Genomic DNA, 225,076 nt, shown 5'->3' with positions numbered 1-225,076 from the left:
CCTCTAGATAAGTAGGTCTATAAAATACTTTGTAAGTAATTATATATTTTATATCTTAGCCTCTAAGATATTTTATTTATAGGATTATCTTAAAATATAAAGATTAATCTATATTATAATAAGAAGCTAATATATAATAGGGCTTATTATATACTTTATTAATACTAATAATATATTCCGTATATTCCTACTTAACCTACCTAAGTAATTTACTAGCTATACTAATATTAAGATTATAAAATAGGTAAAAGCGGTCTTTGCAGAGTTTGTAATTACTAAGGACTAAATTAGATATTTTATTATAGATAACGTAATGGAGAATAATATATATCTTAAGGACTTATTTACTAACTTTAACTTCGATAAAGTATAGCGCTATCTTTGTTATATAGGCTATATGATTAATCTTATCATATAGGCGCTTCTTTTTGGCAAAGATCTTAATAGCTTTGCCGAGGATATAGAGGAGATTATTAATAATCTTCTAAGGAAGATAAAGTAATAATGCAAGGTAGGCCTAATTAGAAAGCTTTATAATATCATAATATAGCTAAGGAGCTCTAATAAGAGACTCAAATAATTATATGCCTACTAATGCGCTATATATATTACTACTAGCGATCTAAATATAAAAAAAAAGCTCATATATAATCTAATTCTCGCTAATAATACCCGCTAGAACTTTAATAAAGCTAAGATAAAGCGGGGACTATTACTTCAGAAACCTATTAATATTATAATTAGCGCAGAGATCTAAGCCTAGTAATAGTATTAAAATAAAATTATATATAATAATACCTAAGAACCTCTAGCGAGGCAACGAGAAAAGCCTTATATTATAGATAATATACTTAATAATAATAATTAATATACTTTTATAATCTATTTTAAAGTCCTTAAACCCTTTAAAGAGGCTATAACCTATATATAAGGCAATCCTAATACTACGTTAAAGAGTTAAATATAGGATATACTTCTTATATATAAGTTTTTACTTTAATATCTAGAAGAGTTTAAGACATAATATAAAGATTATAAGGAATAATACTTCTATTATAACGTACATGTATAGCGAGCCGGACAGCAAGCGAACCGGACAAAAAATCCCTCAACCTACATTATCTCTATTTGATCAATTGATTCTTAACCACCCAGCATGTCACAGTCTAATAAAGAGGCTAGAATCCTTCTTGCACTTCAAGCCCATCAAAATACACCAAAACTAAGTCTTAGAGGTGCCGCAAAGCTCTACCAAGTCAAGCATTCAACACTATTTGACCGATATAATGGCATCCAAGCCCGAGTCAATACTATTCCTAATTCACGCCGACTATCTGATCTAGAGGAACAGATCCTTATTCACTTTATTCTCGACCTAGATTCGCGAGGATTTCCCCCCGGCTTCGTGGTGTGAAGGAAATGGCTGATCAATTACTTGCCGACCGCGACGCGCCACCAGTTGGCGCGCGCTGGGCTTCAAACTTCGTCAGGCGACACCCAGACCTCAAGACGCGTTTTTTTCGGAAGTACGACTACCAGAGAGCCAAGTGCGAAGATCCAGCTATTATCCGTAATTGGTTTACGCTTGTGGCGAATACAATCGCGAAGTACGGCATCCGATCAGATGATTTCTACAACGTTGATGAGACTGGCTTTATGATGGGCATAATTCAGAGCGGAATGGTCGTCACAGGCACAGATAGGCGTGGAAAGCCAAAAATCAGTGCAGCCCGGAAACCGGGAATGGATTACGGTCATTCAGGCGATCAATGCGGATGGCCAAGCGATCTCGCCGTTCATCATCGGTGCGGGCCAATATCACCTCGCCAACTGGTACCGGGATAGTAACCTCCCGGGCGATTGGGCTATTGCAACGACCCAAAATGGCTGGACCGATAACGAGACCGGTCTCGAGTGGCTCAAGCACTTTGACCGGTGCACAGCCAAGCGATCAAATAGTCGCTATCGTCTTCTAATCCTTGATGGCCACGAAAGTCACCACTCAATCGAATTCGAGAGATATTGTGAGGAGAAGAAGATCATCAGGCTTTGTATGCCACCTCATTCATCTCATATACTGCAGCCCCTTGACGTCGGGTGCTTTAGCGTGCTTAAGAACGCTTACGGCCAAGAAATAGAGCATCTGATCAGATGCTCTATAACTCACGTTTCAAAGACTGAGTTCTTTCCGGCCTTCTACGCCGCATTTCAGGCCACCATGACGGAAAAGAATATTAAGTCAGCCTTCAGAGGGGCCGGGCTTGTTCCTCTTGACCCGGAAAGTGTGGTCTCGAAACTTGATGTGCAGCTACGGACTCCAACACCGGCTGAGGAGGTGGCTAAACCGTCGACCCCTTGGGTTTCAAAGACCCCAAAGACCGTGCTTGAGGCTCAATCTCAGTCAGATTACCTCGAGAGACGAGTTATAAGGCACAAAAAGTAGCTCCCCAGAGTCAATTCTCGAAGCTATACGGTCTTCTTCTAAGGGAACAAAGATAGTTATGCATAAGGTTGCCTTACTTGAGGCTAGGGTTAAAGAACTTGAACAGGCAAATGAGATACTAAGCCGGCGCCGGAGGGCAAAAAAGGACCCGACTACAGAAAAGAGGGGTAATGACAGTAGAGGAAGGAAGGCAAGCAATTGATCAGATGGATATAGATGCGCAGGTAGTGGCAGAATCGTCGAGAAGTGGTAATCAAGGGAGGTCAGCGCGACCGGGGGTTCGGCATTGTGGTGTCTGCGGCAAGCCCGGTCATAATGCAAGAACATGTCAGGTAGTGATTGAGACATCTGGGGAAGAGTATAGCGAGTAATTTCAATTGATTAAATGGTTTGTTGTGTTTTTATAGTGATTTCTATCTTAAAGGTTAAAAAAAAGTGTCCGGTTCGCTTGCTGTCCGGCTCGCTATACATGTACGTTAATATTAACTAGGCCTAGATAAAGCTTAATAAATATTATAAATTAATAAATAATTCGCCTATATATATAATAGCTATTATACTATATCCTCGCATAAAATAAAGCTTTATTAATAAATTTTAAAATAATAAGCTAAATTAGCATGATAAGGCTAGGCGCGATATTAAATAACTATGAGAAGCTAAGTATAAGTATCGTATTATTCTTATTTAACTAGAGTAACCTCTAGAGCAGCATAGAATTATAGTGGCATTAAGCCTTAATGACTTCCTTAATAATTTAATATATCTTATAGCTTAATTAAAAAAAGACCGGGATAAATACGACTATTATCTTATATAGATAAATAATCTAAAGGATTTAGCTTATATAGATCTAATCATATATTAGATTAATAAGCGTAGTATATAGCCTTATCTCTCATAGATGGCCCTTAATATCCTATTAATACCTTATATATCGGATGAACCGGAACGAATTTTTAGCTTTATAGGGCTCCTAACGCCGGCGCACCGTGCAAGGCTAGGAGGCGATATAATTAGAGCGTCTTTATGCCTTGCGGATTAGGATAGGCAGGGGGTAATAGATTTATTAAAGTAGTAGTAAGTCGGCTCCCCCGTAATATATATCACTGCGCTTAGTAACTAATGGGCAATCAGCGCTGAAGGTTTCTATTTAGTAATAACGTTATCTATTAATCAATTGCAATCAATATCAATCGACCCCTAAATTGAACAATAGTAATCAATATCAATCTGCTCCTCCGCAGAGCCGCATCAATCAACTGCAATTTGGCCAGAATTGAATTGAATTGATTGATTAGCAAGCCTGGTCTCTTCCATGGGCGAACGCTCGAGTATGCTTCAACCGATCCACTAGATGCACCACGAAGCACGTCAGAGAGTTGATCTACAGGGGCTAGATTCCGGCATCATGTCAGATATCATGTACCAGATTGGTGAGATCGTCGGCGAGATGCCAACACACATGACCTCCGATTCCAGCTGCACCGTTTACAAGGGACACGAGGTCTATTGCGTCACCACTCAAGACGTGAATGCGGTTACAATGGCGGTCAATTACGCCGCCTATGGTCTGCTGAGACCTGTTAGCGACGTCTATGAACTGTTCCAGGAGGCACTGGACAACGACGATCCACCCAGTGCGCAGCAGATCCGAGACTTCCATGAACGTGCCGGACGACAGCAGCTGCGCCTCTTGGCCATGGCCGAAAGGCGACGAGCTAAACCCGAGTCTTAGATCCATGGTGAGCATTGGATGCAAGGTTTGAAAGTTTGTTGCTAACTGACGGAGACAGTTCTGTTCGCAACGGCGGGACTACAACCACGGGGCCAGATGACGATTCTTCACAGCACATAGAGGCATCTCGAGGGTGTAACGACAGGATGCTGCGGCAAGGGAGGCTGGAGTATGGTCTTTTCATCTTGGGGTACGGGTATCAGGGCCGCTGCCTTTATTCTGGGGGAAATGGTTGTCTGTTAAATGCATTTCATGTACATGGCGATACATGTCTCAACCAGTTCAGAACGGCCATTTAACTGTGTTCACCTTGATCACACGTCTGTTTGTGCATGCGAACGGAATGCCATGATTCCGTTTGGGTGTTGTTAGGCTTCATGCGCGGGGGAGGAGACTTCAAGAAACATAACGAGAACATTGAGGGACAATACACTGGATTACAACAATGAGAAAAAGAGACCAATTAAGTACACATTTGTAGTTTATTCCTCCCTTCACCTTCGACCAAAATATCATCAAACCCCCCACAGAGACTCGTTTGACCACGCTAGATCTACCACATCTCGTCTCCATTACAGAAACTTGGAAGAAATTTTAAACCGCTCCCAGTAGCTATCGGGGTCTTTTCCTGGGTCGCCCGTGAGGGTGACAATTCGACGACTGGCTCTGATCATGTGGATCACTCTGCCTATGGTGTTTGGGTTGAGAAGAGTCTTCCCCTCGTTGGGCGAAGGGACCTTTTCATCACTGAAGGAACTCTGCGGTATGCTGTTGATCTCTCCAAAGATGAACAGACTAGACTTGTGTCGGGTGAGCGCGACATTCAGTCGACGTGGATCGGCGGCAAAGGTCCATCCGTTGCTTCCTGTCAAGCAAAGAGCGACGATGATGATCTGAGCCTCTCGGCCCTGGAAAGTATCGATTGTGGTGCAAACGACCTTCTCTAGAATCTTGAACTCTCTGAATCGCTTTTGAAGAGCTCGCATGTTCGCTCGGTATGGTGTGAGGACAGCGACATCAGCTGGTGAGATGGAAAGTTCCTTCATCATTGGCTCGAGGTACTTTGCTATGCAGTCGGCCTGTCTTGGGTTGAGTTTCGAGGGATTGTCTGGGTAGTTGCGGCAAGGACAATTGAGAGTGTCGAAAAACACGGGGAGGAGACTGTCCGGGCTATCAGATGGGAGGTGGTGGTTGAGCTTGACATATTGCTCGACCTTGATGCCGAGGGGAAAGCCGATTGGGCGGCAGAGGGGACTGTACTTGAAGTAAGGTTTGATATCATCGTAAGAAGCTTCAAGCATCATATCGAAGAGACCTTTTGCCATCCGATGCTGCGTATGGAGGTGGAAAACCGGAAAGCCGAGGTGGATGAACCAAGACAGCCATGAAATCTCGGCTTCACCAACGAAGCGGTTGGTTGGCAAGTCAGGATGGTCTCGGTGACAATTAGCGCGTCGAACATCGAGTCTCTCAATCGCTGTAGCTAGAACTGGGGCCAGCTGCTTGGGATCTCCGACGGCAATCATGGGTCGAGGGGTGTTGCCGAAAACCACGAGCCCGTCTGCGCGAAACAGGGTTCCTGCTTCATCAAAGACAACTGCTTTCGCCATTTTCGAGTTGAAAGTGAGGTATGGGTCGTAGCTAGAGGCTGCTGGAGTGGTGGCAACAACGTTGGCGCAGGCAACGACATGTGCCATGAGATCGACGAGTGATTTGCTTTGAACATCCTTTCCATAGCCTTCGACGTACTCTTTTGGGGTGATTATTCCACGGGCGAGACGGACAAGAGGGATAAAGGTACTGTAATCCCGATGGAAAACTCGTGGGTTGGGAGAGACCAGGGCGCCAAGGTGGTGGTGAAGATTCCAAAGTTCAGTGCAATCATTGGGGGTGAGAGGGGGTACAGTCTCTGAACCCAAGGCGCGGAGGGTCCACCAGCAAAGAGAGTGCTCAAACTGCCAAGGAGAAGAATTCCAGATGCCAATCTCTTCGAAAGGAGTGCCCAGTAAAGCCTTCAGACAGTTCTCACGCTCCATCTTGCCGTTGTAGCCACGAACCAACATGAGCCGCTTGACAGGGTGCCCAGCGTCGGTGAGTGTCTTCACGATGGACTCGGCGATGTCGCTGCTTTTGTCAAGGATGGTGTCGGTAGCAACATTGGACGCGGCGCTGACGTAAAGCTTTCGGATGGACGGATTCAAACACAGGAGCGTGACGAGGATCGAGGCCAAGTGTGATTTGCCCATTCCAGGAGCAGCTGAGACGAGACCAATACCGAAATGGAGTTTGCCAAAGTACTCTTGGGCTCGCTCACGGTCATCTTCAAAGACAAAGTCGAGGCACGCGTCGCGAACTTCAGCGGTGACACCGTCAAAGACATCGAAATGGGGGAAGCGGAGGGACGGTGTTGCCTTCACCACACCCCAGAGGCCTTGACCGATGAGAATGTCATTCAGGGCCGCTCTCTTTTCCGTCGAGAGCTTGTCTTGATTCATCACAGCAGGCCATGTGCCAGAACTGCTCAGTCGGTTGACGGCATCGATGCGCTTCCTCTCGTTTGCGATGCCGGATTCGCAAATGAGTTTCAAGGTCTTTCTGTCCTCTTCTCGAGCCGAATTGTAGTTCTCGGACGCTGCTGGGGTGTACGTCCGATCTTTCCCAAATGCTGGTCGGACAAGACCGAGAGCGATACAATTCTTGAGATCCACGCGTCGGAGAAGATCAGAGCCGTACGCGAGCTGAACGACAGTCCAGGTGACGTTTCGGGGTTCACGAGAATCGTCCGGGTCCTCTATGAGTACGTTAAACTCCACGCGAGCTGGAGCAAAGTCTCCCTTCAGAGCGCGACGGGTGGCGCGCCAATGTCTCCGAACCTACCAAGTTAGAGGCCGAAACTTAGGGGACTTGACACAACTTACAAAGATCCCTTCAGGCTCCAAAAGACAGACGAAACGTTCTGTGGTGGCAGCAGGCTCGTCTCCAACCTTCTAGATCAGAGCAGGAAGCCACATCATTTCAATCTCCTTGAGAGCGGCGTGAAAGTCCCAGACGTCTTGGACGTGCATTTGAGTCAGGGCGGTGTCTCTCTGGTTGAAATTATCGTAGTGGACCCTGGGCGGAAACCCTCGGCCTCGGTTTCGCGGAATTTGGTGGTTGTATCGCTCCATGTCCCAGGTGTGACTGTTTGCTGTTAGTAGGCTGACGCGTAGAGACGGCGGAATGCTTACTTGTCACCATAACCGTAGTGAAAGGGCTTGAAAGGCGAGGCAGTGACGTCAAAGAACTTTTCGGCTTGTTCTCCGGTTGCCTGGACGAGAAGCATAAAGCTTCTTTGTTGAAGTAGGTCCGTGAGCTTGATGGTATCGTGGATCAGTTTGTCTTTATTGATCCAGCCGTCAATGGTTTCCTCTCCATGGAACGGGATGCCGAAGCCAGTGACAGTGGGGTCGCATGAAAGATTGACAGAGACGATACAGAACTCTGTCGCTTTGTGGGACAGGAATGCGTACTCGAGGTGCTTGGCCTCCCCGTCGTTGAGAGGGCGATGACTGATGGTGAAGTGTTGATTGGGGAACTTGCAAATGATTTCGAGCGTGCGGGAGGGGGTCATGCGAGTGTTGGAAGAGTACCATGCGCGGGCCTTGGTGTCGACATCGCGAGGGACGGAAAGGCAAAGGCCAACATATGCCTCGGCGTTCTCGGGGCCTTCCTTCACGAGCGATAGAGAAAGCGAGCTGTTGGACGTCAAGATCATCAAGGCGCCGGGACTGTTTGGTTTCTCAAGCATCAAGCCGCACCTGAGCGAAACCAGGGAGATGCCAGAGCGAGGCTCTACCCCTCGCGCAATGATTGCGCTCGCCATGTTGTGGTGTGCGTTGTTGTGGATGGGGATGATGCAGGAGGAGACAGGCTGCTTAAGAAATGCACGAGAGTGAGAGTTGAATGGTGGGTAGATAAGATAAGATAAGAGCGGGCGCGAGGGACGCGCGAGAGGCAGTGACTCAATGTTACACCAAGTGCCTCAACGAGCCACTCAGATGTTTTCGGCTTGTTCAGAGAGAACATCGATAACCTACAGGTCGATTGTCGTTTGTCGGCGGCATCCAAGACCATTTCGGCAATCTGCGTACCGCGTTAGACCAGGTGCCACTGCATGTCCAGACTCAAGATAGCCCATGACATCGAGGACCCGAGAGTCATTCAGCGGTGCGATAATACCGAGTCTTAATCGCACTTAATCTTCATAGATATGAATAGCCTAATTCTTCTCATTTCATGTGAGGCTATGCTTGCGTCCACATTATTTTAAAGTCGAGACCTCCCTGGTCAAGCTCTATTGCTCTATTGATGGCGAGCTACGGGTCGCTCATGAAAACGCCGTGGTCAGCATTGGCCCGGACACTCGCCGATGCCCCTGCCCAGACTGCAACTGATGTTGCCGCTAAGAAAATGGGGGAATCTAGGACGACAGGCTGGTAAAACACCCCGACCACCAGAGAGGAGGATCTTGCTTAGAGGAGGAGGAGATCCGGGTTCTTCTGGCTCGGTTATCTCATCGAGGGCCGGGCTTCAACCATAACAAGCTCTAACCCTAAGATTATTAATATCATAATTATTTGCATAACTTATTATATAATCTTAGAGCTTTGTTAGCTAAAGGAGTTATAAAGTCCTCTACTCTTGCTTCTACCTTAATTCCTACGCCTATTCCTATTATGGCTTCTACCTCTGCTTCTATCTCAGACTCCGACCAAGCCACTGCTTAACGGCGGGTCAATCCCGAGGAAGTAGATTTTCTGGTTCCGGCTCGCGTTCCGAATGATCACTCGGACATTGAGGGCGACGGTACCAACGCTATGGAGCTGGGGGGATTTGATCATTCAGCCTTCCAAGGCGCTTGAATAAAAGTACGATTAATAGTGGACATAATCAGTTGAACGACCTAAGCCAACGGCTTGAAACCTCTGACTGATCCATTACAGCTCTCGAATCAGCTCAATCCGGTCGCTTTGCGGATGGCATCAATGAGAATATTGTTGTAGTCACCGCCAGCTTCATACGTCGCAAACCCTCCGAGACCATGCTTAATGACAAACTTTCCCTTCTCCCTAAAAGATCGAGCATCATCATATGAAACCCAGATGTTGCTCGTCGCGTTATACACAATAGGCTAGAGATTATTAGTCAAGAAAAGTAGTCAAATGCGGAATCTCACCGTCTTGCTGCAGTCATCAAAAGCGTGCGCGATGCCACGTGCGGGTTTTCCCTTTCTGTCAAGGAAACCGGCCTCAGTGATCAAGCTCCAGAAGGTGTAGGTACCCCCAGGAGGCTGAGGGTTGCCACAGTCATCCACAGGAGGATCCGAATCCCAGCTGCTCCCCTGGAAGCGGTGAGATGAGTTCTGAGGAGGATACTCATTGAGCTTTCCATTAGCTCCAAAGGCGGATGTTTTGTTGACCGAGAAACCATGCCCGTATGCAGGAACACCGAGAACAAGCTGCGACGAAGGGATGCCGGCTGCTGACCACTTCTCAACAGCCTCATCCCCTGCACCCTGATTGTTTCGAGAGTCGCAGGTCCGAGAGAGGGGGGCGTTCGGTCCTCCAGTGGGAGACCACGCGCCGTAAAGGTCGTAGTTCTACGTTATCAGCGATGGCCTTCTCAATAGCCAAGAGACTAACCATGATCATGATGTAATCGAGAACATTGGCAAAACCGTCGAGATCAGTCGATGCAACTCCTGAGGCATTGTTCCAAGGGAACAGAGATCCAGCAGCAGTAAGGTAGAGATCCTTGCCCTCGGGCTGCTCGCGAAGCTCCTCAAGGAAGGCGAGGAAGTTGGCAGTGTCATCATCGTTGATTGCATTGCAGCCGAGGCCCTGTCTGTTGGGGTACTCCCAGCTACGTCTCATCAGCATCTCCCGGTTGATACGAACGTTACCACTCACTCAAAGTCGAGACCATCCAAGCCGTGCTCCTTGACAAGATCGAGGCAAGTGTTGACAAAGGCGGTTCGGTTCTTGGCAGACCCAAAGCTAGTAGAGAACCATCTGCTACCAGTCCAACCGCCGATCGAGATGAGTGCTTTCACACCCTGAGCCAGTTAGCCTAGCTCTCGAAAAACATGGAATACCGACATTTTTCTTCGCAGCATCGACAAAGACGGGAATCTGATCCGGCTCGGAACGTGAGAGGTCCAGGCTTCCATCGGGGGATGTCTCCCTGTTGCCGTCAGCGTTGATCTTCTTGGCTGAGAGGTACATACGCAAAGGCATATTTGACGTCAGTGAACTTGTCCCATGGCATATCCGACACCGGGAACCCGCGATTGGCATGGAAGCCCGCAAAGTAGGTAGATGCAACAAGACTCGGGCTGCTCGGGTAGCTAGCAGCGCCGGCTCCCCCAAGGCCAATCAGGCCTACAAAAGAGTGAAGGAGTGTCATAAGGAATGTAGTTGAAGAAAAGAAGGGAGAGCACAATGACTAGTGGTTACGATTGTGCGTCGTTGGACCTATCCACGATTTAATACCTATCTCAGCCATGTCGGATCAGTTGATCACAATTAAAGACGTACGCGTTCTGCATAAACTGCCAAGGTTTAATAACGTCCGAGCAACCCGTACCTTGACACTTTTATTCAGAGTTTCCTAGCGTGTTCCAGAAGCACGGCATTCACCAATCCCACTTGCATTTCTCAAGTGCCGGAGAGCACAGCCGCTTGTGGTTTTTTTTAGGTTTGACACCTTGCTTCTAGAAGACCCCTTAATTTCCGAATGTCCCGGGTAATCGCTTTGCTTCGATACTACTGTTGCATCTGCAGCGTTTCACTGAATTTTGGACCAGGTAACAAGGTCCCTTACCCGGAAGACGAGTGATCAAGTTCACATAGATTTCGCCCGTCTCACCACTCTGAGCTGGTTCATTATCACCTTCCATGACCCGCAACCGTGATGGTAACACAAATGCTTCCAGAACGCGATCGTTTCAGATGTATAAGAAATATCGACCGTCATACGGATATCATAGGTCCATCACCCCTCAGTCAAAAGTGTACGCTGCCAAACTATGAAACCCTGATGCATGCTCCCTCTGCACGGTATTCACCTTTTCCTTCAGATACTCCTTCTGATTCGGGGGTATTCTCTCAAAACTGAGCAGAAACTTGACGAGAAACAAGAAATCCTCAATCCTCGACTCAGCATCCTGCTCATGACCAATCGGTAGGGCCAGCACGTCAGCTACCGTGCTTGTTATGTCAAACAGCTTCTGAAGAATGCCAGATCCGTGAATCCCGATGCTCTCGACTCTGTCCAGTCGCCCTACTAGATTCCGCAGCTGAGCAGAGAGACGTTGCGCCGGAAAGTGCATTGAAAATCCCTCGTGAGAGTTCTTTGGGGGTACAGACTGCAAGAGTCCTTGAGACAGAGCAAGCTGCCAGACCAGAGTTCGAAGCCAGAGTCGAGTGACAAAGAGATCGGCATGTTGCAGTTCACTGAGACCTCCGTATCCTCCAGATACGAGCTCCTTTTCAGTTTCGGCTGCCCCAATCTCATCTTCATCCAGCTGAGCTTGCTTGCTCTCGATCCAATCTGCCGTTATCTCAGGCACTTCGAGGTCTGCGTCTTGTAATGCTCTCCAATGTGACAGAAAGGTATCATCCATGATGAGAAACAGGTGAATGAGTCGATCAAAGCCTGCTTTGACGTGCTGGGGAATGCTTGAGTCTGGCAGCGGAACGCCGGTTCTCAGAGGAGGGAGTATTGACGGATACCCTGGCATGATTGTCAAGAACCGCTCATGGATGAATGCTTCCCAGTATAGCCGCTGCCTCCTAGCCAACTCTTGATCATCAATCCTGCGCTCGCAGACATTTTGATCAACTTGGAGCATTTGAATCATGGCAATGGCCTCTCGCAGAATAGCCAAGCTTCGATCAAATCGCTTCAATGCCATGAGACATATCTCGAGAAAGATGCACGTCATGATGCGTTTGACAGTTACTGGTAACCTGCTGTCGATCTCGCTGCCGAGTTCTGCTTGCCGATGTGCCCTGAAACTGTGGTGCATAAGATCCGTCATGCGAGTGGTGATATCGTCGTTGAGGCCTTGGGATATTTCTGACAGATTGATGGTCACAGCGCCGAATGCAAAAACAAGGGCCGAGTCTTCAAAGCTCCGCTCCATATTCTCAACAGCCGCGACAATCTCTGATGACAGAATAATCGGGTTGACAGGAAACACGACCTCCTCGTAGGCAGTCACGAGGTTGAGAAAAAAGTCGGCCGTATACGCCCCTAAGCTCGAGGGTGAGTCTTGGACTTGCGGGGGAGTTGTACTCGATCTCGAATCAGTCGTGCCCTGACGTAATTGGGCAACTAGGCGGCCACGAATCCCAGGTTTCCTCTTAGATGGGGCTGTCGAGTAGATGCAGGACAGGTTGAGGTGGGCACATTGAGAGCAGGGGGTTGCCCCATTGCACTTTACCTTGCGAACACGACATGGCTCGCATGCTCGCGTAGCTCGGCTACTCATTGCGGAATACCGGGATGAGACTGGTTGATCGCGTTCGCGTTGTTGTCAAGTGTCAAGTCGGAGAAGTGGAGTGTCACGATGATCAAATGAGGAGCAACACGTGACATACTGGTGGCTTTAATTCGCCAATTACGTTATTTCCTGGCGTAACTGTAACTCCAACTAAGCTGTAAGCGTAGGCCATCTCCAAGTCGACAGAACGTCCGCTCTGCACCGAGCGTGTGATTATGTTATCAGCGCGAATATATCATTGCTATCTTATACTTTGAGTATTTATTGCCAAACAAAGTATAGGATTAACTAAAGCTTTCCCAAGAGACATGAAATTGGACCCTTTCACGATGGGACGAGCTTGGAGTAACGGCAACATATTGCATTACTACACCAATGCCAGACTTGCACTATGTAATGACTGTATATACTTCACTAATTGCTCTCCTTCTTCTCGATATAGAAAGCTCCAGCCTTCTCCTCAAATCCCGCATCCAGTCGCTCAACCGTGGTCTCCTTAAACTTGCGTGCGCTAATGTGTCGCTCGAAAAGAATGTCCAGCTCTGCATATGTACGTCCCTTGGGCTCAGGCAGACGGAAATATGTCCAAACAGCACATACCAAGCAGGTTCCAGCCCAGAAGAAACCCGCCTTGGCTCCCCAGTTCCACGCCGATGGGTTAAGCATGCGAGGAGTTATGATGTTAGTGGCGATACCTGAAATGTTGTACAAGTTCCTTGCCAGCACCACAGACTTTGTTCGAAGACGAGTCGATGTCAACTCTGCAACCAGGGAATAGCAGACTGGTCCAACAGTGCAGTCATAGGTAAAGGTGTAGACCAGAAGCAGAGATCCGATTGCCCACTGAGCAGCCACATTGTCGCGACCAGCAAAGGCCACACAGCCAATGGTCAGGAGGAACAGAGACATGAACAGTTGACCGTAGAGGTACAGAGTTCGACGACCGAACCATCCCATGAGGAACCAAGAAAAGACAGTTCCAACAGCACCAATGGCATACTGGCCGAGAGACATGCTGAAAGAGTTCTCAATAGCCATACCGGCCTGCTGGTAAAAGTAGGTCGAGTATCCCATAAAGGTTGAACCACAGAGTGTCTGAATCATCCAGGTAACGCAGACAATCTCGGTTCGTCGCAGACTCACTCCCTTGAAGAGATCGAAGTACGTGGTTCCTGCCTGGGCCTCCTTTTCCATCTCATTGGTGTGAATCATCATCGAGATCGTCTCGTCGGGCTTAAAGTCGGCGTTTCCGTTGCGGACAGTAAGGCGCTGTAGAGAATGCTTGGCCTCTTCGATGCGACCTCGTCGAACAAGCCACCAGGGAGACTCAGGGGCGAGCCAGATTCCAATGATGAGAGGAACAGGCCACATCCACTGAAGTGCAAAGGGAATCTTGTATCCCCACTTGTCATCGCGGGAAAGCATGGCTCGGAGGACTCCAGAGGCAATGAATTGTCCCATGACCCAGCAGAGGTTGACGTAGGTTGTGAGGTAGGCTCGGAGGTGAGTCGGGCAGACCTCTGCAGCGTATGTGGTGGTCAGGGTCTGGAACACACCCCACGGAATGCCGATGAGAATCTCTCCAATGAGAAGTTGAACCAGGGTCTCGGAGAAAAAGATGATGAAGATGAAGGCGATGCAACCAATGAGGGCGCCGATGAGTGTCTTGCGGTAACCGAAACGATCGGCAATGATGCCATTGAAGAAGAGACCGAGGATCTGACCACAGAGAGTGCCATTGGAGAGTCCGGATTGCCATGCAGCTGTGAGTTGATAACTGCCGTCTGGCTGTTGAACTCCAAATTTGCGCTGAAAAGGGGGATAGGCGTAGAGGTTGTTCAGGAGGGCATTGTCGAATCCCTCCATGACAATACAAATCGAGATAAACACCGACCAGAAGCAGGCCTTCTTGTAGAGCTTCAGAGATGCCAGCAACCCCATGCCACGCTCAGCTTCAGCCGCAGCTGCAGCCTCGTGAGCGACAGACACATCGACGGCGACGGGTGCCATGGCAGGGGCGATATCGCCTTGAGTCTTTTCAAGGTTGGAAGCCATTGTGATGAGGATGAGTTGATGAGTTGATGAGTTGAGACCTGACTTGGGATAGAGGGGACATCTTATACTTGAAACAAGGCACTGTTGTACGAGTTACCTAGTCTGCATCACGAAGGCATAACGGTGGCGGCCAGGATAGAGGCCGCAATTAGGCCGATTCTCCAAGCTAACCACGATTTGGTGGTTAGTGTGTAGTTAAAGTCGTCGGTCCGGGCTCGAGGATGTGTTGCTAAACCGCTCAACTGGTCTGCCGAGGCTAGACCCCCGGATTCTCCCCATGGGGATCATGAGATCTGGGGGGTATCGGGCCGAATTACTAGTTAAAATTTAACGAGTGTTGACGGCTCGATTCAACGACTCGCTTGGCTCAAGACATGCTAACTTGTTTGAGCTGGTGAATCCAGCAATGTCTCGGACCGACCAAGGGCCAATCAATGGAGGGAATTACTCGGTCCGACGATTGACCAATCGGCTGAATTTCCCATACACCATGAATCCTTCTGCTGACTGAAGGATTGGATTCCACTCGTCGGCCCGACGAACTTGTAGATCACTTGGTATTTAAGGCTCCAAAGGTGCATGGACAGATGTTCAGCAACTCACAATGACGGTCCCCAAGCGTATCAAGCAGTGGTGGAAGCACGCCACCATCTACCAAATCTATCCCGCCTCTTTTTGCGACTCCAACGGCGATGGAGTTGGCGATCTTCAGGGCATCATCTCCAAGCTGGACTACATTGCCAGTCTTGGAGTTGATGTGATCTGGATCTGTCCCATGTACGATAGTCCTCAAGTCGACATGGGATATGACATTTCCAACTATGAAGATATCTACGCCCCTTATGGTACTCTTCAAGACATGGAGCAGCTGATCCGCGAGACTCATGCCAAAGGTATGAAGATCATGCTGGACCTGGTCATCAACCATACTTCTGATCAGCATGCTTGGTTCAAAGAGTCCCGCTCAAGCAAGGACAACCCCAAGCGTGACTGGTACATTTGGCGACCAGCCAAGTATGAAAATGGCCAGAGAGTCCCTCCCAACAACTGGCGCTCCAACTTTGGAGGTGGCAGTGCTTGGGAATGGGATGAGTTGACTGGAGAGTATTATCTTCATCTCTTTGCCAAGGAGCAGCCTGATCTCAACTGGGAGAGTCCGGTTACCCGCCAAGCCATCTATGCTTCATCTATGGAGTTTTGGCTCGAGAGGGGAGTTGATGGATTCAGAGTCGACACTGTCAACATGTACTCGAAGCTTCAAGACTTTCCAGACGCCCCTATTACCGACCCCAAGGCCAAATATCAACCTGCCGGACTGTTGTACTGCAATGGTCCACGCATGCACGAGTTTCTCCGAGAGATGAACGACATTCTTACTCGATACGGAGCCATCACAGTCGGAGAGCTTCCCAACACGCCCGATCTTGAACGCGTGCTTCGATACGTCAGCGCCGATGAGAAACAGCTCAACATGGTGTTTCAGTTCGATGTTGTCGATGTCGGTTTCGGAAAGACTCACAAATACGAAACGACTCCGAAGAATTATACACTTCCCGACTTGAAGGATGCGGTTGGTCGGACTCAGAGTCTGATCCGTGGTACTGATGCTTGGACGACCGTGTTTATGGAGAATCACGACCAAGCTAGGTCTGTTTCTCGATTCACAGACGACCGCCCCGAGTATCGAGTCGCGGGGGCTAAGCTGCTTGCTGTGTTGCAGGCTTGCCTGAGTGGAACACAGTACATCTACCAGGGACAGGAGATTGGAGCTGTCAATGCACCAAAGGCCAGCTACCCGGCCGAAAACTACCTCGATCTAGACAGCTACCTCTTTCTGGACATGGTCAAGGAGCGAGCTGGCGACTTTGACAAGGCATTCAACGCCCTGCAACACCTTGCCAGAGACCATGCGCGAATTCCGATGTGCTGGTCCAAGGGGACGTTTGGAGGCTTCTCTGATGGTGCTGAGCGGGCTGGAAAGGCTGTCCAAGAACCCTGGATGAAGGCTCATCCCCTGGCAGGCGAGATTAATGTTGCCTCACAGTTGGACGACCCGGACAGTGTTCTGGCATTCTGGAAAAAGGCTCTCCGGTTCAGACAAGAGTTCGCCGATCTTTTGGTGTATGGGGATTACAAGGTTCTTCGACCTGAGGACCCTGATGTGTTTACTTTCCTCAAAGAGTCTCCTTTGGATGGTTCAAAGGCGGTGGTTGCGCTCAACTTTAGCACAAAGGAGACACCTTGGACAGCCCCTGACCGCGACCTGGGACTGCCAGAAGGAAAGCAGGTTACACTGGTACCCATCATGTCGACGCACACAGGCAAGAGAGGTCAGGAATTGGCTCCTTTTGAGGGACGGGTGTATCTAGTTACGTAGATTCAGCTACAGACCCGAGACAAACGAATGCCAACGTTTCTCGGTCAATGACAAGTCACCTTTACCAGAGCCAAGATCCATTATGTAAACGAATGCTAATAGGCGAGCACAATCACCCCACATGTCACATGCGTGATTAATTCTCTCAAACCACGCATTCTACACCAATCATCACTCGACTTGTCATCGTGCATACAATGTCGACAACTCAGACGCAGCCTGTAGAGGCGCACGAATTGACTGCTGAAGAGCAGGAAGAGACTGAACTTGAGTCCGACCGCCTCGACAAAGGAGCTTATCTGAGGATCTTTACGGCTTGCTTCTCTTTTTTCGTCGCCGGCATCAATGATGGCAGCTTGGGAGCTCTGATTCCGTACATGATTCGTGACTATCAAATCACGACTGCCATTGTATCCATTATGTAAGTATTCCTTTGTATCATGGGCTCTGCTGACAGCCATAGATATGGCGCAACCTTTTTAGGATGGGTCTTTTCGGCAGTCACAAACACCCACCTGTGTCAGTTCCTGGGTCTCGGATCGATGCTCGCCCTTGGAGCCGTCAGTCAACTCATTGGTCATGTACTCCGCCCTTGGAAGCCTCCATTTCCCCTCATGGTTGTCACATTCTGGTTTACTGCTATTGGGCAAGCCTTTAACGATACCCACGCCAACACATTCGTGGCCAAGACCAGAGGAGCATACCGTTGGTTGGCTATTATCCACGCCTCATACATGGGAGGCTGTCTAGTTGGGCCTTTCGTCGCTACTGGGATTGCTTCCAGGCAGACTTCCAAGTGGTATTTCTTCTATCTGTTTGCAGTGGGCGTCAGTGCGGTCAATATCTTGTTGGTATGCTGGGCATTCCGTGATACGTTGGTCATCAGTCGGAGAACACAGTCAAAAGCCCCTTCGAGGAACAAGGATGCTCTTCAGCTGATCAAATCGACATTGGGACATCGCAGCGTGTGGTTATTGAGCATGTTTTACTTCTTTTACGTTGGATCTCAAATCACCATCAACGGTTGGGTAGTCGAGTACCTCGTTCAAGTTCGTGATGGAAACCTGGCACAGATGGGATTTATTCCAGCAGCCTTTAATGGTGGCTGTCTTATTGGAAGGCTTGTCTTGGCTGAACCAACGTATCGATTCGGAGAGCGAAGGATGGTCTTTTTCTACTGCGTAGTTGCAATTGGTTTGCAGCTCGTCTTTTGGCTGTAAGTGACTGTAACTGACTCTTGAGGCTGCTAATACGGATAGGGTACCCAATATCATCGCCGCTGCTGTTGCCGTCAGTTTTCTTGGATTTGTCACTGGACCTTTGTTTGCAACCGTAAGTGCGTCATTCAATACAGAGACTTGTCTGACTTTATAGGGAATTTCCCTCGGCACCAAACTCTTTCCTCACGAGAACCATGCAACAGCCTTGGGTTATGTATTTGTATTCGCACAAATGGGAGGAGCCTTTTTTCCAATTGTTACAGGCGTTGTAGCCTCTCGAGTTGGTGTCAAGGTTCTCCAGCCATTTCTAGTGGGCATTCTATCTGGTGTGACCATCAGCTGGCTTCTTATCCCGCAACCCAAGTCACTTCCAAGTGCCACTCTTCATCAGGAGTAACTAATGGGAGGTCTTTTCTTCAAACACTTCCCGAAGAATTCGATCCTTCTTGGAAACATCTTCGACGCCGCTTCTGTCGTTAAAGACCTGATCCATCTCTTCCAAAGTCTTGCCATTGGTTTCAGGGACAGAGAACCAAACCCAGATGAAAGAGAGGAGGCAAAAGACGGCAAAGAACACATATGCGCCAAATCCCGTCTCACGAACCAACGGAGGCGTGATAAGACCAATAATAAAGTTATTGATCCAGTCTAGATTGTTAGTTAGGTCATATAACTAGAGTTATAACTTACTTGAGCACGTGGAAATAGCCACACCCTTTGCTCGAAGACTTGATGGAAACACTTCTGATGGCATTGCCCATGGAACAGGTCCCCAGGAAGCACCAAAAGCAAGCATGTAAAAGAGCAGGAAAGCAACGCTCGTCCAACCCTCTGCCTTGTGACTTGGCCAGTTGTCTGAGAACTTGCCAACAAGAGCAGCAATGATAACGTGAGCAACAAGCATGAGGACGCTGCCTAGGAGTAAGATGGACCTGCGGCCAAACCGATCGAGTGTCCAAAGACTCGTCAAGACGCCGATCAACTGTGTGACATTGAGAACGCCCGACATGGTAAGTTGCATATCAAAATCGAGACCCATAGTGCCAAAAAGAGTGGGTGAATAGTAGATCAAGGCATTGATTCCAACAAACTGCTGGAAAAACATGATTCCAGCACCGACAAGGGTACGACGCCAACAGCCTGGCTTGAGACAATCTGTCCAGCTCACAAACTCGAGACGTATTCTTCCTGAAATGTCGGTTCGTTTTGTGAGCTGGGGATGTCGTTCCTTAAGGATACCAGTCTGGAATCGTGCCTCGGTAATGATTTCCATCCATTCTCGTTGGACTCGGGGATCTGTCGCAGGGAGAGCTCGCAATTTGGCGAGATTGGCCAGAGCTTCGTCTTCTCTATCCTTGGAGGCTAGCCATCGCGGCGAATACGGGAGGAAAATTGCTCCAAAGCCAAGGACGAGACCGGGAAGTATCTGCAGGAGGAAAGGAAGCTGCCAGGACCAATGACTAGAGATATGTCGAGTACCATAGGTGATATAAAAGGCGATAACAATTCCAGCAACAATCGAAAGTTCTTCGAAAACGAGCAGTGTACCTCGGATCTCTGGGGGAGAAATCTCCGAGATGTATAGAGGAATAACCATTGAGAGCCTGCAAGGTCAGCTAGGTCAATTATGCATCACATCACTTACTGTCCAATGCCGATGCCACCAATGAATCGACCAACAACCAACATGGCGTAGTTAACTGCAGAGGTTTGCAGAGCTGAGCCAATTGTAAACACCACGACTGAAACCATGATGGAACGCTTCCTGGAGATCCAATCGGCAATCCAGCCTTGATTTATGGCTCCAATAAACGCCCCAAGAGTAATCATGGCCGTCATGAGCCCTTTCTTGAATCCAGCACCGGGTGCGTCATCAGAAACCTCTGGGAATCGGTCGAGAAAGTGATCCATGACCAGTGTAACGCTAATCACACCTTGGTCATATCCAAATAGAAGACCGCCAAGGGCTGAAAAGGCAGCACAAAGGGCCACATAGTGAGAGTTGAAGAGACCACGGAACCCTACAAAGTTAGTCATTGAAGCACACAGATCGATCAACATACCTGATGGCCCATATGGCTCGACTGTCAAGCTCAAGCCAACATTTTCCTCAGTGGCGACGCCATAGTCAAGATCATCCTTGACTTTTTCGAGTTTCTTAGCCATGGTAACAAATAATAGTAGATGAATGTGAATGATTTGGGACGTGTCCCTTAAGCAGTCTTTATAGTTTATCCCACATAACGGCGTCAGCAAGGTTTCATCATAGTACCTCCACAACGACCAATTGACACAATGCGATTACTTTGTTTCTCCACGTCTCCATGGCGGGGAAATCTGGGGTCTGGGGTATGGTTGGAGTGCATGAGTCAGGTTCCATGAAATGGTCTGCTTTTTTGTCTAGTCACGTTAGTTGGAGAAGACGGGACTGATTTCCGTCGGCGGATACACGTTGAAATATGGATTCGGGCCTTTTTTCCGATGACGCCGTCATACAACAAGTGGGAGTATCGGGATTGCCTGTCCGATGACGGGACAAACCCCGAAGCCTCCACTAGTTCTTACCATATACACGGAGAGAAGGCCTTTAGAGTGTGGGATTGGGCTCACGGTAACTGAAATTGAGGTTGCTTTGTCGTTGATCTTTATCGTATCTTTAAAGGCTTCTCAAGCTGCGGTAACCAAGCTCACTCGCATGCATGATGCCGGTATCCTTACGAATATAATCCGCCGCAAGATATACGCAGCCGGTTACAGCACTCCCCGGAGACAGCCACATTCCCAAAGCCTGTATCCCCTTGGGCAAATTAATACTGGCCTAGGCCAGAAGGGCATTGGAGAGAACCCCAGTCAACCAAGCCTAAGTCTAGTGCCAAGCGCTTCCCTTCAACAATTTCACGTGCTTTTACCTCTCTGTCTAAAGTTCTGTCCATCTTTTGATCGCTCTACTCATGCACTATCGGCATTATCTCCGATAATATTGCAGCCCAACGTCCCTTGGCATGTTGGGGTAAGGCGTGAGGTAGTAATTGCAACGATCAGGGATTTTCAGCGTCGGATCCGCATGAGAATATGGTGGATCTACATGTCGAGGGCCGTTTCGGGCCGCCTTGCTATGGACAGGGATGGATACGTTAACCGCGGTAGTTTCAGCGGCTTTTGGACTGCGGGTAGTGTGTCTGCCTGCTCAACTTTACATACATGTAGTGACCTGTCTCGCGGGTTGAGAAATAAACGAGACACCAGAACATCAAGAGGGTTAGTTATCTAGCTCCTCTTAAGAATAAGAATTAGCTGAAATAGATCATAATAAAGGTAAAGCTTTAGATCTTCTTTCTCCATTCTTACTCTTCTTTACTTATTACCTTTAAAGGAGGATAAGCGAAAGGTTTATACTGAGGTTTTCCTCGATCCCGGTAGCCTACATTCTTTTGGATTATTTAAGTTTTCTCTTTTTTCGGTCTATAATGGCCTACCTGTTTACGACGAGAGGTCCGAATTCTTTATAAATAGTGGATATGCCGCATTGTGATCATGCCAACCATCATGTGATTGTTGTGATTGATAACAACGGGGCCCAATCAAGGGCCATGGACGCCAGTCATGATAATAAGTGTTTTGACACATGCCAAGCATGTTGTGCGGGATGGCTAGAAATCTCCGACGATACAAGTCTTGGAAAGAAACCACCATTCATAACATGAGACCAGTAACAAAAAGCAGACGAAGATCATTGAGCCTTTCACAAGCATAAGCCTGCCCTATAAGCTCTCAACACAGAGTATAATAAGAAATAGGTTACTCATCGCATACGCAGCTAACTCTGTTCATTCTCTGATGCCTGTCCGAAACCTATCTGCCATACTAGCATCACAAATCCATATTCACTCGATCCTTGGTGTTTTCCCGGTTCCAAAATCTTCCTTCTGAACCCAAGAGCCTCTGTCAGTCTCGGACGATTGACTCCATGATTCATGCGTATCTTGCGATCCTGGCACTGGCACATCCAGCCCACGACTTGGTCCCAAGATTCTAAGCATTATTATTTCCGTCTTTTGAATCACCTGGCCCCCAAATTCAACTGCCACCATCCACTTAAGTCGATGAGAGCGACGAATGTTGTAAGTTACAAGACTCGGCGTGAAAGGGGCAGGCCCTTGATGCTTGGGACAAACGTTATAATACCGATCCAGCCGTAGATCAACCAGGTCTCCAATATCAATAGATGAGCCATGTTCCGTGCACGGAATGTACACATCCTGTCCTCGAATGGAAATCTGGTTCATAATGTCAAGATCCATCTCGGATTCCTCCTCCATCGTGTGGGAACCTTGGCAAATGACCTCGGTAGTAGCAATGATCTGGATCGACATCCACTTCAGTTTGATCTTCGGGGGGCTGTTTCTGATCTCTTCACTTGTAAAATCCCGGTTCACGATAGCCCGAAGTCGAAAGGGGATCGGATTAGGGTCATTGATCTGAATTACCTCTGGCATATCCACCTGCAAGTTGAACCCAAATCTTGGCACACTAGAGATCCTCATGGCTTGCTTTACGATCTGAGGCAACGAAAGCTTCGTTTCTTCCATCCCAGGAATAAGACGATAGGACATGGAAGAATAGAAGTAGCTCTGCGTATGGAGTCTAGAGCCCACGAGAGGACTGCGGTTCGTTACTGTGATAGGGAGTTTGGCAAGCCAGCTCTCCTTCCGGTTTTCATCTTTGCTTCGCAGACTGGCTCTGACAAAGTATTCGATAAATGCTTCAGTCCGTTCACCGCCGAAGAGTGTGAAAGATGAGGGCAAAGGCTTGTTTGTCGCCTCGAGCGGGAGGTAACTCTCACTGTTGTCCCCATCCTTGAAATGTGTTGGGTCGACGTACCTGGGAATTGTGATAGCAAAACGCCAGGATTTTTTATCACCGTGGGCAATGTGAAGTGGCCCTTGATGGAGTTTCTGTTTGGTATGTTGGGGTATCAAGTTGGACCCGCCATGATATCTCGAGAGACCGGTTTCACAGATGATAGTCGCTGTGGATACTGTCCTTCCGACCAATTGAATCGATAACGAGGAAATCTGAGTCACAAGGTGTTCCCTGCGGAAGACGTATCCAACGATTGTGTCCCCAGGGGCGTACTCAGTCTGGTCACCTTCAAGGCGAATCCCCAACTCTGTGTTTGATAGGGCGCGTGTCGGTGGCATTGCTGGCAGTTGCACTGCTTCGGTTGTCGTTTTTTTCTGGGCAGCGACGGGAGGTTGACGAGCATTAATAAGTTTGCCGAACAAGCGTGCTCAGCATGACCCTCCTGTTCTCGCACGCACAGTGCAGGGCCTTGGCCATTTTGGCTTGGGTGCTGGTCTTTCAGATAGTTTTAGACGCCTTTGTTCAAACACTTTAGCAGAGAGTCATGAGAACAAAGGAGCTAAAGCTTCTAAGAAATTAATAACAAGAGTCACTTGCCAACAATCATTTATGATCCAAGCCACAGCTGATCTAGACTGACCAGGGCACCCTAGCTCAACAGTAACATGCGACCGTACATGACGCAGTGTGCCTGGTCCTCGCCCCGCATATGCAATGGAGTCAGCCTAACGTCACGTCTTTGCTGACACTCCTCATTCTTTCATCTCCGCTGCTCCAGCAAGACGCTGCAATACAGCTTTCATTCTATTACCATGTCAAGCTCAAACTCATGTCTCAAGACTGAAGTCGCAAAGCTCGCCAAATTGTCCAACGTTCAAGGCGGCCTTCCTCCTCTCATGCGAGGCCTTCCTGTATTGGCCATCCTAGCTGGAGAAGCTGTCGCCAAAGCTACTGACAGTCGAAATCTCATCGAAGAACGAATACTGGGAGCAAATGAAGTGGTTTCGCTACAAGGCCCAACACAAACGCTCAGTACGACAAACAAGGAATGGACAAGGCCGGGTGGGAAGGAGATGTGCCAACGGTGTGGCGGAACAAAGCAGGTGCCCAGAGGCTTCCATGCCTTGTGGGCGCCCAGGATTGGTCCTGACAATAGACCCATGACAAAGAAAGGCAACGAATGGGAATGATTTAGGGGTATAGTTTTAAGCGTGTCTACACTCTACTCAGCAATGTATGTTAGGAATTCTTTAATACAAAACTTGATCAGAAGCCTCAAGGAGTTCCCAACGGGGTTCCTAATATGAATACCGACCATTAAGATCTGCCTGAGTGATACGAAATACGGAATACGGAATGCGCGGCCAATCACAGGCTGGAACGCGGTTGCGAAATGAAGAACGCGACGCGTGGCCGCGTTCCTTTCAGCCACAAGTCTTGGCGCTCACTGGCTCATGTGGACAAGGGTATGAATCAAAAAGAGATATGCATCTTTTGAGATGAGCCACAATGGCAGCCCCTGAAAGCCGGCCAACGGATGCATCTTGTGTTGCCCGATTTGCAAGAATTCAGCCTGGCTCAAACCCCTCTTTCAGTTGAAAATAACGACGTTGTCTTTCATTGTGCTATCCATTGTTCTTTGATCGTTTCCCTTTCATGGCCAGCATTCCTTCAATAACCCAGCAGGACGGGTTCAAAATCGGAGTGACAGCTGGTTGGGTCTTTCAAATTTGCTTCGTCAGAAGAATCTAGAAACAGTCCTTTTTGTATCAGGGCCTCAAAAAAGGTCAACTCTTCACCTTGAATCGAGCTTTGGAGCGCTTCTTGAATGCATGTCGTCGCTACCCTATACCATTCACCAGACAAAGGCGAAACGGTAAAAAAAGCAAAGCTGACAGCGAAATGGGTCCACCCGCCTTGGCTTCATGCTCAGCTGTCATGCACCAACATCGGGCATTAACAGCTGACCGCGCGTAGAAGCCACCTTCTAGAAGAAAATAGCGCATGACGCCATTACTAACCTACGGGAATCACGTCGGGATCTTAATTAGGAGCGTGCTGTGGCCCGGCAGTTTGCATCATTCCTGGGGTATCAAGTAAAAAGAATTCAGTTTTCATTACACTTAGAATCTCGAATCCTGGATATATTCGTTTTTCAACGTAAGAGATTCTCCAGAAGCGATGAATCGAGTCGACGATGCGTCTCCCCGCAGTCAACCAGATCTTGGGGAGAGTAGGATCTTCTACGTATTGAGGTGAAATATGAACAGACACCAAACAGACAGAGCGAATTCCATGGCCATATAGCCTAATCTGACAGACTGTCCCACCATCTGCCAGCGGCAACGTAAATCTCCGAGCTTCAGCTTCACTTTTCTCCGGCTCGGTCAAGAACTGGCATGTTCGACATCCAACATGGTTGACTGGTTATACTCAGCGCGGTTCGAAATCGGCATCACTCCGTTGGAGACCGGTCGTCCCCGTGTCTGATGATTGAGGCACAAATGCAGGGACCTTTATGTTGTGGGTATTTATGGGGATCGTTTTGTCAACAGCCAAGAAAGGGGAAGTTTTTAGTCATAGTAATACTCGGACCGCTTCTCCCCACAAATCTCGGACAGAGGCGAGAGGGAAGTATTTTGAAGGGGTAATAAATAGGTTTTGAAGGGGTAATGGAAAGGTTTTGTAGGGGTAATGAAATGGTTTTGAAGGGGTAATAAATAGGTAATGGGTTGGGAAAGCGCGCAATCAAATTCGCAATCAGAAGAACATGGTAGGCCAAGATATACCCCGTATATCGAAAGATGATAACACGTTACAGAGACGAGACTTTATGTCTCAAGACATGAATGCAGTTCAATCAGACTCAAGATGATGCAGCTAAATCGGTGGCGTTCATGAGGCTGATTCAACACCGACAGTCCGGCACTGGGACTGTGACGTCAATCGGCGAGGCCGATGGCACAGGTAATGCAGAGCCGCTAACCGCCTCACGTTGGTCGCGAAATTGCCTGCCAAGAAATGCCGGGGCGGGTGAAACGAACAAGTGGAGCGAGGACACGCGCTTCTCGTAACCTTCCGACTGGCCCGGATCTCATCCACTTGTGGGTTTTGTTGAAGCATCACGGTATCCAGCATCGCGGTGCAGGGGTTTCCTTTCACCACCACGGCCCGAGTAAGGCGACTCCTCCCGAACAAGAAGCTCCTGATGGATGATGATGCGAAATGGTATCCTTCTGGAACGCCAAGGCAACCCCCATGGGGGCCGTGTCTTGGTAGCGGAGAGCGCGATTCCGCTCCGCCTAGGTCATTGGAGAAATGGACTCTGACACGATTTATCGAGTCTTGACTTGGTGATAACCGTGGAGCTGACTTTGCGGATCCTCTACCCCATTTCCCCAATCATTGTAGTGCCGTCAGACCATGATATGTTGGACAATGCGTAGCTAGATATAAAGCCTCAAGTCCGCCTTGAGTTGGTCTTATCCATCATCCTCATCCTCTTCTTACAGACATCATTCTTTACTACAACATGGAATCCAAGGAAATCCACACTATCAAGGGCAACCAGCCTGACTCTGGCTCTGATAGTGAAGCCATCAAGACCGAGCTGAATGCTCAAGGCTCTCAAGACTTCAAGACCGTTCCTCCTGAGTCTGATGACAATGCCAACATTTACTCCCAGGGAGGCAAAAACTTTCGCACTCTCAAGCGATGGGACACCATCTTCATCCTCTTTGCCAATCAGATCGGCCTCGGTATCCTTTCGCTTCCTTCCACCCTCATGACACTCGGAATCGTCCCTGGTCTCATCGCCCTTATCGGAATTGGTGTCCTATCTTGGTACACAGCATACGAGCTTCTACAATACTATCGACTTCACCCACAAGTGGTCAATGTTGTTGAGATGACGAGATTCGTTGGCGGACCCTGGCTTGAAGGAGTCGCTGGTGTCATGATGATGATTCAGGTCATCTTTGTTGCCGCTTCAGCCATTGTCACGCTCTCTATCGCACTCAACACCATCAGCAGTCATGCCACCTGTACTGTTGTTTTTATCTTTGTGGCTTGCGCAGCTTGCTTCCTCTTGTGCTTGCCTCGCACCACCAAATTTGTCTCCCACCTAGGAGTTCCCAACGCTGTCAGTGTTTTGGCTGCTTCTATCCTGGTCATGATCAGCCTGGGTATCAAGGGCCCTCGACAGGTTGACTCAATCGACGACTGGCACAGGGATATCGTGGTTATCGGACACCCAAGCTTCCGAGATGGTCTCAATGCTTGTCTCAAGATTGTCTTTGCTTATGCTGCCAACCTTTCATTCGTCGGCTACATGGCTGAGATGAAGGATCCCATCAAGGACTTCAAGTTCTGTCTCGCATTCCTCGAGGGTAGCTGCATTACTTTGTACTCTGCCTTTGCCATCATCTTTTACTGCCTTGGTGCTGAGTATACCACCTCTCCTATCCTTGGTGCCACGTCTAGCACTCCTGCCAAGGCGGCCTACGGTGTGGTTCTCCCTGCCATCTACTCGACTGGTCTGGCTTATGGTCACATTGGTGCCAAATACATCTTTGTCAACGTCATGAGATGGATGGGCGCAGTCCATGAGGTCACTTCCGATACTGTCAGGTCCTGGTCTGTCTGGCTCGCCTCTGTTGTTGGCTTCTGGATCATTGTCTTTATCCTGTCCAACGCCATCCCAATTTTTGATTCTATCCTTTCAATTACTTCGGCAACTACTATTTCTTGGTTCACCTACGGTTTCAGTGCCGTGTTTTGGTTCCACATGAATTGGAACAATCTTTTCCGCGACTGGAAGAAGATCTGTCTTACCCTTCTCAACGCCTTCCTTATCATCATCTCGCTCTTCATGAACGCAGCTGGGCTGTGGGCCTCTATTACGGAGCTTTTGGACCTTTTCAATGCCGATGACAGCTCGATCCGGGGTGTGTTTTCTTGTGGTAGCAACGCTCAGTTTTAGATTTTGGTCATTTTCAGCAACTTGATGTATTTATATTGTTAGGGTAGTAGAATTTCATTGGTTTACATCTCATGACGTGATACTTATGGCGGCGTTCCCGAGTGTTCGTATTGTGGCAATGCCAAGCATTCAGAATCCTTGTTCGAAACAATGCCCGGAGTATCCGGGGCAAGGTCCTTCTTTGAAGCCGGCATGCACCCCGATCAACCTCGGGGCCCCTGGATGTCCTGGTCTGCTGCCTGCGTGGCTTTGCTCAATTCCGTAGCCTAATAGACACCATTTACGATTGTCTTATATTACATCCACTAAGCCGCTCACTTTGTTCGCTTGTAATCTGCGAGCACTGTGTCCTCAGACCGAGTCTCGCACCTGCGCTTGGCATTCATTCGCCATGAAAGATGCTTGAAGCATGCTCGGATTAAATAGAAGCTGAATTAGCCAACAGAATGTCACCAAAACGAATGCTATCTGGCTAGGTGCTGCAGTCGCTAAAATTTATGGCTTCTGCGCTAGCAAAAGCCCGCAATTGCCGTCGCTGAATTGAGATTGATTGTGCGGGCGGTCATCTAATAAGCCTTCGTCCGTGAACTAAAAGCTGACGAAACACAGCATTGGAGCCATTCAGAGCCAATGATGCAAATATGTTTCTTCAAAAGAGCTAGATCTTGCAATCCCGGTGTTCTATAAAAATCAGGATTCTCCCACTCATTTCCTCATCTCATCACTGCTTACCAAACACCAAAATGACTTCTCAATTCTATGTCCCGGTTTCGTTGAACCACACTGCTCTTCTTCTCTCAGACGTACAGACCCAAATTCTTGGTCGCTTTTCTCCAACTGATCAAGCCGCCTACCTTGAGAATGTCCAAAAGATTCTCACCTTTTTCCGATCAGAGATTAAATCTCGAAGGACCCAGCCAAACTCGGGCCTCTACGATGGTGTCCCAATGATCATTCACCATACCTTGCCCTTCAATATCAACTCAAATGCATTCGTATCGCCATACAACAAGCTAGCAAAGTGGGTTGCGAAACTTGAAGCCAGTGGTGCATTCGCCAATGCCCCTTCGGATCCGAATCATCCGCACTACGCTGTTCCTGAAGCCCTCGTTCCTGAAGAAGGCTGGGGTGGCAAGGATGAAATTGTCTTGGGAAAGCTGCAGCCCAATTGTTTCGGTTCATCTGATCTGATTGCATATCTGCGAGCTCGTGGCATCAAACATATTGTCTTGGTTGGACTTACGACCATGGGGAGCATCTTGGGAAGCGCAAGAGCTGGCGCAGACCTCGACTATCACATTATTTGTGTGGAAGAAGGAATCATTGATGATGAACCCGAAGTTCATGAATTTCTCATGAAGAGAGTTCTGCCAAAGTTTGTGGATGTTGTCAAGGTGGAGGATGTGTTGGCTCTTGGTGAAGCCTAGGTCATGCAGTGTTTGAGTCGAATTTATTTCTGCCGCTTTCGATGCTTTTCTCCGATGTCACTAGATCTGAAACAAGTCCCACTCAACCTACAGCGGCCAAACATCAACCAATACAACATTTGAGCCTACGCCCTGTGGTCGACATGCGAGACCCACCAGGATAGTTGCGCCCTGTCGCTGACAGTAACAGATGCTATAAAGCACTGTGCCCAGAGATGGCCTCGCTCAATACACTCAGCTACAATTCAAGCCGCCAAAATGACCTCCCTTCACCCCTCATCTCAAGTAATCATACGAACCCATCGACCAGGAGATATGGGTCTTATAACTCACCGGCATGGCATCCTCTACTCCAAAGAATACGGATTTGATCAGCGGTTCGAAGCATTGGTCGCCAGAATTACAGCAGACTTTATCGACAATTTGCAACCAAACTTGGAACGATGCTGGATTGCCGAAAAAGATGACGAGTTTCTTGGATGCGTCATGTTGGTTCACGACAAGCAGCCAGGTGTTGCCAAACTCCGACTTTTGCTGGTGGAAGAGAAGGCTAGAGGGCTGGGTGTGGGGAGTAGCTTAATACAGCAGTGTATTACTTTTGCCAAAGAGGCTGGGTATACACGCATCAATCTCTGGACACAAAGCATGTTGGAGGGCGCTCGTCGATTGTACTCGAAGGCAGGATTCAAGCTTGTTGAAAAGGAAGACCACGATTCATGGGGTGTAAAGATGACGGGAGAGATGTGGCAAATGGACTTAACTAATTGAAGACGTTGAATTTCCTAGGCTATTACGCGAGAAGAGTGTCTAGAACATGAGGAAACAATACGAACCACTGGATTAAGCAGGCATTCACTCTCAATCACATGTGCATTTGATGAGGCCTAGGCCACAGGAAGAGTCCACTGTAACTTAGCGGCTAGATGCCCTGTGTCCACTGTAAAATTAGTGGGTGAAAGCGCGCTGTGCGGTCGAAATAGAGATAACCGCGGTCGGCAAGCGACGCACACGATTGGCTCTCTAAGCGTCCGGCCCCACATTCCAGAATGGGAATTTCCGTAAATGGAAAGTTTTCCCTTGATGGCTGGACAAATATGACACGGCAAATTCTCTTCCTTTCGGAGGGAACGGCCTGTAGAGCATCAAGGCTCTTGAGTGGCTTGCAACCTTTTGGTTCCTGACACCCCACTACCGGCGAGCGAGAAGCGGGAAGATGGCTATTCCGTAACCCTACACGTTGGATCTGAATTCTATTTGTGATTGAAGTACTATGGAGAATATGCTAAATCATTGGGCTCTAGGTAGTCCCAACTGCACGAGCTGTTCGGATCTTCGGGTTTGGTGTGACTGGTGCTGCCTGACTCGACATGAGGCTCAGATGAGCAGATACCAAGAAGCTTTTGTGACAGATGCAGCTTCAAGTTCTCGTTTGTTCAAGGTCTCAAGTTAAGAAATGGAAGAAGAGGAAGAAGAATTATTTGCTAGTAGCAGTATTTCGATTGCTTGATTATCAGTGTAGAGATTCATATATCAAGATGACATAGTCATAAATCCGTTCATCTTCCACATTACATTGACCACTACCTCGGGTTATAGTGCCGCTGGAAACACCGAAGTCCAATGTAAACAAACACGCACTTGTTGCGAGACCCGCTAGATGACGACTTCGCAAAGGAAGCTTGAACTACAAATTCAGCTCGAATGCAAAGGAATTTTAATCGGTGAGCAAGTCAAATCGAGCCCCAGTATTAAAATCGCAGATGCCACTGCAACGCCGCGTCATCTACCGGATTTGAAGCATGCCATGCTTGATAGTCATGACTACACCAAACGGCAGCTGATGTGTTTCAAATAGTCATGATTCATCTGCAATAGACGGCTGGAAATAGGGAAGCTACAGAAGTTCAATTTTTGGAGTCATGCTGCAGCACTGTAGGCAGTCATCTGGTGGAATCGGCCCCAAAATGTGGTGTCAGCAGCTTGTAACTACAGCCCCTAAGTACAACATGACGGAGAACAAGTTCCATGAGCCGAGCACAGTTTTAAGAGACGAAATAACTCTGAACACGGAGATCATGACGATCCAAGTCGACCTACCGAGGCTTTGCCGCTTTGCCGAGACTTGAAATCACAGCAAGTCCACCAGTGTGGACTGGATGAGACTGGATGAAACCTCAGATGTGGTGGAAAATACAGCGGCAAACCCGATATGCACAGTAGAACAGCACTATAGCAACAGCTGGTTCGCAGTTTCGGGACTTGCGTTGATGTTAATATTGTGGGCTACAAGTACAGACGACCAAAGACTGAGGCCATTGTGATTCCGAGCCTGCCGCCTGGATTACCTCAAGAGGTACTTCCTACTCCGTGAATAGACGGAGCTCAAGAAGCTGATCCACACTACACCGAGGATCATCTCCAAGTAAGGAAAATGGCTGTCACTATTGCAGTGCGTTTTCAGCTACTGGCTCCCAAGCAATAGTCCACGGGGCCTCAACAAGGGTCACGCCTAGGACTTATCGCCAAGTTTGGCGTGGCGCTCATACCATGTACTAAACAACAGGGCATAGGTCAAGATGTGGTCAAAGTGGCTTGAATACCCTGCTCAAAGTGAAGATCCCTGAGTCCCAAATACTTGCATCCGCGCATTCTCCGGATACGAGATTACTGGTTCTCATGCATCTCAGGAGTTGCCGACTTGAAGCCGATTCCGTAGGTCAATGATTGTCTATGAATTGCGGGGAAGGAGAACTTTTCAGCCAGCAGGCCGTATGATACTCCAGTTGCGCCTGGCTTGATTCTGCATCTCCAAGGATTCTTGGCTACCAGCCTACCTCTCCTCAACATGGCCCTTAAGTCAAGGATCTGATCAGATGGTTGAGCTTTCATGCAATGACAATCTTTTCTTCTCCACAATATAGCTTAACTTACCATTTCAAGGCCATGCAGATGTATGTAAGCTTCAATAATGCATCAACCAAGGAATTATTTTCTCGTCAAGACTTGAATGCAACGCAATCGATCAAGGCCACTCACAACAAGCACCATCCCCTGACCGTCGGCATCACGAGTCAGTGCCTACTGTGATCGACATTGCAGCGGCAACCAACTTAGATCCCAGGCACGCGCGGCTGTGTTCAAGGAGCCTTGCGAGTGGGTCTCGTATGTATGTGAAATGAAGTGTGCAGTCTCCTGCATGATATGTCCTGCAGGCCACGCGGTATTGGCCTATGATATCGTGCAGGGGCAAAGTGAGGCGATTCCAAGTCTCCATTGACGACGTGGCTAACAAGACCCTTCCTACACATCATTTAAGCCCACTTTCTTGAATCCACTCATTCAGGGCCTATCCCTTGTTTCTCAGCTTGCCACTGCCATTTTCATGTATTTGACAGGGAATTCTGCAACTAGCCGCTGGGTACTACGCAGATATGAATCAATGACGAAGAGTGGTTCTGCGGAGCCAAGGGACGGGCCGTTTGCTCCGGGGATCAACGTTGTGCTAGTCAAGCCTCCTCCAGACTATTGAGTAGGCGCACATCCTGTTCCGGGTTGTGGGGTGACTATCATCCTATGTTTTGCTCGTAGGCCCCGAAGTTGATTTGTCTGCTTGGAATATGCAGTCCAAGATGCCAAGAATCCGACATGCATTTGACCGATTTTGCTGCGCCCATTCATTACAACATCAACTACCGACCGGATCTCGGGCGATCTGAATTGTTTGTGGGGCTTAACTGAAGACTGCAGATGCCTTGATTTGCCAGTAAAACATCTCCAATAGGAGGCTGGAAGGACTTTGCGAGCTCTCATGTTGGATAGTGGGCTGGAGTCAAGGATGATTCAAGGTTGTCGAGACGGTGAAGATGAAGGCGCTTGCGGCGGGAGATGATTGAAAACTCAACTATAAAGAGGCCTCGTCTCCTCGTTCGACTCACTCGTCATCAGCATCCAGCATCTCTATTCAGTTTAACCACTCCACCACTTCAAACACCCAAAAACCTCAACTCAGCCTTCAAAATGAAGTTCACCACTGCCGCCTCCGTCCTCGCCATGGCTGCTACTGCCATTGCCGCTCCCACCGAGGTTGAGGCTCGCGGTGGCGGCTCTGCTGGCTCCTGCAACGCCAACGCCCAGCAGGTCTGCTGTAGCGGTCTCCTCAACTGCGTTGTCCAGGTTCTTGGCAAGAACTGCGATGGCAGCGCCTACTGCTGTCAAACCTCCGCCCCTGCTGTAAGTTTTTCTCTGGAGCAGCTGAGTCGTGTTCTGACTCTTTCAGGGTACTCTCATCAACGTCGCCCTCCTCAACTGTGTCGACATTCTGTGAAGGATGATGACGTCTTGGTAATGGCCGGTGGATGGGAGGTATAGGTGGAAAGGATTAGCCTGTAATGGAGATGCAACTGGTACCCATAATCACTCCGTTGTGATAATGAGCCATGGGCAGTGGTCCTATCGTGCTGAACCCGTGTTTTCCTCTGTTTCCAACATTATCATATGAGATAGGGGGCGCCTCTGTGACGAGCGCCATCTGATCAGTGCCACATGCTGAAAATCCCATTTCTGTGATTATTATGAAGTCCCGGCTTAATAAGGTGACACATGCGGCTGAAATCTTTCCCAATGAAGTGGTTGTAGAATCCAGTCCTGCGACCATCATGTGAGACATGCTGATCAATTAACTGATTCATCCTAGAGTAACAAGTCCCCATTATAAAACCCATTGAGATCATACCCGTGCTCAAACAAATCATTCCAAGCAATGTCAATACTAGGCGTAGGGTATTCTGGCCCTGGAGGGTTTTGACATTTGACACCAAACCAAGACATGAATTCTGTGTCAATGTCGCTCTCAGCAGATGATGTGGTGTCAAATACAGCGAGAGTTGCATTTCCTAGTCTTCGGATGACCTGAATGCTTCTCTCGCCAACTATTCGACCGTGAGAAATCTTGGACAACAGTCCAACGCATGATTCGATATTGGATTCGACGACCTCTTTGGTAAGTTCGTGGCGTACCGCAGCGCTGGCTCTTATCGAGTAGAGCATGGTAACAGCGGCCATAAACAGCGAATCAAGTGCCACAAACGTGTAGATGATCTTGTTTTTGGCATATAATGCGTTGTAGCAACTGATCAGACTGATGGAAGAGTCTGCGCAAAGCCGGATAGCATCAGCGCTGCTGACAGGGGAGGCATGTGAAGGTCGATACACATTGATGACAGCCTGATGGTATGCGATTTGAAACCATTCCGATGTCTGATACATCGAGATTGGTGCAAGATATCGCGGTGCTGATAATAGCCACGTATTGAGGAGTGCATAGTGTTGCTGTCGGATAGAATCCAAGTTGGAACTCTCGATATTAACTCCGGCCGCAGAATGAAGTGCTCTATAAATATCGGCGTTGATTCGTCTCAATTCGATAATGTGACGGAAAGCAGACATGTCTGTAACGTCTGGACAAACGTTTGGGACTGCTTGCTCCGCTGGTCCAGAGAGCTTCTCGTCTGATAGCAAAAGGGGAAGAGATATGGTGATATCGGCGTCTTGGAGGCCGATTGGTCTGCCCAGGGAGATTGATATGCTTCGATCTATCGTGTAGAGACTCCAGAACAGCCTCTTGCACATTTCTGCTTCCAGAAGAGACTTGCCAGCCAGGGCCTCTCGTCGATGCAGATCAATGCCGACTGCAAGCCGTAAAGCCAGGCCAACAGCTTGCCACAGATTGACAGATTGAGGCTCATTGCTGCCAAAGATACATAGTAACAAGAGGCACTGAATACAGTCAATGTCATCAGCTGCTAGGACGTTGTCCAGCTCGCGCACTGCATCCTTGAAGAATCCTTGAAAAGACACGGATGGATTGCAACCTGTCCTGGCCTTTTCTGAAGCCCCAATTGCAAGAACAATGTTGACTTGAAAGGCCGAGAGCTTGCTCCTGGGATGACCGCTAGCAAACGGCAGATAATGCTGTTCCATAAAGGTTGGCCGGTGGAGAACAGGGAATTGAGGCCATCTCCGATCGAAAAACACATCAACCAAGCTTGGGCCATCATCTTGAAGAGAAAATGAAGCAGGATTGACAGTTGGAGCGTCACTCGCTGATAATCCATTCCAGAGTTGCCAGGGACTGCTCATAAAGCCAACCTCTGGGCTATGAGCGTTTGATCCTCGAAACGTCGGGAGAAGCATGCGGCCTCGGTAGAACTTTTCCAAGCTGCCTGCACCATCGGCAGACTCGCCAATTGGCTGTCGGAGATCATGAGAACTAGCCCTATCCCTGTGCAGGGCCAGTTGGGATTGCAGCTCCCTCACGCGACCTTTAAGGCTTTCTACCTGGCTCCTGAGGTGATCGCACTCGCAATCTTTATCCACTTTGATCACCAGGCGGTCTGACGGGACACATGGGACTGCGGCTGCGGCGCATGACCCGCAGATCGGAAGTTTTCCGTCGCACTTGATGGTAAGCAGTGGCACGTCAATGGACGAGGTTCATACCTTTTGCTTTCTTCGGCGACATCTCTGACAGGCAGCAGAGATTCTCTTGAGCCCGCGACGAGGAGACGGCGAGTCGGCAGGTTCAAAACCGGCTGGAGCCGACTCAATTATCGGAGGGAGGACTACGTCATTCTCGAAAGACATTCTTGTGAGGCCTGTCGCGCGAGGGTTCAACATCGTCAGGAGAGACGAGGTGAAGGTGCTGATCGGATAAGTCCGAAGCTCCGCATCAAAAGCGATTCATGGTGACGTAGTTCGGAATAAGCCGATCGCTAAATCCGCGCACAAACTTGGCTCAATCACCAACATCACAATGAGCCTCAAAGCGTCTATCAAGCGGCTGAGCGTCTTTACGTCTTGCGATGTATGTCAAAGTCTTTATACAGGACGCAATTAACACTTCTAGATCGGAGATGCGCTGGTAAAACTCAAGTATCCCTACGGAGGATTCCTCGATGGCATCCACATGTGGTCCCCCGCACACCGCTCTGGGCCACACAGGACCATCGGGCAAGCCATCACGGTCAAAATGGTGACTATGAGCGATACCGATGCTCCAAAGCCTGAGAGACACTTTGCCGACTGCAATGAACCTGGAAAGATCATGTATATCCAGCAACCCAAGGGGTTATACTCTGCCTGTTGGGGTGGCCTGATGTCGACCCGAGCGAGCGCGTTGCGGGCTGGCGGAGCAGTCGTAGATGGACGCATTCGCGATATTAATGAGCATCGCGAGCTGGGATTTCCAGTAAGTCTCCTGTCGCTCCCAAGTTCTAAGCTTATTTCAGGTTTTTGCACGAGAAACCTCGACGTTGGGGTCCAATACCTTTACTCGGGCATCCGAAATCAACGTTCCACTCCAGTTCAAGGACGATCTATGGATCAACCCCGGTGATGTTCTTGTCGGAGATGCTGACGGAGTTGTCGTGGTGCCTCCATCTTTGATGGATCAAGTCGTTGAGCTTTGCAAGGAACGTGCCGAGATGGATGCTCACACCTTGGAGGCGTTGCAGCGAGGAGAGGGCATTGGAGACGCGATCAAGAAGTACCGAAAGTGATTAGCTGTAGCGTATCCATTGATCAAAAGTCAGTTAGCGGGTATTTGACGGCAAGGGAAAAGCTTGAATTGATCAGGGCTAAGCTGTTGCTTTCTACCCCTTTTGGAGTCCAAATTTCATTGCTTAAGACAATAATTTCTCGCGCAAACTTGATTGCAGGATTAAGGAAAAGCCACTATTAACCTAACATTCGAAATAAGCTGCTTCCCGACTTTCTGGCTATTGGTAGGGACCAACCCCTTCAACCCCCTCAAACGTCAAGGTCCCGGGTAACTACCATAAAACGCGTCTGACAAATACCATTCTCGGTTAGACTACTCCAGCTTCTAATAATAGACTTGGAGTCCGCGGCTTCCGATCACTCATCCGTGTCCTTCGACAGCAGGTTTTCTCAAGATTATTGACCATCACTGCAATGTCCTCAAGCGCCAGACAATCATGTCAATTGGCACTGGTCCAGAGGTTTGGTCGGTAAGTAGCCCCCCTTGATAATCGACCACGCTCATAAGTTTAGGCTGCCGTCGTCGCTGGATTAAGCGCGGACTTGTTCGTTCACCCTATGGAAACAATCATTACGCGCGTTCAATCCCCACTATATACCATCCGATACAAATCAAATGGCCGGATCAAACAGAATTTATTTAGAGGCCTTTATCAAGGCTTTGGGCCCACTCTACTCACTGGAATACCCTCGTCTGCTGCATTCTTTATCATATACGAAGGCATGAAAAGTGCCTTTCAAGAGTCAGGATACCTTAATGCCCCCCCTTGGGCAGTTCATGTGGCCAGCAGTGGTGTGGCTGAGCTTGTAAACTGTGCAATCTCAAACCCTGCAGAAGTTCTGAAGCAGAATGCCCAGATCCAACTGGGAGGACCAAGGAAACCGTGGGGTTGGTATACGGTCCAGGCCATCCGGCATTTTTCAGCTCACCCTGCAAGATTATGGACGGGATACTCTGCGTTGCTGGCCAGTCATCTTCCAGGAACTTGCTTGACATTTGGCATCTACGAGCACATCAAAGCACAGATACTGGAGAAAATGGGCGAAACGGACCCTCAACTGGCAGCTAGCACATCGATGCAGGTTCAAGTGAGCACGCTTAGCGCAGGACTGGCTGGTGGGTTTACTTCATGTTTCCTAGTCCCTATTGATGTCATCAAGACAAGGATGAGACTGGCTGCTGGAGGTCATGGCGTTGAGACGCTCGAAAGATCTAGACGGCCCTCTGTCAGCTTTCTCAATATCGCAAAAGAGACCCTCCACACAGAGGGCATGCCCGGTTTGTTTCGAGGATTTACTCTTACTTGCGTGGCGGCTACAATTGGAAGTGGATTGTATCTTGGCTGCTATGAGGGTGTAAAGCTGTACATTAAGGACATGGGGGAAGTCGGCGACTGAATAAGCCGGCGTTGTTATCAACCACTTCTTAGAAGAAGGCATCGACACTGAGGCTGGTGCCATAGAGATTGTCATGCCTCATGACGCAACTACTTTCTCAACTCAGTCACTATTCATTTAATAAGCGTATCACATCGCGTGATATATTCAACGGCCTCTTGTAGTCGAGTATCCGAGATACCTGCCTCTTGGATGACTGGTCTCTCCCCTTATGTCATCATGACTCTCCATCCTCTTTGATAGCAGCTACTGCTTCCATAACCCCACCCAGTAGCTGGAGTTCTTGTATTGCTCAAGACTTCTCCGTCTCTGCCGCCTTGGCCTCAAGCTCCAATTGGTGCGAGGTTTTGGTGGAAGCAAATCTCCAAGCCGGGACACGTTGCTCAAAGAGCTCATCCAACTCGTGATAGGTTCGTCCCTTGGTTTCGGGGAACATTAAAACACATGGAATGAGGTAGACCAGAGTGATGCCACCAAAGAACAAACCAATCTTCTGACCCCATCCAGCCCCTTGGTTTGACAGCATCAGGGGAACAGTGTAGTTCTACAGAAGTTAGATGCCGCAGTCATATTTTGGAGATTACTCACAAAGAGAATGCCTGTCATGTACTGAATAGTAACGGCAATCGAGGTCGTCTTGGCTCGCAGACTGGGACTAGAAATCTCAACCAGACTGATCCAACCTTTGAACAGTTAGTAAAAGTCAAGGAAAATCCTGTCAACTTACCGATTGGAGCGAGCGAGTTTGCATATACAAACGCCCAAAGGGAGCAAAGAGCGACAAGGGCCATTCCGGATGCACTGGTCTGTTTCATGAAGCCAAGTCCACCAACGATAAAGCAAATGGCTGCCATAGCAGCGCCGCCTGCAATGACTAGAGTCCTTCTTCCGACCTTATCGACGGTATAGAATGAGATAAGAATACCCACAACAAGAACCATTTGCTTAACAATGTTGCCGAGGAAGGGGTCGTCAACACCGGCGAGCTGGAAGAAGTAGGTGGTATATCCAAACATGAGGGGGACGCCAACAATGTTCTGAAAGGTAAAGGGAAGTGTAGAGATGACGGCACGCTTCAAGTTGGTCTTGCTGGTAAAGAGGGCCTTCCAGTCAGAGTTCTCATCGCCGTGCTTTGCCATGGACAATGACTCCACAAACTCGTATCTGAAGACGGAGTATTCGTGGTCAAAGTCATAACCTTCGACGTTTCCTACAAGCTTTCGAAGGGCCTTCTTACCCTCTTCATCCCTCCCCTTAGATGCATACCAAGCTACCTATGTTAGCAGAGATCGATATACCGTCGAGGCACTTACCAGGGGATTCGGGGAGGTAGAGCATAGGGAATAGCCATAGTCCGGTAAAGACAAACTCGGAGTAAAAGATGTGACGGAAAGCCATGTGATCAGTCTCCTCAAGGACCTTGAGAGCCACAGCCAAAAACACCTGACCAAGAGCGAATGAAAGGGAGAAGCTGCCGAGTAGGGCACCACGAAACTGAGGCATGGCAACTTCTGACATGTAAACCATGCAGCTTGTAGACAACATGCCTCCAGCGCAGCCAGCCACAAGTCGGGCAATCAACAGAACCCACCAGTTCGGAGCAACAACTTGGATAACAACAGACTAACAAATCAGCACTGGTCAAAAGATCTGGTTGGAAACCTACCGTAGTGAGGAAAAAGGTAACTCCCCACATGTTGAACTTGCGCCCAAACTTATCAGCAGTGACAGGGGCAATAGTCTGAATCAAAATCGACGTGATAAAGTAGCAGGCAGACCAAAGGGAGATATGTTGAGCGTTGAGAGCAGGCTTTCCAGTGTCTGGGTCCTCAACAGTTGCAAAGTACTGAATGAAGCCCTCATTGGCAATGATGCTGCCAATTACCGAATTGGCATAGCCAGCATACCTACCAGGTCAGCATGATTCAACGCTGTAGTGATCAACTTACATTCCCGCCAAGGAAACGCCCAGGCCAGTGATGTAGAGTCTCCAGAACTTCTTGACACATTGAGCACGGGTCAAGCCAGCAAAAGCTGAAGTGACAGCGGTGGCCTCATGGGCTCCCTTCTCACCGTGCTCCTCCTGGACAACGTCTGCTTGCTCTTTGTTCATGTTGATGCTGGTACTGATTGAAGGATCAAAGGTTGATAGTGTGTGATTCAAGAGAGGTGAGGTCTGTTTATATGCTTCAACAACTCACAAAAACTCGGAGAGTAGACCGAACAGACCTTGTCTGATGTACGGTTCAAGTTCATCAAAAGAGTCATTTGCCCCGGATCTCCACATGTCGCCACGAGCTGATTGCGGAGAGCCTGGCGGGTTCTCTCCTCATTCAACAACGTGGGGAATGGGTCAATAGCCCCGGACTAGCTGTCAGTACCCAGGTTAACGTCGCTTCGAGCATGTAGCTTATTGGGGGAACAAGGATTTCACGGATGCGATGGTAGGTGTGGGATTCGGAGTAGTGGTCGGCCGGTCATTGCTCCAGAGCCGGTGTGGGACGACCAACCCTTCACGGTTTAGTTTGAGCTAAACTCGAGATTTCTTCGCGACTCGTGTTATAGGGTCGAGGTTCGGACAAACTCCGGATAGGTTTGCAGCCTCAATAGGTCACGCTGGATGAAGATGATGGATCAGGCAAGATCGGTGAGTGGGTAACCATTCGACAAGGATCACGCAATGTTGGTGAGGACAGGCCTGGACGAAATGCTTGAGTGGCGGCAGCAGCATCGGCAACGGCATCGGCAATCAAATGGCAAAGGTATGAGTGCAATCACAGTGATGGGCGAATTGTGAAACAAGAACACAGTCTATTGCTATCTATCACTTCGAAGCTCGATTCTGAGCCATACTGGTCCATCGCTTCCTGAGAACCTGGACTGCGCTCTTAGGTCTACGATCTCGAGTGAACACGCCCTTCTTATTGCCATCAACTCGAAAGATGAACGTTGAAGGCGTCTGAAAGTCGGCAAAATTCCACACTTGCTCACCAACTACACTCTCCACTCGATCAAACACGCGGTGGGACATCTCGAGAACCCTGCTCTGGTATTCCTCGCTCCAAGGAACGTCCCCGACCGTGTGTAGACCTGCAAGGGTGTCGGCCCCATACTCCGTCATGATGATGGGCTTGCCATACTTTCCCTCCCACTCCCGTAATTCTTGTTCCAGACCCTCTTCAGCTGCCTCTAGATCTCCAGTATTTAGGTACCAGCCGTAGTAACGATTCAGACAGATAACATCGAATAGGTCGGCGATCAGATCCTTGTGGATACTGGCCTGCTTTTCGTTTGCAAAGCAGACAGGGCGAGTAGGATCCAGCTTGCGGGTCAGGGCCACCAGCGGCTCCATGTACTCGCGGACTCCTGGTTCACTAGCCGCCGGCTCATTGGCAATGGTCCATAGAACCACAGAAGGGTGATTCTTGTCTCTAGCCACAAGCTCTCGAATGCCTTGTGCATGAGCATCTTGCGTCTTGTCATTCATTGTGTCTGGCGAAAAGGTCGGGATGGGTTTTAATCCAAAGATTCCAGCGACAATGGTGAGATTGAGACCGACTGCTGCTGTCTCATCAATCACCACAACGCCATGCCTGTCGGCATACTCCAGAACCTCTTCCGCGTAGGGATAGTGAGAGGTGCGGAAAGAATTGGCACCTGTCCAGTTCATCAACTGGAAATCATGAACCATGTATGTAGGGTCATGTCCTTTGCCGCGGATTGGGGTGTCCTCGTGCTTGCCAAACCCTGTAAAGTAGAATGGCTTGTCGTTGATGAGGAATTGGTTGCCAGACACTTTGACGGATCGGACTCCAACAGCGAGGTCATATGCATCCACTGTCTCACCCTGGGAGACGATTTCAGCGCGAAGCTGATATAGATATGCCGCTCCAGGTTGCCACAGATGAACCGAGTCAACAGTAATGGAGCCTTTGGGGTCTGATGATTGACCAACAGCATTGCCCTCCTCGTCAAGCAGTGTGACCTTGCAGGTATGCTGACCAAGTGGGACGTTGACCGCCACCTCAAATTTGACAATCCCAGTGCTCCCCTGAACATCAGTCACCACGGTAATGTCGTTGACAGAGATTTCAGGCACACTATACAGCCACACAGATCGTGCGAGTCCTGCATAGTTGAAAAAGTCATGCTGATAATGTTGCTTCCGCTTTCCATTCTCAAGTGTCTCGACACGTCCAGGAGGAATAGTATGCCAGTCGAGCTCATTGTTGACAGCCACAGTGAGGCGAAATTGTTGTCCAGGGGCGACAAGGTCCGTGACGTCAGCCTCAAAGGGTGTGTACCCTCCAATATGCTCAACAAGGAACTGGTCATTGATGTAAACTCGACCTTTGTGAGTTGCCGCGTCGAATCGCAAAACATATTGTTGCCCAGACCAGCTTCGAGGAATGGTTACGTTTCTCTGATAGTAAACCCATCCAACATGGTCCTTGATTTTTGGGTCCACGAATATGTCGTTGTAGCTGGCTGGAACCGGTATTTGGAGGGTTGGTGGGATCGCCTGTTTCCAGGCTTGTTCAGTCTCTAGCTCGACGGATTGAGCAAGGGAAAAGTTCCAGATGCCATCCAGAGAGACAAGCTCCCGGTAGGCATTGGTTTGAGGTTTGAGCATTTTGAGAGATTGACAAAGAATGGAATGATAGAAGACTGGTCACTTGCACTTGATTGAGCGGTGTTGGATATAAAAGCCCATTTGGCCTCGTGTCTAGGGTGGGGTGTGAGTTTGGTGGAGATGATGCGGACCTTTCCTCGGAGACCTGGCCGTTGTGTCATGCTGGTACATGGTAATGTTGACTCGTTGGATGATTTATGCTGGGATTAACATTGGCGATATGTTACTTGTCAGGGGCATGTGTTTTTAACTGATTTCATCCCTTCAACACGAGATTGATTACCCAATGTAAGGAAGGACATAGTATTGTTCTTTGAAACTCGTTTTTGAAGGTTCTACAATAATTCATGAATGATACCAATTGATCGCAAAACCACATCGCTTCTGTTCTTCGTCCAGCCTTGAGATCGAAAATGACCCTGCCCCTGATCGGACCTCGGCCCAAGTCTCGGACGGCCACTATCCGAGCTCCGACACCATCATTTCCCCACACTCACCTCGTGATCATCGACCCATGAGAGAGGCACCCAATCAGAGCCAAGTGGAGCGACGTCTGACTGATTCGGTTTGTGGGGATCCAGAGTCGAGAATGAATCGCGCCATGAACCGCAAAACATCGGCGTCCATTTTGATGTGGAAATACCTCATGCTTGACAAGTCGGCATCATGGACTCCGCGTACGATCCTTCCTCCGAGGCCGAGCTCCCGTCATGTAGCGGGTGCAGGAAGCGAAAGCTCAAGTGCTCGAGACAGAAACCGGCTTGTTCCAATTGCGAGCGACTTCGTAAGTCTCAGCGGAGCGGTTATGGCATGACTAATCCGTTTAGAAACGACATGCGTCTATGAAGCACGGCGGGCCAAGCCGGGGTTGAAGAGTGGTGCCGTAGAGGGTCTCAACCAACGGCTAGGTATGTCCTTATGCTACGCTACTGTGTGCCCTTAGCTTATGAAGAGACAGAAAAGGTAGAGAGAGCCTTGTTTGGACAAGCTCATACCGAAGATGGAGGAGAATCCGCTTTTCCTGACATTGAGCCTGCTCACGGGGCGAACGTGCCATCTCCCCTTGAAGCTGTGCTTTCAACCCTGGCTGGAGAGTTGCAGAAACTCAACCAGAATATGATACCAAACAGGCAACAGACACAAGAGACTGCCGCCCGAAAGAGAAGAAGACATGAGCCCCTAGAGGACGAGGAGCCGCGGCGAGGCTATGATGTGATTGATGAGGCCCTTGACGACTTGATAGATGCATACTTTTCTCATGTGCAACCGTGGATTCCCATGATCAACATGAGAGACTTTAGGACACGGGCTCAAAGCAACAGAGACGAAGTCAAGGTTGTTCTACAAGCTATGGCTGTAGCCACCCTTCGATATCTTGAGCCTGATGGAGAACCCCTTTCACCAGAGTTTATCAAGAATGAGACTTGCAAACTCAGACGAACCGTCCTATTGGACGCCTTGGATGGCCTCACTGTGGAGAACCTACAAGCGCTTATCATTATTGCCTTTACCGATGTAAGTCAATAACAATTGGTCCGCTTGTGCTGTGCTTACATGGAAGATTGGGGATGGCAACCTGGACAAGGCCTGGCCCATAATTGGTTCACTTACTAGGACTGTTGAGTACATGGAACTATCAGTTGAGGCCGAAGATCGTCATCAGCGACCAGCCGTATTACCGTCTACAACTTGCTTGCCTCCGCCTCTCAAATGGGTTGAGGAAGAAGAAAGACGGAGGGTTTTCTGGAACATCTTTATTCTTGATAGGTAGGAATCCCTCCTTGATGAGAACGCAGCTAACATTTCCAGATTCTCATCTGTCGTCAAAGGGTAGGAAGCAAGTCGAGCCGTTTAACTCCGCTGACACATGTAGATGGAACACGAGCCTGACTGCTGCAGATGTCTGTCGTAGACTACCTATCTGCGGTGGTAAATGGTTTGAAGATGAGCCTGCAGTCACGCCGTATTTTGGCATTTGGGATCGTTCAAGAGCCAAGATAGGCAACTCCATCACCTTTCTTCCAGGACACTACCCAAGCCCTTCTCATTCAGCAGGCGCAGAGGGTACTGGCACAGAGTCTTCGTCCCATGGACAAACAGGCTTAAGCACCGTGGATATGTCCATGGTTGGCGCGTTTGCATACTATGTCGAGTCCATCGAGTCACTGAGCCAGATTACAACCTACTTTCTGCAGACAAAGATTGACTTTAACAACCGCCAAGAGGTTTCGAGCTGGCTAACGAGGTTCAAAGAACTGGATCTCCGCTTAGTACAGTAGGTATCCCGCCAAATACAATCCTGACAAGGGTCTAACACAAGTAGCTGGAAAATGTATCTCCCCCAGCAATGGAAAGATTCGGGAATTTCACGAGAAACAATGCCTGGAGTCATGGATCCAAATATGACTGTAGCCAATGCAACCCACAACATATCCCTGATTCTTCTACACCAAAGAATCGCTTACCCAGATGCTGAACTGAGTGGCATTCGACTGCCAAGTCTTTGCAGTGCTGATACTTGTTACAATGCTGCAATGGAGACGGCAAATATGACGACCAAGTATCTGGAGGGCTCATCACCAAGACTACCTATATCGCCGCAACTGGGAATATGTGCCTTTGTTAGCGGACGGGTTCTTCTAGGTAAGTGACCCCCTTTCGTTCAAACAGAACTAACGATTGCAGTTCATTGGCGCTACTATAAGACGACTCTGGCTGAAGAATTCAGTGTACTGGTGGATAATTTGAAAGAAATGTCCCGACGATGGCATGGCAACAGAATGCAAGACCAACAGTCATGCTTCTTTTCCCAGCTATCTGATCGGCTGAGCAACCTCTACTATGAGTATCAAGGGGCCGAAGAGGCTACACCAGATTCCACTGATCGTCAAAGACAGCCGACAGACGTGGCCTTGGGTCCTCAGATCCCAACCTCTACAAATACTTACCAACCGTGCCCTCAAGCAAATTTGGTATCACAGTTTTCAGCCCTAGCGCCGCCTGTCCCTGTCGGGCAAGGTAATCAGTGGAGAGCTGCTGACTCCATATCCCCATCAAGCGCCAGAGCAGACGAATTGTCTGCAATATCACAGATTCTGATGGACAATGACTTTTTGGAAATGGACAGAATCATCAGCTTTGAGGATATGATGGCTGCGGGAGATTTGCAGCACACAGTGCCGTGAGTTAGACTCCGTGGTTAGATGCGGACTCAGTATGATACACTGATGAAATCACCATCTGGTTTGGTGTCTCGCACATCGATAACTGGCTCATCTAGCCATCGCTCTTTCAGGCTTGCCCCCTGATTCTTCCAACCTCCGTTGGCCTCCCGAGAGATAGCAAATACCTTTGTAACCAAAATAATTTCCCCGCTCTCGCTCCCATCAATGGTGTGCTCAATCGTAGGAATGAGAGTGCGCTGTCTCATTAGGTTGGTATTTGGCTCAGGCTTCAAGGGGCTGACGGTTGTCCCAGCCAAGACATTTGTTGTGATGCCTGAAGCTCCTTGCTCGCTGAGGATTAGGACTGATCTTTCATCCTGTAAAACTCCTTCCACCTCACCTAAGTGGCATCCTGTGAGTAGGTCGGCTGAATCAAGCTGTCTCAACTCAAGAGTGTCTTTTTGATGACGACCGTGAATGGCGAAACCGCCCTCTGCCGTAAAAGCTTTGCCCGACTTCAAATGTCCACTGACACGGTGAATTCTGACGTGCCAGTCTGGCCACCGCGTTGTTGGAGGAACTATAGTAGTACTGACAGACACAGAATGGTCCGTCCAAGGGAACCATTGTACTGTTGCTACCGGGACCTGTTGGAGTGCAGCAGCATGAACTGTTGCCGTCTTGAACTCGGGCTCAGCACACTTGTATTTTACAGCCCAAGTTTCCATACCGTCTCGACTAAAGGCAAGTGTGTTGTCGGGTGCCAACTGGGCCAGTCCATAGCCCCCTGATGGGACGGAAAAGCCAAAAGCTGAGGAATAGGCAAATTTGCTGTACTTTGCCATGATGCCCTTGAATGGGATTGCCAAAAACTGCGCAAAGGATAGCATGAAATGGTGGTTTCCTCCTGGGTGATTGCAGAGGATCTGACGAGGTGCTGGAAGGACACGCAGGGGTTCCTCTCGAAGAGCTTCGGGATATGGAGCCTCGGGTTCACTCCAGAAAGCGCTGTTTTCTGAGAGTCCAACAATTATTAAGGATTTGAGAGCCCAGTAGACAGATTGAGGAGAGTTGTAGTCCTCTGTGAGGTACATTTGCCTGGGCTGTTAGCAGTTGCGAAGAGAGTAGAAGCGGAGACTCACGGGTATATCCACCCAAAGTTCAAGACGCCGTCTGTGTAGAAAATTTCGCTCGAGTGTCTAGCCCACCACCGCAAGTGCCGTAGCAGAAAGCCTTTGACTACGCCAGGGCTACCCAAAGGATCGGGCATGTCTGGGACGTCGGCAACAGCAAGTGCTGCAAAGAAACCACCACAGGCGAATCGATATGTCAATGAACGCCCAAAAGGAATAGCGGCACCTCAAAGAGTCAGCACTAAGTCATTAGGCCTGAAAGGCACCTACCGGCTTTGTCAAAGAATCGGCAGAACCCACGCCCAAAGTCCCTTGCTTGCTGCCGGTATCGTTCGGTCCGCTCAGGGTCCATGTCTCCTGCAAATCTTGTGTATAGAAGCTGGCTGAACTGGATTGCAAAGCTACCCGAGTAGTAACAAGCATTCCTACTACTTCGGACTGTGTTTGCTTTTCCTGTCTCTTTGTATGTCTCATACTCTTGGAGGTCAAGCTCTGCAGATCGCCAGAGACCGTCACCAGACCATCCGTCAGTGATATAAAACTCGTCAAGGCGTTCCAAATCCTCCTTGAGATGATGTCGAAGGGCAGGTGTATCAACTTGGCAAACCTTGAGCAGCGCGAGATTGGCAAACACGCGAAACCACAGCCAGTTGGCTTGAGGCATATCCTTGTCATGTAAGCCAGATAGCCAGGCGATCAGATTCTGCTGTGATTTTTGGCTAAGGCGTTCCCAAAGTAACTCCCGTGGTGAAGCCAAGAGCGAAAAGGAGATCATTTCAGCTTCAACCATGCGCTGATCGAAAGACTTAATGGGTCCCCAGTAATCTGGACTCTTAGGATCAGTACCGGCTTCAAAACCATCTAACCAAGGTTGAATGAGTTCCATATTGCCGGTCCTCCCCATAAGGAGAGCACCGATGGCCCAGAACGGCCGTGCAAAGCCTTCAAGTTGCGCAGCAGTCTCATCAAAGTGAGTCCCTGTTGAGTGGGGGATTCGGACTCGGCCTTTGCCAGGTGACATGTACTGCATGAGTGGTCGAATGAGGGCTTCCGCCGCCCGAATGACATCATGTCGGGTCTCGAACGGATTGTCGCTAAAACCCGAAAGAGGAGGCATTTCGACTGGTACGTTGGGGACTGTGAGTGTCAATAATGGGATCTCATACAATGATGAAAAGATGAAGTTGTCAAGTTCATCGGTCCTCGGAGAGCTATCGGCCGTGGTTGACCGCTTAACCAAGAATGGAGCGATGATCTCGGGGTTCGGAAGAGTTATCGGGGTTGGCTTCCGAACCGTTGACACGAAAGATTCATACGCCACTTTCTCAGCAGTACCGGTACATCTGCTCCTCTAATTCACCCCAACAGACGCAATGGGCAGCATTGATCAAGTTCCCAGTGACCTGCTTGGTCTCAATGGCACCACCGATCTCCAAGGGATACGAGAGCGTCTCCCAGAGCTCTTTGACGAAAATATTACTGCAAAAATATTGAGAACAGCAGTCAAGCATCTTGAAGGAAACGTGAGTTCTCTGTGCAAATCTGTGACCATAGCTTACAAGCCTAGAACCCTCCTACAAAGTACCCCGAGATCGTACCCCAGGACGGTCCCAACTATGGTCACTACCAAGTGCGAAACATCGACTTTTGGACCTGCGGCTTTTTCCCTGGCTGCATTTATTCGCTTTTGGAGAGATTCATCAAGTACCCTGAGAGTATAAAGTCAAGCACCAGCAATGGCAAGAATCTCTTCGCTGTGCGACGTCGGCTTGAAGCTCTAGGCCGTACCTGGTCGGACCCGATCCACGGAGAATCCCGTCTCACCAACACACACGATATGGGATTCATCATGTTACCACATATGCGACCCAGATGGGAACTCTATCACGATGAAAAAGCTCTTGAAAGTATTATTACATCCGCAAGAAATTTGGCTACTCGGTTCAGCCCAGCAGTGGGAGCCATTCGTTCTTGGGATGAAGATATTTGGTTGCTGGTGACCTCTGGTAGAGGGAAACTGGGTGATTACATTGTAATCATTGACTCTATGTGCAATCTTGACCTTCTATTCTACGCAGCCGCGCAAACAGGCGATGTCTATTTGGCACAGATTGCAGAGACCCATGCTCGGACCCTTCTGAAGTCTCACATCCGGCCCGAGCCCAACTTGGCGCGCAACGGCTATGGTGGGATGCTCTACAGCAGCGGTCATGTTGCCAACTTCTCTTGGTCAACTGGCGAGGTCCTGGAGAGACTCACGGCGCAAGGTCATAGCCCAACCTCGACGTGGTCGCGTGGTCAGGCCTGGGCTATCCTTGGTTATGCTCAGACTTACATGTGGACCAAGAAGAGTGAATTTCTTCATGTAGCTTGCGGGTTGGCCGAATTCTTTCTCCTCAAAATGGAGACAGCCCCAGACTGTGTTGAGATTGACATTCAGGGGCCGAACGGGAGTCTGAAAAAGGTCGGGCGATATGTTCCGATGTGGGACTTTTCAGCACCATTAGAAGAGTTCTCTCCACCACTAAGGGACACTTCGGCTGGGGTATGCGCGGCGAATGGTTTTCTTGTTCTGTCACAGGCATTGGCAATAGAGAATAGGTCTTTGAGCGCAAGGTATCTCGAAGCTGCTATCGCAATTGTTGAGGACACTCTGGCATACTCTCTTTCGCAGGAAAAGGCCGAACTTGCAACCCACGGCGATGAGTTGATTGGGGTCGATTCAGTAGATGGCAGGACTTTTGAGTCGATTCTGCGGAATGCCACAGTCTCAAATAATCCGGCCGGGATGGTACAGATTAGGGATCATGGGTTGGTATATGCTGACTACTATTTGATTGAGTTTGGGACGCGACTTCTTAGAATGGGGCTATTGTAGAGTTTGATTGTAAGCTCTTCGCGGGGTTCTGAAACTAGGAAGCAGCATCTAGCTTGAGAATTCACGGTTGCTGGTTATGTTCGTATGAAACCCGCCTTATTATGGTCTTTGACAATGAAGTTCTCTTGAAGGATCAGCATACAGCCATCAACACATCACCGCCTTGGTATCATTAGTTCATCTTGAAAGCTATCTTCCTTGCTCTATCGGCGCTCCAATTCTAACATCAACCATATGGTGCTTTATAGCATTGGGCTTAAGTAACGTTTGATAAGGACTGTACTGGGGAGAATGAAATCTCTACACGCGTAATCATGCTGAACAAAAGAACAGCAAGCATTTTACCTCACAATCAGCACATTGAGCCAAGCCAGTAGTCTGAGCAACATTTTGGACCCCAAAGATGGCCACTTCGCATTATGAGTCTAGTTAGGATCTACAGCCTGGCCAAGGTTGGCCGTTGTCCCTAACCCTTAGGCCTAAGGAAAGGGGGTGCAATAAGCTTAACCTGGTCTTACGAGAAATTTCCCAATGCGGAAAGTCGACCAAAATCTTATTTCTACTTATGAAACCCTGAGATTGTTCATTCTTTCGGGAATTCCTTTCACGGAGATAGGTAAAGGCAAGTGAGGGTATGTTTATCTTGGTGCTGAGGCCTGATCACATCTGCCAAAATCACTAGCATACTCAGGGAGTTTCTGCGCCCACCAATGATGTTCAAAAGGAATTTCATACATGACAGAAAAATCACTGTCATATAGCTGGTTCTGTACATGGGTCAGGGTTGATCTCAAGGAGCGGGTTCCCCAAGCATATCACAAGATTGTCTACTATAATAGTTGGGAGATGTGCCCTAACAGCTTAGGATTGGATATTAATTCCAAATGGCCAATGAGAAAGAGACTAAAAGCCAATACCATGAATGGAGAATAACAACAGGTTGTCTCCTGCTTCCTTCTTGCATCCCGAATGCTTCATGTCTATTAATAAGACTAGAATAAACAAAACCTCCAGCTTTCCCCCCTGAAACCCTTGCTTCTAAGTCTTGACGGAAAGTCTTGACCCAATCGAAGCCCATTCTCCAATCTTTGGAAGTAACGATTCCTTCTAGCCTACACAGAAGGATAGTACTCAAAATCGAAAAGACCCTTCGCAGGGTTTTCAAATGACCTTGCGACATTGTAAAGCTCAGTTTCCCGTTTTTGATAGTCAGGTAGGCTAAGATTCATATGACCTGCCCAGTCTTCATTGTAGACGCTACTGCATCGACTCAAGTTCTTCCATGAAGTAAAGACCAAGGAGTTCGTTTCTGAACTCTTGCCTTGCTTCCGCGAAAGGCTGATCTTGTAGTCTGTAGAGCACAAACTGCAAGACCATAGCTTTTGAAGGTCAGACCCGAGTCTCGAATGTGCACCGCAACGAGACCAATATTTTTGACTATGAGTCCAAAGGCATGTGTGTAGGTCTTGGCCGGAAATCTTGCATTCCTGGCTGGGGTGCTTTCCCATGCACGACTGACCGCTCTTTTGAACAGTAGGAAGATGAGGCCGAAAAATAAACGGCAAAACTTCAGCCCACTTTACATGTTGGCAAACATTTTCGAGTTTAGTGCTCTTTTGAAGCATCTTCTCTAGCTTGTCCACATTCTCCGACGCGAAAGCCATTTTGCCAGCAGAGAGCACCAGCTCAGTCTTCAGAACAAGTGTTCCCTTGTAAAGTCTTGCAGACACATTGCTGGTTATCTTAGCCCTTCCAGCAGTGTATTGGTCGGTCGAAAAAAGGTAATTGATGTCGTACAGCCCCGAGTCAAATCGATAAGACCGGGTGATGGCGGCCACAATGCCAAAGTGGACCTGCCTTGGAAGATAGGGAGACTCCAAGTATTCGAGCGCCCGTCCATTGCCATACTGGATACATCTCCTGGGACCTTCGTACTTATTCTAGGTTCTATCTTTTCTTGGAAGGTGGAATTTCGAATAGGTTTCGCATAGAATTTCGGATAGCCACATTCCGTCTCGTTCCAGGCGGCGAAGAAACATGTGTCGCTCATGGCCTGGATTGAGTCTCAAAACTCTGCCTAAAACCTGATGAGTATGACGGCAGGCAAAAGCAAGGCAGGCTTGGTTGATGACGTTCAAGTATGTGGCAATCCTGATCAACACCTCCCTCGGGAGTGCTAGGAGGGTAACGGAAGTCCGGAGAGTCGGGGCCAGGGTCGCTGGCTGAAATTGCTGGTGTTCATCGATGAATTCAATCTTCTCGTTGACAATTTCTTCGAGAGAGATCTTGGCGAGTTCCTCGGACATTGTTGAATGAGAAGAATCGTAATGCTGGTGAATGAGAAAAGGAGCATCATCCGAATACTGGGTCTGGTGTCTCGCAGAGCTGAGATGTCTCAAGAGTCGTCGCACTGGGGAACAAAGCTTCTTGAGACCAAGGCTTCGAGGCCCTGTCTGCTGTGTGGAGTGACTCATGTTGATATGTGTTCTTTAGTCTCGGTGGACCAGAGAAGGAATCGATGTCGGCAGACGAGAGACAGAAATTAATGCTGGTGGAGACAATAATTACTGCTAGCGAGCTAGCGGAACTGATGTCGGACGAGAGATGATGATGGTTGGTGAGGCGGAGGAAGCAGTCGACGTTGGTGACCGGGGGTAGCAACAGAAACAACTGATGCTGGTAGCTGAGAGATGGTGATTGCTGATGATGAGAAGCAACTGATGTTGGTGAAGACAGAAAGAGAAGGAATTGATGTTGCTAAGTTAGCAAATTGGCTGACAGTGGACGAGAGGTAGCAATTGTTGTTAATGAGTTGGGAAAACAATTGATGTTGATAGAGGAATTGGAGTCAGGCCTTGGTGGGAGGGGACTGGCATTATATGGATCCTCAAAACAGACTTTTTCAAGAATTTTCAATGAAAACAACACAAAAAATACTATTCTTGTTGAGGGGAAGGCTATAAAAGTTTAACAAACTTAATGTTTCTGTGCTAGGCCTCCAGTATGTCAGCCTAAACTTGCACAATCAAGCTTTCGGCATGAGTCTCAACATAGAGTGCAGTTCAAACATAAAAGATTTTCAGCATGACCATGTTAAAAAATTCCCGTTATCACTTGCCACGAACAAGACTCATATGCTTACGACTTGCCGGAAAACAGCTCGTACTCGTAGCTAGCAAAGAGGAATGGAGCAACTCCTTTCAGATCATTTTGGAAGAGCGGCATGCTGGCGTAGTACTATGGAATTGTTAGAAAGTGTCCTCTTGGAAAGTTTCCCCTCGGGCATGATAAACTCACCTCAAATGTACCGTTGGAACTCAAACTTCCTGTCTGCACAGTCCATTCCCAAGCCAAAGCCCCATGACCTCTAGGTTGTGCAAACGAGGTTATCATCAACTCGTATCCGTCCAAGGCAGCCTTGGTATACTTTTTACCACTAATGTAACCCATTCGGAGGGCTTTGAGTAGCCCATTGACGCACATGGCCGATCCTGAGCTTTCAATGTAGTTGCCATGTACACCAGCAAGCTCAGGGTCCATGATCAGCCACCATCCCTTGGTTTTCGGATCTTGTGCTGCGACAATTGCATCGATCAGAGACTTGAGGTAGGAAATTAGACGCTTTCGTCCACTGTGACTCTCAGGAAAGTAATCCAGAGTGTCTACCAGGGCCATGATATACCATCCAACAGCTCTACCCCAGACGTGAGGGGCAGCTCCCGTAATAGGATCAGCCCATACCTGTGTCTTGCCGGCATCAAACCCATGGACTGGTAATCCGTTGGTATGGTTGCTTGAAGTGGTGACTTTGTTGATGACATCAAATTGCAGGGCAATATCATCCCAAGCGGTTGTGTTGTCGGGCTCAAACTCATATGTCCAGCGAGCGTAAAAGACATCCAGCATGTAGATTCCATCCAACCACATCTGGTCGATGTATCCTGGGTATCGATGATAGAATCCTCCCTCAGGAGTGCGGCCGGTCCGGTCAATTTGGTTCCTCATGTGGGTTGCAGCCTTCTTGTAGATCTCATCGCCAGTAGCATTGAACATGTCGAGGAATGTATGACCAATCCGGATATCGTCGATTGAGTTGCTGTTGTTGTAAAACAGCACTGTTCCGTCATGCTCTGGATAGAGAAGAATGTCGGCTCCGTGTTTGACATAGTCAAAGTACTTTTTATCGCCAGTTCGTTCATAGGCTAAAAGTACTCCAGAGTAAAAGGCAGACACCGTATAGGCGAGCGTGGGCTCAACGCCGTGTTGAATTTGGGAGTCGGCCATCCATGTTAAATATCTTGGCTTGCCTTGAAACTTGCCAGGCTTGATCTTTTCGGTAGGTTGTATGGTGAACCACCCACGGGGAAGTTGAACAGCAGCTAGTGCCGCGATGGCAATGAATTGGAGTACAAAGAGGGATCCCTTCATGATGGATGTAGCGAGACTGGTTGCTGCAACCACTCTTGCATGCAAACTTGGCATTTAAATACACGACAGTTCGGCAACGACATATCCATCCTTCTCCGGCGTGAAGATATACCGAGAGCTCGTATAAGTCGCTTTTCCGAACGTTGGCAGGAGATCAAGAGGTCGGATCACCTTCGATAACGACGACAGACTCTTCATTCACAAGGGATCGTCATCGAAAACCTCCAAAAGGAAGTCCGGGGAAGTGGAGTTACAATAAGCTTGACTTGACCCACAAAACAACGCGACGTTGCTGGTGGGAAATTTAGATGGCATTTTACCATGCGGAAAAGCACAGGCGGAAAAGACGCATGGATCATGCGCTCAGATGCTTCAGGGTCTTAAAGGTCAAATTTATTAAGGCATTGTGAGCGAAAAGGACCGAGAGATTGCCGAATAGCTTTGTTGAGGGGAATTTGTTTGTCCAAGGCGGGGAAGTCACAGACATACCAAAAACGTCAGCCATATCGTGACATCAGGCCAAGCCACGAGAAGGTTAATAAGATTTAGACTAGGTTACCGCGTTTGGGGCATTGGGTTCAATGTCGTATGTAGGTAGTATTCTGTTATTGTTTTTGAGACGCGGCAATGCCCAATGATCAACAGTAGTTGGCAGATGGCACAACCCAAGTGGCGTGGAACCCATCGTATGGCACCGAATTGAATTGTCCATGATGCTAGCTATCCTACGACCGAGATTCCATAGAAGTAATGAGTTCACATCAGATATCCAACCTCGAAGTTGTCACCTCATACGTGACCCTGATCCCCTTGTCTTGTGATTCAAGATCATGACGCTGACTTCGGCGGAAATCAGGCCCCAAAATCTGTTCGTCGCTCTGGTTGTCACCGCGCACACGCTCCCCACCCCGGACATATGACTTTGTAAAAGGACCACCGATTCCTAGCTTTCGCTCTGCCTTTGTGATGGAATCCTCACCATCAGAGGTGTCTCCATCCTTGGTATCCTGGCCAGGCCTCATTGTACTGCCGCCAAAAGTCTTTAGCGGGTATGATCCTCCTTCGCTTCGATCTTGGTAGTTGCGGTATTTGCTGCCGTCGCGAGAGGTCAACTTTTCCAAGTACTTCTTATAAAGAGGTCGACAAACGGGGATGCCAATGCAGATCATGGTGACAGAGATTTCGGCAGCGGACCACACGATGAGACCAACTGTATCCTCTGGAGGGTGTTAGTAGAGATAAAGTGAGGGTTTGTGAGACATACTCAGGTAGTTGGGACTTGAAAGCTCTGGAACTTCAATGGTACGTTTAATCCCACATGCTCCAGCACTGGAAGGTGTCAGTAAGCATCGACAATGGCTATGGCATGTCTTACATGACGCCAAGACTAAGACTGGACAGAATGACAATCTTTTCCCTCGTATTCATTTGTAGACCCCAGATGAACAGCCAAGGGAACAGCGCGTAGAAAAAGTCGACAATGACACACAAGACTAGACAGTCAGTCAATGCCATCAGTAACTATTCACCATCACTTACTGCATAGCAGCATTGACACTGGTGTTGAATCAATATGGCAACGGCCTGGAATGCGACGGTCCCATAAATACTTGGGCGGCGAGCACTGTAACCAAAAGACAAAGCAGACAGATATAGACGCGGCCATCAAGACTCCCATGGAAATCCAAATAACAATTTTGTGCCATTGAGCCTTGACAAGTCGAAGCAGAAACAGTCCAAGAGACCACTTAGCAACAGCCATGCCCACCACAGCAAATGTTTGGCCAATGGCCTCGAATAGGATCGCATGCGCCGTGTCGTCGAGGTCTTTGATATCGCTCATGTTCTGGCCAAAGCCATATTTCGCAGAAATCGTCGTGAAGAGGGTGTAGAAGAAGAGGAAGCCCTACAAGGTCAGAACGCGTCATCAACTCAAGGAATCAACTCACAAATGCAAGATTGTAGACATGGTCGTCGACTCCGTAAGACTTGACAACAAAGACTCGAGTATAGACTCTCAGCACAACAAAGATCAGTGTCACTGCAGTCAATGACCACATGACAGAAATGGCCCACGGCCCATCCCCTCCCATAGCCATGGCTGCGGTTCACTGCGATTATGATCAAGTTGTTGTTCTGCAGAGATCGTGGGTCAAGTTACCGACCAGGCGGATTCGTTCGTCAGCTGACCGGCGGAGCCGTTGTGTCGGTGTTGGCGGGCATAGATGGGCTTTTCTATCAAGGCATGGTCGATTTGAAGCATGGAACTGTTGCAACCTGTTGACAAGTGGATTCAGCCTGTCTTCAGTCCAGACGAACCGTCCAGCAGTGGAACAGGTGGCCGGTGCTGTAGGCTGAAAGCCAAACCCCTAACTCCACCGGCGCAGGTACAGTGACTTCGAGAGGCAGGTAGGGTAACAAGATCGTCGTTTCTGTAACTCAATCACTCATATGCTGGGCTGATGCTCTTGAAGCCGTGTTTGCCACAGGAGACAACTCCACAGCCAGCCGCTCCATCTCGGTTAGGCTGGTGTTGCGAAGCCCAGTTGACCTGCACAAGCCTGTACCGTTTTGGGCCATTGTTTCAAAGTGGCACTGAGAACGGATCCTGACAAAGGGTTGACGAATTATTACACTGTCGCGTGTTGCGACGTTACCGGGAGAGGCCCGTTGGACCCGCTAGCCGACAGATGATCGGCGTCGGCATTAATCAAAGAAGCTAGTAATACCAGGGAACCCTGTCGATATCACGACCGAGAAAAGAGACATCAACGGTGCCGGGGTAGCCGTTCGTGTGCTCATCAGTGGATGATTCGGCTATTCCCGTCTACGGTGTGTCAGAACCCTAATTTATTATGGGTTTCGGCAACAACTTGCCTGGATCCTGTTGTCAAAACCGAAGAAACTTTCACAGAAAATCAATGTCCTTTGGGAACGTTGGGCGTGTTGGCTTCCTGCTCGGAGCAAGGTTGAACCATGCTCAAGATTTGGACTCGAAGGAGAATCTAGGCCCAACTGCCGAGTAGATTGGCGCTCAAATGTGCGGGGATTTACAAAAATGAAAGGGGCTATTGTCTAACACATCCCTGCGTCTTACGAGTCATACGATGTTCGGCGACCTGCCGCCTCAAGGGTAGCCCAGCCTCAACTTATCCTCGTCTTTCTTCAACAGGGTCAGTATAACCGAGGTGATGAGAAAACTTATTCTGTGTAGTCTTTGGTGGCAGCGGGAGGTAACTCGCCAACATTCCAAAAGGGTCATGTCCATGTTGATGGATAACCCCCTTTATCTTGCATTTAATCACTCATGGCACCGCTCCGCTTGGATTACCCAACTCAATACCTGGTACCACCGCAGATCTATGCCAGATCATTAATCTTGAAGAAGCAAGCAAGATCTATGCCATGGCCATGGTTCTCGAGACTCTTGGCCAGAGCTGCGCCTCGCTCGCTTTCGCCTCGGGCCTCATCTACCATCTTGCTTTGCGGGAGTGGATCAGATTCCAACATGTAGGGATGGCTGCTATTAATGCAATATCGGCCATGCATTCTGCACAATCCTCTACACAGAGTAGACAACCTCGTGAATCCTCCGCACAGCCTCAAGGCTGACAGCTACGCTTTAATGCAAGTTATACCCCGGGAAATCACCGTCAGAACTGGAAACTGGCCAACCTCACGATACTACGTAAACCTGCTATGGGTAGTGCAGGGTTTCATCGCTTGTTTCGCTTGGGCCCTAGTCCCTGTGGGCTTCGCGGCGGCACCGGTCCGTACCGCGTCGTCACCAATCGGAAGCCGGGTTATATCTAGCCTAGGTCGATGGCTTGCAAGAGCATCTACTAGGAGCCGTTGACTGTGGATCGAGACCTTGCTGCCCTAGCATGGATGACAAAACGGCCTCTGTGATACGGCTGTCGAGACTACACGAGTAGACCCAGGAGCCCACTGTCTAACCCGATAAACCAACGACGGTTACAGAGATCCACCGGAACCCACCCCAGAGCAACATCGCGGGCAAGTGGAAGCAAGGTTCCTTGAAAAAAGAGTCTCAAAGTCTGTAGAATCGGCGTTGGGCGGCGTTGGCTTGCGAAGCCCTCCTGATTTGGGTCTTCATTCTCACACCATAGATGTAAAAGGTAAGGGGCGTGACAGGCACAGCATGCATCATCCGTTTCTGTTGGTTCTAATACCACGTTGACGAACTGGCAATGTTGATCCCTGGCCAACCTGACACGGGTAGTTCACTCCGAGGGGTTTAAATGATGCGCATGTCCTCTGCCTCTACCTGACATGCGGTGATAATACAGGAGTTTGGAACTTGGACCTTCAGTAGGACCCATTTCCAAGATGAGTTCCATTGATACCTCTTACATTGAGGCCCTCATCCAGGGCTTGGACTGGAAGAGCCTTGCCACTGCCATTGTCGTGGTGCCTATTCTTAGCATCACTGCTTGGTGGATTGTGTCATATTTCACTTCTCCCCTCCGAAAGTATCCTGGGCCGACTCTGGCTGGTAAGTCCATGGAATCCATTGACTAATGCCAACTAACTCGGTAATCAAGGCTGGACCAACCTTTGGCGTCTCTCCGTGGTCAGAAAAGGAAGCTATCACATCAAGATCAAGGAGCTTCACGACAAATATGGCCCTGTTGTTCGAATCGGACCCAACACTCTGGACTTTGACTTTCCCGAGTTGATCAAGACTCTTTATGGCACCGATGGCAAGTGGAAGAAGGTTAGTCTTGTCCCTCGGGTCAATAGTCAAGTGCTGACGCATTTAGACCGAGTTCTATCACAACAACAGTGCCGTCGTCAATGGCAAGATCACCTACCATCTCTTCAGTACCACTGATCAGGCCGAACATGCTCGTATGAAGCGTCCCATCGTCAAATACTACTCCCAGAGCAGTGTCATTGGCCTCGAGCCCCTCTTTGACTCGCTCATCAGCGACTTTTGCGGTCACCTTGAGAACAGATTCATGAACGGTACCGACCCTACAGCATGTGACCTTGGAGAGTGGATTGGTTTCTGTAAGCTACCTCATTTCGTAGCTTGACCATAGCTAACCCATCAAGACTCCTGGGATACCAACGGTGCTGCCTCCTTCAGCCAACGGTTTGGATACATGGACAAGGGCTATGACTATGACAACACCATTTCCATTGCCGACAAGGCTCTTGACTAGTATGTCTGTTTGTTCATTCAATGTCTTTTCTCTAACACTTCCAGCTTCGCCGCTGTCGGTCAGATGCCCTTCTTGGATTTCCTTCTCGACAAGAACCCCGTCATGCGGATCGGTCCCCCCAACTTGGGTAACATTACTCGCATTTCTCTTGAACACTTGATCTCTCGTCTTCAGGGCAAGGATGCCAACTACAACCCCAGGGTCCCCGACTTCTTGCAGCACTTTATCGAGTCCAAGGAGACTCACCCTGACCTGGTCAATGATGGTATCATCATGGGCTATCTACTGGTTAACCTTCTCGCCGGAGCTGATACTACTGCTATCACCATTCGTGCCATCTTCTGGTACGCTCTACATAACCCCAGGGCGTACAAGAAGCTTGAAGAGGAAATTCTTGCCGCAGATTTGGCCGATGTTGCTTCTTTCAGCTCTGCCCGTGCTCTGCCATGTGAGTCGCCCTTTTCCTCCCCTTTGCAGTGATACACTAACACGGCGAAGACCTGGAGGCTTGCGCTCGCGAGGCTATGCGTATGCACCCTGGTGTCTGCATGCTCCTTGAGCGTTATGTGCCCGAGACTGGTCTGAAGCTGCCTGATGGTAGCTTTGTCCCTCCTGGTACCGCTGTGGGTATCAACCCGTACGTCGCTGGCCGAAACAAGGGCATTTGGGGAGAGGATGCGGACATTTATCGTCCCGAACGTTGGCTACAGGATGAAGGCGAGACTGATGCTGCTTATAAGGAGCGACTCCGCCTTTATAATGCTGCAGACCTTACCTTTGGAGGTGGTTCTCGAGTGTGCATTGGACGCAATCTTGCCCAGCTTGAGCTTTACAAGATTGTTGCCACTCTGATTAGAAAGTATGAGATCTCACTGGTGGATCCAGACCAGCCTTGGGTTGTCACTGGAAGCTGGTTCCCTCGACAGAAGGGTCTCAAGTGCTACTTGAAGAAGCGAGGTTAGATATTGGGCAGTAAACTAGCGCAATTCGTTTGTTAATAATTAAGAACTTGCTCATGAAGAGAAATCCCTCGAGCACAAATAATGTGTTGATCGGAGTGCTGAAATGTTTAGCTGTTGAGGAGCACCTTGTATGAGAAAGTGTTGCAGTTTATGTCACGTGGACACTCTATAATCTTAATTCACCGAATAAGTCGTTCTGAAACACGCTCACAGCGCAATGATCCTTTCTCATCAGCTAGATTGATCATGCAGCTGCAAATTAAACTGCCTTTCGCTTGCCAGCATGCTACGAGAGGGTTTTAGGTTATCGAAGGATCGCGTCAAACAACCCTGTAATCTGTCTCACTCCTTCGTCGACTGTTTCGTCTCTCGAATCTCAAACTTGAACATCTCGTTAGACGACACCCCATTTCGATCCCTCATCTTGTCTGCCGTCTCTGATCCTCCCACTGGGACGCGGTATTCGAAACACGAACCGTTACTCGCAGCTCGGCCATCAGGAAGGGCATATGGGAAAGGGAGATACTCTGGGAGTAAACCCAGTTGACGCAAAACTGTTCCTTGATCCCAGGAAATGTGTTCGTGGTAAAGCCTGTCTCCGCGGACATTGACCACAGCGGTAAAGGGAACCTCGGCCTTGATATTTGTGGGTGGAAGACCAGGGAGGCTGAAGTGGTCAGTTTATATCGTAAACCGCCATGGCACTACTTACAGCCAGTCAATCTGCTGATCATGTGTGAACTTGAAGATGAACTCGTCTATTACACGATCAATTCCAACTGTACGACTAATAAGCTCCAGCTCAGCGTCGGCAGAGTTGTTGAAGATAAAGTTGTTCCGGTAAAAGTGTGTAAGTTTCTCACGACCGACTCCGCCAGTCAACTGTAAAGAGTTAGCATCTTAAACTACGCAAACCGCCACACTTACTGTTGGAACATGGTTAACGTATGGTTCTTGGACCATTGTACTCATGGTATGCTCAACAGACCGGTCGGCGAATTCGTAATATGTGTGTTCCTCCCAAATCGCTTCGAGGTCAAAGTACGGTCCTTCCATTCGAGGTTTGAGAAACTGAAGATTTCTTGTGTGAGACAAAGACTCCAGTGAGTAGGAGAAGTGCTCGTGGAATGGTGTAGCAAAAGCGTAGCTCTGGGCCTTGGGATAGTGATATTCAACGCCGGCTGCTTGGCTAGGGACTGGCTTTACGGGTTGTCCGGCCAGGTGTCGGAGGAGTGGAACAGTAGTAGGAACAAGGCTTGCTGAGTCGGCTTCATTTCCGTACACAATGGCAGAGACGATATCTGGGACTTCAGACAATCTGGATGCAACTTTATTCCAGAGCTCAGGGGCATATGCTTCAAGCTGTTAGACTAGCAACATGGAACAGTGTTTGACATACCAACTAAGCCAATTTTCCCCTTGTCGCATTTTTCATTTTGGTTCAGAGCCCTAACAGCCTCATTAATCACATCTAGGCTTTCACCGCCCTCAAATACATTCGGCTCAAGCTTAACCACTGTATAGCCCTCTTCAGCCCATTTGACGAGCTCTGATGGGACACCCTGGTCAATTCTCAAAGGATCGTCCGAGGAGTGGGCCAGAAGAATAAGTCCAGGACCATGACCACGGCGTGAGAGAGGAGACAGCAATAATATACCAGGCCGAACATCCTTCAGCTGTGGTGTTGGCAGTGGCGCAGGAGGTTTCGTGATGTCTGCGTACATTATTAAGTGATTGTGAAGCTAGTGCGTCAAGTGAAGCTCTCGAAAGTGGGCATGCGAAGCTACTCCGCATTCTAAAGAGGGGTTTCGTCCGGATAAGCTTGATAGGGGAAACCTCGGCAAGTCAGAAAGCCAAGCACAGGCTCTCTCCTGATAGAGTTTATCACTGTTACATCGGGTTGGCAGAACCCCGTACCCGACAGTGATAACTCTGCCACTTTAAGAATCTATATTCGAGTAGCCAGGACATACAAATCGCCCAAGATACAAGTGCATCATGTTCAACAACATTGTACCTATGCTCACAGTATTTGAAATGGACACCGATAATTAAAAATACCCGGGCTTAAATGTCGGGTCTACAATAGTTTCATGGATGAGACGATGCCGTAGGCTTCAGTATATATACAGCCTACAAATATGATTGTAATCCTGAAAACAAGGCTTTATCTATGCATCAGTCGAGGCTACGAGATCATATGTGTCCCAGGCCACAGGCTGGAAGTAGGTCCAGATTCATTGACGGAAGTTCGGAACTCGGAATGTGGGTTCGGTCGGCACAGAATCGCACTGTAAGCCAATCAATCATCAATTGAGACATTGGCTTCGTGGCTTGCTCCCAAGACGGAATGGCTTACTTAAAATGATCCCTGGCCTGGTCACGTCTACCCCGCAAAATGGTGCTTCAGTGGCACTGCTTATCAATTGGCGTCACCTCGTTATCTGCAGCGGCTGGAGGTTCGGCCGGGAACTGATTTGGAACCGAGATCCCCCAAGTCGCCATCACATTTCCCGAAAACCATTGCAACATGCCCCAGTAAGACCCAGTCGTCAACATGCCTCGTCCCAAAGTTCCCGCACATCAGCGTCAGAGGGCTGTGGAGGCATGTAATCTCTGTCGTGAGGCAAAGAAGAGGTGCAGTGGTTCGGCTCCCTGCACTCAGTGTCTCCGCCGGGGTTTGGAGCATCAGTGCTTCATAACCTATGCGCCCCGGGGTTCCAGGGCGAGGGCGAGAGCAGAGGCATCAATCCGAGCTACAAGCGATACAAATTCATGGACTAGAGACGAGCCTACAAGTCCGAGGCGACGCGCCAGCAACCACGCGGTTCAACAAAGTGATGCCGACACAGTCGAAGTGTTTCAACCGCTATCACCTTCGGATTCTCGCCAGGAAGATGGCGAGGGCAGTCAGAGCGAACAGACTGATGCATCTTCGACCAATCCCCCACGCATGCTACTCAACTCACGCGGGGAGCGAGGTACGGGCAGAATGCAGTCATTATTCGCATTTTTGCTAAGGTGAACAGTCTACATTGGCGGCGCTGCGTCAATATCATTCCTCCAGATTGTACGGGACTTGGTATCGCAGCAGATCGGTCCTTCGGCCTTTTCACACAATGAAAAGAGTGACAGAATGCTCGAGGTTGAAACACCTCAAGCAAACGTGCCAGAGCCAGAGGTCAATGCCATGGATTTAGACGGGGAACAAAAGCTTAGGTATTTGAGGTCCTACTACGCTGTCGTAAGTGCACCTCCATCCCTAAGCACTGCAGGTCTTGCTAACCAGTCTAGACTGAGGCCTTGATCCACGTCTTTGACCCGTCGGAGCTTGAGGCTTTACTCATGTCTCCGGACAAGATCATGACCCCCGATGGCATTAGTAGTCTACCATCGCTCAAACAAGCCTCGATAGACCTTGTTATTGCCATAGGCGCTCAGTGTGACTCTCTTGCAAGCGCAAAGAGCATCGGGCAGACGTCCTTTCGTAACGCCCGTCGCCAGGCCTTTATGGGGTTCCTTGAAGATCCTGATATAGATATGGTCCGCACATTTCTTCTCATGGCATTTTACATGCTTGGAGAGTGCCGGAGGAACGCTGCTTTCATGTATCTGGGCATCGCTGCCAAGGCCGCTCTTGCTTTGGGTCTGCACAGTCGGGATTCGTACGCAAAGAAGCCTGGACCTGCTGACCAGCTCAGGTGAGCCTAAAGCATCATATCTAGACATGTGCTAACATATAGCAGACTACGGATATGGATGAGTATATGTATCGTTGATAAGCTGGTCAACTCAATCTTGGGCCGGCCATCCGCGACTGCTGGGATCCGCTCAGACAGGAATAACCTCGATGACGTTGCTCAACCAGGGGATCACATCACGGACTGCCTTGTTGCTTCAAACAAGATTGTCACAATTATCAACGACATCACAGACACACTGTACGACCAAAAGAAGATCACAACACCAATTGTCGAACAGCTGATGCAAGATATTGAGAACTGGAAACGACATCTACCTGATTCTATTCGAAACACGGTGTGCACAGAACAGGCCAGCCCAGGGTCTTTGCCTCCTCAACATGGAGCAGTCGCCAGAGTACATGTCTCTTGTTTTTACTACCTTGCCGTGATGCTTGTATCGAGGCCTTTTCTTATCTCTGCGCTTACCTCCCGACCACCAAGAGGAGCTTTGCCGTCTCAACTAGCTGCTGCCTGTCTTGACGCTGCCATGTATCTCTCTCAGACATGCGTTGAGGCCCTGAATTCCGGCCTCTTGCAGGGAAATATGTGCATCATGAAGTAAGTGATCATATCGCGCGATTTACGCTATTCTAACCTTTCAGGGCTCTCATTTTCGCGGCAGGGTTGGTTCTAGGGTTTGAGATCTTTGCCAAGTACCCTGTCGACTCCGATATCGAAACTGCCTTTCAAGGGGCTAAAGAAGTTCTCACACATCTGTCCAAGCAAAGTCCACAAGCGGCACATTACTTGGAGATTTTGACAACACTCTCTAGTGCCATTGCAAAGCGTCGCTCAAAAGAGACATCGTCAGGCAGAAGTCGATATGTGTCCAAGATCTTTAGCCTTGATTCATCAGGGGATCAAGGCGAATCCAGCACACAAGAGTCAACCTGGCCACTGATCACTCCTAACGATGGCCAATTTTTCCTACGATTAGATGATGAGGCAGCACAAGACTGGTCATTTCCACAATTGGAGGGAGCTGATCTCTGCTTGGATTGGGAGAGTTTGAACATTTCGCAGTGGGATAGTTTTCCATTCCTATCATGATCTAGATACCCTTGCCGACCTGTAATAAATCACTACAAACTTGATCCGTTAAAGATTCATGTTCCGCTAAAATCAGCAACCCGCTGTGAATGATAGCATTGATAAGGCTAGACCACGCAATTGGGCATTGCCGCCATTCCACCAAGCCAAAGATACGGCGGCAAAGGACCTGCCAAATTGCTGGTGCATTATCCGACGCTAGCGGATAAGAACCCATTCAGTACAGTACCCGATGATAGCGGATCTGGTCAGCACCCGATCAACGACTGGCGATACCAAGTGGTGTGGATGGATTTGGCGCATGATGGGCGTCGATGTCAGATCCGCTCCAGTTGGTCGGGCGGTGCGTGGACTTGTCCGGATTGATGTCAACTTATCCCGCCTCTACCTGCTTGTGAGATGGCTCCGAGCCAAAGCTAAATAAGACACAAGAGCACATGCTCGGCTCAGATCAATTACACCAACTCAACACTCAACCTCAAGATCAGCTTCATCAAGACACACATCAATCACCATGATTAAGGACACAAATACGGAAACCATGCCTGGCTGGAGGCGCCTCAATGTCGGAGTTATTGGCGGCGGCATCGGTGGCATGTCAACAGCAATTGCCCTTCGACGCGCTGGCCATGATGTAACCATCTACGAGAGGTCAGACTTTGCCGGTGAAGTCGGTGCTTCGGTCTCTTGCGCAGCCAACGGAACTCGATGGCTGCACGAGTGGGATGTTGATGTTTCCAAGGGTGACCCTGTCGTCCTGAAGAAGCTCATCAACCGTGACTGGAAGACCGGCGAGCCTGTCAGCGTCTACGATCTTGATGACTACGAACAGCGGTGGGGCTATGTGTACAACATGTTTCATCGACAATACATGCATGCCATGCTCAAGGATACTGCTATGGGAGAAGGACAAGGCCAACCTGCAACTCTCAAGGTCAAGCATCGTGTAAGTAATGAAAATCATTCACTCTGCCTCCACTAACGATTTCAGTGCTCTTCAATCGATATCCCTTCTGGCACAATCACCTTTGAGAATGGAGTTACTGCCAAGCACGACCTGATCATCGGCGCTGATGGTATCGGCTCGGCAGTCCGAGGCATCTTGGGCGTCCACCCTGAGAAGAAGCCCGCTGATTCCAGCTGCCTGCACTGCAACGTCATGACTGAGGATGCTGTCAAGGCTGGTCTTGTCGACTATTCTCAGGACAGCGCTCTCGAGTACTGGGGTGGTCAAGAAGGAAAGTGGGACAAGATCGTGCTGTCGCCCTGCAACGGTGGCAAGCTACTGTCCTACTACTGCTTCTTCCCCAGGGAACAAGGCGACTACACAACCCAGGCCTGGGGAGCAGAGGATCGACCAGTTGAGGAGCTCCTAAAGCCATACCCCAACCTCGACCCTCAAGTTGTCAAGCATCTTGCTATCGGCAAGGAAATCCAGCCTTGGAGACTCTGGGTCCACAAGCCCTATCCTTACATCCACAAGGGCAATGTTTGTCTGCTTGGTGATGCTGGACACCCGATGATGCCACATCAAAGCCAAGGTGCCTGTATGGCTATTGAGGATGCTGCCGCCCTGGGTATTCTGTTCAACAAGCGCTACTTTAACGGCGACGTTTCTCAGGCTCTTGCTGTTTATGAAGAGGTTCGTCTGCCTCGAGCTACTCGAGTTCAGGCAGCTGCTGCAAAGGCCGCCTACAACATCAACGAGCGAATCGGTGAGTTTCCTAACAATTGCTATATTCACAAGCTAATTCTCGTTCAGGCTTCTCCGTAAACAAGGATTGCCCTACTTACAAGGTAGAGAACCAGAAGGAGGTGTTGACTATTGAGGAGATGAATGCGTAAGTGAAATCTATCATTATCATTCCTGGAATCGACTAACCTCTCAAAGGTATGACATGTACAAGGATGTTGAGGAGAAGTTGGCCAAGAAGCGAGGCGAAAAGTATCTGGGCAAGTTCCTATGCGGCCTCCCTCTTGGAATGGAGCTTCCGAATGGTGTTGTTATTGGTTCCTAGGTCATGATGTATTATTTAATAAAAGCGGCTTACTTCACTTGTCCCATCCAGTCAACTTTTGTCCATGTCTTGCTTGTTCATTAAGAGGTCGCCACTGCTTGCCTGACCAGCTATAACTCGAGCGGTCATGCTTGTAAATGTTTCCAATGCTCCGAGGAATGGATAGCCAGTTCCAGCATCAAATACTCCTATTTCCCGTCTCTCACCACCTCCATATCATCCACGAGGTGCAGTCAGTTTTGACATCCTGAGCCTTAGGTACAGCTCCGATCGGCCATGCCCGTTGCCGACCCGGCCCCACCAAGAATCCGGGGTATATGTGGGCCTGTCCCAATCGGGTAATCGTCCGATTTGGGTGATGGGAAGATCACAGGCCAGGCATTGTCTTCGCAAAGGAGCACGCTGGATACGTATCCGATAAAGCTATATAGGTCAATTTAGAAGCCGTCCACTTGGTGATCACTCACTGATAAGTTAGACTTGCAGTATGTGTAATGAAAATTATGTTACTAGTCTAACTGTGTATTATTAAGGCAGCTGAGTTTTATGATCTAGATAATCTGGAATGCTCCAGGATATCTGTAAAGGTTTCTCGGATAAGATTAATGGGCTCACATCTTATTAAAATAAAATCGAAATATTTCTTCACTTGATATTACATACAAGTTTGCTCCCTGGATTCTGCAGCTCCTTTCCACGTTAAATAATTTACTGCCGCCTCAGATCTAGGGTAGGTTTGGCTCCGTTTAAAACGTAACAACAACCTCATTAAAGAAGCAACAGGGACACTAAAAACCAAGGAGAATGGGTCTAACTTAAGCAATGTATCGTGTATTCTACTTGTTTAACTTCTCCGAAGGGGCCTTGCCATGCCAACTCATGCGAACCAAGTCTGCAGCAACGTTGGGGTCATTCAGGAGAATTACTCTAGCAGGACCCTAACGTTGTACATTTTGACAGAGGATCATACATAGGCACTCTGCAGTAAATAAGGCCACCGCCATCCTGTTTACTTCTTGTACGCCGCTGCCGCGCCCGTGTCCTACGCAAATTCAGCACAGTGACGTCATGTGGTAGCAGAAAACTCACGAGATAAACCTGGTAGTATTTAAACCGATAGTTTCCGCCGGCAGCCGATCTCACAAGCTCGGCCCTCGCTGCCCAGTCAATCTCGGCCGAGCCACCATTCTTGAGTTGGAGGGCGACCGTGCCGTAGAGCATTACTTCGTCGGAACCTTTGCCAAAAGGAAAGATTTGGAAGAGCTGATGTTTACGCGAAGCCACTGCCTCCCACATCCCTTGTCTCAAGGTTGTAATTTCTGCAACGTCAATATCACCCCAATACTACCAGAGAGAGTCTAACCTGCATGACCGGCCGCCTTTTTGGACGCGAGGACAAAAGTAGCATCCTCTGTAAACATGTCGACATACTTTTCGGTTTCCCCTGGCGTATCTGAGACGCTGTAAAAGGACTGAAGGAACGCGACAATGTCAGGATGAACCGACTGGTCCGGAGGACACTGTACGCTGTAGGAACCATCCATCTTGACTGTCAAAGTACTGTACGTCTGGTTTGAAAGGGTCAAAGTTGTGGCCGTCAGCAAAGGCGGGCATACTGCGACACCAAGCATTAGGTATCCCGGTTGCCGACTCCCGAGACATCATCGGAAGTCTGTGTCAAGTGGCGTCTCGGCAGGAGTAGCGTCGATCTACCCCGCTTCCGCAAAGTCTGGGGCAGTTGATCGGGTCGCGGGTGAGTCCCGGACCTCTCGGTGCATTATCCGCTCCGATCCTTGCTTCATCCGTGCCGCCATGTGGTGCATTGTCCGGTTGGACTACGCGGCGATGTAGGTGAGGAGAAGTCATCAATATTGAAAAGTAATATTATAAAGAGGCTTGATTGAAGTGTCAACTTTGCTTTATCATAGTAACCACTGTATCCCATACATCCATCTTACATCTCACCACAATGCTCGGAAAAGTTGCCTTGGAAGAAGCTTTTGCTCTCCCCCGATTCAAGGAGCGCACAAGATGGTGGGCAGGCCTCTTTGCAGTCGACCCCGATAAGCACGCTGCCGAGATCAACGACATTACTGAGCAACGCATCAAGTACATGAACGAGCATGGCGTTGGATACACCATTCTCTCATATACGGCACCTGGTGTGCAGGATGTGTATGATCCGAAGGAGGCTCAATCACTAGCCGTCGAAGTCAACGACTACATTGCTGGTGCAATCAAGGAGCATCCTGATCGGCTCGGTGCTTTCGCGTGAGTTAATAACATCAGTTTGGAAGCACCCGCTAATAATCGCAGCACTCTATCAATGCATGATCCTAAAGAAGCGGCAGAGGAGTTGAGGCGATGCGTGACCAAGTATGGGTTTAAGGGCGCTTTGGTCAACGATACCCAGCGAGCTGGCTCTGACGGCGACGATATGATCTTCTATGACGGACCAGAATGGGACGTTTTCTGGTCAACGGTGACCGAACTCGACGTTCCCTTCTACCTCCACCCCAGAAATCCTACTGGAAGCATCCATGAAAAGCTCTGGGCGAAGCGCAAGTGGCTGATTGGCCCTCCCCTGAGCTTTGCCCAAGGAGTCAGCCTTCACGCTCTCGGCATGGTTACCAATGGTGTTTTTGATCGACACCCCAAGCTTCAGATTGTCCTGGGTCACCTGGGAGAGCATATTCCCTTCGATATGTGGCGTATCAACCATTGGTTTGAGGATGTTAAGAAGCCACTTGGCCTTGACTGCAAGTTGACAATCCGAGAATATTTCGCTCGCAACCTTTGGATCACGACCAGCGGCCACTTTTCGACATCTACTCTTCAGTTCTGTCTTACAGAAGTTGGAGCTGATAGGATTCTCTTCTCGATCGACTACCCATTCGAGTCATTCTCGGATGCCTGCACCTGGTACGATGCACTTGCGATTAACGATGTGGACAAGAGGAAGATTGCAAAGGACAACGCCAAGAAGCTTTTCAAGCTTCCTAACTTTTACCAAAGCGAGGATTAAGTTGGAATTCTTATTACTTAACGATAGAAGCAAATAGAACATGAACTATCGAGACATCATTCGGTCGTGGTGTATAGTCTTGTGAGCAAATTTGACCCTTCAAAGTGCCATTGACAGCAACAGTTTCCCTTAAAGACAAGCTTCGAGTTCAATAAATGAGAAACACTCTCGGCTAGATTCACGATTACGACACTGGCCAGTATAATGACAAAGTTATTCTCAAGGGTCACCATCAACTGCCGGCCTTTGTACAAGAAAGTGAGCCGTATACCAAAGCACCATCGCCTCAACAGATGACTCTGATTTAGTTCAAACAAGTATTTAAGCTTACTTATCCACCATGCCTCCCATAGTAACCCTGCACAACTGTCTTCCCGTGGCTGAGCAACTAATCTATTGTTCTCAACTGTCGCATCGATCCACTGCTGTCTTGTAGTAAACTCCATAGAGGAAAGGAAGGAAAGTATCTTGTGAAGAAAGGCTTGATGCAAGGTAAACAAGCACATATAAGCCCTGACCAACACTCAATCAGACTGCGCAGATTAGCACTAGCTAGTAGCGTTAACAACCCTACACCTTACCTCCATTTAATGCTATTTCCCCATTCGTAGGTAAGATCCTCAGTCTTGACGTATATAGTTGATATCAAACGGACAATACTGACGGCAGATACACTGAGAAGATGTCAGCGTGCGGGACGTGGAATATCGAGGATGAGGAGACGAACAAGCCTCCCGCCATCAAGATCAAAGCAATCCCAACCTTCCGTCCCGTAGGGACCTTCATAGGGCGCAGGATCCAAATTGGAAGGAATAGAATGGCGAGATCGGTTGCTACATTACACGCAGCGCAAGCAATAAACAGAATGGCGAGCGGTTGGCAGCCTGAGTCAGTGGGTTTGTAACAATCGATGGCCATATGTCCGATACACTGAGCCAAACAGTAGACAACAACAACTAATAGCACGGTATACGTGCAGAATTCAAAGGATCTATCCACGGAGAACCGTAAATAGAAGAGCAGGATTGCGGCTTTGATGACGAGTGTGCTCAGAGCATATAGGGGAACACCTGCCCACTTGCTTAACTGTAGATAAATGCTTTAGTCAAGAGTCGGTCGAGATTCTCCATTGACGTACATCGAGCAACAGGCTGAATTCTTTTGGTGAAACGTTGAAGATATGATCTCCACTTCCGAGCCGAGCTGCTGTATACGACATTAGCTCGCGCCTCTGGACTTTGAACTGAAGGCATACAGATGCAAACCAGAGCTGATTGGCATAGATTAAGGATCTATATCATGATCAGAAAAATATCCGAAAGTCGGGTCAACATACTGTAGCGATAACGACCAAGGCTAGAAACAAGGTGTCAATCGGTTTGCTGCCACAACTTGACCAAAGGCTTACTGTCGTCTTTATGCCATTTGTTCACAACGTGTTGAGAAGTCCATAGGCGTAGCAGCACTATAGGTATCGAAAAGACAGGCATGAAAACGCCAGTATAGAATAGACTGGTGCTGCCTCCCTGCGTATGGGACATGAATCCAACCGGAGTTGGAACTGGAGGTTCATCGCCCATCCCGACCGGAAGACGGCACTTCCAGCCGTCAATTGTAGCGCTTTTATTGGAAGAGATGTTTCATATAATGAATACTCTGTTAAAAGGTGATGAGTGGGCGATGATATTGGAGTGGGGAGACAGCTGAGGTTGCTCAGGGGAACGTGCACGAGGGGAAATCTGTTCTGTAATTAGGTCCAATATTATCTTACTCCTCAGCTAAGCTTCAAACAAAGTTTGTCCGGGTGCAGAGTAGCTCAAGAAGAAAGACCAACAATAAAACGGAGAGCAAGCCAGAAGCGCCACCATTCCTTAGAACACCAGGCACCGGCCTGTATTCGAGTCATTCCGTTTCGGAATAAACTAGACCCGGCATATTCCAGGAGCTCAGCGTCCGTGGTGCTGAAACCATGGGCTGGGCGGCGCATTCAGGGGTAGGGATGCTGACCCGCAAACGTAAGTGGCAATGACAGGACCCAATGCTCAAGCCGGCGTCATGAAGATTGAAAGAGAAATGATTGCATACTAGTTGCAATAACACAGAAAAAGACGACTAAGACTATATCTCCTCCACTATACTAGCCCGTTCGTATATAACGGTGCGAACCGCAGCATATGCTTATTCAGAAAGGTCAAATGCTCCAACGATCTAAGAACGCTCATCCTTTGTTTCCATCAGCTCTGTTGGCAACAGTGCTGTGCTGATAACACAGCCCAACATGACACCTCCAGCTAGATACAAAACACTGTTGATGTCTCCTTCGCCTCCTGATCCAGTTGATCGACCGTAAAGATGCTGGGCAATGAGAGGACTGACGATACCAAACAATCGGCCCCAGAATCCTGCAATGCCACAGGCTGTGCCACGAACTGGTGCTGGAAATGCTTCAGGAGTCCAACCGTACAAAACAGCATTAAACATGGACTGGAAGAAATATTCCATGGCGAAAAGCCCTTCGTTCTTGGCCCTCGTGTCCACAGTAGAGAAGAGAAGGATCGATGTGCCCATCAAGGCGGCAGACAAGACCATGGTCCATTTTCGCCCAAAGGCAGGAATACGATACATCATGGCACCTAAAAGTACACCGACGATTCCTGGAGCATATGTGTATATGTACGCCGCATAGGTTGAAGATAGACTGACAGACTCGGAGCCATTCTTGAGAGCCAGTATGCGTGGTAGGTAGAATCCTATCTGGGTTAGTGGTGTTCAAAATGGGACATCGTCACTTACCAGCCACTGTAAAGCCCCAGAAATCCATTATATATGTCAACCAAGTCAAGATCGTGAGGCGTGTCATTTGGAAGCCGTCAAACAACATCTTGTACCGGGAAAGCTCAGACTTGGTCTTCTCTCTCCACTCGACGTGCCGACTTGTTCCACCTAGAGCAGGGCTCGCACTCGAGCTGCTGTCAAGGGAACTCTGCTCGGATTCTAGAGACTCAAACATCTCGACCGTAAGGCCGCACTGTTTCCCATTTGTCTTGGCCATGTGTTGAAGAGTCTCTAGTGCCTCATCGTCGCGTCCTCGGTAAATGAGATACTTTGGGGTCTCTCGAAACTTGAAGATGAAGAACCGCAAGATGAAAATAGACAGCGTGATTGCCCCTAGGGTGAACAGGAGATATCGCCATCCCATATTGTCAGCACGTGAACAGCATGGTGTCTGCGTTACGTTATCGTTGCAAGAAGGGAGTGGCTCGGCCTCTGAAAAGTTGGGCGAGCACGAATAGACTGGAATGAAGCCAAACGCGATGGCGCTGCAGACCACGACGCCAATAGGTTGAAAGATGGATAGGCACGCCAGCAAGAAGCGTTTATTCTAGAAAGGTTAACATTTTCAACGTGCTGGTGCTTGGACACCAACCTGAGGGATGAATTCGAGCGTGATTGTAGTGTCAATGGGGATATTGCCGCCGACACCGACGCCAACAAATGCGGTCAAGACGAGAAAGGTGGTGTAGCTGTTGGATGCGCCCAAACATAGCCCAAAGACTGATGAGATGAGGCAGGTTAGGTTGAAAGCCCAACGGCGGCCTGCTCGGTTAGTGGGACAGTCAGTCTGAGTCCCTTTGCAGACCGGAAGGCTTACCAATAATGTCTGCTAAGAGACCCCAGACAAGGGCTCCGGCGGTCAGTCCAGCGTTGAAGCTGGTTGAAATGTTGCCCGACTCATCATTACCAAACCCCAGCTCTTGCTGCAAGGGGCTGAGTACCAGACCAAAGGCTTGAGCCCACAGCAAGTCAAGCATATACCCAAAGCCGCAAAGACCCCATATGTACCACTGATATCGTCCCATGCCTTGGGCATCAATCTCGCGGTTGACCAGAACGCATTTCTTTTCGTAGAGCGTAAGGCCATCAAGGCCATAGAGAAAGGGATGGTTTGAGGGATTTCTCGCTGCTTCTGGCTCAGATTCCAGTCCAGTATTGAGCGATTTCATCGCTCGCGTGACGGGCATTCTGGTGGTTCCTTGCGTGCTTGTGCGATGAAGGGTCTCTAGAATGACGCTCGATGATTTACGCTTCAACACGGCAAAGGAGGCGAGATATAAACGGTCAGACGATTAAAAAGATTCAGACAGTCAGTTGATACAATATGAACACGCGGTACAGTAGTTTGAATCAGCTAGGGCGTTGTTTAGGTCGATTCTAGAGTCGTTGATGTCATGACTCTGAGCACCATGCGGGTCAGCCGTGACACATGACTCGGCGAATGAGAAGGAAGATGGAATGTGTATTGTCAGCAGAAATATTACTGTCTTGCAATTATTGCTTTGGGAGAAGGTATAGGGGTTGGAGTTACAGTGGTTTGGTTCAGCATCTCTTTCAAGTACAGGCCCGCCGTTTCAGCCCATCTCTCATCTTGGAGTCGCAGGGCGGCCTTTTACTGGCACAGGAGTGACATGAAAAAACAGGCTATCATAGAAAATCAAGTCAAGAGGTACGCGATCGACAAGAAAGAAAATGGTAGTCACTTGGGCCTATCTAAGCTAAATAGATTATAGATACCAGCCAAAAGATGGTATCCTGATACACCCATGGTACCTCGCCCTGAGCTATATCCCAATATCCCTCTTACTCTCTTTACAGAACTTTGCACCTGCTCCTTAGCCTTGCCCCCGACATTACCAGTCGCCAGTTCCAAGGCTTACTTTAGGTTCGACAGCGAAACAAGGGTCTCCAACTTGTCCCCAACAAAGAACGCGTAAAGCGTTCTTTATTGCGCATGCATCCGTTTCGAGTTCTGACAAGGTCCTTTACGAGGCATCTTAAGAAATACTGACACAAACAACGAGGGTTTCTACGTGCTATTCAAGAGGGAGTCGCTCACCGAGGCCAACGTCTTTGTCAAAGTTCAGATTCCTCTTTGGCCCCTTATCTAGAGATTGGTCTTATGGAGTTCCAAAGAGGACCGGAGACTGGCTGTACCAATTTTTGGGATCCAGGAAAGGGGCAGAGCCTGTACCACGTGTTCCAAGCATCTCAGATGCTCGAGGGTGATTGGGCTGATTTCTGAAGGCGTCATTTTCGTTGAGAAGGTTGCGTGAGTTGCTGGTGCCTCTAAGGACAGGTGTGTATTAAATGGGCACACTAAAGGGCAACGCATGGGAGGCTTGCTTAAGATGCTATTCTATGATCGTGCTGTTTTCAGCTCCGCTCTATACCAATTCTGAATGGCGCGAACATCATAACCTAATGCTACGGTATCAAACACCTCTAGATCCTTTTTCGCTGAAGCTCCATCATTTGACAGCCGACCAACCCATTTTCCATGCTTCTTGGCAGCACTGACGATCTTCTCAATCGCCTCCACAAACTCGGGCTCGTCTCCTTTGGCTGGAACATATCCGAGAACAGACAGGGCCAGGTCATTAGGCCCGATGAATAGCATGTCTTGTCATATTAGGCAACCGAACAGAATGAGGAGGGTGAGTTCTTACCGACGCCGGGCACTGCACAGATGGCATCAACGTTCTCAACACCCAGCTTGGACTCGATTTGCAGGCAAGTAATGAGAGTCTCATTGGCCGTCTTCATATACGTCGGGATGTCAACACCAAGTGCGAATCCGGGAAATGCCGACCCTTGACCCCTTAAACCCTGAGGAGGAAACTTGGCATTCTGAACCACAACCCTGGCGTCATCGGCAGTATTGATCATGGGAACGACGATGCCGTGAGCACCAGCGTCCAGAGCGCGCTTGATCAGATCTGCGTGGGTCATCCTGATACGAACAAGTGGGGAGACGCCTTGTGAAGAGATCGCGGTGATGGAGTTGTGCATTGCGTCGTCGCTGATGTGCCCGTGCTCACAGTCAATGATGATGCCGTCTAGGTCGGTTGAGGCTACTAGTTGAGCCGTACGAGAGGATGGAAGTCCAAGAAAGGTCATTATTGGCCCTGAACCGGCGCGGAGGGCGTTGAGGAGCCGTAATTGCGGGTTGTGAACGGTGGTTGTGAGAGGTGAGTGGTAGTCCATCTTGAGTGTTGGGCAACGCTGGGTTGGACTGAATTGTAGGAAATAATGTGCGTGTTTGATACGATACTTGGGCAAGTGGCTGGTTAATAAAGAACTTTAACAAAACGGCTGTTGACTTTGCCTAGCTCCACCAGTCGGCATCTTGCTCAAGGCCGAGCCGACAACCGGCGTCCTGCTGGTGGCCGATCAATCACCATACTCTTCGCTGCCAACCTCGGTCTCAAGCATTTGCAATCGGGATAGTTTTTCTGTATAAGTGCATTGCACTTCTCCTGGCTCAATGCGAGCTTTCATTTGCGTATAGCTTGCCACCCATTCATCAGTCGCAGACATGTCGTACCTTGACAAGCTTCCCCCTACGCAACCCGACGCGGCTTTTTCGCTTGTAGCCGCCTACGAAGCGGACATATGCGAGCAAAAGGTTGACCTGTGCCCAGGGTTCTACCGCGACGAGAACGCAAAGCCGTGGATTCTACCGTCGGTTGCACAGGTGCAGTGTTGACTGATAATTCGAAACTGGGACCAGGCTCACTTTTACAGGCTAAGGAGCGAATACACGCAAACCCCAGCCTCAACCATGAACATCTGCCCCTGAATGGCCATCCAGGCTTGATTCGAGGTGCCCAGGAGTTGGCTATTGGCACAACAAGGGACCTGAAGCGCGTCGCTTCAATTCAGACCGTTTCTGGCACGGGGGCTAATCACATTGCCGCCCTGTTTCTTTCGACCAGGCTGAAGCCCAAGACGGTTTGGATCTCTGACCCGAGTTGGATCAACCACACGGAGATTTGGAAGCTCGCTGGCCCAGGTGTTCAACAGCGATTCTACCCATACTTTGATGCGAAAAATTCCAAGGTCGACTTTGAAGGGATGACGGAAACTCTTCGCAATGATGCCCAGAAAGGAGATGTAGTCATACTTCATGCGTGCGCACACAATCCAACTGGGGCGGATCTTACGGAGAGCCAGTGGAAGATTGTTGCCGACATCTGCAGAGAAATTGGGCTGTTTGCCGTGTTTGATATGGCATAGTAAGTCCTTCAAGTACTCAAGCCTGATTGACAGCTGACCCTTCGCAGCCAAGGTTTTGCTTCAGGAAACCTGGAGCAAGATGCTTTTGCCATAACTCACTTTTACGATAGCTTGGACATGGAATTTGCCATTGCGCAGTCCTTTTCGAAGAACTTTGGCTTGTACGGCGAGAGAATAGGGGTTCTCCATGTTGTTGCCCTAGACGCCAAAGCCGCCGCAAACACGACGCTATTACTGACTCAGCTTTCACGGGCTGAGATTACCTCTTGCCCTTCTTATGGTGCGAGAATCGTGGCCGAGATTCTTGGAGATGCGATCCTTTTTAAGCAGTGGCTCAAAGATTTAGTAGAAATGAGTCAACGCATGAAGAGCATGCGATTGAGTTTGTACCAGGGACTCGAGCGCAGAAAGGTGCGGGGATCTTGGAAACACCTCCTTTCAGATGTAAGTCTGGCTATCTATAGAATGTAGCAGTGCGTTAACACTTTGCAGATTGGAATGTTCTCGATGACGGGACTTTCTCGCGCTCAAGTCACGGAGTTGAGAGAGGAGCATCACATCTATCTCCTTCCGTCGGGAAGATTGTCTGTGACGGGTTGTAAGTATATTGCGTTGTACTTAAGGTTCTGGTTCCTGACATTTTCTCAGTGACAAGCAACAATGTGGAGAGCGTTGCTGCCGCTTTGCATGATATTCTGGGCTCAGAATAGGTAGAGTTATGGTCTAGAACCACGAGTCTTGGATAATATTTGGGTAGTCGATCAAAGCTGGTTTAGTAAAAGTGTATGCAAAGTAACATGTCCGAAATATCTCGTCTGTGTAGTCCTGCAGAAACCTGACCCTGATGCCGCTGAAGGTTGATGGTTTTGAACTTGCTAAATTCGGTGCAGCCAGGCTTCCTCAATATCTTGACGAGTTTGGCTGTGTAATGTTAGTCGCACGGACGGTTTATTTATTGAGTCCGAGTACTGAGGATCCAGAGCACCTGAAATATAGCGATGGAGTTAGTCTAGAGGCCTTATCAGCCAAGAAATATTTCCTGCTGCAGGAGTAACTGGAGTCAATGGATTTAGTTGCTGGTGGGAATGAATGGGTAAGTAGAGCATTCAACATAAGATGGGGGGATAAAGCAACCTAGATGCTCGAAAGTCACCATTAGAAAACCTTGGAGTTGCTCTCTTGGCATCATTTGGAGAACTTGTGGAATCATTACTCTTGAAACAGATCCCCTTCGTCGCATGAACCAGGATGGCTAGCTGGATGCTTGAATGGAGAGAATTGTAGCAGAATGGCTACTCAATTCGGACTACGGCTTTGGTAAGTAGCCGTTTAAAATTTCCTCTGCGATAAACTGAGCGGCAAGTTATGATGCTCGCCGGGAACATGAGTGGGACTTTCGGCCAAGTCTAGTTGCCAACGCCGATCCAATCGGCCACTTTCTTTTGACCGACCTGAACTATTCGGCTATCTTTTTTTGCCCGGTACAGGAACCATCGCAGGTGTTTTGCTTGACATATAAGCTGATGATAGATTGTGGACATTTGGCCTTCTATGTCTTATTATCTCTAATTTGAACCAACATACGATTCTCCTCGTCCACAATGACAACCAACACTCTCGACCGTCTTTCCGCGCTCGACACCAACACGGTGTCGGATGCGCTAGACTTTCTTGGCCTCCCTGGAGCCACTTATGGCCTGCGCCCCCTTTGGGATTGTCCCAAGATTGTCGGTCGCGCCAGCACCATCAAAGTTGGCCCCAAGACTGAGGGCAGCCAACCTACGGTGCATCTGATTACGCCCGTGATTGACGCAGTAACAACGGATGACCAGGTCCTCGTCATTGCCGGCGGCAGTGAGGGCATCTCATGTTGGGGAGACATCATTGCCAACGCAGCCAAGGCCAAGAAGATCCGTGGTTCTGTCATTGACGGCATGAGTCGTGATATTGATGGCAGCCGAGACATTGGCTACCCCGTCTTTGGTCGTGGTGTTACCATGATTAGTGCTCGAAATCGACTGATCCAGCTTGACTCTGGAACCGAAGTTGAGATGCGAGGCGTCAAGGTGAACCAAGACGATTATGTCATTGCTGATAATTGCGGAACCGTCTTTGTACCTGCCGACCGTATCGAGGAGGTTCTAGACCTAGGGGAACGCATCGATCGTCGTCAGACCAACATGCTTCAAGAAGTTCGAACCGGCCGTTCAGTGGCAGAAGTCATGCACGACAAGCAATTCGATGCCATTACGTCTTCCGGCGGTCAGACAACCAACGACACGCCCAAGGGGAACCCCAAGAAACCCGCCCCTGAGGATCAAGAACTCGTCGCCTTGTTTGCCGATTCTGATACTCCTGGAGTCTCTGACGCCCTTGACAAGCTTGGCATTCCAGGGCAGGCTTTCAACATTCTGCCCTTGGCCAACTACCAAAAAACCACCGTTGGACCAGCTTTCACGGTGCGCTACGTGCCCGCTAGCAACCCTCCCGGTAGTGTGGGTGATTTCATCGATGACGTGGCCCCTGGGGACTTCGTTGTTATTGACAATGGTGGACGCACGGATTGTACCGTCTGGGGAGACATCATGACCCAGTACGCCGGTCTGCGAGGCATTGCGGGGACCGTCATTGATGGTGTGTGCCGTGATGTCGATCGTGCCATTAGCGACAACTACCCAATATTTACTGCTGGACGGTGGATGCGGACGGGCAAGGACCGAGTTCAAGTTGGAGGTGTCAATGAGTCTATCGGCGTGGGCAATGTGAGAGTAAGTCCTCGCGATATTGTGGTGGCGGATGCGAATGGTGTTGTTATCGTGCCCCGGGACCGGGCTCGTGAGGTGGCTGCCCTTGCAAAGACAATTGAGAAGAGTGAGGAAGGTATCAGATCAATGATATCTCAGGGGTCTACAATTGCCGAGGCGAGAGAGAAGCTTGGTTACCACACACTGCAGCGAAAGGGGTAGTGCAGCAATGTCTGAGAAAAGGGGCTCAGATAGGAAATATTAATTTACGCAAGAAAATCTCCTACATTTCTAAGGAGACCTCTTTCTCAACACTAACAGGGCTTCTTTTTGCTCGCCCCTCGTTTTGGGTCGTGGTAGTCGTGTGATCGAAGTAGCCCCTTGGAAGCCATCCTCGCTTCGACGTCTTGTCCTTTGGCCGCGTTCCTTTTCGAAGATAGAGAGGGTATCTGACATAATATGAAGGAACACTTATTATGGAAGATTGGAGTTGAGACCCAATCGCGAGGAAACCATCCACCCGGCTGACGGATCACGCCAATACGACCACCGAACGACGCTCTCTCGGACGGCATAAAAGTAGGGGGTGAAAGCACTATAAAATACCTCAAATACAAGATAACACCGAGACTATAAACTTAATGTTTATATGAAAGCTAATCATTACTGGGCAAATGCTCCTCCCAACACAGTTGTTGAAGAGCATTTTCGTAAATCCAATCATCAAGGAACGATAGATCTAAAGGCAAATCATCCACAAACTGAAGGCCATGACCATCTTCATGTGAAGTTGCTGCCATGGTCTGGTCACTGAATGTCGATTGGAAAGTTTGTACAGAGGGCTGTGACCCAGAGTTCTCGGATGTAAGGAGGGAACCATCTGTCGAATGCAGTCTCTCTAGAGTAGATCGAATCTCCTTGATGTGAGAGTAAAACTCCATCGCGGCGAAATGGCCATTCTGTTCCAGTTGCTGGAGGAAGCCTGATGCAAGATTGAACTCATCGTTATCGTTCTGCGAAGTTTCTCGATCTAGAGTGCCAGCTACTGCGAGAATGACGGCAGCTGAAAAGAGATGTTGAACATATGAATAATTGAAGACGTGAAAGTCGCCGTTCACCCAGCATTGAGACAATAGTTGGAAGGATTGTCTCGCAGAGTGAATACAAGCGTCAGCAATCTCTAATGCATGGCCAGGAAGACTGCTGTCTGCTGTAGTCGCGACACTTCCTTCGATGTGACGTCGGAATACGAAGAGTAGCACTGGTCTTGTTGCTAGGATAAACAACTGGAAGGGTCAGCATATGAGAATACACAACAATCGCAAGGACGAGCATCGGAGTGTGCATGGGTGGAAGAACAGGCTCAAGCAGTTACCTGGTTGAATGTGAGTTGTAGAGGAGACGTGACAGGCTGAGAATATATGTTACTGCCACTCCCACGAGTGAAATCGGGCTTCATATGTTCGGGAAGCTGGCCTCTCCACTGACTAAGCTCCTCTCGAATGTTTTCCACCCGTTGAAGGAACGTCCCACGCTGAGGTGTTCGGACGTAGAGTGATCTGGATATGTTCCCTGCGATTTTAGCAAGTCGCACCACGGCCATAAAATGGAGGTGGTCGCCAAAGTCTGAAGAGTTGAGAGCTGGGTTCGTCGATGGCAGGTCGACTGAGATATCATCATCTGATATCAGTAGTGGTAGGCCAATCTTTGATGATAGAAACCTTTCGAGAACGTAGACTGACCACCAGACACGAACACGGTGCTCCCTCAGCTCGGGATCTGGAACATAGGCATGGCCGATGTTGACATGGAGGCCCATGATGGTCGCAAGTCGCAAGGCAGAGCCTACAAAGGCACATGCTGAATGCCGACGGTTAGTTTCAAGGGAGTATACAGCCAAGAATACAAGTCAGCAAGGGATGGTCGGCCAAGGGCTTAGGGCTCACTAGAAGTAGGAGAGTCTCGATAACCTCTAGCTGGGGCCTCTCATTGATCATACAAACGGCATCACTCGCAACCGCAAAGTAAGCCAAACCGGGGAAGTTATTTTTCATGTTTAGGCATTTGCTTGATCGCAGTTCACCTATGGCAAACAGCGCCCACATCTTGGCTGTAGAGGCCGGGCCGGTCCCGTGGCCGACATGGTCAAAGCCACCTGTACTCAACGCGAGAACCTCGCTCCGTCGTACAATATGGTAGTTGTGACGTAGAAACTGGAGTGCTGTCTCGATTAAGAGCCTGGCGCAAGCAGGCGAAGGCCATGGCGGGGCTGTTGCCGCGAGACCACGTAGAGCATCATCAGAAGCAAACTGAGTGCGAGGGATATGACTCGGTGCCTTGGAAGAGGAAGCAAACTGGCGAAAGCGAGTAGCAAACGCGGCATCAGCAATTTCGCCAATCCATATGGGTGTGTCGGAACTCCTGGTGTGAGCAAACCAGTCGCTCTCCTCTAGGATCTGGTTCTGAGCAGCGTCTTCGTCATCGTTCGGCATCGGGCCATGATGAGAGGGGGTCGAGGCAGGATTGACGGGAGGTGACTCGGAGGGGGGCAGACGGGCACGTAGTTCTGCATTCTCCTGAAGAATGCGGTCGAGGAAACTTGGTGATGTCAGCGGAGTTCTCGATGCTTTTCACTGCTCAACCCAGGGGAATGACAAAGGACACCGATGGGGTAGATATAAGAGAGAGCTGTCGAACAGGTGAGAGTACCTTTGGTGAACTCTGACTTGACGATCTCGTGTTGGGTAGATGCATTCGGATTCGTGAGTGCAGTTGTTACATGGTTTACTTCCTGAACATCGAATCTTGCGGACATGACATGGGCGGCAGCTGGGCAATGGATTTAGCTTGATGTCTGTTTTGTCGCTGTGCAATCTTACGCAACAGATTTTTTCTGAGGCAAGGAAGGGGTGGCTGAGCGAAGCCGTCGCTCGCTGCTGGAACCAGAAGATCGCGGCATTGTGCAGCTAGCCGAGAGGATGTAGAAAGATAGAGAACAGGGCTGAGAAGAGACGGGAATATGAGGAGCAGGGGCATTGCAGGTATTACTTAGTTAGGTTTAGGTTACTAATGCAAAGTAACTATTTTATAGAGTACTATTTACGCGTGCAGCTAAACCCAAATTTGCTCTACGAAGGGATTTCTATTATTTACAAGCTATATGTGTATATTTTATTAGGTCCTCTCTATAATCCAGACATCATTGCAGTTCTTTTAATTATTTGAGCAGAAACATCAATAAAGCACGTCTCTGACCTTTCTTGGTTTAAGCGGCTTCAGTTTACTAGCTTCGGCAAAAAAACAAGACGCCGAGACTTGCGCCTACTTGCTGCTACGGCGTAATGACAATACCCCGAACTTATTTTGCGCCTCAAGTGATAGCCGACTAATCTGCTGCTTCCACAGATAACCTACTGTCGGCTAAGTTTGGAATCATTGGCAATTCCGATCTCCATTTACCAGTTTGACAAGTACTGAATTCACAGACGGGGATGATCTTCATGCTTCTGCAAACCGCGTTGCTTGTTGCAATCATGACATTGAATAGCACAATAAATATGTCTCATCCAGGCTGATGATAGGCAGCTAAATGCGGCCGAGAATTTCTAACCTTGATCGGGCCAGGTTGAAGTCACGGCTGGCTTCGTTATCACGTCCCTGGCCGAACACATCTGCATATATTTGCCCCAGAAAGACAAGAAGGACTTACAAGTGATGCTTAGAGGGTGATGCGAGCAAGATTCTCTTGACTATGCCTGTCTTATAGTACACTGGCGGGAGGATCTTAGGATCTCGCAAGAAAATAGCTATGTCTTTTCACCAGGCATGTCGATATATCAATTAACATGATGGGCAAGCTTACTAGTATCTAGTTTCACGGCTCATATTACGTCGCCACCCCGCGAACGATGTAGAAGCCCTGGCCACCCAGCCCTTCTCCAGCCAGCAGATAGCAGATGGGCCCCTGGCTTTGCCTCATCTAGCCCATGCGGGCTATAGCAACAAGCTTAAACGTGAGGATTGTAACTGGCAATCCAAAATGCGGGAAGGCGTATAATCCTGGGATCTTGGCTTGTATGGACGCCGCTTTGAGGTTACCCCTTATCCTCCGCCTTGGACTCCACGGTTATTTATTTAAGCCAGACTCCATCGACTGCCTACGACAGAGCTAAGCACCACGACAATACTTCTGGACAAAGTGTACATTTTACTCCTTTAATTCCCCTGGCGTGATAAGAAGATAGAGTGCCAGGCGACCACAAAAATACCAGTGATTCCCAAATGCCCAATAGCTATTTAACATCCGAGTAAATGAACTCCCGCCCGTTTTTATAGAAATCTCCGCGCCGCCATGTTGGATTTAGAGTGTAGGCGCACCAGAAAACACGTCTTCTCCTCTCCCTCAACTCCCAAAACCACCATTCCTCTGGGCTCAGCCATGGACGCCACTCGTCCGCTCACGGATGAGCTCTCTTCGATGTTTCTCTCGTTCTCGATCTTTGTCAGTGGGGTCTTTAGACGCATGGATGGATATCTTACCTTCATCATATGCAATGAACTCATCCAGCCCTCCCCCTGATTTGACGGTGGGAAACACACAGACCTTCTTGTCGGTTATCACTTCAAGAAGCGCCGGCCCCTCGGAATGGACCAGCCAGTCCAAACCCTCTACCAGTTCCTTTGGGTCTGATACTCGACGAGCTTGCACATGCATCGCCTCGGAAAGTGTCACAAAGTCTGGGTTGACTTGATGTGTGTGTGCGTAGCGATCTTGGTAGTAGATGTTTTGGAGCTGCGTCACCATACCTTGTTCCTCATTGTTAAGCAACAACACCTTGACGCCGACATTGAACTGTGCCGCGGTGGATAGCTCAGATAATGTCATACTGAACGAGGCGTCGCCATCAATATCTATCACTAGAGCGTCCGGGTGTGCCATCTTGGCACCAATCGCCGCTGGAAGCCCAAAGCCCATGGTGCCGAGGCCACCAGATGTTATCATGGAACGAGGCTTTCGCCACCGTAAATGGTGAGCCGCCCACATCTGATGTTGCCCGACGCCAGTGGTGACATACATGTCTTGCTTCCGATGTGCGACGAGCTTGTTCAGCTCCTCGATGACGACCTGCGGCTGGATGTGGCCATGACGGGAGTCGCGGTCAAAGCTGGATAGGGGCCATCTCTTCTTCCACTGATCGATTTGTTGCAGCCAGTCTTTCCGCTTCTCGCTCTCTGGCGTACAGTTGTCAAGCAACGGTAATAGTCGCTTCAAATTGGCCCCAACGTCGCCTTCTATAGCCTCGGTAGCTTGCACAACCTTGTTAATGTTTTTCGGTACCATCTCAAAGTGAACGATACCTCCTCGTCCTTCCTTCTCCGCAGCGTAAGCCGCAGGGGCAAATTTGGACACGTTCATGGTGACTCGATCATCAAAACGCGCACCGAGAGCCAGGATGAGATCGGCGTGTTGAATCGACATGTTGGCGTATGCTGTTCCATGCAGACCGAGCATGTGAAGGGCCTTATCATCAAGTTCATCGAATGCGCCGAGACCTTGCAGTGACGTCGTGACAGGGATAGAACACCGGTCGGCCAATTGCTTTAGCAGTTCTGGACCACCTTCTGAAAGAATAACACCTTGCCCAGCGTAGATGATTGGTTTGCGAGCAAGATTAATCAGACGAGCAACGCGTCTGAGGTCAATCTCAAGCTCATAATCCCTTGCCATTGCCGCCATCTGATGTCGAATCGATCTTGACGGCACATGAGCCTTCGCAACGACAGGCCGTTGCAACATACCGACAGTGACATCCTGTGGCAGATCAACCAGAACAGGCCCAGGTCTCCCTGTGGTAGCAATCTCGAAAGCCTCATTAATTCGCTGGGGCAGTTCATCAACGTGCTTAACCATAACATTCCACTTGGTACAAGCTCGCGTTATGCCTATCGTGTCGGCTTCCTGAAAGGCGTCGCTACCAAGAGAGGTCGTTCGGACTTGTCCCGAAAAGACGACCAGCGGCGTACCATCAGAGAGCGCATCCTGCATCGGAGTGACCATGTTAGTGGCTCCCGGACCCGAAGTGACCAGCACAACACCGGGCTTGCCGGAGGCTCTAGCATAGCCCTGGGCCATATGTCCAGCCCCTTGTTCATGTTTGGGCAGAATGAACTTGAAGTAGTCGGACTGATAAATTGCATCAAAAACAGGGAGAATGGCTCCTCCGGGGTATCCAACTATGCCTGTTAGTGACTAACCCCAGCAGATCACTTGAGACTGGTGGTTTAACTCACATATGCACTCAACGTTGTGTCTTTTCATCATCTCGTGGAATATTTGCGCCCCAGACATCCCAATAAATCTAAGGCGTCGTGGTTAGCTACAACCCAGAAGATTCCCCAATACCATAGGGTACATACGAGTTATCCAGAGAGTCCACATGGTGTTCGCTCGGGGGATGGTAAAGCTGGGGGATTGCTTGTGCCGTTGCTTCGGAAGCCAAAGTTCGCTTGCTCTCAAACGACTGGGGCTCAGAGTTAGCAGTGAGTCTTACACACTTTTTCCAGTCTCCAGGCTTGAGGATTAGAGTAACATACCCGCCTTTCGCGCCTGTTTGGACTCCTGGTACTGCCTGATTGAGTCGTAACTGTGCGTATCCGAAGAAGGCATTTCGAGGGCCAAGCGGTGGGCGAGCGCGATGCCACCCTAGACCAACGGCCAGGAATCATTATGGAAACAGTACTCCGTCTCTGGGAGGGGAGTGAAGTGGTCGGTGAACAGTGGAAATTGCCGGCTGAAGCGTCAATGTGAATGTGAGAGTTGCAGGTATGGAAGACTGAGTGCACTCGACAAAATGACAATAAACTTGGAAACTGTCACTCTCCAAAAGAGATTACTAGTAAACAGGCTCATAAGCTTCCTCTCTTCCGAAGCCGGGGCAGTCCTAGAAAGGGATGGTGAGTCAACTAGGATTCTCGGGGAACAAACATCGCCCCGAGATAATGACAGCCACTAGTCGGCCCCAGTAACACGGACGAGCCTTCAGATTAGTCTCACGGGTGGGTCGCTGTGGTTCACCTCATATGCAATCTTAAACCCTGTCATCTCCGGAGTGCGCACACTCTCCCCGGCTTGTCATTCACGCCCTATCTACATCTACAGCTCATGTTATCTGTAAATCTACAACCGATAATCGGCCCAACATACCAAGGCTGCCACGAAAGCAGATCACACGGGCTTTCGACCTTAGGACCGTCGGTAGCCATCACGAACCGCGCACAAGTGTGAGTTCGGAGACAGCTATGTGAGTGTATGTCCGATCACTTGGGCCGAGGATGAGGATACAGGATGGTGGTAGAGAAGCAGGAAATGTTATGGATATAGGGTACTCTTGCTGTGTGACTTGCGGGCTTGGTAACAATCATTCAAGCTCCTGAATATTTTCTTTTGCAATCTAATCTTGAATGATATTCACCTTCAACATGGCTTCAATCTGTGGGGCGTCACGAAGCAAGATGGGTTTTCAGCACGTCCGTCGTTTTGCTTCACAGGCTGCCAAACCTCGAAAGCTCAATGTTCCAATCGATTTCGCAAAGACTCCTCTACTACATCACAACCGAAAAACTCTTTCCCAAACCCCAGGTCTTCCAACTGACGGTCCCTCTACACGCAAGAACCTTTTCCAATCCGTCAACGACGCGTTGCGTACTGCCCTGGGCGCATCTAACAAGGTTCTTTGCTTCGGCGAGGATGTAGCCTTTGGCGGCGTCTTTCGTTGCACAACTGGCCTACAGAATGACTTCGGGCCACATCGCGTTTTCAACACTCCAATTACCGAGCAGGGTATTGTTGGTGCAGCCATTGGTGCCGCTGCGGAAGGCATGAAGCCTGTGGTTGAGATTCAATTTGCCGACTACGTCTTTCCAGCCTTTGACCAGATCGTCAACGAGGCAGCCAAGTTTCGATATCGCGAAGGTAAAACAGGTGGCAACGTCGGCGGTCTCGTTATCCGCATGCCCTGCGGTGGCGTTGGCCATGGCGCGCTGTAAGTCTAGCTTGAAGCTTAGCGATATCTCGGCCCCCAGATCTGACTCCGAGTTTATCAGCTACCACACGCAATCACCCGAGTCTCTATTTGGCCACATCCCTGGATTCAGAGTTGTGGTGCCTCGATCCCCATCGCAAGCGAAGGGCCTGCTTCTGTCGGCGATCCTCGAATCCGAAGATCCCATCATCTTCATGGAACCCAAGATCCTGTATCGAGCCGCGGTCGAAGAGGTTCCCGACGAGTCGTATACCTTGCCTATTAGCAAAGCTGAGGTTGTTAAGACCGGCAGCGATGTCACAATAATCTCATATGGACGACCATTGTACACTTGCATGGCAGCTATTGAGGCCGCTGAGCGAGACCGTCCTGGCCTAAGCATCGAGCTGATTGATCTGAGAACCATTTTCCCATGGGACCGGCAGACAATTCTCGACAGCGTTGCCAAGACCGGGCGTGCTCTGGTAGTCCACGAGAGTATGGTGAACTTTGGAGTCGGCTCTGAAATTGCAGCTACGATACAGGAGCACAATCTACTAAAAATGAAGGCACCCGTGAAGAGAGTGGCGGGATGGACAACACATACAGGGCTAGCCTACGAGAAGTACATCTTCCCAGACGTCGCCAGTAAGATCTCCCTCTCTCTCTGCTATGCTTGCACTAACACAACCTCGCAGGGGTATATGATGCAATTCTAGAGAGTAACGATTATTAGAGTACCAATGCTTTACGGTAGAACTAATGTGTAGCGAGAAGCAGGCCAAGCTGTCAGTCGCATTGATAGCTGTTACGACCTTTTGGGCTTTTGAGAATGCGTACGATTTATAGTTATAGTTTCAAAATGTCAAATTCTTTGTCCACTGCTTTTCACATTACGTGCATTGATCGCCTGTGGAATGACTGTGAACCTCCTGAGACATACTGCAGTGCGGGTCCTCAGCATCCTAAGTTTGCGACCGGACAGGGACTACAGCGACGCATTCATACGGACAACTGCCAAAAGAGTTTTATGTGAGTATCGCTGTAGGTTTTCCAAGTGTGCTGTCAACTTGGGTGGATTAGAGAGAAGTGAAGGCCTGCTAATATGATACAGTGGAAAAAAAGATATCGATGAATTCGTTGTGAAACAAAGGCTAATTAAACAAAAACGAGACTATGTACACAATGTACGTCAACTATAAACCTTCAATTCCCCCCTCATGCTCCTCAAAATCGTACTCTTCAGGGTACTTGAGCATAATCCTCTTGAGTTCCTGACGTTGTGCTTCTGCTTCCTCAGTCAACTCGGCGTAGACATCAGAAAAGATAGCACGAAGCGCAGGCTTCTTTTCCTTCTCTGCCTCTGAAAGCTCCCGGATAATGTCCTTGCGAAGCTGCGCCCGCAGCTCGGCGTCTCTTGTCTGATCCCAAACACCTTGGTGCTCCAGCCACTTGCGTAGCCGAGCGACGGGATGGCGATCATCGGACTTCCAATAGCTCACGTCACTGCTAGAACGATACGCTGAGCTGTCGTCGCTTGTGCTGTGATGCGAGATGCGATAGCTCATGAATTCTAGGAGGATCGGTCGTCCGCCTCCTTCAAGCGCTCGCCTTCTAGCTTCCTTCGTTGCCTGGTACACAGCAAAGATATCGGTACCATCGACGCGGAGGGTCTCGATGCCGTAACCTGCTCCGCGGCCAGCAATTCCATCTCCACGGTATTGTTGGGATGCTGGGGTCGAAATAGCGAAGCCATTATTACGACAGATAAAGATGACAGGAACGTCCTGTGTAGCAGCGACGTTAAGTGCACCATGGAAGTCGCCCTCGCTGGCAGCACCCTCGCCAAAGTATGACACTGCTACTCTTGGCGCCTGGTCAGGGTTCTCGAGAGCCTCCATCTTCAGAGCGTATCCGGCGCCGGTGGCATGGGGTATCTGGGTGCCCAGGGTAGAGGCTACTGCGTGCTACAAGGGCGTCAGCTTCTTAATCAAACGGGGCTGGCTTGAAGACTCACAATATTAACTTTGCTCTTTCCACTATAGTGAACTGGCATGTTACGTCCCTTTCCAGGATCATTGTGGTTTCCTGCTAGCTGGCACATAAAGTCTTTCAACTCATATCCGCGCTGCAGAAAGACGCCGTGTTCTCTGTACTGGGTGGTGATAACGTCGGCGGCATCCAAGGCGGCTGCGGACCCAACCATGAGAGCTTCTTCGCCATGGGAGACCTAATAGGATAAGCATAAGAGCGACGTAAATGCGATATACTTACCATGTAAAAGCTCAGACGACCGTGTCTCTGTGCGTCAAACATGATGCCATCCATGATGTTGACTACATGGTCAGCGTATGCTGCGGGATCCTGACGAGACATACCTGTGAGCATGTTTTTGTACCATCCTAGTACTCGCTCGGGCGTGACTTCGGATGAAACCTGGCTCTCATCTTCGATAATGCTGTTGGAGTTCATGATGCGGTACGTCGGAATCGTGGGGATCGTGGATGGTTCGGTCCACTGCATTGTCCGCACAAAGGAGCTGTTGATGGCGCCGGGGAATCGTGGTCTACAACGTCAATCATCAAGAAGCCCAAGCTGGAAGATCCGCATGCGGAATAACACTTACTGGCCATCTTGGGGAGTGAGGTTCGAGGTTGAGCTCCATCGAGCTGATCTTGGCGCGTTGAGGGTCCGACAATACGCTGTCAATCCTCTATTCGCCAAGTGGCTACGGCATCGACGTATCAAGACTGTCATTTTGGGATGTTTAGTTCCAACTGCAAATATTACCGACTGGACTTCAAGACGGCTTGAGCTTGACTTATTCCACAAGTAAAGAATGCCCTTCCAATGTCATACTCGGCTTAGGGCGGGTCACGTCGGCTAAGAAAGACTTGTCATGTCAATGTCGCCCTGTCAATGCGAATTCCCATGTCTTCCGATATGCGGAGCGTCGGTAATAGGATCAAACAATCTGTGACATTGATATCTTTCTCCGAGACGTTATTCCCGGGGGTAGCTGCGTGATCCCTGAAAGACGGTGATTAAAAAAAGTGCCGACGGTTAGCGGTGGCATATGTTGGCGGCTCAAGTCAGTCTTGGCTCGGTCTTCCAGGAAGAGGCTGATGTTGAGAAGGTCATAATCGATTCAGCTGGCTCTGTTAAAGTATTGAGGAAATGTTCCAAACTTTGCTTTGGTTACACATCGTAAATTGGTTCGAGTGCCAAAATGTTGCGCCGTTCTGTTACTAGTCTCCCAGGCAGGTTGATCACACAACGTGGCATACTCTACAGGGCTGGTAGTCTTTCTCTCCCAGGGCGCTTCTTTCACACAAGTCTTACACACAATGTGGTGAAGCCATATCTTCTCGCCGACATTGGCGAAGGTAAGGCCCCTGAATCATTGTAGACAACCATTCAGGAGAGCTAACGTGATACCCAAGGAATTACCGAGTGCCAGATCATCAAATGGTTTGTCAAAGCAGGGGACAAAGTACAACAATTTGATCCTATTTGCGAGGTTCAGTCGGACAAGGCCTCGGTCGAGGTAAGCTTTATGGGTTGGTTGGACAAACAATTGCTAATAGAAGCCTAGATCACTTCTCGGTACGATGGAACAATTAAGAAGATCAATTATGAAGTGGATGATATGGCAGCAGTTGGTGCAGTAAGTAAACCTGCCTGTTCTCAAGATGCCATCGTATTGACCCTTTGGAGCCTCTCATGGATATAGAGGTCGACGACAACGATGACCCTACCGCCGACGCGAAACCATCCAGCTCCCCCATAGATGAGGTAAATTCTGCAGGATCTATCCAACCATTGGATAAGTTAGCTGTCGTGGCCGAACAAATTGCATTCCCCTCGACTCCAGACCCAGCAACACAACAGCAAAGCCAGCCTGCATCTTCGACACCTAAGAACTGTGGTACCATGCTGCCTTCTGTGAGACATCTACTCAAACAGCACAACATCGACCTTTCCGAAGTTACAGGGACTGGAAAGGGCGGACGAGTCTTGAAAGAAGATGTCCAGAAGCATCTAGCAGCAAAGAGCTCGCACGACTCGACAGGTGTCCAACAGACACGTACCACGACGCTACCAGAGGATTTCGTTGTCCCCCTGACCCCAGTTCAGAACCAGATGTACCAGTCCATGACACAGTCTCTGTCAATTCCGCACTTCCTATACACTCAAACTGTCGATGTGACAGATTTGACGTCACTCCGCAAGCAGTTTCTCAGCAACCCCAAGGCATTGGCCCAGCTCACAGCCAATGGTGCCAAGAAGCTTTCGCCTTTGCCATTCATTATCAAGGCTCTGTCGCAAGCAGTTACCAAGTATCCTACGCTGAATTCTTCCTTGGTACACGAGACGGGCGCAAAACCTCAACTGGCCTTGAAGGGATCTCACAATATCGGCATTGCCATGGATACACCAAAGGGCCTGGTTGTCCCCGTCATTAAAAACGTCCAGGGTCATTCCATCATCTCTCTCGCCGCAGAAGTTGAACGTCTAAGTGCTCTAGCGAAAGAGGGTAGGTTAAGCCCGGAGAGCATGAAGGGTGCAACCATGCTGGTAAGCAATATCGGTAGTATCGGGGGACAAGTGGTGGCACCAATTATCATGTCCCCTATGGTTATGATTCTGGCCGTCGGTCGTTCACAAAAGGTGCCTGCATTTGAGACAGGCGAGGATGGAGCAAGGCAACTGGTCGAGAAAGAACAGGCTGTGTTTAGTTGGAGTGCAGATCACAGAGTCCTCGACGGTGCGACTGTGGCAAGGTGCGCCGAGGAGATGGCGTTTTGGCTGGAGAATGTGAATATGCTGGGGTTATTTTCAAGTTAGAGAACGCGAAATGCAATGTGGACAGGCATTCCATAGGAATATTCGTTGAGAGTGGCAGACCCCTTAGATGTCCCCATTTATTCAAGCCCAATGACCGCGTCACTGTCGCCGTAATGCACAACGCTATTGTCTGTCTACCCAACTTTGAATGAGTCCATATGTGGTCTCCGGGTACTCCTTCAACAGAACACTATCCCCGTCTAGCACAGTGTTGGCATGCACGAATAGGGTACGGGGTCTTTTCTGCCCAACCACGATGTCACGCCATCCAAGAGCGTCCTCGTCTACCTGAGTGAGTTCTTGCAAAAGGGCGGAACCCTGTTCAACGTCCTTGATGCAGCGATACACGTGCAGCTTTTGGATCAAGCTCCCGAGGGCAGGACGGCCGACTTCTTGAAGCTTCGTGCGGTCCATGGCAATTTTGAGGGATTGGGGAGAATCAGTGACCTGGATTGTTGCAAAGCCCTGGCCAGCGTTGAGGAAGCATTTGAGAAGCCCAAAGCGTGCCTGATCATGGACCTGACCCCATTTCTGTCCAAAGGTCAGTTCAACAACATGTTGATAGGGGTGTTCAACTTGCCTTCTTGTCAGGGTCGTAGGACAACAACGCACGCATTCCCATGCAGGCAATTGAGAGATAGGCGTTGAACACAACTCGAGGTCTCGTTAGATCACATTGCTAATGATAGAGGATGATAATACTGACTTTCATCAACATGCGATCTGGTGTCTGGGGCCAGGGTACGGATTGCTCCATCGGCCGACATCAAATAGAGGCCTACCCCTTCGGCAAGACATTCTATGTATGCTGTTGCGATGCCGCCAAAGGCAGACTCGGGGGTCTCTCCCGGCCTATACCAGCTAGCTACTGGCTCTTCAGTGAATGGGTTAATGGGCATGTTGTTTGGGTCGAAGTTGAACACGCCAGGCTCTGTCTCTTGATAGAGTTTACCGCAGCCGTGGCCGATGAGCTCATGCAAGGCTAGTTGCAGAAAGAAGCATAGAGACTGGTGCTTCTTGAAGGACTCAAGATCGTCATCAAGCAGGAAATCCAGTTCCTGTCCTGAGCTGCTAGCGGCGACTCGATTGGAGAAAGTGAGGTTCTTTCGACCATGCGATGCCTTGATATCGGTATACTATAGGCTGGTCAGTGGAATGTACCTGATCTCTTCACTGGGCTCCCTCTCATAACTTACACCAGGGGCGGTAAGGCCCGTCCATACGTTGCTGGCGCAATAGCAAAGCACTGGCAATGATTAGTCTGCTGAAGCAAGCAAGAAAGAGGATCGACTTACAATTTAGGGCCACAAAATTAGGCTTGATGAATGTGTCGTTTTCGAAGGGGCCAAGCTCATCAGCTTCGGCGCCAACTCCACTCCATGGAAGCTGGAGCAGGAAGCGCTCGGCGTGGGCAGCCAGCTCAGCGAATGCTGAGCTCCATTGCTTGTCTTGCATGGCAACCAGGGCTTCGAACTCACAACGGACCCCACTAGGGTCCCGACCTGGCTCCAAGAAACCGCTCCACGTCTCGACGCAGGGGCTTTGGTCAGCAAGCCAGTCCTTGGATGCTTCTTTGTGGATCTCAATATCGCCTTGCTGATAAAACGAGATCAACTTGGTGATGTATGCGCTTTGTTGCTCAGTAGCCGCAAAATCTTTGGCCTTGGCCAAACTCTCACAGACCCTCGCCAGGCAGTCCGAGTGATCACCATACTTAACAACCGCCTTTGCCCCATCGGAAAGATGGAAGTCTCTGGTCACGCCACCTTCGGGGTGTTGCAAAACAGAGGCCACAAGAAGCTCATACACAACTTTGCTGTCGTCCAAAGACTTCTGTAATCGAGTGTTCCGTAGCGACATTGCGGAACCGATAGCGTCCTGCACCGCACGGATTTCATCTCGAGTCAAGTCGGGCGAATGGGGATAGTAGTTGCTGAGTCCCTGTTCTGAGGGATAGCCAAGAGCATTGGGTGTCTCGGCGTAGATGGGAAGCTGGACCTCCTCTAAAAGCTTGGTAGCTGTAGTGCTGGCGGAACAAAGCTTCTTCAGAGAGGGCAAGTCGACCCTAGGGACGAACTTCTGGTCGCCATAACCCTATAGATACTATTAGCAATGGATATAGGGCTGTGTGTTTAAGTTAATGCAACCTTGTAGTTTCCCAGGTTTTCCATGACTGTTGCTGCGTACTCGAGGAAGTGTCTCAGACTTTCCTCGTCCACACCTGTGTTTTTAGCCAAGCTTTCCCAGGTCCCTTTGCAGGATCTCCAAAGCTCAAGGATCAGGTTGAAGATTGCTTCCGACTCCGGAGAAACCTGGCGCATAATGATGCGAGAGCCATGAAACGCTGCTCTGGTGTTTCCTTAGCCAATATGCTCCAAGTCCACTAGGGCATAGTGGTTGAATTGGACTTACTCTCTCATGAAGTGGGCATATTTCTGCTCATCGGCCGACAACTGGCTGAAGGCTGGCCGTATCTCCAGCCTTTGAACCGGTGGTTGGGTATCACAAACACTCGCAACGCGACTCATGGTGATGATGCGGCGGGAAGGTCTGTTTGAGGCAGTGAGCAGAAGCTATTGAACAAAACAAAAGAATTGTAAGAAAGGCTAATGTCGAGGAAATTGAGGTATGTAGCCGAAGTTCTGAAGGCATGAAGTCTAGCAGTGACCTATGGGCAGTTGCTGGGACCCCGCTTCAAGGAGGCTCTGTCGATGGATCTAACCTGTGTGTGGAACGAATGCGCGAATGCGTTGGCCATGGCCGCCTCAGAGCCTGATTCAAAGTCCAAGTACCGGTACATGGCTTTGACCAGTCAACCCCTCCCTCTCTTGCACATTTGTCGCTAAACAGTGTGGTTAATCTGGTGGTCCATTCTGAGGCCATCCTCGGACATGCCATGTTTAGCAAATCCGCAATCAGCCAGCCATCTTCAATGATCCGCGCTTGGCGTTTTGGTGGGGTTCCCGTCGCCCGAGCCTGATTTCGACCCGGAATCGCCATCCGGTGCCGCGCTCTGCATCCCTTATCTGACCGAAATTACAATTGCCGCCTGAAACATTGGCGTTTGCGTTACCCCAAAATACAATTGCCCATGACAGGGGGGGCCTCTGTCTTGTGGGGGGCATCCAATCACGAGGGTGATAGTAAAGAGAGAAGAGGGATCAAAACCGATACCACCTTCACGTCCAATCGGTCTAAACACCATGAATTAGCGGCACCACGAGTCACTCAAGTTGGTCATGTGCCGAACTTGCGAATGCGAACCTCACCGGCCCAGTGATGTGCAAGTGCAAGAGTCGGTGTTGAGACCCAGGGATTGCGTCAACCAGAGCCATGACAGGTTCTGTCGGCCGACGGTGCGAGTGAGGAAATGATAAACCCCAACGCCGCCTTGGAATTTCCCTTCACTCCTTTCCGTTCTCAACTCCAAGATTCAACCTTCTCTCCTGAATAGTTACCACCCTATCTGACAGCCTGACACGGTCAGTGCCCCTCTACTGCCTACATCATCACCTGACTCCTAACCCCATTGCCTGTGAACAGATGTCTTCTATTCCCAACCAGCCCAAGATTGACGTTTCTGTCGATGAAGATTTTGGGGCGCATAGCGTCTCTCAGATCATTGGGCGTCGCCGAAACAAGGCCTCGGCCAAGAAACAACAGCCGTGGGAGCACAGCTACGTTGTGAACCCTGCTGACGTTCCGTCTTCCACCTCTCTCCACGACAAGCCATGGTTCACCGTTGAAACTCTCGAGGCAGCCTACGACGACCACTCGGGGTCTTGATCAGCTCCATCAGATTTTCGGCAGAGACGTGAGTGCCAACCTTGTTCAAACCACGAGATCGTTCGTTTCGAAGGAGGCTCGGGACACATTCGTTTTGTGACGCCGTGGGATTAAGTAGCAAGACCAGATTGAATCAAACTGTTCTCATATGTAATGTGATGATGCCTCATCACCGTCTTGTTTTCCACTGCTGCTAGTACGGATACATCAACACGAATAGAGCCATCTCCCTGACAACTTATTCCTTGCCTATCACTCCTTACTGTAAACGACAACCTTCATCTCAATGCTTTCTCGAGGCCTGACCGCATCACTGCAATTCTGGAGCTCGAAGCCTGTGTGTGGAGTGCCTACGACGTGTCCTTAGCCTGGAGCCACGCAACCGTCCTCTGTTCAACTTACGTCTCCCTGATGCCGAATCATAGTTCGTAATGATCAGTAGCTCGTCCTTGCGTTGCTCTGGGAGGTAAAACCATTTATGGCGTGGAGAATGCTTCACCATGAGTGACTCACTCACAAAGTTGGGATAGACATAATCGCTCTCCACGAGCTCATCTTCTTCAACCGTGCGCGAGTCACACAATGCCAGAGGGCAATCCTGCAATGGACTGAATAGAGGACGCCACAGACTGTAAATAGAAATGGTTAGATGGTGGTCTTTCCCCCTCTCTCATGGCTAGAATTTCGGGTGGACTGCCTACCTCAATAGCCTGTACCTTCCGCGTAAGATCTTCTCTGCGTCGTTAGGGAAGCTGAAGCGTATCCGGGCCTCTGCCCCAGCGGGGGAGACGTCTGTGTGAAAGTCAACGTCTCGGGGAACCGGGTTGATTGCCATGTTCATGAGCCTACCAACGTGGACGAAGTTGCTTGGGGGTCGCACCCGAGGGTCTAGGATATCCAAATTCCGCTTCCGGATCTAACGGTAAGAAGGTTAGGCTAATTCGGCTCCTCGCTCGGCAAGTCTCAAGAATTGAGCCCTTCCCCAGGGCACAAACCTGGTACTGGAAGGTCAAGACCATGTCAGCCTCCAGATATTTGCCAAGGAACGCCTCGAGCTCTTCCACGTATCTCGTCACGCTGGCGTCCGTATCGAGACCCTCTGTGGTGTTATGGGAGACCCATTCAAATCCAGTTGTATCCAGGGCAAATTTGTCACCCCAATCGCGAGCATCATGAACCTCAACAACCTGCGGCACAAATTCAAGGTTGTTTTTCTGCTGTCCCGGGGCCACCCGACCAGAAATTTCGTATGGCTTGATGTCGTCCCATTGGGGCAGGGGGGCAAGGTAGTTCAGAGAGGCTTGAGTCGCCATGTCAGCTGTCTTCGTGCTGGCAAGAACATATGCTTGAGCGAGTGAGCTCCCGTACGCCATGGCGGAGACGCGTGTCTTAAGTAGACGGCCATCCTCGAAATGCCACAGTTCCGGTTAACTACGATGTATTGATATAACGAATTATGCATTGCGAGCAGTCTTTAGAGGGAGAAAAAAGGTGAGTTTCAGGCGGTAATGGTAAGATACAACTGTTCGCTGGAGAGATATCCATCTCTAACCCTGTAACGATGGCCCCCCTCACAGTGACTCACGGAAGCCCTCTTCTTTGCGAAGCGGAAGCTCCACGTCAGAAGAAATCACGGGAGAGACCTTATCTCTGACCCTGGAGCCTTGCTCGAAGGCGTGTGCGGCTGAGATGAGATCGAAATCAGACCACCGACGGCCCACGAACAGCCCGCCGAAACTTGGCTTGTTAGCAGGATCTTTGTGAAGCTTGGCTAGCTAGAGGACTTACGGCACATGCGGCCCGACACTCACGAGGCCATTCGACTTTCGTCGCGTGATGGGGTGCTCGGGTGGGTAAAAGCCGAGAGGGACGCCAATGGTAGGACAGCCCCCGACATTTGCGCTGGTATCGATAGAGGGGACGAAGATGAAATCAGACTGGGTGCGACTGAGGAGCTCATCTATTTGCTTGCCGATACGATTTCGCAGACTCATTGAATGGCGAAACTCGTGAGAGTCTGGTCCATATTGTTGGCCAAGTTCTTCGCACTTCAACCATTCCCCAACTCCCCATTTCTCGTTTTCTTCTTCAGGAGTCTCTTGGGTGTATTTAATAACATCAGAGAGCTCATGGAGAGATTTCGGGTTCTCTTCATACGCCGCAAGCGACTTCTTCATGTCTAAATCAGGCATTAGTGCATGCGATGCGTGGTTGCCAAAATATAGCCGACTTACTTTCGCGGAGCGCAATCCGGAGCCCGAGGGTCCATTCCAGGTCCTCTGAGAATGTATAATTACTGTTGAACTCTGAAAAGTGGACGTTGTCCACGATAGAGGCGCCAAGAGATTCCATCAACAAGAGGGCCTCATCGAAAGCAGCATTCACGACCTTGTCTTGCGGAAAGAGGTGTCGTGGGACCTATGGGCGTGCGTACTCAATCAATTGTCATCCATTGTGCTGAAAAAAATGACTCACAGCAATTCTTTTGCCTCGAAGTCCATGCTCTGTACAAGCTTCGGCAAAGTTTGTGCCCTCCGCTGGTTTCTGGACGCCGTCGTTGTCTCGAGGGTCCGAGATGGTGAACGGATCCGCTGGATCCGATCCTTTATGGCCAGGTCAGAATAGCTAGGCAAAGGAAGGACAGTTATCACGCACCCGCAATGGCAGTAAGAATAGTTGCCGCATCCCGGACAGTACGGCCGATGACACCTACAGTATCTTGCCATTCGCTCACAGTATACACGCCGTGTCTGGAAGTGAGCCCAACAGTGGGTTTGATGCTGAAAACCGCGGATCTTTGAGCTGGCGAGCTCAAGCTCCCGGATGTCTTCAAAGGTTAGTTCCCATCACTACCTGAACAAGCATGGGTCCCAGTACTAACCTCGGTCCCTATGGTGGCCGCTGCAAGTCCAAGACAAGCAGCGACTGCACTCCCTGACGAAGAGCCAGATGGGTCTTGATCTACGTGGTAAGGGGCCAAGCATTGGCCTCCTACTGCTGACCAGCCTCCTGAGGCACGTCCGGGATTCCGATAGTTTGCCCATTGCGTCGGCACAGTTTTCCCCAAGAGGATGGCACCTTGATCACGAAGGCGCCGGATAACGGTCGCTTCATAGGCGGGTATGGCATCAACCAACCCGGAGCAGCCATCTAGAGTGCAGAGTCAGTAACGAGAAGCATACAATAAAGAGCCTATGCGTACTTGTCGACTTCAACCCGTCTTTGGTGAGAACCACGTCCTTAACAAGCACTGGTACTCCATGAAGGATGCCAAGAGGGACTCCTGCTTTTCGTTCGGAATCTCTGTCGCGTGCTATAGCGAGAGCATCGGGGTTGAGTTGGGATACCGCATGGACCCGTGGGTTCAGTTGTTCGATTCGTTTGATATATGTCTATGACTCGGTTAGATATAATCGCATTCGACTTCAAGAAAGTCAAATTCACCGTCACCAGCTCGACAGCCGTAAATTGTCCGTGTTCGAGCCCAGCGAGAACCTCGGCAATGGAAGTGTTTTCAAGCTTGACAGACATTGTGAGGGCGGAGGGCCGTTGCCAGAAAGATCTCATCCAGTTGTAGGTCAGATTTGCGACCTGGGTGAACGGCGAGGTCAGCAGAGCCACAACGACAGCGAGGGAGAGTGCAATCTTGAGAGTGCGTTGCGAAGCCATGTGGGCACACAGCGCTTCGAGATTGCCGGGTCAGTGTGGGTGTGCGTGTGGACTGTTTGGAAAGGAAACCCGCAGCAGCTGCGGGATTTGAAGAGAAATCAGAGACGAGCTGCTTCCACTCACTCTCTTGGTCGCAAGTTAATAACGGAAATAATTGGATCGACTCTGCAATAGTCAACCCTCCAAATGCGTGATCCTCCCGTCGACACTAGCTGGCCTCACGTATCTGGCTTTGGATCCGATGAGAATGTTGAGAAAAATCAGGCTGGCAGCCAAGAAACCGCAGAAAGCAGAGCTGAAGGGTGAATACGGAATGTGTTGGCATCCAGTTGAGCCTCCAAGCGGGGTCTGAAACACTCAAGGGATGAGGCCCAGCTCATTCTGGGCTCCGCGGGCGAATGAGGAGCCCGAATAGCGCATCAGGCTGTCAGTTCTCTCTTGGGTGGCCCGAACCGCCTTGGTCGGTGTGATGAAAAGAGCCCAGCCGTGCTTGGCATGCTTACGTTGCAGATGCTGTCCAACCTCGGGATCTTTCAGCTGTTACTTTGCAAGGGTCTTGAAATGGCTGTGTCGGTTATCTTGGATTCCAATTGGACAAAGGGCAACACGGTGCCGTGTGGTCTCCACGTTGTCAGGTGTGGACGATGCACATGACACACCACATTCGCAGTTCTGAAGCCCATAATAATCTCGTACTGCTACTTGTTGGTACCTTGAGCCTGGAAAAGGATTTCGACTGTCCACAAATGAATGGCCCGGGTGCATCAGAACCCTTACTAGTGGCGAAGCTGAACAATTTGCCTTGCCGCCATCCGTGGGGTTGCAAGTCTGGTTTCCGTTCCCGCGGTAAATCAATGATTTCGGGGGTGTATGCTTTGAGAGGGAGGGCAACTCTTGACCTAGCTCCAGAATTTCCAATGCTTTGCTCATTTGCCGTATTTTTCCATTCCGTCCAGGCTGTTTTACTGTATCTTCTGTCAATCCTGCCAATTTATGACCCTGCATCGTGAGACTTCTATCATGACAGAAATTCCTACCATCAGATGAACACCATCAAACCCTTCATCCCTTCGCCTCTGTACGCACCAAGATGCCGAGCCTCGGCCGCCGAATCAAGCTGCTTTTCAACCCATCTACCCCGAGTAACAACCCGAAGGGCCGTTTGGGCTTGCGTGCCGTGTTCCCAAGCGACAACGCTGAGGAGGACGAGCTTTGCACCCTTGAGTACGTTGCCTAAAAGCTCCGAGACCCTTGTCTCACAAGCTAATCACCACACAGCGTTATCCTAGTCCACGGACTCAACGGCGGCTCGGATACGTCATGGAGACACGAAGAGAGCAAGACGTTCTGGCCACGAGAACTTCTACCTGAAGTTCTGCCGCGTGCTCGTATCATGACATATGGATACAATGCCAACCTTTGGAGTGACTGTGGTTATGGACGCATTCGAACATTTGCCGACAAGTTGTTGGCGGACCTGGATATGAAAAGGGGTCAAGAGAGGGTAAGTCAATGGACGGCTAGGACGTATCCATTAACTAACGCCATTTAAAGCAGAAGTCTAGGCCAATTTTGTTCATTTGTCACAGCATGGGCGGCTTGGTTCTAAAGGAGGTATAGCATGCACACTTATCCTCTCCTTGGGCCAATCATGCTAACCAGGACAACAACTCAAAGGCTATCTCGATCGCGAAGAATAGAGACTTCAACTGCTCATTCCTGGGAGCACCCATTGGCATTTTCTTTTTTGCCACCCCACACAGAGGCTCAGACAGCGCTATATGGGCCAACATTGGTACCAACCTATGCAGTGCCGTCCGCCTCAGGCCGGGAACAACCTCCAGTGCCCAGGAGCTACAATCCTTCTCTACCACAGTGACCGATATTCACAAGAACTTTGTTCACATTTCCGACGATTTTATCATTTACAGCTTTAGCGAAAGCCTGTCCTGTCGGGGCTTGGGTCTGGTTCGTCCTTTTCACCCTTGTACGACCACGCCATGACACTTTCTTACTTTGATCATACAGATTGTGGAACCGAAGTCAGCACACATGGACATCAAGGCGGAAAGACACCAGGTGGGCCTTAACGCGTCGCACATAGACATCTGCCGTTTCCGAAACCGCGAGGAGGACAATTGGGTGGCGCTGATAGACTATTTCAGGAGGGCCAACTCAGATCTCACAGGATCTAGCAAGTATTCCGATCACGTTGGCAAGACATCGCAATTAATTATTATGTAGCTCCGAATAGAGATGCCGCCCTGTTCCAGGCACCGCCCCATGAGCTCCATGAAGACCCCCGGCCAAGCAGCAGGACCCAGGCACCCACCAAAACATGCGACTCAAAGGTGAACGAAGTGGCGGTTGACGTCCCGTTCTACCGGTCACGCAATTTTACTGCGCGCCCAGGTAAGCTCTACAGGCCAAAGAGCCCTAGATAGCTCGTCGCTAATCACATCAGACAATGTCCTGGAACAAATGACACGCCATTTTAAGGACAAAACCATTGACTGCCATGCCTTCGGGTTATATGGTGGAGTTGGAGTTGGCAAGACGCAGATAGCGCTCAAGTTCATGCATGACAACAGCCATTGCTTCACACATCGCCTTTGGGTATACTCCGACCAAGAACAGAAGATCAATACTTCCTACGAGTCCATCGCCAAAAGTCTCAAAATTGAAGGAGCAGGGACAAATCCAAAGCAAACCATCAGCGCTGTCAGACAGTGGCTTGAGAGAAACTCCAATTGGCTTCTCGTTTTCGACAACGTCGAGGATATAAAACTCATCGAGTCCTATTGGCCTCGTGAGTTTCCTGAGACAAGCTATATTATCGTCACTTCTCGACTCCGCTCCCTTGGCTCATGCCGCGATCTTCTCAGTGCTTCGGCGAAAGTGGATTGCTTTACTACAGACGCAGCTGCGAAATGGCTTTGGTCCCAGATCGCGGAAGGAAGGGATGGGGAGGAAAGCCTAGCTTCCGATGTTGTGAAGAGGCTCGACTGTTTGCCACTGGCCATAAAGCACATGGCAGCCTACATCCAAGGCTCTGAGCGCAGCCTCCGAGAGCTCCTTGAAGAGCTGGACCAAGACGAGAGTATAGCAGTCGAACAGGAGCTCCCCGGTGCAAACTTGTCATATGAGAACAAGCTCTCCACCGCTTGGAACCTTTCCCTTTCCCGGCTAGCCTCTGAATCGCCAGAGGCTTCCGCACTACTGGACTTGGTGTCTCTTCTAGACCCTGACACGATCCCTCTGGAACTTATCAGTCACTTCCATGCAACCGATGATGATGTCCCCAGCGTTCTCTCGAAAGCCCCGGTTCAGAGACGAGCCATCAACACCCTCGTGTTTCAGTCACTTTTGGAAGAGCACAACGCAGACGGGAAACACCCTTTACGAATACACCGCATGACTCAGACGGCAACTCGAAGACGGTGGATGCTAGATCCAAAGCTCCGAGGGGAAGCGTTCAGCAATGCCCTCCTATGTATATGCAAGGCCTATCCTCGGCAGGAAAAGGGCGGATCAATGGTTTCCCTTTACCCTGAGTGTGCGAAATTCACAGCCCATCTTCAAAGCATTCTACGCTTCTACCAACATCACGATTCCGGCTTGACGGTCACCCGAAACTTTGCTGAGGCTCTCGCGCACTGCGGCTGGTATTTCTTCGAACGGGGAGAGACAGAGTCTGCATTACAGGTTCTAGAGGCCGCCAAGTCCGTCTGCTTCAAGCTTGGGGACAGACACAGCCAGACGCTGGGCCTGATATACAATAACCTCGGTGCAACCTACATGCTCAGACGAGAGGAGAGGAAAGGTCTTGAATATACACTCCTGGCCATCGAAAACCGCGAAAGAACCATTTGGAAGGATGACCCAGAGATCCAGCAGTTGGGCATTTCATACATGAACTACGCCAACGACATGCAACTCGTCCAGCCTTTTAATCAGGCCGATGCAGCCGAATATTACAAGAAGGCTCTAGATATTTGCCAGAACTCTCCTGGTGGCACCGCGGAGTCGCAGGAACTAGTGCTGTCAAATATGGGCTGTGCATACTACCGTTGGGGGAAGCTAGACGAAGCAGTCCACTACATCCAACAGGCGGTTGATCTTCACCCGCAATGCGGGCCCGACACGACGTTCATGTTATACACACTTTACTACCATGGGAACATCCAATGGGCCCGGGGATGTCGTGAGGAGGGGTATCGCATCCACAAAGACTGCTTGAGGCGCCGCCAAGCACTTCAAGAGGGGAAGCACTACACTACAGGTGTATCACTTTACAAGACCGGGAGGCTAGCCTTTGAATTGCAGGACGTGGGATACGCACTAGAATGCTTGAGAGAGGCAGAAGATATCTTTTCTGACTATCACGATGACCCCGGGCTTTGGCCACGATCGTGTCTAAAACTCAGCCAGGTCCTCGAACATGTTGCACAGCAAACCAACAACACTGGCCTAGAAAGGGAGGCAAAGGGGTTTTGGACCAAGGGTATTGAAGGAGCATGGAAGATCAAGGGCAGGTCGTTCATGGGCAGAACCGACGAAGAACTGGATTCACTCGTCCGCGAGGTTTATTCATAAGCTGGGCAAGGTCTTTTGGTATTCACTTTTGTCCATATCTGTTACTGGGCTTTTGCACTTTACTTTGCAGTTTTCATCGTATCATACTCGTGCTAATTCTCTTTGGCTGCGCTTCTTCTAATTCAATACATTCCCATTTTGATCAGAGTGCGTTGTTTCTCGAGCACCTCAGCTGCATCAGAGTGGCCGTGTAGAAGCCACTTGTGTTATCCTCCTCGCTTCCGCCTGCCATGGTCATGTCCATTGAAAACGTGTCGATTACACAGAAGCCAAACTTTTGATACCAAGGAAGCGATTCCGGTGAGGAAATGAGGTACAGGTCAAGCGCGTGTGTCTCTGCGTACTTCATGCCCCAGTTCATGAGAGTGCTCCCGCATCCTTCCCCGTGGTGGGTTGGATGTGTCGCCAGCAGTGACAAATCTAATCAGAATTAATGCGATGTTGGCTGGAATAGTATTCCAATAACTCGACTTACACAGACACCGTCTTCCCCGGATGTTGTTTTTCTTCAAGGTATCTACACCTCGGTAATACTGCTGGGCTGCCCCAGAGTTGAATTCACTCGGCGGCAGCCCTTCAGGCGGTGTGAAGCTGAAAGGGGCCCCCCAAGCAGTCTCAGGTTGGTCCTCGGTCCAGACATACCATCGTGCGAACGCCACGATCTGGCCGTTATCAGTGACTACTTTAAAATAGCGCACATGTGACTGGTTGAAACTTCGTTTCTTTGCTTGGACAGCCAGGGCAAGTGTGCGACGGGTCATGCCAGCGGGATAGACGAGACGCTCGATGGCAATTGTAGACAAGAACGCCGAAAATTGGAGGCGAGTAATACTCTCCAAGTCAGCGACAGCACCATCAACGAGAGAGTAGGCCATGAGTGCGAATGGTTCGCTAGGCGGTGTGCATATACTTGTTAGAAGAAAAAAGCAGGGGGGGAAGCAAGGAAAGAAGAGGGTGGTATATATCATCTTGTGAGAAGTATTAGTAATAGAGAAAGGATCGAGTGTCAAAAACCGAGGTGGTGGGGAGCCCCTCCTTGGAGAGAAGAGGCCATTGAGTCGCAGTGGTAAAACGAAGCTACGGATTCGAGCATATCAACTAACTGAAGGTGATCAACCCCGCCAACTCAGGTATTTGACTTGATCAGAACCCAGAGTGCACTACTATAAAAGCAGTGTATTTCATTAGGTAGTGACAGATATGAGGGCTTTCCGCTCATTTCGCCACGTTAGGGATCTCCCAAACGACAATGGACACAGGTGGTTTGATGGAAGCTTCCACATAGTTACAGATTGCCAAAGATTCAAAGAGCACTAAACCACGTCCATTTATTTTATTTAGCTCATCTTAATCTTCATGTATGGAACAAAATGCCTCGGCCACGGAACTCGCTGAGGTCCATAATCGCAACGGTAAAAGCTGGGGTAATTATAAGAGGTCTTGTATCCAGAGAGCTCAAAGTTTGCCTTGTTCTGCTTGGAGCATGGCGCAGGTACCGAGACTTCAGACCACCGGCTGTAGTAGGTCACATCAGCGTCGTAATCGAATTTGCTTTTGCTGACTGGAAAGGTAGCCAAAGCATCTTTCAAGTTCTTGATCTCTGTGGCAATATCATCAAGTGGCTCGCCCAGTTGCAATTGGATCATGTTTTGAAGCCCAGTCAACAAGCCCCGCAACTTGCCCGAAGAATCTGCCTGGAATTCCTTGGTGTATGAAGTCCAAGAGAATGAAGTAACCTCTTTGACGGTTGCAGAAACCGTTTTGACAAGGGGCTCGTACTTGGAAACGAGCTCTTGGACAGGGCCAACAGTAGCCTCGATTTCCTTGACCGATTCTGGCAGCTTCTTAACAATCTGTATGGATTCCAGTATGTCTGTGACCTTTGTGAAGGAACCGCTTTGAATAAGGTCCATGAAGAAGCTCGAGTTCGGAACCTTCTTGGTGACTTCGATGGCCTTGTCGGCAATGCTGATCATCTCCGGGATAGCGCTCGCCGCCTTGTCAGCTGACTGTCGGATGTTCTGCAAAGATTGTGCAGCAGTAATAGCTTTGTTAACTATCCACAGTTAGTGAATTCACAAAATCGTGATTGGGCAGCAAATACCTTTGCTCAAAAAAGCAGAAACTCCGGGGCCAGAGCAGAGCTTTCCCTTGCAAGCAGTCTTCTTGGTTGTGTCAACCTTGCCAGGAAGGGCACCAACGGACGTTTTGATAGTGTTGGCTGCACCTATAATCGTCGATACTTTTGTCTTCATTGAGCCAAATGTTTCTACCCAGCCGAGAAGCAAGTTTCCTACTTGCAAACCCATACCGAGTGCCGCAGATTTGACATATCTAGTAAAAAAGGCAGTTACGGCAATTGGATTGCACCCAACACCCGTCAGACAGGGAGAAACAGCCACGGCCAACTCTGCATAGGTTGCCGAAGTGATCTGTTTAGTTGTGAGCAAGTGTTACTCTAGGGGAAGATGCAATCATACCTCAGGCGCGGTAAAGACTAGCCAGCCGTCCTTGGGAGTGAGCTCCTTGGCATACACTTCATTTCGATTGTCTTTAACCCCAAGTTCCTTTTCAAGGAAACACTACAATGGTTAGTCGAATGATCCAAAGTCTCCAGAGAAACCTACATTTTGCAGCCGAATAACATTGGTAACCACATCCGACTCGACCTTGAGCAAACCGTCTGGTCTAAAGGCGCTGTCATACCTCCCCGAGTTGACTAACCAGAGCATTTGGGGGAGACAGTTGCACAAGGTGTTGGCTTTGTCGATAAAAGAGCTCCCGGCGCCGCCCAAGATATCTCGGATGGATTGACAAACGGAAATGGTTTTCGTGATGACGTTTATTCCGCATGGAACATCTGTCCATTTCTCAACAGTACCTGAGAATTTATTAGCTTGACCCTCGAGTTAAGAGGCCCAATCCGCCATCTAAACGTAGACATACCAGGAACACAGGTTGTGCCATCACACATTCTGAACGGGTCGCTCCAAATGGGGCAAGGATATCTGAATGTCTTTTTGGTCTTGCAGGGATCAATCTGTTCCGTCCAAGTTAGCCATGGTCTAGTAGTCAATAGCTGTGCATACCGAGTAGTACTTGGTTCTACAAGTCTTCAACTGGGCTTTAACAGGGATTTTGAACGCCCCTGTACAACCTTGGATGCCGGGGGCACCAGCACAGATTTCCGTCATGTTTTGGGCAGAAGCCGGCTGACTGAGCAGCAAGAGGGCTGCAGCGATAACCGATGAGAAGTGCATGTTGGGATGGACTTGGACGAAGTTGAGTGATGAACGCTTTGGAGTGCGGGGACCAGATGAATTTATTCAGATATTGGATAAAGATTTCTCAATACCAGGACCGCCATGGATTGCTGGGCGGATTGTGGTGGTGGCCAATAACGATGGAATTGGCCGAGATAGGCATCTTCGATGTGATGCTAAGCCCAAGGCAGCGAGACACATGAGCCCTATCAGAAGCATAAATCTAAAAGTTCGTGGCGTTCAACCTTTCAGGGGAAGGGCCCAGATATGGTCTATCACAGGAGCGATCTAGGCACAGCCACTGCTGTTTTGAACGGCTAAGCAAAGCTTCTCCTGGGCGCCCCTGTTCTAGAAATCAGGGACCAATTCGGCACTGCCGCAAGGGTCATGAGTTAAAATTCAGGCGTAACCAGACACTTCATGCTCAGCTTGTCTTGAAATGTCCAGTTCGAGGCCCTGGTAAACTTATTTCACATGAGACCTTCAATAAGCGTGGCTTCGGAACTGGACGGTCACAAAGCCGAAGAGACATGGCAGCGGGGGGCCAAATCACTTACCCAAATATCCAGAATGTACGAATGCAGCAGCGGTCGTCGCGTATCAAAAAGTCCGAGATCTACTAAAGCCCCAAGCAGCCATGCATGTTTTAGATTGGCTGTGATTGGGGAATCATATTGGGCCCAAGACTACGGATCGGTCTCCCGTGCGGCAACGAGGCGCATTCCTAACAGGCCTGGGCCGTCGGTGATCAAACAATCCCGCCTTGGGACAGCAAAGTTTCGTTCCAGCTGGCAAGGGCACTGCGATGAGTGGTGCGCCCCAGCTACATACATCTTGGAATTCATTGCTACTGCCTTGGAGATCGCGGCTTCGCCGTGGTCTCTTCTCGACCTGTTGCGCTGGCGATATACTAGAAATGCGCCCCTTGGACAAGAGATTAATCTGGTCATGGGAATGATTAACGGGCGCTGCTGGACGCCATGCGACTAAACTGACGATCTTTGGTGCCAACGCTGTCTGCGCCTAAGTCTGGCGATCTCTCCTGGGTCTGCATCAGGGCAGGGGCGACAAGAACTGACCTAATTGTCTTACCACCGAAGCTAACTTGGCAGTGCAGCTGTATCCAACGACCGCCATGGCGAACCTTTCACGATCTAACGTGCCGCTGACGGACCTAGGCATATCTTAACTACATGTTTACGGATGATATTCTCCGGTTGCTTCGGGGTAGTTGGCAAATCCCATGCTTCTCGTTGAGAATATTCTGTGTTTCAGGACCAGTGCAGGCATTGTCATTCCCAGTCAAGTAGTCCTTCGCGGGCTTGGTCGGGGGCACGTCAGACAACTTTATCTTGCAACAAATCCGAGGCTTTCATTCTTATGTACTTTCTCTTTGTATTGTCGACTGTATTTGGGCTACCTAGACTCTGTGTTGAGCTTCCCCTGAGTGGTTAAATCGGTGGAAGAGGGACAAAGGCATTCATTATTTTGGAATGTCTCTTCTTGACTGAACCCGTGCTGAGACTGATCTCTTCCCATTTAAAGCTCCTTATGTGCATTCGACTTGTATATTCTTTAAAACTGTTGCTGTCGGGGCATATGTATCTAGCTGGAGACTTTTGTTCTTTTGCGTCGAGATCATTCTGGCCCAGATACATGGAGATGCGTGAGAATCGGAGATAAATCAGGTACATTATATAAGCAATCAAGCAAGATAGTAACCATCTGATTGTATGACCGGCGTGTATCTCACTGTGACACTGAGATTGTTCGACAAGGCATGAGGCGTGTGTCACTTGTGGTGGATGGCTTGGTGGCTTGTTAAGGAAGACGCCAATATCCCACCAATTGAGTCTTTAAATTTAACTTTATTCTCTCCGTTGTGTCCTGTTTCTCAGTACTAACTGGTATTTAATCTTCTTTCTAGTCACCTTGGCCGAAACATGTCTGTAACTCTAGGAGGGTCATAATACTTTGGCGCCACAGACACATTCCTCATATCCTTATACCCAAAATCCTTAGGTCCTCCCAGTTCAAGACCGCGCTCAGTATACCTGGGTCACCATGTTAGTAAAGGTAATAGCCAGCCGTCAGAATGACCTACCAATGAGGATGTCCCACAAACGCCATCACGTTGACTCTGAGCCCGTACTTGATATCTTGAGTTCCCAGAGCGTATCCATCCATTCCAATGAGACTGATGAGATCTGGAACTGTGCAGATCACCTCTTCCTGCTTCCCATCCTGAAGTGCTGCGTAGAGGTATTCGTTTTGGAATGGCAGCACCATGTCTCGAGTCTCGGTACACACAGTCTCTCCTACCTCGCGTTCTTCTGCTCCAATAGCTCGAAGTCGGACGGAACCCTCAGTGTAGCCACCACCAGAGACAAAACGACGTACGTCAATAATTTTTCCAGTGTACAAGTGACGTCCACAAGGGTGAGCTCGGAGCTGGCAGCCGTTAGCTTCGTCAAATCTCTCCTCGAAAGTACCTACAATTGCGTCTACAATGCTTGTCTTTTCCTGCCGCGCTTGATAGATGGCTCGGCCTATATGCCAGGCGAGCGACGTGGAGCCTAGAACAGCATACTTCTTGAGGTCACCAACTCGCATGCCAGACTGGGACATCTGGCTCAGGAGGCCGAGCTCAAGAGCAGCCTTGCGTTGCAACTTTTCTAGTCGGATAGGGTCTTCACATTTGGACACTGCTACTGTGTTCCCCATGCCGTCTGCTTGTGCGCAGGGTACAATAGAGAGCCCGTTGACTAACCAGGGTTAGTAGAGACCCCTACAAAGGGTAGCAACTTACCGTAGGTGGTGCTGTGATAGATGCGTGGGTATGCACGGCCCATGTAGTCACCGTCAATTGTAGGAACGTCATAGTGTATCGACGTCAGTAACGGTCGCAAGCCATTCATGCCACCGATCTCGTCCTAAATCCGTCATCAGTCGTCAGACCATGACACAACTCAGACAAGCTTACCGCGATCACTGCACCCGGTTTATCGATTCCAAAGTACGGCAACACTCCGTCGATGGCGTCGATGGCCTCAGTGCCGCTGGGCAGCCGCTCGGATACAACGGCGGGAGCACTGTGTAGTGTCAGCTTGAGCAAAGCCAGAGCAGCAGCAAACATACCCATAGGTACTTGTCCCAAACACCAGAGTATCATCTGGCATGGTACTGATGTCAACCACCCGCATTTTCTTTCCTTGACGCAAGGCTGCACGGGCTGCAAGGTAACAGTTGTATCCAGGTCCTCCGCCACCACAGGCAACGACACTACAACCTGTGGCCAAGAACTCACAGTCAACTTCTGAAACTAGCCATGTTCCGTCCGAGGTGACTTCTGGTTTGTATTCAGAAATCTTGATCAAGGCGGATGCGCTGGTGGCATAGTCGTCAGACTTCTGTTCCACTTCGGGTTTATGGCCGTTCGTCGGCGGTTCAAAGACACCATTAGGCTCTTCGGCAGTCGCTTGCAGCAAGGCATCAACTCTGAGCATGCCCGCCTACTATTGCGTTAGTCACGTTTGGCCCTGGGAACAACAGATCTTACCGCCTTGATGATTAGTCTAGTTGCCTTGACCGCGCTGTACTCGAGGGGCAGGTTCTCCAGTGATACAATCTTGACCGTATCACGGTCTGCACCAGCTTCGATGGCAGCCTCGCTTGCCTTTTGCTTGGTGGACTCGATGATCTCCTGTTCATCCCTTCCTTCAAGTATCTCGATGGTGTCAATCTGACCCGAGACCTTGGCAATGGCCGCACCGACAGCGTTTGCACAATCGAAGTGGCTGGACCGAGTTAGCTTCTGCATGCTTCTAAGGGTGAGTGGAATAGACTCACGGGGGTCGGATAATCTTAGCAACGCCCTTGACTTCATCCATCTGGACGATACTGCCACCACCGACGAGAACCAGAACAGCATCTTCGGCAGAGAGCTTCATGCTGTCGACACCACGCTCTAGAATTTGTTTGATCTCCTGGCGGCCTTTCTGAATCGTATCTGTGCCCTTGAGATGGCTAACCAATGCGGCATCACCAATGTTCACCTTGCCCTCAGCCACCGCGACATCGGTAGCCGTCAAGGTTGTGCCACCAAAAACGAGCGCCTCTGAGAGCAGGCGATGACCGACAGACTCTGGACCAACAGTGACACCGCCATCCGGATTCTGGAGAACCTTGGTGCCACCTCCAAGGCCAAGGCACAGCACTTCAGGCATGGGAAAAGCACAGCGAACACCACCGACTTCGACCCAGGCGCCAGCTTCCCGCGGGAAGCCAGATGGTAAGCTATCAATTGTAAGCATCGAGTCCTGTCATCCAGTATATGAAATGACTTACAGGGCACAGAGATCTGTCGTCGTTCCTCCAATGTCGGCAACAATCACTTGACGGCCTTTGCTCTCACTGACCAAGTCAGCCAAGTATGATGCTCCAGACATGCTGTTCGTAGGTCCACTAGAAAATGTTCGGATGGGGCACCGCTTAGCTGTCTCTGTGTCGATAAGAGTGCCGTCATTTTGGGTAAGGAGAAGAGGGCATGACGAAAGGCCAAGGGACTGCATGGCAGCCACGAATCCAGCGATTGTCTTGCGAGCAAACTTTATGATGGATGCGTTAAGAATAGATGCATTCTCTCGCTCCAAGAAGCCAATGTTTCCGACTTTCAAACACACTGTTAGTCCAAGGCATGAAGAAACGAAATAGGGGGGCGTACTGTCTCTTGAGAGGACAACATCAGCGCCAGGAATCTCCTCAAGAATGATGGCTTTGGCCTTTTCTTCTTGGCGACCAGTGGTGTCCAATGGTGAGAATACACCGACGAGAACAATGTCAGAGATGCCTAGTTCTCGAATCTTGGCACATTCATTCCGGATTTGCTTTTCGCTCAACGGCGTAATGTCACGTCCATCGACTATTATTGTACTGTTAGTATAGAACATTAGGCATTCATTTTCGCTCACTTTCAAGGCCTCCATCAAGATATGCCGTGTATCCATTCATGATCCGCGCCAGGGCAGGGGGGAAGTCGCAAAACGACGGCACCTCACGAGTATACGGTCCGCAGAGCCTTAAGACAGCAACCTTGCGCAGGTTGTGGCTGTCAGCTTGTACTACAGCATTGACAAAATGCTGTAGATAATGTCAGTACGGGTCTTGGAGAGACAATGGACATGATCTACCGTGGTGCCAATCATGACAGCCGCTACAGCATCTCTTGGGATGTTTCCCTGCTCCAGGGCCTTGGCAATTGCCGACTTGATGCCGCTTGTGACATCAGGGGTGGTGCTCGCTTTGGCGGAACAAATAATACCTCGTTCTAGCTCCTTGGACTTGGAGGGGTCTGTCAACAGTTAGCGTGCGCCTGCTTAATCGCTCTCGCTCATACCCAAGATGATGCAGTCAGTGTTAGTGCCGCCAACATCGACGCCGATTCGGTAAATCTTGCTTGACATGATGAATGAGTGTGAATAATGATAAGTATTTGCCCCGTTTCGTTGACATCTCTTTCATCTTATCAGGGGGTCACCTAAATAAGTACCGCCGCTCGGTTCTTCTCCCAGGACGCTTCAACTCGATTCAGTCCAAATCCAGACTTATCCCCTGACGTTGTGGGAATCAGCAGGTCGGCAAGACTTTCCATGACCCATCGGCGAGGAATTCCTTCGTCTTTGTATCAGCGCTTATCACCAGCCACCAAGTTCGGATTAGGCTAATGTTGAAGCTAATCTTTACGTGGATCATCCGACCAGGGCATGACAGTTCCCTCAGCCACTAGTCCAAGATAGCTCGGCTACACTTGCTAGCTTTTGATCTCGTATGTACCATGGATCAGCTACTTAATATATCTTTCTCGACTCAGGTTTCATTCTTCATCCAAACTGTTTCCATTAGCTAACTGGATCCATCGCTACCAACTGCAAGTGACCCACGCATCACCCTGCTGCATCATCGATCATGCCTTCGGCCCGCAGTGTCATACGCAAGCTGCGGATACCGGAGGGGGAGCAGGAATCTACTCCATGGGTGAATGAGGACTTGAAGCCTGTTCCACCAGAGCGCCAAACATGGGGTATGCGTATTCTTCCACTTGTGAATCGACCAACTAATGACCTGTAGGATGGCTTCAATTCTTTGAGCTCTGGTTCCTGGTCAACGTCAACATCAGCACCTACCAGACTGGAGCTTCACTTCTTGCTGTCGGCCTCAACTGGTGGCAGGCCATCATTGTTATTGTGGCTGGTTCTATTGTGACAGGCATCTTTACCGCCCTGAATTCCATCTCGGGAGCCATCAGTCATCTCGGATATGCCGTCATCAGTCGTTCAGTTTGGGGTATGTAGAGGCTTCAGTAAAAGACCCAGATTGTTAACAGTCTTACAGGTGTTTATGGTGCCTACTTTCCCGTCCTGAACCGAATCCTCCTCTCCCTTGTCTGGTATGGCGTTCAGGCCGTCATTGGTGGCAAGATGGTCTTTGTCTGCCTCCGTTCCATCTGGCCAACCCTCGACCGACGTATCCCAAACGCGCTCCCCGAGAATATAGGCATCACCAGCGCAGAGTTTGTGGGATACTTTATCTTCAACATCATCTGCTGTGTCTTTATTTGGTTCAAGCCACACCAGCTCCGTCTTTACTTTCATGCTGGCGCCGGTTTGTCATTGGTTGCCTTTGTTGCTCTCTTGGGCTGGGCTCTTGGCACAAAAGGACCTGGAGAGAGCCTTGATGATGCCTTTGACGATAGCGTCGTCCTCAAGGGCTCAGCCCTTGGCTGGGCTATCTGCAGTGGCATGATGAGTGTTCTCGGTGCAGCTGCAGCGGGTGTTCTCAATCAGAACGACTATACGAGATTCGCCCAGAGGCCAAGCCAGGTTGTATCAAGCCAGTTCACCTCTTTTGTTCTCACGACTACCTTTACCGGAATCTGCGGCATCTTAGTGACCGCTGCTACTCAAAAGCGTAAGTCTGCAACATTGGTCTCTAAAAGCCAACTAACCCTAGTTCTATAGGATATGGCAATGGGGCTCCCCTCTGGGATCCCTACCAGCTACTTGTCGCCATGCAGGACTCGAATTCAAACAAGTCAAGCGAGAGTGGTACTCGAGCAGCTACTTTCTTCCTCGCCTTTGCCTTTATTGTGGCTCAGCTCTCCATCTGTGTGCCTGGAAATGTCCTCGCAGGCGGATTGGACGTTGCCAGTCTACTGCCCAAGTACATCAATCTTAGACGCGGCGCATACATCTTGGCAGCCTTGAGTGTCCTTCCCAACCCATGGCAACAGCTTGCAAGTGGTTCCACGTAAGCTTCAATCCCCCTGTCTAGCCTATTCTTGATGTTACTGGGTGCTGACCATGAAAAGGTTCCTGGCAGTTTTGAGTGCCTATGCCGTCTTTATTGGGCCTCTAATTGGTATACTATGTGTGAACTACTACATCATTCAGAAGCGGAGGTTTCATATGCCCGATCTCTTCGAAGGGTCCAGTAGGTCTCTGTACTGGTACAACCGAGGCATAAACTGGAGGACTGTTGCGGCTTGGCTCATCGGCACGGCCCCCAGGTCAGTCTTTCTCAACATATTCTCAGCACCAAAGTTAATCCACTGTAGTCTCCCTGGATTTGCCGCCTCGGTAAACCCTTCTATCTCGGTCTCGCAAGGGGCCACCAACTTCTACAATCTCACATTCATCTTTGGCTTTTGCATTTGTAAGTCCACCTCGAAACTCTCTCGACGTGTGACTGACCTGCCCTTTCAGCTGCATTTGTAGCCTTCGTTCTTGACTGGTTCTTCCCCGTTGACTTTACTAGTACCACTATGCTTGAAGTAGAGACTAGTGGGGAAATTGTCGAGGGGTTGCCGTCGCCGCGCGATACAGAGGATCAGCACGTCGTTTTAGCATCGAAGACCAAGGAAGAGGGTGCTTAATAGGGCATTGCTGTCTCCAATGACTGTGTCTCTCTCATATAGTTTAGTTCAACTTGATTTGCATTAAATGATCCAAGTTTCGACAAATTGTTGAGTCTTCAAGCCTTGCCAAATGTTAATAGCTCAAGATGGGGGCCAAACCCCTGACCATCGTTAAAATGAGGTCCCAAGAAGAGACCATCGACCACAATAACAAGGAATTCAGATTCTAAGTAAGCCTCAGCTCGTTCATTCAGCCAAGCCTTGAGCCATCGAGGCAGCGGAAGTTCATCAACAACAGTGTCGCCGTCACAAAATATCGAGTTCCCCTAACTCCTTTTCTATAAGATGACGTCCTCCTATCCATGATGGCGTACAACCCTCCACCCTCCTCCACGGACAAACCTCCAGAGCGAATCAACTTCTTTGACTTTCGACTTTTCCAGCCCGATCGTGTCCAAAACCTTCAAAGGCCATGCGATCCCACACGCAACACCGACATGAGCCTCCGTCTCTTCCACCTCTCGAACGTAAGCTCCTAATTGATTGAGAAGCTTGAGTTTTAGGGGTCTCAAGAGGAGAGGGTTTGTTGGTTTTGTATCAGAAAAGAATAAAAGCAAAAGAGCCGTGTGGTATGCAAGGGTAAGAGACGCCCCAGAGACCTGGTCATGGCAGTTTGAGGCCAACACGGTCGTGGTCTCCACACCTTCAGAGTCGCTGCCATCATCTGTACAGCTAATCTCGGTATCCTCGGCTTGGCTTGACTCAAATAGGGCGTTATCATTCCCATATTCGCACTGAGCAGTCCAATCGCAGATCCTTGTTTCGAGGTTGGCAATCTCTTCTGCTCCTTGGGTTCCTGTCCATTGTTGCTTTCTTCGGAGCAACAGGGCATTATCAACAATAAGCTGTAGTAGTAAGGGTGGAATAACGGATCCAGTCAGCCTCCGAGTCTCTGTAGCAGAGAGTCTACTCGTCTTTGGGTCGACTATAGCATCCGTGATTACCCCTAAAACTAGGAACCGGCCCCATACCTCCGATTCTTTGAGAAGGCAGAGTTCGTCCAGGGATGGCAATGCTAGACCAGGAGAATTGAGCAAGGAGTAATCGAGCACACAACTCTGTAAAAGTAAATACTCAAGGCATTGTAGACTTTCAGACTGCGCCGTATCGTCCCTCCGGGAATGACACGCCATCGACTTGATGCAGTGTGCCAACAGATCTGTATATGGCTGATAGATTTCCGATATTGCCTATCAAGGTCAGCGTTAGAACTGCGGTTTGGGATTCAAGTCGCCTACTTCTGTGACCGAAATGTTCAAAAGGGCGATAGTCATGTCCTTGTGCTCCCGTTTCGACAGTTTCTCCTTAGCAAGCATGCAACCGACTGATTTCCGTGCCAGTCTTGCATACCGCTGGCCAACAGAATACCATTCCTGTTCATCTCTTTCAGTTTGGCCAATGATGCGAAGACCAGGAGACTCTCCTATTCCTTGGTAGACGCTATCCATGTGTGCCGCACTCAGAGCCAGCAGGCTATACATTACGGCGCATGAACCGATACACGCATCACCAAGAAGGCTAAGACGGCTAAAGCATAGCAACGCACGGTCAAGAGAAGTTTTTACACGTATGTTACAAGCAGGTGGAGATATTGGGGAGAGGAGGTCAGCAAGATGAGAAGAGAAATGAGAGATGAGCATCCGAATCTCTGCCAACGCGGTTTGGTCGACCGGTATAAGAAGTTCTTGCCATACTGAATCGTCCTGGGAGATCTCTCTGCATGTTGGCTGACGGACGTCCGTAGGCTGTGTTGTCGTTGATTCAACATTGAGTTCAGAGACATCAAATTCGCCTTGGTTACTTATTAGCAGACTTGTTGACTTTAGATCATGTCGACTCACCTGAAAGAAGAGTTGGCTGATCAGATGTTTCAAAGTCTCCAAGGGTTGTATCATTGTCAAGAAAAACGTGGCTCGTGGCCGGATTGTCCCTGGCTGAGTAACAGAAGTCAGATTAACGAAGTTGGGTGAAAGGCGTGGTGAGGTTCATGAACGCAGAGGATTCTTTCCTCACCTCTAGGTCGGGTTAGCCCATTCCAGACTTCACTCTGGTGCGAGCTGGGCTGTGCATTGTTTGCAGCAACACTCCCCAAAATCTCGCGAGGGGCAATACAGGTCGGTGTGTGTGCTGTCAATGGCGACAACACATGTCCCGAATCAGAGGAAACTCTGTCTACTCCGCCAAGGTTGACTTGTCCTCTTTCATTAAAGACTGAATCAGCTTCTACAGAGGCTGGTTGGGGAGTGTCTGTTTCGTGTGATGCGATCAATAGTGAGACCTCTGATTGAAACACACCAAACGGCCCTGCAAGCAGAATATCAATGTCATCTGCTGCATGGGAATTTTCTGAGACATCTAAAGTCAAATCATCGTTCTCTAGACTTTCCAAGGCCTCGTTGAGGGATTGTTCTAGATCTTGTTCATCATCAAAGTACTGTGCCATGTGTTGTGACATTCGCTTCCTCTCGGCCACTGCGTGCAAAGAATTAGCTGATGTGGCCAAATTTTATAGGTGCCATGGGCAGCAAAACACCTGATTTATTTGGATGGGGAGAATTGGGGCAAAGAACAAGAGTGTCGACTGATACCGACACCTCACATACAGCTATAGATCTCTCTCCTCCCTGCCCCCCTCTCACCATCCACACCATCTGCATCCTTGAGACGGACCTGTTTTCCGTCTCGGCATTCGTAGTTTAACCATTTGAGTTTACTGTCGTATCCAGCGCAATGAATTGACAGTCTGGTGCAGTTCCGACACTCGGGCTGCTCCAGTGAGCATCTCACTTTGCGAAGCCGGCATGTGAGGCACCCGAGGAGCGTGCGGCGGCGGGGCCGACGTGAGGAGGTTTTGGCCGTGCTAGCCATCGAAAACAAGTGTTGGCGAGCAGACCATGGTGGAATAATGGGTGCGTTGGCTATCGAGATATGGAGCAAGGGGATGAGTGGCGAGTCAGGGGTGATGATGACAGAGGCAAGAGAAGCCGATGGAGCCAAGACAAGCTAAGCCGACAAGGTCCAGGTGGAAAGCGGTGCCGACGAGATAAGATAAGGGCAGAGTGGTCATTTTCCACACCACCCTAGAGCGAGTATTTGGCAACCTGCAAACAGCAGATAACGGAGAGAATGGAGGCATTAGAAAGCAGTAGGCTTGCAGGAATACTTCGTAAGACTATCTTCAATAATTCTGTACCTTACCAGCAAGTCTCATCGTGATGCATTGACGCTATCTCTAAATCTCCTCAGAGAGCCGCAATACACTCAACCTCCACCAACACCTTCTTGGGCAATTCCTTCACAGCCACACAGCTTCGTGCTGGCTTGTGCACAAAGTACTTGGCATAAACTTCATTCACGGCCCCAAAGTCCCCCATATCAGCGAGAAAGATCTGTCTAATGTTAGAAAACTATTTTCGATGCCAACATCCTTGAGACTCCCTACGTTGACCTTGACAACACGGCCAACCTCGGTCCCAACAGCCTTCAGAACTGACATCATGTTCTGACACACCTGCTTGGTCTGCTCGGCAGCCCCACCTGGCACGACCTGACCAGTCGCGTCAACAGGAATGTTGCCCGACAAGAACGCGAAGCCACCATCCTTGACCGCGTGGGACTCCAGATCCGGTTAGCATTGTAATTTCGACGCGACGCGTTTGATAGACCCACGTAAGGACCCAGCGCGGGGGCGACCTCTTCGCTTATAACAGTCGTGATATCGGTGTTGGTCATGCTGCTTGGTTGGCCAAACAAACAATTCTGGGATACAATGAGTTGCGGAATTTCATGACGGATGTTTGAAGAGACTGGTCTGTCAATTATACTTGAGTCTTGTTCAAGATGTCCATCTCCGATGCCGGACACAGGAACGAGTCTGCAGAACCAGAACTTGTCAATTCTTGCCGAGTGAAGGAATCTCAAGCGAGCAGGCCCCCCTTTTCGCCTAACCAGTCTCCAAGTGGCCCCTCTTCTCGTTCCCTGAACCGAGCATTCACCCGAATTCGCTCCATCACCACATCCATGCCTCTCCCAAAGCCAATCGTCTCATAGTTTTTATCCGAGAAGAAGTTCCGTACCTCCTCCTCCGAGCTATTGCCAGACAGCCCGCCAAGACCTTGCCTCAAGAACTTGTCCAGACTCGGCCAGGCCCCGTCAAACTTGAGCAAGACCTCTGCCCAGTTCTCTCTCAGCCAGTCCCAAAACGCTTTCCGGGCCGATGGCTGCGCAGAGATCGCGTTGGCCGAAACGTGGAGATCTGAGACTTGGACTTTGGTGGTGAGAAGGAACCCAAGGTAATCATCAAATGCTTCTGGTAAGGAGCACATTGCCAGTACTCGCAAGTAAGTCTCCCTGTTGCCAATCGATGTGAGAGGAGGCTCCAGGTAGAGAGACTTCAATCTCTGGTAAGCGGATAAGCCTCCATGAACACTCGCGATGGAGAGCACAATCAGGACAAGGCTGCTGTGAAGCGTGTTGTTAGGGTATTCTTCGAATTTTTGTAGGGCTTCTCTGATCGTGCTGTTCCGGTGTTAGATCAGAATCTCTTGGACGAGTATAACTTACCCCTTGTCTCCCGCCAAGCCTGCCATCTTGATTATCAGGGCTCTCATCTTTGTCTTGCTGTGATCTTCGCCCGGCACCACTTCCCATTCGACAGTGGGAGTTATATCCTGCACCAGCCATCTTGTCAATCTCGAAAGCTCATCTGCGAGAGTGTCGGAGAAATTCGAGCTGAGAATATCAAGTGCCTTGGAAACCTGTAGCCACACGCTAAAGGGGTTGGTTAGTCTGGTATGTACGGAATTAACGATGTTTACTAACAAGTAATTGGTCTCGGATCGAAAAGACGATAGTAACTGGAGGAGCTCAATCACGCTTGTTCGGCCAGCTCGCACAAGAGCAGTCGTGTCCGCGATGAGACAGACCTTTTCTCCAGCTGTGAGGGTTTCTACATTCTCAAGAAGTTTGGCAAAGATGTCTGGGGCGTAGGCGACTCTAAAGAAGCCCGCCTGGCCTGCATTGATCTTTACGATTTCCACTCCTGTCTTCTGGTCAAATTGTATGCCTAGGGACTTGCTCGATATTTCCTGACCGGGGCCAAGGAGAATCGGATTCACTGGAACCCACCAGACAGCTCCAGACTCAGAAGGGCTTAAGTCGCCTGTGAGAAGGAACCGCTCTTGAGATAGCTGAAGCTGGCCCATTTCATGGCTGACCAAGACCACCGGGAAGCCTATCTGATGCATCCAAGCATCCTAGAGAGTGCGTGTTAGCATGCAGCCAAGAAGTCGGAGGCCCGTTACAGATGCCGCAAGCGTACCATGAATGATGCGACATCTTTTCCCGATGCTTGGCTCAAGTGATCCCACAAATCTGCTGAAGTGGTATTCCCTATCAGGGTGAGTAATGAACAATAACAACAGCAGGCAGAGTGACACACCATATGCAAAGCCAGCCAGATAACTGTTTACACCTTTGAGGAACATCTCGCGACCCAAATGTCCATCCAGCATGCGGATCAACGAAGTACCTTTGAGATAGCTAATGTCGTCGAATATCTCATCGATATCCGGGCCATTTCTTATCTCGACGTCGATGGCATGTGATGCCCTGAGTGAGTCGAGTTGAAGTGCTGTCTGGAGACCTTCGCACTGAGACAATGTCAGTTACTTTTTGGACATGAACAGGAAGTCAGGCTCACCATGAACTTGTCCCAAACCTGCCAGTCTTTCCAATGTTAGCAATCAGCTACTCCAAGATTTTGCTCGGCTTACCTGGATGGAAATGATCGGCTGCAAGCCAACCGGCCCAAGTGGCAAAGCCTTCCTTGAGCCATAGATCGTTCCACCAGTCCATTGTGACGAGATTGCCAAACCACTGATGAGCAAGCTCTGAGTCGTGTTAGTGAAAGAGTTTGAAGATGCTTGGATGAGTTACCATGTGCAATCACATAACTGACTCGCTCCTTGTTGTCAAGAGCTGAGGTGGCTTCATCGTATAGGAGAGCTGTTGCCTGGAAGGTACAAAGTCCCCAATTCTCCATGGCACCATGGGCCTATGGTAAATTAGCCGCAGATCTGCGAGACAGCCAGGGCTCGGCGTACAAATTCAGGGATGGCGATTAGGTCGAGTTTCGGAAGCGGGTAGTCGATCTCGAAGAGGTCTGAAAAGTAATCTAGGACACGGCACGCATGCTCCAATGCGTAAGAGGCCTGAGGCAAAAGCCCCTTTGTGGTGTACACTCGGACAGGTAGGGTATTTCCGCCAGGACATCTCTTGGTGGATGATTCGATGTATTCAAAATCGCCGATAGCCCAAGCAACAAGCTACAAGATATTAGCTAACCTCAGACTTGCTAGAACGGATGCACTAACATAGCTGCTCATGATGGGTGTTGTCTCAAAGGAAACCACCTTGGCACCGCCATTCTGGGGTGCCATCGATTTGACTGGCATATTGCTTAGAGCTTGAAGGCTGTTAGGTATCTCGAGACGAATGTCAAAGGTTGCTTTGAGACGCGGTTCATCAAAACAAGGGAAAGCCCTTCTCGCTTCACAGCCCTCGAATTGGGTACTTAAGACGTATGCATTGTCAGACACGATATCCTGGTTTTGTTGGGTGGATTGCGTCGACGTGCGATAAAATCCCGAGAGGGCGGTGTTGATGATGCCAGAGAACTTGATGATAATTGTTGCCTTATTGCCTGTGATGATCCCCGGGAATACCAATGCGACTCGTTCGAGTGCTTGAACATGGTCGATTGCATTGCATGTCAGGGTTGAATCACTAAAAGTGATGAATGCATCGAGTATGTCTAACTCCTTCGCGTTCAGCCACACTGTATTCGATGGCTGACAGATATCAAGTTCAATCTGCACTCTCCCCTGGTATGAGAACGCGGGGTGAAGAATGAGATTGAAGAGGTCAATCTGGTAATGGGATGGCCGGAAACTGGGCATGTCAGCGCATGGTCAACTAATGGGATACGCAGATATACTCGGTAGGTAGTCGCTGTTGTTCCATGGTCTCGTCTGACTGGTACCCAGTCAATCCGTCGTAATGATTGTGAACTCGACTGAAATTATACCGGATCAGTACGACCCGAGCCACTTATCAAGTTTCATGATTCATGCAAGCTGGGCTGACTATTGCCGATTTGACAAAGCGCTAGGGTCTTATCTGCCTTATTAGCCGCTCTGGATGACAGATTTGTACCCCAGACTCCCCAGACTCCACCGTCTGCGCATCTTCCCCCCTACACATGCACATACCTCCTCAGCCCAAAATGGAACGTGTTGCCGACGACCGACGACAGAGACATCGACGCCACAGCAAAGCCCGCCGTCGCGAGACCCCCGGAAGCCGAGATGACCGCATTCTCCGTGCACTGGAGCCACTCTCTTGGTTGCGACGATCGGAGCGCGCTCTGTTGCACCATTTTGTGACCGAGGCATCATGCATTGTCATCTCTTCTCAACATGGCCAACGCCTGTTCTGCAACACCATCGTTCCATTGGCCCTGCAGACCCCCTCACTCCTCTATGCTACTTTGGCGTATTCGGCGGCTCAACAGGCAGGCCTCCAGAGAAACGCCGCTACTCTTGACATGTCTATTTCGAGATATGTGGGCATGAGCTTATCGGCGTTCCAGAATGAGCTACCGCGACGGGCATGCAGTAACAAGGCGAGCCTATTGGCGGCGTCCCTGATGCTCTGTCTAGTGAGCGTTTCCTCTGGAGATGTCCAACCCAGATCGTGGCGGGTTCATGCTGAAGGTGCAAAGGCTTTGTTGGCCAGCATACACGCCAGCTCCCTGGGCATTAGTTCGGAACTGGAAGCCATCATAACTTTCTTGTCGCGCTGGTACCTGAGTCTCGAGTCACTCACTGCCATCACCACTTCTGGTCTTGTCACAGGCCAATGTGTCACGCAGGACGCTACCCTAGGTACAATATCAGAGCCAGGACAACTCGCTCTCGATGTCTGTGACGACTACTTTGGGTTTCCTACCAGGCTTGCCTTGCTTTTCCGCGAAATTGGTGCATCGGCATGGGAGCGACGACAACAGCTCTCAGTCATACCTCGTCAAGCGACTTCATTTCTAACTCAGACAGACTTTGATCTGGTTGCCGACGATTTCCATAAAAAGCTTACAGAAATCTACCACGAAGTCGTCTGCTCTCCTGTCGGCCTCAACTTTTATCCCGGGGTTCGGGAAGCGCTCTCTGAGAGTGAGGTCCGCGACTTTACAGCTTCTACCGAAGCTTACCTCTCCATGGCTCGCATCTTGGTGGAGAGGCGAGTACGGGGAGTTCCATCAAATTCTGAAGTCGTGCAAGCTTCAGTGCACGCTATTGTTAGAGTGGCAAGCTCAATAACGCCATCACCTGGAGCCTCACCGGCAACCGCCATGACGCCTCCTCTGTTTGCTGCAGGCTGTGAGGCTGTTGATGCGACGGATCGACGGGCGGTGCGAGACACTTTCCTAACTTTCCTCAGCGTAGTGAAATCACAGAATATGGAGCAGGCTCTGAGAATTCTGGAGTCTATGTGGCAGAGCGAGGAACATGGCGTGCCTGACTGGTGGTCATATCAAGGTGAGAACCCCTATTTCAGTTTCCGTGCAAGGACTTACTGGCCAGCTAGAATCAAAAAATTGGGATTTTCTTCCATTCTAAGTTCGGCGGCTGGGACAAATTCTTGGAAAATATACCTCTTCGATCCTACCAGAAGAGAATGAAAATTTTTTCTCTACTTTCCATTGTCAAGCATCTATTTGCAGTCGACTGGACAATCACCCCCTCTAGCACCCATCCAAGCCTTCTGAAGCTCTACCTCGTCCTCCCATAGCTGCGGGGCCTCATCTTTGCTGACGCCCGAAGATGAAGCCACTTCTCCCCACACAATGCCACACTCGACCACATACTCGTCCCAGTGTGCCAGGAGTTCTTTTAGCTTCTCCGGCTCAGTCTTGGCCAAATCTGTTGTCTCTCCGGGATCTTGAGCAACGTTGAACAGCTCCCAGCCCTCGTCACCCTCTCCTGCACCGCCCTCTGTCTTGTCAAAGTGTACAATCTTCCAATCTCCTTTTCTTAGGGCACCACGCGCAAACAGTTCCCATCCGACGGGTTCGGAGGATGAATGTATCGCCCAGACCTCATCATCCTCGATTTTCTTTCCCCTAGCAAAGTGTGGGATCCAGGACTTGCCTCGCATCGCGTGTACATCCTTACCCCTGAAAGTGGTCATGCTGCGCTTAGTGGTGGCCGAGCCTTTCCCTAACTCTGTAGACACAGTCTTCTCAGAGGCTGGAGGGAGGGATACTCCAGCTAACTCGAGGAAGGTAGGCGCAAAGTCCATGACAGTGGAAAAGGACCGGTTCAATGAGCCGGGAGAAAATGAGGGCAGGAACGTATCCGCGGGCGGTTTGACGACGCAAGGGACGAGGATACCACCTTGAGAGGGGAAGCACTTGAACAGCCTCGATGGCGCTGTTGATGCCTGAGCCCAAAGAGGGCCGAGCCTGAACATGATATGATTAATCGATGCTCTTATATCATGTAGAATAGGCTTACCAAGTGAAGGAGTTCCAAGATCCAATGTTGTCGTACGAGTTGTCGTAATATTGGTGAATAGCGCGGGTGATATTATCTCCCATTACAGCTGCAACAGTAGTTAGCAGGGGCGTCTCCCTAATGATGTGGTGTTACTTACGAACAGCTTCCATGCTGTTGTCGGGAAGAGACAATAGTTAGTTCAAGTCCAACTCAGGGGCCATTGGCACTTACGCGGCACCTTCGGCTCCATTGTCGCTCATAAACACAATGAATGTGTTGTCATATTCCCCAGTATCCTTGAGATATTCGACTACCTTTCCGACATTGACGTCGATCGAGTCCACCATGCCGGCATATGCTTCCATAGCCTTGCTGGATAGCATCTTTTCTTCTGATGTTAGCTCATCCCACTCTCCAACACCCATTGTCTCTGTTTCGACTTTGTGCGGCACCACGGATTCGTCAATGATGCCCAGTTCGACGAGCTTTTTTAGTCGGCGTTCACGTAGAGCGTATGGACCGTCATCATACATCCCCTTGTATCTGAGGGAGAGTCAATATTATCTCGTGGGGCTTGGGGGAGCACTCACTTGTCTCGCTGTGCCTTGGAGCATTGCAAAGGCCAATGAGGTGCAGTGTATGGAAGGAAACCGAAGAAGGGCTTCGATTTATCGTCATCGGAGCGGTTTTGGAGGTATTGGATAAGTCGGTTCGTGTAGAAGTCGGTCGAGTAGAATCCGTTCGGGTCTTCGGTCTTGTTAGGTGTCCTGAGCAAGAACTATTGTCAGTAACTGAAGATAAACACGCATATGTTGACAGGAGAGCTGATCAAAACTCACATGTCAACCTTCTTTCCCTCTTCCGCATGAACTGGACGACCACCGACTGGGAGCCTCTCTTGCACTGGCTCCCAGCCGTAGTGGTTGCAGCACCCAGGCAGCATAGCAAAAGCCTTCTGGAAGCCACGCTCCCATGGTCCTTGGGAGGCACGGAGACCAAGATGCCACTAAAGATCCAATGAGCCAATATCCAATGTTAGACGTGATCTAGAGCCACTGACCTTGCCTGACATGGCAGTAAAGTAGCCATTGTCTTGTAGAACCTCTGGTATAGTTGCAACATCGTTGTTGAGGTAGCCCTCGTAACCGGCCTTGCCGCCAAAGCGCTTAGCCCCGCTTTCGCTCCTCTTGTACTCAATCAAGACTCCCAGGCCACCGAGGTGGGCATCGGTTCCGCTGAGGAGCATGGCCCGTGTGGGCGAGCAGGCTGCGGCAGCATGGTGGTTGAGCATACGTAGGCCCTCGGAGGCCAAGCGATCGATATTGGGTGTCTGGATCTCGGCGCCATAGCAACCAATGTCGGAGAAACCCTAAAGGTAATGGTCAGCTGAGCTCCTGGTCCAACTAGAGTGGAAACAAGTGGCAAATGGACTGACAAGGTCATCGGCGAGGATGAAGAGAAAGTTGGGACGCTTGGGCGTCAATTCAGGGGCGCTACCCATAATGTCGGCGACGATGAAGCCTGATGGGTGTACTTTGGCAGAAACGACCTCAAGTTCAGTTGCAATTGGGGGGAACACGATTAATTATATCAACTGTGTTACTTTTCGTGACCCAGGCAACAGGAGAGCTTGAGTCGTCAAATAAAACCATGCTCTCTCGCTCGGAAACAACGTACTGCGGTGGGTAACCTCGCTCGGAGCGGAGCGATGGTTCAGGGACCTTGTGACCACAGAAATTTGAACCTCGCTCGGAACAACACTCCACACTCGCTCGGAGCACTGACAATCTCGCTCGGAACCGCCCCCTCGCTTCCCCAGATTGCGGGGATCTCGAGCCATGTTACCCCCAGAACCCAGTAGACTGTTCACGAGTCTAATTGAATTAGAGGCTGAGGTTGGATCTACAAAAACGAGTCTTTGTCCACAGGTGAACTATGTTCCAACATCTGCTCTTCATCAAGACAGTTGCGCGATTCTTGACAAGATTGACAGCAACTTGAGCAATTGGCCATCGTTTACAACTTGATAATCATTTGTTTACTACACCGCCCCTGACCTTGGGTCAACACCGTCGCAATGGCGAGCCAACGATCAGCATGGTCCTCCGTGTCCCCCTTGCTCATATTTTCCTGCTTCTGTCTCCTCGTAGGAGACATGCTCTTTGGCTTCGACACCGGATCGTTCGGTGGTATTCTTGCTAATCCTGTAAGATGCTTGCGGATTGATGAAATCACATTGAGATGACTGACATACGGCAGGGTTTCATTAACCAATTTGGCAAATACAACACCGAGACGGGCAAATATGCGTTCGATTCCACCCATACTTCAATCATGTCCTCTATCCCGTTTATCGGTAAATTCCTGGGATGCTTCATCGCTGGCCCAGCTATCGAACGATATGGCCACCGCATGGTCTTTGTTCTCCTCTCTGTCATTTCGTTTATCGGTGTCATCAGTGAGTTTCAATGAGTCAACTGCTTTTCTTGCCAGCTTTCTGACATGCTACTCCAGTGGAGATCACCGCTGCCGACACGGGGGCCGGCTCCGGGCGCTTTGCGCAGTTCCTCATCGGACGTGTCATTGTCTATATCTCGGTCGGTCTTGTGGAGGTGGATGTGACGTGAGTGTTGATTTACTCAGTCTGGAGACGTAAATCTGACGGACTTGTGCAACAGAACTTACCAGGCCGAAATTGTCCCAGCCCCTTTCCGTGGCCTGGTCGTCATTTCTCTGCAGCTTTTCCTCAACGCTGGCACTCTTATTGCAACAGGCGCCAACAAGGCTTACTCAACTAGCACCAATGGTGTGGGATGGAAAACCGTTACTGGTCTTCAATTCATCTTTCCCACTCGTGAGTGACCAACAGCTTGCCTGTAACTGCTGCTGTGTTAGCTAATCAGAAACTTCAGTCCTCATCGCCTTTGTCTTCTTCATTCCCGACTCCCCGCGTTGGCTCCTCTCCAAGGACCGTGAGTCTGACGCCGTCATCTCTCTACAGCGACTCCGAAGCAAAGCCGACGCAGACGAGGGTCGATGCGACGAAGAGATCTTGGCCATCAAAGAAGCCCTGAGAGAACAGGTGCATAAAGGCCCATGGCTCGACCTCTTGCGCGGAAACAACCTTCGCCGCACCATGATCGTTTTTGCATTCTACTTCTTCCAGCAGGTTAGTATGATGCCATCATTTCTACTGAGCGAGGGCTAAATCGAGAGAAACAGACCACTGGCCAAGCCTTTACTTCAACATACCAGACTGTCTTCTACAAGGAGAACGGCTACGCGGACAAGGCCTTTACCTATCCCATCGTTACCAGTGTTCTTGGTCTCCTCTCAGTCATTCCAGCAATGTATCTGGTTGACAATCTTGGGTAAGTCAATGGTTTAGGTGACTTGTTGAACGTTCTTGCTGATCATGTTTCTAAAGCCGCCGATACACCCTAATGATCAGCTACATTTTCCAGTCTTTCTGGCTGTTCCTTTTGGCCGGTCTTGGTGGAAAGGCCGATAAAACCCCTACTGAGAAGAACACAATCGTGGCTGCTTTTATGCTCTTTGCCGTCTGGTACAATGTGAGTCACGAACATAGCATAAGGCAGCTTGTAATACTGACAACATTCGCAGATGGGTAGTGCCTCTACCATGCACCACCACCCTTTCGACAACCCCACCCTTTCGTCAAGTAAAAAAAAAATTCCACCACCAAAACTCAACACTTTCATTAACACACAGCTTAACCAAAATAAAAGTTATTTAAGAGTAATTACTTCTATCAAGTATAGAATTAATTAAAATTTCTATTTCCATTCTCATACTATTAAGTAGGCACGTGATATATATAAGTAATAATAAGGAAATATCACCACTTCAACCCCTAATTTCCTCACCGCTCCTTCTTAATATTACTCTTACTAATCTCTCATAATATAACTAAAATACCTTCATCTCGGCCTCGTTAGAAATATATAGAAAACGATATAGCCGAGGCTATATTAGACGTTACTAATAATAACTTTTTACCCCCTTAGGCGACTTAGCGACGCAGCGTGCCTTAAACTACTCTAATCGACAGACTTAATAGCTAAATACCCATAAAAAAGCAAATATAGCTTAGCTAACGGTTATCTAAGAATTAAGAAGATAAATTAGCTTTCTAGATTCTTCATTAGGAGTCTCTAGGATATACTCCGTCCCATAATTAGATTCGCGCTTACATCATAGGCCTGCTAAGACAACAAGGCGACTAACCGGAATTAAGACGCAACTAAGTAACTAGATTCATTAAGCGCCGCTTAGACCTTAAGACTAAGATAAGTAGACGCCAAGAAGCCAATAGGTTTAACTCTTTTACGCCTAAAGCGGTTTATTAATATTTCAATATCAGGGAGGGCCAGTACGGCTAGATTCAGCCTAAGAACACTATTAACATTAACGAAAGAGGCATCATAATTAGTTTTAGTAAGCCTTAATTTCGATTTTCTTTATAGTTTTAAAATTTGACTAACTAAACTCTCTCCGTTAGGGTTAGATAGCCTAGTGGTTAGAAGCGCGAACCTAAAGCGAAAAGCTCTTCTCAAGGGACCATAAACTCAAAATTAGACCTTATTCATCGAAGCTATTACTACTAACGGCCGCGCCTTAACTCCTGGCATAATATTCAAAGGTAAGGAACTCCAAAAATAGTGGTTTCTTAACGAATTCAAGAAGATAGCCGACTAGCATTATATAACTTCACTTAATAGGTAGACTAATGACCACATTAGTATTAAATAGCTTAAAAGAGTCTATTTGCCTTAGACTAAGCCTAACGACGAGTCTAATGCTAGATTAATCATTCTAGACGGCCATAAGAGTCATATAACGGTACTTCCTTTATTTCCTTAACCAAAGGTTACTATTAACCGAGTTAAAGATAAATAGATAGCTACATGCTTTTTAAACAACATTTACTATTACTACCTTCCAGCATATTGCTCCCATAGACTTCAGCCATTAGATAATAGAGTATTTAATGCCTCTAAAGCTATATATCATCGAGAGCTAGAAAAATTCGCTTCCCTAACCGATTCTGCTCCGATAGATAAGGTCAATTTCATCAGAGCCTACGCTAAGGCTCGTAAAATAGGAATAACTAAGAAGAATATACTCTCCGGCTAGAGAGTTACTAATAATTAGCCAATTTCACGAGCTAAAGCTCTACGGCATCTAAAAATCCAAGAGAACAAGCCAAATAACAGCCCAAAGAGGACTCCAGAGCAGGCGCCATATTTCGGCTCGGATAATACACCAAAAACCAGCCGCCACATTCATGATCTTAGGCTAAATAAAACACCAAAAACGCAAAGATAATATAACGTAATAGCAAAAGGGTTTAAGACGCAGCAGCAGACATTAGCGGCTCATGCAATGAGAATTACTAGTCTAGAGGAGGAACTAACTCGTTCAAAAAGAGGGAAAAAAAGGAAGGCTATACCTAATCCCAATAAGCGTTTCATGACTCTAAGCGAGGCTCTAGCGGCTAGAGAAATTACTACCGAAAAAGGAAGTCAAAAGAAGCTTACTATAGTAGATAATAGCTCTTCAGAGGAGTCAAGGTTAGAATCAAAGGCTACTTCGGTTATTAAAGTCAGAGAGGAAACTATACCACCTTAGCGCACCACTTGATCTAAGCGGGTAATTAAAAGACCTAAATATCAATAGAAATATTAATTTTAAATTTATAAGAGGTAACCATTTGCAAATAACTTTTATTTTGACCGAATTCTATATAACATACTTGATAGGTGAGCTGTACAGACAAGTGAACGAGACAGCATACTGTGCACCTAGAAATAGCCTACCCTAGACCCTCTAACTCTTTCTATAAAATAGCTATAAGCTTAAAAAGAGTATTTTTTATAATTCTAATCCTTTATAAAGTTTAAAAATGATTTTCTTATATTTTTTAAAAAATGCCTTTATAGAGAAAAGGCTAAGTATACAGTGCGAATAGCTTATTCTTTAAACTACCTTATAAGAAGCCTTATAAGATTTTTTTAAAAAATATATATAAATAATATATAATATAATAAATATAATTATAGGTTTATAGATATTTTAAGCTATTTTTAGAATTTTAAGGGCTTTTTTTATTTCTCTTTTTAATATATAAATACCTTTGTCTCGCTCACTTGACTGTACAGCTCACTTATCAAGTACGTTAAGTGAAATAACTAAGTTTTAGTGGTGAAATTTTTTTTTTACCTAACGAAAGGGTGGGGTTATCAAAAGGGTGGTGGTACATGGTATTCCCTACCTCCTCGGTGGAGAAATTCCCACTTCGGCGCTACGAGAAAAGACACAGTCTCTAGGTGCATCATAGAACGTCATTTAGGCATTCGTCACAAACTTTATGATCCCATACCTCATCAGGGATCTTCACTTTGGTGTCGGTTGGGTCTTTGGCAATATATCCGGTGTGGCCCTTTTCTATACCTTTTTCTTTCTCCCGGAAACCAAGGTAAGTTATCCCTATTTTACTTCTTAAATCTGCTGCTAATAATATCTTCCTTCGAACAGGGGCGCGCACTTAAAGAGATTAACGCGATTTTTGAGACCCCCTTCAACCCTTTCCGCCCGCAAAATATTCACTTCTCCGACCCTAAGCGTCGTATTAGACAGATTAAAGGAGAGAAGGATGCCGAATTATCTGTCTCGGCTCATCATGATGATAACAACCGGGCTGCCCACGTAGAAGCTTAAATGTATATGTCCATCAGGTCAAGGTTGATGCTTGCTGGGTGCAGTAATAGGCATTGTGGTTCAGAATAGCAATAGCCCAGTAGTCTAAAATTGCGCATATCTTGAATCAAATCATATTCTCACTTAATAATCATGAAATCTATAATATTCTACTCCCTGTGCCAGTCTCAGGGGCTTTCTTAACTATCAGACTGTTCCCTATAGCCGGCAATCATTAATCATGCCATTTGCTTCCGGACTATACTAGACTGTGATTAGGCTATATTCCGATTGCCATCCGACAACCGAGTCTAGTGCCCGGCACCAGACCCTCATTCCTTATCCTTCATCCTCTCTTTTATCTCGTTCTCATCCCGTGGCAAGACATTAATACTTTCATAATTGGATTAGTGGCCACTCTATATGGATAAACCAAGGCCATAGACGCCGCGTCTTCGCTCAATATATTATCGCCAAAGCCTAGGTCCTTTATCCATCGGACAAGAACGGGATATCGGACTTGCCGGCATAGAAAGGTATGACCGGTATGACGCCAATTGACTAAGTTTAAAGCTCTAACTATTAGCGCTATAGGTGAAATGTGATAAAAAGAAACCAATATACACTCAATGTTTCAAAGGAAGCCAAATATATGACTAGTCGAGCACGGAAACCCAGAGGCAAAAAACCAAGAGAAGACCCAATACAACAGCCTATAAGGCTTGCAAAGACAAAAAGGTGCATCTTTACAATCTTATATATGTCATCATGACGGCGACTAATCAGATGTCTATAGCTCAAGTGCGTTGGCAATATGCAAGATGCATATGAGAGATATAATGCCATGGCTATAGATTGCATACAATACCAATAAAGCATCGACACAATAGATCACCAGGCTATAGGATCACCGGGCCAAAGTGAAATTATTGAGTCTGACGCTCATACACCCTCGGAACTAACAGCCCCTGGGGGTAAGCTACCGACAGGTAAAGAGCTTCAGGACTTAGTCCAGCTCTACTTCTCATCAGTACATCGTCAGTTTACTCATGAAAGAACTCCTTCTTAGTAACTTAGACTAAGTACTCCCCTTAGAGTTCGGCTATTTTGAGTTTATTCACTAGCTTCACTTCAAACGCCTACTAGCCAAAGGCAATGCTCCCCGGGAATTGACCCTTCTAATGATCGCCAGCGCAAAGCGGTGAGTCTCAGCCGGTTACCTCCCATTACTGCACCCGAGAATTGCTAAGCTATCTTAGTTTCGCTGGGGAAATAAGCACCGAAAACCTCGCAAAGGCAGATGCTTGGGCAGATACGGCGATCAAGTCTCTTCTCCCTGCTATATACCAGGGTTTTGGCGTCATCCAACTTATGGTAAGCTTTGCTAGTTCTTCTTCTGGATGTGAAGAAATTACTGATGTTGTAATAGAGTCTTTTACTGGCTCAGCACTACGACTTGAATCGAGGCAACTTTACATCTGCTTGGCTACTGGGGTCTGCCTACGCAAGGTAATAATCATAGCTGCAACCGGTTACAAAGCGTTGATCCTCCTAGAATAATGCAGATGATGTCTTTATAAACATTTGACCGAACCTATACACCAAACCTGGCCTCAAACGCACGCCTCTCGCTACTTCTATCTAGCGAGGCTCTCCGCCGCGTAGCTTGGTCTACTTTTTTCTTAGATAGCATCATCGATGGCGGTCGATATGGTTTCCACGTTATCGATGAAAAAACCTATCGGCTTCAGCTTCCTTGCGAACAAGAGAGATTCTTGGGTAACGAAAATGTTGTGACTGAGCCACTTGATAACTCTGCGAACCCTCAAGGTATCCTCCCTGATAACCTTGAACAAGCACCGCTCGACATATCGGCATATCTTTTACGCACAGCAGCTACACGGCGACGAGCACTACACTTTGCTTTTCGCGCCTCACACAAGGAATAGACCGCGGAATAACTATCAATGGAACTCGATGCCCTTCGAGTTAATATCAAAGAGCTCATCGCTACTTTACTAAAGCGATTTCACTTCAATAGTGACAACATATTTGTCCACCGTGATAGGCTTATTACGTTTCTGCTCTTGCACGTTATGCGTCATAACCTGTTCATTATTTTGGGCCGAGCTGGCTTGATGATATATAAACGTGACCCTTCCAAGATGGATCTTATACCATAAGTGCGGCAGAATAGGATCTCGCATGCACTGCCTATTACTGGGCTGGTTTCGGAAGGGCTCAAGGCGGGCATCAAGTTTAATCCTCAGATAGGGGTTCACTCGTACGTGGCTTTAGAGAGTGAGTTTCTCCTTTAGCTATGATTGGCTTTGCCATATTGTATTGACCTCGGATATGTAGTCCTTCTCTTTGAGCCACGCCGCCTGGCTGAAGTCGATCCTTTCACTGACCCCAAAGCGCCTGAGCTGGTAGAGGCAATCCCTCATCTTCTCACCGCCATTCGAGAGATTATAAGCCAATCTGAATTTATTAGGCAATTGGTTAGTGTGAGTGTAGGCTTAGAGAGTTAACGCTAACTGTGTCAAGTATATCGAAGCAGTTCATAGACTTTTGCATTGCGACTGCATGCATCTTCTCACTAGTAATAATCTAGCTGCCTTTCGAGAGTTAGTTTAGGCTACCGACTACTAGAATTTTATCAATTCACTAATATATTACAGTGAATATCAGCTCGTCGGTCAAGATGCCGCAGAGTATGACTTCCGAGACTTTCGCTGGGCTAAGGTCGAACGCTTACGACGGGGTACTTCATTAAGTACCAATATGGCCCGGGATGAGGCATTATTGGAGTATAAAGCAGGCGATAAGACAACTGTTATTTCAGCCATACCTTCTCCTCGACTCGATGCAATAGATATCAGTCACTCAATTAACCAGGCGCCTGGGAGTCATATGATCGCGACCGGGCTACCAGGACTGACAGATTTGCCCGAGATGCAGCCCATAGGAGAGTATTTCGGCGAGATGCCTCATCAGTCTCATTGGGGGCTACCAGAAATGGATAATTCCAGCCAAGGACTGCCCCTAGATTAGGTGTGGCTATTAGGTGGCGAGTCGGCATATCAGACATACTAAACTGGTGATCAAGCTTTCGGAAGGGATATTCCTAATAAAAAGCTTTTGATAATTTGGATCTTCATTGGCCAGGTCTTATAAAGTGATGCCACTTGTGTACATTCATGGCTATATCTCATTACTCTTCATTCACCGGAGGTATAACATCATTTAAGTACTTCTCTCATGATCATAGAATGCATTTTCATCATAAGAACTAGTCATCTAAAAATAAGTGATAACCACTAGTGAGTATAGGGTGACACTACTAAGGGTTCTCATTAAGTAAAAAGGAATAATACTAGTAGGCTGGCCTTGGTGAAGAATGTTTAGAACCGAATTATGGTTATGGCGCTATATCTGCGTCGATGAGAGACTAGACCTAGATAAAACAACAAATCACTTAATAAGCCAGGTAAGGTTTACACATTGCGATATATTTCAGAGCAACCTATATAGGATCTAACCGCTAGTAGGAATGCCTAGACACATAAAATACGGCACATTAGTGCTCCAACTTCTAGTCATAGAGTAGTGACCTTCATAATGCAAGAATCATATAGACTTATGTCGTGATGGGTTATGATTTTATTCCGTGTCCTAAGATGTTTCTCCCAGGTCATAAGCTTATTCGACTACGAGCAACAACTCAACGAGATCAAGGCCCAGGTCTCTCACTCTGAAGAGAGGCAATCACTAAGATAGCTTATAGACTGGCCGCACACTGGGGTAGCCTCCAAAGCACTCTAAAGCTAATAAGAAAAGGAACAACATAGACGTGAAAGTAGTTTGACATAAATGTAATCCACCTAAACCAGAATCACATCTTTCAGCCCAGCTTTATGTAGCATCGCGTGAGTATATCAGTCCTCATCTTTTTTTGTTCTTCTTTCTCTTCACTATAAGCAGCAGGCCTCATAGATGGTTAAGGCTATACCCTTTGAGAATATATCTTCGTCTTCGACCGTGATCTCATCTATCGACACCACGACTAAGCTAACCTCGACTACTAAGATCTCTTCGACAACTAAGGTCTCTACCTCTGCGGCCTCCTCGACATCAGAGCTAGCCACCACCACCACTACTACTATAGAGACCACATCATCGGCTTCCACGACTATAGAGTCAACCACTATGACCGCGACGGCTTGCCCTACCCCGATCACTTGCAACAACCTCGGCTTCGATTGGGCCTACTATAGCAACCCGACCCAGAATACTAATACCACCTACTCGAACTTTCATCCTGATTCATTCAAGAAAGTAAACCCGCTTTACATTGGCACCATACCATATATTGGAGGTCTCTACTAACCCGGCTCTGAGAATACTCCTGGTCCCATCTACGGCTCAGCGATAAACCTTAACCTAGACTACTTCGCCCTAAACCACCACGGCTACATCTACGCCTATGAAACAGGAACATACCAGTTCAACATCCCTTACGCCAATGACGCTATTTACCTATGGCTTAGTGCTAAGGCCTATATTAGCTAGACTCAAAGTAATGCCGATGCCAAGGCTCGCTATAACCAGCTTGATCACATCGCTAGGTCAGCATCCTTCAGTATTAATATAATTACTAGCACTTATATGCCCATTCGGTTTATCTACGGCCAAGCTCAATACGATGGTGGCTTCTACTTCACTATCACGACCCCTAACGGCCAAGTAATTACTAGTAACGAGGCGACTTCTAGCCCATATGTCGTTCGATACTCATGCGATAGCATTATCGCACCTCGATACCCTGCATTCAGACAGGAGATTTAAGGACTTTTTGATAGGTTAAAGGAGTCAAATCTATACCTCCCTTCGACAATAGACGGGTGGATCTACTTAGTTCTAATTAATACGCACCTGGAGGAATTAAAAGCACACGAGTCGGGGGGTACTTGGATTATATCATTTTCTTTAAATGCATATAGTATTTTGAATCACCTTAGACTGGCAATTTATTCCCCAACACGTAATTATTTAGAGCTCGGACCAGATAAAACAGCTTATAGATCGGGTTACTAAGAGCAGATTCGATCTAATAACCCTTATGCTTATAGTAGCCATAGGAGGTAAACCTTGGACTATGCAAAGCGTCTCCTGTCCACCCTTCGGACGCTCTTAAGGTTCGAATCCACAGTTTAAGCTGCCCCTTGTGAGACCAAGGCTTACATCCCATCTAGAAATATATTCAATATAATCCTACAATTTAGGCCTTATCTCATGCCAAACTAAATCCCAAATCATCATCTCTCTGAGCCCAGATAGACGCACCCTAGACCCCGGATCACAGGGAAGTTCAATCTATCATCTATATCACTCTTCGGCGCCTCCGGCTTAGGGAAGCCCAGGGATCCTATAAGACTAAAGGCTAGATCTTATATTAGCTTCGTGGTATAGAAGAAAAGAGACATCTAGCGGTAGTGCTCGAATGCTTTTCTAGAGAGCCTCCGTATTTCAGACTACGAGCTAGGGAATAAAATCCCATATCTTAGTCATTTAATCAAACACCCTAGTCAAGAGGCTGGCTATTTGACGCATTCTAGACTATCACAACAAATCCACCGCTATATTAGATCCTTAGCGACAAGGATTAAATCTTCTCAACGGCATTTAGAAGTATACGAGACTAATATCGAATACGGCCGCTGTGCGGCTAAAGGTATAGCCCTAGTATGGGATATAGACACAACCAGACCAATATTGACGGATATTACTGGCTTCCATACAAACCTTTGTTAAGATATATCAGCAGATATCTTCAGATGTCTCCTAGACGATCTGCGAGATGCCAGGTATTTATTATCTTCCAGAGAGGCTTCAGAGAAGGGACGGGGCGGGAAAGCCGAGCTACTTACAGCTTTTAACCAGAGGTATATCTTACAGCCTCTCTTCAAGGCCGTCTTTATTATTTTAGATAAAATACTGGGGCCTACGGAAGGACCTTTGATACTGAACGACATTGGCAATATCCCCATATCTTTAGTGCGCACCGGATGCACGGAAGGCTTGAGCGTCCCTATGTCTTTCGACGCCATACACCGCGACGGATCTATCCTCCGGGGATTAATAAACTCGGATAGTGCTATCAATAGTGATCTCGCAGATCGCCCAGTTTCGAGTTAAAAGGCTCGATGCGTTCGCCTGGGCCTTGAGAGATTATAAGTTTTTGATATATGATGACATAAGTGATAACGCTGACAACAATAATGAGTTCATGTTTCTGAGATATCACGGAGAGATAAAGTTATTAACGACAAGGGTAAAGGCAAATAGACTCAACCAATGAGTCAGGATGATAAGTGCCCGACTTACCTGTGGTGCCCAGAGTTTCCTTACAGATAGAAACCCCAAAAGTCCCGCCTTTTTAGGCTGAGGGATCACTTTCCCCAGTCATAGCTCGGATTAAACCAGAACTACTATCATTTCCTTGCAGTGTCGTACTGCTGGCCCGTCCCCCAGCAAGATAATGACGGCAAGGATATTCAGGAAGAGCGGAACTATCAAGTCCGCGATCTAGACGGGACTACACGAAAGAGCCATGCTCTCGACGACGTTATTGATCGGACTGCGGATATTGCCAATTCCCTGGGACTTCGGATGATCTGGATCGACTAGGAATGCCTACCGCAGCCCGATGAAAGAAGCCCTCAAGATAAAAAGCATGAATAACAGATCCGCGTTTAATCAATGGACATCCTTTATAGTCGTGCTATGGTTACCGGAGGTCTTCATTCCCTAGAACTCTCGAACCAATCGCAAGTCAGCGCGATTAATTCTGCAATGCAACCCGACTATTCAGCCGGACGATATGATAATTATCATCACCTCAATGACTTTCTTAATCGGGTTTCTCAAGAGCGCTAGTATCAACGTGCTTAGGTTACACAGGAGATGCTCAGCGTGGGGAGCTATCTTTTCCTTATGATTCGACTAGCTAGAGGCATCTCATATCCATTATACTTTCGCCTTAGCCACAGCGGCCTAATATCTATATTCAACGTAGACGGACCATATTCACTCGATAATAGTAGTGACGATGCGCTGCAAGTACCTATCGTGCCATTCAGTAAAGCTAAAGGGCAGACATTAGGAGATAGTATTATCACGACAAGAGCGAAGTCTAAGCATCAAGACCAGCCCGAACGTAATAACAAAGAACCAAGTTACCAACAAAGTCAAGGGAATATGGCAAATCATGGACCTGCCTTCTCAAGTGTATACATTTATCTAGTAGATACCTAACGAGAACAGGGGTACGTTACTTCCATATTACTTCTTAACACTTTACCGCCAGAAGAGTAATGCAGCCATTGCATTTAGATATTATTCAAGGTAGCACGAGTAATCCCCTGAATAAGAGCTAACAATGGGTGACGGCCGTGACGATTCCTAAGGGATACCATACACCACCACCCTTTCGATAACCCCACCCTTTCGTCAAGCAAAAAAAAAATTCCACCACTAAAACTCAACACTTTCATTAATACATAGCTTAACTAAAATAAAAGTTATTTAAGAGCAATTACTTCTATTAAGTATAGAATTAATTAAAATTTCTATTTCTATTCTCATATTATTAAATAGGCATATAATATATATAGGTAGTAGTAAAGAAATATTACTACTTTAACCCTTAATTTCCTCACCGCTCCTTCTTAATATTACTCTTGCTAATTTCTCATAATACGACTAAAATACCTTTATCTCGGCCTCGTTAGAAATATATAAAAGACGATATAGCCGAGGCTATATTAAATATCACTAATAATGACTTTTTACCCCCTTAGGCGGCTTAGCGATATAGTATGCCTCGAACCACTCTAATCGATAGACTTAATAGCTAAATACCTATAAAAAAGCAAATATAGCCTAGCCAACAGTTATCTAAGAATCAAAAAAATAAATTAGCTTTTTAGATTCTTTATTAGGAGTCTCTAGGATATGCTCTATCCTATAATTAGATTCACGCTTGCGTCATAGGCCTACTAAGATAATAAGGCGACCAACCGGAATTAGGATATAACTAAGTAACCAGATTTATTAAGCGCCGCTTAGACCTTAAGACTAAGATAAGTAGACGCTAAGAAGCTAATAAGTTTAACTCTTTTACGCCTAAAGCGATTTATTAATACTTTAATATTAGGGAGGGCCAATATAGCTAGATTTAGCCTAAGAATACTATTAATATTAACGAAGGAGGCATTATAATTAGTTTTAGTAAGCCTTAATTTCGATTTTCTTTATAGTTTTAAAATTTAACTAACTAGACTCTCTTCGTTAGGGTTAGATAGCCTAGTAGTTAAAAGCGCGAACCTAAAGCGGAAAGCTCTTCTTAAGGGACCATAAACTCGAAGTTAAACCTTATTTATTAAAGCTATCACTACTAACGGCCGCGCCTTAACTCCTAGCATAATATTTAAGGGTAAGGAACTCTAAAAATAGTGGTTTCTTAATGAATTTAAGAAGATAGCCGACTAACATTATATAACTTCACTTAATGGGTGGATTAACGACCATATTAATATTAAATAGCTTAAAAGAGTCTATTTGCCTTAGACTAAGCCTAATAACGAGTCTAATGCCAGATTAATCATTCTAGACGGCCATAAGAGTCATATAATAATACTTCCTTTATTTCCTTAACCAAAGGTTACTATTAACCGAGTCAAAGACAAATAGATAGCTATATGCTTTCTAAATAATATTTACTATTACTACCTTCTAGCATATTACTCCTATAGACTTTAGCTATTAAATAATAAAGTATTTAACGCCTCTAAAGCTATATATCATCGAGAGCTAGAAAAATTCGCTTCCCTAATTAATTCTGCTCCGATAAATAAGGTTAATTTTATTAGAGCTTACATTAAGGCTCATAAAGTAAAAATAACTAAGAAGAATATACTCTCCGGCTAGAGAGTTACTAGTAATTAGCTAATTTCACGAGCCAAAGCTCTGCAGCATCTAGAAATCCAAGAAGATAGGCCAAATAATAGCCCGAAGAGGACTCCAAAGCGGGCGCCATATTTCGGCTCGGATAATATACTAAAAACCAGCCGCCACATTCGTGATCTTAGGCTAAATAAAATACCAAAGACGCGGAGACGATATAATATGATAACAAAAGGGTTTAAGACGTAGCAATAAACGTTAGCGGCTTATATAATGAGAATTACTAGTCTAGAGGAGGAACTGGCTCGTTCAAAGAGAGGGAAGAAAAGGAAGGCTATACCTAATCCCAATAAGCATTTCATGACTCTAAGCGAGGCTCTAGCGACTAGAGAAGTTACTACCAAAAAAGGAAGTCAAAAGAAGCTTACTGTGGTGGATAATAGCTCTTCGGAGGAGTCAAGGTTAGAATCAGAGGCTGCTTCGGTTATTAAAGTCAGAGAGGAAACCATACCACCTCAGCGCACCACTCGATCTAGGCGGGTAGTCAAAAGACCTAAATATCAATAGAAATATCAATTTCAAATTTACAAGAGGTAACCATTTGCAAATAACTTTTATTTTGACCGAATTCTATATAAGTGAAATAGCTGAGTTTTGGTGGTGAAATTTTTTTTTTGCCTGACGAAAGGGTGGGGTTGTCGAAAGGGTGGTGGTGCATGGTAAACCGGTCGTGCTGGGTTTATGTCGGCAGAGGGGATGCTGGCGTTGTATTGAATCGGGTGAAAAGTCAAGTCAAGTTTGGTGATATGCTCAAACTTATTAAGTATAACCAAATTGTATTTACAGCCGAGGTAGCTACTACGTAGGAGTGCAATGAGTGCGTGTATATACTTGTGGTTCCTATGGGCCGATTGAGGTCGATCCGAGTTGAACGGACTGCGTTTGACATGCATTATCGCGTTGTGGCGAACCGTCTTTGTCTGATCTGTATGTCTGGCTGTGCTTGGTAAGTGGGTAATTGTGGATGAGTAAAACTCCCATACATTTCCAACCCGTAACTCTAGCCCGTCTTAGCGTCGCATCTGGTGCGGCTCTGAGACACGCGATGCCGCTCCGCGTCAATCCGTGCTTCTCCATCGATGTGCCGAAACGCGAATCGTCCAATCCAAGACGGGACGAGTCATTTTGCGACTTGACCCCTGCTGACAGACAAGGAATAACTGGGGACTTCAGGGAAGACCAGATCAATCTTCCGGTGCCGTCCCGTTGTTGGATCGACGGCTTACAATTATGCAGGCGCAGAGTGCAGGACGTTCCGGCCATCCGATGAATTACAGGAAGTGATGTGAAACGGCTGGGCAATCAGATACTGCCATCAACTTACGATGACGTCCCACCAAGCCCTCGAGTGCCCCCGTCCCAGCCGCACTCCACCAAGTAAGGTTAATTACTTTCTTGTTCGGCTTCTGAACTTCCCGTAGCCATGTGTCTTACCTTGTTAGCGTGCGCTTGTTGGTGTGACGAGGTGCATCTCTCATACGCAGTCCATCTTGGGCCCCTCCGGGAGTTGGTGTTTCCGGTAAGAGGGGGCTCGTTTTCTGACGCAGCCCTGCGATCGACCAAAGTTATGTGCTAGACGTGAGGATGAAATTCATTTGGGCAAGGAATGTTGCGATTCACTTCACGGATCCTTTCTATATAAAGATGCCATGCCCATCCTGAGGTCTTGGAAATAAACTACAGCTCCATCATCTGCCTTGTGTCGAACGCCTTCATTCATTCTCTCGAGGTAAGTTAGATCCATCTATCGTACCATCAGACGAGCGCAGGGGAACTGATTTGTCCAGCTGGGCTCATTATTCGCTTCCACTCCTTCAACAACAAACATTCTCTGATCTTCTGAGCTGTGCTCGACTTGTCATATTATTCCTTTAATTCCAACGATACCCACTCGCTCACAACCCAGCACAACCATCACCCAAATCATCAAGATGAAGTTCTCCACCATCTTTGTTGCCGCCTTCGCCACTCTTGCTGCCGCCGCGCCAGGCTTCCCCGCCTTCCAGGGCCGCGCCGCGCTCAACGAAAGCCGCGATGGCCGTGATGGCCGCGATGGCCGTGGAGGCCGTGACGGTGGTGAGGATCGTGACGGACGCGACGGACGCGACGGACGCGACGGACGGGAGGGCGGGCGTGGCAACGAGCTTGCCTTCGGCCAGATTGATCTCAACTACCTGCTCAAGGTCAACTCTCTTGACCTGCGTCTGTTCCAGACCCTCGGACGCAGGAACAACCTCAACGTGATCATCTTCCAGGACCTCTTTGCTTCCAAGGAATTTAGCCTCGAGTCGCTGCTGCAGTTCCAGCAACTCTCAACTTTCCTCTCGATCGCCAGCACAGGCATCTTTGACAGGTTGGACCTGTCCAGACTGTCGCTCGGCAGCGTCGAACTCGGCCTCATTCGGGATATTGGCCGCGTCGATCTGGCCCAGTTTATTGATCAGTCCTTGGTCCCTCAGATTACCGTCATTTCTCAAGAGAGTAGGTAACCCAGCCATGGGTTGTGGAACAGTTGGCTAACAATATGCAGTAACCACTGTTGTAATCGCCAAGGAGTAAGGAATGACTAGCATCTGACTTTGCACGGGGAGCTGGAATCTCCTCTCTTTAGGCGGGCAGGATCAAGAAACGCCCGGGTGGCGCATCTTGGAGCAGGACTTGCAAGAAGGGTGATTTCCAGGGTTTTAAATGAATCGAACATGCTGCCGGTGGAGGAGAGCCTATAATAAAGTCCATTGAGTTATTTATTTACCCTGGTGAGGTATGAAAACACACTAGGCCGTCTCAAGTCAGGGATTAAACTCCTAGGTATGTTAACCTTTTGCTGAAGATAAAATTGAGGGTATGTGGCAAGTTGTAGATCTACCCTCTCAAGCATATAGATTTATATAGTAGATGTCTAGGGATGGGAACAGAGGGGCGCGATGCCTTTGTATTACCTTACAACATCATGGATATCGCTTTAGTCTCGGACTTGAGTGAGTGAGGCTTCAAGAAACTCTGTTCAGAGACGGATGTAATTTGATAAACCTGATTTTTACAAAAAGATGTGAGATTTTGAAACATGCTATTTTTTACAACTGGCATCTTAAAGGACGAAATCCTGCCTTTACTTTCCAGTCTATAACGAAAGAATAATGAAAGTCAGCCGCCCCATGCCCCCTTTCCTGGAAAGCGGGGGAGTATGCCAAGACCTGGGGTGACTCGTTCCGCAAAATCAGTCCACCAAGGCCTGTTTCTCTCATTGCGTAAGGGCATTAAACTTGGGCAAGCCCTTTCTAGCCCCCGTATTGTGATAATGAGGAGAAAGCATGATGTTTGTAAAGGGTTCGTCTGCTAGGGAATTGTCCCGAGCCTAATGTGGCTAAGGCCTTTCACAAACACGTCACATCCTGCATGGGAGGGAGGTGAATGTAACTCGTCAAATGACTACCCGTTGGCTCATGTGGGGCTATCGCCCCAGGCGAGCCAACCTAGCAAGCTAGGTTGGCCACAAAATTGTGATACAGCCACAAAATTGTGATACAGGACCCACACACTCAATTAATATGTGATTTTTGGCAACTTAGAAAAATAAGTATATAAGAAGGGATTTCTATATAGATAAAAATATATAAAATATATAAAAATTATATAAAGTTACTTTATATAATAAGGTATTTAAAAATATTTTTTTTTTATTAAGGTTACTTTATTAGTTATTTTTAAAAAGATATTTATAGTACTTCTCCCATAGTAAAATAAAAAAATAAAAAAATGAAATTATATATAAACTTTGAAAAATTCTAGAAAATTCTAAAAAATAGATATAAAAATAAGGTCTTTAAATTTAAAAACTTTAATTAAAATATTATATATAAAAGTTTTAGTCTTTTAAATCAATGCTTATATAAGCTTATTATATGACTTTAAAAAAGCTTTAGTTTTAGCTGTTTTTGCTGTTTTTGCACCTATTTTGGTAGGTGGGTCCTGTATCACAATTTTGTGGCTGTATCGCAATTTTGTGGCCAACCTAGCTTGCTAGGTTGGCTCGCCTGGGCCTTGGCCCACATGAGCCAACGGGTACTCACACTTACTGCACAACGAGCGCGTTAGCGAACCTCGGACAGCCGACAGGTTCTAAAATAAGAGTGCCAATAAAAACCCGCGGTTTGCCGCTATCAGCAGAGTCTAGGCAGCTGTGGTTGGGGCTACTCTTGGGTTGGAGCAAACACATTTTGAAGTGCATATTGTGGCGTCTTGCTTACAGTTGGCAGCCAACCATTTTATTACACAGCCTTATTTTCAACCGTCAGAGAGGAAATTACAAAAAGATCACACCCCGCCCAGTTGGGGCCGGAGGGATCAGTTCAATATCTTCGTGATGCTCTACTTTGGCACAATATATCCCCCCGTCCACGGTCATCATTTCTCTAGCTACTTAGACACCCACCCATCACGGCCAGCCTTGTTGATTTGGCGACAATGGATCCTCTGAGCATCATTGCATCCACAATAACCGTCGTTTAAGCAGTTCCTCTTACATATAACGCCATTCAACACCTCCGAGGACTTCCAAAAGCATTCGAGGAGGTCCACCACCATCTGCCTCTGGTACAAGAAACCTTGGAGAATGTCCAACAGCAGTTGAAAGATAGCACTCTCGACGAGTCAGCAGTCATCCCAGTTCAAACCACTGTGGGCAGATGTAAAACAAATGCCGACTCACTGCTGCAAATCTTCCAGGACATCGAAAAGCAGTCCAAGAATGTAAAGAATGTGTCAATTGTGGAATTCTATCGCGCAAGAGTTCTGCGACTCGGCAAAGGCCACCGGGTCGAGAGTCTAATGCAAGACCTGATGAAGGGGCTGGAAAGCTTGGCCGTTAACCAGCTCTTCAAAACAGCAACCCAGAGCCAGCTTAGTCGACTGGAAGATTCCATTAATCAGATGTCCCAAGTTGAACCATCGATGCGGGACTCAGAGTTTGACAGCACACGGGCATTCGGGGCCGTCCAACATATCGCCCAGGGAGGGCATGGATATCAAGCGGTGAACCAAGGACAGAGCCAACTGAACGCGTTCGGAGCAAACCAGTACAACTCACAAGGGGGCACAATGAACTTTGGTACGACCAGCTAGAACCCATAGAGGAGAATGTATCAAAGACCAAACTGACTTTGGGCCACTGCTAGAATTCAACTATTACCAACCATCCCATGCTGTAGTCTCATCGTCCGAAGCAATAGCACCCGCTTTAGGACCATTGAGAGCCGTGGTTGAATTTGTGGATTTTGGTACCCGCATTCTTTCACTACACTGCACTAGGATTCCACCGGCACCCAGCCCTGGCGACTTGGCCGAATCAACTGGGCTGATCAAGTATGTGATACAACAAGGCTTGGCCTATTCTGACGCCAGCAAAGACTTGTGCGACTTGTGTATCCAATTCGACGATGTCTGTTGCGACTTCAAATCTACCATGTGGAGTACTGAGCGTTTGGGCAACGGCAACAAGACTATTCTGCTTCAGCACGTGGAAGCACTGCGTCATCGCATCGTTTCACTAGCCATTCTTGACTCGAAGTAGGTCCAATGAATCCCCTCATCGACATTCTCTGACCATTGCGTAGGGGAAGATCAAACGTCTTTAGAAGTGCTAGATCGAAAGCTCGGTCAACTTTTCACGCTACAGCAACCAAAGCTATCGACAGCCTGAGTCAGGAAGTTGACCAGATTTATCACGAGATCCAGGCCGCATTATACCCTCTGTGCTCCGAGTCCAAAGTCGGGGATGACGTGGGCAAAATAGACGAGGCCATCTTTGGGCGATTTGAGTGTGTTCAAAGTCGAGTGATTATCTTCACGATTTTCTACCTGCTATGGCAAGTTAATATCTGTCATTAGACGATTTCTGATTCTCTACTTACTCCAGAAAGGGAACACTCAAAGGAATTACATAAGGCCGCCCAATGGGTACAAAATGTTATCTCACAGCGCCAGGTAGAGGCCCCATTGAAAACAGAAGAGGACATGTCCAACCTCTCGGAGGACATCAGTCGTATGGTAGGGGAACTCTTAGCCGTATTTAATTCTCTAGTGTCGAAGAGTCTCACCTATTTAAATATTTGGACCCCTGAGAAGAGGGAGAATGCGCTTGAGGAGTTTCGAAGCGTCCGCTCCCGGATGATGATGTTTACACCCTTCTCACTGTGGTAAGTTCGCTCAAACATCTTACTTGGAGAGGCGCTAACACACAGCCAGGGCAGAGTCAGAGGGAGGCCAATCAAGGATCATCCGCTTTGATAAACTCCTGGACCAGATGACAGGAGTTTTGGGACGCTTCATTCAACACTCGGATGGGGATGCGACAACTAGATTGAGCCAAGATCTGGGTCACGGAGCATTTGCGACCAGAACTATTGGAATGGACGCCGTTTTTGCTATGTTTAACACGTCTACCCTGGGTGGCAAGCGTGTACATGACCAGCTGGTACAGTACCTATGGGATGAAGACTGGAAACCCAGGGATGATGTGCAGACAGAAGAGTGGCTCAGTAAACGCCTAAAAAAGGACTGGTCATTTTGCCATGCCATCATCAACAGTCTCAAGTTCAGAGACATTCGAAGCCGAGAGGATGCTATTCCAGAAGCACATCAGCAAACCTTCTCCTGGGTCTTTGAGAGAAAAGTCGAGGGGCATGGAAGAAGTCAGCCATGGCCATGCTTTCCAGCATGGCTGAGAGACAGGACCAACGAGCCATATTGGATCACCGGGAAGCCTGGGTCTGGAAAATCAACGCTACTCAAGTTCATCCTCCAACACCCACAACTTCCAAACGAGCTTGAAAACTGGTCTGGAAAGCTCCCTCTCTTGACTGTAAGCTATTATGCCTGGAATTCTGGGTCCGACTTGCAGAAATCCCGCCAAGGGCTTATCAGGACGATCTTGTTCCACTCGCTCAAACTCAACCCTGCACTGGTACCTTGGGTTGCTCCTCGGCGGTGGTCTTTGCTCTGCATTTCGCGGAAGGTCGTCGAGCAACCCAAGTGGGAAATGTGGGAGCTGGAGGAATCATTGAGGTATCTGCTCAGTGAATGCGGGAAGACCATGGACTTGGCTCTGTTCATCGACGGTCTCGACGAGTTCCAAGTTGAGCCCGTCAAGATCAAGAAGCAAATTCTTGACCCTCTTCGAGTCATTTATACTCATCAGGGGACCAAGGTATGCGTGGCAAGTCGTGAGTGGAGCGAGTTTGATGATGTACTCCATCAACACCCAAAGCTTCGAATGCAAGACCTGACATTTCCTGACATGAAGCATTATGCTATGTCGAGACTGGCAGCTACTCGCGGATTCCTGGAGCTGCAATTCATATTTCCCAGCGAGACTGAAGCTCTCATAGGCGAGTTGCTTGGGAAGGCTAATGGTGTTTTTCTTTGGTTGACCCTCGTTGTCAAGAGCCTCCTCCATGCTGCCAGTCAGGGTCATGGCCTGCACCACCTTCAAGCCCTTGTCAACGCCCTCCCGAGCAACATCGCCGATCTGTATTCTTCTATCTGGAGCAGCATTGAAGATGACATTGTGTCAGACTCATCAAAGCTTCTGGCGATTGTACGCGCAGCGCATGAGCCTCCAGATGATCTCATGGTGTGGTTGGCTGATAATAGCTTTCCTCTCACTTTTGACATAGAGTCTGTGCTGGCTCGAGACGGTGCAAGGTCTAGAATTTCGGACATCATCAAACGCCGTTTGAGCAGCAATACAAGGGGAATCCTGGAGCTGTCTTCCTCTGGAATTGTCGACTTTCTTCACCGAACGGCTCGAGATTGGGCAGCGAAGCCTGAAGTCTGGACACGGATCAATCTCACCATTCCTCAAGACTTCGATCCCAATCTTGTTCTTCTGAGGACTAATATCATCCTTAAACGCTCTAGTGCATATTTGCGTCTGTCCGGCGATGGCTTGACGGAGAGAACAATGCTTTATGCATCTCGGGTTGCGGACTCTACAATTTTCCGCCCAAAACTAATGTCGGCACTCGACGCTTTCGACGACATGCTACAGCAAGCATATGACGAAGACGACGTATCCTGGATCACGCATATTGAAGGTCGCGTATATGAAAGTACTTTTTTTGGTCTGGCTGCACGGTTCTGTGTGATGCCGTATCTGAAGCACAAGGTTTCGGATCAGATCTTGACAAGCCCGAGCTCAAGAAGATGCCTTTCCCCCTTGGAAAACGCAATATTTGGGAAAACTGGCAGTGACATGGATCAGATTCCGCTGGGAAAGAGACTGGCCACTGTCGAGTTCTTGCTAGAGAGTGGAGCACCTCCAGACCAGGCGTGTCTTCATCGGCCCTCTGATGGCAAGATACCAATCCTCAATGTAGTACAGAGCAAGATACCAAGCCAAGAACCGCCGGGGAGTGAGTATTGGGCAGCTATAGAGCGTCTTCTGATGGCAGAACAGCCCCTTGCTCCATTTCCAGTCCCAGCACTTAGATTGAGTCGATTCAGGCAGCTGTGGAAGCTTTGTGGGTAAGACTCTGCAAGCAGGATAGCAAGCACATCATAGCTAGTTCAAAAATAGTAATATTGCGCCACTATACACGAAAGCTAATTAAGAAGTAAAACGTTAATTATGCAGTTTAACCTAACTATCTGTCTGTATAGTTAAATATATACAGCTCATTCCCTCCCCGTCAACCTGCGATACGTTGTGTCTATCTCAGTAGTCAAACGGACACTTGGATGAGGTTATGGGGATAGGGTAGGAAAATGACCTTGGAAGAACACTGGGTAACCCCTCATAAATTGGGATCTCAGTAAGGAAGATATCAATAGAGGCCACAGACGCAGGAATATCAAGCCTACAGCGCGTAGCGATAATCAGGGTGGAAATCGCCACTCTTGCCAGCGGTAATCTCGGCCTCTCGTTGCCTCTCCGTAAGATTCTGGCGCCGTTTGTTCTCGCGTCGAAGGTAGATGTAGAGTGAGATATGGCCGAGGACTGCCAGCAAGGCGGCAGCGAGAGAACCGCTGAGACCCATGAGGTATTTTCCGTCCTGCTTCGTGCGGAAGATTTGACCAACCTAGACTTGTGAGCTTGATGATTCGGGGAATTTGCAAGAGGAGACTTACCACAATACCGGCGGTGTTGCCAATGGACTGATTCATACCAATAGCCATGGCACGCTTGTAGTACGGCGCATGACTGTTCAACAACCATGCGCAGTTCAATCCCACGATCATGTACACACCAGGCGCAATGAGAAATGTCGAAAAGTACAGCACACCCCTTTGATCCATGGGCACACCAATGTTGACAGCATAGCCGACAGCCGTGACCAAGGCCGCGGGCATCATGAACAACGCCCTCTGCTTCCACCTGTCACTGAGGTACGAAACCACAATGTATGCCGCGCTAGCCCAGAAGAAGACAGGAATCGTCAACAACTGTGTCGTAACAACTCCGTATCCAAAGCTACGAATGATGAGCGGCAAGAAAGAGCTCAGGCCAAACGAGCAGATATCCGCCATGAACTGAGACCAGCACGAAATGTAGAGCTTCGGATCCCTGACAGCGCGCATGACCTCTTCCCAATCAAAGTCCGGCTTGCCGTTGTATCGCGCATTAATCTCGGCGCGCACCCGCATCATCGACTTTTCGTCCTCGTTGAGGAACCGAGCGTGCTCAAAGTCGTCGGGGAGCATCATGTATGTAAATGCCGCCACGAGGACCGATGCACAGCCCTCGATGATAAACAGCCAGCGCCAACCCTCGAGACCACCGACACCGTCCATCTTGAGAAGTGCGTAGGCGAAGAGACCGCCAAAGGATCCACTCAGTGCGGCGGAGACGAAGAGGTATGAGATGCGCAGAGCTTGTTCGCCGGGAGAGTAAAAGGTCGAGAGGTACAGTGCCAGACAGGGGAACATGCCCGACTCGAAGAGACCAAGGAGGAGGCGCGAGGCGTAGAGTTGGCCAACATTGTGCATGAAGCCCGTGCCGATGAGGACGCAAGACCAGCAGAAGATGAGGAGAGGGATCATGCGAGAAGGGTGGAATTTCTTGAGGACGAGGGAGCAGGGGACCTCGGCGGCCACGTAGGTGACGTAAAAGAGGGTAACAGCATCTGGTCCCGTCAGTGATGCTCATGTCATTTTGTAGTTAGAATAGGATGCTTACTGCCAATCTCGCCACTGGTCATGCCAAGATCCTCCGTCATGCCCGCTGAGGCTGCATTGCCAATGTTGGCGCGGTCGAGATAGGCTGTCAGGAAAATGATGGTCATAACCGGCGCAATCCAAATATCCAACTTCCGAACAAGTTTCTTTTCACTTTGTGGATCAAGAAACAAGTTGGAATCCTGGATATTCTCGCTAAGCCGGCCGACCTCATCGTCGATGATCTTCTCAGACTTGTCCATCTCGTCTTGTCGTAACGTGAAGTTATTAGGTGAAGGAAACAAACCAAGGGAAGTCGGTTCGAGAGCTGATGGCCTGGATGGTAAGGTTTGACACATTGGGGAAACACCTGACACTTATACCCCAGATCCAGATCAACACAAGACCAACGGTCTGTGGAGGCGGGCAAGCGATAAGCCTATCAAGACCTTGGCCGTCTTTAGGATCGCGACGCTACGATAAGGCTGGCACCAGACTGTGGATAACGAGCGGCGAAGCGGCGAATCCCTCGCTTAGACCAACAATGACTAGGGTGTGTGTGGGCGGCGAGTCAGTCTGGCCGCTCTGGCGTCGGCGAAGGTGGGGCATCGATATCGGCGGGCAGAGTTGGCCCCCGACTGAGCGGGCGGCGAGCGGCAAGGAAGAAGCGGGCAAGCTGATATGCATGGATATGGCAGTGATACAGGATTCCAGTCCTCGATTATTTATTTCGAAAAATCGTTTGACTTGCTATCTTGTCTCTTTCTTTATCATCCCTTGATTGCGTTTTCTTCTTTGTGGCTCAGTGTGATTATTGCAAGATGGGTTCCATGCCAGCTGTAAGCCAACTCACTCATAGACTGATAGTCTAACAACTGTACTAACGGCACACAGACCTGGACGCGTTTTGTGCGATTCATCTCAACAGACGACCGAGAATTGTGTGGAGAGCCAATTGATCAAGATGTTGATGGTGAGACATATCCCGTGATCTTGGGGGCCAAGATTGACATTCATAGTCGGTTTGGCCATCGCCGCAGGCCAGTCAGTCGAGGTCCGCTTGCTTGACCGTCCGTCTGCGGTAGACGAAAGCCAATTCACCGGCCAGACTGCATTCATCAAGACGGTACGTTGCCTCATTCGGCGAATCACTCATTGCTAACTACCTAATTAGCTCCTGTCGCCACTCTCACCCCAAGAGGTCGCTACCATCCGCTGTATCGGCCTCAACTTCAAAGACCACGCAGCAGAGCTCAACTGCCCCCTCCCCAGCATCCCTGAAGTCTTCACCAAGCCCTCTACAACCCTCACAAACCCGTCCTCGCCCATAATTCTGCCCAGCTCAGCGCCAGATATGGTCGACGCAGAAGTCGAACTCGCCATTGTGCTCGCCCGAGACTGCAAGAACGCCAGGCGTGAAGATGCAGGGCGTTACATCTTGGGGTACACAGCCGCCAACGATGTGACTGCCCGTGATGTCCAGTCCAAGACCTCGCAATGGGGATACAGTAAGGGTTTCGACGGATTCTGTCCCCTCGGACCCTGCCTGGTCAGGAGTGAGCTGTTTACTGATGTCAACCGGGGCGTGTGTCTCAAGTCAACCCTCAACAGCGAGGTGCTACAAGACGGGAAGACGGATGAATTCATCTTCTCTGTGGGTGAAATAATTGAGCATCTCTCAAGGGATAGTACCCTACCAAAAGGCACGGTGATATTGACCGGAACACCATCGGGTATTGGTCATGGGAGGAAGCCCCCGCGGTATCTAAAGGCTGGCAGTGATCTGCAGATCACCATTTCCCATGGCATCGGCACGCTCAATAACCCGATCGTGTCATCTATCAAGCTTTAGGGTTGTACCAATACCAAGTTCATCATCTTGCCTCCAATGTGCCGACAAGATCCTCCCAAAATTGGTAGTCTAGCGGTTCGGGAAACGTGCGTGTAGGTCCGAGCCAGCTGTCCAGCCAACTCTCATAGGGGGCATGGACATCAAGCTCATCAGTATAGCTCACATCGCCATCCTGACAGGCCGCATTGTCGAGATCTGGGCGCTGTGTAGAGTGCGACCGCTCTGACCCTCCTCCGCTTGTCTTTCTCGCTGTATAGATGCATAGCTCAATGACCTTGACTTCTGCCATGACAAACTCGTTGGCCCAGGTGTCAGCGCGCATTTTCTCGCAGTAGGCAGCTAGGTCTTCCAGTATAGCGTTTGTGCGAGGGCTGTGTGGTTCCTTGACGGCAATGATGCCGAGGACGAGTGCCGAGTTGAAAAGGTTGTGCATAGCAGCTCCAGCAAGGAGTCTATCTGTCATGGACGAGTTTCGGAGGGAGAGCTTTTGACGGAGGTCAGCACAGGCTGAGGAGATGCATGCCGTACGTGAATACTGGAAGCGGTCTGTAATCGATTCCAGGAGGACATAAGTACGGTGCAGTGTAATCCGCGCAAAGTGGTACGATGAGTGAAGGTACATTCTCTGCCACCGTAAGAAAGGTCGCTCAGAATCCAGGGAGGTGTCAGCATCGTCCAGGCGGAAGTAGGGCGGCAGACCAGCGGCCCAGTCCAGGAGGATCTGGTCCAAAGCCATGACCTTTTCATAAGTTTGATAGGATGCCGTCATTGGTACAAGGCCGAAGAAGTCGTCGTGGATGTCACCCAAGATGGTCGCAAGCTGCTGAGTGAATCTATAGTAGATGCTCTGTGTTGGGTCTTCGATCGGCTTCTCAACAGCAGCTGCTGCATCTTCGGGTGAGTTGTCATCAATCCACACATTTCGTATCTTCATCTCCATGCAGTGCTTGCTGTTAATGGTGTAAGGCCGACCAGTCGCGAGTGATATTGACCGATCCATCGAATAGAGTGTGCACCACAATCGTCGTCGCGTCTCAAGCACTTTTGGTGGGAGTCCCCAAGACTCTCCATCAATATGCATACCTTGTGCCTGTGCCATACGGATGGCAAAGGAGCTTGTAAGCCAGCTCTCAGTTTTGCGTCCCCAGAACATCAAGTACCGCGACACCAAGATGCCGGCCCGTACCAGGTCAGGACTCTCACCTGACAATGTGGGCGCGAGAACGATGGCCTTGCGCGATCCCCAGAAGAACTGCACTGAAGTCTCTTCGCAGCTTCTTTGTGCTTCGGGGGACGCGTCAGGGGAGCAGTCCAGCAACTCAGCAAAGGCAAGCATCATGAAGAGGACTGCAAGCCATCGCAAGTCCACAGCTGTCAGATCATCGTCACCCCACTTGCGGTTCCAAAAGGCATCATAGCTCGTCTGAAACGTCTCGTGGTGAACAGCGTCGTAGACCGGATTGAGCTCAGTGAAGAATCTCTCAACACGATAATCGACCAGCTCTTTTCTCCTTGGCAGATACCCGACGAGCTCCCAGATATGCGAGTAAGGGCTTTTGTCATCTCGGTGGAAATGAGGGTTCGGTCTTGTGGAGGAGTTGGGCATGCAGGACATGCCTATCGGTAACTCCGGTGATTCCATGGATATCAAGGATGCAGCGGATTGGTAACCAAAGTAAGATGCCCCATGATACGATGGCGCCCCTCGCGAATTGAGCAGATGTCCGATGCGGGAGGAATGGAAGCCCGATCCAGAGGCCGTAGATGGTTCTGCTGTCCGCGCCGGTGTTTGAATGCTCGCGATGGGGTCATTGGTATGAACATCATGATGCCGTGGGGAAGGCATTTGTCGGTGACGTGATGTTCCCATTGATGATGGAGCAGGTAGGTGGCAGAGATGAGGGATCTGGCGGTGTATACACGTTGAGCATGGGGTCTGTCTATTACACTGGGATCATCAGTCTCTGCTCAGTGATCGGATTGGCGGGTATGTTAACCTTTCGCTTGAGACGTCGGCATTGCGTACAAACATTGGCCCTGAGCCCATGGGTCCGCCGGGCGCTCATCGGCGGCGTGCTGCGGCCGGCTTCCTGGAACGAATCCATCCGAAATGCGTCCAATCGTAATCAAGCCCTGCACCTAATTACCTGATACACGGGGTAGCGGAGCGCGGTAATGGATGAGACTGGAGGCATGAGTGTGAAAGGGGGAGAACAGTCGAGCGGGCCGTGAGCGGCGGGGAAACGCCGAAATGGTAGGCCGCTCAACGCTTTGCCCGATATGGATCGGCCCTCTGGTTCCCGCGAAATCCGGAGATGGAACCCAAGGTCTTGGCTCTGGCATCCGCGGCGACCGGTCTTGCCACGCACTCTGATTCGCACTCGGGTTCTCGTCTTCTATGCGTCGATCAACGTCACGGCCGTCAGGCTTAGCCTGGCACTTGGTAAATCGATGAAAGGAGAGGTCAAAGAATGCTTTACAACGCACTCTCGGGTAGCCGCGGCGGCCGATAGATCACTGATCAGGAACCAAGAATTGCCTTCTATCACAAAAGATTCCAGCAGATCCGACCATCTCAAGACCTATAAAAGCAGAGCCTGGGTTAGCAGGATAGATTCCGTAAACTACTTCTACACAAAACTTCACTAATAACTAGTAAAAATGCTCCTTACCAATTTCCCCATTTTTAGCACCTGGATTTTATCCACCATGGCCATTGACGACCAAAGCACCCTGCACCCTGCAGTCGTGGCTGTCAGTTGAACACCCTTTTGATCCTGTCAAGTTTAACCATACTGAACCAAGTCTAGTGTAACGCCGTGGCTGCACTCTACCCTGCCCAAGTTGTTAAACCATCCTCCTCAGAGTTTGCTGCCGCCCAGGATTCGTTCTGGGATGCCAGACAGCGAGGGAGAGCCCCAGTCTGCTTCTTTCAACCAACGAACGCGACTCAAGTGAGAGCCGCCCTGATTGAGGTGGTTCGCGCTAAATCCCACTTTGGGATAAAGGGCGGCGGCCATTCGGCGAGCAAAGGCTCGAGCAGTGAGGGCAGCTTTCAATTTGATCTCTCCAATCTCGATCACGTCGAGATTTCAGACGACAAACAAACCGTCAAGGTGGGACCCGGCGTTAAATGGGGCCCATTGTTCCAAACCCTTGAGAAGAACGATGTCATGGCCGTGGGCGGTCGTGACTTCAACGTTGGCGTACCTGGATTCATATTTGGCGGTCAGTTTTGTTCCATGTCGTATTTACAAGGTTGAACATAACTAATGTATGAACCTGGCAGGCGGAATTTCGTATCTATCCGCCCCACGTGGCTGGGGCATTGACAACTTGGTCTCCGTTGACCTGGTCTTGGCGAATGGTGACACGGTGACGGCAGACAAGTCTTCTCACCCTGACCTTTTCAAGGCTTTACGGGGAGGCGGTGCCCATAACTTTGGTATTGCCACAAGCCTCACCTTAAGACTGTACCCATATACAGGCATGTGGGGAGGCGTGCATGCCATTGCCGAAAGTCACTTTGACGACGTCTTTGATAAATATGATCGGTATTCGCATGAGTTGATCAAGGACGGCAAAGCTCATCTGATTATGGACTTTACGTGGCAGGACAGCGGACTGGTTGTTGGTCTATCCATGGGGTACCCAGAGTCCGTCGACAACCCCCCTATCTTTGATGGATTGCGCCTCGTTCCGAGCCTTTTTAGCACTCTTCGTCTTGATGATTGTAGCTCTCTGGCAACCGAAGTTGCCGAGGTCACTGACTCGCGAGGAAAGCGAAACACATATTGGACATTGGCCATGGAATACGATATTGAGTTGCTCAAGTCCGTGTATGAGCTCTGGGCGCGAACTACGAAGCCTCACGCTTCTCGATTCGAGCTGACTTTGGATGTCAACCATATCACTCCGGCCATGAGAAACAAGGCAGCGGGGGAAGGCAGGGGTAATCTGTATGGGCTCGAAGGCGCCAATGAACCACTGACGAATATAATGTTGACTATCGTGTGGGAGAATGAGGCTGACGACAGGGAGGTCACAGCCTTGCTGAAGAGCTTGGGAAGCGAGATTGAGGCTCTAGCTGAGCAGCACGGCAAGTCGGTTCCGTTCAAGTATATGAACTATGGAAACGAGGAACAGGATGTTGTCTCAAGCTTTGGAGAGGAAAGTATGTCCTTCCTAAAGCAGGTAGCCTCTAGGTATGACCCAGAGGGCGTTTTCCAGACCTTGCAGCCTGGGGGCTTTAAGCTTTCTTAGAGGGAATGGTTCCTGTATTCTAGCTTAGGTTTACAGGCGTAATTTCAAGGCATCGAAGAAGTCCTACAATCGTGGGGTTTCCAGGTGCCCTGACACTTTTCTCGATAAATCTCCATGCAACCTGGTCAGTGATTTTGTTCTCAAGTAACTCCTAAATACCGAGGTATAGCATCAAACTCAGGGCAGATTGCCATCTGATAGCAGACATGATTACAAAAAGTATGTTGACATTGTGGTAAGATTCCCTGGTGACATGAACTAGAATAGCTGAGGGGAAACGTTGACAGACATCAAGGACACCGTCAAGAAGACCTTGGTAGCGGGGATCACTTGGACGCACTTTTGGAATGGTTGCACGGGGGTAATACAGGAAGAGTAATAAAGAGAGCTAGCTACTGGTGCATGGACCTAAAGTCAAGTAGTGACAGTCTTTGGGATTGCCCATTCCTTCATCTTCTCTTGGTTCTCCCTCTGAGCCTCTCGCAAGGACACAATGTCCTCCGGGTTCTTGCTGTGAACAGAGTATCTCGGAGCTCACCATAGATACCCTTTCGCAAGCTCAGGTCCGATGTCTCGAAACACTGATTAACCAGCACCCGAAGAGTGTTGTCGTCCACCTCCTTAGTGGTATTAAGCCAACAACTCCTTTGTCTTTATCCTACCCTATAGTCATACTCGCGCGTACTTCCAGATCATTGAGTTAGAAAAACAACGCTCTAGCGGCAAATAGAATAACAAAAATGAGAGAAGAATAAAGGAGGTAGGGATAGATACCGTCTTATGGATCCAATATTGCTATAGCATCGGAGTCAGATGCTAGTGGGAAAAGATTAACAGCTTGACTCCCTGATATAGCGGTCCTTAAATAATAGCCTAGATTAAGTAAAGAACAGGATCCAGGTAGCTAGGCATAATACGTTCTTTTATGAACAGATCAAAAAGATTGCACAATTCATAAATCGTTATCCCATATTAAATATTTAAATTTAAGTAGCTATGCTTTAGATCACAAAGTGATTACCAAAATGATTACTTAGATGCTTCACCATCCAGAATATATCGGCAATAGTCTAATGCGTAACCGAGTCACTACCATTTTGATCTCTTCCGCATCATTGGAAAGGTTCAAGCTTTATAGACCTATTTGAATTTTCCGGCATGTTTCCTACCGCCGAATCCGCTGGGGATCTGGCCCTTTCCCTCTCCTTTATTAATGTCGATGTTGTAACTGGCTGTCTTGGAGTACCTATCTATATAGGACCGCCTGGACGATAATAGACCGAACTGAAGGTGCTATGAGAACTCTTGTTGGATGGTCCTTGAGACTGTCCGGCTTGACTCGCAGCCAGATGAACGGGGTGGTACACGGGAGCAGGAGACCCGATGGCAGGAGCTGGCTGACATGTGCCAAACGCACCAAAAAAGCTTGATGGCTAACCCTAGTGAGTGTCGTCACTGATCAAATTTAAACCAGTCAGCGCGCGGACGCCCAAAGTTGGTTAGTTGGCCGAGGGTTCTGCGAGGGAAGCGGGCCTTCACCCCAAGCTTGTTGGGCAACATTCATTGATCGCCACCTGTCTTGGAGTAACTCTAACTGCGACGCTTCATCCACGTTTTCCAGGGTATTCTGCCGTACATGTCGTCCCCTAATCTTTGATCTAGCCTCTCCAGACCATACTTCTCAGCTGTTCTTCTCGCTAATATCCAATGTCACTCAAGGCATTGTCTCGGTGCCCTTTTACCAAGATGAGTGCCCTCCATCAATGACAAGGTTATTGCCCGTCATATAACTGCTCGCATTGCTCAGCAAGAATAGCGCAGCTCCCTTGAACTCTTGCGTCTCCGCTAGCCGTCCCATCATAATCTCCTTCTCCCACTCCTCTTTCAACCCCGGTACCTCTTCAAAGTTCTTCTGCACCATCGGGGTCAAGATATGCCCAGGGCTGATGCAGTTGACTCTGATTCCGCCAGTCCCATCTTTCTTAATGGGACTCCATTCCATTGCCAGGTTTCGCGCAAGCTGGATAACAGCCGCTTTGGATGAGTTGTACACGGGGGAGACCAGGCCTCTGTTGGCTTTGATACCTGAAATGCTGGCAATTAGGCAGATGCTGCCCCGGCGCTTGTACTTGAACATTTGCTTGGCTGCTGATTGAGCAGTCATGAGGACGCCCGTGTAGTTAATGTCGAGCATGTTGGCTACGTCTTTGGCTTTATACTCCACCGAGGGTGTGATCTGTTGAACACCTGCTGCGGCTATAACACCGTCTATGCCATGGTTTTCCTCCGCGATGGTTGCCATAAGATCGTCGAGGGCGTCCTCGTCTTTGACGTCTTGCTGACGGTAGTGTAGCGAGCCGCCCCATTCGAGCACGACTCTTGATTTCGCCTCCCCCCACCCTTCATCCGGTGATTCGGCTCGATCCAAACAATAGACTGTCTCATAGTAAGCTCACTGTCGCGTTCTAGTCAGGTGGTATGATCGATTTGCGAACCTTTTCCACCGGCCTCAACAAGACTCTCCGCCAAAGTGAGACCGAGTCCCTGGGCGCCTCCAGTCACGACGAAAACTTTACCCGCCAGGTCAAAGTCGGCGAATCGTTTCTGGCCGACATTTGTGGCCCGTGGTAGCTTGAGTTCGTTGGCGGGATTTTCCCTGGGATCGGGATTTTGGGGTTTCTCGCTGTTTTGTTGCGAGGTGTGAATTGCCCTTTGGGAGAGTGGCCCGGCAATTCGACAGGGTGTCAATTGAAGCCTCCATGCGCGTACAGGTAAAGACACCTTGGTTGGGAGAAGGCGTGCCGCTCGTTCAAGGATAAGCGCGGACATGTTGCCTGGTGTCGTGAGAAGTTGTTCTCTGGGGTAGATTTAAGGTTAAAGATGCGAATATTATCTCAAGTTAATAGCCGTCACTCCAAGAAGGCAGTTTGAGTTTTAATGATCTTTGTCTAACTAAATGTTTCCTTGTTCCAGTCCCCTAGCGTTCTCCCCTGTTTTATAGAATCTGACGTGCAGCTGACGTAAACATTATCCTCAAATGAGCGACTAATAGGTGGGCGCCCGTACATCCTTGGCAGCTACAGTTCTAAGCGACGGGAGCTGCCAGAGGCTAGCCTTTTACAAGGGTCGCCACTTATTAGACAGCGCGCCCTCACCAGGTCACTAATGATAAAGGATGATATTTAGATAATCTTAAGCATACTAATAGTTGTGCTTGCGTCTATCTTTCGTATTTTTAATTATCTCTTATTATTTTTATATCTCAGAGGGCAAGGCTAAGATACTAGACTTATAGATCTTATAATAAAACTATAATATATATAATAAGTATAACGTATATGCATAGCAAGTGTCTTAGACAAGTAAGTGTCTCAGCATACTGTGCACTTAAAAATAGCAAGTTTGAATTTTCTAAAAAGTGCTATAACGTATATGATAAGCGAGTGGATTAGATAAGCGAGTGGATTAAAAATCCCTCATCCTATATCCTCACTATTTAATCAATTAATTCTCTACTACCTAGAATGTCATAGCTAAATTACGAGGCTAGAATTCTTCTTGCACTTCATGCCTATTAAAATAACCCCAAGTTAGGTCTTAAACGCGTTGCAAAGTCCTATAAAGTCGGTTATGGTATACTATGGCGCCGGCATAGGGGCATATAGTCTCGACGTGATATTATCCTAAACTCGCGTAAGCTATCCGATCTAGAAGAGTAGATTATAGTTCGATTTATTCTCGACCTAGATTTAAGAGGATTTCCTCCGCGACTTCGTGGTGTGGAAGAAATAGCTAACCGACTACTCGCTAACTAGGACGCACCACCCGTCGGCAAGCGCTAGGCTTCTAACTTCGTTAAGCGATACAAAGAGCTTAAGACGCGTTTTTTTCGTAGATATAACTACTAGAGGGCTAAATATAAAGATCTAACTATTATTCGCAATTAGTTTAGACTCGTAGAAAATATAATCGCGAAATACGGTATTAACCTAGCTAATATCTATAACTTTAATAAGGTTAGCTTTATAATAGGCGTTATTATAAGCGGAATAGTCGTCATAGGCTTAGAAAGGCGTATAAGACTGAAATCAGTATAGCCTAGAAACCAGGAATGGATTATTATTATCCAGGCGATTAATGCGGAAGGCTAGGCGATCCCGCTATTTATCATTAGTGCGGGCCAGTATCACCTTGCTAACTAGTACCGAGATAGTAACCTCCCGGATGACTAGGCTATTGCAACATCTCCTAATAGCTAGACCAATAATAAGCTAGGTCTTAAGTAGCTAAAGCACTTCGACCGGTATATAAACACGCGATTAATTAGCTGCTATTGGCTTTTAATCCTCGACGGTCACGAAAGTTATTACTCTCTCGAGTTTAAGAAATATTACTAGGCAAATAAGATTATTATACTCTATATGCCGCCTTATTTATCTTATCTACTTTAGCCTCTCGATATCGGGTATTTTAGCCTATTAAAGAAGGCTTATGGGCAAGAAATCAAGTATCTAATCCAATACTTAATAACCTATATTTCTAAGACTAAGTTCTTTCTCGCCTTCTATGCAGTATTTTAGGCCACTATAACGGAGAAAAATATTAAGTCGGCCTTTAGAGGGGCCGGGCTTATTCCGCTTAACCCAGAAAGCATAGTATCGAAGCTTAATATATAGCTATATATGCTAATGCTAGTCGAGGAGGAGACTGGCCCCTCTACTACTTAGGTTTTAAAGACGCTAAAGATTATCCTTAAGGCCGAATCTTAGTCTAAATACCTCGATAGATGAATTAAAAGGCATTAAAGTAGCTCTTTAGAGTTAATTCTAGAAGTATTAAAGTATTTTTCTAAGGGAATAAAGGTAATAATACATAAGAATACCTTATTAAAGGCAAAGAACCATGACCTTCGATAAGTAAATGACCTATTAAGCCGACGCTGGAAGGCAAAAAGGATTAGATTGCAGAAAGGAGGAGTAATAATAATAGGGGAAGTAAGGGAAGCAATTAATTAGATGAGTATAGATGGGTAGGTAGAGGGCGAATCGTCGAGAAGTGGTGGTTAAGGAGGGTTAGCGCGACGGAAGGAAAGGCGCTATAGAGGATGCGGAAAGATAGGATATAATATAAGAATATATTAGATAGTTATAGTAATATCTGAAGAAGAATACACCGATTAATTTAAGTTAATGAGATAATCTTTTGTGCTTTTATAAAAATTTCAATTGAGAGGGTGAGGATTTCTAATCCACTCGCTTATTTAATCCACTTGCTTATCATATACGTTAGGGTAGCTATAAAGATAAAAAGAGTATTACTATAAATCTAACTCTTTATAAAATATAAAAATATTTTTTTTAGATTTTTAAAAAAATTTTATTATACAAAAATAGCTATTTATATAGTGTGAATATACTTTTTTCTAAACTACTAATATATTTCATAAGCAAGTGCAACAGATAAGCAAGTGCAACAAAAATCCCTCACCTTATATCTTCTCTATTTGATCAATTGATTTATAATCACCCAACATATCAAGCCCTAGTAATAAGGCTAGAATGCTTCTAGCACTTCAAGCTATTTAAAATAACCTAAAATTAAGTCTCCGATGGGCTGCTATTATCTATAAGGTCTATTATTAGACCTTATATCACCGATAGCAAGGCATTCAATCTCGACGTGATACTATCCAGAAATCACGTCGGCTATCTGATCTAGAGGAATAGATCCTTATTTACTTTATTCTCGATTTAGATTCGCGAGGATTTCCCCCCCGGCTTCGTGGTGTAAAGGAAATGGCTAATTAATTACTTGCCGACCGCGATGCGCCACCTATTGGCACGCATTGGGCTTTAAACTTCATTAAGCAATACTAAGAGCTTAAGATATGTTTTTTTCGGAAATATAATTACTAGAGAGCTAAGTATAAAGATCTAACTATTATCCGCGATTAGTTTCGGCTTATGGCAAATATAATCGCGAAGTATGGCATCTGATTAGATAATATCTATAACTTTAATGAGACTAGCTTCCTTATGGGCATGATTGCAAGCGGAATAGTTATCATAGGCTCAGAAAGGCATTTAAAGCTAAAATTAGTGTAGCTTAGAAACCGGGAATGGATTATGGTTATTTAAGCGATTAATGCGGAAGGCTAGGCGATCTAACCGTTTATTATCGGTGCGGGCTAATATCACCTCGCCAACTAGTACCGAGAAAATAATTTGTTGGAGAAACAGAACACACCACACCACACAGCCAGATCTTCGCGTTTCCCTTTCGTGACCTTTTCAAAAGAGGGATCTCACGCACTGTCTCGTGATCTCAATAACATAGAAAATAGTAAGGGCAAATGATCAATTGATAGCAATGATGATTACGCCGAGGAAGAAAGCCTAAAGCTCCCCTTTCTCGTCATGACCGATGAAGAAGATGATGATGATCAGAGGCCGCGGCCTCTGACCTTTTTCTACGTACAAGAAATTGCCCAACGGCCCAAAACGGCTTAGCACTCATTTTCCCCAACTCAATAACCTCCCGGGCGATTAAGCTATTGCGATGACCTAAAATGGCTAGACCGATAATAAGATTGGTCTCGAGTGGCTCAAGCACTTTGATCGATGCATAATTAATCAATTAATTAGTTCTTATTATCTCTTAATCCTTAATGGCCATGAAAGCCACTAGTCTATTAAATTCGAGAGATATTATGAGGAAAAGAAGATTATTTAGCTTTATATGCTACCTTATTTATCTCATTTACTCTAGCCTCTTAATATTAGGTGCTTTAGCGTGCTAAAGTAAGCTTATGGTCGAGAAATAGAGTGATTGATTAGATACTTTATAACCCACGTTTTAAAGACTGAGTTCTTTCTGGCCTTCTATATAGCACACGAGGCCATTATGATTAAAAGAAATATTAGGGGGGCTTTTAAAGGAGCTAGCTTTGTTCCTCTTAACCTAGAAATTGTGGTCTTAAAGCTTGATGTATAGCTATGGACTTTAATGCCTGCCGAGGAGGGGGCTGAACCCTTAACCCCTTGGATCTCAAGGACCCTAAAGACTATGCTTGAGGCTGGATCTTAGTCTAAATACCTTGAAAGATGGATTAGAAGGTATTAAAGTAGCTCTCTAGAGTTAATCCTTAAAGCTCTATAGTCCCTTGCAAAAGGAATAAAGGCTATTATGTATAAGGTTGCCTTATTGACTACTGAGGTTAAAGATCTTCGAGAGGTAAATGAGATATTAAGCCAGCGCCGGAGGGTAAAAAGGACTAGACTATAGCGAAGAGGGGTAATAATAATAGAGGAAGGCAGGTAAGTAATTAATCAGATGGATATTAATGCATAGGTAGTGGCCGAATCGTCGAGGAGTGGTAGTCGAGGAAGGTCGGTCGGACCGGGTATTCGGCGCTGTGGTATATGCAGTAAGCCCAGCTATAATGCAAGGACCTATTAGGCAGTGATTGAGATATCTAGGGAAGAGTATAGCGAGTAGTTTTAATTAATTAAATAGTTTATAGTGTTTTTCTTGTGATCTCTAGTAGGAAGGTTAGGATTTTTATTGCACTTGCTTATCTGTTGCACTTGCTTATGAAATACGTTATATAAGGAATTTTTCTAAAAATTCTAAAAAATTAGAATAAGGTTTAGACCTTATAATAAGCTTATATATAAGCTCTAAGTATTATATGTTTTAATTTGGATTTTTTAGAATTTCTTAAAGTAATTTTAAAAATAGTAGAAATCTTACTATAGGGTAATTTAAGACACTTGCTTGACTAAGACACTTGCTATGCATATATGTTACTAGTTAAATAAGCATATTAATTAGTAAGACTTATTTCTTAAATTATAACTTTAAAAAATACTTTTAAGTATTTAAATTAAACCTAAATATTTAAAAATTAAAATTAAGTTATTTATAATATAATAAATTATATTTATTAACGTATATGATAAGCGAGTGAGCCAGGCAACCGAGTCAGCCAAAAATCCCTCAACCTACATTATCTCTATTTAATCAATTAATTCTTAACCGCCCAGCATGTCACAGTCTAATTATGAGGCCAGAATGCTTCTTGCCCTTCAGGCCCTTCAAAATAACCCAAGACTTAGTATCCGGCGCGCTGCAGAAATATATACTATTAATCATTATACTTTACGTCGCCGGCAGACTGGCATCCAATCTCAACGCGATACCTTTAATAAATCGCGTCGCCTATCTGATCTAGAGGAATAGATCCTTATTCACTTTATTCTCGACCTAGATTCGCGAGGATTTCCCCCCCGGCTTCGTGGTGTGAAAGAAATGGCTGATCAATTGCTTGCCGACCGCGACGCGCCACCTATTGGCACGCGTTGGGCTTCAAACTTCGTTAAGCGACACTAAGAGCTTAAGACGCGTTTTTTTCGGAAATATGATTACTAGAGAGCTAAGTGCGAAGATCTAACCATTATCCGCGATTGGTTTCGGCTTGTGGCGAATACAATCGCGAAGTATGGCATCCGATCAGATAATATCTATAACTTTGACGAGACTGGCTTTCTTATGGGCATGATTGCAAGCGGAATAGTTATCATAGGCTCAGAAAGGCATTTAAAGCCGAAATCAGTGTAGCCTAGAAACCGGGAATGGATTATGGTTATTTAAGCGATTAATATAGAAGGCTAGGCGATCTAGCCGTTTATCATCGGTGCAGGCCAATATCACCTCGCCAACTGGTACCGAGAAAGCAACCTCCCGGGCGATTGGGCAATTACAATGACCCAAAATGGCTAGACCGATAACGAGACCGGTCTCGAGTGGCTGAAGCACTTTGACCGATGCACAACCAATCGATCAATTGGATCCTATCGTCTCTTGATCCTTGATGGCCATGAAAGTCACCACTCTATCGAATTCGAGAGATATTATGAGGAAAAGAAGATCATCCGGCTTTGCATGCCACCTTATTCATCTCATCTACTCCAGCCTCTTGACGTCGGGTGCTTTAGCGTGCTAAAGCGAGCTTATGGTCGAGAAATAGAGCGATTGATCAGATGCTCTATAACCCACGTTTCAAAGACTGAGTTCTTTCCGGCCTTCCACGCTACACACGAGGCCACTATGACGGAGAGAAATATTAAGGGGGCTTTTAAAGGAGCTGGCCTTATTCCCCTTGACCCAGAAATTGTGGTCTCGAAGCTTAATGTGCAGCTACGGACTCCAACGCCGGCTGAGGAGGGATCTGAGCCCTTGACCTCTTGGGTCTCAAAGACCCCAAGGACTATGCTTGAGGCCGGATCTCAATCTAAATACCTTAAAAGACGAATCAGAAGGCACCAAAGCAGCTCCCTAGAGTCAATCCTTGAAGCCCTGAGGTCTCTTGAGAAGGGGACAAAGGCAGTTATGCATCGGGTTGCCTTACTAGCTGCTGAGAACAAAGACCTTCGGGAGGCAAATGAGATACTTAGTCGGCGCCGGAGGGCAAAAAGAACCCGGCTACAGAAAAGAGGGGTTATAACGGTAGAGGAAGGAAGGCAGGCAATTAATCAAATGGATGCTGATGCGCAGGTAGTGGCTGAATCATCGAGACGTAGTGGTCAAGGAAGGTCGGCGCGACCGGGTGTTCGGCGTTGTGGTATCTGCGGCCAACCCGGCCATAATGCAAGGACCTGTCAGGTAGTGATTGAGACATCTGGGGAAGAGTATAGCGAGTAGTTTTAATTGATCAAATGGTTTATAGTGTTTTTATTGCGATTTCTAAAAGAGAGGTTAAGAAAAGTGGCTCACTCGGTTGCCTGGCTTACTCGCTTATCATATACATTATATTTTAATTATAATTATTTTATTAAATTTAATATTAAATTAAAGTTAAAAATAAATAGTATTATTAATTCTTATAAGTCTTTATAATAAAGAATTTTTAATATTTTTATATATTATCTTTAAAATAACTATTTTCTTAAATAGCTTATAAAAAATCTTTTAAAATTATTATAATTATAATTCCTTAGGTTATATAAAGCTAGGTAAGTAAAATAGTTATATTATATTAAAGCGTATTTAAATTAAAATAATAATAATTATAATAAAGGATAAAAGATTCTTTTATATTCCCCTACTAAGAAGGCTAGGATATATAAACCTATTATTACACGAGCTTAAATAAAGCTATATAATATTTTTTATCCCTTTTATAAAGTATTTATTTTAACTATTATCTTATCCTACTTGCCTCTTTTCTTAAATACTATAAGACCTTTGCTGTTATATCTTTTTAAGGTAGCCAGCCATAACCTGTGAAATAGCAATCCATCAAGACCAAATTGTGACGCGGCGTAACGACTCTCGTCATACCAGTCAGTGCAGCTGACGCCTAATCCCCGAGAGGATAAGCATGCAGAACCTGCCCATAGTAAAGCTCCGAGTCTTTGGAAGCAAGAAAAACATAGCTGGGTGCAACCTCGCTGGGCTGTCCAGGACGACCGAGCTGAGACCCCTGGCCGAACCCTTCCATCTGCTCTGCTGGTCTGGAAGACGGCTGAAGGGGGGTATGCACAGGGCCCGGAGCGATCGCATTGACCCTGATGCCCTTTGAAACGAGCTGCTTGGCGAGGGACTGGGTAAAGGACGTGATTGCGCCTTTGGTGGATGCGTAGTCGACCATCGAGGCTGTACCCCTAAAGGCCACCGTGGACGTCGAGTTGATGATTCTGCAGATGTTAGTCCTGGATGGTGAAGACAGAGACCGCCATTGACTCACGAGCCGCCAGTCTCCATGTGATGAAGAGCATATTTGGTAATGGCAAACATCTGCAGAATGTTGCTGCGAAAGGTGCTCTCAACCTTATCCAAGTCGATATCCTTCAAGTCACTGCACATGATCTGCTTGGATGCGTTGTTGACGAGGATGTGTATCTTGCCGTACTCGTCGACGTGCTTCTGGACCGCCTTTTGGCACGTCTCATTGTCCATGAGGTTGCCGGCGATGAGCACGCACTTGCGGCCCTCTTCCTCAACCATCTTCTTGGTGTCCTCGGCGTCATTTTGCTCTTCTGGGAGGTACACGATGCTCACATCTGCACCCTCACGCGCAAAGAGGACGGCGACTGACCGTCCAATTCCAGAACTGGGTCTGTCAGCATCGTGAGAGAGAGAGATTGAATACCAAGAACCTACTCTCCGCCTGTGATCAGAGCCTTACTATCTTGGAGCTTGTTGGCAGCGCGGTATTCGTGGAACTTGTCTTTGCCTTCAAGCTTTGTAGACTCGCTAGTCGGCTTCATGTCCCTCTCTGTGCTGCAAGGGGGCAGTTAGACAATCGGGTAATATGGAGCACCAATAGAGCAGGGCGGGCACACCCTGGAAGGTCCTGGGCCTGCTTCTCCGGAACAGGCTTGAATTGACCACCTTCTGCAGACATTTTGGCGCAGACGTGAAATGAAGATCTAAAGATGTATGGTCTGTTGAGTATCCGGACAAAGGTGGGCTGAAGAACGAGTCGACGGACGAGGAATGGAGAGGCCATGCGAAAATGCAAGAAATGATCTTGTTTTTTTTTTCTGACACTCACAAAAAAGTCAATCAATCGGGCCAGTTCCCTTGATAATGTATGGGCCGCTGATACTCATGATGTCAAAGTTGTCTCAGGATTGCAGTGTGGGGTGAAGCCACCATGATGCTGTTATGAGGCAAAGCTAAAACAACAAAGAGCTGCATGTGCGGCTATATTTACATCACGAGTATTTCTCAATTACCATTTTCGACACACAACTGGATGTGGTGCGTCACCCAAGCTGTCGTCTGTCGTCAACATGAGAACATTGACATTGCCAAGCAAGTCTCCCTCGATACCGAGGTATCCTCTCCATATTTCTGTAAGGGGGTGTCTCTTGTTAAAAAAAACCCCCTTGTTAATTATGATATCGCAGTCATCGTCGAACCAGAAGTGGCTTAGGAAAGACCAGGCTATGGCTCGACGCCCAAGAGTAGCTTGGTGTAATGCCCTTCCCATGTCCACCCAATAGTTCTGGCGTAGCTATCTATATCAATTCGTACGCATGATATCTTAGAAACTCTAGGCATGAAACTGGTTGAGCCTTCTGAGAAATTGAAAGACAGCCCACAGCAGTTATCCCTTGGCAACATGCCATCTTCAACGCGCATAGTCAGAAGAGCGACTTGTGCAAATACTAGTCCACCATTGAACATCGCAAGCCATACTTCTCTTACAGCGTGGACGTCTAGCTCACGATCTATAGTTGATAACCGATCCAAAAGTATCGGACTGCCCCCAGATACCCTCTCTCAGACAAGAAAGCTGCACAATCTGCGAATGGTCCACGAATAGGTTGACGTCGCCCCCAAACTCTCGAACGTACCAGTTAAACACCTTCGGATCCGCAGCCTCAAACATGACCTTTTCCCCTGGCAGCTCCTTCAGGACCTGTTGGATCACGTCTGTCCTCCAGCTTGCAACATTCTCCGTGATGCCCTCGCTCTCAATCATGATGCGTTCGACGCCCGCGTCGATGAACCTTTTTCCCATGGTGATCATCTTAGAAGGATCTGACGTTCCCAGAGACGACAGCTCCGAGGCTTCCGTGTCACCTCCTGCTCCGAACTGGATTCCGCACTCTGGTTTGGCGATGAGGCCTTCTGAATGGACCTTTTCGACTATTCGGACCCAGTCATCTTGTGGGATGGACAGGAATCCTGCCGAAATCTCGACCACATCGAAACCAAGCTGTTTGCACTTCTTCAGATACCGGTCCACAGCCCACGGTGGATCAGACTGCAGAAGGATGTGCTCCATCCAGCCGCCCTATCACCAGAATGTTAGCCAGTGCACACGTTTGACGGAGGTAGCATACATACCGTGGATACGTAGACGTCGTGCTGGTGGGCAAGGTCAATGAGTTCCTTGAGCTTATCTTCAGGGAACAAAGCAAAGGAGCCTCCAGCAAACTTGAGGCCATCTACATGATGCCCCATTCTAGCACCTGTCAGTTACCAAAGTTTGTCCCATTACTCCCTTGATCTAGAAAGAGAGAACCTTACGTTTCGAGAACATCTTGCAGATACCGCTTCCCCATAGCCGAGTAATAAGGACCCCGAATCTCTGTGACGCCAATCGACCTGGGCTTTGGCGGGCGCGCATTATGACGGACGAACCCAAACCCATTCTCCTTGTCTTCCAAGAGAATAGGCCCAGGAGCTCGTAGCGAGCGTGATGTTGACAAGGATCGAGAAAAGACCCTTGGCACACAGGCCGAAGGTCGCCATGCGGATTTGACAAGACTTGTGAAAAACATCATAAAAGCAGTAAAAACACACTTGTCAATAATAACTAAGGTTTTAATTAAGTTTAACGTTCATTGCTAGGGAGTCGAGGCCGCGAATGGAACTCTATATCAATAACCGAAGTCGTACAATGATATCATGATGATGCAAATTTGTAAACTGCGGGGATTGCTGTCTGTGGTATTAAAGCCGACATAATTGCGTCATCTGGTGAACGGCGAGAGATTATCAGATCATTAACTTCCTGATTCTTCTATATGCCCATCCCGCCACACGGGTTAAGGAAAAACAAGATACTATAAAATCAGTGATTGAGAAAAGGCTGTATCGTAAAATTGTCCCTGATATCTAATAAAATATCATATGAAATATCGCTAGGAACTAGGAAAAGATTAACTTTTAGGACTTAGTATACCTCTATAAGAGCCCAAGTAATATTAAAACAGATCTCCGCCATGTCATCATGATGGTGGTGAAAAAATCCTAAGACTTTTTCAAGGTCGTTGAGCAAGTAGATGCATTATTTCTCCAAGATTCTCCCGAGCCAGCCTGTATAAGGCTGGCTCTGCATGGCTTCTCTTCCACATTGCACACCCCATCATGGACCCCGACGTCGTCAAGGAGATTTCCACCTACCTCAGTGGCTATTTCGCCGGACCAAGGGACTGAGCCTAATATGTACTGCTCAATTTTGTAAGCGACCTCCCTGGCAGGCTTCTCGATGCCTATGGGCGATTACGCAGGGCGCCTTGATGACATCATCGAGCTCAGAAGGCAACAGGGAAAGGCTAGGGTTTCAGCTTAAAAGTTATTAATTTTATTACGTTAGTAGAATACCACTGTTTAAACTACGGAGCGGCCGACCTAAGTTGTCTCTTCCTTAGCTAGAGTAGGCTGCTCTTGTTGGATTGGGACTTGTATAATAGCTTAGAAGGTTGTTATTGTTAGAAATTCACTACTGAGCCAAAAAGCATAGCGCGCCACTTTAGTTAGTGTTACCGCAACCTATAGCTATTTTAATAGTTATATGCCTCTAATAGCTGGCTGGGTAATCTCTAGCTCTGCGGCGGACTAGGCCTAATTAATAAGGCTATATTATAGCCTAAAAGAAAAAAAAAGAAATATTATTAAAAATAATTTAATTTTAACATATATAATAAGCAAGTATTATAGATAAGCGAGTATTATAAAAATCCTAACCCTCCTTAGGAATATTATAATAAAAATACTATAAATTATCTAATTAATTAAAATTACTTATTATACTCTTCCCTAGATATCTTAATTACTACCTAATAGGTCCTTATATTATGCCTAGGCTTACCGTAAATACCATAGCGCTAAATACCCAGTCCGATTAACCTCCCTCGACTACTACTCCTCGACGATTTAGCCATTACCTACACATCTATATCCATTTAATTAATTACTTACCTTCCTTCCTCTACCATTATTACCCCTCTTTTCTATAGTTTAATCCTTTTTGCCCTCTAGCGCTAGCTTAATATCTTATTTACCTATTAAAGGTCTTAGACCTCTGCCCTCATAAGAGCTATCTCATATATAACTACCTTTATTCCCTTTATAAGAGACTTTAATACTTTAAGAATTAACTCTAGAGAGCTACTTTAGTGCCTTCTAATTTATCTTTTAAGGTATTTAAACTAAAATTAGGCCTTAAATATAATCTTTAGGGTCTTTAAAGCCTAAGGGGTTAATAATTTAGCTACCTCCTTAATTAGTATTAGTATTTATAGCTAAATATTAAGCTTTAAGACTATAATTTCTAAGTTAAGAGGAATAAAATTAGCTCCTTTAAAAGCCCCCTTAACATTTCTTTCTATTATAATAGCCTTATATATAGTATAGAAGGCTAGAAAAAACTTAGTCTTTAAAATATAGGTTATAGAGTATTTAATTAATTGCTTTATTTCTTAACTATAAGCTCGCTTTAGTATATTAAAATATCTAATATTAAGGGGCTAGAGTAAATAAGATAAATAAGGTAATATATAAAGCTAGATAATTTTTTTCTTTTTATAATATCTCTTAAATTTAATAAAGTAATAACTTTTATAGCTATTAAGAATTAAGAAATAATAAGAACTAATTAATTAATTAGCTATATACTAATTAAAATACTTAAGCTACTTAAGACTAATCTTATTATTAATCTAGCTATTTTAAGTTATTATAATAGCCTAATCGCCCAGGAGGTTACTTTCTTAGTACTAATTAGCGAGGTAATTTGTTGGAGAAACAGAACACACCACACCACACAGCCAGATCTTCGCGAATTCCTTTCGTGACCTTTCAAAAGAGAGATCTCACACACTGTCTCGTGATCTCAATAACATAGAAAATAGTAAGGGCAAATAATTAATTGATAGTAATAATGATTACGCCGAGGAAGAAAGCCTAAAGCTCCCCTTTCTCGTTATAATCAATAAAAAAGGTTATAATGATTAGAGGCCGCGGCCTCTGACCTTTTTCTACGTATAAGAAATTGCCCAACGGCCCAAAACGGCTTAGCACTTATTTTCCCCAACTCACAGCTCCCCACGAGGCTTTGATACCTGTCCTCATAGTCCTAAAAGCCTCGTTAAACTTATCCCCCCTTACTTCACGTATTATTCCCATTGCGCCTCACCTAGCGCCGCGCCCGCCATATGACTATTCTAGATTAATTAATTAAGTGTCCTTGCTCTTCTGCCGTTTCTTTATCCTCTCGTCTTAGCTCTCTTTTAACACCGCAGTAGGTATCTAAGGCTAGGCGGCAATGGCCAGAATCTTATCCCACTAGGAGGGTCTTACTATCCCGCCAGGGAGGTAAGTAGCATAATTGCCGGTCAGTAATCATTACGTAGGCCAGCCACGCACTATGCTGAGCCAACTCTTTTCCCCTGGGTTGACTGATATGATCTTTATCCCCGCCTTAATCGCCTTCCGCTTTAATATAGCTTCCTTATCGGTCTTGTAGTCTAAGTAAATAAAATCTTCGGCTCCGCGGATATAAGGTCTTTCTTTAATAATAAAGGGACGCCTATCTCTAGTTTAACCCTATCCATAGTTAATTATTATTTGATTAGATAGACCTAGTGGCTTCTATCCCATAGTCATATCTTTTATACCCTTAGATAAGGAGGGGCTCCCGGTCTGCTGGTACTTAGAGCTACTGTTCGACGAAGGTCATGGCTACTTCGGAGTCCCTAGGGATAGATTACTGAGGGGCTTGCTTGGGGTCCAAGGCTAATCCTTTTAATCAGGAGGTGCAAGAGTCGAGGATTTATTGGCTTGCTTTTGAACCCTGGGTCTTAGGCCGATCGACTTCTTTATTGGCTTCTTTATCTTTAGGTTAGGCTCATCGTTATTAATCGGGACGATTACCCCTTCTTAGTAAATAAGGAAATTATCTATGATCTTTACGCCTTAGTCGGTATATTATTTAATTAGTTACGCAAGGAGGTCAAGAAATGCGACTCCGGAGTTAAGGACTATAAATAGCCCTGGCCCTTAGGGAATTTCTACCATATTGCCTAGATTAGCCCGGGGAATTAAGATTAATCAATGGGATTATTAATTACTAATATGGCTAATATCCCTCATATCTACTGGCATATATCCTCCCTAGTCGATATAAAGCTAGTCTCGGGATACTATCTAAGTAAACTCAACCGGATTATAATTAATTATATCCGCGTAGAGGGATTGCCGCTTTATAAAGACTTTGCTGCGGGTGCTCTTGCGCTAAAAGTAACCGTCCTTGATCCCTAGCTCGTTAAAGATCATAGTCTAATAGATGCCTTGAATTCTATTTAAGTTATTATTATATAGGATATCTCTGGGCTTTCCCCCCTTAGTCTATGAGTCTAATAATTAGTCACGGATTAATAGATTAAATAATTACGAGGGTATTACCTCATTCCTATTAATATTTAAGGCTATAGGGGGATAAATCATAGCTAACTCGCTTAAAGTTACTCCCACGAGCCCTCTAAGGGTTTAAAAGAGGCAAAATATGCTAAGGAGACCATATTCCTATCCCCCTCTCTATAGAATCAAGGGAATAAAATAAAAATTAAAGTGGTATAATTAACCGGCGCTTATAAGGTATTCTTGCTAGGCGATAGAGGCGAGCTTTATATAGAGCTTTTAATCAATTAATATAATATCAAAGTAATAGAAGTCGCCCTTGACCTTATCCTATATAAATATGGTAAAGTGCTTATTATACCTAAACCTAAAAAATCCCATAAAGAATCTTTTCCCTCTATAGGCTTTACGCCACCTTTAAATCCCTCCAAAACCTATATCATAATTTATTAATACTCTCTTATAATTATCAGGGAGGAATAGCAAAGGCTTCTCCTAATCGGAGTTATATTCTAGCTTCTTCACTTAAATATCAATTTCATATCATACAACTATAATGACTTTTTCGAGGCTATTCCTAAGCATTTATAGTACCGCTAAGATTAAGTCATTCAAGAGTATCTCTCCGTCCTTCTCTAGGTCTTAGTATAAGCGCCATAAAGCTAGCGCATATTCCCCCCATAATATATTATAGGTAGGATTATTAAAGTAATTCCTCTAGAGCTTATCTTTTCTGAGCTTTAATTTAATTAATTGGCGATCATCTATTATATTAGGGTATTTAAAGGTAGCAAAGTCCTAGTGGTCCTATTCCTATCGTGACTAAAAGAAGGGCGGCTACTTAGATTCATATAACTTCTTGATTATATTAGGGCTAGTCTTATTCTTCTCGAGGAAGCTTCTTACTCCTCTAAAGTAATTAACCCGAGCCACTAAGTAGGCTATCTTCCCTTTCTTTATAAACCGCGAATAATCAACGGGGGCGAAGAAAATAGTTAGTTATATAAGTAGAGGTATCTTAAAGGTTTAAAGTATACTCGAGGGTATAGAGTTATCGCTATAGGAAGGTCTTTTTATTAATTCGTATATAATATATATAGTATATGGTTCTCGTATAGTTGCGCTTTATATAATTAAATAGAAAGGCAGTCGATCGGTTTTTTAAGCTCGTTGATTCCGGGGTGCGAAGGGCTAATCCTAAGGTTAGTCACTAGTCTACGCTGATCTCGCTATTATTAGATAAAGAATATTATTTCGTCAAGGGAGTAAATATATGCTCTTAAATAGGCAGAAAGAAGGCTTTATATTCTAATTAAATAGTCGGCGCGAGTGATTATAAATAAGGAGCGGGATATGTCTTTATATCTCGAGGAAAATAAATAAAGGGTTAGTTTATATGCGAGGTATAAAAGAAGGCTAATATATTATTCTCCTCTTATAAGGCTATCTAGCTCTTTTATTATATATAAAGGGCGACTATAAATTATAGCCTTCTACTTAGAGGTCACCTAAATATACCGCTCCTCTTCCTTCACATATTTTGATTTTATACGCATATAACTCTTATATACTCCTCATTTTCTTATTCTCCTCTCTTTTAACTTCACCACTCTTACCTATACTTTTAATTAATCGATTCACTATATCTACGCAGACTCCTCACGAGATCCTCGCTAATAAGCGACGGAACGTCTTTCCTAATATTTAGACTCTCGCTCGGCCTTAGCTCTCTCACACTAACTTCCAGAGGGGCACCTCCTCTTAGTAAAGTGACCATGGCGGTTTCAAGGTGACTCCTATAGAGGCCTAGACGGCTAACCTCCCTAGGGCTAGTTCTCATATCCTCTCTGCTCTCGATAGCCTTTTTGACCAAATGATTAAATAGGTCTATGAGTGCCTCAAGGTCTAGATCTATTCTCGCTTCGCCTTTAACCGAGATGGCTTCCCTCTATATATTGAGCTCGCTTTTAATGATATGGGCCATAAGAACCTAAAGGCCATCGCGAAACATTTCTTTAAGCGCTACGGCGCTCCCGATGCTATTATAAGAAAGCTCATTTCGCTAATACCAAATCATTCCCTCTAGACCATCTATATCCCTGCCGACTTTGCCTATCCCCGTAGATAATTCTTTAAGTAATTAATCACTCGCCTAGAGCACCAAAAAGCTCTTAGGATCGCCCTCCTCGGGTTCCATAACCCTATCTTCTATCGACACTATTACTAGTCCTATTTAACTAATATTAGCTAGAATAAAGAGCATATCCTTTACCCCTTCTCATCTTGCGTCTTGATTAAGGGTTTCATAGGCGGGAAGTATACTAATTATGTTTAGCACTAGAAGCCTTGCGAGTAAGAGTTTCTGCCTAGGTATTAGCCAAAATCCGCTACTGAGGGTCCTTTGGACTAGCCTCTGCAAGGGAAAGATACTCTAAAGGATTTATCCAGTGAGGTTAGAATTAATTAATTAAATTAGGTATCTTATCCTCGCATTTCCTACCTATACCCTTCCGAGGATAGGAATCAAAAGCAAGACCATTAGCTTCTCCAGGGGATACGCTAATTAGCTCTTAATGAGAAGGCTAACCCTTCTAGGTTCTAAAAGGGGTTAGATTTTAGGTCTTAAGAGCTTTCCCGCTGAGGGATAAATTTTAAGCGTGGTAAGGAGTTATTATTTTTACTTAATTAATAATAAGGTCTAGCTTTATATCTATAGTTACTTTTAATTAATTATTTGCCTCTATCTATTCCTAATCTCCTTATCGAGTCTTTTATCTAGTTTTAATTATCTTCTACGAGCTTTATATCAAGCTTATTTCTTAATAAATAATAAATTCAAGTATTACATCTAAATTATTATAGACTATATCGCGGTTATCTCTTATAATATCCCGCCTATCCTAAATAGCATCCTCTATATCTTAGGCGGTATCTCTAGTATCTAATTAAATAATCTATATATCTCTCGTAAAATAAATACCTAGATTTATTAAAAATTCCAATGGTTATATTATAATACTAAAACTTTCTCCTCCGTCTCATCCTCCCCCACTAAAAACCTAAGGATCCTCATAGGTTTTTAATGCTACCCCTTTTTCCTCTTCGTTTTATTTTAAAGGCTTTTATACTAAGTAATTTACTTAGTAGTAAGGCCTAGAAGTTATACTTCTATGCGTATTAAAGTATTTCTCCTCGGGTATAGCATCTTACTTTTTTCGCTAAGATCCTCCTCCCTATTATCTTCCTCCTCATTTTTATCATCGCTTACTTAATTAACTATTTGATTATTCACTACTTTCTTACTTCTTATTACCTATATATTCTCTTTATTTCCGCTTCCCTCTAAACTTTCTTTCTCTTCTTTGAGCTTCTTAAGGACTTCCTCTTCATCTAACTCCCTTTCCCACTAGCCATTTTTATCCTTTATGAATTTCTTTAGGTAATCCCTATAAATAGATTTTGTGATCTCATAGCCATTAAGTATCTCGAGCTTATAGTAATTCGCCCCGTCATAATATTTAAAGATATAAAATAGGCTATACTACTTATATACTATCTTTATTTTTATCGATATATTATTTAATTAGGGAACGTCGAATCTTAATACTAAATCCCTAACCTTTAGAGGGGTCTTTCTTAACCTATGGATATTCTTCTCGTTTTGCTTCTTCGCAACTTTCGCCCTAAATATACCAATCTTTTACCGCGCTACTTTTATATCTTTACCTTTTCTTTTAAGGATTTTAACCCTCATAAGGATAAGGTCATCTGCCATAGATACTTTATCCCAATTAATTAATCGCCAAGTGGGAAGATTAACCTCCAGGGGGTATACTAGCTCCTATCCGTGGATAAGATAGAAAGGAGAATATCTATGTGGTGCTTTTATAGTTGTTCTATCGGCGAAAAACGCTCTCTCTAGGTTATCATATTATCTTAGCTTCCTTTTTCTTTTTATCTTCCTTAAAGCTATCAAAATAAAATAATGCCCTCTCTTATTAATGCCATTAGCTTTAGGGTTATATAGAGACGTGACGATTTACTATATTCCTAATTCCTCGAGCAAGGGTAGAAATTCCTTCTTAAATTCGGGCCTACTATCTACTACTGCTACAGAAATTATACTAAATCAGTAGATAAGGTTAGCCACAAAGCGCCTTAGTGCTTTGGCCGTGATCTTCTTTAAAGGGATCACTTCTACCTATCCTATTATATCGCATCTTACCTCCGCGAGGTACTTAAACCCTTAATTTAATAGCATATACTAGCAGTCAAAATAAACCTTAATTATAGGATCAAATGGTTTAGTGTGCTAGATAGCCTCTAATGGCCTCTAAGGAGCATAGGCTTAATAGGTAAGGCAGCACTATATTACTTCGGAGACCTAGTTCTATATATTATTCCAGAAATATCTCCTCTTCGCAAGGTTATAGGTTACTTCCTTGCCCTTATGACCGCTATCAAAGTAATATAATTTAATTAACTTCTTTTATATCTCCAGGTTATTTACTACTAGCAGAGGTAAATCATAGTCTCATTTTACTCGCTTCTAAAATCATCGTCCTTAAATAAAGAAAAAAAAAGCCTTTCTTTTGAATTATTATAATTATAAACGAGTTAGCCCCTTAGGCTTCTTAAAGGTGCATAGGTATTTAATTATATCTCTATGCTCTTAAGAATAAATACTATCTAGGACGTTAGGTTCCCCGTTAACATGAACTATATTGAGGTAGAGGTCAATAAAGTCTTTAATATCTCCTTTAACTTACGCGTCTAATTAATTAGATAATCCCGCATGCTTTCGTGATAATCCATTAGCCACGCGGTTCTTCTTTCCGGGTACATATCTAACTATAAAATCAAAGAGAAAAAGGTAATTAATCTATCTCAAGACGAGGGAACTAGGCACATCGTCTACTTTGCCGTTGATTTAGTGGACTAATACTTGCGAATTAGTCTCAAGGACAAAAGGAATGCCATAGATTATGCCCCTAAGGCGGCGAAAGGCATAGAGGACCGCCTTGCACTCTCTTTTTATCGCGTCGTACTTAGTTTTAGCTAGGTTCCATAATCCGGATTCAAATCGAATTAATTTCTTTTTCCCATCGATCACTTATATTAAAATATATCCCTAGCCTAAAAGGCTTGCGTCGACTATAAGGATCACCTCCCTAGCTTCCTCGGAGTAATTAAGAGTAATAAGGATCAGCGGTGCCGTGATCCTCTTCTTTAATATCTCCATGGCCTCTTTTTAGTCTACTCCCTAGATAAACTCAATATCTTTCTTTAGTAGGTCCATTAAAGCCTTCGCAATCCATACGAACCATTTAATCCATTAGCGATAATATCCCACAATGCCAAGGAAAGACCTTACCTCCCCTACGTCGAAGCAATCTTCCCACTCTAAAATTTTCATAACCTTCCTCTCTTCTAGCTTCCTCCCATAGGTCCCATAGAGGTAATTAATAACTACTACTATTTTTCTATAAAACTAAGACTTCTGGCCTACAACCATATAGCCTAATAGCTTAATATTCATTAGCATTTTATCGAGGTTAATTAAGTGCTCTAGAATAAAGCGGCGTATTCTTAGGGCTATCTCCTCCCTACCGTAGTCCATTATAGGTCCTTTAACGTAGATATTATCTAGGAAGGACCAATAGACATCAGGGATTAAGTCTCTTAAGATTCGGAGGATATTTCGGGTAAACTAAGCGACTAAGTTTATGGCTCCTTGCGGCAGCGTGCATATTCTTAGTAATCCAATTAGCGTTATAAAACTAGTTAAGTCTTTACTAACCTCCGTTAGTTCTATCTAATTATATCTTAAAAAGAAATCCAGGAGTAATAGCATCCTATATATAGCAAAGTCTACAGAGAACTTATCATAGCCTAAAGGGATAAGGCTATCTCGTATTATATATTTATTTATTAATATAGCCGAATTAATTAATTAAAACTAACCGTCCTTTTTCTAAATAAGGAAAAATAGGTTCCTATAGGGGCCATAACCTTCTTCGAGGATTCCTCTCTCCATCTAGGTTCTTAGGAGTTTAATAACCTCTTTCTCGCACCCTTTGGGGATAGGTATACCTTTTACTTGCTAGGCCTTGTGCTCAACTACCCTAATGACTTACGGCGGTGCAACGAGTAAATTAAGTTTTCCGCACTCTAAAAATTCCCATATAAGTACTGCTTCTCTATTATATATAATCTCGAGGAATATATCTAATTCTTCGCGCGTAAAGGTACTATTTACTTAATTAATTAGTCCTTAGAGTTACTCTTTATAGATCTAAGTTCTTTATTTAATATCTAAGAATTTTAGCGTAATTTAATCTCGGTATTTTAAATCCTCTTATAACTTCTCCTTTGCCTTTTCTCACTTTTTGGCTTTCTATTCTAGGTTACCTTCTGGGGTAAATCTATCTAACGAAATATTATCTCTCAGGTAGATCTTAATACCTTTCTTTTTATAAAGAGTATTAACTAAGATTTCTTTTAACTTACTCCGGTCAGGCGAGTCTTTTCTTTTCTATATTTTATATTTCTTTCTTGCCTATTTTCTGATCAAATGGTTTATATCCTCAAGGGCCATATAATATTGCCTAATCGTCTTTGCTTTGATAATATTAATTACCTCCTCCCCCGACTCCCGACTTAATTACCATAGTAACGTCGAGATATTATCTAATTTTAAACTACTCTCCTAGTTAACCTTAGGTTTAAAGAGAAGGTTAATATTTATTTTAGCGGCACGCTATTATCTACGCCGTAAGTTAGGGCCTCCCACTTGATGGACCTTATAGCCGGGGTAACAATATAGGTGTTGCCTAGTTAGTATCAGAGGAGCATAGAACCGTCTCTTATCGAATAATTAAATAATACTCTCGCCGAGCGGATGAATAGTATACTGAGGATAAAGAGAATTAAGATTCCCTTTGAGGGCGCTATATATATCCTCTGCTAGATTTATATATTGCCGAGGTATAATTAAATAGTAATCTAGCCTAGTATAGTAATTTAGTCCTAGGAGAAAGACGTAGTTAAGGCATAGGCTAGAGTAATTTTGAGGCCATAGGCTTTTATAAGCTCCTGCGAAATAATATTCCCTTCGGAGCCTATATCTATTATGGCTTTAATAACCTTGCCCTCTGGATTATTAAGTCTCATAAGAATGCGAGGTAATTCCTAGGACTAGGCGACTCTCTTACTTTGGCCCTCGACTATTAGTTTAATATTATTAATTATCTAATTAATCAGTTCTCTTTCCTTAGCTATAGGCGTGGTCTTCCCTAAGGTCTCCGTCTTATTCTGCCGAACCTTCATTATCTTTATCTCTTTATCTATTATGCCCGCGTCGGTTATGACGATATAATCTCCGGGCTAAAGGTCCTTTATATTATTATTAGCTCGGTCGATTTAGCTTACTTCGTTAATAAGAATTACGTTTACGCCGGCTCTCTTGCTGATCGCTATCTAATAGGCCTCTCTTTAGTCTTATTTATTAACTTAGACCGCATTAGCGCTATTAGCCTTTTGATTAGATAGTCCCCGCTTTTCTCTAGTGGTATATAGCGCGGGTTTAATATAGGTGATCTGCTCCATGCTATTAATAATATCTTAGTAATCTTCTATTACCTCTTTGCCTAGTTAGGGCAATAATATGAATAGCTTATTAGCTAGAATCGAGATTTTCTTCGTTTAAAAGTTATCTCTTAGCTCCTATATAATTAAAGCCTGCTTTTCCTTAAGCATTTAAAACCTCTAGCTCTTCTTTTTGCCTATAGCGGCTAGTTTCTTAATTAGAGTTAACTTCCTAATCAGCTAAGTAGCTTCTTACACTTTAGTAATATCTTCGATATAGACCCTCTTCCTTATATTAGCGTTAACGGCGATAATCATAGTAATAAGCGTCTAAGGCGCCCTTGCTTAATTAAATAGTATGGGGTTTTTATTAACTAAGATTATATTAGTAGAGGTTCTAAGCGGCGGGTTCTAGCTATCTAGGATATCTCGGTCCCTACGCGTAATTTCCTTAGGCAATTAATTAAACCCTTCTAGGGACTTATACTTCAGGCGGTAGAGATCCAAGGCCTCGGGGTTCTTCTATATAAAATCGTCAATAATATTATTCTCGGGCTAGGTTAATATGAACCTAAGCCCAGCTTTATTATATTATTTAAGCCGCCTTATTAATGGGTATAAATCTAATTCCGGGAAGCGCATTAACTAGTTATAGACGAGCTTTTAGACTCCAAACTTCTTAAATTAATATATAAGATTCGGCGGTAATATTATATCACCCCTTCTAAGGAGGGCCGCTCTACCTTAAGGGTCATAACTCGCGATACCAGCGTTTTTATTATAGGCCAGGTCAACATAGGTATTAGGAAAATAGTTTCTTCCTGCGTAATACTAATACGCTATATTATTTTAATAGCCACCTCGCCTTAATCTATAGGCCGCATATATATAGAGATTCTCGTGGTTCTGAGGTTAATTAATTAATATAGCGTTTATCCTAAAGGGTTAGCTCGTCCCTATGGTAGCCTACTTATCGTTCTCCCTCTAGATAATCTGAGCGAGCTATAGCTATATCTACTGCCCTTTCGCTAGATTAATCAAGAGCTAGGTCAATTACGCGGTAAAGTCATCGATCTTCGAGTTAATCACTTCGTTAGGCTCCTTTCTTAGGATCTTAGGGGTCTTAGTGCTTTTCATAGAGGGGCTAGAATTCCTTAGAGGGGTCAAGGCCTAGGTAACCTTACGAGTATTATCTTTATTTCTAGAGCGGTAGGTCTTCTTAATCTCGATCTTATTCTCATAGTACCATTTGATTATATCCATAAGGTCATAATAATTTATAATAGTAAGTTCCCTAACGCCTTTATTATGCCTTTCACAGATCCTATTAATAACCTCTTTAGGTAATGCTTTATAGATAACTCAGGACTACATACGGGAGTCTATTTAATTCTTATTAGTCTATTTAAAGAGATATTAATATTTATTTAATTATTTAATAATAGCATGAAAATTAACTTTTAATTAGACCTTATTAAGTATTTTAAGCTTCTCTTTAACCATTTCAATTTAATCAAAGTTATTATTCGCAAAAGACTCTTTTAATTTCTCTTGGGCCTCTTTCCAATCAAAGCCTTCTATAGCTTACTAGACTTCTCTCTTTATCTCGGGGTTAATATATAATTCAAAGAGTCCCGGCTTTTTATCTTTAGAAATATTTATAAGTTCTACTTACTAGTTAAAGTTTCGCAAGTACTTAGTCATATCTTTCCCTTTAAAGGCAAGGAGTAAATAGAGCGGCATCGCAAACGAAAGACCATTTAATCCTTTAGTCATAAGTTCTTGGAATAGGTTAAAGAGGGCCTTATTGACCATCGCCTCGGTGTCATTCTTAGCCTCTATGCTTTGGCCAGTATCGCTCTTTGGCATAGTATTAAGGCCTTTATCGTTCTGAGCTATCGGTATAATATCTATAGTTATCGTTATTTAATTAGATGATTTCGAGTCGTTATAATATTTTTCCTTATAATTCGCGCCTTTGAGAGGGTCAGGGGATCCCATCCTAGGGGTTTCCTCGAATACCGTTAAGATCAGGATAAGAGCAATAAGTATTTCGCTTCTCGTAAGCCACTAGGCAAGCATTCCGATGATGAGGGCCTTCCATTATCGCATCGTAAGCGTCTTTATAAGCAATTCCGGTGGAGGTAACCTACTAGCTCCGGTGAAGGGAGGTCCCTTCTGCGCTAGCTATGGGTTCACGATATCTTCCTTTTCCGTATCCGTAGTAGGTGGGTCCCTTTTGCAACCGGTATTTACTTTATGTGGGGCACGGGAAGGGTCTATGTTGACTTCGATTATCCGGGGTAATCTAATCAAATGATTCTAATCTTTTGGCGGTCAAGGGAAAGGCAGAATCAAGCCGTGGCTAATTTCAATACCGGCTAAGCGATTTTCAGGGTCCTCCTAATCACCCGCTTCGTCTTTTTCATCGCAATTCTTCAATATCTCGCGTTTCTTAATCTCGTGGAAGTAATTATATTTATAGTCCATTAATTAGCAGCATAGGAGTGCGCTCTCTTGTCTAATCAATCGGTTTTAACCAACTCTGGTATATACCAATCGTCAGAAAAGCAAGAGTATCAAAAATCCTATATGGGGGCACCAGATTTGTTGGAGAAACAGAACACACCACACCACACAGCCAGATCTTCGCGAATTCCTTTCGTGACCTTTCAAAAGAGGGATCTCACATATTATCTCGTGATCTCAATAACATAGAAAATAGTAAGGGCAAATGATCAATTGATAGCAATAATAATTACGCCGAGAAAGAAAGCCTAAAGCTCCCCTTTCTCGTCATAATCGATGAAAAAGGTCATAATAATTAGAGGCCGCGGCCTCTGACCTTTTTCTACGTATAAGAAATTGCCCAACGGCCCAAAACGGCTTAGCACTCATTTTCCCCAACTCAGTAATATTAGCCCACACTAATAATAAATAACTAAATTGCCTAGCCTTCTATATTAATTACTTAAATAACTATAATCTATTCCTAATTTCTAGGCTATACTAATTTTAGCTTTAAATACCTTTTTATACCTATAATAACTATTTTATTTATAATTATACCTATAAGAAAGTTAGTCTTATTAAAGTTATAGATATTATTTAATTAAATATTATACTTCGCGATTATATTCGCTATAAGCTAAAATTAATTATAGATAATAGCTAGGTCTTTATATTTAGCTCTTTAGTAATTATATTTACGAAAGAAATATATCTTAAGGTCTAAGTATTACTTAATAAAGTTATAAGCCTAATATATACTAACTAATAATATATCGCGGTTAATAAGTAATTAATTAGCTATTTCTTTTATACTATATAGCTATAAGGGGAATCCTCGCGAATCTAAGTTAAGAATAAAATAAATAAGAATATCTTCTTCTAGATTAGATAGCTTATATAAATTAGAGATAATATTATATTAAGACTAGATGCCTTACTGCCAGCGATATAAGGTATAATAATAAACTATATATATTATTATAGCACATTAGATACTTAGTTTTAGGTTATTTTAGAGGGTTTAAAGAGCTAGAAGGATTCTAGCCTTAGTATTAGGCCCTAATATACTTAGTAATTAAGAATTAATTAATTAAATAAAAAAGATATAAGGTAAGGGATTTTTATAATACTCGCTTATTTATAACACTTACTTATTATATAATATATATAATAAGCGAGTAAGCCAGGCAACCAAGTAAGCTACTTTTATTAACCTCTCTTTTAGAAATCGCAATAAAAATACTATAAACTATTTAATTAATTAAAACTACTTGCTATACTCTTCCCTAGATATCTTAATTACTACCTAATAGGTCTTTATATTATAGCTAGGTTAGCTATAGATACTATAACGCTAAATACCTAGTCGCGCTAACTTTCTTTAATCACTACATCTCGATAATTTAGCCACTACCTATGCATTAGTATCTATTTAATTAATTACTTACCTTCCTTCCTCTACCGTCATAACCCCTCTTTTCTATAGCTAGGTTCTTTTTGCCCTCCGGCGCCGACTAAGTATCTCATTTACCTCCCGAAGGTCTTTATTCTTAGTAGCTAGTAAGGTAACCCGATATATAATTGCCTTTATCCCCTTCTTAAGAGACCTTAGGGCTTTAAGGATTAACTCTAGGGAGCTACTTTAGTGCCTTTTAATTTATCTTTTAAGGTATTTAGATTAAGATCTAGCCTTAAGTATAATCCTTAGGGTCTTTAAGACCTAAGAGGTTAAGGGCTTAGATCCCTCCTTAGTAGGTATTAGAGTCTATAGCTATATATTAAGCTTCGAGACTATAATTTCTAGGTCAAGGGGAACAAAGCTAGCTCCTTTAAAAGCCCCCTTAATATTTCTCTCCGTCATAGTGGCCTCGTATATAGCATAGAAGGCTAGAAAGAACTTAGTCTTTAAAACATGGGTTATAAAGTATCTAATTAATTGCTTTATTTCTCGACTATAAGCTCGCTTTAATACGCTAAAGCACTTAATATTAAGAGGCTAGAGTAGATGAGATAAATAAGGTAATATATAAAGCTAGATAATCTTTTTTTCCTTATAATATCTCTCGAATTTAATAAAGTAGTAATTTTTATAGCTATTAAGGATTAAGAGATAATAAGATCTAATTAATCGATTAGTTATATATTAGTTAAAGTACTTTAGCCACTCGAGACTAGTCTTATTATTAATCTAGCTATTTTAGGTTATTATAATTACCTAATCGCCCGGGAGGTTACTTTCTTAGTACTAATTAGCGAGGTAATATTAGCCCGCATCAATAATAAATAGCTAGATCGCCTAGCCTTCTGTATTAATCGCTTAAATAACTATAATCTATTCCTAGTTTCTAGGCTATATTGATTTCGGCTTTAAATACCTTTCTGAGCCTATAATAACTATTCTACTTATAATTATACCTATAAGAAAGCTAATCTTATTAAAGTTATAGATATTATCTAATTAGATACTATACTTCGCGATTATATTTACTATAAGCTAAAACTAATCGCGGATAATAATTAGATCTTTGCACTTAGCTCTCTAGTAGTTATACTTCTAAAAAAAATATATCTTAAGCTCTTAGTATCGCTTAATAAAGTTTAAAGCCTAATGCGTGCTAATAGGTGGCGCGTCGCGGTCGGTAAGTAATTGATTAGCTATTTCTTTTATACCACGAAGCCGGGGGGGAAATCCTCATAAATCTAGGTCGAGAATAAAGTAAATAAGGATCTATTCCTCTAGATTAGATAGGCGACGCGATTTATTAAAGGTATCGCGTTGAGATTAGATACTAGTCTGCCGGCGACATAAAGTATAATAATTAATAGTATATATTTCTGCAGCGCGCTAGATACTAAGTCTTAGGTTATTTTAAAGGGCCTGAAGGGTAAGAAGTATTCTGGCCTTATAATTAGACTATGATATGCTGGGCGGTTAAGAATTAATTGATTAAATAGAGATAATGTAGGTTGAGGGATTTTTGGCTTACTTGGTTGCCTGGCTTACTCGCTTATTATATATGTTATATTAATATTTAAACTAACGTACTTGATAAGTGAGCTGTACAGTCAAGTGAGCGAGACAAAGGTATTTATATATTAAAAAGAGAAATAAAAAAAGCCCTTAAAATTCTAAAAATAGCTTAAAATATCTATAAACCTATAATTATATTTATTATATTATATATTATTTATATATATTTTTTAAAAAAATCTTATAAGGCTTCTTATAAGGTAGTTTAAAGAATAAGCTATTCGCACTGTATACTTGGCCTTTTCTCTATAAAGGCATTTTTTAAAAAATATAAGAAAATCATTTTTAAACTTTATAAAGGATTAGAATTATAAAAATACTCTTTTTAAGCTTATAGCTATTTTATAGAAAGAGTTAGAGGGTCTAGGGTAGGCTATTTCTAGGTGCACAGTATGCTGTCTCGTTCACTTATCTGTACAGCTCACTTATCAAGTACGTTAAGTTATATATTAAGCTTAGAATATAATATTTTTAATTTCTTTTTAGTATTTATAAGCTTAAAATAATAATAATATAAAAGAATTAAGATAAGTTTATAAATCTTAGTAATAGTATTATAGATCCCTTGGCTCTGGCAAGGGGTCGATGTACTGCTAAAAGCGGAGGGTAGATAGCTAACTCTGGCAGCTATCTGGTTAAAAGAAATATAAGTCATAATGCAAAGAAGGCATACATAAAGGTAATCTAAAGTCTAAGTTGCTAATCCTATCTAATGGCTGCTGGATCCGACTGTCATAGAGCAAGACTCGTCACGTGGGGTACCCCTTCTGACTAGGGCATGTAACAAATAGATATTTATTATATATGTTAATTAAAAAATATTATAATATAAGTATATAATAATATATATATATATATTTTCTAAAATAAGTATATAGTTAAGTATTAAAATATATTATATATTATATTATAATATCTCTACTAGGTTATAGCTATTAGTCTAGATTATAGCTATTAGTATCTTTGCTAAAGGTATTTTTATTTAAGTATAAGATGCTAGCGCTTATGCTAATATAGCTTCCCCTTTTAAAAAAACAGCTAGTAATAGTTATACTAGAAGGTAGAATATATCATAGCATAGATATATTAATGCTTAGATGGGCATAGAAACCCTCCCTATAGTAAGCAGCAAAGTATGGCAGCTAGATAGCCTTAGAGTACTTAACCAGGGTGCTAAGTCAGCTCTGACTTATAGCATCTTTGATCTCTGCCATAACCTTTTTTAATACCTCCAGGTTCTTAATTATATTATATTAGATAGGGCGCATCGCAATAGCAGTTATGTCAAATCATACAAATAATGAAACCCAAGCCTCGGTAGCTACATCGGCTGAAGAGAAGTTATCTTTAGTCGCCGCGACGTTGAATAATTTATCTAAGAGGTCAGATCTTCGACGGACGAGTCAGTAAGCGGCGTCCTTGGTCGGAAGGGTCGACTAAGCCCTAGCGGATGACCTCCCTCTCAACATTCTTCTCTTCTATCTGTGTCCAGCGGTCACGCACCGCCTATTTCGCGGCGCGAACAATATCATCATAACATTTGAGTGCCCTATGAAGCGGAGGAAAGAGATAGAGACTTCATTAGGCGCGACGCAGACGATGGGACCTGCGACTCAGAGAGTCAGTGAGCAAAGGCAAAGAGGCGGGCACTCTGAAACGGCGGAATAGCTCGAAGCTACTATGTGTACGCACCGTACTTCTGGTGCAGGGCCCCCTGGCTGTTATCAATATCACCTCGAAAAACCTGACGGGCTAGCCAGAGTCGAGACACCTTGGCCCAGAAGGGACCTGGGATGTCTGTATAAGGATGGAAGAAGTAGGAGTAGGCTGCCGTGGCGATGAAGATAGTGACTGAGATGAACAGCAGAGTCAAGGCCGGAAGGTAGAGCAAAAGATGCGGGAGCAAGGAATCGACAATCATGATGCGTTGTTATGGTGCTGGTGGGTGAACGAGATTCAGGAGCCAAGTTCTGTTGCTTGGAGACCTGACCAGGTGAGGACGAGAACCTGCCGAGGCGAAATAGACCTGTTATACTTGAGCATGGTGAAACTAAGGTTGGTTCTGGTTGTCCAGGTGCTATGGAAATGTTTGCGGATGGAATCTGTACGGAGCAGACTATAGTCTAGTGGTCGACGATCGGGTTGGGCTCACCCACATTAAGTCCGACCGGGGCCCCGTGCCGCATGCCGATCGTGGCGATGCACCCCGCAGGATCGATTGAGCGAATGCGGGGAAAGTTGAAGCGTAGCAGGTAGTGCATGTGGCCCCACGTAAAAGCAAGACCAAGTCCCCCTGGCTGGTCCCACGACAATCCGACTTCTCCGTCATACCTGCTCCTGTCCCGCATCAATGTCCGACAGCGAGCTCGATGCAAAGCCGGCGTATTCGTGCCCGATATGCCACAAGCGGTACAAGCGGAGCGGCCACCTCGCCCGCCATGTCGCCACCCACAGCATCGCGAGGCCGTTCTCGTGTTCATGGTGCGGCAGCTCGTATCAACGCGCTGACGTGCTCCGCCGCCATTCTCTGACTTGCCTGGGCCGCGATGCTCTTCCTGGCAAGGCCACTGTCGCATCGCGCCGGCGTCGGGCTTGTGACTCCTGCGTCAGGCAGAAGAAGGCCTGCACTGACGGCCTACCATGCAGTAACTGCCGCCGCAAGTCCCTCGAGTGTATCTTCTCCCACCTGACCGAGCAGGTGGGGACCATGCCTGGCCAAGCTGGATGCTCGCTGGACCTGGACAACAACCCTGGGGGCAGTCAAACCATGGCCCTGCCTGACGCCAATCCTCTGATGCCTCCTGTGGCGCCTCCTGTGGTGCCTCCCTTCGCCTTGGGCGATACCTTACCCTTCGCATATCTCGGCAACTCTCTTTCCACCTCTGACCTTTTCGCCTGTGGCCATGCCAACAACGAAAATTGGCTCAACTTTCTGAACTTGGCGGCCGATACGTTGCCACCAGACTTGCCCGAGCCGAACGACTACTCGTTCCACTTCCTAGACAACTTCACTAGCAGGACTGGGCTGGTTGAATCATTTGACTGTGGGACTGAAATGCAGCGCCACCAAGTTGTCTCGGTATTCTTGCAAGCCTTGACGAAACCAACCATTGGACTACCTGTGACAGATGCTGATCTGACATCAACAAGCCCAACTGCGCTCGACACCCCAAGGCTCCAAGACAACCTGACCCTGAAAACCTACGAAATCCTCCTTCGAGTCAAGGATGTCATCACAAAGAAGCCCAGGAACAGCTCCGTCACGCTGCAGTGGTCTACTGGTTTAGAGCAGCGCTGCCTGCAGTTCTTTTCGCCAAACAACATCAGAAAGTTCCTGGCCCTATATTGGGAAATATGGCATCCAAATGTCAATTTTGTTCACCGACCATCTTTTGACTCAGCCAGTGCTAAGCCGACGCTTGTTGCGGCCATGATTCTGATTGGTAAGAAAACATCTATTCTATCTGTTCAACCCCTTCTCTTGCCGTGATGGGACTCTTGGCTAACATCTCATAGGAGCCTCCGTCTCACCGGATGTTGTTGATATTGAGCAGGCAAAGCAATGGTACAACTGCATTGAGGAAATGGTCTTCACTGATGAAGATTTCTGCAGTGATTGCCGATTTACTGATGATACGACTCCTTGGATCCCAAGTCGCAACATGCGCGAAATCGAGGCTTTGCAGGCGGCATACATGGTATGCCTTTATCAGAACTGGGAGGGGACAGATGCTAGCAAGCGACGAATTCGCCGATATCGCTTCAGCACCGTTGTGTCGGTAATATGCAACCTTCCTGAAATTCGCGTTGGGATTAACACCTGCTATAGGTGGCACGAGATATTGGCATCATGTCTGCTAGACATGCAGACTACAGTATGGTGAGCCTGTACGAGTTTGATTGGAAAGACTTTGTGTCAAGGGAACAACTCATACGGTGAGCCTAATTTGTCCGAGCAACTCAGGGTTGTATCGCTGACTTACGAACCGCGGCCTACAGAACCTTCCTCTGGATCTTCCTACTTGACAATGCGTTTGTTATATTCAACAACTTGCCTCCTAGGATGGTCATCCGAGAAATGACCATGCACATGGCTTGGCCAGAGGCTCTATTTCAGGCAGCCACTTCTGACGAGTGTGCTCAACAACTTCAGGTTTGGCTTAGACGGTCCGTCTTGACTAACATGACCGTCCGCGATGCAGTGAACATCTTTTGCAACTGCAACATTGAGCCAGATACTCGGGTACAGTTTGCGGATCTCGGACCTCTCAATCTGTTCACAATTGTTTCCGGTAAGGGCTTTGAACACACCTATTATGCTTTGCCTCATTAATGCCTTCGTAATAGCCTTCCACTCTCTATTATTCCTAAGGCAAAATGCCTTCGCTACTGAAGATTGCACAACGATCCGCAACGCTCTCACGATTTGGAAGTCGGTATGGGAAATGTATACGGACCAACTTTCGTGCAGTCCACCACATGCGATGGTAAAGAAAGAGAATTACTCTCCAGGGATCAATATGTGGAAGCGAATCGGGTTCATGCGCCACTCCCCCGAGTTTTGGCTCCTAGCAACGGTCGTGGTAGATCGCATCTCGGGCACTTCAGACATGCGGTGGGGAATGGGGACGGCCATGGTGGGCGACAGCGGCAATGGCAGCGGCACATTAGCCGAGCCGATACTTGCAGTTATCGACCAGACAAGCATGCGTCAGGTCAATGACCTAATCACAGAGTTCCAAAATGTACAGTTACATTAGGCGCTAGCTAGAGTGGTGACTACCGGGACTAAGGATGCTAGCGGCGGAGAAAGGATGTGGGAATGCGGAGGTATCTCACATCAACTCCGACAAGTACATCGGCAATGAAGCGCTTCAGATTTAAAGACCCCGCGCTTGCTCGGTCTATAATAGACTTGCTTCTCGGTCCAGGCCATCTCTCCATGTAAATGGCCTGACCTTCTTTCTGGTTGTCCCATTCAATGCCATCATGTTTAACACACACACAATCAAGTTGTTGTTGCTGCTCTTTGCGGCCGCCTTCGTGCGGTTGTTGTTTGTTGGAAGAAGACCGAAGAACTTTCCCCCGGGCCCGCCCACTCTTCCTATCCTCGGAAATATCCATCTAGTAACAATCGGCAAATGCCTTTCCGCTTCGCGAAATACCGGACACTGATGATTCTCAGATGCCAAAACGGGACGTCCACCTGCAGCTCCAGAAGTGGGCAAAGCAGTACGGACCGGTGTACAGCCTGATACTGGGTACACAGACCCTTGTGGTGCTGTCGAGTGATCGGGCAGTCAAGGATCTGCTTGATCGCAGGAGTAGTCTGTACTCGCACCGGCAGGAAATGTACATTGGTCAGAAGTTGGCCAGTGGTGATCTTCGACTGCTTATGATGGTTCGTTTCCATATTCTTACCACATGCCTGTCGTCTTCCTTTGCGAAGAGTGGCGCTAACATAGAACCTGGGTGTTTAGGGTTATGGTCCAACTTGGAGATCGGTAAGTTATATGAGAGGCATCCGCTACCCCGATGTGCGGCTACTTACAAGTGGAAACTAGTTCCGCAAAATGGTACATGGGCTTTTGAATTCCCAAGTGTCAAAGGAGTACGTGCCGTACCAGGTTATGGAGAATAAGCAAATGCTTCATGACATGGTTGTCCAACCAGAACAGTTCCTAGGCAACATTCGACGGTATTCCAATTCTCTCACAACGACCATGGTGTTTGGCTGGCGGACACCCATGAACAATGACAAAAAGTTGATCCAGCTGTTTGAAGGCTTCTCCGAATTCGCAGACCTCAACCAGACTGGTATTGCTGCTCTCCTCGACTCCTTCCCAATGCTGCGGAAACTCCCAGAGTTCTTTCTGCCCTTGCAGCAGAAAGCTAGAGACCTACACCAGAAAGAGAAGGCTCTCTACTTGAGCCATTGGCTCAGGGCTAAAGAAGAGGTTGCAAACGGTACCATCAAGCCATGCTTCTGCATAGGTCTGACAGAGGCACAAAAGAAAGATGGCTTTTCCGACCAGCAAGCCGCCTACATCTCTGGTACGTTGCTTGAGGCTGGGTCTGATACCACGTCCAACACGCTCTACGCCTGGGTGCAGGCGATGCTTTTGTACCCCGATGTCCAGAAGGCGGCCCAGCAAGAGATAGATGATGTTGTTGGCGATGATCGCCTGCCGTCTATTGATGACCAGGACCGTCTTCAATATGTGCGCATGTGCATGAAGGAGACGCTCCGCTGGATGCCAACAACCATCCTCGGTGCCGTTCCTCACGCTGTGACGGAGGATGACATTTATAACGGCTTCTTGATTCCCAAGGGTGCTGGCGTTCTCAACAATGTATGGTCCATCCACATGGGTGAGGATCGTCATCCAGAACCCCGTCGATTCAACCCCGAACGATACCGATCTGACACCCTCAGCCTGGGCGACTCAGCCGCTAGCGGCGACCCCGCCAAGCGCGATCAGTTCACCTTCGGTGCCGGCCGACGCATATGCCCTGGTATTCATGTTGCCGAGCGCAGCTTGTTCCTCGGCATCTCTCGCATGCTTTGGGCCTTCAACATCGAACCAGCTCTGGATGAGGCCGGTGAGCCCATCCTGCCTAACCCGGATAAGTTGACTCAGGGATTCGTGTGTATGCCTGAGGAGTTCCCGGCCAAAATTACACCGCGATCCGAGGCGAAGAAAGCAAAGGTCATGAAGGATTGGGAAGATGCTCGAAATCAGTTCCTTGACCCTACGACGATGCAGTGGTTGGAAACGCCATTGGAGAAGCTTCCCGTTAGCATGAGAAATTGATATATCTTGTATGCATAGTTGGTTTTGTAAGATCGTCGCAATACTATCACTCCTTTTCTTGGAATCTCTTCTCAGGGCCGCACTAGCAAAGAAGCTGTGACACTACGATCAAGGACCAAGCTTAACCTACAATAACTCAGAATAATGTGATGACTGAAATATAAAGAAGAAGCCGTGACAGTCAGGGGGTTTCGGGGATACAATTTGTGTATTCAGTAAAACACCATGGAGAAGAGGGGATTCTCGGTTAGGATTTGAATTGGAGGCTATTTTTTCCAGTTGGGGAACATATCTCTGCCATAAGAAGACAAATGTCTCTACCCAATATCTAGCGTACACTTGCTTATAGTTCGATAGGGTTTTCATTCCACAGAATCACTGCCTTGATGGCCAGTCCATCAACTACATCAGCAATGGCTTTCTCATGATCTTGGATGCTGTAATAGGTGATCAGCCTTTCAAGAGGTAAGAGTCCCTGAGAGTGCAAGTCGATCAAGTAAGGGATGAACTGTAGCCTATCCGTTAGACCACCATCATTACACAGATGAGCACAGGGGCTTTAACGCCAGGTTTAGACTTACCTTAGATGGGTTGCTATCCCCCTCAGAACAGCCCACGTATTCCTTACCATAAGTCAGGTGGCTCATAATGTCTATCTTGGCCTGAGAGTTGCTGCCTGGCGCACCGACGGTCGCCGCCCTCCCTTTCGTTCCCAGGGCCGCCACCATCTCCTCAACGACAGCCGGGACGCCGGTACAGTCAACGGCATAGTCGACACCAACTGGAGGGCAGATTTCTTGAATCTTGTCGACGACGCGCTGGTCTGAGCCAAGAATGCCGTGAGTGGCGCCGAGCTGCGTGGCGAGCTTTAGTCGACCAGGTTGTAGATCAATGGCGATGATAGTCTTGGCCTGGCATAACTTAGCTGCCATTACTGCCGCCATGCCAACAGCGCCCACGCCAAAAATAGCTACCGAGCTGCCAGGTTTGACCCGGAGAGTGTTCAGGACTGCACCCACGCCCGTCTGAATGCCGCAGCCCAATGGAGCAAAGAGACCCAGGGGAGTCTCCGGCGCAACCCTGACTAGGCAAGACTGGTGTACTACCGTGTGTCTGGCAAAGGAGCTCTGCCCAAAAAAGGAGCTGAAAAGGTTTTTTTTCTGACCTGCTGCGGTTGAAAACATTGCCGATGACCCGTCAGGACGCTTGCCACCAAAGTTTCGGTTGTTGAAGTAAGAACAGTATGCTGGCTGGCCTGATACACACCATGGGCATGACTCGCAGTGGGAAAAGGACATCAGCACCTTGTCTCCTTTCACGACCGAGGTGATAGCGGATCCAACGTCAAGAACTACACCGGCACCTATTCCCAGAAGTGAGTTGTTAACAAGCCTGCGTCGTGGACCATGTATGTGGGTGAGGTCATTGCCTACCTTCGTGGCCGAGTACAGCGTTCGGGCCGCATGGTAGCTTGCCGTTGGCACACGAGACGTCAGTGTGACACACGCCAAAGGCATGGACTTGGATGAGAGCTTCATCGGGCTGAAGAGCATCTAGCGATATCTCCTGAAGTTCGAATTGGCCGTTGAGTTCTGGCACGACAAGGGCGGTAGTGGTTCGAGACATAGCGGACGGCTGGCGGTGTGAATATGCCATTGAATTGTCTGCGTAATTGGTACATCCAGGGCAATCCCCTTCAGTAGCCGGCAGTCCTGTGGTATATGATTTCTCGCCAACGCAGCCGTTTATTACTAACAATGGCGATTTGCCGAGTCTTAGTCCCGGTCGGAGCGCCATGTGGGTGACGCTTGCGACCATCCACTTATGAACGTTCGCGGGGTTGGAGTTGCCTACGGGCTAAATTAGTCCGTCGAGTACTTCCCGTTTCTAGGTATGTACGCCGTAGAGACGCGAGTGTCATAAATAAGCGAGTGTTATAGTAGACTATGTACCTAAAAATCTTAAATATTAAGTTTCTAAAAACTGCCATAAGATAGCTATATGCTTTAAAAAAAAAGAATTTTATAAGTCTAACTAAAAAAAAAAGTTATAAGTATATAATTTTTCTAGATTTTTAAAAATTCTATTAAGTTTTTAAAAAATAAAAAACTAAAAATAATATAAATAAGAAATTCTTAAATAACTTACTTATAAATTTCTTTTTAAAATTTTTTAAAAAAATTATTAACGTACATGTATAGCGAGCCGGACAGCAAGCGAACCGGACACTTTTTTTTAACCTTTAAGATAGAAATCACTATAAAAACACAACAAACCATTTAATCAATTGAAATTACTCGCTATACTCTTCCCCAGATGTCTCAATCACTACCTGACATGTTCTTGCATTATGACCGGGCTTGCCGCAGACACCACAATGCCGAACCCCCGGTCGCGCTGACCTCCCTTGATTACCACTTCTCGACGATTCTGCCACTACCTGCGCATCTATATCCATCTGATCAATTGCTTGCCTTCCTTCCTCTACTGTCATTACCCCTCTTTTCTGTAGTCGGGTCCTTTTTTGCCCTCCGGCGCCGGCTTAGTATCTCATTTGCCTGTTCAAGTTCTTTAACCCTAGCCTCAAGTAAGGCAACCTTATGCATAACTATCTTTGTTCCCTTAGAAGAAGACCGTATAGCTTCTAGAATTGACTCTGGGGAGCTACTTTTTGTGCCTTATAACTCGTCTCTCGAGGTAATCTGACTGAGATTGAGCCTCAAGCACGGTCTTTGGGGTCTTTGAAACCCAAGGGGTCGACGGTTTAGCCACCTCCTCAGCCGGTGTTGGAGTCCGTAGCTGCACATCAAGTTTCGAGACCACACTTTCCGGGTCAAGAGGAACAAGCCCGGCCCCTCTGAAGGCTGACTTAATATTCTTTTCCGTCATGGTGGCCTGAAATGCGGCGTAGAAGGCCGGAAAGAACTCAGTCTTTGAAACGTGAGTTATAGAGCATCTGATCAGATGCTCTATTTTCTTGGCCGTAAGCGTTCTTAAGCACGCTAAAGCACCCGACGTCAAGGGGCTGCAGTATATGAGATGAATGAGGTGGCATACAAAGCCTGATGATCTTCTTCTCCTCACAATATCTCTCGAATTCGATTGAGTGGTGACTTTCGTGGCCATCAAGGATTAGAAGACGATAGCGACTATTTGATCGCTTGGCTGTGCACCGGTCAAAGTGCTTGAGCCACTCGAGACCGGTCTCGTTATCGGTCCAGCCATTTTGGGTCGTTGCAATAGCCCAATCGCCCGGGAGGTTACTATCCCGGTACCAGTTGGCGAGGTGATATTGGCCCGCACCGATGATGAACGGCGAGATCGCTTGGCCATCCGCATTGATCGCCTGAATGACCGTAATCCATTCCCGGTTTCCGGGCTGCACTGATTTTGGCTTTCCACGCCTATCTGTGCCTGTGACGACCATTCCGCTCTGAATTATGCCCATCATAAAGCCAGTCTCATCAACGTTGTAGAAATCATCTGATCGGATGCCGTACTTCGCGATTGTATTCGCCACAAGCGTAAACCAATTACGGATAATAGCTGGATCTTCGCACTTGGCTCTCTGGTAGTCGTACTTCCGAAAAAAACGCGTCTTGAGGTCTGGGTGTCGCCTGACGAAGTTTGAAGCCCAGCGCGCGCCAACTGGTGGCGCGTCGCGGTCGGCAAGTAATTGATCAGCCATTTCCTTCACACCACGAAGCCGGGGGGGAAATCCTCGCGAATCTAGGTCGAGAATAAAGTGAATAAGGATCTGTTCCTCTAGATCAGATAGTCGGCGTGAATTAGGAATAGTATTGACTCGGGCTTGGATGCCATTATATCGGTCAAATAGTGTTGAATGCTTGACTTGGTAGAGCTTTGCGGCACCTCTAAGACTTAGTTTTGGTGTATTTTGATGGGCTTGAAGTGCAAGAAGGATTCTAGCCTCTTTATTAGACTGTGACATGCTGGGTGGTTAAGAATCAATTGATCAAATAGAGATAATGTAGGTTGAGGGATTTTTTGTCCGGTTCGCTTGCTGTCCGGCTCGCTATACATGTACGTTAACCTAATTTAGGTTTTCTAGTAAACCTTAATTTAAATCCTTAGATTATAAGACCTTAAATTAGAACTTTTAGACTTTTTTAAAGTATTTTTATATTTAAGTAAGATTTATATTATGAAGTAAAAGTATAACGCTTGGGTATTTATAACACTCGCTTATTACATATATTGATCTAAAGATACTTAAAGATTAATATATTAATAGGTAAAAAGTATATAGTTTCTAGGGGTGCGTGGTTTCTAGAGGGTAGGGCTTAGTGCGGGAACTTGCTGTTAATGCATGTGTTGAATTGGCTATAGGTTATGATAAGAGAAGCACCACTAACTAAAGTGGCGCGCTACGCTTTTTGGCTCAGTGGTGACTTTCCAACAGCATGAACCCAACTGCGCGCTTGGGCCGGACAGTGTTGGCGGTGAGTCGACAAGAGACGCAGAGAAGCCAAAGGCAAAGGCTCTCGCCGATAAAGGCGTCGACGTGGTCTCTTGCAACCTAAGCGCGGACAACAAGGCTGGCATCGAGAAGGCCTTCGTCGGCGCGACACACGTCTTCGTAAGATTCGTGCGGCGATGCTATGGTTCATGAGACTGACAGGAATGCTCAAATTATGACCAATTTCTGGGAACATATGGATGGGCAGCGGGAGATGGCTGAAGGAAAGGCCATGGTGGAGGCTGCGAAGAACATCGACGTCAAGTTGCTCCTGATCTCCTCAGAGGAAAACGCGACCAAGGTTTACCATTTCGATTCAAAGGCACTCATCTCTGACCACGCACGGGGCATTAGAGTCCCATTCGCCGACATATACGCTGGCGCCTACATGAACACTTTTACTACCTTCACCCGCCCACGTCCCGCCGGAGACGGCTCCTATGTCGTCGATGGCGTCTGGTCTGAGGACACCCTGATGCCGCTCCGAGATACCTACCACGATTTTGGTCTTTTGTCCGGCTAGCGATTGGGTCGGATGAGTTTAATCATGGAGAGGGCAAGGTTGTGTCGGCACATGGGGAATGGCTTACCCTTGCGCAACAGATCGACATTCTCAGTCAAGTGACGGGCAAACAAATCTCATACAACAGAGTTACCGAAGAGCAAAGCCGGGCGGGCATGGCTCAGGCGGGATTGCCACCTCATGCGATCGACGAGATGAGCGACATATTCAAGTCCCATGCGCTCTGGGAATCTGTGTACATCCATAGCAACCGGGAGAATATTGCGCGACAGCCGCGCATGTTTTAGGAGTATTGCGAAAATGAGGATTGGAGCCAGGTTTTTGTCTAATTCATGGATTATTAGGAGGAAATAGCGTAGTCAGTCGGATAAAGGCCGTTACTCTGCAGTAGTATTTCTGAAATTATCAATCGACGCGCCACGGCAGCAAATACTTAGTCTCAGAGACTTTCAATCTATACAAGTTGCTAATATTCACTGTCTAAAATCTAATCTCGTCCTTGTTGGACTGGGGCAAAGTGTCAGAAACCGGCCGTCGCTAAAAACGGAATTTCCCTCTCTTGTTTGTCAGGGATTCTCAGCCAGAGGGCTCGCTTGCGTCTGGCCGCTACAATCCTCATCGTCCCAGACAATTCTGTTAATAATAGCTAGGCTTGAAGTGGGGATACTTTCGTTTTGCTCTCATGGATATATGTGGACGTGACAGTTGACGCTCTGGATGAGGCTCTTGGCTGCGGTTTACATGCAGCCGCGCGCCATGTAGAGGAGATATGTCAGCCATCGCAGGGGTCGGCATGGTGCGCGCCGCCGTCTCCTCTTAGGGCGGCATCATTCTTGGGACGGTGGCCGGACAGGGCAATATTGAGCCGTGCCGGCTATTCAATCTTCGCTAGAACGGTGTTCCAAGTTCGCCGAAGTACCGGCAAGCCTGTCGGTTCACCCCGGAGCTTACTCGTGTCAGCGTAACAGGAAGTGTACCATCTCTCAGAGTTGGGACACGAACCATCCCGCCCCGCAGTGATAACTCCATGCTCGTCCCAGATCAGAGCACCGGTGCCGCTGGTTACATCAAATTATATTTTTAGTTATCAAAAGCTATTTAGGAAAATTATCTCTGTGGTGTTACACTTAGCCCCGGCTACTTTCCTCTTGTGATATATCCGTGAGGACCATGATTTGTCCATTCTCCATCTTGCCGAAGTTCTCGGCACTTCCATGCTCGGCCAACCTAGCGCGCGCCCAGCACCTGCTCTGCAGCGGAATTTCATCGTCGCTCATCGCATTGGGCGTTTGACACAAGTTTTTGTCGACGAAACGGTCCACGGGACCAAGTGGCCAACCTCTTGCCCGAGATGGTTGGCTATGATCATCGCCCGTGTTCGAATGAGTTGAGACACCGAGCAGGCCGCGCCTGACCCGGGCTAACAGGGGACGCAGACCCGGCAGGCTCGCACAAATGAGGGCCATGTTCAGTTCGCCGGCGCTCCATGTGGCTGTACTGGCATTTTCGTACGTGATATCGTTGCTGCCTGCGACCTTGACTAGGCTCTGCAACCGTGCGATGCTGACGGCGCATGTGAGGCCACCGACAGCGAAAACGAGGATGACGGCGCGCTTTTGGTATTTCGGCAAGCGTAGTTGCTTTAAAGCGGGCATGGGAAGGAGGACTATGACAAAATCTGTGACAATGTTGAGGGCCGCGTTGGTGCACCAGACTGCCATTCTATTCAGGCAGACGCCGGGCGTATCGGGCCGCCAAATTTTCTCGATTGGCACACATAGGAAGACAGTTACAAGTACTGTCATGAGGCTGTATAAAAAGACAAAAACTCCGGCAAGGTATATTATGCCGCGCATTCGAGGTTCGGCGACGGCGAAGATTCGATGGTACTGGAACAGAAACGAGGCCTTGACAAAAGCGAGGGCGAGATAGTAGCAAAGAACGCTGAACAGGAAGGGCTATCAAATGTCAGAGCATTCCAACACGTGGATGTTTGATGTATCTTGCCTTCAGCGGTCGAAGGAGGTCTCCCTTGGTCAAAACCCACTCGTGCATGCCCAGCCCATTGTCGGCTTGGACCTTCATGAGAACTGTAAATGCTGTTGCAAAACCCATCGCAACCGCAAGGCACAAGTCCTCAAAACCTGGCTTTGTGACCACGACCAATCGAGCGTATAGGCGCATTAGGACGAAGAGATTTCCAACGACACTCAGAGCAATCGAGATCTTCACAGCCCCGTCGCCACGGGGGTTGTTTTGTGAAGCCATGGGTCCAAAAATACCAAGGCATGCTGCCACAGAACTGCAGATGAAAGATGGGGAGAAAGTGGGGAGATGTAGGGAACACAGATTCTTACCTGTTATGACGATTCGGGTCGCCCATGGATCTGGCTGATATTTTGTGCCAGCTATAGCATGTGACGCGCGGGCTGAGTCAGTCATCATCAAGGAGCTGTACCAAGCACACAAATATTCTTGCGTCGGCCCCTTGGTTTCAGTAGCGCAACGAGGCGTGTTGAGAGGGAGTGAGACACTCTGGTTCATTAACCACACTCTCATGTATGCAGGAGACAATATTACGTTCTTGGTGTGAACTCTTGCTGCCGTCTTCCATTATTTGCATGCGACTCAGGTACGGTGAAGACGTCATGAGAACCAGGCTGTTACCTCGATTCTCTTAATATGGCTCCTCACCGCCCAGCCATTGCCCGATGGATCAAACACTTCTGGTGACGGCTGCAATCGCCATGCCCCTCATGAATGGACGGTCAGGCCTACTCGAGAGCTCTGAATTCAGGCTAATGAGTTAATGCTACATTCGCCCCAACCCCGCGAAACCCGATGAGACACTAAACCCCCTCATCCGCCGAACAGGTGGTTGCTGGTCGAACCTAATTTAAATTGCTGACATTTTGGCACTGGCAGTGGAAACGGCGGGAAGCTGGGCAAGCCCACTGAGGCTTCCAAGCAGCTCTCCTTTCCACTCAAGGCGACCTTGACTTTGTCTACTCACCACTCGCCCACGAGACATCTGTAATACAGATACCAGACGCGTGCATCTCAACCAGAGTCTCGTCTGGCTGCGAGGAATTGGGGTATATTTCTTGGAGCTCGAAACGTCCGTCAACCCTCAATATGACAAGGGCTGTAGTTGTTGGTGTCATTGCTTGGGCAAGGGTTATAACTTGCCACTTGGAGTGTTCTCGCCTCTCTTGGTTCTCGTAAGTATCACTGTCCATCCCGCATGCCCCGGGCACTTGCAGTAGTGTGTCATGCCGATTTGCCGGCGGATATGCCGATCGCAGGCCATGTGGGAGAAGTTAGAGTTCTCCCTCGGTTAGCGAGCCCTTACGGAGTACTAAGCCCTACTACTTAGAAACCGCCTATACCTAGAAATTACTTACTTTTTCCTTATTAATATACTAGTTTTTAATTATTTTTAAATTATAATTTCTTATATAATATTAAAATTATTATAATAATTTGTATATTTTTATATTTTTTATATTAAAATATATTAAAATTAATATATTAATATATATTAAAAAGTTTATAAAGAAATAATATACTTAATAAATATATAAATTAATATTACTTATGATACTTTAAATAAGTAATATTTATAATTATTTATAGTTTCTAAGTATAGGTGGTTTCTAAGTATAAGCGGTTTCTAGGTAGTGGGGCTTAAGGCATGAAAAATCTCTAGGTGTCCACTCAAGGGGCATGGGCGGCTATCTTCAAGGCTTATGCATTACCCCGTACTTCCCCATGGGGAGACAGGGTATACCTACTCCACCTGTCCTCTTAAGAGCGAAACCGGAAAAGCCACGTAGGTATGACTCGAGTTGGTGGATGTAATGTAAAGCCCTCTCTCTTCTGGGTTAGAATCCATGGAGCCGGTGCTCCGAAATGAGACTGACGGCGTGCGGGGGAGAAGCCCCTCGCATGTGTGCCGAGAACAAAAGGGCCTCAATAGTGAAAGTAAGCAATAAACAGTTATCGCATGGGCCATAGACGAGCTGTTGAAGGTCACTTCTACGTCTCAACGCACAGCCTTATCAGAAAGGGGAGAGTTTGGTGGTTTCGGAAGCTCAGCCAACGCTCTGCTTTCAGCCCTTGGCTTCCAGCTTCCAAGATTCAGGTCAGGGATCCGCCTCGCAAGGCGCGATCGCTATCGCCCAGCCCGGGTCATCTCGACAAATCAGCCGCGCCATCAGGGGATGGGAGGCCCCGTCCTCCCACTTGGCTCCGATCAACCTTCAAAACCGGAAGTCTCGAACCATGCGGGATCGAAGCTGGGGTTAGAGTCTCGAAGCGATCCAGCCCAATCAGCATCAAGCTCTGTGTTGGCCACCCCATTTCGCAATGTCATTGACCAAGTTCACCCCATGTAACATCTAACAGTAAGAGCTGGAGCTAGTGTTTGCGGAGTAACCCCTCAGTTGGGATAGCCTTGGCACTCGGTAAAAATATCGGCATTTGGCTCAATTCTGTAACATGCGAGGTTGGCGAGAGAGTCAGAATTGTTATAAACCAGATCCTAGGAACCTCTGAGGACTATTTGACAATCCATCTCACCCAGCGACGGACCAAGTAGAGCGAAAATCATCATGGAGATGAACTATAACAATGAGGTAAGTCATTTCTTATGTGACGTTGGAGCGAGATGCTGATAGACATCCCAGGAGCTCCATACCATCGAGGCGGAGCTCCACACAGATATCGTGCCCGGCACAGAGATCATGCGAGATGTTGCATCGCACCATTTTGTCAAGGATCGTTCTGGCTCCAGCCGTGTCCTCATTCCTCAGCCTTCGGACGATCCTGCCGACCCCCTCAATTGGTCATTTACATGGAAAATATTGACAATCACTGGGGCCAGTCTAGCGAGCTTCTTCCAGGGCTTTGGGCCACTAGCGCTTGCACCTATGTTCCCAGACTACATCGAGGCGTTTCACTGCAGCCTGGCGGACGCTGTCCAGTTCACTGGAGTGTGTATCTTGGTTTTGGGGTTTAGCAACTTTATATGGTAGGTGCTAATCCGATAGAGGTAGAAGAGTCTAGTTTGATCTGAATAAGGGTACTAATTATCGTGAAATAGGGTTCCGATAAGCACTTCCTTCGGAAGACGCCCGGTATACATCTTCTCCAACCTGATTTGCCTCGCCTCCATGGTATGGAGGGCCCGTGCCCAGACGTATGGCAGTTTTATGGGCGCTTGTGTGTATGTATTGAAGGGCACGAGTTGTCGAAACATTTCTTAACCGTGACTTAGGCTTAATGGTATTGGCGCTGGTCCCGCAGAGTCGATCCAACCATCCGTCATTGCTGGTAAGTCAACATGTTAGAGCCTTATCAAAGCGTGAATATGCCCCGGTGTTCTAACGGTTACCTAGATATCTTCTTCTTGCACGACAGAGGGAAATGGAACACTCTTTATTGGGTCACATATATGGGATCATTGATGATCGGACCGATTGTCAGCGGTTCGGTCGCGCTCAATGTCGGGTGGCGTAACTTTTGGTGGCTAAACGTGGCCCTGGGCGCGTTTGTACTGATCTATATCGTCTTCCTATTTCCAGAGACCAAGTTCGTCACCTGCCCTACTTGCCCACTAAGACTTCCCGCTGACGAGAACTAGATGGCATCGCCCCCACCCGAATGAGATCCTTAATGAAGTCAGACCCAACAGCGGGAAGAATGACAGTTCGGTCAACGCCAAACACGCGGGGAATTCCCAGGAAGATACTCAGAGCACAGCGGATCCCGCCATCAATGTGGCCACGGAGAAAGGTACCCCGGATACACTTGCTGATCTAAACGCCAGCGAGACGGCTCAAAGAGATCCTTACCTTGGCAGGGGCAAGCCCGCGAAGTGGCAATTTCGTGTCTTCCAGCCCAATGCCCATCCCTTCAAGGCTATTCTTCTGGACCTATGGATCCCTTGGAAGCTATTTGCCTTCCCCATCGTTCAATTCGCCAGCTTTGTTGTCTCTTGGAGCTGCTCTTCTTTCTTAACCATCAATCTGACCCAAAGCCAAGTACTTGCCGCGCCACCTTACAACTTCTCTAGCCAGACGATTGGATTTACCAATTTCGCTATTTTTGTCGGATCCCTCATCGGCCTGGCGACGGGTGGTCCTCTGTCCGACTGGGTGGCTGCCAAACTCACCGCTAGAAATAACGGTGTTCGCGAGCCAGAGATGCGGTTGCTCGCCATGATCCCATTCGTTCTTATTATGTACCTCGGAAACATCATTGTCTCAGTTGGATATGAGAACCTTTGGCCATGGGAGGCAATCGTGCTTGTTGGATATACTTGTGCAGGTATCCAAGTTGCGGCCCTCCCCAGCATTTCGAGCACGTATGCTGTCGACAGTTATAAGCCCGTTGCTGGCAGCCTGTTTGTTAGCATCACTGTCAATAAGAACCTTTGGGGCTATGGATTCAGCAAATTTATCACTCCTTGGAGCATCAAGTCGGGGTAAGTCGATCCCTCAACGTGTCGATTAGACCGTACTCATCGTCATCAGTTTCATCCAACCCATCATGACAAATGGAAGCTTGGTCCTTCTCTGGTGTCTGTTTGGTGTCATCTTCTACTATTATGGCAAGACGTTTCGTCGTTGGAGCAAGAATAGCAGCATTCACAGCCTTTAAAGGGTTTGACTATGTGAAGTTGCCTGGTATAAATAGATGAGATATAAAAGGCAGGTATTTAATAAGAACCAGAGGACTCTCTTAATATTAAGATACGCTTATAGCTTAAATACAGCCTTACTATTTGCATTTAGTCTAGTTCTAACTTATAGGTATTATATATTTTACTAAGCTTATACTTAGTAAATACCTTACTACTATAATAATTATATATTTCCCAAGGGATAAACTAGTTAACATACTTGATAAGCGAGTGTCTCAGACAAGCGAGTGTCTCAAGAAATCTTAACCCTCATAATAGAAATCATTAGAAAACCACCATTAACTATTTAATTAATTAAAACTACTCACTATACTCTTCCCTAGATATCTCAATCACTACCTGACAGGTCCTTGCATTATGGCCGGGCTGGCCGCAGACACCACAACGCCGAACCCCCGGTCGCGCTGACCTTCCTTAACCACCATATCGCGACGATTCAGCCACTACCTGCGCATTAGCATCCATTTGATCAATTGCTTGCCTTCCTTCCTCTACTATCATTACTCCTCTTTTCTGCAATCTAGTCCTTTTTGCCCTCCAGCGCCGGCTTAGTATCTCATTTGCCTCTCGAAGGTCTTTAACCTCAGCCCTTAATAATACAATCTCATGCATATTTCCCTTTACTGCCTTCGTAAGAGACTTCATAGCCTCTATAATTGACTCTGGGGAGCTACTCTTATGCCTTCTGATTCGTCTTTCGAGGTATTCAAACTGAGATCCGGCCTTAAGCACGGTCTTTGGGGTCCTTGAGACCCAAGGGGTAGAGGGTTTAGCCTCCTCCTCGGCAGGCATTAGAGTCCGTAGCTACACATCAAGCTTTAAGACCACACTTTCTGGGTCAAGAGGAACAAGGCCAGCTCCTTTGAAAGCCCCCCTGATATTTCTTTCCGTCATAGTGGCCTCGTGTGCTGCGTAGAAGGCCGGAAAGAACTCGGTCTTTGAAACGTGGGTAATAGAGCATCTGATCAGATGCTCTATTTCTCGACCATAGGCCTTCTTTAGCGGCCCAAAGCACCCGACGTCAAGGGGCTAGAGTAGATGAGATGAATGAGGTGGCATACAAAGCCAGATAATCTTCTTCTCCTCATAATATCTCTCGAATTCGATAGAGTGGTGACTTTCGTGGCCATTAAGGATCAGAAGACAATAGCGACTATTTGATCGCTTGGCTATGTATCGGTCAAAGTGCTTTAGCCACTCTAGACCGGTCTCATTATCAGTCCAGCCATTTTAAGTCGTTGCAATAGCCCAATCGCCCGGGAGGTTACTATCTTGGTACCAATTGGCGAGGTGATATTAGCCCGCGCCAATAATAAATGGCTGGATCGCCTGGCCTTCTGCATTGATCGCCCAGATGACTATAATCCATTCCCGGTTTCCAGGCTGCACTGATTTTGGCTTTGAACGCCTTTCTGAACCTGTGACGACCATTCCGCTTGTAATCATGCCCATAAGAAAGCCAGTCTCGTCAAAGTTATATAGATCATCTGATCAGATGCCATACTTCGCGATTATGCTCCCCACGAGCTGAAACCAATTGCGGATAATTATTGGGTCTTCGCATTTAGCTCTCTGGTAATCGTATTTCCGAAAAAAACGCGTCTTGAGCTCTGGGTGTCGCTTAACGAAGTTATGAGCCCAACGCGTGCCAACAAGTGGCGCATCGCGGTCGGCAAGTAATTAATCAGCCATTTCTTTCACACCACGAAGCCAGGGGGGAAATCCTCGCGAATCTAGGTCGAGAATAAAGTAAATAAGGATCTGTTCCTCTAGATCTGATAGCTTGCGTGATTTCGTATTATACTGAGGTGTTAGGGTTAGGTTTATCTATTACACATATATGTAATTAAGTCCCCACTATCGCATGTGTGATCCAGGCCCCACTTTCACATTATGTGATCCGTCTAAACTCATAGGTAATATAGACCCTAGTCCCTATCACATATATAATCGAGTCCCACTCCTATCCAACAATCAGAATCCCCTCTCGACTTCTTGGTTCGTATTAATCATAATTCTCATCCTCTTCTTCCCCACTTTCATCATCATCATTATCACCATAATATTCGTAGAGAGTAGACTATCGGCGGACCAGTGTCGTCTTAGCATCAGCATCGCCTTTTATCACACTATCTAACTCCTCTATAAAACCTCGTGGAGGTATACAAACACCGAGCAGTTCTAGAATAGAAGTTTTCCGCAAGCTATATAGATCACCGTCTATAGCCATCTAAACCCCAGGGACTCTCAGGTCCCTAGAAAGATCTTACATATTATTGCCAGGAAGAAGGGGCTTCAGGACAGGCTAGACGACATACATATACGATGCCTCGCAGATCTCCAAAAGGTCAAGAAGCTCGTCTGCAATAGCAAGCGCCATAGCACAGAACTTATCCTCTTTTTTAATGCCATCAGTTAGACGAATCTTATTATAGCACGTAAAGAGGCTCCTAGAGACAAAGACATAAATGCCAGCGCTAAAGACATCTGCCATCACTATCAGTGGTCGCCAGGCATAGATCTTCTTAGCCAAGGTGCCTTCGGGAAGACCGAGCTTCCTATTGAGATACTTGGCTATTCTCGTTGAAAGTGCCAGCCCCGCGTTGGCGTCTATTCCGTTCTTGACGAGGAAGTCTTCGATATCTCTATTTGACCCTGTCGCGGCCGGGCTCGACCAACGATCCCATTCACGGACGAGTAACACCTTTATATCAATCAGTCGAATGTCATCGATCGTCAATATATTAGGGCTATCGTGCTGAACGGCCTGAGCCTAACGTAGGGTGAAGCTAGATAGTATCGCCGGGCCACCCTTGCGGATCTCGTCTGCCACCCTGCCCGCGTTCCGGTCGAGGTCGGCGAGATAGCATTGCGGGTGATGGCCATAAAGGTGCGTCAGTGCATCAGCGAGCCATTTCTGGCCTCGGCCGCCGAATACCTTATATAGGACGGCAATACCTATAACGCAGATCTCTTACGAGGATAGTCTGCCGCCAAAGTCCCTTTCTTATAGCCTCTAGGCAACGGCTAGGGTATTAAAAGCCTCATCTCCCTCCTCGGGATAATGATTCTTAAGTCTGCCATAGCTGAGCTTGGCTCGCAGGGCCTCCACTAGGGTGGCTAGCTTATTATCCCCGCCGAGTCCCTGCTTTAATACTCGCGCAACGGCGCCCAGCTATATCACGACGGGTTCATTATCGGTCTAAGGGACCTATATGAGAATCAGGTTAGCAAATGGCCGTGAAGGGATATCGCCGTCTTCGTTATCGTCTCGATAATTATTCAGCACATCCGGTAAAACTTGGGTGGATGCCTAGAAGAGTTAGGTGCCTCTCGAGAGCGCACCTAGTAAGGGAGGAAAGAGTGGCTTCTTCATATGACTCACATAGTGGCTATCCGTCCCGAGTTGCCTTCTTTGTCACTGGCTTAAACATAGTGCTTGGCAAGCTCATAGGCTAGATGCTCCGATATGCCCTTCTTGACGAGGGATGCGTGCCACTGGCCGATAAACTTCTTGAGCTTCCTCTTATATCTGGAGAGGGTCTTAGGCAGATCATCAGCGAGACCCTACTTATCTAGCGCCTCGGACGACAGCAATATATAATATTGCGTCAATAAGCTAGTAGTATCTATACTTAGGATAGTGCGGGAGGTGGAATCTAGAAGGAAGCTAGACGGCAGACTGCTATGCGCGTTGGCGTCAGGATCTTATTTAGAGCTGAGTGTCTTTCGCCGGAGAGGCTAACTTGGCCTGGCCCCTGACGCGTTAGGGTCATCGGCAACGAATAAGCCCGCGCCTAAGAATCCTGGCGAACCCTGACAATTATGGCTTGCGTCGGCTGGCAACCGACGATTAATTTTATATGGGAAATTCTTTGGCGCTTGCATGACATGGATGTGCCGACGATTAAAATAAGCACCAGCCGACGATTAGCAAAATGGCCCCCATGACGGTTGCAGTGAGCTGAAAATAGAGAAGAATATAAAGTGAATATCTGCGAATCAATTAGTACTAATATTAATATATATATTTATAAGTTTCGTACTTTGGCGGCGAATTTACGTCGAGATCGTTTTCTTTGATGGTTATCGGGCGACAGGGTTAGCGAGCATGGGTTTGGCCGCCGTAGCCAATAATAGAGCTTCTTGACTTACAAAGCGCAGTGGTGGCTGTCGACCATCAGGTTCGTCACGCTCAGCTCGAACTGCCGACGCGGAATAAAGGGGTTTTGGATTGGTATTAATGCTGCGTAGTAGCCAATAGAGTTTAGAGAGGGAATTTGAATCTTTACTTTCTTAAAATCATTCATGATGGAATACTTCGTATACGACCCAGAACTCCAGCTTCTCTGCTGTCGAACATGCCGGATCACGGTCACACACAAGCAGATCAAGGTGCATCTTCGCAGTGCTCCGCATCATCTTAGCACGAAGATAATCAAGGAGGCGCAGAAGTGGGCATCTAATTATGAAGTCTTCCAGAGTCAGCAAGAAGCTCACGACAATCTACCACCAAGGCCCGATGATGCACCGCCAATTGCAGGATTAGGTCCGCCAGGTACGGGGGGCATTCGATGCGAGTTTGCCACAGAGCACAGCACATCCCCGCCAGATTGCCGATACGTGGGTACAGAGTTGCGACGGATTCGAGAGCATCTCAAGATTGAACACCAGTGGGATCTAGATCTCAAGGGTGGACGTCGCTCAGCTGCTACGGCCGAAGAGGAAAGAAGCAACAGTCCGTGGAGGACTGGGGTGTATTATCAAAGATTATTCTTGCGAGGTCCGGGCAGCGAGCTATTCGAGGTGGCAAGAGGACTAGATCTCGATCAGTCAAGGTCTCAAGACCACGGCTCGCAGGCCAGACTTCAAACGGCCATTGACGCATTTCAGAGAAAAGGCAATGGCATCCGGAGCCAAGAGGCAGGGCGTATTGATGCGGAGAATGACTTTACGGCGCCGAATCCATGGCTCCGTCGGCTTGGTTCTGCTCTTCACTTAAAGGAATTTAGCGGGAAAAAGGACTTTCTGAGGGACTTGATCTCTATGGAATACGAAGTCGATCCGAACGACCCAGACGAGTCAGACGACGCTCAACTACGGTTCGTACATATCGCATTTGATCGGATGGTCAACCGCGCCAAGGCCGTCATCACACCCGAAAATGTCTCTTGGAATGCTCTGTTCGAGGTCAACCGCAAGGAGCTTGCCAAGGAGAGGAGCAAGCCATTTCATTTCCGGTTCAAGCCCGAGACTCAGAGGCGATACACGCTTGTGGTCAAACAACTACTCGCTTATATTGTTCGCTGTATGTCTTTCGAAGACAAAGCAGATCGGCCACCGTTCAAGCTGAGCAGGAGACAACAGAATGCATACGATACGATGATGGAGCACGCAGACGACTTGACGGACGCTTGGAAGGACCATGGCGGTGACCCAGAGGCTCCCGAAGTTTCTAAGCTTCTTAATTTGCTCGAAAATGACGTTTTGGAACTTTACATATCTGTTCTTGATCATTTCACCAAGGACACGGAGTATGATAGCGTTCTCGTCAGCTTCTTGACTGTTCTGAGCGTCCGTGCGGATGGTACTTGGGAGGGCTATGCGAATTTCACCCCAAAGCTTTCCGCAATCATGGCAATATCCCGTCTCTGCATCGTCAAGTACGCAGTTGATCAGCGAGCCAAGGCCATCAAGCAAAAGATGCAGCAGGGCCAGAACCGAGAAGAGGCAGAGGAGAACAGCCCGAGCAACTTTGCGCTCATATCCGAGATGACTCGCCGGTTCATGGTTGGAGGAGGAGAGGGCTGGGAAACGACGCCAACGCAGTTTATCATCCGACTCCGAAACTTTGGCATGGCTGCACATAACAATACGGCATCCCAGGGGTCGGTAAGCTGGGATAAGGAACACATCGTCTTCAAGGGCATCCGTCTCAGTGTTCTTGACGTACAGGCCATGATGAGAATGGTAGTCCACCAGCTGGAAGATGTACTGTATAAGGACTTGCTGTTTTGCAGAGAGTTTTCTGATCAGTCTCCGGCTGAGCTTGGCTTACCCGAGATCCCGTGGGGTGAGCTCTTGGACAATGCTGCTGACGAAACGATTGGTCATTCATTTGTCGATAAACTATTCCAGCACGATGGAGGCGCAAGCAAAGGTTGGGTCGTTCGAAAGATATTGCAGGACGATGGCTTGAGGGCTACGTGGGTTAAATCGGTGGGTGATGGTGATGGTGGCATGGAGTTGAATGCAAAGGCGGCATATCGATATGGTCTCCGGGTGGAGAAAGCTTTGGAGTTATTGCTATTTCTGGCGCAATTGAGTGGCGGGTTTCCCCCAAGGGCATATGAGCTTCTCACGATTCGACACCGCAATACGGCCAACGGAGGAATCCGGAACATTTTGGTGGACTAGGGGCTTATTATGATTGTCACGGGTGTACACAAAGGCTTCTCGACGTCTGGAAGGCTCAAGATCATTCACCGGTTCTTGCCGCGGGAGGTTGGCACTCCGCTGGTGTACTTCTTGTGGCTTGTTTTGCTGTTCTGGGAGGATGTCTAGGCCAATGTATGGGACCGGTCTAGCTTTGACGCTGGTCTATGGGCTATAGAGGGTATACCGGAGAGCAGTGGCCCGCAGGATAACGAGCAAACCGACGGCGCCGCGGAGGCTAGCTAAGAATAAGCTAGCCAGGCTGGGGAGAGCGGGCAAGGTGCTTGGAAGCTAGGACCCGGGGAGCACTGGACGTCACCGCGCTTGGCACGTATTATCTGAAGGCTTAGTGTTGCAGCGTGTGGGCAGAAGCTCAATATCAGCAGCTGGAGGCATATATCAACTGCGATCGGACGACGATACTTCCGGAATGCATCCATAGCCCACACGAGACTACTGCGGGAAGCAGAGTCAGACGATAGCGATAGCGACAGCGACGATGATGGGGATAGTCTGTATGATCTGCAAGCTGGTCACGGGTCTAAGATCGCAGGCTTGATCTACGGACGACTAGTAACCGAGGGAGCTTTCGAGACCAACGAGCGCCGAGTCAACTTTCGATATATTAGTGAAGAGTGGCATCGGCTGCTAGGATTTCCGTCTGCGATGGGAGGGTTCGGCGAGGTTCTCAAGCCGGGCCGTAAGCGGAAGAATGCATCCATATATCACGAAGCACTTCAAGAGTTACAGTTGAAGAGATGGAAGCTACGCCGCCGGATCAACATCGACCGTGAACTCACTCGTCTCTACGGAGAGCAGGCTACATTCCGGGGCGTGTAGCGGGAGGCGCTCGAGGCGATTATGATGAATAAGAGCCCGATCGTGGTGGTGATGGGAACGGGCGGTGGGAAGAGTTTGGGTTTCATGCTGCCAGCAGTAAGCTGCCCAGGCGGTGTGATTGTGGTCGTAGTTCCGTTGGTATCGCTATAGGGCGACTTGATGGAATGTTGCCGGAAGATGAGGATACTATGTGCCGAGTGGCGCAGCGATTAGTCCCCAGGGGCGGCATTACTTGTTTTCGTTACGCCCGAGTCTGCAATGACTAAGCGGTTCCACGACTACGTGGAAGGGCTTCGAGTGATGGCATAACTCGACGGGTTTGTGTTTGATGAAGCTCATACTATCTTGGAGGGCACGCGGGACTTCTGACTAAGGCTAAGAGAGCTTGGGCGGCTAGCACTAGTGGGGGTGTAGATGGTATATTTGACGGCAATATTGCCACCAAGCAAGGAGGAGGAGTTTTTCGAGCTGATTAATACGCGACCAGAGGATGTGACTATGATTAGAACTAGCACAACGCGCTCGAATGTCGCATATAGCGTGCAAACGCTGGCAGCAATAACCCCCGAAGAGGCTAGCGAGGCAGTTATGACAAGGGTTCGAGAGATTCTGGATCAGAAACTCGAGGAGTATCCATGGCCGGCGAAGATGATTGTGTATTGCAATACAGTCATGGCAACCAATGCTCTTGCGACTGAGCTAAACTGCGACGCTTATCATCGAGATGTTGATACCCGAGACGGCAAGGCGGAGAGGTTACGAGCTTGGATGAGTGGGATAGAGCGAGAGCGATATGGCGGAGGGCGGGTGATTATAGCTACTAACGCGCTCGGGTTGGGAATCGATGTCCCAGATATTTGAGTGGTGATGTATGTGGAGATGCCATTCGAGATGGCAGATTACGCGCAGCAGAGTGGACGAGCTGGGAGAGACGGCAAGCAGAGTGAAGCGATAGTAGTGCGGGTGGCAGTCGAGGGGCAGGTAAGGAGACCGATAGGGTTTGGTGGTTACGGGTCCGCGGAAGACTTCGTCAGCGGGAGGGTATGCAGACGTGTGGTCTTGGACTCGGAGATGGATGGGCGTGTTGATCGGAATAGCTGCGAGGAAGGGGAGGAGTGGTGCGACGTATGCCGGGCCGCTGGCGAGGAAGCTGAACTGGAAGATCTAGAGGTGAGCGAAGAGGATGAGGAGGTGGATGTGAGGGAGTAGGAAATTAACGTACGGCTGATTCGAAGCTGGGTGACGAACAGGGCTATGAGCGAAGCAAGAGAGGTTGAGCTATTTAAGGAGAGGCTCCAGGAGCGGTTATTTGGTGGCTGTATGTTTTGCTATCGGCTAGATTTGGTTGATAACAACGCGGACCATACCGTAATGGACTGCGAGATGGCACGGACTAGTGGGGGGTTAGAGAGGAAGATTTTTGATATGGGACTTCGGATGCAAAGTTATCTGAGGAGGGAAGGAGGAATGGAGGATTTTGGAGGCTGTTATGAATGCTTTCTTCCGCAGGAAGTATGTACTAGGTGGGAGGAAGACGAGGTACAGGGTGGCTGGCGGAGATCTCAGGCAGGGGGATGCCGGTATCGGGGTGTCATGGTATCGACGATCGCTTATGTATATACGCTATCGCCGGAGGAGGCAGAGAAGTTATTTTTTAGGCTCGGGTTTCAAAGGGAAAGGGGCAGTTTGAACGAGGAGAGAATTAAGCAGCAGGAGGTGTGGAGATGGATGGGGAGGCGGATTGGCTGGAGTGGGTTACAAGCATGGAACATGTGTAGGGTCTTTTTATATATGGCAGACACTGGGGAGCAGATATAGGCAGGTGGAATAGGGGAGTAATAGGACTAGGGTTAGGGTGACGGACTCGTGGGATAAAGGGAACCAATGCAGACGCACCATAGGAGGAAACCATCTGGGAGGTATATAAAGGCGGCAAATATTGGTTTTATATAGCCATAGAGGCGGCGAGGCAGAGGGAGAAATAGCACAATGTGAATCAGGCGCGATTCAAGAAGGCGAGGATCACGCCGGATTTATATTATGCTATTAGTATAGGAGAACGCTGTAGCAGGCAGGTAAAGAAGTAAGCATTCTACCCATCACCGAATCACGACGTCAATATATTAAAGAATTAAGTTATAAGGGCTTTAGAGGAGAATAGTTTATTTAGTGGAGTAGAGGGGAGATTTCCAAGTTGGTGGTATGGCCAGAATAGCGATAGTAGCCGTAACGTTTCAGTTTGAAGCCGGTCCAATTGGAACTAGACGCCAGAGCTGAGGTAGAGTGCAATGCGCGGAGAGCCGTCCACGGGTGGGAAAGACATACGGACGCAGAAGATGACAGTAAGGGCAGGGAAGTAGATGGCGAGGCGCACGGTAAGGGTATGGATAGATAGCGGTTAGGTTAAGTAGTATCAGGCAGGAGTATAAAGGAGGGAAGGAAAAGAAGATAAGGGGGGTAGATAGGTGTAGGGTTAGGGTAATAGATATATAAGAGAAAAGAGAAAAAGAGAATTAGGCAGAATATATATAATACAATGAAAGGATAAAAGGAATAAAACGCCCCCCGAACCCGTGGAACTAGCTCCCGGCAGGGGTGCGGTAGCACGAGGGTTAGGGTTAGGGTTAATAATCGAGGGTTAGTTAGAGTTAAGAGTAGAAGGTTAGGGTTAAGAGTAAGAAGAGAGGGTTAGGGTTAATAGTAAGGAAGGCAAAAGGAATAAAATGCCACCCGAACCCGTGGAATTAGCTCCCGGCAGGGGTGCGGTAGCACAAGGGTTAGGGTTAGGGTTAGCAGTGAGTAGGGTTAGGGGTAGTAATAAAAATGAGATTAGGGTTAGGAGTAAGTATAGGGCGTTTAAGTAACCAGCAGGGGCAGAGTAGTATAAGAGTTAGGGTTAGTAAGAAGTATATGGTTAGGGTTAGAAAATGAAATTAGAGTTAGGTAGAGGTAATGTATATAAAGTAGAAAGTTATAGAGAAATATATATATAAAGTGAAAGAAAAAGAATATAAAAGGGTTAAGTAAGGGTTATAAAAGAAAAAAAGATTTTTAAGAATAAAGATATAATAAAGAGGATAAAGATATAGAGATAGTATAGTAAAATTAATTACTAGTATTACTAAGTATTAAATATAAAAGAATAATAATAGATATAAAAGAGAGAAGAGATAAAGAAAATTAGGTAGTATATATATTATAAAGTAAGTAAATAATAGTAAAGGTAATAAATAGAAATAAGAGTAAGGGTTATAAAAAAGAAAGGAGTAATAAGGCAAGATTGCTAAGATAAAAGTAAGAAAAAAAACAGCCCCGAACCGGTGGAACTAGCTCGCAGCAGGGGTGCGGCAGCACAGAGGTTAGGGTTAGGGTTAAAGATAAGGGTACAGAGGGAGAAAAATAGGGTTAGTAAAGAATTAAAAGAAAGAAAGAGAAAGAATACATATAGATAAGGAAGAGATAAATAAAAGAAATAGAAGGTAGGTAAAAAGTAAATTTATAAAAAAAAAACAACCGCTAGCGTTATTGAAGTAGGAACAACCGCTAGCGTTATTGAAGTAGGAACAACCGCTAGCGTTATTGAAGTAGGAACAACCGCTAGCGTTATTGAAGTAGGGTTATGGTTGGGGTTAGTATTTACTATCTAAGCTATTTTGCCCGGAGGGTTTCTTCTAGCTAAAGATATAGCTTATAGAGCAAGGAGAGGAGATTTTTCTAAGAAAGGAAAATAAGAGAGATATAAGAGAAAGAGATATAACTAAGAGAGAGGAATAGCTAGGAAAGGCTAAGAAGAAAGAGATAAATAGAGAGAGAGATATATAGCTAGAAAAGAGAGATATAAGAGATAAGAGATAAGAGATAAGAAATAAGAGATAGAAATAAGAGATAGAAATAAGAGATAGAAATAAGAGATAAGAAGTCAGAGATAAGAAAATGCAGAAATAGCCTATCATCTATTAAAACCGTCGGCAGGCCAGCCGACAGTTTTTTTATATGGGAGTTATTTTTTACGCTAGCAGACCATGGGGCAGCCGACAGTTTTTTTCTCGACTAGCCGACAGTTTCTAAAAAACAGGGTTCTAATATAGCTATAATTCCACAAAAAAGATATATATTATATTAAGCTATAAGGATCTTAGAAATTAAGTCCTTTTTCTTATATCTTATTCCCTTATTTTTCTAGAATTATTTAAAGATAAAAAAGAGAAATTTTAATCGGGTGGTCAGTGCAACTAGCGTTACGCTAAAAATCCCCAACCACCGCCATAACCTAGCTACCTAGCCACACCAACCACTATACCAGCCACAACTAAGGTAATTTCTTAGCCAATAAGCTTTAACTTCTATTTTCTTTCTTTTTATTACTCTTTTATAAAGACTAACTTTTCCTAGGTATTTACTTTTAACCTCTATCTCTATTTATATATTAGTTATATATAAGCCTTATAACTATGGATTATTTTACTTATATCTCTATTTTTTCCCTTCTTATTTGCAAGACTTGTAAAACCGCAGTTCTTTTTAACCAAATTCAACAACACCTCCGCCAACAGCCTCATCAGCTTTCCCTTGAAGAGATCAAGCCCGCCCTAGAGCAGGCTGCTAAGCTTGATCTTCTTCAAGGCCAGAAAGACCTTGCAAGGCTACCTAAGCCTATTCCCCTAGGCCCTCCTATCTCACAACTTGGAGAGCCTATGCAACAGGGCTTCCGCTGTACCTTTGAGCCTAGCTGCTTCTATATTGGCTCTGAGCTACGCGAATTAGAGAGCACCTACGGGTCTTTCATAAGGTCCAGCAGAAAGGTCAAAAGGGCCGGCCTTCCAAGGCAATAGCCTCAGCCTTCTATAGCTACTGAAAGCTATTGGCGAGCCGGCGTAGCTTATCAGCAACTCTTTAAGCAAGGGCCTCGCAGTGAATACTTTGAGGTCTTGCTAGAAGGCAATAGCTCTGAAGCTCTCTCTCTTCCAGAAGCTAAGGCTGCCTTTGAGGCCCAAGCCCTAGCTATCAGAAGCAAGGAGGCCGAGGCTATAGAGCAGCTAAATGACTTTACTGCTCCTAATCCTTGGCTTCGAAGGCTAGGATCAGCAAGGCACCTAGCTAACTTTAGTGGGGAAAAGGATTTCCTAAGAGACCTACTTTCTCTTAACCTTACCTTAACTAAAGAGTCACTAGAAGAGACCTCTGAGCTTGCCTGCTTTTTTTTCTCTTGCGGGCCTTTGAGGAGCTTTATTCAAGAAGCTATAAGCCTTATAGCTTCTAATGAGATTCCTCTGAATGCTCTCTTTGAGGTTAACCGGCAAGATGCCTCGCAGCCAGCAAAGAAGCCCTTTAGCTATAGGTATAAGAAAGCTACGCAAGACCGCTATGCCATAGTGGCAAAGCAGCTTCTAGTCTATACCTTCCGCTGCCTCAACCTAGAGCCCACAGAGAGGCCACCTTTCAAAGCAAGCCAGCAGCAGCTAGCTAGCTATAAGGCTCTATCTGATAACCTAGATGACCTAGAAGAGGCCTGGCTCTTAGCTAAAGGCAACTTCTCTAGCTATAAGGTTATAGAGCTTTATAAGGGGGCAAAGGAAAGACCTTGGCGCTATTTATCTCGATCCTAGATCATCAGACTAAGGATAGTGAATTTAATAGCGTTATGGTCTCTTTCTTACTGTGCGTAGTATATCTCCTAATGGCTCTTGGCTTAGCTTTGAGACTTTTACCCTTTTCTCTCTGCCTTAGTCTCTATTTCTAGGCTCCTTATCTTGCGAGAAGTAGCTAGAAAAAGAGATAAGGTATCCAGCAGCATATCGAGCTTGGAAGGAGCCTTCTAGAAGCTCGAGAAGCTAGCCCTGGCTATTTTGAGCTTGTGCAACAGCTCGTAACTAGGTGTATGCTGAATAGCCCGGCTGGGGCTGATACGACCCCTATGCAGTTTATCCTTCGGCTGCGTAGCTATGGAATAGCTGCCAAGGCCAATACAGCCCAGCCCGGCTATATCAGCTGGGAAGGAGAGACTATCCTCTATAGAGGCAACCGGCTTAGCCTTCCCAGCCTGCAGCATATACTGCAGGCTGCCTTGGATGAAGCCCGGCTTCTTCTCTTCCAGGGGCTTCTTATGCAAGAGAGCTATACCTTGGAGGAGAGCCAGCCGGCCCCTAGTGCCTTCTATCCCCTGGGATTCTATCCAGGATAACCCCTACTGATGATTCAGTGGGTTATTCCTTTTAGATAGCCTCTATGAGGTAGCTAGGGGAGGGACTAAGAGCTGGCTTTTTTCTTTCTCTGGGAAGACCCTATTCTCAAGGCCCGCTGGTTTGGAAGCTCTAGTAGCTCTTCTATAGCCCCAGAGGCTAGGGCTATGTCTTCTTATAGCCAAAGCATTGAGAAGTTGCTTGAGCTGCTAGCCTTTTTGATTCACTTGAGCAGTGGTCTTCCGGCTCGGTCAAATGAGCTCCTAACCCTTCGGCACCGCAATACCGCCGCAGGGGCATCCGCAATATCTTCCTAGACCAAGGGCTAGTTATGCTAGTTACTGGTATTCATAAGGGCTTTTCTAGGTCAGAGAGACTCAAAGTTATCCACCGCTTCCTTCCTCAGGAGGTTGGAACCCTTTTAGTCTATTATCTCTGGCTTATCTTGCCCTTCTGGGAAGCTATGCAGGCTAATTTTGACCCTAGCTCTCAGGGCTCTTTTTCCCCCTTTCTCTGGAAGACCTCTAGCCTAGATGGCGATGAGGCTTATGGCAAGAAGGTAGAGGCCCTAGGGGATAACCCCCCAGCTACAGCAGCTGCAGGCCGAGCTAGGCTTCTATAGCCCTAGAAGCTCTCCCTTTGTGGCCCTGAGAGGTAGCCAGGCTGATAGCCCTAGGCTGCATATAGGGCTTGCAGCAGGCTCTTGAATTCAGCTAGGCTTAGCCGGGTCCTAAGCGCTGGGGCAAGTTGGCTGGCATTGAGTCTCTTACTATTAGTAGCTGGCGGCATATAGCTATTGCCCTAGGCCGCCGCTATATCCGGGATGCAGCTATTACTAGCCAGGGGGCTATATAGCGAAGTCGACCACGGAGATAGTGAAAGCAGCTCTGATGAAGAGGGCCCTGGAGAAAGAGATACTATTCTCCATAGGCAGACCGGCCATAGCAGTATGACTTCCAACCTAGTCTACGGCCGGCAGCTTACAGAAGCCCATTTTTGAGACCTATCAGCGCAGGCAAAGCTTCCGGCTTCTTAGTGAAGAGTGGCACTTCTTGCTTGGTTTCCCCTCTGCCCCTGGCTTCTCAAGGGCAACTATCCCCTCGGGCTCAAAGAGAGGCCTAGCTGCCGTTGACCTTGAGCATTTCCAGGAGCTTCAAGTAGCCCGCTGGAAGCAGCTACGCAAGGTTAACCTTGACCTTGAGCTGCAGAGGCTGCTCGGCTCTAACGCCACCTTCCGGCAAGGCCAGAAGCCGATTCTAGAGGCCATCATGAGTAATAGGAATCCAATCCTAGCCATCATGCCCACTTAGCGGCGGCAAGAGCCTTCTATTTCAGTTGCCGGCGTGCTAGCTGCCCAGATAGCATAACTATAGTAGTTTGTGCCGCTGGTCTCGCTGCTAGGCAACCTCCTAGACCGCTGCCAAACTATGGATATCCCTGCTGCTCAGTGGCAGGCTGATAGGGCACCAAGGGGGCTTCTATTATCTTTGTGACGCCCGAGTCAGCTATGACAAAGCGGTTCCAGGCCTATCTAGATGGCCTCCAAGCCCTAGCCCGCCTTGACCGCATAGTTATAGATGAGTGCCACACGATTCTAGAAGGCAGCCCCCGGTTCAGGCCTAAGCTAAGGCAGCTAGGCCTATTGGCCTTGCGAGGCGTGCAGATAGTATACCTAACTGCAACGTTGCCTATAGCTGAAGAGCGTGAATTCCTAGGCCCTAGTTTACACCAAGGCCAAAGATGCCACTATCTTCCGGGCTCCCACAACCCGGCCTAATATCAGCTACAGGGTAGTTGATTTCCCTCTGCTTCCCAAAGAGGGCTATCTGCAGTCTGCTGAGAATGCCCTGAGGCAGCTGCTTGATAGCAAGCTTACCTATACCCTCGCCCAGCCAAAGCTATAGTCTATTGCAAGACTATAGCTATAACTGAGCCCCAGCCCAGGCTCTGGGGTGTGATGCCTACTATAACGAGGTTGATACTCGCGATGGCAAGGCAGAACGCCTGCAGGCCTGGATGGAAGGGTCTCGGGAGACCCTCTATGGCAATGGCAGGGGTTATAGTTGCAACTAATGCTCTTGGCCTCGGTATTGATATCCCTAATATCAGGTTATCATACACCTTGAGATGCCAAAGAGGCTTGCAGACTATGGGCAGCAGAGCGGCCGTGCCGGTCGAGATGGGCTTCCTGCGAGGCTATTACCCTCAGGCCTTTGCAAGCTCGACCCAAGAAGCCCAATCTTCTAGGTTCCTAAGCATAGGCAGCAGAGAATTCCTCTCTACTAGCCAATGCCGTAGGATAAATTGAGATAGGGGCTCTAGATGGCCGAGCTACGCGCAAAGTATGGGGGCAGGGGAGGAAAAGTGTGACTTTTGCCTAGAGAACCTCTCCTTTAACCGCAGAAGAAGGCTATGCCCTAGAGAGCCCTGAAGAGAGGGATCTTGGGCTTAGAGCTATGCAAGTACAGCAGATGCGTACTGCAGCAGCTACCCGGGCCGAGAGGGAAAGGGCAGACTTTGAGACCTTTCAGAGGCTGCTTTCTCAGCAGCTTCTTCAGGGCTGCCTTTTCTGCAAGCTTGATGGGCTAGATAGGCGAGACCATCTGCCATTAAGCTGCACCCGGGCCACTTCTTCCAGCCGCAAGGATATACGCCTTGGCTTTGAGCTAACTAAGTCTATACCCGCTACCTAAGGCAGCGGGATAGGCTAGGAAGCTTTGGAGCCTGTGCCTATTGCCTTGTGCCCCAGGAGCTTGCAGCCGCTGGGAGGAAGACCCGCAGCATGGCGGCTGGCAGCTAATCCAGGGGGGGGTAGTGCCAGTTCCTGGGCTTATTGCTGCCTCTGGAGCTCTGCTGTATTACAGCAGCCACAACTAGCTAGCCGGCTTTATAAAGAGCTTGGGTTTGAGGGGAAATTAACCCCCTAACTGCGCTCTAAGCACCATCGGGTCTTATGGTCCTGGCTAGGGGAGAGGATCTCTTGGGCTAGCTATGATGCTATCCGGATCTGCCGTATCTATAAGGAGCTGGCAGAAGCCTTGAATATGCCTTAGCATAGCTAAAGAGATACTCTAGGATAGTTACTAGGTATTTATTTTAGGTAGTATTATAATAATAGTACCCTTTGCACTTAATAAAATAGCCCTATCCTCTTAGCCCTCTTAGTTATTTCCCTTAGTAGCCTATAATAAATAGGATAAGAAAAATAATACCTGCCTCTTACCCTATAGCCGCCTCTTATAGCGCAAATAGCCCCCTATAGCCCAAGTACCCGCCCCTACCCTTATAGCCCCCCCTGTAGCCTAAATAGCCCCCTGAAAGTTAAATGCAGTTTCCTCTAAGCCCACTATAATAGAAGCTTGAGCCTTAAGTTATCTATTATATATATGGGGCATAGAAACTGGTTTGAACCATTGCGGCGCGCCCAGTCGCTATGTGACTCCCCTGTTGCCCCCCTATAGCTATAAATAGCATATAGAGTTAATAGGCCCATCTGGCAGCTAGAAAAGAAGGTCCTTTAGCTAGTAGCTAGGCATCCCTAGTAGCTGTGCACCGGAGGAGCCAGGTTCGTAGGGCCGATTACAGCTATAATCCCCCCCCCGGCCGCGAGGCACAGAGCCTACAAAGCATATATATAAAGGGATACATAAAGGTAATCTAATAAGATAAGGTACAGTGGGGCTAGTTTAGTCACATAGCCCAGGTGAATTATAAGCTATTTTTTTACTTTACTTTTAGCTATAGGGTAGCTCAGACCCTATAGGTTAGGCTATTAGCTTGCTTATAAGCCTTTTTTAGCCTTATGTGCCCCTAGCTGCCTTGGGGCCTTTTCAGGCCGCCTTGGCTCCCTCTCTTATATACCACCGAGGGACCTTTTAGCTAGCCGCACGCCAGACCGGGCTCGGGGCCCTTTTCCTTTTTGCGGGCTAGATTTACTATATAAAAAATAAAAAAATCAACTCACGGCCTTAAGGCTTAAAAGGCCTTGTTTTTAAAGCTATAGGTAGCTTAATCTATTAGTTATTCTTATATGCCTTAGCTTCTTTTTAAGCTATATTAGCTAATATAATATATAGGTAGCTTAGTCTTATTATATTATAGCTAGCTAGTAACTATAGGGTAATAAGACTACTTATTACCCTAGACCTACTAGGGTTATAGCTGCCTAACGCGTTATATTATAGCTACCCTATACCTCTAAGAATTATATATTAAGATAATAAAATAAATTTTTTATTTACTATAGGGTAGCTTAATTTATTATTTTAATATATCTTAGCTTCTTTTAAGCTATATTAAGTATTAAAATATAAAGTAAATTAGTCCTTTATTTATTATAAGGTATTTAATTTTTATAATTACCTTATATAATATTATAAATAATTATATTTAAAAAATAATAATATAATAATAATAATAATTAAAATATTAAATTAAA

The 225,076-nt window shown here is 47.3% G+C and overlaps 64 protein-coding genes and 1 pseudogene across 65 annotated transcripts, besides 1 other annotated feature; 32 read left to right on the top strand and 33 right to left on the bottom strand.

The window, feature by feature from the left end:
- Positions 1–3,854: 3,854 nt before the first annotated feature.
- Positions 3,855–4,181, top strand: NCS57_00987200 (uncharacterized protein; the record flags this gene model as incomplete). Its single annotated transcript, XM_053059632.1, has 1 exon — positions 3,855–4,181. One exon carries the CDS (start codon positions 3,855–3,857, stop codon positions 4,179–4,181), a length of 327 nt encoding a protein of 108 aa, XP_052910026.1.
- Positions 4,182–4,753: 572 nt separating this feature from the next.
- On the bottom strand, positions 4,754–8,043 carry NCS57_00987100 (AAA-12 domain-containing protein; the record flags this gene model as incomplete). The annotated part of the gene is made up of 4 exons (XM_053059631.1): positions 4,754–7,054; positions 7,100–7,168; positions 7,232–7,361; positions 7,409–8,043. The coding sequence occupies 4 exons, from the start codon at positions 8,041–8,043 to the stop codon at positions 4,754–4,756; spliced, it is 3,135 nt and encodes a 1,044-aa protein (XP_052910025.1).
- Positions 8,044–9,171: 1,128 nt separating this feature from the next.
- Positions 9,172–10,625, bottom strand: NCS57_00987000 (Chitinase; the record flags this gene model as incomplete). The annotated part of the gene is made up of 6 exons (XM_053059630.1): positions 9,172–9,351; positions 9,397–9,819; positions 9,863–10,082; positions 10,130–10,275; positions 10,319–10,403; positions 10,447–10,625. The coding sequence occupies 6 exons, from the start codon at positions 10,623–10,625 to the stop codon at positions 9,172–9,174; spliced, it is 1,233 nt and encodes a 410-aa protein (XP_052910024.1).
- A 595-nt stretch (positions 10,626–11,220) lies between these two features.
- On the bottom strand, positions 11,221–12,714 carry NCS57_00986900 (Zn(2)-C6 fungal-type domain-containing protein; the record flags this gene model as incomplete). Its single annotated transcript, XM_053059629.1, has 1 exon — positions 11,221–12,714. The coding sequence occupies one exon, from the start codon at positions 12,712–12,714 to the stop codon at positions 11,221–11,223; it is 1,494 nt and encodes a 497-aa protein (XP_052910023.1).
- Positions 12,715–13,140: 426 nt separating this feature from the next.
- On the bottom strand, positions 13,141–14,781 carry NCS57_00986800 (MFS domain-containing protein; the record flags this gene model as incomplete). The annotated part of the gene is made up of 1 exon (XM_053059628.1): positions 13,141–14,781. One exon carries the CDS (start codon positions 14,779–14,781, stop codon positions 13,141–13,143), a length of 1,641 nt encoding a protein of 546 aa, XP_052910022.1.
- Positions 14,782–15,385: 604 nt separating this feature from the next.
- NCS57_00986700 (Aamy domain-containing protein) lies at positions 15,386–17,158 on the top strand (the record flags this gene model as incomplete). Its single annotated transcript, XM_053059627.1, has 1 exon — positions 15,386–17,158. The coding sequence occupies one exon, from the start codon at positions 15,386–15,388 to the stop codon at positions 17,156–17,158; it is 1,773 nt and encodes a 590-aa protein (XP_052910021.1).
- Positions 17,159–17,355: 197 nt separating this feature from the next.
- Positions 17,356–18,775, top strand: NCS57_00986600 (MFS domain-containing protein; the record flags this gene model as incomplete). Its single annotated transcript, XM_053059626.1, has 4 exons — positions 17,356–17,579; positions 17,622–18,374; positions 18,418–18,490; positions 18,533–18,775. 4 exons carry the CDS (start codon positions 17,356–17,358, stop codon positions 18,773–18,775), a joined length of 1,293 nt encoding a protein of 430 aa, XP_052910020.1.
- Positions 18,776–20,544, bottom strand: NCS57_00986500 (uncharacterized protein; the record flags this gene model as incomplete). The annotated part of the gene is made up of 4 exons (XM_053059625.1): positions 18,776–19,026; positions 19,069–19,982; positions 20,024–20,399; positions 20,442–20,544. 4 exons carry the CDS (start codon positions 20,542–20,544, stop codon positions 18,776–18,778), a joined length of 1,644 nt encoding a protein of 547 aa, XP_052910019.1.
- Positions 20,545–26,773: 6,229 nt separating this feature from the next.
- Positions 26,774–28,222, top strand: NCS57_00986400 (Aa-trans domain-containing protein; the record flags this gene model as incomplete). The annotated part of the gene is made up of 1 exon (XM_053059624.1): positions 26,774–28,222. One exon carries the CDS (start codon positions 26,774–26,776, stop codon positions 28,220–28,222), a length of 1,449 nt encoding a protein of 482 aa, XP_052910018.1.
- A 743-nt stretch (positions 28,223–28,965) lies between these two features.
- NCS57_00986300 (Isochorismatase domain-containing protein) lies at positions 28,966–29,649 on the top strand (the record flags this gene model as incomplete). Its single annotated transcript, XM_053059623.1, has 1 exon — positions 28,966–29,649. The coding sequence occupies one exon, from the start codon at positions 28,966–28,968 to the stop codon at positions 29,647–29,649; it is 684 nt and encodes a 227-aa protein (XP_052910017.1).
- A 4,017-nt stretch (positions 29,650–33,666) lies between these two features.
- NCS57_00986200 (uncharacterized protein) lies at positions 33,667–33,973 on the top strand (the record flags this gene model as incomplete). The annotated part of the gene is made up of 2 exons (XM_053059622.1): positions 33,667–33,879; positions 33,926–33,973. 2 exons carry the CDS (start codon positions 33,667–33,669, stop codon positions 33,971–33,973), a joined length of 261 nt encoding a protein of 86 aa, XP_052910016.1.
- A 365-nt stretch (positions 33,974–34,338) lies between these two features.
- Positions 34,339–36,291, bottom strand: NCS57_00986100 (Zn(2)-C6 fungal-type domain-containing protein; the record flags this gene model as incomplete). The annotated part of the gene is made up of 2 exons (XM_053059621.1): positions 34,339–36,105; positions 36,148–36,291. The coding sequence occupies 2 exons, from the start codon at positions 36,289–36,291 to the stop codon at positions 34,339–34,341; spliced, it is 1,911 nt and encodes a 636-aa protein (XP_052910015.1).
- Positions 36,292–36,415: 124 nt separating this feature from the next.
- On the top strand, positions 36,416–37,205 carry NCS57_00986000 (uncharacterized protein; the record flags this gene model as incomplete). Its single annotated transcript, XM_053059620.1, has 3 exons — positions 36,416–36,511; positions 36,554–36,895; positions 36,936–37,205. The coding sequence occupies exons 1-3, from the start codon at positions 36,461–36,463 to the stop codon at positions 37,203–37,205; spliced, it is 663 nt and encodes a 220-aa protein (XP_052910014.1). The 5' UTR covers positions 36,416–36,460.
- Positions 37,206–37,610: 405 nt separating this feature from the next.
- NCS57_00985900 (uncharacterized protein) lies at positions 37,611–38,604 on the top strand (the record flags this gene model as incomplete). Its single annotated transcript, XM_053059619.1, has 2 exons — positions 37,611–37,676; positions 37,720–38,604. The coding sequence occupies exons 1-2, from the start codon at positions 37,644–37,646 to the stop codon at positions 38,602–38,604; spliced, it is 918 nt and encodes a 305-aa protein (XP_052910013.1). The 5' UTR covers positions 37,611–37,643.
- Positions 38,605–38,896: 292 nt separating this feature from the next.
- NCS57_00985800 (MFS domain-containing protein) lies at positions 38,897–40,717 on the bottom strand (the record flags this gene model as incomplete). The annotated part of the gene is made up of 6 exons (XM_053059618.1): positions 38,897–39,148; positions 39,193–39,287; positions 39,332–39,874; positions 39,918–40,227; positions 40,271–40,511; positions 40,554–40,717. The coding sequence occupies 6 exons, from the start codon at positions 40,715–40,717 to the stop codon at positions 38,897–38,899; spliced, it is 1,605 nt and encodes a 534-aa protein (XP_052910012.1).
- Positions 40,718–41,428: 711 nt separating this feature from the next.
- On the bottom strand, positions 41,429–43,237 carry NCS57_00985700 (uncharacterized protein; the record flags this gene model as incomplete). The annotated part of the gene is made up of 1 exon (XM_053059617.1): positions 41,429–43,237. The coding sequence occupies one exon, from the start codon at positions 43,235–43,237 to the stop codon at positions 41,429–41,431; it is 1,809 nt and encodes a 602-aa protein (XP_052910011.1).
- A 666-nt stretch (positions 43,238–43,903) lies between these two features.
- Positions 43,904–45,516, top strand: NCS57_00985600 (Zn(2)-C6 fungal-type domain-containing protein; the record flags this gene model as incomplete). Its single annotated transcript, XM_053059616.1, has 6 exons — positions 43,904–44,021; positions 44,065–44,145; positions 44,196–44,752; positions 44,799–45,004; positions 45,047–45,067; positions 45,111–45,516. 6 exons carry the CDS (start codon positions 43,904–43,906, stop codon positions 45,514–45,516), a joined length of 1,389 nt encoding a protein of 462 aa, XP_052910010.1.
- Positions 45,517–46,448: 932 nt separating this feature from the next.
- Positions 46,449–48,651, bottom strand: NCS57_00985500 (uncharacterized protein; the record flags this gene model as incomplete). The annotated part of the gene is made up of 3 exons (XM_053059615.1): positions 46,449–47,499; positions 47,544–47,760; positions 47,805–48,651. 3 exons carry the CDS (start codon positions 48,649–48,651, stop codon positions 46,449–46,451), a joined length of 2,115 nt encoding a protein of 704 aa, XP_052910009.1.
- A 256-nt stretch (positions 48,652–48,907) lies between these two features.
- Positions 48,908–50,412, top strand: NCS57_00985400 (uncharacterized protein; the record flags this gene model as incomplete). Its single annotated transcript, XM_053059614.1, has 2 exons — positions 48,908–49,057; positions 49,102–50,412. 2 exons carry the CDS (start codon positions 48,908–48,910, stop codon positions 50,410–50,412), a joined length of 1,461 nt encoding a protein of 486 aa, XP_052910008.1.
- A 3,138-nt stretch (positions 50,413–53,550) lies between these two features.
- On the bottom strand, positions 53,551–54,840 carry NCS57_00985300 (uncharacterized protein; the record flags this gene model as incomplete). Its single annotated transcript, XM_053059613.1, has 2 exons — positions 53,551–53,649; positions 53,710–54,840. 2 exons carry the CDS (start codon positions 54,838–54,840, stop codon positions 53,551–53,553), a joined length of 1,230 nt encoding a protein of 409 aa, XP_052910007.1.
- A 761-nt stretch (positions 54,841–55,601) lies between these two features.
- Positions 55,602–56,939, bottom strand: NCS57_00985200 (uncharacterized protein; the record flags this gene model as incomplete). Its single annotated transcript, XM_053059612.1, has 5 exons — positions 55,602–56,059; positions 56,105–56,169; positions 56,216–56,333; positions 56,380–56,746; positions 56,790–56,939. 5 exons carry the CDS (start codon positions 56,937–56,939, stop codon positions 55,602–55,604), a joined length of 1,158 nt encoding a protein of 385 aa, XP_052910006.1.
- Positions 56,940–59,148: 2,209 nt separating this feature from the next.
- Positions 59,149–60,991, top strand: NCS57_00985100 (uncharacterized protein; the record flags this gene model as incomplete). The annotated part of the gene is made up of 6 exons (XM_053059611.1): positions 59,149–59,356; positions 59,406–59,578; positions 59,625–59,874; positions 59,920–60,028; positions 60,074–60,477; positions 60,528–60,991. Exons 1-6 carry the CDS (start codon positions 59,191–59,193, stop codon positions 60,989–60,991), a joined length of 1,566 nt encoding a protein of 521 aa, XP_052910005.1. The 5' UTR covers positions 59,149–59,190.
- A 342-nt stretch (positions 60,992–61,333) lies between these two features.
- On the bottom strand, positions 61,334–62,727 carry NCS57_00985000 (uncharacterized protein; the record flags this gene model as incomplete). Its single annotated transcript, XM_053059610.1, has 4 exons — positions 62,391–62,727; positions 61,919–62,346; positions 61,704–61,873; positions 61,334–61,658 (listed from the first exon to the last, which is right to left on the bottom strand). Exons 1-4 carry the CDS (start codon positions 62,713–62,715, stop codon positions 61,334–61,336), a joined length of 1,248 nt encoding a protein of 415 aa, XP_052910004.1. The 5' UTR covers positions 62,716–62,727.
- An 809-nt stretch (positions 62,728–63,536) lies between these two features.
- On the top strand, positions 63,537–65,784 carry NCS57_00984900 (Zn(2)-C6 fungal-type domain-containing protein; the record flags this gene model as incomplete). Its single annotated transcript, XM_053059609.1, has 5 exons — positions 63,537–63,972; positions 64,021–64,235; positions 64,286–64,692; positions 64,738–65,292; positions 65,337–65,784. The coding sequence occupies exons 1-5, from the start codon at positions 63,549–63,551 to the stop codon at positions 65,782–65,784; spliced, it is 2,049 nt and encodes a 682-aa protein (XP_052910003.1). The 5' UTR covers positions 63,537–63,548.
- Positions 65,785–66,298: 514 nt separating this feature from the next.
- NCS57_00984800 (uncharacterized protein) lies at positions 66,299–67,802 on the top strand (the record flags this gene model as incomplete). The annotated part of the gene is made up of 4 exons (XM_053059608.1): positions 66,299–66,730; positions 66,776–67,499; positions 67,547–67,625; positions 67,676–67,802. 4 exons carry the CDS (start codon positions 66,299–66,301, stop codon positions 67,800–67,802), a joined length of 1,362 nt encoding a protein of 453 aa, XP_052910002.1.
- A 1,009-nt stretch (positions 67,803–68,811) lies between these two features.
- NCS57_00984700 (uncharacterized protein) lies at positions 68,812–69,361 on the bottom strand (the record flags this gene model as incomplete). Its single annotated transcript, XM_053059607.1, has 3 exons — positions 69,166–69,361; positions 68,892–69,121; positions 68,812–68,844 (listed from the first exon to the last, which is right to left on the bottom strand). Exons 1-3 carry the CDS (start codon positions 69,344–69,346, stop codon positions 68,812–68,814), a joined length of 444 nt encoding a protein of 147 aa, XP_052910001.1. The 5' UTR covers positions 69,347–69,361.
- A 395-nt stretch (positions 69,362–69,756) lies between these two features.
- Positions 69,757–70,827, top strand: NCS57_00984600 (2,3-dihydroxybenzoate decarboxylase; the record flags this gene model as incomplete). The annotated part of the gene is made up of 2 exons (XM_053059606.1): positions 69,757–70,073; positions 70,119–70,827. The coding sequence occupies exons 1-2, from the start codon at positions 69,772–69,774 to the stop codon at positions 70,825–70,827; spliced, it is 1,011 nt and encodes a 336-aa protein (XP_052910000.1). The 5' UTR covers positions 69,757–69,771.
- Positions 70,828–71,404: 577 nt separating this feature from the next.
- NCS57_00984500 (uncharacterized protein) lies at positions 71,405–72,317 on the bottom strand (the record flags this gene model as incomplete). The annotated part of the gene is made up of 6 exons (XM_053059605.1): positions 71,405–71,501; positions 71,555–71,913; positions 71,966–72,033; positions 72,083–72,119; positions 72,164–72,183; positions 72,236–72,317. The coding sequence occupies 6 exons, from the start codon at positions 72,315–72,317 to the stop codon at positions 71,405–71,407; spliced, it is 663 nt and encodes a 220-aa protein (XP_052909999.1).
- Positions 72,318–73,035: 718 nt separating this feature from the next.
- On the bottom strand, positions 73,036–74,849 carry NCS57_00984400 (uncharacterized protein; the record flags this gene model as incomplete). Its single annotated transcript, XM_053059604.1, has 4 exons — positions 73,036–73,577; positions 73,621–74,209; positions 74,255–74,424; positions 74,480–74,849. The coding sequence occupies 4 exons, from the start codon at positions 74,847–74,849 to the stop codon at positions 73,036–73,038; spliced, it is 1,671 nt and encodes a 556-aa protein (XP_052909998.1).
- A 1,172-nt stretch (positions 74,850–76,021) lies between these two features.
- On the bottom strand, positions 76,022–76,869 carry NCS57_00984300 (HpcH-HpaI domain-containing protein; the record flags this gene model as incomplete). The annotated part of the gene is made up of 2 exons (XM_053059603.1): positions 76,022–76,284; positions 76,332–76,869. The coding sequence occupies 2 exons, from the start codon at positions 76,867–76,869 to the stop codon at positions 76,022–76,024; spliced, it is 801 nt and encodes a 266-aa protein (XP_052909997.1).
- Positions 76,870–77,200: 331 nt separating this feature from the next.
- On the top strand, positions 77,201–78,611 carry NCS57_00984200 (Aminotran-1-2 domain-containing protein; the record flags this gene model as incomplete). The annotated part of the gene is made up of 5 exons (XM_053059602.1): positions 77,201–77,359; positions 77,410–77,900; positions 77,949–78,345; positions 78,394–78,499; positions 78,550–78,611. The coding sequence occupies 5 exons, from the start codon at positions 77,201–77,203 to the stop codon at positions 78,609–78,611; spliced, it is 1,215 nt and encodes a 404-aa protein (XP_052909996.1).
- An 891-nt stretch (positions 78,612–79,502) lies between these two features.
- NCS57_00984100 (uncharacterized protein) lies at positions 79,503–80,867 on the top strand (the record flags this gene model as incomplete). Its single annotated transcript, XM_053059601.1, has 1 exon — positions 79,503–80,867. One exon carries the CDS (start codon positions 79,503–79,505, stop codon positions 80,865–80,867), a length of 1,365 nt encoding a protein of 454 aa, XP_052909995.1.
- A 434-nt stretch (positions 80,868–81,301) lies between these two features.
- NCS57_00984000 (Fungal-trans domain-containing protein) lies at positions 81,302–83,604 on the bottom strand (the record flags this gene model as incomplete). The annotated part of the gene is made up of 4 exons (XM_053059600.1): positions 81,302–81,931; positions 82,021–82,505; positions 82,645–83,243; positions 83,525–83,604. The coding sequence occupies 4 exons, from the start codon at positions 83,602–83,604 to the stop codon at positions 81,302–81,304; spliced, it is 1,794 nt and encodes a 597-aa protein (XP_052909994.1).
- A 1,473-nt stretch (positions 83,605–85,077) lies between these two features.
- Positions 85,078–86,967, bottom strand: NCS57_00983900 (Acetolactate synthase; the record flags this gene model as incomplete). Its single annotated transcript, XM_053059599.1, has 3 exons — positions 85,078–85,136; positions 85,185–86,879; positions 86,937–86,967. 3 exons carry the CDS (start codon positions 86,965–86,967, stop codon positions 85,078–85,080), a joined length of 1,785 nt encoding a protein of 594 aa, XP_052909993.1.
- A 1,139-nt stretch (positions 86,968–88,106) lies between these two features.
- NCS57_00983800 (Transket-pyr domain-containing protein) lies at positions 88,107–89,402 on the top strand (the record flags this gene model as incomplete). Its single annotated transcript, XM_053059598.1, has 3 exons — positions 88,107–88,687; positions 88,749–89,314; positions 89,365–89,402. The coding sequence occupies 3 exons, from the start codon at positions 88,107–88,109 to the stop codon at positions 89,400–89,402; spliced, it is 1,185 nt and encodes a 394-aa protein (XP_052909992.1).
- A 460-nt stretch (positions 89,403–89,862) lies between these two features.
- NCS57_00983700 (2-oxoisovalerate dehydrogenase subunit alpha) lies at positions 89,863–91,423 on the bottom strand (the record flags this gene model as incomplete). Its single annotated transcript, XM_053059597.1, has 5 exons — positions 89,863–90,633; positions 90,684–90,896; positions 90,941–91,002; positions 91,045–91,232; positions 91,293–91,423. The coding sequence occupies 5 exons, from the start codon at positions 91,421–91,423 to the stop codon at positions 89,863–89,865; spliced, it is 1,365 nt and encodes a 454-aa protein (XP_052909991.1).
- Positions 91,424–91,895: 472 nt separating this feature from the next.
- Positions 91,896–93,514, top strand: NCS57_00983600 (Dihydrolipoamide acetyltransferase component of pyruvate dehydrogenase complex; the record flags this gene model as incomplete). The annotated part of the gene is made up of 4 exons (XM_053059596.1): positions 91,896–92,052; positions 92,110–92,213; positions 92,262–92,333; positions 92,384–93,514. 4 exons carry the CDS (start codon positions 91,896–91,898, stop codon positions 93,512–93,514), a joined length of 1,464 nt encoding a protein of 487 aa, XP_052909990.1.
- Positions 93,515–93,637: 123 nt separating this feature from the next.
- Positions 93,638–96,042, bottom strand: NCS57_00983500 (uncharacterized protein; the record flags this gene model as incomplete). Its single annotated transcript, XM_053059595.1, has 6 exons — positions 93,638–94,176; positions 94,221–94,650; positions 94,711–94,760; positions 94,810–95,608; positions 95,662–95,863; positions 95,927–96,042. The coding sequence occupies 6 exons, from the start codon at positions 96,040–96,042 to the stop codon at positions 93,638–93,640; spliced, it is 2,136 nt and encodes a 711-aa protein (XP_052909989.1).
- Positions 96,043–96,847: 805 nt separating this feature from the next.
- NCS57_00983400 (uncharacterized protein) lies at positions 96,848–97,454 on the top strand (the record flags this gene model as incomplete). Its single annotated transcript, XM_053059594.1, has 5 exons — positions 96,848–96,859; positions 96,988–96,996; positions 97,058–97,213; positions 97,275–97,328; positions 97,428–97,454. The coding sequence occupies 5 exons, from the start codon at positions 96,848–96,850 to the stop codon at positions 97,452–97,454; spliced, it is 258 nt and encodes an 85-aa protein (XP_052909988.1).
- Positions 97,455–97,552: 98 nt separating this feature from the next.
- Positions 97,553–100,969, bottom strand: NCS57_00983300 (Amidase domain-containing protein; the record flags this gene model as incomplete). Its single annotated transcript, XM_053059593.1, has 12 exons — positions 97,553–97,650; positions 97,703–97,929; positions 98,017–98,216; positions 98,296–98,645; positions 98,886–99,037; positions 99,089–99,479; positions 99,535–99,718; positions 99,776–99,903; positions 99,956–100,127; positions 100,182–100,450; positions 100,503–100,692; positions 100,745–100,969. The coding sequence occupies 12 exons, from the start codon at positions 100,967–100,969 to the stop codon at positions 97,553–97,555; spliced, it is 2,586 nt and encodes an 861-aa protein (XP_052909987.1).
- A 1,090-nt stretch (positions 100,970–102,059) lies between these two features.
- Positions 102,060–105,565, top strand: NCS57_00983200 (NB-ARC domain-containing protein; the record flags this gene model as incomplete). Its single annotated transcript, XM_053059592.1, has 7 exons — positions 102,060–102,193; positions 102,248–102,473; positions 102,527–102,583; positions 102,632–102,937; positions 102,998–103,167; positions 103,224–103,381; positions 103,434–105,565. The coding sequence occupies 7 exons, from the start codon at positions 102,060–102,062 to the stop codon at positions 105,563–105,565; spliced, it is 3,183 nt and encodes a 1,060-aa protein (XP_052909986.1).
- A 142-nt stretch (positions 105,566–105,707) lies between these two features.
- On the bottom strand, positions 105,708–106,440 carry NCS57_00983100 (N-acetyltransferase domain-containing protein; the record flags this gene model as incomplete). The annotated part of the gene is made up of 2 exons (XM_053059591.1): positions 105,708–105,985; positions 106,041–106,440. 2 exons carry the CDS (start codon positions 106,438–106,440, stop codon positions 105,708–105,710), a joined length of 678 nt encoding a protein of 225 aa, XP_052909985.1.
- Positions 106,441–106,902: 462 nt separating this feature from the next.
- On the bottom strand, positions 106,903–108,825 carry NCS57_00983000 (uncharacterized protein; the record flags this gene model as incomplete). The annotated part of the gene is made up of 6 exons (XM_053059590.1): positions 106,903–107,621; positions 107,670–107,997; positions 108,046–108,147; positions 108,193–108,446; positions 108,512–108,605; positions 108,655–108,825. The coding sequence occupies 6 exons, from the start codon at positions 108,823–108,825 to the stop codon at positions 106,903–106,905; spliced, it is 1,668 nt and encodes a 555-aa protein (XP_052909984.1).
- Positions 108,826–110,755: 1,930 nt separating this feature from the next.
- Positions 110,756–114,290, bottom strand: NCS57_00982900 (uncharacterized protein; the record flags this gene model as incomplete). The annotated part of the gene is made up of 12 exons (XM_053059589.1): positions 110,756–110,882; positions 110,933–111,593; positions 111,638–111,761; positions 111,812–111,920; positions 111,967–112,340; positions 112,388–112,625; positions 112,678–113,124; positions 113,176–113,497; positions 113,552–113,749; positions 113,799–113,967; positions 114,018–114,178; positions 114,224–114,290. The coding sequence occupies 12 exons, from the start codon at positions 114,288–114,290 to the stop codon at positions 110,756–110,758; spliced, it is 2,997 nt and encodes a 998-aa protein (XP_052909983.1).
- A 502-nt stretch (positions 114,291–114,792) lies between these two features.
- NCS57_00982800 (uncharacterized protein) lies at positions 114,793–116,758 on the top strand (the record flags this gene model as incomplete). Its single annotated transcript, XM_053059588.1, has 7 exons — positions 114,793–114,907; positions 114,955–115,170; positions 115,219–115,794; positions 115,845–116,133; positions 116,195–116,392; positions 116,441–116,538; positions 116,589–116,758. The coding sequence occupies 7 exons, from the start codon at positions 114,793–114,795 to the stop codon at positions 116,756–116,758; spliced, it is 1,662 nt and encodes a 553-aa protein (XP_052909982.1).
- Positions 116,759–120,042: 3,284 nt separating this feature from the next.
- On the bottom strand, positions 120,043–123,255 carry NCS57_00982700 (Aminopeptidase; the record flags this gene model as incomplete). Its single annotated transcript, XM_053059587.1, has 13 exons — positions 120,043–120,189; positions 120,243–120,416; positions 120,470–120,559; positions 120,796–121,318; positions 121,364–121,570; positions 121,622–122,055; positions 122,121–122,191; positions 122,241–122,451; positions 122,502–122,527; positions 122,575–122,691; positions 122,738–122,855; positions 122,905–123,126; positions 123,175–123,255. The coding sequence occupies 13 exons, from the start codon at positions 123,253–123,255 to the stop codon at positions 120,043–120,045; spliced, it is 2,421 nt and encodes an 806-aa protein (XP_052909981.1).
- Positions 123,256–124,085: 830 nt separating this feature from the next.
- Positions 124,086–125,540, top strand: NCS57_00982600 (uncharacterized protein; the record flags this gene model as incomplete). The annotated part of the gene is made up of 1 exon (XM_053059586.1): positions 124,086–125,540. One exon carries the CDS (start codon positions 124,086–124,088, stop codon positions 125,538–125,540), a length of 1,455 nt encoding a protein of 484 aa, XP_052909980.1.
- A 32-nt stretch (positions 125,541–125,572) lies between these two features.
- Positions 125,573–127,858, bottom strand: NCS57_00982500 (Sulfatase domain-containing protein; the record flags this gene model as incomplete). Its single annotated transcript, XM_053059585.1, has 8 exons — positions 125,573–126,323; positions 126,376–126,463; positions 126,515–126,528; positions 126,589–126,900; positions 126,948–127,124; positions 127,197–127,363; positions 127,418–127,726; positions 127,793–127,858. 8 exons carry the CDS (start codon positions 127,856–127,858, stop codon positions 125,573–125,575), a joined length of 1,884 nt encoding a protein of 627 aa, XP_052909979.1.
- A 576-nt stretch (positions 127,859–128,434) lies between these two features.
- NCS57_00982400 (MFS domain-containing protein) lies at positions 128,435–129,989 on the top strand (the record flags this gene model as incomplete). Its single annotated transcript, XM_053059584.1, has 8 exons — positions 128,435–128,563; positions 128,617–128,815; positions 128,872–128,980; positions 129,036–129,211; positions 129,270–129,526; positions 129,580–129,728; positions 129,785–129,933; positions 129,982–129,989. 8 exons carry the CDS (start codon positions 128,435–128,437, stop codon positions 129,987–129,989), a joined length of 1,176 nt encoding a protein of 391 aa, XP_052909978.1.
- Positions 129,990–137,073: 7,084 nt separating this feature from the next.
- Positions 137,074–137,649, top strand: NCS57_00982300 (PA14 domain-containing protein; the record flags this gene model as incomplete). The annotated part of the gene is made up of 2 exons (XM_053059583.1): positions 137,074–137,415; positions 137,479–137,649. The coding sequence occupies 2 exons, from the start codon at positions 137,074–137,076 to the stop codon at positions 137,647–137,649; spliced, it is 513 nt and encodes a 170-aa protein (XP_052909977.1).
- A 6,386-nt stretch (positions 137,650–144,035) lies between these two features.
- On the top strand, positions 144,036–144,663 carry NCS57_00982200 (uncharacterized protein; the record flags this gene model as incomplete). Its single annotated transcript, XM_053059582.1, has 2 exons — positions 144,036–144,585; positions 144,635–144,663. 2 exons carry the CDS (start codon positions 144,036–144,038, stop codon positions 144,661–144,663), a joined length of 579 nt encoding a protein of 192 aa, XP_052909976.1.
- Positions 144,664–147,565: 2,902 nt separating this feature from the next.
- On the top strand, positions 147,566–150,354 carry NCS57_00982100 (SesA domain-containing protein; the record flags this gene model as incomplete). The annotated part of the gene is made up of 5 exons (XM_053059581.1): positions 147,566–147,669; positions 147,717–147,936; positions 147,991–148,298; positions 148,348–150,212; positions 150,281–150,354. The coding sequence occupies 5 exons, from the start codon at positions 147,566–147,568 to the stop codon at positions 150,352–150,354; spliced, it is 2,571 nt and encodes an 856-aa protein (XP_052909975.1).
- A 605-nt stretch (positions 150,355–150,959) lies between these two features.
- Positions 150,960–152,519, bottom strand: NCS57_00982000 (MFS domain-containing protein; the record flags this gene model as incomplete). Its single annotated transcript, XM_053059580.1, has 3 exons — positions 150,960–151,181; positions 151,231–152,225; positions 152,279–152,519. The coding sequence occupies 3 exons, from the start codon at positions 152,517–152,519 to the stop codon at positions 150,960–150,962; spliced, it is 1,458 nt and encodes a 485-aa protein (XP_052909974.1).
- A 558-nt stretch (positions 152,520–153,077) lies between these two features.
- Positions 153,078–154,108, top strand: NCS57_00981900 (FAA-hydrolase domain-containing protein; the record flags this gene model as incomplete). Its single annotated transcript, XM_053059579.1, has 4 exons — positions 153,078–153,095; positions 153,151–153,229; positions 153,276–153,382; positions 153,431–154,108. 4 exons carry the CDS (start codon positions 153,078–153,080, stop codon positions 154,106–154,108), a joined length of 882 nt encoding a protein of 293 aa, XP_052909973.1.
- A 22-nt stretch (positions 154,109–154,130) lies between these two features.
- On the bottom strand, positions 154,131–155,723 carry NCS57_00981800 (Fungal-trans domain-containing protein; the record flags this gene model as incomplete). Its single annotated transcript, XM_053059578.1, has 1 exon — positions 154,131–155,723. One exon carries the CDS (start codon positions 155,721–155,723, stop codon positions 154,131–154,133), a length of 1,593 nt encoding a protein of 530 aa, XP_052909972.1.
- Positions 155,724–156,100: 377 nt separating this feature from the next.
- Positions 156,101–156,504, bottom strand: NCS57_00981700 (annotated as a pseudogene). Its single transcript has 2 exons — positions 156,478–156,504; positions 156,101–156,247 (listed from the first exon to the last, which is right to left on the bottom strand).
- Positions 156,101–156,504: a sequence feature.
- A 313-nt stretch (positions 156,505–156,817) lies between these two features.
- NCS57_00981600 (FAD-binding PCMH-type domain-containing protein) lies at positions 156,818–158,371 on the top strand (the record flags this gene model as incomplete). The annotated part of the gene is made up of 3 exons (XM_053059577.1): positions 156,818–156,862; positions 156,919–157,336; positions 157,398–158,371. The coding sequence occupies 3 exons, from the start codon at positions 156,818–156,820 to the stop codon at positions 158,369–158,371; spliced, it is 1,437 nt and encodes a 478-aa protein (XP_052909971.1).
- Positions 158,372–160,109: 1,738 nt separating this feature from the next.
- NCS57_00981500 (uncharacterized protein) lies at positions 160,110–161,200 on the bottom strand (the record flags this gene model as incomplete). The annotated part of the gene is made up of 2 exons (XM_053059576.1): positions 160,110–160,807; positions 160,867–161,200. The coding sequence occupies 2 exons, from the start codon at positions 161,198–161,200 to the stop codon at positions 160,110–160,112; spliced, it is 1,032 nt and encodes a 343-aa protein (XP_052909970.1).
- Positions 161,201–168,731: 7,531 nt separating this feature from the next.
- On the bottom strand, positions 168,732–169,778 carry NCS57_00981400 (putative oxidoreductase YhdF; the record flags this gene model as incomplete). Its single annotated transcript, XM_053059575.1, has 4 exons — positions 168,732–169,068; positions 169,119–169,484; positions 169,535–169,654; positions 169,717–169,778. 4 exons carry the CDS (start codon positions 169,776–169,778, stop codon positions 168,732–168,734), a joined length of 885 nt encoding a protein of 294 aa, XP_052909969.1.
- Positions 169,779–170,603: 825 nt separating this feature from the next.
- NCS57_00981300 (uncharacterized protein) lies at positions 170,604–171,669 on the bottom strand (the record flags this gene model as incomplete). The annotated part of the gene is made up of 3 exons (XM_053059574.1): positions 170,604–171,179; positions 171,233–171,350; positions 171,416–171,669. 3 exons carry the CDS (start codon positions 171,667–171,669, stop codon positions 170,604–170,606), a joined length of 948 nt encoding a protein of 315 aa, XP_052909968.1.
- Positions 171,670–191,010: 19,341 nt separating this feature from the next.
- On the top strand, positions 191,011–195,475 carry NCS57_00981200 (uncharacterized protein; the record flags this gene model as incomplete). The annotated part of the gene is made up of 8 exons (XM_053059573.1): positions 191,011–192,103; positions 192,177–192,439; positions 192,490–192,596; positions 192,660–192,952; positions 193,008–193,405; positions 193,846–194,061; positions 194,141–194,164; positions 194,225–195,475. The coding sequence occupies 8 exons, from the start codon at positions 191,011–191,013 to the stop codon at positions 195,473–195,475; spliced, it is 3,645 nt and encodes a 1,214-aa protein (XP_052909967.1).
- Positions 195,476–195,818: 343 nt separating this feature from the next.
- Positions 195,819–197,131, bottom strand: NCS57_00981100 (uncharacterized protein; the record flags this gene model as incomplete). Its single annotated transcript, XM_053059572.1, has 3 exons — positions 195,819–195,983; positions 196,057–196,838; positions 196,909–197,131. The coding sequence occupies 3 exons, from the start codon at positions 197,129–197,131 to the stop codon at positions 195,819–195,821; spliced, it is 1,170 nt and encodes a 389-aa protein (XP_052909966.1).
- A 2,966-nt stretch (positions 197,132–200,097) lies between these two features.
- NCS57_00981000 (NmrA domain-containing protein) lies at positions 200,098–200,478 on the top strand (the record flags this gene model as incomplete). Its single annotated transcript, XM_053059571.1, has 1 exon — positions 200,098–200,478. The coding sequence occupies one exon, from the start codon at positions 200,098–200,100 to the stop codon at positions 200,476–200,478; it is 381 nt and encodes a 126-aa protein (XP_052909965.1).
- A 4,613-nt stretch (positions 200,479–205,091) lies between these two features.
- On the top strand, positions 205,092–207,141 carry NCS57_00980900 (MFS domain-containing protein; the record flags this gene model as incomplete). The annotated part of the gene is made up of 7 exons (XM_053059570.1): positions 205,092–205,115; positions 205,158–205,510; positions 205,583–205,705; positions 205,757–205,812; positions 205,878–206,070; positions 206,123–206,965; positions 207,015–207,141. 7 exons carry the CDS (start codon positions 205,092–205,094, stop codon positions 207,139–207,141), a joined length of 1,719 nt encoding a protein of 572 aa, XP_052909964.1.
- A 4,354-nt stretch (positions 207,142–211,495) lies between these two features.
- NCS57_00980800 (uncharacterized protein) lies at positions 211,496–213,601 on the top strand (the record flags this gene model as incomplete). The annotated part of the gene is made up of 1 exon (XM_053059569.1): positions 211,496–213,601. One exon carries the CDS (start codon positions 211,496–211,498, stop codon positions 213,599–213,601), a length of 2,106 nt encoding a protein of 701 aa, XP_052909963.1.
- Between the last annotated feature and the right edge of the window lie 11,475 nt (positions 213,602–225,076).

The sequence above is a fragment of the Fusarium keratoplasticum genome, chromosome 8 (genome assembly GCF_025433545.1).
Source record: "Fusarium keratoplasticum isolate Fu6.1 chromosome 8, whole genome shotgun sequence".
In the NCBI taxonomy this organism is placed as follows: domain Eukaryota; kingdom Fungi; phylum Ascomycota; class Sordariomycetes; order Hypocreales; family Nectriaceae; genus Fusarium; species Fusarium keratoplasticum.
Note: the sequence above shows the minus strand (reverse complement) of the source record. Positions and strands in the feature narration are given on the sequence as shown.